Source organism: Spermophilus citellus, assembly GCF_964194105.1.
Source record: "Spermophilus citellus genome assembly, chromosome: 10".
NCBI classification, from domain to species: domain Eukaryota; kingdom Metazoa; phylum Chordata; class Mammalia; order Rodentia; family Sciuridae; genus Spermophilus; species Spermophilus citellus.
In genome coordinates this window covers 3,106,964-3,371,982 of record NC_138197.1, presented here as the reverse complement: position 1 = coordinate 3,371,982, position 265,019 = coordinate 3,106,964, and the positions used below count along the sequence as shown (strand labels likewise).

The window sequence follows — 265,019 nt, the reverse complement described above, 5'->3', positions numbered from 1 at the left end:
GAGATTCAGTCTCCTCTCAGATCCTTAAATAACTGGTCCCTTGCATCACTTGGGAAACTGTGCAAATCACTTATCATTAGGGGCTTCCCTGACTACTTACATCACTCTCTATTCCATTATATTCTGATATTTAGTTGTTGTTATGATTTAACATTTGTTTTTCATCATAGAACTTATTACTATCTAACTTATATCATCTAACTTATTTTTTTTGTCTCCTTCCACAAGAATAAAACCTTCCTAGGGACAGCAGCTGTTTTTCTTATTTATCATTAGTACCTGGCATGTTGTAAGGCTTAGGAGAAGCAAAGAGTATTTGCTGAAAGCAAAGTTAATGAATGTGGCTCAGCAATGGACCCTCAGGTATAACCTCTACAGCACATGTAATAAGAAGAAGAAAAATCAGATGAAGCATATTCATCGATATTAATAATTGCTGGATGTCAAGGAGTATCATCAAGAAAAAGAAAAGTCATGCTACGGAATGGAAGAAAATATTTCAAATTGTGTATGTGGGTTTAATATTCAGAATATATAGAGAACTACAACTCAACCACAAAAAGACAAACAGCCCAATTAAAATAGGGGTAAAGGACTTGAATAGACATCTCTCCAAACAAGATATGCAAATAGCCAACAGACACACAGAGAGATGCTGGCTCTCATCACTCATTAGGGAAATGCAAATCAAAACCACGATGAGATACCAGTGCTCACCCACCAGAATGGCTGTTCTCAGAACAATGGAAACTAACAAGCACTGGTAGGATGCAGAGACACTGGAATATTTGAACGTTGCCAGTGGGAATGTCAACTGGTCCAGCTCCTATGGAATAAGCATGGCAATTTCCCTTAGTTAAACACAGAATTATCACATGACCCAGAAATTCTGCTCCAATGTCTATTATGGTCTGTGAATGAGGTGTTCCCCCAGAAGATCCTGTGTTAATGCAGGAAAGTGCAGAGGTAAAAATGAGTAGATTACAGACACTTTAACCTAATCAGAGGATTAATCCATTTGATGAGTTAACAATTTTAATGTACTAGCTGGGTGGTAACTGTAAGCAGGTGAGGCATGGCTGGAAAAACTAGGTCACTGTGAGCATGGCTTCAAGGTTTACATTTGTCCTTGGTATCTGACTCTGTCTGCTTCCTGTCTGTCATGAAGTGAGTTTCTTTCTTCTACCATGTCCTTCCGCCATGATGTTCTGCCTCACCTCAGGCCCAGAGCCATGGAGCAGGCCGACCGTGGACTGAGACCTCTGAAACTGTGAGCCCAGATACACTAACTTCTCCTCCTCTAACTTGATCTTGTTGGGTATTTAGGTCACAGCAATAAAAAGTTGAGTGTCATAGCATATGCCCAAAAGAATGGAAACAAGGGACTAGAACAGACACCTCTGTTCTACTGTTGATAGTAACATTATGCACAGTAGCCAGAGAACAGAAACCACCCAGGCACCCGTCAACAGATGCGTGGATAACCAAAATGCATAATGGCACATTACCTGGTCACAAAAAGGGTGGCGCCATGAAACCCACCATCATGTGAAGGACCTTTGAAACATTGTGCTGAGAGAAATAAGTCAGACACAAAAGGATGATATTATATGGCTCCACTAATAGGAAGACAAATCTGTGGAGACAGAAAATACATGTAGAGGAGAAAGATATGGAGTAATAGGGAGGCATTGCTTAATGGTTACAAAGTTCCTGTTTGGGTGATAAAAAAAAAGGTTTAGAAATTGTGAGTGTAATTAGTGTCACTGAATTTTATACTTAAAAATGGATAACATGGTAACATTTAGGTGAAATATATATTACATATCTGTGTGTGTGTGTGTGTGTGTGTGTGTGTATATATATATATTTCATACATATACACAAAAACATCTTTAAAAATTTAAATGAATGAATGATTTACAATGTCAGTGTTTCATCTTTTCTCAGAACTTCCATTTATCAGTCATTAATAAAAGTGATGCTATGTTTAAGAGGTTTTGTTTGTTCTACCTGGATTTGGATCTATGATGTGGTTTGGGGATGCAGCAACATGATTTCTGAGTCTTGCTTGTGTTAAGGGAATGAACAGATAGTTCATTCATAGAACTAGAAAGTCATCATATCATCCCAACAATGCGTTCATCACCCTGTGTGTGCCAGGACCAAGGAGATCTGAAAATGAATGGAGTAGAGAGGGGTTTTTTTTGTTTGTTTGTTTTTTCTCAAAAAGCTTTGGTTCAGTGAAGGAAATAATATATCCCTAAAGAAATCTATCATAACAGTATAAATGTATCCACACTAGGAACTCTTGGCCCTGCAGAGGCTTCCTTAGAAGCAACCCTCAAAAAGTCTGCCTTGAGAAAACCCTTCTCTGGAGCCTAGACTGGGCTGAGGTCCCTGTCAAAGCCCCCAGCACAGCTTGTGTTTTCTTCATGATGCTCATTCTCACTGGTATCTTTAGCATAAAATGTGGCCCACAGTACATTCTCAGTTAAAATCTATTAAAGGATGAAATAGTGAATGGAACCGGGGTAGCCTAACTTTGGTAAGGCATCGTGAGCAATCATAGCCATTTAAATTCCTTTGGAACATCAAGCACCCTAGGGAATTTGTCCAATCAGAGTGAACTCCTTTTCCCTCTTTAGTGGGCATTCTCCAAAAAATAAAAAGGCCTTTTTCTTTGTAAACTCAAAATCTTCAAAATACCATGTATATCTTTGAGTATCCCTGGCAAGAAAAATGCCAAATATATTCAAGGAAGCCTAGTAAACTCTTCTCCTCCAAACACATCCAGTCTTAGGAATGGTGTGTGTGTGTTTATGTGTTTGTAAGTCTGTGTAAGATATAAATGTCTTCAAAACCTATAATTTCTGTATTGAAAATGCTGCCGTTGGATTTTCCCCCAGAACCAAGGCATGTGTTTTAGAGGATGAAAACACAGGGTGTAGGGGAGGTGGGCTCATTCTGAGGGCAAGAAGGGAGTGCAGATTTTAGGAAATCTGATGGAGGAGCACTGACCCTGAAGACAGTGCCTGCCTCTGCTGTCCCCGGGGAACACTACGTCTGCAACTGCAGGCATCTTGCTGTCCCTGAGCCTCAGGCTCTTGGTTTTAAATGTGGGGTCATTTGACCTGTATCATCTGATCACAGTGAAGGGGAAAGGAAATGAGGAGCGCAGTCACTAACAGATTCAGGGGGTCCGTTCAGCCCCAATTTCCTCCCTGGTGAAATGCACGAACAACCTGACAGTGAGGACCACACATCCCTGTCACCAGGAGCCCTACAGTTCACTGGGAGCCTAAGCTCTTGGATCTGCTGGATGACACCTGGTCTGCAATCAGCCACAGCCTCTGCTGCATCCCTGAGGACCCAGGTCCCCACGTTACTGTTGGTACGCAACTCATATAGGATCAGTAGCTGTCTCAGCAGTTCACCACAGCCTCCTTCTCAGTGCCCACCTACACACTTCATCTTCAAATTTGCTTTTTAAAAAGAAAACCGATTTTTTTTCCTACTGAGCTCCTCTGCCTTTTAATTCTGCTGTGCCTGTTTTATTGATAGGAGTTTTCTTTCTTTTCTCTTCTGTAGACTTGTTCGGGGATGTTTGTGTATGAATATAAACGTTGCCAGTTCACAAGAAGTGCAGCTTTCCAGAGCAGGAGAGGGACGGCCTGTGTCATATGTCTGGTCCCAGTATCTGAGGCTGTGCCCTGCCACTATCCAGAAAGAATAGGCCAGGACCAGGAGAGCTAGAGAGAAACTCCTGTTTACAGAGGACACCTTTAAAACTCACTCCCCCAAAGCAAAGAGTGGTGAAGGTACAGGGTCCTGGCCCTTGCAAAGAAACCTCCCCAGTGGGCAGGACTGATTTCAGTCTATCATGGAGAAAACTGTCTTAGGAGACTTCTGGTTGGGCAGGAGAGGGGCTGCATTTCCTATCTGCTACTACAGAAAATGTGAACCAACTTCCAACAGATCATTTTCAGAAGCGCATGAACAAAAGAACATGGAAATCTCAAGAACTGAATGTGATTGGAAAGGGCCTCCCTTTCTCACCTGCTGATCGTATCAAGGGGAAGCTGTGCTTTGGCTCAGCCCCAGAGTGTCTTCCACATCTGTTTAAAAGGGAGATTAGCAAGCATTAGGGGAGAACAGGCTTCGGGCAAGAGCCTTTGGCAGGCAGAGGTATCTAATTAGAAGGTGATTTTTAAAAGCACAATGAAAACAACATGATGTTTTAGAATTCTTATTGTGAAAAAAACCACGATGCAAAGATTCCTTTTTATCTATTTCTAATTTGGGAAAAGAGTGAGTTGACTTAAAGATGAGTATCACGGAGATGTTGGTGCACAAGTTTCTCTGGGCATGTGCTGGGGAATTCTGATGCTTCTGTCAGGGGTTGTCTTTCTGTATAACCTATTTTTTGCCCCTTTACTCTTGAAGGTAAAGAACAGGCAGGGACAAATTTGGATCTTTGAAAAATTCTATAGGAACTAGAGTCATGGCCCCTTTGATATTACCCTCATTTTCAGAATCATAGCTTATTTTAATCAGATATTCTCTAAGGGCTCCTTAAACTGTAGCACCTTACTTTTTAGATGAAACTGTTGGGGCTCAGAGAGGCAGTGGAATTTGCCCAAATGCACAGATCTAGCAAGTGGGAGAGCCCGCACAGGACCCCCGAGCTCCCTGTTCTCCACCTGTCCACTGAAGCTGCCCAAGCAGCTTCCCCTCTCCCCCAGTTTCAAATGGACTCCATCCGCCAGCTCTGGCCTGTAAGCCCAGGCCAACTGGGACAAGAGCAACCTCAGCTTGCCAACTCCAAGACAGGGACCAGCTGGTGTGTGAGAAAGACGTGTGTGACAATGACCTCAGGGATGAGATGACACCAGCTCCAGAGCCACTGGAGAGCCTGCCGTTCCATTCTCCCAAAGAGCTCACTGAGGGTCTGCTCCTTCCTACGACCTCAGAGGCTGCCCTGCATTTATGGTTCCCACAGCCCAGACCCAGGGTGGGAATCCTCGCAACCTGCTGTCTGATCTGCCCGCCAACCACCTCCATATCAGCCAGTCCGCCAGTGCCATCGTTTTCCCCAAAGTGACATAAATATCCACACCAACACTCAAAAGCACTGGACATCTTCACAGACGAGAATTTTTCTCTTCCTTAAGCTGTTTCCCAGCTTGCCCTCGCTGTTGGCCAGAGGCCCCTGTGGAACGTCTTGATATTTTGACTTTTCTTAGAGCAAAACCCACAGGCAACCAGAAGCACAGATCCACTCCCAACTGTGGCTTCTGGGTGCAGGGGAACCAGAGGCCATTTGGGGTCCACTGGTAGGCCCGGATTTGTGATCTATTTGCTTTATTTTAACAGAGCTACTTAATGTACCAAAATGAAAATCAAAATTGTCTAAAGTACCCATCTCCTGGCTCCTGGCTCCTGGTCCTTGCCCCAGGTCACAAGCGGCCAGGTGTTGCTGTCTGCGCTCTCTCCTTTCCAGCAGGTCCTTTTTTAAGGGAACAATAGTCTTTCTTTCCAGACACCCTGTGGGCAGGACACATGAAGCCAGGAGAGGCTGGCGAGGGCGGGAGCTGCCTGGGAGGCTCAGGTGGAGTGGCAGGGCTGTGAGGAGGCGAGCAGCCGGGTCCGTGGACTTTGATGTTCTGAAGGCACGTGGAAGGCCACCAGGGAAATTCAGATACACTCACCCAGTAATTGATTATTCAGCTGCATCTCAGAAGACACTGCTTGGCAGGGGCTGAGAGCTATTGTTTCCTTTTGCAGCCTTTGGGGGCAGGAGCCAGGGAAAAGTGGGGCAGAGATGCAGCCTGAGGGGCACCAGAGGTAAGAAGTCACCTAACCCTACTGTCCAGGTATCTGCAGATCTCCCTTTTGCATCCAGTCTGAGGACAGTCCTATAAAATAGAAACTGATAAGACAAAGACAGAGCCATTGATGAATGGGTAGAGCCGGGAAAAATGAGCGCAGGCACTATGGACAAATGGAATCTTTGTGGGTTTAATGATTTTCCAATTCTTTGTGGGACGGATAATGTGAATACACTGTAGTCCAGTGTGTGCACAAATATTTAAGGTTATGAACATTGATGCGGCTCCACCATGCTTTAACTTTCACTCCTGTTAACTTTCACTTAGTTTTTACATCTACTACTAAGGGAATTTTTGAAACATTATACCCCTGGTCCTCTCAGTGCAATTTTCTGGGTTATTTTTTGACAGATGACAAATGTCCTTGATAATTTTTTAGTAATGACTTCCACTGATTGCTTTTCACCAGCAGAGCGAGGTAACACTGGGACTAAGAGACAAAAGGCAGAGAACACCTAGGACAATGACCTTTTCTTGGGGGGTGGCCTGTGTGTTAGGGAGACAGTAAAAGAGGTAGGTGCCAATCAGACTTCCCCAGGGAAAATACGCTTATGAAGATTTTTAAATTATTTTATGGCTTAGATGGAATGCCATTCAGACAGTTCAATCTATTTAGACGTTTCAAGGGATGGAGCCATGAACGTATCTTAAGAGAATCACGTTGACGTGATAACAACTTCTCATTTACAGACAGGTAAATGGACCAGCTATCTGAAGTGGTAGACTGAGACCGGGAACCAATTACTCGGATTCCAAACCCAGGCCCCTTTCCCTGGTAGTCATGCCATTCAGTGGCTCCAAGGACATGCTTTGGTGTCTGTCCTGTCTCTGTGCTACTCGAGAGGAAAATGAGGGCCTTGGGAATGACATTTGATATGCTTCTACATGTAGTAAGTGCTCAGGAAATGCTATTAGTCTCTAGCAATCATTGAGCTCAGCATTTTGGGTGGACTAACTCATTGAAACCTCATAACCATGATACAGTAAGACTCCTCGTTGTGTTACCATAATTACCCCCATTTTGCAATAAAAAATAAACTAGGATGGAGAGAGGCTCGTATCTTACTCTGAGCCATGCAGTTAGCATGTGACTGACTCAGGAATAGAAAACATGCCACCTGACTGCCCCAAGAATTCTCCTAAGTGCTGGCACACATGACACATCACCACTGTCTCTGTCCTTAAGCCCAGAAGGCTCTAGGCTTCATAGAATTTGGAGTAGAATTTGACAAGGGTCCCTTTGCATTCTAAGACCATGCCAGACCACCTTGGCATTGAGTGAGCTAAACGTCTCAGAGAGAAACCAAGAGGTTATGGAAAACCCACTAGGAAACAATGCCTAGGATCCAGGGTGAAGCTACTGACCTCAGTGAAGCTGAGGTCTTTTTCAGTATTGGGTGTTGACGGTTTCATGACTCGCTTTCTGTGCCTTGCCTTATGGCATTTGCGTTTGATTCATGAGTTTGGGCTTCCTCTCTTGTCTCTCATACCACGCTGTCTGTTGGAGTTACAGAGGTGTATATGTAGTCTTGAGGACACTAAGCTGCCTTCACAGAATGTTTGGAAATTCTGGGGGGAAAAAGCATCTCTGGGAGGTTAGCATTGCTATTCTCATCCCAGTGAATCAATCAAGAGGATACACAGATTTCTCTAGAGTCCTAGCTGTTGTAACAACGTGACCTGGGCTTGCAGTAGATGTTGACACTGTAATAGTCATGCATCTTCACTTGGGATCTGCCTGCACCAAGAAACCCAGCAAAATGCTGGGCCTGCAGATTATTTGAACAGGAAATGACTGGATTATCAGCTGGAAGTCATCCTTGTTTTGATGCATGAGGAGAACTAGAGAGAGTAAGCAAATTGTTCTTTGTCACACAGCAAGTTGGCTGTAGAGTCAGCACAAAAACTTTGACTGGAAACACCTTTGAGATCGTTCTGAGGGATCCTTCCCTCCATGTACCCACCCACTTGCCTACCTACCCAATTCCCCATCCATCCGTCTATCCTATAATCTCTTGAGGGACTTCTTGGCTGTAGTGTGTGCTACTCTGGGTGCAATAGGGGTTATAAAATGATTACAGTAATTTGCTAGACACTATAATAGACATATAGCTTCTATGGCGATACAGAGGAGAAAGTCATTAAATTCCAGGCAAGGCATCCTGGGAAGTTTCATTCAAACTAAATTTCAGAGGGTGAACAGGGAGCCTAGAAGGAGAAAGAAAGGTATTTCATTAAAATGGCAGATACATAAGAGGTCGAGTAGGATTGAGGAAAGGGAGCCTCCACTTCACACTTATGCTGACCACAGAGGGGAGAAAAGGTTGGAAGAGTAGAAACACACCTCAGAAAACCTTTTTGGATGTGAGCATCTTCAGGGAATTTAAACAGAGGAATCCGTGGAAATGTGATCCATTGGAACAACTGTCTTACCCTAAGATATCTAAGGACCTCCCTGCTAACTGGCCCTTGTCTCAACTCACATCAGTTTTAATCTCAAGAATAAAGTGACAAGTCATCAGGGCTAGGGACCCTGGGAAGCAGAGCATCTTCTCTACTTTTTCTTCCTGGGAGGCAGCTTTAGGGTGCCGTCAAAGCCAGGCATGATTGACAGGCACTATATTCTGACAGAGGCAAGTGGGGAAACCAAACTTAGTGTCTCAAAAGGCAAAGCGCAAGATGCAGAGATTTCCTTTCTCTCCAGCTTCTGGCTCTGCCTACACATGCATCAGGTATGGTTTTTGGTTTCGGTTCCAATTTATGTTCCAAAAAATATTTGCTTCAGGTCCGCCAGAGAGAGGAGTTCTGCTCTTGACTCCAGATTTGGCCTAGACCATCAGAGTGGAGTACATTTTAGAAGATACAAAATGTGGGGTCTAGAGGGACCAACCAAAGTCATTGAACTTTTTATCCACATAAAGTCTCTGACTACTCAAAAAGTGTTAGCAGGTCTGCATTGCCTTTAATTATTTGAGGCATATAATTATTTGATGCATGCAAGGAATTATGTAGCTCCCTATTTTAAATAAATATATGCTGTGATGGATAATGTTGTATTTCAACTTAACTGGGTCATGTTGCTCCGATACTTGGTGAAACGTGATTCTGGATATTTCTGTGAAGGTGTTTGTGGATAAATTCATGGATTTTGAATAAAGCAGGTTACTCTTCATAATGCTGGTGGGCCTGATTCAACCAGTTGAAAGTCTTAAAAGATCAAAGATTGACTTCCAGAGAAAGAAGGAATTCTGTCAACAGTGGGCCTTTGACTCTTTCCTGGATCTTTAGCTCAATGGCCCACTCTGGAGTTTTTGGATTCACCCAGCCTCCACCATTCTCTGAGCCAATTTCTTAAAAAAAAATCAATCAAGCAATTGATCAACGGACTGTTTTCATTCTTCTGGAGAACCCTAATATCATGCCATATCATGCTAAGTGCCTACTCTGTGTCAGGCAATATATCAGGCTCTCCACATCTATTCAGTCTTCATAAGCACTTTTAAAATCCAGCTGCTTTTATCTCCCTTCTGTAGGTGAGAGAATTGAGACTCAGAAACTCCTCACACCTTGGTCAACATCATGCAGTCAGACAGAGTTAGGACTTGAACTCAGGTCTGTCTGGCCCAGATTGTGCTTAATTCCCAAAGTGATGACAAGGAATTAGACATAACGAAACTAATTAAGTGGAAGGACATGTGATGGGAGAGGACCCACAAGTGTGGAACCATTGCCCATCAGCCATCCCCAAGGAAATCATTCCCAATCCCAATCGGAAACACAGGCTGCTGGGAGCCACGGGGCTACCCAGGCAAAGCAGGCACAACCGGGGTCCCGGCCCCCTCTGGCTCTTCCTACTCCCCCTGCACTGCCTTGATGGGTCTTAGTTGATTCTGGATGTGCCCTGGAGAGAGAGACAATTCAGCTTCACATTGACTTCTCCTCTGACTTCATCATTGACTATCTGTCTTTGTTGAAATATTTTAGAAAACAACCCCAGGGTTATCTGAAATGCATAGGACTTAGAGACAGTTTTAACGAAGGACATTTTACAGAACAAGCTGGAGGGTTGACTTATGAGAGGAATTACCTTCTTGGGGTAATGAGGTACTGGCAGTTGAATCTCAACTGCAATTTAAATTTGGGTGGACACAGACATGGGGCAGGGCACCAAATTTCTTCCCAGATCTCCACGGTCTAGCTTGGATAACAATGAAAAAATAACTCTCAGCCTGACTTCCTCCTGCCTTCCTCTCTCAGCACCATCTTCCCTTTTCTCCTTCCCCAGAACATTCTGCTGCCCCTTGCATGGGAACCTTCACCCGGTTTTTTAATGGCAGCTGACTTTGGCCATTCCTCTGCCTGGAAATAACCAGTGCATAGTGCCTAAGGATGAGGTCATGGGAGCATCTCTGCATCTAGAGACAGGAGTTCAATTATTTCAGCATTTGCCTGCTCTCAACATTCTCCAGGGTGGACTCGATGATCATCCCTGTTGCTTTCCATAATGTGAACATTCATTGCTTGCAGCCCCAGATTTTCCACAAATGTATTTATATCCCATACATATCTCGGCATTCTCCAACTTTTGACTCTTTTGTTTTGTTTTGTTTTTATTTCTCTCTTTGTGTAGTCTTTAAGTAGTCCCTGATGGTGTGTGTATGTGATTTCATATCACGAGAATGGTGTGGCCAGGGCAGTGAGACATTAGGATATATCATAAATCAACCACGGTTGGGGGAAACGATGACAAGTTTGATTTATAGGCTATTTCAGCTCAGATTTCCATACAGTTTTCATTCCTTGGAGGAATGAAAAGCAAAACAAAGTGCAGTGTGGGTGGCAGGTTCCCTCCCCAGAAATTCACAATAGTCATCATATCCACATAGGAAAGCAGATATTTACGCTTTGCAATGGACGAACATTGTCCATGGCAACTGGGAAACTGTGAGAGGAAAGAATGAGTCAACTAACACTGGTTTTTCCTTGATCTGCATAAAATAAGATAAATTTTCATACAACGGTCAATAAAATTTTAAAATTTCCAATGATTTATGGTATCATAAATCCCCAGAATAAATCTAAACTATCAAGACATAAATTAAATAGATAAATTTTGATAATCACTTTTATGTTAAGTAGAAGCAGAAAATGTGACCTGTTTTTACCAAATGATACATTTTTACATCCCATAGGATTTTTGGCTTGTCTTGCCTAGGGTGAATCATATGTCTTCTAAATCAGGATTTTTTTTTAAAAGCAAAAGGAGTGCTTATCATCATTACAGGTAATGGGAAAGTTCCCGGCAGAGTAGCACTGTGATACCACATTCATGGCGATCACTGTATCTTGTTCTGCTTTGTCCTACATCCTCAAGCGCAAGGAACAAGATGTCCCAGGTGCCTTTATTGGGGACCCCATTTATTCTCTACTAGAGACCAAGAACACTCTGTATTGAATGAATGACACACTGTTGTTGGAAATAAATCCATCCAGGTACCTGGTAGAAGGCAAGTACTCAATAAATTATATTAATAAGTACATTTTAAATACCCCCCAAAATGAGTACAATAGGTTATGGTTTAGATGACTGACATCGTTGCAGATGTTTAATTAACATCAGTGGCTTGGAGAACACTAAATGTTTCATTATCATTTTCACTCTACCTCTTTTTGTGTCTTTCAAATCTTGCCCAGAACTCAATACGTAAAACAGCAACTAAGAGTGTACAGCTTGGCAGAAACCTCCTCAGCATTTGCAGGGCCCCGGTAGCACACCCCCAAATCCTAATGCTTCACCTGGAGCAAAATTCAAAGTCCACAACTCTGAATAAATCTGATTAAAATTGTTAAAATATCAGCTAAACAGAATTGGTAGAAAGAATCCCCATATGGTCTTGGAAGTTCAGAAGTGCATGAAGGAAGAATCGAGAAGAAATCTTTGGCATTCAGTAGGCTTTGGTTCCTTTAAAGCCCAATGCATATGATAAAGCAAGTGGAGTCCTCCGTGGTCCCTCTGACTGAATGTCAGAGGCAGAAGAGAACAGAAAGAGAAATGACCCCTGCTAATTGCATCATTTATCTTTAGATTTCTCAGACCCCCAAAAATATTGAGTGGAAACCAGAGATTTTCTGAATGAGCTCTATGATATTCTCCTAAAATCTGTCTTCTCTCTGGCCTGCCAAGTCCTTGCTCTGACACTCCAGCGGTTGTTCTTTAAAATATTTGCTGAAACATAAGGAGGTTATTCCTTTCATTATGATCCCAGAAGATTCCGTAGAATGTTTCTATTAAGGATTGTGAGCATTGGAGCAGAGATTTGGATTCAGTGATTCCTTCGACAAGCGTCTTTCCCATGTGTCCCAAAGCCTCGGGGGTCTGCAGCTAGGCTGTGCCAACATCACAGAGGAGCCACACCCTATAACTTGCCAGGCCCAAAGTTCAAGGAAGCAGTTGGCCTGACTAGATCCCACTGGGGCTTCTCTAACCTACATATTCCTTTCTTCCCCAATGGATCTTGGGACATCGATGTATTAGTTATCCATTGCTGTACAACCCACAATTTCTAAATCCCAGTTTCTGTGGATCAAGAATCCAAACACAGCTTGGCTGGGCCTGCTGCTTCAGGGTCTCTCACAAGGTCACAATCAAGGTGCCAGCTAAGGCTGGGATCTCATCTGAAATTTCCATTAGAGAAGCACTGGCTTCCAAGCCTTGTGCTTGATGGCAGAATTCAGTTCCTGGAAGATGGTTGGAGGGAGGGTCGATCCTCAGTTCTTATCTGGTTGTCAGAGATGCTCCTCAGTTCTTTGCCTTGTGGGTTGGCCATTAGGGCAACTCACAATTTCCATTAAGGAAGGATGCTTCATCAGAGAGAGAAGGCAAGACAGGCCACAGAAAGAGAGAGGCTGTGAGATGGAAAGCATAGTCTTCCACAACCTGATCCTGGAGGTAACATCCCACTACATTTGCCCTATTCTGTGAGTTGGAAGCAGGCCACAGGTGCTGCCCACACCCAGTGGGAAATCCAAGCCCTTTTAGGAAGACCTGTCCCAAATCCCTAGAACCTCACGCGACTCTATGCATGATTTCCGTTAGCTTTTACCTAACTTGAGCAGCTCATGCACACGTTGTAATGGTGAGCGGGACACTCTTATTAAACCAAGAGCTCCTTGGTGGCAGAATACATCTTCATTGCTGTTTCCCCATCCAAGGCCAACACCAGTGGTTTCCCAGTAGAAGAGCATTTGAGAGAACAATACCTCCAGGGAGCAGGAAGCCCCTTCCCTCAGCCTCCTGGGCTGCTCCTGGTTCACCTGGATCTTTCCCTTCAGCTCCTGTCCATGCCCCTGAACCCCCAGCTGCCTGAATCTCACAGGAACATTTGCGGTACTTGAGCATCCCGTATTTGGTGAGAAGTTCCAATCTACCCGCCCAGAAATTAAAAACCTAGGCGCCCCCCTCCCGACTCTTCAGAGTTTACTCTAGTCTTTGAACCCCAATCTGAATTGGGCACATCCATCTTCAAAGGGACTTGAGTTCCAATCAGGGAGGAGAATCCTGGCTTCTCCTGTGGGAGGCAGAGTCTCAGAATGTGTGCTGTCAGGTTGGGATCGCTTGCTCAGCACAGGACGCGCAGGCTGCCACGGCCTCATTCCATCACCTGTGACCAAGGATCTCTGTGATCTTTAACACACGATCTTACATATGATGTTTTAAATGCCATCTCCAGTACCTTTCACTGTAGCAAAGGTGTGTCTTCAAAATAATACACAATATTTTTGGACATTATGTGATGTCTTTGTAATCCTGTCCATGACATTAACAGTGATAATGAAAGAACATGAACAAGAGCCACATTCTTGAGTGCTTGGTGATGCCCAAAACTATACCAGGCACTTTTTCTACAGACACATTTGTTTTTCCATTTTATTCCCTAAAGCCATCTGAGGTTGAGGTCGCTGGTACATGTCACAAATGAGAAAACTCAGATTCAAAGAAGTAGCTAGAGGCAGACAGAAAAGGTGTAAATTTTAGGGAAAACAGGAAGAGGCCTCAGTTCCTATCTGACTGTAGGTCGGAGGTCACCCCTTCCCATCCTGACTCCCTCCGTGCTCAGGAATAAAGCCTTTTGTTTTCCAGCGAGAAAGAAATTCAGTGCACCTGATGCGGCAGAATCAGTCACTTGCAATCACATCAAGACACAAGTGACCGATAACTGTACCTTTTTTGAGGACAAGTTTCAGTAAGAAGGAATGGGAGGAAGGATGGGAGACGGGTGGAAATTCGAATCAAGGACCCTAGATAACTAAAGAAAAAAGAGGGGACTGTCTCTCTTCCCCAGAAGACAACCCAGATGATTAAGGAGTGTCAGACTGAAGATCAATTCTTGTGACAGCTTCTCCTTTATTACTCATTCCTTCATCCATTCAGCAAGTGTTACTGTGGCTGTCCATCACACAGGATTAGAGAAAACGCCTAAACAAACACTCCTCAATTTTTCACATGGAAATTTTTTTTAAAGAGAGAGAGAGAGAGAGAGAGAGAGAGAGAGAGAGAGAGAGAGAGAATTTTTAATATTTATTTTTTAGTTCTCGGCGGACACAACATCTTTGTTGGTATGTGGTGCTGAGGATCGAACCCGGGCCGCACGCATGCCAGGTGAGCGCGCTACCGCTTGAGCCACATCCCCAGCCCCTCACATGGAAATTTTTATAGAAATAAATCGCTTGGATGAGTCATCAACAAGTCATATTGTTTCTATATTTGTGGCAAAAAAAAATCTGTTTCTTATGGTCCAGAGAAGAAGAATGAGCACATGTGCATAGTTCACAGTCTTGCAGAGCCTCAGGATAGACCCTGAAGGTGTCTCTGGTCCTTGCACTCCTCTGTAATGGAGACCGCTTGAGTCCACCCAGACCTAGGACTATTCCATAGCCACTGAAGAGAAGAATGAAGGAAGCTGAAGTCCAATAGCTGCTCGTCCACTCTGCCCAGCAGTCAAGTTTCAGCCATGCCCTGTGTCCCAGAACCCACTGCCTGGCATTGTTTGATAAAGCCATGAACCCTCAGGGTCTCTGCCATGGCCTCTGGTTTTCCTGTTCCTCCTCTTGCAGTGGATCCCCTATGTACTGGTGAAGCTCTCTCTCTCATCCAGCACCTGCTTCCCTTTCTTGACATTTCCTCCTCGTGAGAACATGGTAGTGGGACTCTATCCTGCATTCATTAACAAGAGAGTAGAGAAACACCCTGGCCTCAAAGCTACTCTGGATGTTTTTCTTAAACAACAAAAATAAATAAACTATTTCTTTGGGTAGAAAGGCTCAGCTTCGCTGGGTATGGTGATGCACACCCATAATCCCAGTGGCTCAGGAGGCTGAGGCAGGAGGATCACCAGTTCAAAACCAACCTAAGCAAAATCGAGGCATTAAGCAACTCAATGAGACCCTGCCTCTAAACAAAAATACAAAATAGGGCTGGGAGATGGCTCAGGGGTCGAGTACCCCTGAGTTCCATCCCCAGTACCCAGAAAAAACAAAAAGCTCATCTACTAGTTCATAAAATGTTCTGGATGAGACTTTTAATAATATCCTAACTCTAAACCCTGGATGGCCAGAACATGAAGGTTTGTCAGTGCTGCCCTGAAACCCACAGAACAGATACTCCTCATGTGCGGCAGAGCAGGGAGCGCCACAAATTCCAGAAGTTGTTTTTTTTAGAAGCTGGAAATTAATTAACGCCCATAAAACTTTGGACCACACCGATGGACCTCATCAGAAAGAAAAGCAAACAAGCAAACAGAATATAAAGACTTTCATGCTCAATGCCACCATTTAATCAATACCATTTAGATCATCCAAAACAGAATGCTTAATACAGAGATGACATAGTTCATGGATGGATGGATAAATGATAGATTGATAGATAGATAAAACAAATGAACAATGGTTTGGATGTGGTTTACCTGTGTCCACCAAAGGTTCATGTGCTGGGAATTTGGTTCCAGGGTGGTGTACAGGTTGTGAAGCCTTTAAGAGGTAGGACCCAATGGGAGATATTAGGTCATAGGGGCATTGCCCATAAAAGGGATTAATGCTGGCCTCCTGGAGTGAATGAATTCTGGTAAGGTGGGTTGTTATACAGTGAGGCGATTTCATGTTTTTCTGCTTGTATCTCTTTCCCTTTCCTCTTCTCCTCCATGCTATGGCACAATTGGGAACTCTCTCCAGAATTCTGGCATCATGCTCTTTAACCTAACAAACTGTGAATTAAATAAACATTTTTTATTTATAAAACAAACAACCTCAGCAACTATCTTAGACTATTTTCTGTTACAGCAACAGAAAACAGGCTAAGATAGACAGGATAAATAGAGGATGAATGGAGGGACAGAGAGGTCAATGGGTAAGTAGATGGAGTATGATTGGACAGATATGAAAATGGATAGATGGTGTATATATATTCAAGATAAATGATTATTTTGCTTGAATGAACTGACCTTTTCTTTCTTCATCACTGCAAGTACTCAGAAGTCATCATAAAAGGAAACCTGACACTCCAGAACTAACAGCTAAATGTTGAAAAGAGATTTCAGCAAAAAAGCTGCATCATTTTCTCCAAGTGCAGCCACCGACCTGGATAGTAGTAAGAAACCTAAGGAAACAGATCCGATACAGGTCCTCTCCTTGTTAGAACTCATGTAGAATAAGAGCCCTGGTAATCCTCATCCTTCCATCTCTTCCTCACTCTGGACCCCTTCAGGAGTCAGGGTTATGGTTTGTTCTCTGTACCTGAGAAACCAAAAGCACTAGAAATTAGCAAAGCAGAAGTGAGGCTCTGGGAAGAACTCAGCCACCTGTATTCTGAAAATTGAGCATGGAAGAGTAAGTCCAACTTCACTCCCCCAGAGACTGGTCAAGGGGGAGTGAAGAAAGCCAAAGGCTTGCTGGGAAGGAGGTGGGGGAGGTGTGGACAGGAACTATAGCTTGTCTGCATTAACAGAGGCAAAAATGGAAAGCATGAAGGCATATATGTGGGTCACAGGACATGAGTTCCATATAAAAGTCAAAGAAAATGCTTAGCAGAAGATGACCTGCTCATGAGCCACCACCAGGATCAAATGGGACCCTCCTTCCTCAAGAAATCTGTAGGGAAGCTTGAGAAAAGCAAGTCTCTGTTTGTGCAGCTTTGCTCAAAATTCGTCTCTCATCCCCAGGCTAGCCTCTCTTCTGGTACGCTTTCTATGGAGACGTAGACACTCAAAATAACATCCATGCTCCATTCTTGACTCACCCATGCAAGAACACAATCACATGACCATTATAAACAGAGGCACTATTCTTTAACCATGTATTGTGTGCCAAACTTATTTTCACAATGTGAGGCAGACATTCCTATCCCCATTTCATAGAAAAACTTGAGATTCAGGGATGCTAAGTCACTTTTCCAAGATTTCATAATGAATTAGAAGCAGATCAAGGTTGTACTATGAACAACCCCAGGCACACCAAGTTCCAAGGGCTGTATTCTTTCCACCTCAGTCCTATCTCTCAATCAAAAGCAAGAAGGGGGTTGCAAAAAGGGGAAGAGAGAAGAGTGGCATGGGATATTTTCTAAACTACTCTTAGTCCTCTATAATTTTAACAACAAACAGAAATTGATAGTACTCTGGAGAGGATTTTCCGTGAGTCTTAACCATTACTGCACATCTCAAGAGCAGGGCATGGGCTGCCTTTGTTGTGTACTCTGTCTTTAAGGGTGTATAACAAACAGGCTTGGAAGGTAGAAATAATATCTCCCAAAAGGAACTCCATGTACAGTTGGTGGGAATGTAAATTAGTAGAACCATTAAGGAGAATGGTGTGGAGGTTCCTCGGAGAACTAAAAATAGATCACATGATCCAGCTACCCCACGTCTGGGTATGCATCCAAAAGAAATGAAATCAGCAAACTACAGAGATATTTCACACCTGTATTTATTGTGGCAGTATTCACAATAGCTAAGTTACAGAGTCAACCTAGATGCCCATCGATTGATGAATGGATGAAGAAAATGTGGTATATGTAAATGAATATTTCTCAGCCACAAGGAAGAATGCAGTCTTATCATTTGCAGTTCAATGGATGGAACTGGAATACATTTTCTTTAGTGAAATAAGCCAGGCACAAAAAGATAGGTATCACATATTCTTTCTCATATATGGAAGTTTAAAAAGTTAACTGAAGATAGAAGAGAAATTACCAAATATGAGGGAGTTGTGGGGGGGGGGAGTAGATAAAGTGTTACTGGATTTGGTCCGAGCACATGGGGTTCATGTATTGAAATATAACACTGAACCTTATTGATATACACCATCAATAATGTTAATAAAATAAGCAAATAACCCAAGTTTTAAAAAGAAAGAGTGTCTTCCTTTGGAGAAATGGGAAGTCATGCTTATTGTTCAATATGAAAACTTCTGGTTCCCTAAGTCTTTGGTTCCTCACCTGTGACATACATACCACCTTGCGTTGCTCTGTGGGACAGAGGCAAGGACAACTGGCACTAATGCAAAGTTCATGTAACTTGCTATTTGAGAAGTAATAAAGTCTTTTGTTTCTGACCCAGGAGTCTCATGTCTTCTTGCCAATATCCATAAAACCTTGTAACACCAACTTGCAGGTTAGGTAAAATCTCAAGCCACACCACAGAAGCCTTCTTGGGTAAGCAGGAAATGTACAGAGAAATCCAGATGGATATCTCCCTTCTTATCTTCTGGCATCAAACAAGTCCAGATGTCCTCCTATGTCATACCAGAGAGTGTTCAGGTACTCTATGGGTCCTTGGGCAATGCTACCTGGAACATATCTTGAATAGCTGCCAAGCCATTCTCAGGCCCCAGTTCCTGAATGAACATGACCATTCCCTGGGCCACCATACTTCCATGCAAGGAGGACACCAAGGTGAAGTAATAATATTTGACTTAAGGATAACAATGGATATTTCAAATTTTTCGTTGAAAATTGACAATAACTCCACCCATGAGGAATCAGTGCTCTCAGGAACATAGATAACTCACGCAGATCACAGAACTGGTACCCCAGTGGGTCTGAACCCATGCCCATCTTGACCACCCCTGGGAGATTTTATCATCTGTCTTCTGCCACCAGGAGATTTATCACTAATCTTTAAACACATTCCCTTTCAATTCTTTAAAACAGTTTCTTGAAACCAAGAACTTTTTGCTAGTCAGAATAAGCGATTGCCACTCAGGGTGAAAAGGGGAAATAAAAAAAACACCCCGCTTTAGTTAATGAGGAACACTTGTTCAAGCAAAGCAGCTCTCTGGGGCAAATGGAACTTTATTTTTTTTCCTTGATTATCTGAAGTCCATGTTGGGGTAATCCAAGCCTCCCCACAGAGAGGATGCAGTCTGTATAACCCCATTTTCCCTTTTTCCAACTGCAGGAGATAGAAAGTCCTGAGAATGACCCAGGTCACTGGTTCCTTTGGAACAAAGGAAGACATGGCGCCAGTAAGCCTCGGCAGTGAGAATGGCTTTCATCAGGCCAAGAGATATAACTAACTCCTCAGTTCATGCTACATTCAGGATCGAGGTCGGCCTGCAGATATGGGCCTGACTGCTGCTCATGTAGCTACGAGGATGGTGTGGCTGCCCATTCTTCAAGGTGTCTCACTGCTGTCAAACCCACTTTGGGGAAGAATCACTCATGGAGGCCTTTCTGGAAGAGTGGAAAGATGGTGATCTGTTGAAGTCATGAGTTATTGCATTTGTTTATTAGGAGTGCCTTAATAACCTGCCATAAACTTGGAGGCTGAAAACAATAGAAATGGATTCCTTCACCATTCTGGAGGCTAGAAGTCTAAAATCAAGGTGGTGGTAGAGCCCCACCCCTCGCTGCTGGTGGTCACGGCCCTCCTTGGGGACCTCGACTTGCAACTTCATATTCCAGGCTCTGCCTCTGTCCTCTCAGGCTATTTCCATGCCATATCTGGGGTTCATGTGGCCTTCGCCTCCTTTTGGCAGGTCTTTTAGTTACAGTAGCAATAAAAGCTGACTAAAACAACGGTCTTTTTTTTATTCCATCACTTTTGATAGGGTACAGAGCTTATTTGGGTTTATTGGTATAGAGGACTTTCTGAAATGGCTTCTAACATGACTCCATGTGATCAAAAGCAGATGAGTTAAATATCATGTTATCTTCAGGATGAAAGAAAAGAAGCTCAGATACAGTGAAACTAGATCAGAGAGTGTTCAGGTTCTCTCTGTGTCCTTGGGCAATGCTACCTGGAACATATCTTGAATAGCTGCCAAGCCATTCTCACCAGGGCCCAGTTCCTGAATGAACATGACCATTCCCTGGGCCACCATACTTCCATGCATGAGCATGTTAGCAGTTTGAGTCGTATAATTTTATTGTGAGGGCCAATCTTCATTTTGGAATATGATTAGCAGCCTCCCTGGTCTCTACCCACGTGCTAGTTTCACAATTTGTGATAATTAAAAATGCCTGTAGATATTGCCACAGGCCCCTTGGGACAGGGGTAGCAAAAGCCACCTGATTATAAAATAGTAAACTAGAAAACATGGACTTAAATCTCAGTCCTCCAAATTTTTCCGTACTCTCCTTGAGACTATTTTTCTTATGCATAGAATGATATTAACTTCTATCTTGCAAGGCAACTGTGAGAATTAATGAGATACTGTTGGTAAGGCACACTATGTATAGACACTCAATAAGTGGGAATTAATTTTATGAGACTTTTAGTTAGCTCTCAGAATGGCCACATTTGAGTACCTTGTTTTCTTTCCTTGTAGACAATGAGATACACTACCTTTAAAATTGTTGTGCGCATTTCATAAAAATGATCACTAATATTTGTGAATAACTTCTATCAAGTATGTTATTTCTATTATCTTTTAATCTTTACAACAGTCTTACAAGTAAGGTGGCACCATCATCATTTTTAAAATAAGGAAGATTTGGAGATATTTTTAAGTAACTTACCTAAGATCATACAGCTATAAAGCAGAGTTCTGACTTGACATCCAAAGATATCTTCTAAAATCTTACCCAACAAGAACTTCCTGAATTTTATACTGAGGACAGAGTCTCCTTTACTGAATTGCAAAGGAAAAAAATAAGCAATTGCCTTAAGTGAGTTGAATAAGTTTTACATAAGGGTAGAAACAAAAGGTTATGAGAACCCTAAGGAGGCATATTTATTCTATATAGAAGGTTCCAGAAACCTTGCTAAGAAAAGATATGCATAAAAATTAATAAAGAACAATTTGGAGTTAGCCAAAGAGTATCTGGAAAGAACAGAGGTACAGTCAAAGGTAAGGCAGGTACAAAGTCCTAGTACTGAGAAAGAAATGTTCCCTCTGTTCAGAATGGAGAAGGATGAGACAGCAAGGAGAGGAGACCAGGAGACAGGTGGGAAGCAGGCAGAGTCCAGGCAATCAAGGAGGTACCTGGTTGTGGTGTTCAGAGCACATGCTTTGGGCCAGGGGGCTTCTTGGATGTTTCAGTTCTCTCTTTTGACCTCCTTCTCACATCATCCCCTAATGTCACCCGATTCCCCCTCCCCCATGGTTTAACAAGATGAAAAGGATCTTATTTCCTTGGCAAGCATGTGGCTGTGAAGTTCATGTTGTCAACTGTGGCAATAAGAATTGCTCTCATAGTAGAGTTGATGCATGTGTTAGCATGTCCTATGATCGAAATCATAATGAGGAATTAACAAGTGAGCTGCATTTTATACAGGACCTGGGATAAAGCACACACAACGCCTGGTTCTTTCTAGAAGCCTGCATGAAGACAGACACCCAGCCCAGCCAGCAAATGGAGACCAAGACTCATGACAGACATGGGGGGTAGGAAATGGGCATGCTGGGAGGGCAGAGGTGGCATGGCTGGATAACTCAAAGTACAGACTTATGAGGCCATATCTGACCTTGGCAGACCCTTGGAGCTCATCCTTCCTGAGGAAGAGGATTCCTCAACTGTGCCTCCCTGGCACTGGGGTTCCTCATGGTGACCTGAAGGTGAGCAGACTGTCCTTTCCTTCCATTTTAAACTTTTATATAAGAAATGTTAATTACATTTCAGACTTGACACACCTAATCTATCCAATCCAGCTGTTATATAAGGTGTAAACATAACAGCCACTGGGCTGAGGGCAAGTCTTGTGGGGTTTTCCTCATATCCCCAGTACCCTGTCCCTTGTGGGTACTCAGTAAGTGATGGGTGGGGGGGGGCAGGGAATGAAATCATCATTTCTACAGTTGCATTAAAAAGTCTTGCTCATCCTTATTTTCCGCAGCTCTAGTCACTATCAATAAAATTATCAGATGCTCAAAATATCTGACTGATTATTCACAAAGTATATTATATTGTGTTTGGAAAGAGCAAGAAAAGTTGGGAATATATTGGCCTAAGGAAGAAGATCGTAGCAAATATGGAAGTCAGACCCCTAGGGTACACACACGTACAGGTCTCATATTATACCGGGTTAAGCTTTTTGAGTCATCACACAAATAACAAATCATTTGCATTGTGATGTTATCCTGGAAACATTCTCTTAAGAAGGAAGAGAGAGAGGAACAAAGAAGGAGTAGGTCAGAGAAGAAATGGTATTGTTATGCCGCCTGGGACGACATCAGGAGAGCCATGAGCCTGGAAGGGAACAAGACATTTCCTTTTACCAAGGAGCAGCATCCTGGTCCCTAACTCTCAGGACTAACATGCCGAAACATCAGTATGGGCATGAATGGGGAGGTCAGAAGATCCCCCCAGATTCTTCTACATTCTCCAAGAAATGACTTTGAGCAGCTCCAAAGTTGTATAAGTCCACACCCTAAAGCAAGAACTGGAGAGACCACTGGTCCGCACAATTTTTCTGCCTTTCTGTTTACTAGGCCAAGCTAAATGTATCAATAAATGGTACCATCTTTCCCCTTGAGATCTATTTGAGGTATTCTGTACCTCCTGTGCCGCCTGTAACCACACTGACCGATAAGAAGCAGAGTATATAATTTAGCAATTGCATACTGATTTTGAAGTAAAGTAGGAAACAAAAATACTTGGTCATCATGTGTTAATATGCAAGTATTTTATATTAACCTTCCACATCAGCTTTCCTCATCAAGTTCTAAGGCCAAAGTCTTCCACCTGCATGCTGCACTTGAATCCACAAAGGAAAATCAGAAATGCAAGGGTGTTTCCCTAAGGCCACTTTTCCAAGTTCAATCCTATTCTGGGATCCCGAGCAACTGAGTTTGAGAGAAAGAAGTGGGTCATTGGAATTTATCTGTCCCCCTCCTCTACCAATGACCACACATAAAAGAGTATAAGCCTACCTGGAAAAAACAAACAAACAAGGACAGTCAAGAACATCATCCCTCTGTTTCTGAGGCAGCCTTTGAAGGGTGGTTGTATCTGGCTGACTTTGGGGACTCTAAAATCTATCCAAACTTCTCATCCAAAAACTCCCAGGCAGTTTTACATTGAATTCCAGGATTTACAATCCCCCAGCAAGTCCGTGCATGGACTTCCCCGTAGCAAGTCCTTGTGCATAAAAATTACTCCTTGAAGTAAAATCTTTACCTCTAAACTTCTTCTAAGTCATTTCTTAGGGATCAATTTCTTGGGATCAATTCCCATTTTAACAAAGTCACCAAGAAGATTTATGGAATGATGCCAGAAGGATCACCACTGGGATTTCTATTCATCCTTAGGTGCTATAATGAACTTGTTTGTCCATGGGGGAAGTTTCAGGAGAACTGAAAGTTGATGCTGGGTTCCCCTTGGGTGAACTTGAAACAGACATTTCCTTTTACCTGCAGAATGGAAGGATTATTCTGTACAATCTCTAAAGCTCCTTCTAGCCCATAAGATAACTAACACTCACATCCCAGCCACCGCAGGAATTCTGCCTTCCCTGGAGAGAAAACAATAGTTAAATGTTAAACCTCATATGACCAGAAGAGCAAGATCTTTCTGCAGACAAAGCAGAATGAACAAAGGCTGTGTTTGGATCAGGAGCTGAAAATAAATTAGTGGTCTAATTTTTCTTCAACCTCTGCTTAGAGAATAAAAAGATCTTCTTGAGTTTGAAAAAAATTCTCAAAATCATCAACAGTGGTTAACAATTAACCATAAGGAACTGCAAAGATTTCTTGCGAAACACTAAAGGAGAAGACAGGATCAGGTGTCTCTTCCTCTTGGTTCTTCTCAACTCTATTACCCCTTGTGTTGACTATTCCTCCTTTATAACATGAAGCTGAGCTGAACATGGATGAGGAGAAAACTGGAGAAAGTGAATCATTTGTTGGCCATGATTACAGGCCAAGAATTATGCACATATTTCGACTCTCATAGGAACTCATCTTGAATGATCAGCAAACAGAGACTCAAAAATGAAAAGCTTGCAAAATATGATCCCAATGGATAGCATCCTAACAGAGATTCCAGCCTGGATCAGTCCATGCCCATACGGCACACACTTTCCAATAAGCCAGGCTGACTCCATGATGTGTGCCATCCACAAAGATGTCTCCACATCTGCAAGCCAAGCTGACCTGAGTACTAACACATGACCCAGATCTGTGAATGTCTAACCGCAGCCAAAGGGCCACAATCAACTGCAAAGACAAAAACAAGGGATGGCCAGAAATGTCTCATTGTGCTGGGGACCAACAGTATTACTCACTGAAAAAAAGATCATATCAAAGATAGGAACTCTAGGCCACCCTTTTTCCATTCACCAGCTATGAATCTTGAAATCAATATAGCTACACTTCTGTTCCCTGCCCTTTAAAACACAGGTGAGTGGTATCCTTAACTGAGCCTTTGGAATCACCCAACAGAGTACATGCAAAGACACATTTCAAAGAACAAGGTGGTACTTCTTGAATGCAGTGGATTTTTTAATTCTGGCCACCATTTCAGATAATGAGAGCTCATACCAACTAGACAGATAGTTACCTAGCCTACAATTCACTTTCGATTGAGCCTTAAGTCCTATACCCACTAAAAAATAGGAAATAAAATAAAAGCAGCTTTCAGTACAGTTCCACCAGCATAGCCATATATTCCCTGGCTAATGAGAGCCCCAGCCAGAGTTTCTGGTTTACCCAGGAGGCTGATGCTTCTGTGTTTATTTCAGAGTGGGAACCTCTTTATGTCTAGGTCATATCTCTGTTTAATGCCTCATTTCCAAACATCAAACCACAGGAAGAATTTAAGGTTAGGAGCTCCATGTCACATAGCTAACAAGTGGAGTTATTACTCAAATTGAGGTCTGCTGGGCTGAAAAGGTGATGTTCTCGCCACAAGGGCTGCCCTGCCTCCCGCAGCAACCAAGACTAAACATGAGAAATAAAGCTCGAAATTCCACTTGTCTGATTAATACCAAGTGCCTATCTGGAGATTTATGTTTGTTTTTCTACTAAATAAATGGTTACAACATTTCTCCAGCCAAGAATACATTGGGCTAATTAATAACAGCTTTCTTTCAAAGTCCAACGTATAGAAAAAATTCTGTCCCCAGGGTCCAATCCCTCACAAAGGCCATGGACAGCCCATCTCAAGAGTTCCTCACTGGGAGACCCTAAAAGCAACCACAGGTTGACATACGACGGCCATTCGCACGTTAGCAAAGATCAGTGCTGGTGAGATGTTGAGTGGGAAATAATACAGAATTATCAGAAAAAATTAGTAGAGGTGGAATGGAGGAAGAAAGGAAGAGAAGGAGGGAGGGAGGGGAGGCAGAAATAAGGGAAGAAAAAAGGGTGGAGGGTCTATCGTAGGTTGTGTCCCTTATCCAAAGTGCTTGGGACCAAGTACTTCAGATTTTGATTTTTTTTTCATATTTTGGAATATTTGCCTGGACTTTACACAGCTGAGCATCCCTAATCTGAAAATCTCAAATGCTCCAAGTACTGAAGCTTTTGGCATGCTTGGAGTAGGAATGTTCAGCTGGTATTTTTCCAGGCACTCACTATATAACATATGTATTGCTTCCTCTTACAAGTGTCAAGTGCTGTGTCCATTACTCGGATATCATTTATGTATAATAAAAAGCAGTTTGAGCTGGGTTCAGTAGTGCACATCTGTAATCCCAGCGGCTGTGGAGGCTGAGGCAGGAGGGTCACAAGTTCAAAAGCCAGCCTCAGCAACTTAGTGAGGTCCTAAAGCAACTCTACAAGATCCTGTCTCTAAATTATATACACACACACACACACACACACACACACACACACACACATACATACACACACATATATATACACAAAAGGACTGGGGATGTCTCTGTGGTTAAGCATCTCTGGGTTCAAATCCCAGTACCAAAAAAAAAAAAATCAGTTTGAAGAGTTTATCCATGCAGCTAAGCATCTCTATAGCCATGATATAGAACATTTCCATCACCCTAAAAAGCTTCCTCATTTTCTGTACTATCAACTGCTAACCCCCAGCTTTAGAGAATCACTAGTTGAATTCTTTTTCTCTATAAATTCACCCTTTCTTAACAGGTTCCTTTTATTTAGCATGTTTTTTGAGCTAAATAAAACATGGTTAAATATTTTATTCTTTTCTGTCTTCATCATATTCCATTATATGAACATTCCACACTTTGTCTTTCTGTCCATTTGTTGGTGAATTGTTTCCATTTTGGAGCACTTTGGGGAAAAGATGCTGTGGATATTGTTTAACTTTTCAAGAAATTACCAAACAATTTTCAAAATTGGTTGTAGTATCAGCCAAGTGCTCCAGGGCTGCCCCTCTCTTCCACACTTGATGCTGGTAGTCTTTTTAATGTCAGACATTCAGTGGGACGGGTAGTCTGGCTTCATTTCGGTTTTACTTTGCATTTTTCTGATGACTAGTAAACATTGAGCAGCTTTTCACATGCTTATTAACCATGCATATGTCTTCTTTTATAAAGTGTCTATGCAAATATTTCACCCATTTAAATTAGATGATCATCTTATTCTTTCTTATTGAGTTATAAGGATTTCTAAATATTCTGCTCTAGTCCTTTGCTCAATAAACATATGATATTTTTTTTTTTTTTTTGCCAAATCTGAAGCCGCATGTTTTTATCATCTGAGTGGTACCTTTCAAGTGGTACAGTTTGAGAGTGGTGAGAGTCATGCAGAGGCTCAGGAAATGATGAAAAATGATGAGATGGCAGGTCCTCATCAGGCTCTCCAGCTCAAGTGCATCCTTGTTTTGGCTGGCTGAATCCTGGTTCATTTACTCTATCATTTATACTAAATTTGGGGTTTTTTTACCCTCCCCCTCTTTTAATCCCTATCAGCTACCACCAGATTTCTCAGTGTCATCATTCACCCTAGGGTCACAAACATCTGGCTTTGTAGTCTCCACCCTGAGCTTCTCACCTTTCTCTCTTATCAGGGGAGGAAAGACTGCCAGGGGCTTCACTGTCTTTATCAGGGTGGGGGAAAGTAACTTGTTCGAGGCCAGAGTGGAGGGATCTGTGGGTGTGCCTGGTGAGACTACAGGTTTTTTAAAATGAAGTTGCTTAGGCTCAGGCCTAAGGCCATCCTACCCCCCCCCCAAAAAAAAAAAAAAACAGGGAATTTGTTACTAATCTATTTACCATATAAAACAAGTTGAACAGCAGGCAAGCAGAGCGGAAGAGGGCAACAGCCAGCCTCGGGACTTCCTTCACCTTACTTTGTGGACTGAGGAGCAGGGTGGGCTGCATTCCAAGTCCCTGCCCCTTGGCCAGAGGTCTCTGCAAATGCACAGCCCATCTCCCACAGCTGCAGGCAGTGGGGAGGACAGGGGAAGGTGTAAAGGATTTGGCCTGAGCAGCTGAGGTCACTTAAGAGCTCAGGTGGAAGAGATGCCTCCTGGCCTCCGGAGAAACCACCTGCATTGCCACTTCATGACCCCTGCCTCAATAGGAGGCAAAATAGAGACAAATAATTCATCATATCTGATGACACAGCTCAATGGGCTGGCCACTGCACACACCTGAAACACCCTGGGGCCACAAGGCCTCCTGCCATTCCCTCAGGCTCCCCTGTGTGCTTTGACTTGTTATGCAAAAATACTTAACCAGAGAACTGTCTTCTTAACATGTTTTAAAGGGCAAAATACCACATTTTTAACTACAGGTAGTTAGGGTGCAGATCTCTAGGTCTCACTCACCTGGCATACATGTGCCCATGTAACATTGACCAACACCTTTTTCTCGCCCTCACCCCTGATAACCACCATTTCTTCTCAGCCTCTGTAAGTTCACATTTTAAGACTGCCCATATAAGTGAGGTTGTGCCAGATTTCTCTGTGCCTGGCTTATATAATTCAGCACAACGTCCTCTAGGTCCACCCAAGTTGCTGAAAGTGCTGGCATCTCCTTCCTTTTGGGGGTTGAATAATATGCCACAGTATGCCTGCCAATTTACTTAGCCATACATCCATCCACAGGACATTAAGATGGATTCTGTCCCTTCCTATTGTGAAGGGTGTTGCAAAGTATAGATGTCTCTTCCACATGCTGATTTTGTTTCCTTTAAATATACACAGAAGAAGGCTTGCTGAGCCATATGGTTGTTCTATTTTTATTTTTCCAAGGAACCTCCTAACTGCTGTTCATTGTATCTGCACATATTTGCACATTTGCAAATCCTCTGTGGGTAATGCTTCATGGGAATTTAGGAGGGGGAAGGTGGTGAGTCAGCCACACACTCCCAACCAGAGGAGTTGTTAGGGGAATGGCCATGTGACCTTGGAGCCTACAGAAATTAAGCTCAGTGCCCTTGGAGATTGGCACAGACATGCACAAATCTTATGGAAGGTGAAGTTCACAGCATAAGTATACAGCACATGTACTTTGGAAGACATCAGGCTGGAGATTTTGTTCTGTGTCTGCCCATCTGCCTGTAAGAGAGGCTTCACCAAGCTTCTGTTCTCCCCAGTGCTATCAGTCTAAAGCCCTGAAATTGTATCCTGGTGACATCTGAAAATCCTGCCATCAGATGGACACAGCACCTCCTCCTCCCACCTACTGCTTTCCACACTGGCAGTGACAGCCTCACCCGTGTCCACGAGTACGACAGTGGACCTGCTGGCCACCTTGCAGCTGTGTGTACCGCCATTTCTGCAGATCAGTGCCTGAGACGGACTGAGTCCAGAAGACCGAACCCCTCCACTTTCTCCCAGGAGGTGATTAGAACACATCCAGGGCTGGATGACTCCCTGAGGAAAATTCTGTTCTTCTGGCTCTAAACACAGAGGGACGTGAGGCTGGAGCTGCTTCATGAGGGAAGATCCTGTCTGACCATAAGACACACACGGCAGAAGGCAAAAATGAAAGTGAAGAGAAATTGTACCCTGATGAACCCCTGGATTCTACTGGATCTTCAGTCCACTCTTCCCCTAATACTTCAGCTACACAAAATATTACTTCTTATTGTTTGTTTAAAACCTGTTTTAATTAGATTTTCTGTGATTTGCAAATGCAAGATAACCAACTGATACATTTCATAAACTCAGGACAATCTTTATTGTAATTTTTTTTGTTTTTCTACTACAGAGACTAGCATCTCTTCCCCAGAAAAAAGGAAGGAAGGAAGAAGAAGGGAGAGTGAGTATTTGATGGAAGGTTCTAGCTGAGCAGTCATCCTGAGAAGGGAAGGGCAAACATCAATGATCTTACCATTGCCACAAAGAATGGCTGCCAGCACTCTGAGTGGGATCACTCATGAAATAAAGTGGGCCATTGGGCTATCTGTCTCTCCCATGGCACTCTAATTAAATAACCACCTTTAAAAATCTTAGTATTTTGAAAGAAAGTACTTTAAGTAATTTTATTTAGATCAGAAATTACATGGACCAGTGGTGTTTGATAAACCAGGCTGTTTCAAACTGATTTGCTGGAAACGCCTTTCCAAAACAACTAACATGCCTGATATTCCATGCCTCAGGCCTCACCTGTGGCCCAGGAAATAGGGCTGCTGCCTCAGCATAGGGGATTCTCCAGCCACAAAGAGACTAAGCCTGAAGACAAGGGCCATGGTCACAACTTATCTCTGAAAACTGTGCTTTTTGAGGGTTTGGACACATAGAAAAGGCACTGTAGGGCCACTGCCAGATCTTGCTTCTCCTAGGAAATGTGCAGTAGCTGAAGGTGCAGAGACAAACCCCAAATCAGGCAAAAATAGCTCAGTCCAAAGTTCCAGACCTTCAGGTCCACAGAGGAAGCCCTGGTGGGCCTGAAGAACCATGACCTTCTGGCCACAGAGGAAAAAGCAGAGAGTGCAAAGAGCAGGAGGGCAGAACTCTTTAAAAAATCTAAAGTGTTTGAGCATCCTTTGCTTTTGATAAGGCCAATATTCAGAAATACAGATGTGGGAAGGAGACTAACAAAGCGATTTCTAAATATGAGCATATGCTGCTTCCTATTAACGTTTGAAACAAACTATGAATAAACAGAGAGAGGCATGGAGGAGTGGGGCAGGAGAAAGGAGGAAAGGTAAGGCTCGGGACCTGAGTTGGAGCAAATTATCTTCATTGCTTGTGGGATTATTGAAAAGGAATTTGTTGTGTTTAACTCTGATGTACTAATAAAGAAAAAAAATAAAAAATTAAAAAAGCAAAATTCAAACTTCAAAACAAATCCTAAAGCACTGCTTTCCTTGATTTCCACCTGCATTTATCACAGGGATCTGGAAACCTGGAAGTGCGACATCCACTGTGACGGGTGCTAGGAGATTCCTTGAAAGCCAACACATGTGGAAGAGTCATGCAGGCAAATAAACCCGGAGAACATTTCTATGGATTGCCCTGGAAACTGCTGAGCTAAACACTCGGCCAGGCAGAGGTCCTGCATGCCAAAGGGCAGGCAGGGAAGACAAAGGACAAGGCCACAGTGCTTAGCGCCTGCAGACCTCAGTATGACCTTGCAATTCCCCACCTTTGCCTTTGTAACCAGGGTCTCCCAAGATTCTCAGTCACCCTTGTGCACCACTCAGTGGGGCTAGCTGAGGGAAGTCTTTATGAAAGCCACAGGTAATCATTTCATAATCCTGGAAGCTCTGATGTTCCCATAGGTGATTTTCTTGAAGGTAATCCTTGGGGTCCAGCCCCTGGTGGCCATACCAACACCTTTGGCTAGCCTGGGCACCTACAAATGGCCATGCTGGCACCCTCTACTCCCTGTGGCTGCTAGAACAAAGCTGGACCGCTGGGTGACTTAACGACTCATTCTTTGTGCCCTGGAGGCTTAAAGACTAAGACACATAACTAGGCCATGCTCTTGGGACACCTCCAGGTGCCATCCTGTGCCCTCCCAGCTTCAATTGTGCCTGCAGACCTTGAACCCTTTCCCTCCCAGCTGCATGGCTCCAGCCTCCTCCTCTATCCTCAGAGGGCCTTCTTCACCTGGCCAGCCCCTCAAAAGGACATGGTCACCTGCATCGGGACACTCTTTGCTGAACTGTGACCTCACCTTGACTATCTCTGCAACAATCTGATTCCAAATCAGTTCATATCCTGTCCTCAGAGGCAGCATGTCAACCTACATGTGTACAAAGACACAAGCACTGCAGAGATCTACCCTGGCCCCCAGAATGCACATACCTTCCAGGCCCACACCCAGGCTCATGATTTGCTCCATCTCTGGGAGCACCATGTGAGCCAAAACTGGGTAGGACATGGGTGATCTCATTCTGTAACCTGTGGACCTGGCCAGCATGCCACCTAATGAGCTGCAGGCCCTATCAGGCAGCCTGAATTCTGGATACCTTCTGGTTCTGCAGGCCTCACAGCCCTCACACTCTCCTGTAGTCCACAGTCAAAGGATCAAGTGAAGGGCCACCTCATCAGAAGGGGACAGGCATCACTTCTGCCCACAACTCAGGTTCAAGAAGTAGTACTGGTCCTAGTGGGCATCTGTGAAGGGGCCAAGCAGGTTCCCCAGAAAGAGAAGGGAACAGATAATGGCTGATCATTAGCAGACTTGACTGCTGGGTCAAGAAGGTGACACATCAACATTGACCTCTGGCCCTGACCTCCAGCCGAGGGTTCTGGATCCCCAGAGAAGAACAGAGCCTTAAAATGGAAGGAACCTGGTCCCTGCAAAGCTGCCTCCTGCCCTGTCTGTCCCAGCCAGCTGGCTGACACTGGTTCCCAAGGAGCTGCCTCCTGCCCAGCCTCTCCCAGCTGGCTGACTGCCCCAGTCTCCAAGGAGCTGCCTATTGCCCAGCCTCTACCTGCAAGCTGGTTGCCCCTGGTTTAAGTGAGAAACTGCACTACAATTAATTTCCATTGACCATGGCCATTGAGACTTCAGCATCATCCTTAGTTCCAGTCAAGGGGTTTTACCTGAGACTCCCAGGAACTTGGCATCTAGAAGCAACATTCTCTAGAAAAAAATGATGCTCCTGACTGCAAAAAGTAAAGAAAAAAATTAAAAAGTAAAACCCTGGAATCATAAAAATGGCTCATCAATCCCACCTCAGGTAATTAAGGTATCTAAAGTTCCTGGTGTCTCATTTTAGCCACAACATCCTCTAATATCTGTAAGAGTGTTGGTACTAATTGATTCTCAGGGAAATGGATCCCAGGGGCAAGTGAAGAAACTACTAAACACCAGCACTAACCAAAATTCTTACAAAAGTCTTGTGAACCCTCAGTCAAGACATGCAGCAAATCCATTTTATCACCTTCCCTATCAACTATCAAAATGTTTTCATATTCAAACACTTTCTTATTCAAGAAAACCTTTTCTTTCTTCTTTATGGGCCATTGGCATTTGTTTTTTAGGGATTCACTAGCTTCACTTAGCATAATCTGCCCTAATGCTATCCATTTCCCTGCAAATGCCATGATTTTGTCATTTTTTTGCTGAGTAATACTCCATTCTTACTGGAGTGAGATGGTATCTTAGGGTGGTTTTAATTTGCATTTCTCTGATTGCTAGAGATGGTGAGCATTTTTTCATGTACTTCTTGATTGATTGTATGTCCTCCTCTGAGAAGAGTCTGTTCAGGTCCTTGGCCCATTTGTTGATTGGGTTATTTGTTTTCTTATTGTTTAGTTTTTTGAGTTCTTTGTATACTCTGGATATTAGGGCTCTATCTGAAGTGTGAGGAGTAAAAATTTGTTCCCATGATGTAGGCTCCCAATTTACCTCTCTTATTGTTTCTCTTGCTGAGAAAAAACTTTTTAGTTTGATTAAGTCCCATTTGTTGATTCTTGTTTTTAACTCTTGTGGTATAGGTGTCCTAAGATTTAGGGTTTTGATACAATACATGTTCTCATAAAAAGGGCACTAATTGGTGATCTGTCATGAAGCAAACCTCTGAGTCTTTAAGTATACCAACTTTTGAATAATGAAATATCTCTCACATACAGTATATTACTTTAGTTCCCAGATGTGCACACATCGCCAGTGACAGGTATGTTGGGTGATTCAGGGGAATCCCATGGCTATGCCCAGCCACAGCATCTTATGGAGCCCTTTGGTAACTTGGCAAGAACCTATCTCAAACAAAAATAAATGAATAAATAAATAATGAGTGTTAGTTTGTGTGGATGTGTGTGTTTGTGTGTGTGTGTGTGTGTTTGAGGTGTTGCTCAGAGGCAAAGCATCACAAAAGGAAGAAGGGGTGTTTACTATAATATCAAAACATTAGAACCTGACATTTAAAACATCAAAACTCTAACTACTCTGCTGACACTCTGGTATTCTAACCTACCCAAGTCCTAGCAAAGTTATCGAACAGAAAAATGATTTTCTGCATGAAATTCTTAATATTTGTTAGCCAATGGGCAGATAACCCACCGTAAAAGTCAATGTTGCTTCCTCTATGATTCGAGGGGGGGAGGGTAGGGAAAATAAAAAGGAAAAAAGATATGGGTTTTAACATGAGCCTCAGTGGCAGAACAGTGAGTCCTATACTCAAAGCACATAAAGTGGACACCTGTTCCATTTTCTGACTCCCACCTCTACATTTACCCTCTCCCCTTTTCTTTTATTTGAATGTTAGGAGAAAAAATTTTTAAAAGACAGACAAAAAAACACCACAACAACCTTCCCGAGTTTCTGAATTTACATGAATAAATTACTCTTCATTTTTTCTCAGTAACATAGTCTATCTTTTTCATGGTTCTTTTGTTTGTTTCATGATATTCATTACATATAGTGTGACCCATGTTAGCTCAGATCTTACCTCTCAGTTGCAAAGAAGGGGGGAGGGACAAGTGATGGTGGTGGTGGTGCTGGTGGCAAAAGCAATTTGGAACCATCTTCCTTGCACTGATGAGATGTAGGGATAAACGCGGAAAGGCACCGAAGAGAGCTGGAAACAGTTTTATTTGGATGGAGCCACATTCAGGGGCACAGCTCTTTCTGTAACCAATTAATCCCCTGAACCCCAAGTTCAGGTAGTTTCAGGGTTTTCTACCCAGGATGTAAGGGGAGGGGCTCTGAAATTCACAGTCTCCAGAAGTTCACATAAAAAAAGCTTTTGTTTTCACTGTTCTTGTCATGTTAACACTTCAAAGACAACACCTGAGAAAGGGAGAGCTTCTTCTTCCATTTATATTCTCCCTCTGTCAGTTGTTATCATGAAGCCCAATTGTTAAGTTATCTAAAAAATGTAGATATTTCTGTAGCCCAGCTAAAGGCCAGAGGCCTTGTTTCCACATTTCTTCAAAGTAGTATATGGATAAGTTTGTGAAAAACTAGTAATGGGGTGTTAGCACCTGGAGTGTTCGTATCTTCTTGGCCAATGGCCAAGTCAACAGGTCAACAATAAAATAGGAAATTTGTCTACATTGAAATATTTTGCAGAGACTCTTTTGCTGACATTCTTAAAATCAGTCTGGGTGAATATTTCTGGAGAGGCCCAGTTAAGACATTTCAGTGGAGAAAACAAGACATTTTAGTGGAGAAAACGAGTGTCACTTTAGATGAATCCCAAAGACACATTGGACAGACCCAAACATATCACATATTTTAAGATTCTTGTAATTCACAGCAAAAAGTAAACAGTTTTACATGAAAATAGTTTGGTTTCAAAAGGCTTATTTTTGTAATCCCCTTATTTTCTCATAGAGCTCTTCTATTTTCTGTTAGAAAACTCTGTTATCTTAGAACTTTTCTCTTAGTCAGAGGCCCAATTCTCCATTCAAATAACACAGAGAAAAAATTCTATCAAGCACATGGACACCTCCTACCCCAAATAAAAATTTCTCAGTAATCAATGAATTTAAAAGGCAAGAAAAATGAATCATTAACAGAAATGAACCTAACCACAGTTACTGTTTTCTAAGAATTAGAATGCTTTCACTGTTCTGGGTATGTTAACCCTTCAAGGACAACACCTGAGAAGGGGAGAGCTTCTTCTCCCCTTTCTATTCTCCCCCTGTCAGCTGTTACTATTGAGCCCATTTGTGAGTTCAAAGGCAGCCTCATCAACTTGGAGGTACTGAGCAACTCAATGAGACCCTGTCTCTAAGTTAACTAAAAATAGGGCTGGGGATGTGGCTCAATCCCTGGTACCAAAACAACAAAAACAACAAAATAAAGAGCTGGTGGGTATAACTTCAGTAGTATCACAAAAACTAGATTAAAAAAACAATAAAAATTAATTGCAGTACTTTAAAAAATATTTTAATTTTGATACATGGCCTCATTTAGTTGTCAAGACTAGCCTCTAACTTGAGATCATTCTGTGTACTGGGATTACAGGCATGTGCCACTGTGCTCATTTTCAGAGCTTTAAACATCTTACAACAACCACTTCCTGATCTTGTGGGAGGATAGACATGCAGGACCCATACCTGGCTAAGCCTTGCATTTTAATTTGTTTCCCCTTTAAGTTTTTGAGTGGTATATGGACACAATATCTTTATCTTCTTTGTTTATTTGTGCCTTTGCTTTTTGTTATGTGGTGCTCAGGATCAGATACAGCATCCACACATCCCAGACAAGTGCTCCACTACCAAGCAAAACCCTAGTCCAAGCTTTACATCTAGAATGCATATATTTTCTTTTATGTTTAAGGAACACAGACAAATTTATTATACAAGACAGACATCTTAACATCACAGTTGCCTAGAAGCCTTACATACATTCATTGACTTTTCACTTTTGAAGCCATGTTCAGAATCTATCACTCTGGCCAGATAACTGGCATTATGTGGTTTTTGGTCATCAACATTTGTACCTAGGTGAGCAGCTTGGACTCAAGTGGACAAATACTCTTATGCATTCAGGAAACATTGCCAATGACCTGTTATAGGAGTGTTCTTTCAACAAATGATCATAAAATCTGTACTTATTCAATCAAAAATAACAGATGTGAAAACTAGTCATTAATGGTAGTGATATTTCTTAAAAAAATAAATATGAATGTTACATCGAATGCTTATGTTAGATCTTCCTCATGTGTCACTGACTATGGAATAGATTTAGGATTTTGATACAATACATGTTCTCATAAAATGGGTACTAATTGTTGACCTCTCATGTAGGAATCCTCTACGTCTTTAAGCATACTGACATTTGAATATAAAATATCTCACACACAGCATACTACCCTAGTCCCCAGATGTGCACACATCTCCAGTGACAGGTATGTTGGGTGATTCACAGAATCAGAAGACTAAGACCAGCCTCAGCAATTTATGAAGCCCTGTGATAACTCGGCAAGAACCTGTCTCAAACAAAAATAAATCTATAAATAAATAATGAGTGTGTGTGTGTGTGTGTGTGTATTTGTTTGTGTGTGTTGGGGGTGTTTCTCAGAGGCAAAGCATCTCAGAAGGAAGAGGGGAAGTTTAATATAATGAGAAAACATAAGAACAAGACATGTAAAGCAATAAAACTCTGACTACTCTGATGACACTCTGGTGTTCTAGTAGCAAAGTTATCGAACAGAAAAATGATTTTCTGGAAGAAATTCTAAATATTTGATAGCCAATGGGCAGATAACCTACCATAGAAGTCAATGTTGCTTCCTCTATGATTATAGATGGGGAGGGTATGGAAAAGAAAAAGAAAAAAATGATATGGGTTTTAACGTGAGCCTCAGTGGCTGAGCAGTGAGACTTATGCTGAAAGAATATAAAGTGGACCCCTGTTCCATTTTCTGATTCCCACCACCACCTTTTCCCCCCACTTTTCCTTCATTTGACAGTTGGGAGAAAAATTTTTAAAAAGACAAAAAAAAAAAAAAGGTAAGCAACAACCACTATAGCAAAAACCACAACAAGAAGCACCTTACCAAATTTCTGATTTTACATGAATGAATTACTCTTTGTTTCTCCCATTAACAAGGTTTATCCTATTCATGGTTTTTGGGTTGTTTGTAATTAAAAAAAAAAACAGAAAAAATTATTGGTATTCATTGCATATAGAGTGACCCATGTTAACTCAGATCTTACCTCTCAGTTTCAAAGAAGAAGGGGACAAGAGGGTGGTGGTGGTGGTGGCGGCCAAAAGCCATTTGGAACTGTCTTCCTAGCATGGATATGTTGTAGGGACAAAAGATACAACACACCAATGATAGCAGGAAACTGTTTTATTTAAGTGCAGCCAGGATCTGAGTGCACAGCTTTTGCTGTAATCAATTAACACCCTGAGCCCCGAGTTCATGTATTTTCATAGTTTACTACCCAGGATATTAGAAGAGGGTCTCTGAAATTCACAGTCTTCAGAAGTTCACATAAAAGCAGCTTTTGCTTTCACTGTTCTGGGTATGTTAACCCTTCAAGGACAACACCTGAGAAGGGGAGAGCTTCTTCTCCCCTTTCTATTCTCCCCCTGTCAGCTGTTACTATTGAGCCCATTTGTGAGTTCAAAGGCAGCCTCATCAACTTGGAGGTACTGAGCAACTCAATGAGACCCTGTCTCTAAGTTAACTAAAAATAGGGCTGGGGATGTGGCTCAATCCCTGGTACCAAAACAACAACAACAACAACAACAACAACAACAACAACAAAATAAAGAGCTGGTGGGTATAACTTCAGTAGTATCACAAAAACTAGATTAAAAAAACAATAAAAATTAATTGCAGTACTTTAAAAAATATTTTAATTTTGATACATGGCCTCATTTAGTTGTCAAGACTAGCCTCTAACTTGAGATCATTCTGTGTACTGGGATTACAGGCATGTGCCACTGTGCTCATTTTCAGAGCTTTAAACATCTTACAACAAACAGGATGGAGGCAGATATTAGTAACTCTACTTTGTAGATGAAAAATCTGATAACAGAAATTTAAGCTTATTTAAGTAAGGTCATATCAGTAAAGGGACTCACAGTATTCATTTATTTTTTGGTTAATTTTTTCCACTAGAAAATTAGTCATTTGTTTGTTTAAAAGATATGTATGCTATGTAATGATTTTGGAAACAGCTCATTACTTTAACTTGTTGAATTAATACAAATATATTTGAACAAATCAATTTTATATTCGAGTGGTTATATGTTATAAAATTTTAACATAGGCAATTGTAAGGTGTTGATAATGCTGCTTTATAAGTAGTTATAACTTTCTATGTAGGTAATAGATATATGGATGTGTATGTATGGAAGCTTAAGTGGAGATAATTTTGGTAGAATTTGTAGCTGTCAGAGCAATCTGAAAATGGTGGTTTTTCATAGAGAACTTTCCTATTCAAATTTATATATATTCAGGATATGACTATACTGAACTGTCATTCAATATGTATCAGGAGGGGTAGAGTTCTGTAGAACTTTTGAAACTTTCTATTCTAAAAGTGATGAGATTATCTAATAGAACTGTATACTTTTACTATTGTTTTTTTTTTTCTGTTGCTGAGAAATTGAATCCAGAGCCTCATGGATACTAAGCAAATGCTTCAACACTGAGCTTCATCCCCAGACCCCTATAGTACATTATTAATGGAGGGTAAAAAGGTAAAAAGAAGCAATTACTTCTGCCTTTGCCTTTTCCTAGATATAAGAGACATATCAGGTAGTATATTTACCACAATATTATTCCAAAAATGTAGAGTGTATCATAAAGCAGTGATGGATATGAAGGCAAATCTTTATTTGGATAGACTTTGGAACAAAGGAGTACAGTATGACCTGCTTAATCCATCTTTTTTTGCCCCCCCCACCCAAAATTGCTAGATTCTTTTTATTTACCAGGTATACTTTCCTAATTTAGCTCCTTCAAATCACTATTTCCATAATCTGCCAGTCTACTTTTAAAATAGTCCCAAAGTGACAGTGCTGTTTTCTCACTAGTTAACTTTAGAGCTCCTGCAGCCAATCTCAAATGCAGGTGCAGCAGAGGTGCTTTAAGAGAAAGATAACAGAATGCGATGGCCTGGAGCTAGCTGATCGTGGGAAACCATGTGACTATGTGATTGTTTCTATGGTCTAGATCCACCTTGTTCTGAGGATAATATTGTGAATAATCTAATTTTAATTACCTGAATGCTTTGGCCCTAACTTAAAATAGAAGTTTTAGCAGTGAAGTTATGGTCAAATGAGTTTCAGTAGAATTGGATTTTATGACATTAAAAACAGGGCAGTGATTCTTAGTTTCAAACCCTAATGTTTTGAGCATAATTGACGTAGTAATTCATATGTATATATTAACTTTCACTAAAATACTGAATTGTTTTGCCAAATACCTTGGATGACCTGTCACATTTGTTTTATATATTGCTTCAGATAGTAAAATCCTGTGTTTGGGGTTTGGCTCAGTGGTAGAGTGTTTGCCTTGTATGCTGGAGGTAAGGTCCTGGGTTCAGTCCTGCATACTGCAAACAATAGGAGAATAGTAAAATTCTTTAAAAGCGGACCAGAATAAAACTATACTTAAAAAGTTAGAAAAAGCATTAGGAAATTTCTAGTGTTTGAGTATAGAACATTGCTGTCAAGGATCAGATCATACCACATATTAATTTCTTATGCTCAGTTGTTACATGTTAGACCTGCTGCCAATTTGTAAATTCTGGTACAGCAGAGATGCTTAAGAAAGACACACACACACGTGCACACACACACACACACACACACACACACACACATTCAGAAGAAAATGAGCACCATCTTTACTTTTTTCTCTCCTTCTTTTATACAGCATTTTTAATTAAAACAAGGGAAAAGGAAAAAACATCCTTTTGGCAGCTTAATCCTTACAAACATGGATAAATATTCTCAGAAAAACTTTGTTTATGGTCATAGTGCTCCGTATTTCTTATCAATTAACTTTAGATTAGTTATTCCCAGGCAAACACACACACACACACACACACACACACACACACACACACATATATATATATATATATATATATATATATATATATATATATATATATATATTACACTTGGCAGATCATTCTTTTCTCTTATCTTCTTAAGACAGCAACAAGGACACAATTCAAAGAGTTCATACTTTCTCACAAAACTCCTTGTTTTGCTAAGCACAGAAAAACTTAACTGTTTGTGTGCATGAGCACACAGTTCCCCCTTAAATAACAGTGACGACAATTGCTCCTGTCTTAGGTTGTGAACCATACTGCAACATTCTTACCCGTCATGGAGGACTTCCATCAATGGAAAATGAAAGCCTCTGTCTTAGGTTGATATGAGCAGTGATTCGTCTTACCCATCATTGGCAACAATCATCCAAACCATCAGGGGGCATATGAAGTCACCACAGGAGGACGAGATAAGAGACAAGTGATCATAAAATGACCAATGATACAAGTAAGTATAGACATGCCAAGTATCAAAATCACACATATAATTAATTATTTTAACCAGGAAATATTAGGAAGCCAAGATGTTAACCATGAAAATAATTCTTCATTTACTTCATATTGTCTGATATTAGCAATCATTTCTCTCAAATGATAAATTTCTGTATCAATAGGAACACTGTTATCTGTCAGATTAAAGCAACACATATTGTTTACTTGAATACATTTTTTATGGTGTAACAATAGTGAATAATCTATAGCAGCTCTATTATCCAAAACTCTTTGTCGTAAAACCTGCTGTTCTTCATTCAACAAGGCTAGAGCAGTAGATGTATGATTAATGTTTTTGTCATTACACATGCCAATTTAATAGCTGTCTTATAAGTTCCCACTGCCAATCCAGGGATCCCCACAAGGGAAAAGGTCAATGCATCAAACTCTGCTTTAGATAATAAGTTTATATCATCCTTACAGTCTGATGTTAGCATAGCCATTCTTCGTAAGTGACAAGAAGGATGTTCAGGAAGCAAATCACCAATGGAGGGAAGGAAAAGTGTGAGATGACTAAGACAGCAACGAGTTCCGTGAGTCATATTTGCTAGTATGTAGTTGAATGTATAAGTTTCACAGGGAGGAAAAAAAAAACAGCCTCTTGGAAGTGGCACATGTCCATTGCCTCAGTCTAGCTGGGCAAAGTAACTGAGAGGTGACAAGCAACTGTGAGGGTTAAAGCAGGAACTGCTTTATTGTGAAACAACAGAGGTATATATATAACTGATTTACATAAAGCATAACTCAATCAGCATCATCCAATCATAGCATTGCTCCCCTACAGATACAGCAATCAACCAATAAGGAGTCCCCACCATCTTGATGGCTCGGTGGCGTTGCCTCACAAACCACTCCTCCTGGCAAACTGCCAGGCACCATCTTGTCTTGGTTGTGGCCTCCAACATCTCCCCCTTTTTGTTTTATTAAACAACAAGTATATGGTTTAGGGACTGTGCCTGTCTTAGGTTGTCCAATAATATACATATGGTTCTTACCTGTCATTGGATGGTCTTACCTAAAATCATCAGCCTCCTGGCTTAGGTTGGTACCATTGTAATTGGATCTTACCTCTCTTTGACTACCGGCCCAACATATTTAGCCATATTTGTGGATCTTTCTCTGTTTCTAGGGCCATCATGCCCTGTTTAATGACCATAGTGGTTTCTTTTTGTTGTCTGTGTAATTTACACAAATACCATAAACAACCTGCCACAAGCAGAAGGAGGAGAATACAAAATGCCACAATTTCAAGCCATTGACGGCTCCAAATGAGAAGCCCTTGGAAAAATTGTACCACCGATGACACCGTTGGCAAAGACACCTTGGTACTATTAAGAGTTACAATTTGTTGTCTCAATATATTACTTAAATTTTGAAACTTTACATTCCATGTGCCATTAACCATGGCTCCTAATTTTCTGGAAAGATTTGCTGCTCAAGAAATATTATCATAGTGCATAGAAGTGATACACAGTCCAGGTAAGTTCTGTAAGCAGCTTAAAACAGAGGAATCTATTAAAATGTCTATCTCTTCTTGAAGTAAATTGACTCTTTGGTTGAGCATCAGAATTCCATTTCTAAGATGGTCATTCATAATGTTTTGTGTTTGTAAAGCTTGTGCTACTTGTTAAGTTACATTATTTATTGATGCAGCAGTTTGTACAGTTTGTGTGATAGCTATCACAGAAGCTGTAGCAGCAGCAGCAGAAACAGCAACAGCTGTGATGATGGCAGCTGTAATTCTGAAGTCTCATTTGGTTCTCAGTAATATTGGAAATTCTTCTATTTTTGTCTTCACTGGGACTGGGATTAAGGTAGGAATTCTGGCAATGATGATTAAAGAAAATTGTGTAGCATTCCAACAGACACTAAGAAAATGATTTTCGGAACAATTTAGTACATTATCCTGAACAGAATTATTAGATACAATGAAAAGGAAAGGTGAAAGTAAACAAACAGGAGTAGAGTAGGTTTGAAATCTATGTATTTAGTTTTATTTATCTGTAAATTGATCTCAAATGTAGTACTAGTATTATAATTGTAAGACCCATTAAACATTGATCCTCCTTTTATAAATCCTACAGGTGAAATATCCATACAAGCTCTTTGTCCACAAAGTGACCAAATATTAAATGTACTGTTGATATCATTGCCCTCCCACATCCTCAAGTACAGGGCATGCTAATCTTCAAGGTCCTGTCTCAGGATCCCATCTATCAATTACAGGAGGTGGGGGCCACCCAGCATATGTTGTCCCCATATACATAGGTGGAGCTGTTGGTTGAATACTTATGCTCTCTGGTGATAGAAAGAGGTTAGTAGCAGCCTTTTGTTGTAACTTCTCCCCAGATATCCCTCCTCTTCTGAACTTTCTTTCCCTTTCTGACTAGCTTGAGAGACTTCCTCTTTTACTTGATATAAGATGTCTTCTCCTTCCTCTATTATAGTATGAACTGAAGGCTTTGGACTAAGCAAACAAAATCTTATCCATGTCCATAATGGTAATGTGCCAACTGGCAGAGTTCCTGGACTTTTCTTTTCTATTTTTTTCAAATCTTCACCATGATGGTCCCATTGTGGTATATTTAATAGCCCCTCCTCTAAGAACCAAGGGCTACATTTTTGTATCATATCAACGTATGCCCTAACTGTTCTTGGTTTTACTGGGGTGCCTCCTTCCTTTGGCAATTTACTTAGCACCCTTTCGGTTTGATTTTTACTAACTTCTGATCCCATATTTCCGTAACAAAGAAAACACAACACACTAAGATAAAATGAACCAAAAACACACTTATCAATTTTTTCTATTTTCTAGAAATGGCCATCTGTCCTCTTGCCCTATTTGCTCCTTAGGGGCAAGCAGATTTCCTCCCATCCTATCTATTTCTAGAGACAGGCAGCTTACTTTGTCACTTACACCCGAGTATCCCAGAATTCCCTGTACAGGCCACCACTTGCCGCAGTCCAGCTGGGCAAAGTAACCAAGAGGTGACAAGCAACTGTGAGGGTTGAATCAGGAACGGCTTTATTGTGGAACAACAGAGGTATATATATCTAACTGATTTACATAAAGCATGACTCAATCAACATCATTCAATCATAGCATGTCTCCCCTACAGATACAGCAATCAGCCAATAAGGACTCCCCACCATCTTGATGGCTCTGTGGCATTGCTTCAAAAACCACCACTCCTGGCAAACTGCCAGGCACCATCTTGACTTGGTCGCCGCCTCCAAAAGTCCATAACTTGAAGGAACTGCAAAGGAATTATTACATGCAAAGGAAGGTCCCATAGATCTACATTTAGTTGCATAATTGTGAAACTCAGCACAGGTGTCATTATCTGTTACAATAACAGTAGTGATTATAACTTGAACTGCATTTCGGTGTAGGTGATAAGAAGCGGTGCCCCAATTAGAATAATCAGAAAAAGTAATAGTTTTATCAAAATTGGAGAAAAAGGTCGTATTTTTTATTTCTTCTGCTGGATGACAGACAAGTAGCAAACAGGAACCCAATACTACTCCCAGATGGATATCTTGTTTTAGGCAGATATTATTAATCCCTGCCAATTAAGTCAATCTCAGCCATACATTGGTATGATTGCAAGAGGCAACTTTCATAGCTCTGAAAAGGAGAAAAAAGGTCAGGGACAGCATCTATAAAATATAAAACAAACCAAAGAGGTAAGAGCATCCATGATGTATTTTTGGAAGAGTCAAACCATATTAAAGGAATCCATTGAGGTCCAGGATCATTTTGCGGAAAAACACAGGCAGCTCCTTTTCCCCACATTAATACAGGATCAAGACCCATCCATTGTCCTGTTAAAACATTTTTCCACCTTACAAGTGGATGGGCTGTTTGTCCCTTAGCATACCATAAGAGATCTGCAGCTGTCAATTTTGTAGCTGGGTCTACAGTTAAAACATTTAAAGTAAATAATATGTGTGCTAAACGAGAGCGGGGACTGCCACTACTCCCCCCTCCCTTTTTTTGACAGATATGCTTTAAGAGTTTGATGAGCTCGTTCTACTATACCCTATCCTAGAGGGTTATAAGGAATACCTGTCATGTGTTTTACATCATAAGTGTGAAGAAATCTTGCAAATGAAGTACTAGTATATGCTGGTCCATTATCTATTTTAATATGTTTAGGGAGACCCATAATAGAAAAAGCTTCCATGCAGTGAGCAATTACATCTTTGACTTTTTTTCCCTGAATGAGGAGAAGCATAAATGAATTGAGAGTAAGTATCTATGGACACATGAACACATGCTAATTTGAAAAAAGAAGGATAATGAGTAATATCCATTTGCCATAAATGACCCAGTAAAAGGCCTCTAGGATTAATGTCAAAATTAGGAGAGTGTATCTGTGCAGAGGTGAGGGAACAATTGAGGAATACTTTGAGAAGCCGCTTCATGAGAAATTTTACAATGATGAGCTAAAGAAGAAGCATTAAGGTGAAATTGAGAATGTAAAATTTGGGGATCCATAGATAGAAAGGCAGACATTTTGGATGCTAAATCAGTGGCAGCATTTTTTTTTACTAAGTGGTCCTGGTAAAGTTGAATGACCTTTGTGTCTAATAAAGAAACCTTTAATTCTGTTACTCAGGGCTGGATAATCATACTAGCAAATACCAAGCCTACCTGTGTAGGTTAGGAATATCTGTAGGCCTTAAACTAAAAACTTCTGTCTGGAAGCTCCTCTTGATAGTCTCTTTTTATAGTTGTCAGGCATTTCTGTCTGAGAATCCTTCTTTGTAGCCTCCAGTCTTACTTATCTTACTTATCTCAGGCTAACATAAGGTGTATACCTTAAATAATAATTATTATTATTATTATTATTATTATTATTATTATTATTATTATTTAAAATGCCCAGGAATGGCTATGTTTTGATTTTAACTGTCTTTGCTGAGTGTTTAAGATGAAGCAGTCAAACTGACTTCTTTTTTTATTTATTATTAACAGTCAGCTGAGTTTTTATGGGAGTCATTCCTGGGAAAACTTGAGAGCAGCTTCTAAGTTCTGCTACTGCCATTAGTGCTAGGAGGGGTCCAGGTCTTGCTTGACCATGTGGCTTTCCTCGGAAGCATAAGGGATGTCTCTGTTCTCTAATGATCCTCTTCTTTATAGCAAATGCACTGATTGGCCTTTTGTTTTCCAGTGGTCTCATTAATCTCCCTGATCGAGAGGTCATGTGGCCCACATTTGCAAAACTCTTTAGAGAAGTCCCCTTTCCCCTTGTTGTTGGCCACAAGCCAAGTCAAGATGGCACCTGGCACTTTTCGAGGAGGAGTGGTTTGAGAAGTAACACCAGCGAAACATTAAGATGATAGAGATTGCTTATTGGCTGATTGCTGTATCTAGATGATGTTAATTAGGTTAAGCTGTGTATAATTATTAAGATAATGAGGATTCCTCTAACTGGATGATGCTAAATTGAGTCACGCTGTGTATTCAGTTGTGTATAAATACCTCTGTTGTCCTGCAATAAAGTGGCTCCCACTGTTTCAACCTTCACAAGTTGCTTGTCACCCCCCACCCCAGCTACTTTGCCCAGCCAGCCAGACAGTGGCATTCCCTGGATTCAGACTGACTTAGAGGGCAAGAGCCAAATATTGGTTTTCCTGGCCCTTTTGATTTAACTTTAATTTTAAATCTTTATCTTAAGCATACAGCAAATAAATTTTAACAGCCTTATATTAAGAGTACTGGGCTTTAATGTCTATAACTTTATAATTATTTATCTTTTTATTAATTGGGGTCTGTATTATCCTATCTGTCTTGTAGGTGATGGCTTATTATCTTAAATTAACCCAGGTTGTGTGTTTTTAAAGCAGTAACTCTGTAAAACATCAACAGGCAATCTTTAGACCATTTATAAGAAAACTACAAAATAAAATTAACAAGAGTGAAAACATATTTGGTTAGTGTAATAGTTACCTTGAATTTTGGCTGAGTTATACATTATATCCACTGTTTGAGATTTTAGTAATCTTGACAGAAAAAAAAAAAACAACTTTTGAACATAATTTTAAATGAACTAAAATCTGACCTACTGCTCTTGTAGTCATTTATTACTTATTTCAGGTAAGGCAGGGCTTTTTATAAATCTTAAGTGTTTTAGTTCTAAAGTTGATCTTTGTCTTTTAAATGTCATTTTACATTTAAAAGTTTACATAAATTGTTTGAGGTCACATGAACATTAGCTAACACCATATGATATCACATTTAAAACATGAATTAAAGAAAGGCTGAAAATTTGTAAACATTTGTGGAAAGATAACAAAATATTTTGTGCTTTACAATATTAACCTTTACATAGATTAGGCTCTCATGAACTTAAAAATATATTTAAATTGTTTTCCAATATAAAAAGTAATATAAAACTTTACATATATTATTGATAACAGATAAATAAATCCCCAATATGTTTTTTTTAAGCTTAAAATTACCATACAACCTTAGAACACCAGCTTGATATAATGCTCTTTTAAAGCTTCTACCTTACCAACTTGTATACCTGGAAAATATGAACACATTAATAGCATCACAATTACATTGATGTTTTTATATTAACCAAGTTTAGCTTTTAAATAAATGAAAGTACAATGCTCTAAAGTAACAGTTTTTATTTAACCAGTTGTTTAATTTTTATGATTGCTTGCTCTTAGAAAAAATAAAACTTAATAAACACAATGTTATGGGTAAACTTATGTTTTAAGAAATTTTTATCTTTTTAACATGATTGATTGTAAAAAAAAAAAAACTTATACAGACGTAAGTAAATCAATCAGATATCTAACAAAAGTACTCATGAATGAGTAATCCCATATCAAATTTACTTTACTTATTTTATCAAAATATTAGACAAGTATATTGAACAGTGCTAGCCATTTGTTGTTGTTGTTGTTCAAGGAAAAGTACTAGAACTAAGGTATATTAGACATTTTATAGACATTAATATTTTATTAGTTTCTTTTTTAAACACCTAGAAAAACTTGTAAACTTAAATTTAAAGACATTTATTTTTACCTGTTTATTAAATTTAAATTGAACCATTTTAATCATATGAATTAAAGATCTTTGGATCATTTTTTTAAAAATTTTTATGAGCGCTCCTTATATATTTTAATTTGTATATCATATATATGATATAGGACATATGCACATACAGACATACAACACATAACACAAGTGTGCACACATAACACAATAGTAAAGGCCTTGTAGCTTTTGCAGGTGAAATCTCAATTGCAAAGTTTTAAAAACTCCACAGTTGTCAAAAATAGCAGGAGCTAATCACATTTCACCATTTTTAAGTCAACATCCTTTCCCTAATCATTCTGCATCCCATAGAACCTGTTTAGATCCAGGTACCCATCACACTGCCTTAAACCTGACATCACATTTACTGGCTGAATAATCCAGTAAAACTCCATTACCTACAATCAACACTCATCCTCTGACTAGTGGTCCACACCATTCTGTTCATCTTCCTCATTTACTTCCCGCTGTTTTACCTGAAGTGCCTACTGCTTCCTTACTTGGTGGCCACTCATGCCTAGAGAGTGCTCATGCCAGCAGCTTGAACCACTCAGCGCTAGCACACCAGCAACACCAACAGTTGTTACAGCACCAGTCACCTCATCTTCTTGGACAAGCTCATCCTTCTGCTTCATATAATCAGCTTGGACTTTATCCAATTATTTGGCAGTATCAAAATGGAACACATGCATACTCAGGACTTGGTCTGCCTTGTTCTAAGTGGGTTAACCCAGAAAATGCAGTTAGTGCTGAAGCTTCATTAAGGAGGATAAGTGACACCAGTTTGCCTTTAAGTCAGAATGTACTTATTTATTAAAAGGTACAGGTGCATCTTCAATATCCTATTCTTTTAGATCATGTCCAATTATACAATGTTAGAATTTTTCAGATACTTGTTTAGATGCTTAATATCCTCAGAGCAGTAGCAGCAGAAATCTCAGAAAAGCCAATTTATAAAAAGAATTAGTTGAAGAAAGTAAAAATTTTTAGATTGTGGTTTTTATTATACATTTAAATTCATATATTTATAATTGAAAATTCTGGGTTAATATTTATGCAAAATTATAAGGCTTTCTTTATATTTATTATCAAATTGTTCTTTTTAAAATTGTTATGTACCCCAGTTCAATGCATTATGTTAATTGTATAATATGAGCTATACTCTTTACACTCCCTTTTTTTCTTAAGGTTATCCAATTCTGGAGATTTCCAGTATGTGGAAAAGTTGATGAGATTCTCCCAACCTAACAGATTATTGTTGCAGTTGGTGTAGGACTTATATTCCTTTGTGAGCTATGTGATTTCTCTAGTAAATTAATTTTACACTAAGAAATAGCTAGTAAGAATAATACCAAGCTCAGTGTCTTTTTAAAATGGAGAAATGGGTGCCACTGTTAAACTTCCAGGAGCTAATCTTGTCCTCTGTGTGACCCAAGATAGTCTTCAGATATTCTGCCCAAATCTGTTTTTATGCCCCTTTTTTTGTGGGGGGGACACATAATGCTAACTTGCCTAGCAAGTCAAGGCCATGGGTTTGATCCCCAGCACCTAAAAAATAAATTTACTAGGGTTGGGATTGTGCTCAGTGGTAGAATGCTCACCCAGCACACATGAGACATTGGGTTCAATCCTCAGCAACAACCACATAAAAATGAAATAAAGATATTGTATCCACCTACAACTAAGAAATATTTTTTTAAAAAATAAATAAATTAATTAACTATGTTAATGATTAGACTCAAATGCTGTTGTACATCACAGCACTAGAAATTTTTCACCTCATCTTTAATTTTGATCATCACACTAAACTGGCAAGGTTTAACTTGAGATCCTCCTGCCTCAGTCTCACCTCAGCTGGGATTATAGATGTGTGCCTCCATACCAGCCCCTATCCCCATTCTTGATGGTACCATTAATCTAGTAATAGGTGAAACATACTACAATGTGTACATTATGTAGTTTTTAAGTAAAAGAAGAATCACTATAATCATTTCATTATCCTAATTTTAATTGTCAAAATTGAAAGTAGGAGTGGTAACTTAATGCACTTACTCAAACCTTCACTCTCAGTGTGTCATGAATGTAGCTGCAGGTGCATAAAGATAGCCTAGAGGAATATAAGAAGCAAAGAGATGGCAAATATCTCTGAACCTTCTATAAGTTCCAAGCTCTGGAAAATAGATTTAAGTTATTGTTAGAAGTGGCTTGAAAGGATTGTTACTTGGAAGACTTTGTGACTGTAAAGCCTCCATGTTTATAAGAATATAAATGTTTTATTAACTGGTCATAAAAACATTAAACTACCTGGGTGTGGTGGTGCATGCCAGCTATTCAGGAGGCTGAGGCAAGAGGATCCCAAGATCCAAGCAAGCCTGGGTAACTTAAGGAGAGTCCCTGTCTCTAAATAAAATGGAAAAGGCCTGGAGATGTAGCACACTGGTAAAATGCCCTGGCTTCAAGCCCTAGTACTGCTCCCTACTCCCCCCAGCGGGGGGGGGAGGAGGAGGGAGAAAGGTTATACTAAAAACAGGTGTATCTGTCTTCCATTAATTTGTATAAAAGTATAATATGAAGGAATAAATTTAAATAACATTTTGAGCAAAAATCAAGATCTGCTACCCTGGCTTAAAAGGGAAAAACAATAAAAGCACAGGCACTAGATTAAGAATCTATTTTGAGTCGTGTTTTGATTTTTGTTTTGTTTTGTTTTGTTTTGTTTGTTTGTTTTGTTTTGTTTTGTTTTGTTTTGTGTGTGTGGAGTATTTAAGATTGAACTCAGGGACACTCAACCACTAAGCCAAATCCCCAGCCCTATTTTGTATTTTATTTAGGGAGAGTCCTACTGAGTTGCTTAGCACCTCACTTTTGATAAGGCTGGCTTTGAACTCGCTATCCTCCAGTCTCAGCCTCACAAGCTGCTGGGATTACAGGTATGCACTACCTCGCTCAGCTTGAGTGTTATTTTATAGGGTAAAAACCTTTATAATTGCCTTGCCTTTATTGCAATTTAAGATTTTCATTTTTGAGGTTCTGGGGATTGAACCTAGTGGTGTTCTACCACTGAGCTACATACCCAACCCTTTTTATTTTTTATTTGGAGACGGAATCTTGCGAAGTTGCTGAGGCTGGCCTCAAACTTTCAATCCTCTTGCCCCAACTTCCTGAGTCACTAGGATTTCAGGTGTGCATCACTGTACCCAGGAAGAATCTTGAATCTGTTAGAACTGAGGCCTTTTGTATCATTATATTTTGGGATGATCCTTATGTGTATAATTAAGTATTTTCTCTTAGGTGACATTTGCAGCCATAGCATATGTTTTTAGTTTCAGTAATTTTACAGCAGTATCTATTTGTCATAAACTGCTTTTGCATTATCATTTGAGTTGTAAAATTTAACCCCTTTGTTAAAACTAAAGCAGCTTTTGTTTTTCTGGTATTTCAGTATCACTCATAGTAGAGAAAAAAAATCCTTAAACATGCAATTCGATATATGTCTCAACATAGAGGTCTCTATACCACATTTTTAATTAGGAGAAAGGCAGCATATTAACATAGAAAAATTTGACATCGTTATATTTCCACACCTCCAAGTTGTACTTTTTTTTAATTTTGTAGTTATAAATGAACAGAATGCCTTTATTTTATTTGTTTATTTTTATGTGGTACTAAAGATCAAATCCAGTGCCTCAAGCATCCTAGGCAAATGCTCTGCCACTGAACTACAGCCCCAGCCCCACATCTCCAAGTTTAATGGCCAAACAATGTTTATAGTTTATGGTGCAACTGAGTACTTTTAAGCCTTGAAAATACAATTATCTGCCAATTGTAAGTAAATTGTTGTATTGAAAAAGTTAGCTTTTATTGATGACAAAAGATGGCCAATGAACTTGGTTATAATTTCTGTTTCTATTGAAAAATAAGAATACCATTCTGTTTTTGTTAATACCAAGTTAATCTTTGCTAATATTTTGTTTGGTGCAGTACTGGGGATTGAACCAGTTCAAAGGCATTGTGCCACTAAATTACATTCCTAGCACCCCTCCCCATACTTTGTAAATCTTTTATTCTTTCTTTCTTTTTTTCTTTCTTTTTTTTTGGCAACAGGATCTTGTTAAATTGCTAAAGCTGACCTTCAACTTGTGATCCTCCTGACTTACCCTCCTAAATCTCTGTGATTATAGGCATGTGCCATTGCGCTTAGCTATAGTATATATTCTTTTGATATTAAAGTCTTTGGAAATCAAGTAATTTAAGTTGAAAGCACTGATTCCCAGAGCTACTTTTAGTAAAATTAAATTTATGTAAATTGATAATTTAATACTGATGAGTTGACTGCATACTATGGGAAAATTAATCTAATTATGCTAGTTACATACTTGAATATTTCTCATCCAATTTATTTAGAATAAAAATCACAGGTTTCATAAATGTACTCCTGTTAAATGTCTGTGACACTAATTTGAACATTTTCTAGTAACTAAAGTCCAATTTTTTTAAATAGAATTCTCCCAGTCCTTGGTTACATCAACACACCTCAGCAGATTGTATTGGATTACTCAGTCACATTCCTGTCAGACCTTCCAGTGCAGAACCTCATGAACCTCTTAAAATTACCAAACATTCCAGTCCACCATTGACAAAACCTGTAGTAGATCACCATAAAGAGTAAGTTAATTAATGCTTAAATTTAAAACTTGTTTTTCTTAATTTGCTTCTCAGTTAATTTTAAGTTAATAAATGTTTACATCTAGACTTTCAAGAAGTATTCTGTATTGATACATTTTGTAATTGATATTAGAGTACTTGCAAAGGTGGGTTTTACTTTTATAATAGAATATATTACATAGAAACCATCCCCCCAAAAAATTGGTTACAGAAATCTTTGTGTTTTATTTATAGAGAATTGGAGAGAAAAGCTTTTATGGAACCATTATGGTCTGTTGCATCCACATCAGCAAAAAATGACCTGGATCTAAATAGGTCACAGACTGGGAAAGATTGTCACTTGCATAGACATTTTGTGGATCCAGTATTAAATCAGTTGCAGAGGCTACCCCAGGAGACTGCAGAGAGATTAAACAAATATAAGGAAGAACATCATCAAATTCTTCAAGAAAGTATTGATGTTGCTCCCTTTACAACCAAAATTAAGGGACTTGAGGGTGAGAAAGAGAATTATTCCAGAGTAACAACATCATCATCTAGCCCTAAAAGCCATGTCATCAAACAAGATAAAGAAGTAGAAGGCTCTAACAGAGCTTTACAAAATGAAGAACCCAGTGCCTCAAAATAACTATTTCACTATATTGTCCAATAGTGTGGTCAATGAACCTCCAAGATCATACCCATCCAAAGAGGTTCCAAATATTCACACTGAAAAACAGTAATTCCCTTGCAACAGCAGCTAATCCTCAAACTCTTATTTCATTTATATCATCTCTTTCAAAGCCTCCACCTTTGATTAAACACCAACCAGAAAGTGAAAGTTTAGTAGGCAAGATACCAGAACATCTTCCCCCCATATTGCATATCACTCAGTAAAAACTTTCAGAAATGACTGTAGAAGTCCTACCCATTTGACAGTTTCTTCTACAAATACACTTCACAGTTTGTCTGCTTTACATAGAGCACCAGTATTTCACCCACCGATTCATCACACTTTAGAATGAAAGGAAAGCAGCTGCAGTAGCCTTTCCCCTCCGACTTTAACTCCAGTAATGCCAGTAAATTCTGGCAGCAATGTTCAGGAATCACAGAAGCCTCTGACTTTAATTCTTGAGCCAAAAGACTCTCAGGCAAAATTTGAGAGTTCTTCTGACCAGAGTTTGACAGAAATGTGGAGGGCTAATAATAACCTCAGCAAAGAGAAAGCAAAGTGGCATGTGGAGAAAAGTGGTGGAAAATCAAAGACTTCTGTGGCGTCTGCCATTGTGTGTCCACCTTCTAGTACAAAACCTGATAGCATGCAATGCAGTTAGCTTTCAAAGATCCAGTTAGTGAAAGATCTTCAACTGGGGCAAATAAAACAGATTGCCTCATATCAGTAGAAGCTGGAGAGATTGGAAGAATCATTCTACCAAATGTGAGTTCAGACAGTGCTCACATGAAATCTGAAAAAATCCTTTGAGACTGTCTCAAAGGGCATTGTTCCCACTTCAGTTATGTCTACTATATATACAATATGTAATACCAAAACAGATGTATTCACATCTGCTCCTACTACCACCAGTGTTTCCAGCTGGGGTAGTTTAGAAATAACTTACTCTTTGTCAAATATCATTTTGGCCTCTACATCCTTAGAATGTACCTCTTCAAAAAATGTTACTCAGTCAGTGGCTCAAACACAAGAATGCAAGGTCAGCACCACAGTTCCAGTTACACTGTCCAGTAATAATACAGGAGTATTGTTCAGCCTAGCTCTGGCTTCTCAGGCACAACTGATTTTATTCATTTAAAAAAGCCCAAGGCAGCATTGGTTGCAGCTCAGTATAAACGTAGTAATGTTAATGAGACTGAACTTAATCCTGTGAAAATTCAGACAGTTTCAGCCTCCCTTCCTCTGGATAGCATTGTAATCTGTAGTACAATTAACAAAGCAAACTCTGTAGGAAATGGGCAAGCATCCAAGACAAGTCAATCTACCACACTAAACTGAAAAAGGCCAGGCTTACCAGACATTCAGAAGAAGATAAAAATATTAATAAAATGGAAAATTCAGGGAATTCTGTATCAGAAATTATAAAACCATGTTCTGTCAACTTAACAGCCTCTACATCTAATGATATACAAAATAGTGTAGATAGTAAAATCATAGTGGATCAATATGTAAGAGATAATAAAGTCAATAGGAGAAAAGCCAAAAGAACTTATGAATCTGGCTCTGAAAGTGAAGACTCAGATGAAAGTGAAAGCAAGTCAGAGCAAAGGACTAAAAGGCAATCTAAGCCAACTTACAAAAAGAAGCAAAATTATTTGGGTGGCGGGCATGCAGGTCTGCGGGAGGCGAGCGCCTGGCGCTGTCCCAAGGCAACACTGCCCGGCCCTGGGCTGCCCGCGCTCCCGATGAAAAAGCAGCTCCGCGGCCCCCCATCGTGGGTGCACACGTCGACTTCGGGGGGGCGGCGACGGCGGCTGGGGGCACCCAGGCGGGGTCGGAGCCTGGTGCGGGGTCTGGGTCCAGCTCAGGCACCGCGACGGGTGCAGCAACGGGAGCGGGGGCCATGCCCTGCAAGAGCATCGAGTGGCTGCAGGAGGAGTTGGAGGCTTGGCGGCTTCCCTTCTGTTGCAGGATTGCCGACCCCACGAGCTCACTGAGACAGCCATCAACCTGGCCATCCTGGTCCTCATGCTGCGCGCCGCCTACACAACGGCAACCTGCCCATTTGCTCCATCATCCCCAACCACGCCGACAAGGAGCGCTTTGCTACGCGTTGCAAGGAGGCCACTGTGCTGCTCTACAACGAGGCCATGGTTGAGTGGCAACCTGAGCCCGGTGCTCCTACCTCCATGCTTGGATTGCTCCTGCACGACGGCTGCCAGGCCTACTACCTCCAAGGTGGTTTTAACAAGTTCCAGACAGCGTACTCGGAGCATTGTGAGATCAATGTGGACTGCTCATCCTCGCCCAGTGGTTCGCCGCCCACCTCGGTGCTGGGCCTGGGGGGGTCTGCGCATTAGCTCTGACTGCTCTGATGGCGAGTCAGACCGAGAGCTGCCCAGCAGTGCCACCGAATCGGATGGCAGCCCTGTGCCATCCAGCCAGCCAGCCTTCCCCATTCAGATCCTGCCCTACCTCCACCTTGGCTGCACCAAGGACTCCACCAGCTTGGATGTGCTCAGCAAATACGGCATCAAATATATCCTCAATGTCACGCCCAACCTACCCAACGCCTTCGAGCATGGTGGCGAGTTTACCTATAAGCAGATCCCAGCCTCTGACCACTGGAGCCAGATCCTCTCCCAGTTCTTCCCTGAGGCCATCAGGTTCATTGATGAGGCCTGCTCCAAGAAGTGTCGTGTCCTAGTGCACTGCCTAGCAGGCATCAGCTGCTCGGTGACGGTCACCGTAGCCTACCTAATGCAGAAGATGAACCTGTCACTAACCGATGCCTATGATTTCGTCAAGAGGAAAAAGTCCAACATCTCGCCTAACTTCAACTTCATGGGGCAGCTGCTGAACTTTGAGCGGACCCTGGGGCTAAGCAGCCAATGCAACAACCACGCGCCCAGCGAGCAGCTGTACTTCTCCACGCCCACCAACCATAACCTGTTTCAACTCAACACTCAGTTTACTTATTCACAACACGTGAGACCAGGTGCAAGGATGGGCATAGTGCTGGGGCTCCCCAAGCCCTCCACAGGGCCCGATGGAGGGCCCAAGCTTGTTGTCCCTGGCCCAAGGAACCCGCGGATGTCTCCTGTGCCCAGAAGCGGAGGCCGAGTGGTATCCAACTCTCTGCCATTTGTGGGGGCAGGGTCTCCCTCTGCAGGACTTGCTAAAGAGGCCTCAGCTGTCAGACACATGGCTTTGGGGGCCCCTGGACCCTCATGTCTATCCCAGGACACTCCTTTCTTCTGGTGGCCTGACCATTCTGTCTGTTTTTAAAGACACATCTATGGACCTGAGTTTACTTTTTAATTTTAGCAGGTAAATCCAAGCTCCACAGAGCACAGAGTATTCAAGCTCTTCTTGATTTTTCTTTTTTTTTTTTAATGAAAAATGTTATGTTCAGGCTACATGCAGCAGTGGATTGTATAAACCAGTATTTCATACCTTTCTTGATCTTGTGAGAGAGAGAAAAAAAGAAGCAAAATGATTTGGAAAAAAGAAAAGGTGAAATAGAGGAAGATTTGAAACCAAATGGAGTTCTCAGCAGGAGTGCCAAAGAAAAAAGTAAATTGAAGTTGAAGAGTAGCTGTAATAGTGGTAAGTAAATAATTTGTTTTATCTAGCTCAGGTAAAATGGACTGAATGTTCTAGCAGTACTGGTGTGGTTTTAGGAAGATTAGTTAGTTGAAAGGCATTCTTTTGTCTTTATTTGCAGGTGTACATACACAAAAACAATGTGTATGTATTCACTGATGTCATGTCAACATTTTACAAGTACCCTATAAGAGGAAATAAGAGATTTATTCCTCATTTTAGAGAGACTTGAAGAAATACACTTATTTTACCTACCACTCATAGTAGATAATATTTGTAACCCACTTTGTAATTTAGGAGTTAGTCATAATCTTAACTATTTCTAAGAACTGTTAAAATGCAGTTATGGTAATCTTAATAAAAATGATTCTAATGGTCATGAAGATATTTAATTATAACAATATTTAGTTGGAAAATTCTAGTTATTGTAATGCACATTACCAGAGAAAAATTAAGAGTAGAGTGAATATGACATATCTTCAGGTGTCAAAATTGTAAGCTCATTGGAATTACCATCTATTTAATGATGCTGTTCAAATAGTTGTTCAAGATAGAGATACAAGATAGAGGGAGAATCTTGTGGTTTCATTTCCATATTCAAGAACTTCCAGAATAAGTAGAAAGCTGCAAAATTCGAATAATTCCTTTATGGTTATAGCTGGACAAAAATAAGTGATTCCAGTAATATTCAGTATAAAATGTTTCTATATGTGTTTACTCTAGAAGTGTTTTTTCTCAGTTTACTTATTTCTTTGTTGGTGTGTTGCACTATGCAGAAAGCACTTAATAGTTTGATTATATTCATGTGTTCATCCACATACAATATATGAAATATCTGTGACATTGTGGATACTCAAGAAATACATTCACAAGCACTTGTGTGCTTGAAGACTCTTATTTGTGTGTTTTCACAGAATTAGGTTTTCCCATATGGCTGTGTGGAAACCAGAGGCAAAGTGAAGGAGAAAAAAACAGGAGGATGGAATCATAAAAAAGGGCAGGCAGAAAGTGAAAGAACGAAGGACAAGCTCAACTAGAGATAGAGAGACTGGCAGACTGAAATGCAAGTACAGTCAGAAGACAGAGAGGGAGATTGACAATCAAGGATACCTGCCATTTATTTGAATTTGGGTTATATACAGTGTCACTTTTTCTTTCCCCTATGTTGTTCTTACTGCCCCTGTTGAATTCACAGTTGGCTTAGTGTGGTCAATAACTGTTTCTCTTCTATTTCACAAAACATTTCCTTTGGTGTTGCTTATTCGTATACTTGAGTTAAATTTACAGAAAAAAGTTAGGAACCCTCCAGCTTTTAACACTTAGAAAACCATTATGGGGTTAAATTTATAAAATTAACTCTAAATAAAGTGCATATTCTCTATTCATCTTGAGACTGAATGTACATGTTTTCAAGTTAGAGTCCTAAGACAATGCCTGGCATTAGTACCTTTTTTCTCTAGATTGTAATGCTTAATCAAATCTCTCATATGTGGTAACTATCATTTAATTTCAGTAATATTGAATTGTGTATTTAAAATTAGAAATTAGTTGCCTTTTCATAACTAATTCTTACATAATTTTAGTTTATCGAGAATATCTATTTGTGTGTTTGCTTATGGGGAACTAAATTTCAAAAGGTTCTTACTACACAAAGAAAGAACTGAGTTAGGTTTTGTTGTTGTTGACTAATTATGTTAATCTTAAACTATTAGATTTTAGATTTTGCAAATAAGTTAGATATGTAGAATTAGAGGAAAAACTTATTTATTGTACAAATATTATTATAGTTAAATTTATAAAAGTTGTTAACAACAGTTACCTATGGCCTGGTCTAAGAGCAAAAGTTTGTCAAAATCTCTTCATATCAATGTTACCTGTGGCTACTTTTGCACTCTAATGACATAATTATTTATTTATTTATTTATTTATTTTTTAAAGAGAGAGGGAGAGGGGGGGAGAGAGAGAGAGAGAGAGAGAGAGAGAATTTTAATATTTTATTTATTTATTTTTTTAGTTATCGGCAGACACAACATCTTTGCTGGTATGTGGTGCTGAGGGGAGCGCGCTACCGCTGAGCCACATCTCCAGCCCCTGACATAATTATTTATGATAAAGACCCATAAGCCATAAAATAAAAGATATTTAATACTTGTTACTTTATAGCATTAGTTTGTTAATCATAGTTTTTGATGTTTTCAGTTCAATGCCCACATACAATAAATGTATGCTCAAAGACTCTTCACCTTCACCCTACCTTAATACTGTATTCTTATTTTTTCATTTTGTAATCTTGAGTAATAATCAGAAGATTCATTGAATAATTTTAATTTCATAATGAGAATATGTCAATATGGGGATTTTTCAACACAGAATGAGACCATCTCTCTGATTGATTAAACTGATGATGTGAAATGCTTATTTGTGATTACACAATTTTTTAGAAATTTGTTCAAAATTGGAAGACAAAAATCTATCCACTTAGCTAAGTATGAGGAATTACACAGATTATCTATATGGGGGAAATTATATCAATCAGTATGCAGAGTTGAGAAAGAATGAATATGGTCTTCAATTCACTAATATCAGATGGACAACACTTAACTTGCACAAGTGACAAAAAATACAATGAAACTTTGAAGTTAAAGGTCAACATTTCTGAATTTAGACTTAGATCTCTTTTTAGTTAATCACCTATTATTAAATAAGCTATTTTCCTTTTATGCTCTTAATCAAAGTACTTGAGAACATGGATGCAAAAAACATTTTTTAACCACCATGGGTAGGACCATAACATTCAGAAAATTCCTACAGGGCAATATACCTTGCCCTGTATGAAAAACCATTTCTATTTCTCCTTATAGACATGATACCCCTGATGATCAGGAGCACATCTTTGTTCATTTTTGATGTATATGACAACATAGTAGAAAATACATAATTGGTGCTCAATGAACAACTTGTTCCATGAATAAGAGAGAAGGGAAAATGGTCAAATTCACTGTTTTTTAATAAAGTATCAACAAAAGAATACCTAATTTAAAATATCACTTGTCAGTGTTACAAAAATAAAAATAAATGCAATCAACCATTCACAGTCTGACATACAGGACTCTGCAGCTTTTTTTGTTAATCATCTCAGTCAAAATAATTTAAAAAATATTCTCGCAATGTTTGAATTGTGTGGAATAAACCTCCTAGAAATGTTTTTTTTTCTATATTCTACTGAGTAGAAAGCTGTATTATTATTACAGAAAGTGTTGATTACAAATAGAAAGGGATTTCTAAAAGCAGAGCAATTACAAAATAAATAAATGACTTGAGTTTTTGCCATTAAAGACTAAGACAGGTGAGAAACAAGGTTTTCTAAATTAATAATACTTTTTCTAAATTAGGTTTACTAAATTCATAAAAATAATCTTTATTATAAATTATAGGAATTGTTTTTTTATAGTTTATTTTTTTTAAAAAAATATTTTACCAACATTGGCTAGATTAAAAAAAAATCTGTACATGTAGAAAAATTAAACCTATATCCTATTTTTTCTCTAATTTTTATTTATTTTTTCAGGTGATAATTTATATAAAAGGAGGACACTCAAAACAGAAAATTGTTTCAAAGTACATTAAAATATAGGCCAATTTGTCAATGTAAATAGAACAAATAAAGACAAATATTGTTGAATGTAAAATCACAAGGGATATTACTAACAAATAAAATTAAATTTTACAGCTATCAGAAATCTATCTCTGGGGTTGGGATTGTAGCTCAATGATAAAGCTCTTCCTTGCATGTTTGAGGCACTGAGTTCTATCCTCAGCACCAAATCCAAATAAATAAAGGTATTAAAAAAGAATAATTATTTTTTTAAAAAAATATATCTCTGCTTTAGGATAAGTTCATGAACATGATTCTATACATACTCAATTGAAAAATCATAATGTTACACTTATACTTGCAGGTAAGCTAAAAGTAAATATTAATGACCATACCCTTATTTTATTTCAGTGAGCACAGCTTAAAGATCAGTTTTAAAAATGTTTGAATTTGACAGTAAATTGAATTGTGTATATAATTTTCTCCATATGAAATAATTTATTCACAAATTAATGGTTATTTTGGAAAATGTCTTACATTAGTAAGAATGCTATGTCGCTGGGCCGAGTGGCACGCACTTGTAATCCCAGCAACACAGGATACCAAGGCAGGAGGTTCGGAGTTCAAAGCCAGCCTCAGCAACAGTGAGTAGCTAAGCAACTCAGTGAGACTCTGTCTCTGAATAAAATACAAAATATGGCATGGGATGTGGCTCAGTGCCCTTGAGTTCAATCCCCAGTATTTCCCATGCACCCCCCAAAAAGACTGCTAATTTTATGTCACTAAGGACATGCTCTCTTAAGACTCCTATTCAACATCATGCTAGAAGCCTTGGTAAGGGTAACAATACAAGAAAAAATAAATACAATTACCGGTTCTTGGAACAGAGAAATAAATGAAGCTGTGTTCATTCAGAGATTACATGTGTCTATGTAAAAAAAAAAAAAATCTAAAAAAATCATGAAAAACCCAACAACAAGAATAGCATCCTGAATTCAATAAGAGTGCAGAGACATAGGCTAATATAAAAACAGTCAACTGTTTTCAAACATATCACTGATGAATAATTGGAATTAAAATTCAAAAAGTAATTAATAATACCATTTTAAAAAGAGAAATTCTTCTGTATAAACTTCACAAAATTAAAATATACAATTTTTTTTGTAGAAAAACTAACAAGACACATGCAAGAACTTAAAGTCTAAACAAACAGGAATATTTCTTACTTATAAATTGGAAGACTTAATCCCTTCCATCTTTATCAACACAATCCAAGTAAAAATCTTGGCCAGAAATTTTAAAGATATTGAGTAAGATATTATAAAATTATATGGATAGGCAAAAACATCGAATAGTCAACACGACACTGAAAAGATGAAGAAATTTAGAGGACTAAGGCTAATCTTTGTCTAGAATCTGTATAGTTCTAGTAACCAATACATCCTGGTATTGGCAAAGTATAGAACAGGGAACAGAATAGATAGTTCAAATGTAGATCCACACACATATAGCCAAATGATTTACAGAGGTAATTAACTGGAGGAAGGGTAGTCTTTAAACAAATGATGTTGGAACAATGGTATTTTCACATGCAAAAAAAAAAAGTCTAGACAGATAAGTTTAATATTTATAGAAAATAATTTAAAATAAGCCCTAATATAAAACTCAAAACTGTTTAGCTTATAGGAAAGAAAAAGAAGTTTTAGGTGACCTGGCATTTGATAAAGACTTGTAATGGTCAACATCAAAAGCGTAATCCATAAAAAATATTACATTGTTGGATTTCATTAAAATTGAAAACTTCTGTTCTGCCAAAGACACCATTAAGAGAATCAAAATACATGCCAAAAACTAGGAAAAATCATTTGCAAACACATTTTGGATAAAGGAGTTGTATTCCAAATTTAAAAAGAACATTGAAAAGCCAAGAAAAGAAAAACAACCTCATTTTAAAAAGGGCAAAATGTCTTAACATATACCTTGCCAGATCACATAGACAAATAAGCATAAATGATGTTCATAGGAAAATAAAAATTAAAACAGCAAGATATTGTTGCCTGCTTAATAGAATGGCAACGAACAAACAAACAAACAAATGAACAAAAAATAGCACTGGCACCCTCAAGCTAGCAAGCTGCAGAACAGGAATTCTGATTGATTGCTTATGTGAAGGTAATGTTGAACAGCCACATTGGAAGATGGTTTAACAGTTTCTTACAAAGCTAAAGGCAGTTCTATCACATGACCCAACAATCATGGTTCCTAGGGTATTTATACAAATTATTTAAAAGGTGTATGCCCACAAAGTTTTGAATTGAAATATTATAGCATTTTTATTATTGCAAAAAAAAAACTGAAGGCAAATAAGATTTCCTCTATTGGTGAACACACAGACAAATTTGCAATATATTCTTATAATAGAAAACTGCTTATCAGTGAAAAGTATGAGTTATAAAGCCACACAAAGCCAAAGATGAATCTTAAATGAGTATTAAGTCAAAGAAAACAATCTAAAAAGACTATGCAGTACATTATTTCATTTATAAGGTATTATGGCCAAACTGGAGCCATAGAGAAAGTGAAGTAGAAGAATGGATGCTAAGGATATAGAGGGGAAAGATAGTTGAACAAGAAAATAACAGAAACATTTTTTTTGCAGTGGTGAAATTACTCTCTATGATACATAAATGGCAGATACATGGCATTATACACTTGTTAAAACTCACAGAACTTTACAGCTCAGAGTTAACATAACATATAAAAATAAGAAGATACAATTTAGGAGTTCAGGAAATGTGAAAATATAATGAAAACTGTGAAGAAATCTAACTGTATTACAAATACATGAAACAATATCACAGAATGGGGGAGTGAGTGGGTACGACAATGACCTGGTAACTTTCAAAGTGAATTGAGTCCTTGAAATTAAAAGCAAAAGGGATTTTACACAGTCCTATAGATATTACAGTTCATAATGTTACTACTCCATAGGATATAGGTTCTCTACAATTTTCTAAAATACAGTTGCATATAGGAAATTATCAATTTAAGTAAATGGGCAGTGAATATCTGAAGTCCAGTTCCTCACAGTTGGAATGAGAGGCTACAGACAAGCAAGAATAGGCATTAAAATCATCCATGTAGAAATTCATTAGAATTGGAATATAAGTCAAATGGTAAATAAATTAAAATTATATCTTCCTACAGACTTAAAAGGTTATATGTTTACTGATGTTTAGCTTAATATAGTTGTGGATAATTTCACAGAAATATTTATAACATGTAGATATACTTTTGTTTTGATACCCACATGTATCTTTTTGTTCTCACATCTGAGAGACTGTGGAATCAATAACATACTTTATAGATAAGCACAACAAGATTTTTGATTTTAATACTACATTCCAATTAAAGCAACCAGGTATATCTGAAGAAATGGCTAATTATACCACCGGGATGAATCAGGAATAACCTGCAGTGACAAAAAGCAAGCAAATAAGTATTCAAAGAAACAAACATGCAAATCATAACAGGGATGTGAAAAATAACCTGGAACTCGATGGAAAGTTCATGCAAATACCAATGTTAAAGCAATTTGGGCCATAAAATAATTAAATTAATACAATACTGTAACCCCCAAATAAAAATAAATATATGTCCATGCTTATATACTAAATAAATGACTGAACGAATATATACATATGGGAGAAGACACAAATCTCCATGCAGAATTCCAAATAATTTATGTACACAGTTCTCCTCCAAGAAGATGGAGCATAAATCCTTGCCGTTTAAGTGAGATTCACACAATTACTTCTTTCTTAAAAGTAAATTATAGCAAAACAAGAATAACTGGACAATGGGAGATCCTGAGAATGTCTACCTCAGCCATTGAGTGAGGTTAATACCAGCAGTGATATGCATGCCAATAGTATATACCTTGGTTATGATTTGATGAGAAGTCCACTCTACCACTGGCTTCTTTCTCCCCCAAATCAAGAACTGTAGTCTAATCTAAAAATAAATAAATAATATGAAAAATAAACAACACACGACAAATATCATTTATGGTGCATTCTACAAATTATTTGACTAATACTCTGAAAATTGCAAAGGTCTTTGAAAAAAGTAAAAAGTTTTTTATGGAAAGAGGAACTTAAGAAACTTGAGTAATAAATGTAATATAGTTAATTGGATAGGAATCTGGGACATTTAAAGAACATAAGATAAGGAAATGAGTAGCACTACCCACAAGAGCCAAGAGAAGAAAATAACTGAAGTGTTGATCTACTGATGAAGAAAATGTGGTCCATATATACAAGGGAATCTTATTTAACCATAACAAGACTCAAATTTTATCATTTATGACAACATAGATGGAAATGGATATCTTTATGTTAAAGAGAAATAAACCACACACAGAAAAATAAATACTGAATGATCCCACTTATATGTGGAATCTAACAACGTTACTGTCTTAGAAGTTTAGAAAAGAATGGTTGTTATCAGAGGAGTAGAAAGGCTAATCAACAGTATGTTATAGTGAAATAGGAGCAAGAAGTTCTGGTTTTCTGTTTTAAAGTAGTATGACTATATACAACAATAATATACTGCATATTTCAAAAAGCTAGAAGAAAATATGTTGAATGTCATCAGTATAAATAAGTGGGAAGTTAGATATACTTACTCTAATTTAAACATTGTGATACATACATGTATTGAAACATCATATGAATACCCATCACATGAATGCATAACTTAATATTTGTAAGTATCAGTTAAAAATAAAATTTTAGATTAAAATAGTAAGGAAATCTGAGTAAGTTTTGAGTTCTTGTATCAATATTTATATATTATTTATGACAAATAAACCTTAATAATATTAATAAAAATTAACATAAAATATTGATAAAATTTTAACATAAAATTAATGTTAAAATATTAACAAAGTTATTGGATATGGAGCATGTGAGGACTTGTTACAATCTTAATAGATTTTTAATAAATTTACATTTATTCTATAACAAAATTTTATCAAAAATAAAAACACACTTCTGTTAGGGTCTGTAAACAAGTCTGGATGGCGAATCCCAAAACTCAAAGGCCCAATTCTCTCTGATAAGTGGATGCTGATCCATAATGCAGGGGGGTGAGCATGGGAAAAATGGAGGAACTTTGATGGGGCAAAGGGGAGGGAAGGAGATATGGGGGCAGAAAAGATGTTGTAATGAGATGGACATAATTAACCTAAATACATGTTTGATTACACATATGGTGCAACTTTACATTGTGTACAGTCAGAGAAATGGAAAGTTGTGTTGCAAATGTGTATAATGAAACAAAATGCATTCTGCTATAATCTATACTTAATTTAAATAAATTGATTTATTTAAAAACACATAGTCATATAAGAAAAATTCTAAAAAGCCTTAGGTCTACAATCCAGAGGTTAACATCATATGTATTATAGTTCTTCTACTTATACATACTGTCATATTGTAAAGATCATATGCTTTTAGCAATTCAATTTTATTCTTAACATTCTATTTTTGAAAAATGTATTTTAATAGATGATGCATACTAATATTGGTAGAAATTTGTTCATTAATGGTTACTTTCTAATTTTTTTCTCTTGGCAAAGCCAGTGACTTCCATTAAGTGCTGTGACAGTGATGTGTTCTGAATACATGTGTCATTATTTTAACTGGCAATGGCTTCACAATTGAGAAACCACCATGTTCAACGATCTAAAAAGTGTATTTCTTAATTTTATTTCACTTCAATTTGTTTTTTTTCACATCAAAACTTTGATTAGCTTAATGGCAGTTGAATCTAACTGTCAGATCTTGTATAAAATGAGAGAAAAGCATATTGTATATTGTTTTTGTTTGAATTTTGTACCAAATTACAGTCACTTGGGACAATTTTAGGATTTATTTTAAATTCAAAGTTTAATTTTTATTCACATGAGAATGTATGAATATCATTATGAAATGCATCAATATTTGTAGCTATTCCCACGTGTGGCTCATTGGCTTCTGCCAAAAATGAATTGGTCTCTTTGAACAGGCCACCTGCAAGTAGATAATTGCAACAAAGACAATGGCCAGTGCTTGGGCTACTGTTTACCTGCCAGCAAACATACTTACTCTAAACAAAAAGAAGAACCATCTTCCAAAAAACATGTTCAGTGTCAATATTTTGATGATAGAATAAATTGATGAATATGCCCAGTATTTATACATGGCCAAGTGTATTCTTTCAGACTTGAATATGATCTTGTTGCAATCTTGACTATTAATGTTTTTAGTCCAGAGGTCATAACTTCACTTAGACAATTACTTTGAATATAGCTTTTAGTTCCAACTCTTATGTACAAGTATTTAAAAACATTTGGAGAATCCTTAAAATTATATATTTTTCTTCATGTTTTGTTCTTATTGCTAGTTTATTCTTTTATTCACCCTCAACCGAGTACTAAAAACCTTTTCCTAAATAGGAGTAAAAATGTTCAGCACATTTTGTAAAGCCTTGCTTCATGATGATATGAATGAGGAAGTCTGGGTCAATAGTGAAGATTAGAGACAGATAAGATTGTTAATTCGAATCAGCCACATGTATGCTCAAGGTTTTATTCTCCTAGGTGAATTCCTCACTTCAGCTCCATACAATCATCAGGTGAACAAAAGGCAAGAAGCAAAGAGAATCATTTCCTCAGGAATTTTGCCAGATATCATTATGATTTAGTGTACATGCTAATAGTTAAGAATAACAACAAAACAGAAATGAAAACATTCATTGAAAAACTGCTGACCTGTTGCTATTCTTGGTACTCATTGACTTTTAACCTAATCATACATTTGATTACCCCCTTAAAATTTTAGAGTTCCTATTATGCGATATTGGAATTTGTTTTGTTTAATAAAAATATTGCTAGATAGCACTGTCAGTTAGAAAATTAGATTTAATTTCCCTTTGTGAGTAATTAGCTGTTAGAATCTCGGCTCTCCTTATGCATATAATTAACTTTATTCTAATCAAATATAACTTCTTTGGTGTTGAAGATTATTCCACAAGCTTTGTCATCAAATATTGCACTTCTTTTTCATGACAAACTTAAATTAAGTAAAATGTTTATTTACTTACAAGATTTTTACATGAAAATGGGAAACACAGGAAAGATCGTAAAGTTTCTAATGCCAAGGTTTCTTTGTTTATCAAGGCATTTCACTTCTAATTTCTATTGTCAGTATTGAGACACTGAAATTACAATCAGGTATATGAAAATTTGGATGTGAACATGCACTTCACTGCTGGGTTCTGCTTTGTGTCTCTAGGTCACCCTGAGCATCATTTACATCAAAATGTTTCAAATCATTGGCCCACTGCCCATCATTCTGGGCTAGAATTCAGGGATATATATATATATATATATATATATATATATATATATATATATATAAAAGATATTAAATTTATATATATATATATAAAAGATATTAAAAGTAACTGTTAAGAAGTGAAAAAATTAGCTACACGTTTGATTTATTTACACATAATTTTTAAAAAGGTAATTAAATAATTGACTGAATTTATACATTTAATTTTTAGGGCATCATGATTTTTTAAACCAAAAAATCAATTAATGGTTACATCTGAATTGTCTATGTACTCACTTTAAATAGTAGTTGTTCAATTTGGATAGTAATAACTCCTCAATAATCTCAAAAAAATGCATCCTACCCCACATAATTGCTATATTTGATATTGGAAGATCAGTAAAAATGGAAACAGCTTAAAAATGATCGCCCTTTGAAGAAAAGCCAATCCTATTAATATTGCATTTAGCTAAGAAAAATCATTGCTGTCTTAAACAACAATTTGAGAAGGGCAAAGATTATTACAACAAACTCAGATATTCTACAACCTCATGGAATAATTATAAATATTACAAGGTTCTTTTGTCAAGAGACTACTAGATTATGGTTGTAAGCTATAAATACTGGTAAAGCAAAATATATTTTTAAAGAGCATCATCCGTCTTGCAGAATTTCTGGCTTTGCCTGAAGCAAATCATTACAAATATTTTGTCTTTAACATTGGGAAAAAAATTTCACTATACCTTTAGAAAAAGAAGAGGGAAAAGTATGTGAATCACTCTGAAATATACATGAAAACATAAATTAACATATGCTCTAGTTTCCTTAGTATTACAATGTTTTTTTTTTAATCTTTCTTTTTTATTCTCTTTGAGATAAGGTTTCATTAAGTTGCCCAATCTGGTCTCAAGCTCCAGATCCTCCATCATCAGGCACGCAAGTAGCTGGAATTGCAGGAATAGGCACCTGGCTAATATAACAAAACGTTTTACCCAATGTTAAATACCATTTAATTTATATTGTATTACTTATTTTCTAGCATTGCCATATAGATAAACTTAGATTATTTATAGATAGTATCTTCTCAAAAATTAATAATGTAAATGTTATTTAACTATAAAAATTCAAGTTTTCTGTGTATATTCAATGTTATGAGCATAAAATAATTTTTATGGACATGCATATCAAAATGTGAAAAAAACAAAAAAAACCCTTGTATTTCTCTTAAACTGACTTTTTTTGTTTGTTTTCACAGTGATGATTATTTATTATGACAGATAATAAATTCTAGCCATATTACTTAGGAAATACAAAATCACTTAAACATCATTGTTAACATGCCACAAATAGTAAATTAAACCTTTCAACATACAATCAACTCTTATACTCTTCTCTAGAGGATATTCCAAAATATTTTAGGTATTCAGACATGTCCTTTTTATTCTCACAGACAATTCAGAATTGATTCTATGAGTGTTTGTGTGTGTGTATGTTTGTGTGTGTAAAATTCATTCTAAACAAAATATAGTTCATTGTTTTTATTATTTTTTAGGAACTAATCTTTTTTATTCTTAGCCATTTCTATTTATTTCTATGATGTTTATTATTGTGTTGTGATTATGCATAATATGGGGGCTCATTTTGACATAATTATACATTCATGGAATATAATTTGCTATTATTCTTTATAAAAAAGAAGTACAAACTAACTACAAATGATATAATTTCAAATTTTCTTTAAAACAAATATATCTAGATATTTGGCATACCATGTCTGAGATAGGACAAAATAAATCTGATTTTATATATGTAGTATTACAATACAAATAGGAATGTTTGAGATTTACATTGGCTTTCTAACAAACAGAGCACTCTTAACATAATTTATATATTATGTACATTAATAGGATGAATCTGGCTTCTCATAACAGTGAACTAATAAAATGAATTACATGAAAAATACATTTCTCATATCAAAAGGATACTTTTGAGTAAAAACAAATATGACTTTTATACTTATTTCGCTGTCACAAATAAATAAAAACAATACAAAGTTGAATGGCAATGCTCAATAAAAGTCAAAGCCCTTTAAAAAATAATTGCAAGTATGTAGTACAACCAGTTAAATTATATAACTTGCTTAACCTAGTTTTTTTTTTTTTTTTAGTCATTTACTGACAATGTTCATATTCTCCTAAGGCCAATTACAGGAATGAAGCATGGAATAGTATAAATTGTGATCTGTTTTTATAAATTGCATAATGATATATTCCCACATCCTTTGGCAATCATTTTAAGGTTTAGTGAAAAAAACAGAGTAAAAATTGTGTATATCAGCCATTGTTTACTTTATAGATTGAGCAAAATTATACACTGTGCTCTCAATTATTTAACCTAAAAAATGACCTTTAAATTTATCAAATATTCACTCAATAGCAAGCAAGTACTAGAAGTGCTGGGAGGTATCAGTAGCATAAAATAGAAATTCTGACTTAGAGAAAATTATTATATCAATTGGAGATACACATAATATGAACAAAATATTAAATTATCAAAGGCTTTGGGAAGTATTACAATAAGAAAAATGAATGTCTCATTGATCAAATTGTTTAAAAATGAAAATAAGGTAGTCTTTAAGATTCAAGAAATCACTTACATAAATTTTGAGTTTAGTTAAATTTCTAAAGATGAATGAAAGCAATTGATGGAGTAAGGGAAAGAGTGGCAAGCGTCCCAGAAATTGCAGTACAGAAGAAGCAAATTCAGAGAATCAGGTTTTATTTGAACATGCAGGTCTCCCAGGAAATGAGTGCCTTCTATGACAGTGGTGATATGTACGTTGCTTCCAGAATAAGAATTAGAAAATGAGTTTTAATCGTTGCCTCTTGCTGGAATTGTGGCTCACACATGTAATCTCAGCAGCTCAGGAGTCTGAGGCAGGAGGATCACAAGTTCAAAACCATCCTTAGCAACTTAGAGACTCTGTATCTAAATAAAAAAGAAGGGTTTGAGATGTAGCTCAGTGGTTGAGCACCTCTGGGTTCAATCCCTGGTACAAACAAACAAACAAAAACTGCCTCTATCAGGCAACTTTTGAGTTATGAGGATTTCTTCTAATTCTGAAAAGAAAGGTGAGAGTGATAGACTGTGTTTGGTGCCCCTGCTTGGAAAAATGAGCTTCTGGATCAGCAGGTGGAAAGAATTATCAAAGTAAACGTATGGCTAAACTAAGGAAGGAAATGGAATTGTCTTCAAGTAGCTGTTCTTTCCTTACTGAAAATTAGATCTTTCTTAAAATGTATTCCCTTCTCCACCCTCTCTCTTTCTCTTTCGTCCTTCACACATTCAAATATGTCAGTTCATATTTACCACATGATTTGTTAGAAAGAGATTCACTACTAATCAAAAGATAAACATAAATTTGGTGGGCTTTGGAATGCTTAGTAATATTTATCAGATCATATTTACTGTACTAGTTAACTTTGTGGCACACGTATTGAAATGAGTTTAATAATAGGTTTGCGTAGGGTATAAACTGAGAAGTGGGATAGATGGTTCAAATGGTGGGTCCATTCCAAGTTTTTTGAGGAATCTCCATACTGTTTCCATAGTGTTTGCACCAATTTGCAGATCCACCAGCAATGTATAGAGTGTACCTTTCTCCGCACATCCTCTCTAATATTTACTGTTGCCTGCATTCTTGATAACTGCCATTATGGCTAAAGTGAGATGAAATCTTAGTGAGTTTTGATTTGCATTTCTCTAATTTCTAGAGATGATGAACACTTTTTCATATATTTATTAATCAATTGTATTTCTTCTTCTCTGAAATGTCTGTTCATATCCTTAGCCTATTTGTTGATTGAGTTTTGTTTTTTTGGTGTTAAATCAGCATTCTACAATGATACAACCACATCAAAGTTTATAGCATCTCACTTCACAATAGCTGAACTATGGGACCAACCTAGGTGTCCTTCAATAGATGAATGGATAAAGAAAATGTGGTAAAAATATATATTCATGTGGTGTAATATTTTACTCAGATTTAAAGAAAAATGAAATTATGGCATTTTCTGGTAAATGAATGGAGTTGTAAAATATGTTACTAAGCAAAATAAGCCAATCCCCAAAAACAAAGTCCAAATGTTTTCTCTAATATGTAGATACTAGTTCACAAGAAGTGGGGGTACACTAGAGAAGAATGGAGTTACCTTAGATTAGGTAGGGGGAAGTAAAGGGAGAAGAGGGGAGGGGAGAAATGTGGGAATAGGACGGATTATAGAATGAAACAGACATGATTACTTTATGTATGATTGCATGACCAATGTAATTCTACAACATGTACACTGAGAAAAATGAGAAATTATATCCCATCTAAGGATCCAAGTTTATGAATGCATTCTACTGTCATGCATAACTAATTAAAACAAAACAAAACAATAAAAAAATAACAGGTTTGCCTTAAATTGTAGTCATTGGGCTTTTTATATTTCCCTGAGTGTCATCCATTTAACATGCATCCATTGTGCATGCTGGACACTGCTGTCTCAAATATGGAATAATAATTTTAACTATTATTATATTCTAGAATGGGCCTTCTTACACTATAAGCTCATTTAATCTTCATAATGATCTTATGATGTTTATTTTTAAAGTGAATTCATTTATTCTCAGAGAGAGAAGAGTAACAAATTTCCCACACTAGGTCTCAAATTCATTGAGATATGAGTCTATGTACATTTATCATTTTTCTGCTGGTCACTCTCACAAGGATGTTAATGTTGGCTGATTAAATACATGCAGAATGAGGAGTCTTAGGAAATTGTGCTAACCTAGAAAAGAGACAACATCATGTAAAATAATATCATACTTATATGGAACGAACTACAATTTAGGGTGTAGAATGTTCATGTAAAATGTAAGTAAAGATCTAGAAAAGGATTAAAATTAGAAAGTAATTAGTAGAGATCAGGCTTCCCTGCTACACATCAGCAATTCCATGTATAACTACATCTTGAACTTGATTTTCACTGAGGAATATTTGTTTTTAATATTTTAAACTGTACTATGATGCTTCCTAATCAAAATATTAAATATTAGTAACAACAATTTTTTTGTTTAATTTATTATCCATCAAAATACATTATGTATTTTTCTGTAATTCCCTACTCAGAATGGTGAGGACATGTCCTACTATCAAATTCATGCTCTCAATTTATTGTCCTTGTTTGCTTCTGCTTAACCCATTATCCAATCCACAACCCTGTTTAATGCTGCAATCTGCTATCTTCTTGCTGTAAGAAAGCAAACATTTTTCAAATAAACTACAAAAGATTTTGGAATGGTAGCTATTTATATCTTCAGCATCTTTGTTTTCATGGCTAGCTAAACACTCTAAAGAATTTGCCAATCAGATTTTAGAAAAAAAAATTTGTGCCACCCTTTCCATTAAGAGTTTCTAACAACTTTAGAAGTCTCTTTGGTTTTTTACAAAACTTGTGAACCATCACCCATTTCTATATTTTTGGGATGCAACACATTTTCTGGAATATTGCAAATACTCAGTGAACATTTTTTGAATAAAGGAAGATAATTATTGGGCATTAAATATAAATGAGATTAATACTGACATTGATAGTTGGAAATAGAGATAAGATATATAAAGATGGACAAAGGAAGTAGCAAGAATAGATATTGAAAAAGTGCATTTGAATGATTGAAATTAGACTGAAACGTAGCATAGAAGTAACAATATCTGAGCAACAAATTTCACTAGTAAAGCTTTTCATTTGTGTTTATGGAGAAACAGAATGACAATACTTTCTTTAGATTTAGGTTTTAAAAAAATATGGGAAGCTATATCATGAGAGAGAATGCAAAGGATATCCTGCAGAGAGAGAAGGGTTATCAGGGCTCAACAAAAGATAGTAGTACGAGACAATTAGAAGATGGTATAGCCTCTTTAGGTTGAAGTCTCTTGGCATAGAGACCCTGATATTCACAAAAAGTTCCTCTTAATTGCAAGGATAAAACTTAAAAAAAAATGCAGATATAGGTTAACAATAGGGAGTGCTTCTCTTAAACATTTTTTTTTTAATTTGAAGGAGGAGGAATTTTATTGACTCCTCAATTTTGTATTAGATCACTGTGTACCCTTTTCATACATCTTTTTGGATCCTCCTAATTATCTCTTTAAAAAAGACATTGTTATCTTTATATTTTGAATGAGGTAAAATATACCCAGAGAAGTAAATTTCTTAAGGCCTTTTACTACATAATATAATATAATCCCAACACAATTTACTTAAACAGAACACACATTGGCTTCTTCCAGTATGCTGCATCGACTAAGAATGGAGCTTGTATATTTCTTTGGAGGTCTGTGTGCAAAGCAGGATTAGAGAGATTAGTGTGAAAGTTTAGGAGATTTTAATCATTGTTTAACATTTGGCTCCTAAATACTGTTTTCTTGCAAATAATAAAAGGCTAAAAGGGTTGCTGGAATTTCAAAAGGACTATAGCTTTAAGGGGTCTCATACAAGTTGATGCAGGGGTTCTTGGATTCCATCTATCTATTAAAACTTCTTTCAATACTGGTCGAATTAACAAATTCAAGTTTACTCTGAAAACTTCAGCAAATAATATTTAATATTTATGCTGCAATGTGATAATCAATTTTGAGTTAAAAATTTTGGAATGTGAAGGTATTATACTGAAAATTTAGGTCTTGAGAACAAATTTTCCAGACAATTATACTATTTTTCTCATTCAGTCATTCATCTTATAAAGGTGAAGTATAATAAAATTGGATTATCATTGATGACCTTGAAGGATGAAAGAATAAATATCACAAAATAATTCTTTAAGAAAGTGATGTGTCATTAAGATTTTGTTATATTTTATCATAAAGTTTATATTTTATGATACTGACTATAGTATAGTCAGTATAGCATAGTAATCTTTCAAAAATAACTAAGTTACTGTATCACCAATCCTTGCATTATCTTTTTTTCCCTTGACAAATTTAAAAATGTAGTTAAGATTAATTCTGGGCTGCAGTTGTGTCTCAGTGGTAAAGCATTTGCCTAGCATACATGAGGCACTGTGTTTTATTCTCAGCACCAATAAAAATAAATAAATAAAATGAAGGTATTAATTAAAAATCCTAGTTCTTTCCTTATTTGTTTGGACAAGTGCATGGAGTACTGCATATATGGCATACATTTAGGGCATCTGAGTGGCAGGCCACTCCCTTCATGCTAGGTGTGTGAGCAGCAGGCCGCTTAGCCCATAGGCACAACCCTGGGTGTGAGGCCATGTGTTGCAGTCCCTTTGCTTGCTCCATGGCCCTCTCTCAATTGGTCACTGCAAGGACAGTTAGCAGAAATTGCATTGGTGGCCTCCTTTCATCTGCTTAGCTACTGCCTGAGCATATATACATGATAACTGCGCAATTAAACCAGACCTGCTTTCTGCTAGGTCTCTGGAGGTGTTGATTAGTGACTCCACAGCCACACTCTCCTCTACCCTGTTCCGTGGACCCCTTTGTTGGACCAGAGAGCCCACACACTTATTTAAGATTGGATTATTCAGTTTTATGATTTATATTCTTCCTAATTAGAACAACTGCTATCATATATACATACAATGGTAATATAGAATATTGCTTCTTTACCAGAAAAAAAATTCATTTAAAAATAAAACTATCAAATGTTTTTAAAGAGTACATACTAACCTCAACCACTATTTTTGTCTGCTTCTAGTGAATTAAATAGTCTTTAAACTATGCAAAGTTTCCTTTGTAACAAAATAAATTAATTCTATGTAATTTTTGAGCATTTACTTATGTGTGGCAAGGAAAAAAAGTAAGTTGTTGGTATTTCCAATTCTCTCTCTATTCTGCATACTAGTGGGTGGCATAATATTATAAGTTTGTATTGAGTGAAGTAATAGGTCTAAAAGAGAACTGGGCATGTTAAGATTAAATTTTGAACTTGAATTGGAACCACCATTTGACCCAGCTATACCACTCCTTGATATATTTATTATACTCAAAGGAATTAAAACCACATACTCTAATAATGCAGCCACATCAATGTTTATAGAAACTCAATTTACAATAGCTAAACTATGGAAGCAACCTAGATGCCCTTCAGTAGCAATAGGTGAATGGATAAAGAAACTGTGATACACACACGCACACACACGCACACACAATGAAATATTACTCAGCATTAAAAGAGAATAAAATTATGGCATTTTCAGGTAAATGGATGGAGTTGAAGAATATCATGCTAAGCTAAATAAGCCAATCCCAAAAACCCAAATGCTGATTGTTTTCTCTGATAAGTGGATGCTGATCCATAATGGGGGGGAAGGCATGGGAAAAATGAAGAAACTTTGATTGAGTAAAGGGGTGGGAGAGGAGGTATGGGGGGCAGGAAAGGTGGTAGAATGTAATAGACATTATTACCCTAGGTACATGTATGACTGCAAATATGGTAGGACACTATACCGTGTACAATCTGAGAAATGAAAAGTTATGCTGCAATTGTGTACAGTGAATCAAAATGCATTCTGCTGTCATATAACCTAATTAAAATAAATAAATTAAAATAGATAAACAAGAACTTAAAGCCACAAAAAATCAAAAAAATTATATTTTAATAGATAAGGATAGAACAGATCAAGCCCTAAAAGATGTCAAATAATGTCAGCAGAATAATAAACAAATCAGGAGTTGCATAGACTTTTTTGAAAAATAGATAAGAAACTTCAGATAAAAAGTAGAACATTTAAGCAGAGTGAATTTGTTTTTAAAAAAATGATGCATTTGAGAAGTCTCTTTGCTATTATTATGAAGTAGTTTCTAGCCTGACATAATTAAAATGTGTGACCCTACTCTTCATGGATGTGGATGGTAAAGGGATGTCTGTGAGCAGATGCCCATGTGTGCTCTCGTCATATTAATATTAATGTCTAAAGAGTGGGAAAGAATGGCTAGACAAGCCTGAGATATTGTGTGATGTTTGAGTCATAAAGACAGTGAACACTTAAGATAGTACATTATTGGATCTAAAAACTCTCAGAAATTATATGTATGTGTATTTGTAATTGTAAATGTATCAGATTCTAAAATGAGCTTACTTCCAAATCTTTCCTTTAGTGACATGAAAGTTTATGCTTGCCATTCCTTTAAACTTTTGGGTTTCTTGAACAAAGGAAAGATTATTGTAGTAGGAAATTGTAAGTCGATTTCAGTAGATTTTGTACCACCAGTGATGGTTGAACACCTATCTATTACAGATTATATTTTTTTCTTTTTGGGGGGCAATTGGAGATAACAGAAGTATCCTAAAATTTTCAAAAATAATATTTAATTATCTTATTGTAAAACATTTTATAAACTCTTAAAGGATTTTCTAACTTATTATTTACTACTTGTATTTACATGATTATTAAGTTAACCACCTTTTTAAAAATGTTAGCATAATCACAATTATATTTAAATTTTTAAAAAATTTAAATGTTTTATTTTCATATTAAACAAGTGGAAGATATGCATTTGTCTGCTTAATTAAATCACCAGATAAGTCTTATAACTTTGCCATTCAGAAGATTCTCATTTGTTTTCAAATTGGTGTTTTTATACAATTAAAATACTTAAAGACTTTGAGATATTCAAGCTTCTTGAAGTAGATATCATTTGCCTAATAATCCTTAAATCCATAAGTGCAGATATATCCTATAAAGGTGCACACCATTATTTTTCACAGTGAACATCAGAGTCCCTGGTTGAAATATAATACAAGTGTATATCAGTTGCCTTGGTAATACGTCAATTTAACACATAATTTCCTGGACCAGCATACTGAAATATTTTCAGACCAAGTGAATTTTCTACTATAATTAGGTTTTATTATGTTTTTGCACATAATATCATTGGGTAAAATAGCAAATAAAATTTTATTTGAGCATTTGTTCTTACAGCTTATATGTCTACATTATGTTTCTTTTATTGAGATTGTGAAAAATCAAAAACAGTCAAAACATGTGCAGTAATCTCTCGGTATTCACACATTTGATATAACATCTCAGATATTCATACCAACCTTAATGTTATGCCACAAATAGTAATCAGTAATTCTACTTAAGTACTAATTCAAATCACTCTTGAATTGAGATTTTTGTTGACAAAGTAGTTGATTGAAAAGTTGATCATCTTCCTAGAAAATTTGTCTCAGGGATATTTTGTTGTTTTTCACTTGCATATTTCACAAGCATATTTTATGCTTGCTTTGTTAGGGTTGATTCAAGAAAAACAGAAATCACTCCAGTATTTTAAGAGGAAGTGACTTGATCAATTTAACGAGGAATATATAGACACATTAGAAAGACAGGAAAACAAGCTTCCTTTGGGTCCAGAGGAGAATCTCAGAACTGTACCACCAAGGTAGCTAAAAAGTAAAAAACAAAACAAAACAAACAACAACAACAACAACAACAAAAACACCTGAAGCCAATACTAGAACAATTTAGTTTTAGTTCAAGATCACATAGTCATTGTTGCAATCAAGGATGCTCCCACTATGTGCCAAGCCACTGTCCATAACATCCACAGGAATCATAAATGGATGTTGGCAAATTTGTTACAGAAACAATTTCATATTTCGAATACTATAATTGAGAAAAGATAGATAAAACCACCAGTGAGATAGCATCTCCTTATCTATTAGCTCCTTACCTATTACTGAATACATCTAATTGTTGAAGTCTAATTTTCATTCAGACCTCCAACTCTAAGGCACTCTTCAGGATTTTGATTTTCAAACTTTGAAGTACATGAAAGCACAATAGAAAGAGATGGGAATGGGTACAGAGTTATTTGACCATTTTCTACCAAAGTGCTAGAATTGTATTAGAAATTGATGGTTTTGTAAAGATCTTGTGAACATTCTTCCCGAATGTCAAGGACCCCCTACTCTACTTTATGTACTCTACTCAAACCCCCACATAAAGAAAAAAAAAAGAAAGAAAGAAAAGGAGGAAATGGAAACTTCTTTTCTTTTCTACTTTACTATAAAATGGCTGATGCCTCATACCAAGCCAGAACATTCAAGAACAAAGCCCTATACCATTTGTTTTTCACATCTCAGGCAGTGTGATGATTTGTGGTGATGATTTTTGTGTAATTTGTGTTTTATCTAATTCTTTGTATTAATACTTGATAAATGTAATACACAGTGTACATAATTTATTTATAAATACAAGTAGTAAATAATAAATTAAAAATCATTTAAGAGTTTATAAAATGTTTTATAATAAGATAATTTAATATTATTTTTGAAAATTTTAGTATACTTCTGTTATCTCCAATCACAAAAAAGGAGAAACATATAATCTGTGATAGAATACCATCTCTGATGGTACAAAATCTACTGAGTTAAATACACTAAAAACTTTTATTTAAAAATAGATATTGAAGATACATGCTTACAATTATTGTTATAGGGCTGGAGGTATAGCTCAATGGTAGAGTGCTTGCAAAGCATTGTGGGCCCTAGGTTTGAATCCTGGTACTGTAACAATAAAACAAACAAACAAAAAGAAAGAAAGAAAAGGAAAGGAAAACAGAAGAAAATTGTTGTGATAATGGTGACATGTGATACAAAATATCTGAGGACTCCTGGCCCCAAACACTTTTGTTTAGCAGCATTTATCACTAAATAATTCTGGCAAACTTTGTATATCAGACATGTTCTGGAAAAAAGTGTGATTTGAAATTTTCAATCAAGTTTATTTTTGCCCTGTATGAACATATGAGATATAAGTTTTATTTAGCAGGAGGTGCTGTATTTTATTGTCTTCCCAGAATCTGATAGTAATGCACTCCAAACATTCTATGCCTGAAAAATAGCAGAAAAAGAAAAAGAAAAGGGAAATGTTCTATGGGGCCTGTTTTATTTTCACACAAAAGTGACAAACAAACACAGTCTCTACTACCTGATTTCTCAATCACACTTTTCAACTCTCAATCAAACAAGCAGGAATTTAAAGGCCATTCAGAGCTCCCTATTCTTTGGCAGATGCACACTTGTCCCTTCCTGGCAGAGCTGCACATATTGTCTGCAATACACAACTAGATGTGCAATGGCTTTTTTGCAACCTTGGATTGTTCTCTAGGCCCAGGCCACCTACACTGAGCAATAAGGGGACAAAATTGAAGAAGCTTTTTAGCTTTTATAGCTTATTGATTTTTATATTTTCTGATGTATTAGAGCAATTTTTCAAACGTATCCTCCTTATCTTGATATCTTGAGTGTGGAGAGAGGATTTCACATTTATTAGCTTTGCTTTGGTACAAAAAAAATGGTGTGAGTGTATGTGTGTGTGTGCACATGTGCGTATAGTCTCAGTGTTATCTTGGAGATATAAATGGTTTGGTAAAAAAAAATCAATTCTCAGGGTAAAATTCAAAGACTATGTGCAGGTGTTACATAAAAAGCAGTCAACAAGGAATGTACCCTTTCTAACCAGGTAACAAAGATGGTTTTGAAAAGTACAGTTTCTGGACTGCAGTTAAATTCACAGATGCTCAATACTTTTCAAATAGAAGAGTTCTAGCATAATGGAGAGCATATAATGTGGTAAATACTTTTTTATTATCTCTGATCATCCATGACAGCATTAAAGCAAGAGTGCTGCAGAAATGTTATCTCCAGTGGGAGCAGTCTTTCCTCAGAACTCAGACATTGAGACAAGGTATGAAGCATTTCATGGTATAGACTATTCAAAGCTTTGCATTTTAAAATAAGCAAAGTTATCTTCTGATATCCTAGTTCACTCTTTTGTATAAAATACAAATTTATCTCTATTTTAGAAAGAGTTTATTTGAAGTATTTTAATTGAATATCTTCATCCTTTAAAATTATTTAGAAATATGTCAAACTACCGTCCTCTTTCTTTGGAAAAAAATGTATGATGAATCATTATCTTTAAAAAATTTTTAAAAATGTACTTATTGTGTATTTATATGTAAATAAACAATTTTGAAAATATCAGGGAAATTTAGAAACTTTGTTTTCCCACCTCCCCAAATTTTTGATCCAATGCCTAAAGCTTAGTGAATCTTATTTTGCTTGGTGGCTATTTTTTATTCTTCAAAAGATTACTTTTTACAACGTAGAGAACAAATTGCTTTAGATCGGTCATTGTCATTTAAAACAAATCACAATATTAGATGTGTTTTCCACTTTCCAGTGATGTAAATAGGAAACATGATTGATCTTTCAGTTGTTATTCATGATGAAATGAGTAGAAAAGATAAATTTAAATGCCAGTATCAAATCAAGTAACTGACTTTCATTAGTTACTGAACTTCTCCGAGAATCAGTTTGTCTATAAGTCAGCAATATGACACTTAAACACAGGGCTGATTTGAGGTCAAATAAAGTAACTGAAAACAAAACTAAACACTCAACCAGGGACACAGTGTACACTTAAAAACAGTATGCATCTTCTGGATTGTTCTATCTCATTGTTTATGAATTCATCTGATTCAGAAAATAGCACTAGACATGGCTGCTAGACATGTTGTCAACAGTGGGAGATACAAGTCAAGGGCTCCAAACTCATCCCAGATGAATGTAGGAAATACATGAAATAAGAAAGCGAAATGGAATAGATTCTTGGAAGAAAATATTGTAAAAAAGGAAAGAACAGTTTCAAATGCTTTCATATGCCATCCAGGACTCATCCTGAGCTTTGTTTCATAAGCACAGATTTTTTTTCTGTTTTCCCTCCCTCTCTCCCTTCATCCCCCCCCCCTTTTCTTGGTAGTACTAGGACTTGAACCCAGGACACTCTACCACTGAGCTACATTCCTATTTTTAAAATTTATTTTTGAGACAGTGCCTTGCTAAGTTGCCCAGGCTGACCTTTAACTGGCAGCCTCAGCCTCTCAAGTAGCTGAGATTATATGTGTGCACTGTTAACCCATCTTCTCATTGTTTTTTATTCTCTATTTCATTTATATTCATTTTTATCTTTATAATTGCCTTTATTCTGCTAGTTTTGGGTAAAATTTTCTCTTTCTTTCCTACTTTCTTAAATATAAAATTAGATTATTCATTTGTAGTGCTTCTACTTTTCTAATGTTGGTATTTATAGCTATAAGTTTCCCTCTGAACTCTGCCTTCACTAGATCCAAATTTTGGCATAGTGTCTTTTCATTTTATTAATCTCTTAGTATTTTTTTTTTGATTTTCCCTTAGGATGTTTCTGAACTGTTGGTTAAAGGTATAGTATTTAATTTCCATATATTAGTGAATTTTTCAGTTTTTCTTTTGTTATTGATTTCCAGATTCATTAACATTGTGGATGAAGAAGATACTTTTAATCTTTTAAAATTTCATTAAGACTTGTTTTATGGCCAAACACATTATTTATCCTGGACAATCTTCCATGTGTACTTAGAAGAGTGCGTGTTCTGATATTGTGACTGCAGTGTTCTTTGGTCATGGTCTGAACTAATCAATACAAGTAATAAGTTATAGATTAAAAAACTATAGATTAATAAAATAGCGAGTATAGCCACAATGACTTCATCTTTATGGTTCCCAGATGAAACTGTCATATAAGCTGTTTATTTTTATTTTTTTATTTATTTTTTTAATTTTATTTTTTATTTTTATTTTTTTATTGGTTGTTCACAACATTACAAAGCTCTTGACATATCATATTTCATACATTAGATAAGATTTTTTTCTTAATAAATAAAAGATGCAAAACCTCAAGTTTCTGTGACATTGGTTTATAAGCATTTCTTTTCATCATAATGTGGCTCTTGATATCCTCAGTATCCTTCAGTATCAATGGGCTACTTTACATCTTTTCCTTAGCTTCTGAAAGTAATTGAGACTTGTCCGTTTTCATTTGCTCATTAACATTTCTGGCAAAGAAAAACATGCAAGTGTGGAATAGGCCTCCTTTGGTGCACTTCAGAGAATCAAAGTAGGGGTCACACACTTGATTGGAGAACTGTCACTTGATTTTCAGTGGCTTATGTGAATGCCCTAAAAAATGAATGGGCACCCCTAGGCTCCTTATACAATGGGGTGGAATTTCCTTATGGTCTTCACCTCTTTCCCTATCCCATATCTTCTTTTGATCCTTGAAAAGCAATGGCAAAGCACTGCCATCAGTTCTGCTTCAGGAGCAGAGAACAAAGATTATCTGACAGCACATTCTGGGAGCATCCCAGAACATATTGCTGGACTCCAGCCCAGTTTGTGGCAATTTCATTGAAGTTCCAAAGCAGTAATAAAATCCCATTCACCTGAGCCTGATGGCTATGACTTTGATATACTGACAAGCAAGTTTGTTTTTAACAAAGGAGTGGAATAAGAGAACAAGAGTTGGAAGGATCAAGATTTCTAATACGTTGATTGAGAGTAATACAGCCTTGAGTAAACACTGACCTCCAGCACTGCTCCAGTCACTACCTGAATGGATTACCTGCCAAATGTACACTGGTTGCACAAACTAAGGCTCTCTAAGGATGCTTTAGCTAGCAATTTCTCAGACAGAATCTGTAAATTGTCTCCATTTCTTCTACGGCTCAACAGTACTCCATCTTTTATCATTTTCACATGTCCCCCTTCCCATTTTGCTCAACAAGTATTCCACTGTGTACCATGAGTCGTCATATAGATTATGGCCCAAGCTCAACTTTCATTGGGAGAGAAAAAGGTTAAGCCATATGAAATGCCAGTCAGGACTACAGGACAACAGAACAGACAGGCCCAGACAAAGTGAGACAGATGCTCACCCTAACTTATCACTAATTTTCATTTCATGTATTAAGAAAGTTCAAGCATTTTAATATTACTAGACTTAGCTTTAATGTTAAGATATAATTATATTTAAAGGATCACCCATAGTGGTCAGAGCAAGAAGAACTTGAGTTCAAAGAGGTGCTTCTGAGCTGATTCTAATCCTTTCCTGATAATAAAAATGAAGAAATTGCATTTGATAATGCTGGATTTAGATTTGTGAAAATTAAATGAGATAATATACTTTAAAATTCTTGGTAAACTACACAGATTCATCTTTTCTTTGTTTTTCTTCTTTTTTTGCCAAATTAAACTGCCAGCTTTAAAGTTTTAAAATATTACTCAATATTATTTTTTTTAAAAGGGAAAAGCATGAGTTGGCAACACCTCCTTTAAGAGCATACTTCTTACAAATTTTTTTGAATTTTTCTGTTAAGATTTATAAGTTATATTGTTGTACTGAAGTTTTTGAGAAATTTACTTTCTGCTTATTCTATAGAATTCATATTAAAAAGGAAAAGAATATAGTCTCACAATTCTTAATGATCTTTAGGATTATCAATCTACCTCAAAGCATATCAGTAAGGCACTGAAAAAAAATATCCAGCATGGAAAAAAATGTTCATTATTTAAACTATTTTTTTACATTTTCAAAGTATCCTTTCTTGGAATTAGCCCATGCCCATGATTATCTATACAGTTATTTCTTTATAAAGAATCCACATATAGTTAATTCTTATTGTGTAAAAATGTCACAGGCTGAGAAGTTAAAAACTGAAATTCATAAATTCTTATGAGAGGGGAAGGAGTGTCACCACAGTGAAATTATTTGGACAATTTAGGAAGGAAGGGCTAAATTTATATTCCTGCCTCAAAAAGATCTAGCATTTAAGTAACAGTAAAGGATTCTGTCTTTGTGTTTATAATCATATTATTCAATAAAGTCTCATGAACACTGTATTGTGTGAATTAAGTATTATAATATGTTCTTAGAGACTTAAAAAACGTGAATGAACCCTGTTTACAAGGAAGGGGCACAGATTTCTATAGAGCTAATACCATGTGTCACCATTCTTGCATGTCATGATAACATAAATTTCACCTGAAGTCCAATTTTAAGCATCTGTTTATAAAATACACTGTAAAAGCATGCTAATTTTTAAAAATGAAGGTAGAGTGTTCATGAAAATTTTCTTTACTCATGACACTTTTGTTTTAAGTAGAGATTTAATAAATAAGTAAATGACAAATTGGGGAAATAGGGGTGAGGAAAGAAAAGAGGAGGAAAGAAAAAGAGGGAGAGAATTTGTTGCATTCTAGGTGGTATGTTGCAGAAACAAAAAGATATCTGCTTGCTTCTAACTTTCATCCCAGTGCAGAGAGACAGACAGTAAGCACGTAAGCAAATAAATAAACATAACACTTCTGATTGTGTTAAAAGCAATGGAAGAGGTAATTGAATTGATGTCACAGAGAGAGAAGAGGAGGAGTTGGATAAACTGAGGGAAGACAGAGAAACAAATGAAATATTATATTATTTTTGGAGTATAAAAATAAGCCTGCTATGGGACACACAAAGGAAAACCTTTACCCTATGAGACATGTCAGTGGTTGAGGAACAGGGAAGAATAAAAAGCTGGGCTGAGGAGACAAAGCAGAGAATACAGGGGATGAAAGCATAGGGATTGTCCAGGAACAGTTCTCAACACCCCTCTCTCACACCCATAGTTTACAACCAGGGGTCTACAGGGTACACATGCTACTTTAGAAACATTTGGAAATGTATTGCTGTCACAATGTATGACCATAAGAGTCTGCTAACATTTAATGCCCTGAAGCTAGTGATGCTAACTATTCTGCAGTCCCTCACAATGTTGAAGTGCTCCACTCAAAATGGCCTTAGAACATCATTGTCTCATTCCTTTTCAAAAATGTCAATGAGTTTTAATACATTACAAGGAAAATTATACGCCACTGTTAAGTGCATGGAGAATAAAATCTTTTAGGGAAATGACATGATCTGAATTAAGTGAACCTATATTTAACAATGTAGAAGGAAAAACCTATGAAGGATACAGAGAGTGAGGGCATCCAGTTAAGGAGATAAAAATCCAGGGAAATGAAATGACATGGATTTCTGGAAGAGATAATTTAAAAAAGAAAGGCAGAACCTCTTGTTCTGAAAACCACTAAAAAGTGAACTTCAGGGTGGCAAAGGAGATTTGGTGTCATACTGATTTCTGATGATCTCAATGAAACCCCTGTTCTTAGGTGGTGGGAACTGAAGCCAATCGGATCATTTATGGGAAAATTTAGATCAGCATTGTGAAGGAACTAGCTGGAGATTGATTTTCTAATTGTGTACAATGAGATAAAGGGAGAATTAGCCAGGTGTCAACATTTATGGTCTCTGAGATGTGGGGAGAGTTCATTCCTGCAAATACTTGTTTGTGACTGCAGAAATCTTTTTTCTATTAACATGTTTGCCACCTACACCCTAGAGTTGATTTTTTAAAAGTAATATGGCAGCCCAATAGTAATTTCTGAAGAGTAGGAAGGGTGCTGGGGCAAGGCAAGGGATGAAAGTAGAAGATAGATAATTAGATATGATCACTGTGTAACCATGCATTTGGAAATATTATGCTCAATTCCATTAACATATGCATTAAATATTTGTTAATTAAAAACAAATTAAAATTAATTATTCTATTTGCTCACTGAAAGGTAGGCACTCAACACTGAGGGAGAGATTATCCTTATGATTTGTTTTCTGCTTGTGAAAATGGTCATTGTCAGTCACCTGTAAAGAGAACTAATTAAATAATTTTGGATGGAATAGTATGGATTTGAAATGCCTTGTTATCCCAGCATGATGAGGTTACCTGATGGTCACTGAAATATTTGAAGTGCTACAGTACATCCATTGTCAAGGTAGTTTATTCCAGGTTTATCTTTGGGAATATAATACTTTTACCTTATTCATTCACTATTTGTTGCAATCAAGTCATTCAATCTGCCCACCCATAAAATTACAAGGATACTAAACTCCACATGAAGGAGGGGATGCTATTTTCCTGCATTGTTTTGAATCCTTCAATATGAAAGAGTTGTTTGTTCCCATTACTTATTGTCAATAAATTCAATCATTTTTTTCTTAGTTAATATATACTTATTTGTTGCTTTTACTTATATTTTACCATTAAAGGTTTTTATATTATTGCTCATATTTTTCCAGCTTTCATTCTTTCAGGATATTTTACCTTAGTTCTTATGTCATTTGTCAGGAATCCACATGTGAGACACCTTGGGGGACTCTCCTCTTACTCTTCCTTCTCTTCCTCCTACTATGTTCAGGCTCTTTTATTATTATTATTTATTTATCTTACCAGATCCTAGAATCAGCACTTTCTCCAGGGAAATATACACATTTTTACAGGTATTTTTAGGGAAATTTGTGTAATTTGTCAGGCCCTGTGCAAGATAAAAATTTGGAGTCCCTGTCTAAAAGCAAGTGACCTGGGCCATTGATATCATGCCACAGAAATATATATTTTTTTCTTCTGTGATCTCTTCACATGTCATGGTATATTTTGTCGTCTTTTAATTGTCCTTCTTATTACAGCATTTAAAATTATTAGCAAGACTTCTAACATTTATCTTTAAAAATGCTATATCAATTTTAAATTCAAACTTAGAAACAAGTCATATTGTAGAGGTTGAATATCCATCTTGTGTTCATAAATGCCAAAGCAGTGAATATGTTACACAGAACAAGTGTAATTGTTTTTACTACACCTTGATAACTGTGAAGGTTTCTCCACCTGGTTTGTTAATGAGTTTGAAAGAACTAGAAGAAAAGTGACTGTGGGTCACCCTGGTTTCCCTTTCCCTTTACATCCTCAGCTGGAGAGGTGGGCTAACAAAGAGAAGTACCTTGAGTGAAAAAGCTGTCTTCTTTCTGTATTTGAATCTAATTCTGGTGGACATTACTGTGTGGCCTTCCTGGGTTTCATTACCCTCCCTTTTATTACTTACTTGTGGATAGGACATGGTCACATTGTACCCAACTTTCTCTTAGCTCCCATTTTTCCTTGGCCCACTGGACTTCTGTGATTATGGGAATGAAAACTCAGTGTGCATGAGGTGGCCAAATGCAGTATACCTGCAGGTTACATTTATGTGCTGTGTTCATACCTGTGGTCCATAGCCTTCTTGGAATTTACTTAAGAAAAATAAGTAGTAAGATAATATCAATAAAATTTATGATAGAAGTAGCAGAATATTCAATCAAGGACAGGTCCACTTTGAGGAGGAATCCTGACTGTGTAGGAAGAGCATCATGGGGCTAGTCCCCCTTTCCCTGCCTTCTGCCTCCTCCTCTCTCTCCATCATCCTTCCCTCCCTTCATCCCTTTCTTCCTTCCTTCCTACCTTGCACAATAGTAAGAACACTAAGTAGGATATATGTACTCAGAAAACATTTAAGTGAACATTATACTATTGTAAAGTGTAAGTACAGAATTATTCTGCAAATATCTAGAAGTTGTGTATCTTATGCAATTGAAATTTTATATCCATTGAAGATCAGCACTCCAATTTACCCTAACCACATTTCTTTGAAAACAACATGCTACTCTCTGTTTACATTTTTTTTTTTTTTTTTTGCCACTAGGGATTGAATCCATAGCACTTAACAACTGAGCTACATCCACAGAATTTAATTTATTTATTTATTTTAAATTTAGAGACAGGGTTTGACTCAGTTTCTTTTGGCCTGGCTAATTTGATGAGGCTAGTTCCTCCCACCTCAGCTTCTGAAACCACTGGTATTAAAGTATGTCCCACTGTGCCCAGCTTGCTTACTGGTTTTTCCTCAAGTTTTTAATTTTAATAGAGTCATAGCAATTTTCTTGTGTGTTTTAGACTTTATACTCTTCTCAGGTGATGTGTAAGTAATTTCTCTCATTCCAACAGTTGAGTCTTTTTTCTATTCATGCTTTACTGTGCTGCACAGAAGCTTTTGGCTTAATGAAATTCTACTTGTCTTTTTATGGTTCTGTCCCCTGTCCTTTTACTGTCATAGCCAAAGGACCATTTTCTAAAGCAGTGTTGTAAAGTTTTTCTTCTGTGTTTTGTTTTTATTGCTCACAAACTTATGCTCTTCTTTCTTTTTTAATTTTAGATTGAAAAAATAGCGACTTCATCTGTTTGTGTGGTATAGCATGGTATTTTAATACAGGTAACACTGTGTAGTGATCAAATCATAGAATGATCATATCTGTCACCTTAGTAGGATGGGAAGAGATTGGTAAGTGGGACCTCAGTATTTTCTTTCTTCCCTATGTAAATATTGAGTGTCCTCAGCATCATCTGTAAAAAGACTATCCTTTATCCATTATGTATTATTGGACCCCTTCTCAAAGATGAGTGCGCAGTGAGTGTCTGGGCTTATCCTTGTTTTCTTTTCTGTGCATTGTTTTTTATATTTTCTTCTATTTCAGTACAACAGTGTTTTAGCTCTTATAGTTTGTAATTTATTTTATTCTATTTTTTTTTGCATTTGTTACAATTAGTATAGAATTGCACCAGTTATGTAATTGTATAAGCATGCAAGGTAATGATATCTAATCCATTTCATAATCCTTCAAAATCTCATTTCTCTTTGCCTCCCTTCACTTCCCGCTTTCTAATCCAAAGTGCATTTTTTCTTCCCTAGTGCCTTCCATTATGAATTAGCATCTGCACATTAGATAAAATATTAAGCCTTTGGAAGTTTGCTATTGGTTTATTTAGCTTAGCCTGGTATTCTCAAATTCCATCCATTTGTCAGCAAGTGCATAATTTTATTAGTTTTGGGGTTCAGTAATATTTCATACATACACACAAATATATATATATATATTTTTTCACATTTTATTTTTCCATTCATCTGTTGAAGGGTACCTAGGTTGTTTCCATAGTTTAGCTATTGTGAATTGACCTACTCTACATTGATGTGGCCACCAGCAATGTATGAGTATACATTTTGTCCCCCATCCTAATGAAAAAAAATATTGCTGGGGCTGGGGATGTGGCTCAAGCAGTAGCGTGCTCACCTGGCATGCGTGCGGACCGGGTTCGATTCTCAGCACCACATACCAACAAAGATGTTGTATCTAACGATAACTAAAAAAAAAAAAAAAAAGATAGATATTAAAATTCTCTCTCTTTCTCTCTTTCTCCCTCTCTCACTCTCTCTTTTTAAAAAAAATATTGCTTGTATTCTTGATAATTGCCACTATGACTGCAGTGCAATGAAATATTGAAATAGCGTTGATTTTCATTTCTATAATTGCTAAAGATGACGGTCTGTTTTATGTGTTTGTTGATCGATTATATTTCTTCTACTGTGAAGTGTCTGTTCAGTTTCTTAGTCCATTTATTGATGGGTTATGTCTCTTTTTTGGCATTGTTTGTTGAGTTCTTTATATATCTTGGAGATTACTGCTCTATTTGATGTGTGGTGGTAAAGATTTTTTTCCCATTCTGTAGGCTCTCTCTTCATGTTATAGATTGTTTCCTTTGTGAGAATAAGCTTCTTTCTTTGAATCCATCCCATTTATTGATTACTAATTTTACTGTTTGTATTTTAGGAATCTTATTCAAGAAGTCAGGTCCTAAGCTAACATGATGAGAATGTGGACCTTCTTTTTTTCTGTTAGTCATAGGGTTTCCATTCTCATGTCTAAGTCTTTGATCTACTTTGAGTTGATTTTTGAGCACAGTGAGAGATAGAGTTTTAATTTCATCTTTCTACATATGGATTTCCAGTTTTACCAGCACCAATTGTTGAAGAGGCTACCTTTTCTCCAATTTATGTTTTTGGCATCTTTTTCTAGTATGATATTTGTCTACATGTCTGTTGGTACCTTTTAAATTTTTTTGACTATTTCTCTGTAGTACAGTTTAAGGTCTAGTATTGTGAGGCCTACTGAGTCACTCATTTTGTTGAGAATTGCTTTGGCTATTGTGGCTCTCCTATCTTTTTTCAAATTAAGTTAATGCTTGCTTTTTCTAGTTTTATGAAGAATGTCATTGGAAGTTTAAAAGGAATTGCATTGAATCTGTATAACTACTTTGTTAGTATGGCTGTTTTGACTATGATCATTCTGCCTATCTAAGCGCCTGGAACATCTTTACATCTTCTAAGACTTTCAAACTGTATTTTTAGTGTTCTGTAGTTTTCATTGTAGAGGTATTTTAACTCTTTTTTAGATTGATTCCCAAGTATTTTGTTTTATTCTCTCTTTTTTGAGGCCATTGTTAATGGGGTGGTTTTCCTAAATTTTTTTTAAAGTGGATTCATTTTTAAAGTATAGAAATGCATTTGGTTTATGGGTGTTTGTTTTGATGAATTTATTTATTAGTCAAGAAAGTTTTCAGGTGAAATTTTTTGGATTTTCTAAATATAGAAGCAGGTCATTAGCAAATAGTGATAGTTTGAGTTACTCTTTTCCTACTCATTTAACTTTCATTCTTTCTTCTAATTTTTTTGGATAGAGTTTCAAGGATGTTGTTGAATAGAAGTGGCAAAAAAAGTGACAAAAAAAGGGTATCTTTTTTTTTTAATTATAGAGGGAATACTTCAAATTTTTCTCCCTTCAGAACAATGTTTCTGAGGAGCCGCTGCAAGAGGGCCAGGCACAGCAGCCCAGCCACTCCCCTGCCTCCTACCGGTGCTTTGAGGTGGGGGGGAGCCAGAGGATAGAAACACCCCTCTAAGGCGATGAGGCCCTGAGCCTGGGCGGTAGCACCAGTGGCAATGGCAGCAACTTAGCGTCCCAGGGCTGCTTGTTCCCTGGGGCACCCCAGAAGGACACGCTGACACTGAGCCTGAGCAAGCAGGTGTTGTGGCTTCAGACAGCGGCTGGGCTACCTCCCCCTCCCTGGGCGAGATGGGCGCCCCCAGTGCAGTGGCCCCCGGCCTTTGCCCCCCTACTCGACCTGGAGCTGCTCAAGCTCGCCTCTCCTGAGCTGGAGCGCCTCATAATCCAGTCCAAAGGGCTGGTAACCACCACAGGCAAGCACGCAGTTCCTCTACCCCAAGGTGGCAGACAGGGAGGAGCAAGAGTTCACAGAGCGCTTTGTGAAAGCCCTGGAAGATTTGCACAAACAGAACCAGCTTGCTGCCGGTAGGGCAGCCTCTGGAAGGAAGACCCTCTGGCACGGCATCCACGCTTAGCCCCCCCATTCACCCCACTTCGGGGAGATGGCTACAAGGAGGCACCGCTCTAAGCTAACCTCAGCAGTTAGCTGATGGCTCGCAGGGGTGCTGGGTGCTGCCACTGTGGCCTTCACCGCTGATCCCATTCCCTTCCCACTGCATCTGCCCGGTAGCACTGGGGCCGCTGCGCCTGGCAGCGCTCAAGGACTAGCCAAAGATGGTGGCCAACGCACCAAGCTTCCGCAAGAGCCCGCAGCTGTGGCCCATCGAGGTGGACACGCAGGAGCAAGATCGCAAGAGGCTGGCCAAATGCATGGCAGCTTCCAAGTGACACAAACGCAAGCTGGAGCGCATCTCCCACTTGGAGGAGAAACTGAAGATGCTCAAGAGCCAGATCAGGAGCCTGCTGAGCGAGCAAGTGGTGCAGCTCAAGCAGAAAGTTATTATCCACGTCAACAGCAGCTGCCAGCTGCTTCCCCAGCACCAGGTGCCCACATACTGAGCCCCAGCGAGGGCGCAGCTTCCCTGCTTGAGGAGCTGGCTCACGAGGGGTGGTGCAAGGGTGCCCCGGATCTGGAGAACGTGCGGTCCTGGCGATACCCTCCCCAAGGGTGTCCAGGACTTGGAGAGGGCGCGGTCCCCAGGTATATCCCTGAGGGCAGCTCTGGACTTCAATAAGCTGGATCCCCTGCTCCCTGGGCGCATGACACCACCCCTTTCCTGGAGCTGCCTCTCTGTGTGGCCCTGTGTTGCAGAAACCGAGAGCTCCAGCTGTCCCTTTGTACACACCACTGTGGAAGGGGCTCTGTGGGGCGCATCCACCAGCCTGCCTTTTCTTTTACTTTATTATTATTATTATTATTATTTTTTGCCATTGGAAGAAAGAAGAACAAAGTGTTGATTCTGCCCTATTTATGTTTCTACTCTGGAACAAATGGTTGTGTGTGCATGTGTGTTTCCTTGTTTTTTTTGTTTGTTTTAGTTTTTGTTTTTGTTTTTTTAAGAAATGGGAGGAAGAAAAAAAATACTATGACTTTTCCTAGCTCTGGCTACCCTCTTCTGTCCTTCTGACCACCACTCCCTCTTTGTTCTTTTGTTTTTGTCTTTCTTTTCATTTTTCTAGGAGTCCACATTCCTGTTTGTAATCCTTTGTTTGCCCAGTTTTCTGTTTGCACAGTCTCCTTACGCCAAAAAAAAACATATAATAAATAAATAAATAAATAACAATACAAAGAAAAGAAAAAAAATAGTGTTTCCCTGTGTTTACCATTGACAGCTTTTATAGTTTATGATATATTTCTACTATACATAGTTTTCTAGTATTTTGATCATGTATGTAGTCAAATGCTTTTTCTGCTATTATTTAGATAATTTCCTGATTCCTGTCTTTACATCTATTTACTTAAAAAAATATGTTTATTGATTTTCATGTTTTGAACCAACCCTGCATCCCTGGGACAAACCCCACTGATCATATTGCACTACATTTTTTTGCTTTCCCCAGGAGAGGACTGACACCTTCAAGACTCCTTTTTTTAAATGTGTGTGTGTGTGTGTGTGTGTGTGTGCGTGTGTGTGTCTCCAGAGTTTCGTGGTCACTTGGTAAAATTGCATTAAATAACACAGCCATGACTCCATTGGGGTACTTTATTCAAGATTTTTAGCTCACATCTTAATTTTTTTGATCTATAAAACACTTAAAGTAGCTATAATTTCTATCAGAGTCTCTATATGGAAGTATGGAATGATGAGATAAAATATTTTAACACTCTAACTCTCCAATATTATCAAATTTATTTCTAATGGAATTTTATGTTATTCGTACTCTTGACATAATGCTCCTTAAATAAATGTAAAAACCTTGAAATAAATAAAACACAAGAGGATCAGTCAAAGGAAGTGACAGACCCTATGAAAGAAGGATGAAGATTATGAAATACTTCTGAATTAATAGGTAAGTTCCATGAAAAGTGGAATCAACATGTTTCATGTGTTGTATCAGGATAATTACTACACTAAGATACTTAGGTGTTTGTAAAGCAGGAGAATATAAGATACTATTACATTGTTAAGAAATAGGGAAATAAGAGGAACATTATCATAAACATCATGCTGAATTTAGCAGGAAACCCAAATGTGAAGCCTAGAGATGTTTTGTAGAAAGCAACAAAGGTAAGCAAATATCATCACTTCCCTTGCTGGTGAGGACAGAGTAGAAGGAAATAGTTTACAAACATATTTTAACAATTATGCATGTCCCTTCATAGCTCTAGGTTTTCTCTAAGCAGCTCCTCAGAAAAATAAATAGCTACTCTAACCATCCTGCTGTTCGTTAGCTGTTTTGACATCCTGTACTGTACATATAGAATCATGCCACTGTTCATAAGAATGATGTGGAGAAATGACCCCATCTTTGTGAGCATCCACAATTTTGTCACCAATGGCTATGGCATGCTCAGACATGTAGTGCTGATCAATGCTGACACTCAAATAATAAAAGTTTCTCAAACCAAATGGAGAAACAAGTCAGCTTCTGTTACAATTGATCTAAAGCACTTTTTCTACTCTCATTAAAACAATTTTATCATATATATATAATTTTATTTTATATATATATATATATATATATATATATATATATCCCTAAATGAAAAATATTTATTAAGTACTTTCATAGGCTTCCATTTTTTTGTAAGTAATCTACATCACTAATAAGGACATGTGTACAATTTTACCATATATATATATATATATATATATATATATATATATATATATATCAGTGTCTTGATTTGCATATATGAATTTTTACAGTTTTTTAAATTTTATATTTCAGACATTAATACTCTTTTTCCCTATGTTTTACATCTTAAAATTATTTTTAAATAAAGGTCTACTTCAGGTAGAACTTTTTGTCTATAGTCATTTCACAGTTTATTGTAGCAACCAGGCATCTGGAGCACACCTGTAGGTCAAGCTACTCAGTAGCCTGAGGCAGGAACACTGTAAGTTTGAGGTCACTCTGGGTAATTTAGCAAGACCCTTTCCCAAAGGAAAAACAAAAAAAGGCTGGGGATGCAGTTCTGTGTTCAACCCACTTTAAGTTTATTTTCTTGTACAAAAAATAATGATTGTAAATAATCAAAAATTTTATATCAGATCACAGTAACCTCTAGGGCTTTGAAGGGCCTTGTGAGTTATTTCTTCCTTTGTCTTCATCTTGTTTGTGCCTTTATTCAGTTTCTACTTATTTTGTATGTGACACCAGTATGCTATAGTTGTTTTCTTTCTTCCTAATTTCAATTTCTTATTAATTCTTTTAGTGAAGTCCTATTTAAAGTACACTGTCATTTTTATTTTCAAAAAGTTGCTACATAGTGCCCTCTCTCTAAAAATATTTCAGCAGTAATGGGTGCATGTGCCCCACCTGTATCCCCAGTTGACTTGAGAAGCTGGGTCAGCAGAATTGCAAGTTGGTGGCCAACCCTCAAATTTTTGAGAGACTCTTTCTCAGGTAAAACAACAACAACAACAACAACAACAACAACAACAACAAAACAATGGGGAATATTCAGAAGTAAAGTGTCCCTGAGTCCACATCCCTATACCCTTGTTTTCTGGTAGTAGGAGTTGGAGACATAACCTGCCTGAAACATGCTAAGCATGTACTTTGCCACTCAGCTAAATCCTCAGCTCCCTATGTAGCAAATAAAGAAATTGAAACAAGAGTGAGATATCACATTAAGCCCACCAGGACAGCTCAATTTAAGAAACAAATACAAAAAAACAAAAATAAAATAATAACAGTTGGTGATAATTTAAAGAAATTGGCATTCCAATACATTTCTGGGAAATATAATATGGAATACAGTGTATACAGTATACAGTGTATACTGAAACTTTCAATGTTTCAGTAATTCACCGTATAATTATCACATGAGGGCTGGAGATGTGGCTCAAGCGGTAGCGCGCTCGCCTGGCATGCGTGCGGCCCGGGGTTCGATCCTCAGCACCACATACCAACAAAGATGTTGTGTCCGCCAAGAACTAAGAAATGAATATTTAAAATTCTCTTTCTCTCTCTCTCTCTCTTTCTCTCTCTCTCTCTCTCTCTCCTCTCTCACTCTCTCTTTAAAAAAAATAATTATCACATGACCTACCAAGTCTACTCTCAGATATATACCCAAATGCCCTGAAAATGTACATACAAACACTTGCATATGATGTTCATGGCAGCACCATTTATGGTAGCCAAAAGTGAGACAATCCAAATCCTTGAACCAAAGAGTGTTTTGTCAAGATGTGCTATGCATATGTGTATATGCCATGTAAACTAAGCAATGTTGATACATGCTACAACATAGATAAATCTCAAAAATATTAAACTCAGTAAACAAAGCCGTGTGAAAAAATATATATATGGCATAATTCCATTCAAGTGAACTATCAAGGATATGTAAACTCACAGACCCAAATGAAGTGCTGGTTTCCAGGCCTGCGAGGGCAGGAAGAAAAATGTTTACTTAATGGATACATGGTTTTGTTGTAGTGATGAAAAAATTAGGAAGAAGATAAAAGTATTCAATGGCAATAATATGAATCACTATTATCAGACTATAAACTCAAAATCAAAGAAACAAATAAACAACAACAACAAAAAGCCCAGAAAATAATGACAGAAAAAAAAGTCTACTTGATTGTAGAGAATACTAGCTCTTGGTGAAATAAAGGCACTGGGAATCTATACATTGCCTTATGTATTCTGTATCTCTGACTTAAATCTTGGCTGGTAACTCCAGGAATTTGAAGCCTACTATATATCAAGACCTATTCCAGTTTCTTTATATAATCCTTACCTTTCTCTAAGATCTGACATTCTGCTCAGAGACATTCTCACTTTTTATATTAATTTACTATCAGTGATTGACCTAGGGTTGCTTAACTAATAGGACAATCCAGAGCTCTTTATATTTTTCCCATTGATACGGCCTCTTGATAAGTTGTTCAGGGACTCACAAAGCTGCTGAGGCTGGCCTTGAACTTATCATTCTCCTGCCTCAGCCTCCTGAGCCACCTGAATTACAGTCCTGTGCCACCATGATAGGCAGAGTCATGCTTTTACTGATGACTAAATTAGGGAAGATTTTCCAAAGTTCACCCTCTATGAAGACCAGGGATATGAGTACTTATATAAATTCCAAATTATTCTTTCTTCTATGATGATAAAAATTTTGTTCTGGGTTGTTTCTATATGAAGGAGGAAGAAAGAGGCAGGATTTCCAAAGGGCACAAGGAACTCGTTGGATGTGATGTCAATGTTTACTGTCTTGATTGTGGTGATGGTTTTATGCAGATATAAATATACAAAAACTCAATGTATTGATAATACAATGTATGTAGTTTATTGTATGTCATTTTTACTTATTTTTTTAATTAATGAAAGATCTGAGGAGATATACCAACAAATATAGATGGCAAACAAGGACAGGAAAACATGTTAAACATCATGGATCACACTGGATTGCAAGTAATGCACCCATAAGCATGGCTGAAATTCCAAAATCTGACAATACAAACTGCTGGGCAAAGGAAGAGGAACAAGAGCAACTCTTATTTATGGCTAAGGGAATCACAAAATTGTACAGCCAACCTGGAAAGAGAGTTTGGCAATTGCTTTAAGCTATATTCTTACCATATATCTACAGACATCATACTAGGAATTTATTTATTGGAGTTGAAAGCTGGAGTCCACACAAAATTCAGCATGCAAAGGTTGATGATTTTTTTTTTGATTGGGAATGTGGCCCATTGGTAGAGCACTTGCCTAGCAAGCATGAGAATTCAGGTTTCATCCTCAGTATCATACACACACACACACACACACACACACACACACACACACACACACAAACACACACTGTAATTTATTTATTGATATTTTGCAAGAACATAAAGCAATAAAGTTATTCTTCAGTAATTATTTATATATTATTAATCAAAAAAATGAACTCATCAATGAATTGAAACATAATTCAGCCAGAAAACATTAATAATCAAACAATCATGAAAAGAGGAGCAGGGATTTTAAACACACATTGTTTAGGAAAACAGCTGGGAAAAATGCCACATCTGTTATTCTGAGTATATAGCACTCTGGGTAAGGCTAAACAATAGACAATAACAAGATTTTTTATTGCTAGAGACTCAGGACAACTAGGAAAGTGTAAAAATTGGAGGTCTTTGGGGTACTTAATCTATCTTGTAACATGCTATAATGCTGGCTATTCTAGATTATGTTTTTTCAATACTTAAACAACTGCATAGCCTGGAATTATTGTGCACAAATGTTATTACAGCAGATTGGGAGGCTGACAGAAAACAGGAAGATCACATGTTCAAGGCTGGACTCAGCAACTTAGCAAGGCCCTAAGAAACTTGGAGAAACCCTACCTCCAAATCAACCACAACTACCTCATCTGTCATGAGTTCTTTCTTTTCTTCCTCATTTTCTCTTCTGCTTTCTTCTAACCTCCCACCATTGCTACCTTCCTGGCTTTGTTTCTAGGACAAAATATCCCACAATTCTCTCCATATTTTCTTCTCACAACCAAAGTATTTAGACATCAAAACTCATTGCTATCTGGAGCTGCTTCATTAGACAGATCTGAAAAATTTGTATTTTCATTCACAAATAACATTGGTTTGGTTAGTTCAGTTATTTTATGTAAGACCATAACTATTTGGGGTACATGTGAGAGCCTTTAGATTTTTTTGCTATGAATGCTGTGCCAATAGCAACCCAGGCTACTCTGATCTTAGAAAATGAGAGCTAGAAACAAAAAAAGTTTTCATCTAGATACTGCTTGTTACCCTTGTTTGATAATGAAAGGAATATTAATCTTTTATTTAGAAATGCACTCTGAATAAGACAGGTTCTGTCAGACTTCAGATGCAATGTCAAAATTACCAGTCTACTGAGAGAAGAGCTAAAGCTCTCTCTCCCATATAACCTCATCTTGGAAGTCTCAGTTCCAAATCTGAGTGGAAGAGGAAGCAGTGGAGGCTCTGAAGGAATGCATTTTGACGTCTGACTTTTACTGCTTCATAAACGAGACACAGGTATTTATTCCTAATGTGCTACAGTACTTCTTTAGTACTACAGTACTTTCATGGCACAACAATTTATACGAATTCTCATTATATCATTTTAAATTGATAGTATTATTAAAATGTATAATATCTCAAATTTTATTGTCTTACATGAATAATTTTTCCAGCATAAATATTCACAAGGTATAATAATTTAAAAGGTTGGTATTTTCTAGCTTTGCATTACTTTTTAGAACTAGAAATATTTCAAAACCTCCTTTGGCAATTCCCAAGCTCACAAACTCATCTGATAAAACTTCTATCTAATATTATCTTATTTTGTGTAGTAACCTCATATAAAATGTGTAATATACATTTACATAAAATAAGTGACATTGCATCCTTTAAAATGTTTCTTGGTTTACTATATAAAAATTACTTTACCTTGCTCTTTACTACAGATTAGATATTCAATGGAGGTTAATTTAAATTTTAAAAAATATACTAGTGATACAGGGAGACAGCAAAATAGTAGAATAAACTTAAGTTTGTAATAAAATAAAACATACTATTTTTTCATGGTTTGGCATAGTGTTATTAGCATACACAACCATAGGCCAAAAATTCTGGTTACAGTTTAGTATTTCATATATCATAAAACGTTGTTTCTTTATATCCAACATCAATCTGGAATGCCAATATTTTAGTTGATCTTGTATTTTTAGAGTTCTACCTTATGAAGGCCTAATCCTTGAGAAAGAACACAGAATTTGATAATAGAATTTTTCATTACTAGTATTTGCTTTCATGTAGATACACTGAATTTTGTAATTTTAAAAATTCCGAGTATATGAATACACACTAAAACACTAGAATAAATTTAACTTTGTGATCAAATAAAAACAAACTAATTTTTCATGACATGGCAGAGTGCTATTATTACAGACAATCATAGGCTCATTTAAATGGATACTGCAAACTTCCCCCTCTATTATACAACTTTTTTTCCTTGATACCTGACATTATCTAGACTTCTTCTCTTCTCCCAGCTGTTTTAAGAGCTTTAAAGTTATTCTTTACTAATGTATAATTATTGAAATAATTTATATAATTATGAGAATTTTCAATAAGAAGAATTAACTGGACATAACTTTCCTAGGTAGTACATATAAGAATCTACCACAGTGAAGAGCATCATCAATTAAATTAAGAAAATTGAGGTCCTAATTAGAATGAGATATATTCCATGCTTGTATAATTATACCAAAGTGCATCCTACTGTCAAATATTAGATACCTGATAATTTTTAAAAATTGCTTATTTTTTTTTAATGTGGTGCTGAAAATTGAACCCAGAGCCTCACAAGTGCTAGGCAAGAATGCTACCAATGAGTGACAACTCAAGCCCTTTGCTTATTTATATATATATATATATATATATATATATATATATATATATATATATATATATATATAAATGTTTCTATAACTAAAATGACAAATTGATTTATTATAATTTTAATAAATTTTCTGCAATAAAGAAGAGCAATTTACAATAACCTAGAGAAACTATATTTTCTTTTATTATGAGCACTATTTTCTCTTCTATTTTCCATCCAAATCTTGACTAATGGTATTCTGAGTTATTATTCTTTTCTTTTACAAAAATATTTTCCAAGTGCAGTTTCAATCCAGTCAAATTTGCCTATTCATAAAGGTACATAAACCAAAACCTTCAGGAATTTATTTGATTTATATGAAGAAGAAAATGGTAATTATTTCATAAGAGTGAAGTTTTGCACACTGGTTTGCAACTATTTAAATGCAGCCATTAGTAGGAGAATGACTTTAAGTTTGAAAATATGGGCAGATTTTGTAAAGAAGAAACAATACACTGGGTGTTTCAGTGCTTCAATGAATAAGATATAAGAGGAGTCACATAAGGAATGTCATATAACAAATATTCGACTATCATACTAACACAAGTTTTCCAATTTTTCTTAAACTTGTTTATGGGAGACAGTTTTTTTTTTACATTTTCATTGGTAATGGATATTCTAACTGCAATGTGACAGGTTGAATTTGATATGTTCTGAAATTTATAGGATCTGATTTCAATCAAGGTCTTGTGGATGGAGGAAAAAATGTAAACTCTTACAATACAACATTTGAATAAAATAAAATTTTAAAAAAACTTTGAAATGGGCATGTTGGGATTATTTCCCTAGAAGAGTCCTATATCTTTTTAAAAAAATATTTTTAGTTGTAGATGGACACAACACTTTTATCTTATGTGGTTCTGCAGATTGAACCCAGTGCCTCACACTTGCTAGACAACCACTTTACAACTGATCAACCACCCCAGCCTAATATTACTATTTCTGCCTATACAAACATGAAATCCACAGTTTCTGGTATATAATTTTATTGTAAGCAAAAGTATTTCAGATACTGTAGATCCAAGCCAAATAAGACACCATCTTTAATTTTAAGAAGTCTGTGGGGAAGATTAAAAATCAAACAAACACTGTCCATTAAATAATATAACTTATGATACAAAGGAAAACATAGTGTATACAGGCTCAAAGACAAGGGTAAGATCTGAGCAATTTCACGATATAAATGGGAGTAAACAAAAATATTCCTCTGAAGAATAAGGGATGTTTGAGTTAAAATTTATTATTTGTTTATTTTTTTTTTAATTTTGTTTTTGGGGATGCAGCAAGGGCTTTCTTTGTGGTAGGCCAGGGAAGAAAGAGCTCCACACCAGATCTTTACTTGAAATTAATATCAAGAATATGACACTGATTTATATACAATTTTTTCTGTTGTTTTGGTAAATGATAATTATAAAGATTATGGAGAGTAATAGATTGACTGAAAGAATGTTCATAAAAATCCTGTTGTGATAAAATGATCCTGTTTTTCTTCCAAGAATACCCATTAAAATGAACAAATATTTCAGTTTTATTTCCATAAGAATTACTTTTTATCCTCAAGCTGGCACTGAAATCTCAGGAGACATATTCCTGCTTTGTCTTTACATTGGCACTTTCTTTGAAGGGCCAAGCCCAGGCTTACTGACTTCCCAATAACTACATGGTTCTAACACACATCTTTATGATCCTCACCATGAGACTTTTGGTATCGACAAATTTTGGGGAAGAGTAGGACAGTCCATGTGAGTTCAAATGCAAAGTGTTTGTCTTCCTGGCCAAGGTCATGAAGGAACTCTCCACCTGCACCATCTACAAGTTGGGTGTGCTTTAGGCCATCACCATCAGCCTCAGTGGCTTCTCATGGGCCTGCTTCAAATTAAAAATCACAAATATCATCCCGTGGCTAATAATTTTCTTATTGATCCTCACCATGTCCCCTATACCAATGAAACAATTGGAAGCCACACAAAATTCTGTTAAGAATATAAAATGGTATAGTAGGTATAGGAAAGAATTTGGTGATTACTAAAATTTTAAATATAGAATTACCACATGACCTACCAATTTCATTTCTACCTATATTTTCAAATGAACTAAACACAGATATTCAAACACCAAATAAAATCTAGCTTGGTCTTCTATTTCTCACTCACCACTATTCATTTCTGCTCATGAGCTAAAAGCACAGGAGCCTATTTTCTTGAACTGATGGCATTCAGTGATCTCTAGTTTTGAGACTGTGTGGTTCTTTCAAGCAGATACATAATAATTTTCTTTCATAGACTTAAACAAAAATCATGTTTCTTCTAAGCTTCAGATTTTCTCCATGAAGCTCCCCATAAAAAAAAGAGCCACTCACACCATTCTGCTGCTCATGGAACCTCTTTTCTTGAACTGATGGCATTCAGTGATCTCTAGTTTTGAGACTGTGTGGTTCTTTCAAGCAGATACATAATAATTTTCTTTCATAGACTTAAACAAAAATCATGTTTCTTCTAAGCTTCAGATTTTCTCCATGAAGCTCCCCATAAAAAAAAGAGCCACTCACACCATTCTGCTGCTCATCATCTGCTTTGATATCCAGTATTTTTTGGACTTCATTATTTCACAATGAATAGGCATAGTCTGGACAAGTTATCTCATCCTGACATGTCTTCAAAAGGCTTGCGATCAGGGCTGGGGATGTGGCTCAAGTGGTAGCGTGCTCACCTGGCATGTGTGCAGCCCGGGTTAGATCCTCAGCACCACATACAAACAAAGATGTTGTGTCCGCTGAAAACCAAAAAAAAAAAATATTAAAAAATTCTCTCTCTCTCTCTCTCTCTCTCTCTCTCTCTCTCTCTCTCTCTCTCCCTCCCTCCCTCTCTTTAAAAAAAAGGCTTGTAATCAATTGTGATGGCATGCTCACTCTATTGGTGTTGATCAATGCTGACACTTAAATAATAAAACTATGCAAATTAAGTGGAGGAAAAAAGCTCAGCTTCTGACAAAACAAATTTGTCACTCTTATTAAAATAATATTCTCTATTTCAGAACATTTTACCTCTGATAAAAATCAATAAAGTAGGATTAAATTTTCTACTAGATCAAAGATATCTAAATAGCTAGCAAATAGCTTCTGGATTTTTTTTCTGTATCTGGATCAGTTTTTCAACATTTGCTTTAATTTTCACTATATCTGACACCATTTGAATATCATAAATTTTTATAATTTTTATTCACTTTGTATCTTAGACATTTATATTGAGTCTATTTTTTTGTCTTCTTGCATTACAGTTCCTGATATTATTTTCAGTGAAATTATATTAGAGGATTATTGATGCTTTTCTGTTTTTTTTTTCTTTTTTGTCTATTAATATATGCATGCTCATATCAAAACTATTCAGGAGTCTGCAGGAGTATTGCAAGTTTGTGGAAACTTTGGGTGACTTAGTGAGATCCTGTGAACAAAACAGGTAGGAGATGTATGTCATTCTTGGACCACTTTAGTGTTCACTTTCCTTTACCAAAACTAGTACAACAACAACCTGAACAACAGAAATCCAACAAATACCATGAAAGAGTACTCCATGAAAAAGAGAATGCCTTCACTTTCTAAAAAATAGAAATGTTGGGCACCATATGAGAATTCAACTCAATAACACCAATAAAGAAAAAGTCTTGAAAACACTGAAGTCTACAGAATTATAGTTAGAGATGACCAAAAGAATTGGAAGCCACACACACTTCTGTTAAAAATATAAATGGTAGAGTAGGTATAGAAAAGGATTTGATGATTGCTAAAATTGTAAACATAGAATTAACACATAACTTACCAATTTTATTCTTAGCTATATTTCCAAATGAACTTAAAACACATATTCAAACACTTGAACATGAATATCAATGGCATCACCATTTACACTAGGAGATATATGAAAATCCAAATTTTCATCAGAAATAATAAACAAATGTGTCTATGTATTTATATGTATCCATGTCTGAGTTAGCACATGTACATATAAATATATTCATACAAACAAATTATATCTATACATAGCATCTATATATATGTTTGAATATTACTCTGCAATAAAAATGAAGTACTGATACAGGCCACCATGTAGACAAATATCAAAAATATTAAGAAAGTAAGCAAAATCAGACATGATATTTAACCTGTGTTATAACTATATTTATAACAAATATCCAAAAATTGGAATTCATGGAGTTAGAAAGGAGAGAGTAAGTTGCCAGGGGCTTGGAAGCCATTTAAGTGAGTGGTTGCTTAACAAATTACATGGCTTATTTTCAGTAATTAAAATGTCTAAAACAAGGTAATTCTTGTAATTATACCACAACATTTTAAATGACACTACATAATTTATTTTTGATGGGCACTTTTATGAGAATTCAACTCAATAACACCAATAAGGAAAAAGTCTTGAAAACACTTAAGTCTATAGAATTACAGCTAGAGATGACAGAAATGAACTATGGAATTGAACATAACTTTCTTATCTTTGTATTGAACACATTACAAGAGTAACTGCATCATGTAGAGCCACAAAAATAGAATCCTAAATACAATGAGTTATACTCCTTGTATGTATAATATCCCAAAATATATTCTACATCATGCATATCTAAAAGGAACAAATAAATTAAAATTTAAAAAAGAAACTATGGAGTTGTAGTCTCCCACATGTACTATGTATCACCAAGATAAAGCGTGGATGGTAACACTAGATACCAGAATTCAAGAGCCTTCTCTGTGTCAGGCAGTACTCTTGATTCATTATTTACTTTGTCCATATCTTTCCAGTATCTTGAATCCTGATTGGAAGGCTTCTGATCTTACAGATGAGTACACTAAGTTTGAGGTCACCATCACTGCAGACTAAGTCTCTGACAATTAATTTGTGTCATTTCCAATTTACTGAATCATGTATCAAAATTAAAAGTCAGTCTCCCCCCCCCAACTCCACCTGTAGGAGGAGGAAGCAAGAGGTATAAATTACAACAGGGCAACAAACCCATCCTCATAAACTATTAATGTTTAAAGCTTGATTGTGGTCACTGTTACACTGATAAATATATATGTCCAAACATGAAAAAGTATGAATGATATATATATATATATATATATATATATATATATATATATATATATATATAGTTTATTGTATTTCAGTATTACCCTAATACAATTGTTTTAAATTTAAATGAAAGAAATACATATATTCCTCAGAAAAACAAAGTATATATTTGGAAAGCATAGAAGAAAGATGCTAAACATTATATGTTATCAAGAAATTACAAATTAAACACACCTATAAAAATTTACAGAATTTTAAACCTGACAATATCAAGAGCTGGCAAAGATGGGGCACAAGAAGAACTCTTATAAATTGCTGTAGGAATAACAAAATTGAACAGCCACTCTGAAAGACAGTTTGGTAGCTTCTTAAAAATTAAATATAGACTTAGTATGGCCCACTAATTGTACTTCTCAGGTTAATTCAATGAAATTGAAAGCTACGTCCACACAAAACCCACATACAAATGTGCACAGATTCTTCATTCATGATTGCTAAGAGCAAGAAGCAGCTAAGAGAGACTTCAGTAGCTATTTACCTCTTATTAATGTAAATACTATGAAACATCCATACACTGGAGGGTCATTCAATTTTTTTTTAAAGAGAGAGTGGGGGGGAGAGAGAGAGAGAGAGAGAGAGAGAGAGAGAGAGAGAGAGAGAGAATTTTTTTAATATTTATTTTTTAGTTCTCGGCGGACACAACATCTTTGTTGGTATGTGGTGCTGAGTATCGAACCCGGGCCGCACGCATGCCAGGCGAGCGCGCTACCGCTTGAGCCACATCCCCAGCCCTCAAAAATTTTTTAAAAATAAAATTTGCTATTAAACATGAAAACACATGGAGGCATCATAGATAAATATTGTTGGAAAAGAATATATTGTCTGAAATGCACATTTTTTGTGATTCCAAATTTGTGACATGCTGGAAAAGTCAAAAAATTAAAAATGTTTAACATTGCCAAGAAATCACGGGGAGTAGAAGATGCTAAAGAGGGGAAGAACAGGGATTTCTGTCATGGTGAATCTAATCTATAAGACAATATCATGGTGAAAATTGACAATATTCTTTGTCAATGCTTAAAAAACTGTAAAATTAGTGTTTTAATGAATAATTAAACTATGTATTACCATTAATAATTATTTAATACCATCACTATTGACAAAATATTTTGATTTTGTGCTTACATCAAATATTTCTCAGTAATATACCAAGCAAAAAATAGTGAAAAATTTGAATAAGGGAAGGCATATAGGAACATGGTTCTATATGCTTCATTTTCTTGTAAATCAACAACTCTCTTTAAAATAAAGTCTGTTCATTAAAAGAATCACAGAAGGCTTGGTAATCTTTTTAGCCTCAAACATGGCCTGCCCTAGGTCTGGCCCTCAACAATAAAATTTGCACTGAGAATAAATAATTTTTAAAAGCCTTGTTTTTCTTCTTTCTTTCTTTTCTATTTTTACAATTTTCATTGTCTTTTTAGAGAACAGTGAACATAAGACCTTAGTGAATAAATTAGTACCTTACATTCAAAAGATGCTTATACATCAATAAAAAAAATGATTATTTATCACTCTGCTCCATAGTTAGTAATTCTTGAATACTAAAGAAAAGATTTTCTAAACTTATTTTACTACACTTATATTTATGAGAAAATTTTTTGAGATTTTGTTTAAGTCCATCTCACCTCCAATATGCTATCTATAAAATGAGAGTACTTTCTTTTACTTACTCAACAAATATCTGGTTGAAATAAATGAAGATAGTCCAGGTAAAGAGGCATGCTGATAGACATTAAGGGTCAGATAAATTGTGGGTGATATTACTGAGAAACACAGTCCTATTAATCAGATAAATAGTAGGCATTTGGTGATATTTAGAGCTCTATATTCTTCTTCTTTTGTAATAACTAACCCTTCCCATGTAGATCTTGCATTTCTGAGCTGTGGTAGTTACCAACACTAACCTACCAGAAACAGATAACAGGATCTGTGAGTCATTTCTGTCCAGGTCAAGTTCCCTTATGCTCATAATATTTAGTAGATTTGGACATGAACAGGGCAAGTCAGGACCTTCTTTTACACTTCTCAGCCAAAATTAACAGAAAAGAGTTTCTCGTTTTGGTTCCTAGAATGGGAAAGAGAAAATCCTCCACGATTGGCATCTACAGTTCATTTTTTTCACAGTTCTTAAACTACCTGCTCATACTAAGCTGGACTGTACAATAGCTGAAGAAATTATCTTCAAGCACAGATTGGTTCATAATGACAATGTATATCTGCTAAATATTCAGTATGATGAGGGTGAGAGAATGAGAAGATGGACTACAATGGGAAGGGATAATTGGAAGAAAAACTGGCTCCCTCAGGAAGAAGGTGCTTTAAACTGTCTTCATTCCCAAATGAGAAAAATCATTAGTAAAATTTGTTCCTTCTTTTCTCTCTTCTCTACTTTCTTCCTTCTTCATTTCATTGGTTATTTTCTTCTTATCTCTCACTCTCCATTTCTTCCATGATTTCTGTCTAAGAGAAGATGTCTCAGTTCACTCTTCATATTTACTTCTCAGAAACTAGTAATTTGGAAAATAAAGCTCTATGGGAGGCATATCCATTTATATTGGGTGTCATTACACTGAATTGTTTTCAATTGAAAATCCTGAAAAATATATTTTAAGAGTATAAACACTCACATAAAACAGCAGTTTGTATTATTTATTTGTTTATTTATTTTCTTATACAACAAGCTATACATATCTGGGGTCTAGTGAGAGGCCCTACATTGTTTTGCTAGGAAGATAACCAGAAAAAAAAGACAACATCAATAAAAAACCAAATTATCTTTATCGCATTACTGACTTTTCTATAATAAAAGAAGTTTATAATAATTTAGAGAAAGTTACTTTATCTCTTCCTGAAAAATATTTAAACTTTCAAAGGTATTTTCACTGATTTTTCACCCAAATATCAAAGGATAATTTTATTCACTGAAAACTTTAAAGGAAAAATGTTTTCCAAAGGCAATTTGAATTCACTCAATCAATGAAAATGGACTTTGGGTGTTCAGGAAATGTAAGCATTTTCTATAGAATTTTTTGTAATTTTAAAGGAGAAAAGTAATTGGATCATCAGAGTACAGCTTTGCCCTAAATATCTGAATTCACATATTGATGTCAGAATGGTCAAACTTGGAAAAAAAGGAAATTTTTTTAAAGAAGATTCAAAGCCCTGGGTACCTACTTCTTTTAACCCATGAGTCTTTCAGGCACTGAGTGACTATGAAGCCAGATTTAAAGATAGGTCCTCAGTACAGTTAGGTAAATCCGGTCTCATATCCAGTAAGATAAATAAAATGGAGGCCATAGTAGAGAATGGAGTTCAGGAAACCAGAGCAGCCCTTGGGGAAATTGAAATGTTAATGTCCTCTAAGCCTGGAGACCATCCTAAATAAATGTTAATGAAACAGCTCCCAGCAAACAGGGAAGTGCTAATCCCAAAGCTGCCCCAGGCCCTTTCTGCCCAGGTTACTCCTCCAGCCCACCTTTTGGGCCTTTCCACCTGGGAAACAAAAGACATGAGTGTGGGAAAACTGAAAGAAGACTTTAGCAATAAAAAAGGGAAGACCTCGTCCTTCTACGGATTCCGTCTTTTGGGTCCCCTTCTTTCTCTTGGGAGAAGTCTTTTCTGCGGTCCTTTAATAAAGCTTTTCTTTTCACTCTACACTTGCCTCAGTGGGCTTCTCTAGTGTTATACTGCAGCATTGGGGAAGAAAATACTCCAGGTAAACAGTGGTAACAACTATTCTGTGAGAGGCACCAGAGTTAATGAACATTGCAGCATTATTCAAAGTGTAGCCTGAGAAGACTCTCTGTTATTACTGAGTTTATTCATGGGAAATAGTCATTTTTTTCCATCTTGGCCATAGATGTGTCAAAGGCAGTTTAACAAGTTGAACTTGACAGTTCCTTCTACCCAGCCTGGTTCATTCATTTCCCTTGAAATGAAGCATTTTATTGAATTTTTTAAAAATATGTTTGTAAACTATTTCTTTCTACTCTGTCCTCACCAGCAAGGGAAGTGATGATATTTGCTTACCTTTGTTGCTTTCTACAAAACATCTCTAGGCTTCACATTTGGGTTTCCTGCTAAATTCAGCATGATATTTATGATAATGTTCCTCTTATTTCCCTATTTCTTAACAATGTAATAGTATCTTATATTCTCCTGCTTTACAAACACCTAAGTATCTTAGTGTAGTAATTATCCTGATACACACACATGAAACATGTTGATTCCACTTTTCATGGAACTTACCTATTAATTCAGAAGTATTTCATAATCTTCATCCTTCTTCCATAGGGTATGTCATTTCCTTTGACTGATCCTCTTGTGTTTTATTTATTTCAAGGTTTTTACATTTATTTAAGGAGCATTATGTCAAGAGTACGAATAACATAAAATTCCATTAGAAATAAATTTGATAATATTGGAGAGTTAGAGTGTTAAAATATTTTATCTCATCATTCCATACTTCCATATAGAGACTCTGACAGAAATTATAGCTACTTTAAGTGTTTTATAGATCAAAAAAATTAAGATGTGAGCTAAAAATCTTGAATAAAGTACCCCAAATGGAGTCATGGCTGTGTTATTTAATGCAATTTTACCAAGTGACCACGAAACTCTGGACACACACACACACACACACACATTTTAAAAAAAGGAGTCTTGAAGGTGTCAGTCCTCTCCTGGGGAAAGCAAAAAAATGTTTTAAAAATATTGTTATTTGAGGACTAACATTAGTCAAAGCAGGCTAATGTTAGGGTAGTCATTTCTACTCTAAAGTATGAAGTCTTGAATGTACTACATTAATTCTCCCAAGCCAGGATTTATCATAAGCCTAACAAGTAAGAAAAACCCAGTACCAGAGAAATTCTCAGCCCAGTTCTACAAGAAGTTGAAAAAAGAATGAACACCAATTCTTCTAAAATTATTTTATAAAATAGAAAATAGCAAAACCTTTCTAACCTCATTCTATGAAACTAATATCAACCGAATGCAAAAACCAGACAGACACATCGAGGAAAGAATATTTCAGGCCAGTATTCCTGATGAACAGAGATGTAATAATTCTCAGTAAAATTATGACAAACATCATACAAAATCATATTAAAAAGATAGTGCAATTTGATCAGTGGGGTTTGTCCCAGGGATGCAGTGTTGGTTCAAAACATGAAAATCAATAAACATATTTTTTTAAGTAAATAGATGTAAAGACAGGAATCAGGAAATTATCTAAATAATAGCAGAAAAAGCATTTGACTACATACATGATCAAAATACTAGAAAACTATGTATAGTAGAAATATATCATAAACTATAAAAGCTGTCAATGGTAAACACAGGGAAACATTATTTTTTTTCTTTTCTTTGTATTGTTATTTATTTATTTATTTATTATATGTTTTTTTTGGCGTAAGGAGACTGTGCAAACAGAAAACTGGGCAAACAAAGGATTACAAACAGGAATGTGGACTCCTAGCAAAATGAAAAGAAAGACAAAAACAAAAGAACAAAGAGGGAGTGGTGGTCAGAAGGACAGAAGAGGGTAGCCAGAGCTAGGAAAAGTCATAGTATTTTTTTTCTTCCTCCCATTTCTTAAAAAAACAAAAACAAAAACAAAAACAAACAAAAAAACAAGGAAACACACATGCACACAAAACCATTTGTTCCAGAGTAGAAACATAAATAGGGCAGAATCAACACTTTGTTCTTCTTTCTTCCAATGGCAAAAAATAATAATAATAATAAAGTAAAAGAAAAGGCAGGCTGGTGGATGCGCCCCACAGAGCCCCTTCCATAGTGGTGTGTACAAAGGGACAGCTGGAGCTCTCGGTTTCTGCAACACAGGGCCACACAGAGAGGCAGCTCCAGGAAAGGGGTGGTGTCATGCGCCCAGGGAGCAGGGGATCCAGCTTATTGAAGTCCAGAGCTGCCCTCAGGGATATACCTGGGGACCGCGCCCTCTCCAAGTCCTGGACACCCTTGGGGAGGGTGTCGCCAGGACCGCACAGTTCTCCAGATCCAAGGCACCCATGCACCACCCCTCGTGAGCCAGCTACTCAAGCAGGGAGGCTACGCCCTAGCTGGGGCTCAGTATGTGGTCACCTGGTGCTGGGGCAGCAGCTGGCAGCTGCTGTTGACGTGGATAATAACTTTCTGCTTGAGCTGCACCACTTGCTCGCTCAGCAGGCTCCTGATCTGGCTCTTGAGCATCTTCAGTTTCTCCTCCAAGTGGGAGATGCGCTCCAGCTTGCGTTTGTGTCACTTGGAAGCTGCCATGCATTTGGCCAGCCTCTTGCGATCTTGCTCCTGCGTGTCCACCTCGATGGGCCACAGCTGCGGGCTCTTGCGGAAGCTTGGTGCGTCGGCCACCATCTGTGGCTAGTCCTTGAGCGCTGCCAGGCGCAGCGGCCCCAGTGCTACCGGGCAGATGCAGTGGGAAGGGAAAGGGATCAGCGGTGAAGGCCACAGTGGCAGCACCCAGCACCCCTGCGAGCCATCAGCTAACTGCTCAGGTTAGCTTAGAGCGTTGCCTCCTTGTAGCCATCTCCCCGAAGTGGGGTGAATGGGGGGCTAAGCGTGGAAGCCGTGCCAGAGGGTCTTCCTTCTGTGCAGCAGCAGAGGCTGCCCTACCGGCAGCAAGCTGGTTCTGTTTGTGCAAATCTTCCAGGGCTTTCACAAAGCGCTCTGTGAACTCTTGCTCTTCCCTGTCTGCCACCTTGGGGTAGAGGAACTGCGTGCTTGCCTGTGGTGGTGTCCAGCCCTTTGGACTGGATTATGAGGCGCTCCAGCTCAGGAGAGGCGAGCTTGAGCAGCTCCAGGTCGAGTGAGGAGGGCAAAGGCCGGGGGACACTGCACTGGGGGCGCCCATCTCGCCCAGGGAGGGGGAGGTAGCCCAGCCGGTGTCTGGAGCTGCAACACCTGCTTGCTCAGGCTCAGTGTCAGCGTGTCCTTCTGGGGTGCCCCAGGGAACAAGCAGCCCTGGGACGCTAAGTTGCTGCCATTGCCACTGGTGCTACTATCCAGGCTCAGGGCCTCATCGCCTTAGAGGGGTGTTTCTATCCTCTGGCTCCCCCCCACCTCAAAGCACCGGTAGGAGGCAGGGGAGTGGCTGGGCTGCTGTGCCTGGCCCTCTTGCAGCGGCTCCTCAGAAACATTGTTCTGAAGGGAGAAAAATTTGAAGTATTCCCTCTATAATTAAAAAAAAAGGATACCCTTTTTTGTCACTTTTTTGCCACTTCTATTCAACAACATCCTTGAAACTCTATCCAAAACAATTAGAAGAAAGAATGAAAGTTAAATGAGTTGGAAAAGAGGAACTCAAACTATCACTATTTGCTAATGACCTGCTTCTATATTTAGAAAATCCAAAAAATTTCACCTGAAAACTTTCTTGACTAATAAATAAATTCATCAAAACAAACACCCATAAACCAAATGCATTTCTATACTTTAAAAATGAATCCACTTTAAAAAAAATTTAGGAAAACCACCCCATTAACAATGGCCTCAAAAAAAAAGAGAATAAAACAAAATACTTGGGAGTCAATCTAAAAAATAGTTAAAATACCTCTACAATGAAAACTACAGAACACTAAAAATACAGTTTGAAAGTCTTAGAAGATGTAAAGATGTTCCAGGCGCTTAGATAGGCAGAATGATCATAGTCAAAACAGCCATACTAACAAAGTAGTTATACAGATTCAATGCAATTCCTTTTAAACTTCCAATGACATTCTTCATAAAACTAGAAAAAGCAAGCATTAACTTAATTTGAAAAAAGATAGGAGAGCCACAATAGCCAAAGCAATTCTCAACAAAATGAGTGACTCAGTAGGCCTCACAATACTAGACCTTAAACTGTACTACAGAGAAATAGTTAAAAAAATTTAAAAGGTACCAACAGACATGTAGACAAATATCATACTAGAAAAAGATGCCAAAAACATAAATTGGAGAAAAGGTAGCCTCTTCAACAATTGGTGCTGGTAAAACTGGAAATCCATATGTAGAAAGATGAAATTAAAACTCTATCTCTCACTGTGCTCAAAAATCAACTCAAAGTAGATCAAAGACTTAGACATGAGAATGGAAACCCTATGACTAACAGAAAGAAAGAAGGTCCACATTCTCATCATGTTAGCTTAGGACCTGACTTCTTGAATAAGATTCCTAAAATACAAACAGTAAAATTAGTAATCAATAAATGGGATGGATTCAAAGAAAGAAGCTTATTCTTCACAAAGGAAACAATCTATAACATGAAGAGAAAGCCTACAGAATGGGAAAAAAAAATCTGTACCACCACACATCAAATAGAGCAGTAATCTCCAAGATATATAAAGAACTCAACAAACAATGCCAAAAAAGAGACATAACCCATCAATAAATGGACTAAGAAACTGAACAGACACTTCACAGTAGAAGAAATATAATTGATCAACAAACACATAAAACAGGCCATCATCTTTAGCAATTATAGAAATGAAAATCAATGCTATTTCAATATTTCATTGCACTGCAGTCATAGTGGCAATTATCAAGAATACAAGCAATAATTTTTTTAAAAGAGAGAGTGAGAGAGGGAGAAAGAGAGAAAGAGAGAGAGAGAATTTTAAAATCTATCTATCTTTTTTTTTTTTTTTTAGTTATCGGTGGATACAACATCTTTGTTTGTATGTGGTGCTGAGAATTGAACCCGGGCCGCACGCATGCCAGGTGAGCATGCTACTGCTTGAGCCACATCCACAGCCCCAGCAATAACTTTTTTCATTAGGATGGGGGACAAAAGGTACACTCATACATTGCTGGTGGCCACATCAATGTAGAGTAGGTCAATTCACAATAGCTAAACTATGGAAACAACCTAGGTACCCTTCAACAGATGAATGGATAAATAAAATGTGAATATATATATATATATATATATATATATATATATATATATATATATATTTGTGTGTGTATGAAATATTACTGAACCCCAAAAATAATAAAATTATGCACTTGCTGGCATATGGATGGAATTTGAGAATACCAGGCTAAGCTAAATAAACCAATAGCAAACTTCCAAAGGCTTAATATTTTATCTAATGTGCAGATGCTAATTCATAATGGAAGGCACTAGGGAAGAAAAAATGCACTTTGGATTAGAAAGCGGGAAGTAAAGGGAGGCAAAGAGAAATGAGATTTTGAAGGATTATGAAATGGATTAGATATCATTACCTTGCATGCTTATACAATTACATAACTGGTGCAATTCTATACTAACTGTAACAAATGCAAAAAAAGATAGAATAAAATAAATTACAAACTATAAGAGCTAAAACACTGTTGTACTGAAATAGAAGAAAATATAAAAAAACAATGCACAGAAAAGAAAACAAGGATAAGCCCAGACACTCACTGCACACTCATCTTTGAGAAGGGGTCCAATAATACATAATGGATAAAGGATAGTCTTTTTTTATTTTTTATTTTATTTTTTTTATTGTTGGTCGTTCAAAACATTACATAGTTCTTAATATATCATATTTCACAGTTTGATTCAAGTGGGTTATGAACTCCCATTTTTACCCCTTATACCGATTGCTGTATCACATCAAAAGGATAGTCTTTTTACAGATGATGCTGAGGACACTCAATATTTACATAGGGAAGAAAGAAAATACTGAGGTCCCACTTACCAATCTCTTCCCATCCTACTAAGGTGACAGATATGATCTTTCTCTGATTTGATCACTACACAGTGTTACGTGTATTAAAATATCATGCTACACCACACAAGCAGATGAAGTCGCTATTTTTTCAATCTAAAATTAAAAAAGAAAGAAGAGCATAAGTTTGTGAGCAATAAAAACAAATCACAGAAGAAAAACTTTACAAAACTGCTTTAGAAAATGGTCCTTTGGCTATGACAGTAAAAGGACAGGGGACAGAACCATAAAAAGACAAGTAGAATTTCATTAAGCCAAAAGCTTCTGCACAGCACAGTAAAGCATGAATAGAAAAAAGACTCAACTGTTGGAATGAGAGAAATTACTTACACATCACCTGAGAAGAGTATAAAGCCTAAAACACACAAGAAAATTGCTATGACTCTATTAAAATTAAAAACTTGAGGAAAAACCAGTAAGCAAGCTGGGCACAGTGGGACATACTTTAATACCAGTGGTTTCAGAAGCTGAGGTGGGAGGATCACAAGTTAAAAACTAGCCTCATCAAATTATCCAGGCCAAAATAAACTGAGTCAAACCCTGTCTCTAAATTTAAAATAAATAAATTAATTAAATTCTGTGGATGTAGCTCAGTTGTTAAGTGCTGTGGATTCAATCCCTAGTGGCAAAAAAATGTAAACAGAGAGTAGCATGTTGTTTTCAAAGAAACGTGGTTAGGGTAAATTGGAGTGCTGATCTTCAATGGATATAAAATTTCAATTGCATAAGATAAACAACTTCTAGATATTTGCAGAATAATTCTGTACTTACACTTTACAATAGTATAATGTTCACTTAAATGTTTTCTGAGTACATATATCCTACTTAGTGTTCTTACTATTGTGCAAGGTAGGAAGGAAGGAAGAATGGGATGAAGGCCGGGAAGGATGATGGAGAGAAAGGAGGAGGCAGAAGGCAGGGAAAGGGGGACTAGCCCCATGATGCTCTTCCTACACCGTCAGGATTCCTGCTCAAATTGGACCTGTCCTTGATTGAATATTCTGCTACATCTATCATAAATTTTGATATTATCTTACTACTTATTTTTCTTAAGTAAATTCCAAGAAGGCAATGGACTACAGGTATGAACACAGCACATAAATGTAACCAGCAGGTATACTGCATTTGGCCACCTCATGCACACTGAGTTTTCATTCCCATAATCACAGAAGTCCAGTGGGCCAAGGAAAAATGGGAGCTAAGAGAAAGTTGGGTACAATGTGACCATGTCCTATCCACAAGTAAGTAAAAAAAGGGAGGGTAATGAAACCCAGGAAGGCCACACAGTAATGTCCACCAGAATTAGATTCAAATACAGAAAGAAGACAGCTTGTTCACTCAAGGTACTTCTCTTTGTTAGCCCACCTCTCCAGCTGAGGATGTAAAGGGAAAGGGAAACCAGGGTGACCCACAGTCACTTTTCTTCTAGTTCTTTCAAACTCATTAACAAACCAGGTGGAGAAACCTTCACAGTTATCAAGGTGTAGTAAAAACAATTACACTTGTTCTGTGTAACATATTCACTGCTTTGGCATTTATGAACACAAGATGGATATTCAACCTCTACAATATGACTTGTTTCTAAGTTTGAATTTAAAATTGATATAGCATTTTTAAAGATAAATATTAGAAGTCTTGCTAATAATTTTAAATGCTGTAATAAGAAGGACAATTAAAAGATGACAAAATATACCATGACATGTGAAGAGATCACAGAAGAAAAAAAATATATATTTCTGTGGCATGATATCAATGGCCCAGGTCACTTGCTTTTAGACACGGACTCCAAATTTTTATCTTGCACTGGGCCTGACAAATTACACAAATTTCCCTAAAAATACCTGTAAAAATGTGTATATTTCCCTGGAGAAAGTGCTGATTCTAGGATCTGGTAAGATAAATAAATAATAATAATAAAAGAGCCTGAACATAGTAGGAGGAAGAGAAGGAAGAGTAAGAGGAGAGTCTCCCAAGGTGTCTCACATGTGGATTCCTGACAAATGACATAAGAACTAAGGTAAAATATCCTGAAAGAATGAAAGCTGGAAAAATATGAGCAATAATATAAAAACCTTTAATGGTAAAATATAAGTAAAAGCAACAAATAAGTATATATTAACTAAGAAAAAAATGATTGAATTTATTGACAATAAGTAATGGGAACAAACAACTCTTTCATATTGAAGGATTCAAAACAATGCAGGAAAATAGCATCCCCTCCTTCATGTGGAGTTTAGTATCCTTGCAATTTTATGGGTGGGCAGATTGAATGACTTGATTGCAACAAATAGTGAATGAATAAGGTAAAAGTATTATATTCCCAAAGATAAACCTGGAATAAACTACCTTGACAATGGATGTACTGTAGCACTTCAAATATTTCAGTGACCATCAGGTAACCTCATCATGCTGGGATAACAAGGCATTTCAAATCCATACTATTCCATCCAAAATTATTTAATTAGTTCTCTTTACAGGTGACTGACAATGACCATTTTCACAAGCAGAAAACAAATCATAAGGATAATCTCTCCCTCAGTGTTGAGTGCCTACCTTTCAGTGAGCAAATAGAATAATTAATTTTAATTTGTTTTTAATTAACAAATATTTAATGCATATGTTAACGGAATTGAGCATAATATTTCCAAATGCATGGTTACACAGTGATCATATCTAATTATCTATCTTCTACTTTCATCCCTTGCCTTTCCCCAGCACCCTTCCTACTCTTCAGAAATTACTATTGGGCTGCCATATTACTTTTAAAAAATCAACTCTAGGGTGTAGGTGGCAAACATGTTAATAGAAAAAATATTTCTGCAGTCACAGACAAGTATTTGCAGGAATGAACTCTCCCCACATCTCAGAGACCATAAATGTTAACACCTGGCTAATTCTCCCTTTATCTCATTGTACACAATTAGAAAATCAATCTCCAGCTAGTGCCTTCACAATGCTGACCTAAATTTTCCCATAAATCATCCGATTGGCTTCAGTTCCCACCACCTAAGAATAGGGGTTTCATTGAGATCATCAGAAATCAGTATGACACCAAATCTCCTTTGCCACCCTGAAGTTCACTTTTTAGTGGTTTTCAGAACAAGAGGTTCTGCCTTTCTTTTTTAAATTATCTCTTCCAGAAATTCATGTCATTACATTTCCTTGGATTTTTATCTCCTTAACTGGATGCCCTCACTCTCTGTATCCTTCATAGGTTTTTTTCTTCTACATTGTTAAATATAGGTTTCTCTAAGCCCCAGCTCAGAGAAATGCTCCCTGTTCTTCTATATATTTACCCATACTCAGGGTCGTGCTCAGTCCCTTGGCAGTATTTTCTGAATTCCTCTGTCTCTCAAATATCCATTTTCTTCCCAGTTGTCTCCTGTAACCTTCAGACATGTTCATGTGGATATCTAGGAGAAATCACAAACATCAACGCAAAGCCTTCCTCAAGACTAGCACTCTGTTCCCTGCCTCATGTAGTCTTTCTACCCCATACAGGATTGGGTACCAGCAACTACCCTAGAGTGCTCAAATAAAAAATTCAGCAATTTTCCTTGATCTTTTCACCATTACCCTCACCCAACCCATCCCCAAACCCTGCTTACCTTAAAGAAAATATAAAAATATATGTATGTGAGAGAGAAAGAGAGATACATATATTCAAAATTATGAATATATAAGAATACAATTATATGTATATTAAATATCTATAAAATATATAATTATATATAAATAAATCAGGTTAAACTATTTTTATTACTATTACCAAGTCATGCAATCATGTTACATCATACATATTATCTTGATAATCATACCCATGGGTGCAAGTTATTCTAAATGACCACAAATACTCCTCATATCAAGGGACTTTAAAGCTGCTTTTGCCAAAAACTTCTGATTATTCACTTAGGGCTACAGATACCCAATGGACAACTACAAGTGAGATAACACTTGGAATCTCTGAGATATATTTATTATATTTGTTGGCTTATAATAATTACAACATAGAAAAGAGAAAGAAATATCAGCAATATTAGTAAGGAGTCCTGAAATATCCTAGGCATAACAGGTGTAGGAAGAGGCCCACATCTGAATAAAATTTTGGAAAAAAAAATATAGATATAGATATAGATATAGATATGTGTGTGTGTGTGCGCGCACACACACACACACACACACACACACACACACATATACACACACACAAACACCAAACACACATACAAACATACATATATACACTGGGTAGTGAGTGTAATACTCCCTTCCTTAGGGGAATGATTAATTTCACACATACAATTAATGACGATTTGTATGAAAAAAATCAAAAAGCTGCTTGTAAAACAAGTACTGAAGGGCTTTCTAAAATGTTTCCTATCCAAGCCAGCCAATAGGTAGGTAGATACTCTGGCGGACACTAGAAAAAAGTCAAAAGTACAGTTCTGGCACCATCTAGTGACCAATCAGGAGTTAGCACTTCTAACAAAGGGAAAGTAGCAACATTAAGCAGAGCCATAAGTAAAAGCAGGGATGAGACTGAAATTCTTGAAACCTCAATAAGGGTTAGGGAGAGGCAACTGGAGAACCAAGAAAGAGGGCTTCTTAATTAGGCATTTATTTTACAAGTAGAAAAGGATTGGGGCAGGTAAATGACATAGTGATGGGTGTGTTTTAGAATGGTTGAGAAGGTAAAACATGCATGGATGTTAACTTTAGATCAGATGCCTAAAAGGGGTTAGTACTCCATGTCTCTTTAGTGCCTGAATTCTTGGGTCAGTCCAGGAGAATGGTAGCCCCCACAATAATGGGAGTAGAGTTTCCTTGCTGTTTTGTTCATGCCTGTGTCCTCTTAGCTCAAAACAGAACCTTGTATTAATAGTTTTATTTTAAAATGCAAAAGGTTATGTTTCCATATATAAAACTAATTGAGGATTGTGATTATGCCTAGATGTAGAGTGTTCACCTATTATGCATGAAGCACTGGGTTCGAGCCTCACCATCACATAAAAATAAAATAAATGTAGTGTGTCAACCTACAACTAAAAAGTAAATGTATAAAAGATAAAAAACACCACTAAATGACAGCACTGTCAAAAAAAAAAGATCCCCTGCCCCATCCATGCCAAATTGCCTTTTAGAGAATCACGAAGTTGGTTCTTGGCCTTACACCAGCCTGAGAGGCAGATGTCACTTTGTGTCCTACTTTACAGTTTCCCAAAGTTGCCCCTGGAAAGAGTCAAGGCCACCTCCCCCATCAATTATTTGTTTGTTGCCCAAGTGCTAGAAAACCCCTGCCTGTGAATAAGTGACTGAAGTGAACTGTGTGATCCAGAACAGACCCCAGCAAGTGATGGCTGCATTACAAGCTTACCCTCTCTGGATTTCCAGGTCTCAGTATATACACAGCAGGTACCAAGAGAAGTTTCTGTGAACATGTTTGAAAAATTGTTGTTCCCCAAAAACAACGTGTCAGGCAATATCCCCATGACCCCTTCCAGAAACCCCATAGAACCCAACCAACCTGAAAATATAGAAAGTGCACAGCATCCCAGGAGATGGAGAACAAAGAAAGGCTGTGCCATGGCATCTTCAGCCTCCCTCCATTGCTTCAGGGTGTAAGTGGGGAAACTGAGGCCCCCAGTGGAGCAGACCCTGAGGTCACATTTCTATCTAAGAGCCCAAAGACACTTCTTCCCCACTGGGTCCACAGTGACTCTGGACAGAATTTCCAGATTCCTCTTCTGACTCCCTTTGCCTCCTGTGGATGCACCCACCATGCCCTTTGCTCCTGCACCACTGTGCCTCTTGTTTCCTAGTTGTGCTCACATAAGGGGTCCTGGATGAGGTGCTGCCCCCCACGTGCTTTCCCTGTCTCCTTCCCACCCACTGTTCTTATGGGTTGGGCTCCCCTCACTCAGACTGACTTTGCCTCACTAGGTCTGCCGAATACTTAAGCCCCTCTAGGTCCTCTCCACTTTCTTTCATGTGCTCCACCCAACATCTGGCCTCTTACCTGTATTGTTCTTCAGAGCCATGCCCACTTCACCCACTTGATCCTCTGCATTTTGTCCAGGTGGCTCATCCTCCGATGACCTATTTAACAATCTGGGATTACAGGTTGTTCCCCTCTAGCTCTGGAACCTTTTGAAGTCTTGCTTGGCCCAATTCCACCAACATCTACTAGCATACCAAATGGTTGTGCTCTTCTTTGTTAGCTTTGTTAGCTATGCTTTTCCATCAATTCACTCCTACACTAGCTACCCTGTGTTATCTGGCCTCTCCACTGCTCCTTTAAAACTTCATCTGAAATGAATGAAAGGAATCTTGCACAGATTTCCATGGTTGTAACACCACTGAGTTTAAGGGACAATTACATTTGGGCTCTGGTCACGTTTGGACCCCTCATCTCCAATGGTTCACTATGAACAACTCTACTAACCTGAGTATCTCCATTTACAAAATTTAGCTAATGATAATACTTTGCATAAATGTGAGCATGTTTTCATCACTGTCTTTGTATTATGGATGCAGAAGAGACACTGGCAAGCAACTAGCAAGGTCCCTGCCCTATATATGAAAGAGCCCAGCAAGAATTAAAAAGGCATATTTGCAAAGGACGTGGCCTTCTGCTTTTCTTTAGCTCTGTGGCCTTCAGCACCTTCTCTTACCCTTTCATCACAGGATGGGCACAGCTACCTGGCAAACAAGAGTCATATGTGATCTCTTCTCCAGCCAGCCTGGGGCATCTCAGAATGAGGGAGCATAGGTGTTTGATCATTGTCATTTTTCTCAAGGTTCAGTCTCAGAAGAAAAGCCTCTTTATAATGACTTATGTATAACTATGGTTTATTCTGACAACCTGACTCAATTCTGTAGAGTCAGGGCAGCAGTTGAGGACTTGGGTTTCAAGCTGCAGAAACTGAACTGGGTGCTTTAAAAATGCACTAGATTACACTAGGAAAGTCAAGGGAACCTGATGGCAAAGTTCAAAAAAACCAGGAGCTGGGTTTTGACAGGTGATCTCAGTGCCTAAAACCCCTTTATAGTCCTTCCTGGAGCCTGCTGCTATATGAGCACACTGTGAGTCTTTCTGCTGTCACTTTGTGATTGCTCAGATTCTAAGTCTTCAGAGAAGGAGTGTAGTTGTCTGGGTATAGGTACTGGCTGGGAATATGAATTCTTCTCATTCAACTAGGTATTGAAGGATCAGTAGAAATTTGCTAAAGAGCAAATAAAAGGACATTCTAGGTAAGAACACCATGTGTGACCTCATAAAGAAATTTGTGTCCTCTCAGAATCACACAACCACACTATGCCAGGTGCTTTTCTCATCATGTCATTCTCCAGACCTTTCAAAAATAGTGCTATATTTTGGGAAACTGATTGCATTGTTTTATGAAAATGGTACAGGCTCTTATAAAGAATTCAAAGTACACAGAAAAATACTGCAAATGTGGGAAAGGGGTGGGAAACTTGCCAAAACCAGTGCCCCAAACACCAGAATTAACATTACGCAGTGTCATTTTCTAGGCCTTTCTAGTCACATAGATTGGAGGGTGAATAAAAAAGGAGGGATGGGTAGAAAGAAAGAAAAAAAAACTTTTATTAAAATGAGATTAAATGTGGGCTGGGTTTGTGGCTCAATGGGAAAATGCTTGCCTAGCTCATGCGAGGTGCTGGGTTATATCATCAATACCACATAAAAATAAATAAATAGTCAAGCCCTGGGGGGCTCAGGGCCAGGGTCTATACCCATAGAGCCTCACTTAGCTGGCCCTCACTCTGGACACAAGTGGGAAGAACCTGACAGAGCAGAACAACTTCAGCAACATTCCTCACGAGGGGAAGCACACACCGCTCTATGAGTGGTCCTCCCCCATCAATCCAGCACAGAGTGGCTGCCCCAATCACAGGATTCTGCCTACTTCCCTGGCTCTTCTACATCATCATCGTCAGACAACAATGAGGGTCGTGCAAAGGCAGAAGGTTCCCCCACTGCCTCTTCAGGAAGCCAGCTAGTGGAAGGCAAAGGGATCCAGATGGGCACAGTCCAGCCAATCCCCTGTCTCTTGTTGATGCCCACCAGCAACCACATGGACATCACCACACCTCCCCTGCCCCCCTTCACACCTGAGGTGCTAAGAGTGGCCAAGCACAGGAACAAGAAGGGGCTGATGTATCCCTACACTTTCCACATCCTGATGAAGTGTGAAATCAAAATTGCTGTTTCTATTGAAGATGTAGCCAACAAAGACCTGCTTCCGGCTGCCCTGCTCTAGAGGTCAGGTCGTCAGTATGTTTACAGAGTCCTGTTTAGTTTGGCAGAAAGCAGAAAGAAAACTGAGAGACTTGCTTTTAGAAAGAACAGACTTTCACCAGAATTCTCACCAGTGATCATGAAGTAATTGACAGTTTACAAGGGGCAATCTCCTCCAACCCAGTCTCAGGGCAGGGGCAGAGGCTTTGCAGGAATCTGTGGCTTTGGCTGCCCTTATGGGAAAACCATAGCAACTAGCCCTTACCATGCCTTCTGGGTGAAGGCAGCATCAGAATACTGTGGAGCCTTCTCAGGCAGTGACAGCAGCAGGACTAGCAAGTCCCAGGGTGGAGTCCAAATTATACCTTCTCAGGGAGGGAAACTAGAAATCGCTGGCACTGTGGTTGGCTACTGGGCAGGAAGCTGGCAGAGCCGTGGAGTCCGAGGGCCCTTCCCACTGCAAGTGGTCTCTGTGGGAGGACCAGCAAGAGGGCATCCAAGAGGAGTTATTTCCACCCTAGGGATACAGAGGTTTGGTAGAGATGGAAGGCACTATGGCCGAGGTTACAAAAGCCAGGGAGGAATTTAGTGCAGACCTCTTTATGCTGCTTCAGTGGAAGAAGTGGCCAAAGAGCTGAAGTCAAAATCTGGAGAATCAAAGTCCTCTGCCGTGTCTTCACACGGGTCCCTGGCTGAAAATGGAGTGATGGCTGAGGAGGAGGAGAAGCCAGTGTCCCAGATGAATGAAAGTGCAGGGCACAGCAGGGACCCTAGCCACTCGGAAAGTGCCTTGAACAATGATTAAAATGTGCACTACAAATCCTCATTGAAATGCACTAAATACAGATAGCACCTGCTGCAGCGAGGCTGCTCTGGTGGCAGATATCTTAAATAATGAAGAATAAACTTATATTTTATAGAGGGTGAAGGATGCTGGAAGGGTAAGGATTTAGAAATATCTGGAGAGAAAGAGAGCCTGCAGTTATGTACATTTTGTCCTTTCTGTAAAAGAAAAATTAGGACTTTGGAAATTCAGATCCCTCTTTGATTTCAGAAATGTAAACAACACATTTTGATTCTTAACCAGTTGTAATCAAAATGCTACAATAAAACAAAAAAGAGAGAACAAAAATGAAGAGCACTTGACTCCTGCATTTAAAATAAAGTACACACAAAATTTAAACTGGTTATGACAAAAGCTTATAGTTGTAGTTCTTGAAGTATAAAGAAAACAAATTTTGGAAGTCTTTATATATAGCTTAAAATATAATTTTTTAGCATTCCACACCATATGTATGCCATTATATTTGATTTGGCATTACTGTTTCACAATGAAGCTTTGTTTAAGGCTTTGATTTTTATGATTATGAAAGAAATACGACACAACCACAGTTTTTCTTTCTTACTTAAATGTTATCATTGTTGATGTGGTTTTTTTGTGTTAAAAAAGTGCAACTATAGAAACTAAAAAATTATAAAGTAATATTGCTGTTCTGCTGATTTTACAAACACAGTACATCATAATACTTTACAAGCAAGTTAAATGGAGATGCAAATGACCTTTCAAAATCAACGCAATGTGTTCTGAAACTTAATGATTAATACCACGCATCTGTGATCAATGGACTATGTGCTTTTTGAATCAGATGTAGACCATTAGTATACTACTTGAGCTAAACTTCTGCATTGTTCATAATTTTTAAAATGTGTAGTTCATATTTTGCATGTTATTGTCCTTTCTTCCATTCTTACCAGTATGTGCCCATTTGCAAAACAAAAATGCTAATAATCAGTAATGGGCCTATAAGAGATGTTAACTCTGTTTAGTCATTGACTGATCTTGCTCTAATATTAAAATTTTGTGATTATTGACCTCTGTTACATTTATTCTAAAATGCTCCCAAAATTATCTAGCCATTTTCAAATATCAACATTACCTTGGTGTATTCACTGCTGTGTGCATTATTGTTCTTTGTTGCTGTTTTATGCCTTCATATTAGCAAAATATGAAATTCTGTGAAGAAAAAAAAACCTTTGATCTCAAAAAAAAAATCACCCCCCTTCCATAGCAGGAAACAAATTGCTTGTTCTTGAAAACTTTTCCATCAAAAATTTAGTAGTAGCAGGTATACTTCTATCATTTTGTTGTTTTTGTTAATGTTTCCAAACAATGTACTTTGAAATCAGAATCACTTCTTATCATTTCCATATACTTCTGATGCTCTCCATCATACTAGTGATAAGAAATGAGGTGTAATTGTCCAACCCCTGCCCGCAAGAGCTAAGTAGTGTTACTACTATTTACACGTGAGGAGTCCTTGCTTCCCCAATGCTGAAGTATAGCACCAGAGAAGCATGCCAAGGCAATTTTAGAGTGGAGAGTAGAAGATTTATTAAGCAGAAAAGACTGCTGCCGGAGGAAGAAGGGGACCCAAGAGGTGGAATCTGTGGAAGGGAGGAGCCTACCTTTAAATCTGGCTTCAGTAGGATCTTAATGTAAATTAAAGGGAGTTCAGCCCTAACTCCTGGATTGTGAAGTATGAACTGCTGTTGGGTCTGATTGACTGTCCATGAATTTTGTTGTGGCATACCAGAGGCTATTGAATGCAACTTACAATGCTTAATAAAAATCTTTATACTTTTAATATAAAAATATAGAAATAAAACAATGTTTTAAAATTATTTTAAAAAGTAATTAAATGTGAAAATAAAGCATTTTTACTTGAATTTAAGAAAGGAAAAAACAAAATCTGTAAAATATACATAGTTGCTAACATGAAATATTCTTTTGTGACAAAAGTGTTTGTTTGATATAAGAACACCCCAAAATTGTGATTAACAATGTATCTCAAAAGTTAAAAAAAAAAAAACATTAAAAAAAACTGAGAATGAAGCTCAGTGGTTATGTGCCCCTAAATTCAAACCATTGTACAAAAAAAGAAAGAAAAAAGAAAGAAAGAAAGAAAGAAATTTTTTCTTATATTACATATTACAATTTTAGCATTCATTTTTAACTGTTGTGGAGGCTGTGAAAAGTCAGTCTCTCACACATATGTCCATGCCCATACCTGACATTTTGCTGTCAGACTATTGTTTTATGTTAAGGTCTATACTTTACCTGCCACCTCACTTTAATTGGAAATTTTGTCAAATCTCAGGTTTATCTGAAGGCAGGGTTCATCTTCAGTCCTTGTACCCTGACTTCTTCCTTCTGTGTTCATTTAGATTCAAGTCTTTTTTGGAGCAGACCCACTTCAAAAATGGGAACAATAAAGCTTGCTAAAAGTCACTTTCTCAATGGCCCATCAGTGCAGGAATTTAGATTGGGACCAGTGTTAGTCTGTTGTGGAACAGTTCTCAGGAGAGCCATGGGAGCCCTGAGATTTTGGACTTGAGTGTTGGCATCAAGAGGAATGTTACTCATTCTCTGTGAACATTCTGGGGCAGGTGAGGGATCCTGAAGATGACTCAGGCCTAAATCTGCCCCAAGGGCTCAGATTAAATATTGTAGAGGTTTTGTGTTGTACTTTTATCCCATCCCCTGAGACCTGAAAAAGAATTGGTGACAAAGATGGCTGATTCTCTTGACCTACATTGTTCCTGAACCTGAGGACAATGAACAGAAAGTAGGACAGGCAGGAAAGTCAATGCATCTGTCTTTCCACTACTAGAAAAATATACCCATCAAATACTGAAAAAAAAAAATTTCTTTTACTTGAAAATCAAATAGTCCAGTGGTTTTTAGTCTTACCATCTATGGCTATCCAGCCATGCCACTGTGCCCCAGGACCCTTTCTGTTTTTTTATTCTGCCATCCTTTCAATATAGGTATCAGGGGAAAGGGGAAGAAGAAAAACACCAAAGAGCTAGAGGCCCAGTGACTTCCACTGATATATCATTGGCAAGCACAGAATCATAGAGACTTCTACCTGCAAAGGATATTGGGGAATACAGTTTGTTTTTCACTTTTAGTTTGGGCTTGGTTTTGTTTTTGGTTGTGGGGACTAAATTTAGGGTTGCTTAAACACTGAGCAACCATCCTCAACCATTTTTATTCTTTAGAGACAGTGTCTTTCTAAGATTTTTAGGGCCTCACTATGTTTCTGAAGCTGTCCTTGAACTTGTGAGCCTCCTGCCTCAGCATCCATAGCCACTGGGATTATAGGCATGTGCCACCAGGCCTGCCTGGCTTTGTTTTTTTAGGTGCTGGGGTTGGAACCAAAAGCCAGGCACATGTGAAACACTTGTTTACTACTGAGCTGTACCTTCAGCCCTAAACATGTCATTTTGAAATGTTACCAACCCATTTAAAAAAAAAATATAAGGTCCCAGTGGAATGAATGAGAGATGCCTGCACCTCGACCTTCGAAACCAGTTGTGCTGAGGTGACTATGTGCAGAGCCAGTGAAGGCTGGCTCATGTTTGCATGGAAGAATGCGCACCAATTGAAGATAGGCACAGATCTAAATGGGTTGTGGTGGGCTATTAAAGGAGAACTGCTGGATATGTGGCTATGCTAAGACATCCTTCTTTCATATGTGTTGGGTTGGGCAATCCAGGTGGAGAAGGGGTACAGCATGAGTGCATTTGGGTGGTTACCCACTGAGATATATCCCCAGTCTTTTTTAAAAAAATATTTTTTTCTTTATAGATCTTTATTTTATTTACTTATATTTGGTTCTGAGAATCAAACCCAGTGCCTCACACATGCCATGCAATTGTGCTACCACTGAACCCATGTCCAGCCTCATCTCCAGCACCTTTTATTTATTTACTGGATTTGGTCCTACTGAGATTGAACTCTTGGATACTCCACCAGTAAACAACATCACAAGCCCCATTTTGTATTTTATTTAGAGACAGAGTCTCACTAATTTGCTTAGTTCATCACCATTGTTGAGTCTGACTATGAACTCATAATTCTTCTGCCTCAGCCTCCTGAGCCACTGGGATTACAGGTGTTTGCCACTGTGTTTGGCTCCCCTTTCCTTTTTTTCTTATTTTAATACAGGGTTAAAGTGTTTCTCAGGACCTCACCAAGTTTAGGAGTCTGGGTTTGAACTCCCAATACTCCTGCCTCAGCCTACAGTTTCCACTGCGATGACAGGCCTGTACCACTGTGCCAACTCTAATACAATTTTAAATGTTAATTATTCCATGGTAATATGGGTCTTTTTAAACTTATAATATAAAACATACATATAATATATTCACTTATAAATAAATTTATAAGAATTAGCATATGCCATTTATATAAACATAAATGTCACAAAACTTACTCCTAGTGATCCAATATGACCCATAAAATCTGGAACACATATGGACATTTGATTTGTATCTTTTTGATTATTTTTCTAGACTTATTATTGTAGACAAGCTCAAAACACTGAATGAATGCAGAGAATTTTGCCAATTTCCCAGTTATTCATTGAGGATAATATTTTATTGACCTAGTAGTGACACTTATTTCCCACAAATACTGCATGTGGCATTTATGTGTTGAAGCTGAAAAGTTGGTCACACAGAAACTGAAAACAGAAAAGCTTTTTATATTTATGATAAGAATGAGAAAGAGACTGATTGTGTGTAAGCAGTGACAAAAACAATTAAGACCAGAAAGTAACTCAAAGATTTTATAGCAAAATTAGGTTTCTGAATTCTATAATAACTACTTAAATAAATAAAAATAGTCAGAAATTTTCAGATTTCAAACAAAAAAATGATAATTTTAATGAGATTAAAATTACCCTGGTCTGATAATTACAAACTATATACACATGTTGATTTATAATAATGGGTCTCATATCCAAGCACAAATAGTAAATTCCAGTTAAAAATTCAAATGAACAGAAATCAACTCTTTTATGTTTTAACCAAATAGCTTTATCACCTCAGATTTTTAAATGGTATCCTATGTTCATGAATGTTTTATTATTTTGGTTTCTCTTACTGTCATTTCTTTTAGATCTATAAGGTCTAAAGAGTCATGGAACAATGTAGCCTCATCTACATGGTTTTCTTATGGCTGGTTTTTTTTCAAAATTTGTTTACAATTTATTTTATTATTTTATTTTTTATGTGATGTTGAGGATTGAACACAGTTCCTCACATGTGCTAGGCAAGCACTCTACCACTGAGCCACAATCTTAGCCCTGATGACTGGTATTTTTAATATGTGGCTGGAAACAATTTAAAAAAACATACCTACTGTTTCATACACTTGAGTTAAAACACAACATGCCTTGTATAAAAAGTATTCCATCAGATTGACATCAATTTTTTTTGAATCAAGTTTATGCATGGTTTCTTTACTGGAGAAATACATTACTTACTTTGAGCAGATGAATATTGAGACTATTAAGGAAATTCATCTTTTAGGCTTGGGTCAAATTTTTTTTCAATTAAAAACCTTACAATGGAATGACTTTGAGTCTTTAATTACCACCTTTATTTCAGATGACTGAGGAGAAAACAATAATAATATATCTCTCCTGATATTCAATAGCTGGACTTTGGCCACTTAAGCTAATTTTTCTGGTCATGATAATAACATATATGTAAGATGAATATCTACATTAGGAATTCAAAAACAGTACTAAAATACTGCCAAAGGGCTTTCTACACATATTGCTAGAATATTTTACCATCATGGAAAATATTTTGAAACAGCAACATATGTTGCCATTATTAAAACAAGAGATTTAAATCTCCCAAGTCACATATATGAGAAACTGAAAAATTAAAACATAATGACCAACATTTTTTTAAATTAGTTATACATGTCAGTACAATGATTTTGACATATCATACATTTGAATCAGATGGGATATAATTTCTAATTTTTCTGAGTGTACAGGTAATGACCAACATTTCTATTGAGGACTTTCTTATGTCAGAAACACATCCATATTTTATAGTTGTTCTTCTTTCATACATAATAGCTCTAGAATATAAGTACGATAACTCCATCTATGTCATATGAGATGATCAGATTTAGCATCAAGGTAAAACTTGAACTCAATAAATACAAATTTAAAAAATCTTAGAGAGGATGCTTCTCAGAGTCATCTTAGATGATATATTAAAGACATTAGGTCTGCTAATAAACAGTCAAAACTAAAGCTCTGAAACAATACACCTATGGACATACCTCTACATTTAGATTCATTTTTTTGAGAAGGTTGCAATTATTTACTTTTGTGCAATAATCCCATTTCAATTCACCAAAAATTGTAGAGTTTTTAATATGTTTCTAGTGTTTAATCAAGAAGGAATGATGTAATCAAAGTAACACACTACCCCAGAAAACCTCTGAGATTATATCAAGATAAAATTATCTCAAGAACTATTTTGATAACATATGGTAATTCTGAATCTATAAAAAAGACAATGTACAGGGGGTTCAGAGATACCATTACATAATCCAGACAGGATTTGGTAATAATATGGGAATGGCACCTGGAAAGTGTTAGAAAGACTTGATAACTGCAATGGGAAAAGGGCATTTGGGTGAATCCACTTCTATCCCTGGTAATAGGATAGGCTGAAATTAATGAAGATAATACTATTTGAAATAAAAACTTCTGCTTAATTTTCTCCTAAGATATATACTATTTATATGGAATATGAAAAAATGATGAAAAATACCAACAAACTATATTATTTTATTAGTATTAGAAACATTTTTCTCTGAAGTTCATCTTGAGGTCTCAGCTAACACCATCATTTTCTTCTACAACTTCACATTTCTTTTCTAGCACAAGATCTAGCCCATGAACATTACCATTGGTATCTTGGCCCTAATACCCCTAGGGGTGCTGATAATGATGGGGTTTATATCTACAGATGTTTTTTTTGTTTCAGAATTTTAGAGATGACATCAAATGTAAATTAATAATCTATTTTCACAGGTTTTTGGGGGCTTCTCCATTAGTACCACCTGCCTGCTTAGTGTCCTCTATTATACCACCATCAGCCCCAGAAATTCCTGCTTGGCAAAGTTTAATCATAAATTCCCACATCAGAGCCTGTGATTCCTTGTTTCCTATGGGTATTCTACATGTTCTTGAATGCTTGCTTCTCATTCTCTTCTATTGCCATCATCAATGTGACCTCACATGATCTTATATTTATTACTTATCCTGAACAATTGTACCAATGTGTTACTTTCTAAGGCATTTATTTTTTATATTGGGAGTATTCCAGGAAGTCTTTTTTCTAGGGCTCATGTCCTCAGTTCTGTCTAAAGGTCAATAAATAGATAAACCTCTCAATAAAAAATAAATGATGTTATCACTATTAATACCTGAACATTAAAATAATAAAACATTGTTTACAACTCTCAGCCCATAGGTATGAGGACTTAGATTACATAGATCAACTTGTTGGAAAACACAAACTTCCAAAATGCATTGTGTTGTTGATGATCATCATAATGGGAAGAAATTATTGGTTTCAGTATTGGAACTTCACCAAGCCATGGATTTATTAAGGGTAGAGCCATGACATGGTATCATTCATATGTAAAAAGGAAAAAAATAACATAAATAGGAAATGGTTCCCTAAGAAAAAGAAGAAATTACAAGCACACTGTGGTAATGCACAGAATATCCAAAATTTGGCCTCTATCTACCGGGGAATCTACAGAATGCATGAACTCATATACCTGCTGAGAGAAAGAAAAATGCTGCAACCCTCCAACTAATTGGGTTATCATTTGTTATTATAGAAAAATTAGCCAATGAAAAAGCAATATTTATTGCAGGATGGAATGCTGATGATGCATTTGCAAGAATATAAAACAGATGCCCAGAGCTATTCAGTACAGAAATGTTGTTCAGAAATTAACTTCAGAAATAGCCCCAAAGTCCATCATTTGATTAGTTCCAAGTTTGGTCTATCTACACCATGGAAGGTTAAGATCTTTGCATATGTGTAGTGTTTTCCAAGTTGTTTCATTGAGTAAAAAATAAGGGGCAGACAGAATGTTCAGGAGCACTCCCTTTTTGGTAAGAAAGAAATTTACATAATAACATATGTAAATTATTCTTGCCTCCTACCAGAACTAGAAACAGTAAAAAATGTATACTAGAAACAAATTAAAACAGATGTTTATGAGGGGCAATGGGAGGAGATAATTAGGGATAGGGTAGAGGTGAGACGTTAGTGTATTTTAACATGGCTTTATATTTGAGCCACATAAACAATGACCATGTTCAAAACAGAATTAAATTAAAGGACAAAAATCAAGCCTGAGAGACAGGTGACAGTCTGACCACCCAAACATGAACCATACTATTCTGTGACTAAATAATTTCTTAAGCTTGCATGATTTCCAGAATCCTTTACTCCTATGTGAACAAAATTTTTACCTAAAGTAGCAACCCTGGTTGTGATGTGACAGTTACTGGTCAGAACTTGGCAATAAAGGATGTCAGAATTCATATGCAATGTTTGCTATCAGCACAGCAAGGGACCACATGGGTTTCATGCTTTCTTTATTAGACTGTAGTTTACAAGGGTAGGGGGCAGTTTTTTTTCTAGAATGAATAGCCAGCTGAATACACAGATACTACTATTAATATACACTGAAGAATTCTTTAACAGTTTAATGACAAGAACACAGAGAGGACTTGACAGTTACTTTCAGGTCCAGATTTCAGAAGCTTGGCTATACACACTTGGATATACACACTTGAGTCTCAGCAGTTTCTCTGCTTCCCCTCCTTTAATTCCAGAGAGAGCATGTCTTCCTCTAAGCTAAGACAAAAATACAGTCCTGAATTACCTGGCATTTGATGATTTTCCTTCTGGGGTGTCTTTGCTCCAAAGTTTCTCCATTATCCTGACAACAGCAACACTTGCACTGAAGGATCCTACAGAGAGTACATTTGAGTGTCATCTGCTCCTAGCCCTTGTGATAATCCCGTTCCCATCAACCAGGCATAGAAGTACAAAAGTGATAACCAGGGGACAAAACTGGAAGATGGCAGATTAGCCAGGTAGAAATCTTCTTACCCCAAATCTACTTTTATTCCAACTGGTCTGCTCCAAGCTCCTCTTGTTATTTTTCTCTTGAAAATTAGTGAACAGGCAATTTATATGACCAAAATGGAGAGCTGTTTCTTGCCTTTGTATATCAGCAGAATAGTAGTAGTAGTACTACAACTGATAATAAAGCCCAAATACTGCTTACTAAAATGTGTGGCAAATACTTTCCAAATAGGTACATAATATCATTTTTCTCTTTTCCTGATGAGAAAACTGAGGCTCCAAGGTGACTTGCTCAAAGCCATACAATGAACAAGAGGCAGAGCTGGAACAGACCTCAGAGTCTGTGCTCTCTCTATCAACCATGCTACTCTGTCTCCCGTGTAAGAGTGTCTGCTCTACAGAGAGGCCTAAATGTCTTTGACCATCATCCAATCTTCTGTTCTTACTATGCCAGAATGAATTTCCTTGTCTGTGTGTGTCTCCTGCATACATGCCTATTTATCTTTGGATAGTATCTCAGAATGGAATTGCTGGGTCAAGGGGCATATATTTGTGCTATTATTTGAACATGTTTTCCCTCCAAAACTCACAATGCAATTTAATTGTCATGATAACAGTATTAAGGGGTAGGATTTTCAAGAAGTGATTGAGCCATGACAGCTTGTTGCCATTATAAAAGTGTGCACATTATAAAAAGGGAGCAATTTGGCTCCTCTGGTGGAAGTAGTTTTCAAGGCATCTTAGAATCAGAATCATCAAAGCTACCAGTGTCTTGGTATTGGACTTTCAAGCCTTTAGATCTCTGAGCCAATACATTTCAATTTATAAATTACTCATTTCATGATATTCTGTTCTCACAACAGAAATTGGACTAAGATGCTATGTATTATGATTTTATTTTTTACCATGATTTTTTGCTTCTCTCATTAGTGAGTGGAAAAGAAACTAAACTTTAAACTAGTCTTACTCAGCCAATTCCTATTCAATGTGACTTAACAAATGGTTCCTGGGGGAATCCAAAGAAATGAGTGAGCTTTGAATGCTATTATCACAATCTGTTTCCTAAGGAACTATCTAGGCACCAGGAAGCTGGAACTATCTAGGCACCAGTAAGCTGGTACCATCTCTAGCAATCAGAGAAATGCAAATCAAAATCACCCTAAGATACCATCTCACTCCAGTAAGATTGGCAGCCATTATGAAGTCAAACAACAATAAGTGTTGGCGGGGATGTGGGGAAAAGGGTACACTTGTACACTGCTGGTGGGACTGCAAAATGGTGAGGCCAATTTGGAAAGCAGTATGGAGATTCCTGGGAAAGCTGGGAATGGATCCACCATTTGACCCAGCTATCGCCCTTCTTGGACTATTCCCAGAGGACCTTAAAAAAGCGCTCTATAGGGATACGGCTGCATCAATGATTATAGTGGCACAATTCACAATAGCTAGACTGTGGAACCAATCTAGATGCCCCTCAATAGATGAATGGATAAAAAAAATGTGGCATATATACACAATGGAGTATTATGCAGCACTAAGAAATGACAAAATCATAGAATTTGCAGGGAAATGGATGGCATTAGAACAGATTATGCTAAGTGAAGCTAGCCAAGCCCTAAAAAACAAATGCCAAATGTCTGCTTTGATATAAAGAGAACAACTAAGAACAGAACAGGAAGGAAGAGCATGAGGAAAAGACTACAGTAAACAAAGACGAATGGGGGGAGAGAAACGGGGAGAGAAGGTAAAGCACATGGAAATGGTAGGAGACCTTCAATGATACATAAAATTATAAGAGGTTATGAGGGGCAAGGGGGAGGGAAAAAGAGGGAGAGAATTGAACAACAGCAGGGGAGGTAGAGAGGGAAGATGGGAGGGGAGGGGAGGGGAGGGGGGATAGTAGGGGATAGGAAAGGTAGCAGAATACAACAGTCACTAATATGGCATTATGTAAAAATGTGAATATGTAACAGATGTGATTCTGCAATCTGTATTTGAGGTGAAAATGGGAGTTCAAAACACAATTTGAGTCAAATGTATGAAAGAGGATATATCATGAGCTATGTAATGCTTTAAATAATCAATAAAAAAAAGAAAAAGAAAAGATAACAAAGTTATGATTGACTAACCCAAATCATAAGAACGGAGGAGCAAAAAACAAAACCAGATGCAATAAACAGCAAAACTGAAGTTCTAAACCATATATATATATTATATATATATATATATATATATATATATATATATATATACATACACACACATATATATATACACACACACATACACATGTATATGTGTGTGTGTATTTATTTATTTATTTATTTATTTTGGGGGTACTGGGGATCAAACTCAGGGTCACTTGACCACTGAGTCATATCCCCAGCCCTATTTTGTATTTTATTAGAGAAAGGGTCTCACTGAGTTGCTTAGCACCTCACTGTTGCTGAGGCTGGCTCTAAACTCATGATCCTTCTGCCTCAGCCTCTTGAACAACTAGGATTATATGTGCGTGCCACGGTGCCCAGCCTAAACCACATTGATAATTAAATGTAAATGGATTTAGTCTTCTGATTAAATAGCAGTGATTACTAGACTGGATAAATAAATCAAGATCCAACCGTATACTGTATTCTAGAGATGCTTATTAAATATGAACAGACAAGATGATAGCAACAGGTTGGGAAAGGATATACCATGCAAACAGTAGGTATAAGAAAGGTGATGCAGCTATAAGAGTATCACATGAAGTAGACTGATATAAGAAGTATTCCCAGAAACCAAAAGATACTTTTCATAATGACAAAGAAAACCAAAATTTTTCAGAAAGACCTAACCATCCTAAATGTGAATGCTTCAAATAACAGCTACAAGATTAATGAAGCAAAAAAGTATAGAACAAAAAGGACAAATGGATATATCTATAATCGTAGCTGGAGGTTTTAACACCCTGCTCAGCATTTGATAGAACAAGCAGAAAGAAAATTAGTACAGATTTAAGAGACTTGGATCACTTTATAAATCAATCTGACATAACCGACATTATAGAACACTATACTCATGAACTGCAGAGCACCATTCTTCTTACGTGTGCCTGATGTATATCAAAGGTAGTTCATATCAGAAAACTTCAAGACTGAAATCTTACAGCATCAGCCCTCGGACCACAACAGATTAAAATCAGAAGTCAGTAGCACTAAACCATTTAGAAAATTCCCAGTATTTGAAAAACAAACAATACTCTTCTATGTAAGCCATAGGTGAAAGAAGAAATCACAGGGATATTAGAAACTATTACAAATGGAGGGGCCACAGGCATCAGAGATATGGTGATTTCTGCCACACTCCTGTGTGTTCCAAGCCCCAGGGGCTCACCTTGCCAGAATGGTCCATGGCTTGCCGAGTAGTCACCAGGACTTCTCTTTCTGACTCTGGAAACTGAGGGCCACCAAGACCCACCTCATGAAGTTGGCAGAGATTTAAAATGATGCTAGGAGACAAGGTTTTAAGAATCCAACATGGGCCAGGTGCAGTGGTGCAGGCCTGTAATCAACAGTGGCTCAGGAGGCTGAGGCAGGAGGACCACAAGTATAAAGCCAGCTTCAGCAATTTAGCAAGGCCATAAGCAATTTAGGGAGACCCCTTTGAGGGAGCGGGAAGGAGAGAGAGAGAAAATCCAGCATGGCTCTGGCTTTGGGATTGAGTTCAGTGCTAAGGATGCATTCAGATGTATAAACAACTACCAAGGAATGCTTGAAGTAGCCTGTGCAGAAAAGTAGCGGGAAAGCAGAAGTGAGGGTGAACACTCCAAAGAAGTTATTAAACCATATGATTGGACCTATACTGAAGCAGGCCAGAGACCCCCCACCCAGAAGAACCCTGCCATAACTAAGCTTCTCCAGAGACCCTCAAAAGTTCTGTTTAGATAATTGTTCTTAGACTATCAGCAAGAATTTCTACAACAATTTTCAGGTGGAGACTGTGTTTGCAGAGACCCAGTGAGCGACTCCAGCCTGGGTCTGGAACCTTGATAGAGGCATTTGCATCTGAAAGGACTGTGGGAAGAAAGGAGAGGGTCACTTTCCCTTTCCCAGACACTGACTTTCAGAGTGTCCTTGGCCTGAACTGGGTGCCCAGAAGAGTGAAAAAGCTGCTTTTATGTGAACTTCTACAGATTGTGAGCTTCTGAGCCCTTTCCCTTATACACTAGGTATAGAGTTCTAAAACTTTTTCTTTTAAGAGAGAGAGAATTTTAATATTTATCTTTTAGTTTTCGGCAGACACAACATCTTTGTTTGTATGTGGTGCTGAGGATTGAACCTGGGCCACACGCATGCCGGGCAAGCACGCTACCACTTGAGCCACATCCCCAGCCCAAGAGTCCTAAAACTTTCTGAACTCAGGGTTCAGAGGGGTGAATTAATGGAGGCAAAGAGCCCCCCCCCTTTTTGAACCTGGCTGCAGCCTTTAAACCTGCTTCCTGTGCCTTGCCTGGTCTGTCCTACTTAAATGCAACAGATTATAAAGGTTATAAAGGAATGTTACTTAGAGAATCTCTTAATAGAAAGATACTTGCAACAGATCATACAGATACAGAGAAATTGAAAGCCAGAGAACAGACAATTCTTTGAAGAAGTTCTCCTATTTGAAGATGTACTTCATTATCATGGTGTTTCAGGTCTGTAAAAATTAGAGTAATGCTTTCTAGCTTTTTTTCTGCTGTTGTGGTTTTTCTTGAGACTCGATGGGGTGTTTATCAGAATAAATGACAGTTGGCTTTACTATGAGGTAGAAGAGACCTACATGTTATAAGATCATGAGAGCAAAATTGGTTACTTAATGCATGACCCACTTTCCCTGTTCAGGGAATCTAATGAAATATCACAATATTTACTAATAAAGGAGTCTGGGTGAGCAGCTAATAAAGAATCGATCTTAATCCTACAGACATTAATAAGAAAGTACACCTGTGGAATAGAAGGTGATACAGCATATACTCACTGTGGAATCTGACTGGACACCTTGACTATTAGGGTGCATTTTTATCCTGAGAATTAATTGGCTTATTTATGTTTAGATTTTCTATAGCCTTAAAGGAAAAAAAAAAGATTGTTGGTTTCAATCAACTGTTGTTTGAACTACCTTCAAATTCATACTCCAGATTTAGATATTCTGGGGTTAAATTTGGATTTCTGAATTATCACAGAGTGTGACTGCAGCAATAATGGTGTGCATATATCTCATTCGCGTGGGTATAATCTGCAACCACCATGAAACACCTGCCTTCTGCCATGAAGCAGTTAATTGAAGTAGTTGAATCCCAGTGCGTTCGTTCCGACTGTCATAGGGTTCCAGATGGTGCATCTTCATGTATTAGCTCTTCCCTTTGGACTTTCTGATGTTTATTCTCACTTATGCAGAATTGCGAGCTGCTATGGTTTAATGATCTTCATCCACGAAAATTTAAAAAATGTAATTATCCCCTAATTTTAAATTACCTTTGAGATTTAAAAATATTTTAGATATAGAACCAAAAAACAAACAAACAAAAACCCAAACCTAGTATTTTGGAGAACTGAAGCTTTTATATATATAGAAATATATGAACCTAGGCTATCAGAATTGTCTTTTTGGCCTGGAACCTAAGTAGTACAGAATTTTAAATTGTACAAAAGTAAATTTCAAGTCCATTTGGTTATTTTGATGACAACCCTTTAAATATATTATATTGATTTTTACCTTTCTAGAGTCTCTTTATGAGGAAAATTGTGTAAGGAATTACTTGAAGTGGATTTTTAAAAATGGTATAAAACTTTTTTTTTAAAGGGCAGGAGGAAATCACCGTCTTTTTTTTCTGACTTGAAATAATTGTTGTGTATATTGCACTTGATGGAAAAGTCATTAAATAGTATTTAATTGAAAGTATTAGAAAAGGGCTGGGGATGTGGCTCAAGTGGTAGCGCGCCCGTCTGGCATGCGCGCGGCCGGGGTTCGATCCTCAGCACCACATACAAACAAAGATGTTGTGTCCGCTGATAACTAAAAAATAAATATTAAATTTTTTTTAAAAAAATTAAAAATAAAACAGAAAGTATTAGAAAATTTCTTCAGGTATTGGCTTGAAGATTAATTTTAGTGAAAAAAATACACTTGGATATTAATCATTGCTCTAATTTTGGTATGTTGTGGTGAGCCAAAGAGGCAGGGTAGATTTGGTCATACATAATTTTGGAATGTCTCAGCCTTTTGCATTACCTCCAAGGTATAGGGAATCAGAATTTGTTGTTCATTCTATACTAAATATACTCATATTTAATGATTTCTCTTAGGACAGAAAAATGTGTATATATACATAATATATTGTCAGCTTTGTTTTATTCACAGATCTGAACAGAATAGACTCAATTCATGCAAGTTATAAGTAATGAAAAATTCATAAGAATGTTTATTAGGTTCTGGGCAACATCATATTATACATTGTGTGCATGTGTATGTATACACATCTTTTTTAAAAAATTGGAAAGATGTACCCAAATGATTAAAACAGCAGGGTACAAAATGCTGTTCAAATTCAAAGGAAGTTGTTAACTCTGCCAAGTCTTAATTCTTCCAAATGATAGGAAGTTTGAGAGGAGCGGGACTTTACTAAGACTGAATACTTTAGGCTAAAGTACAGGCACTTCCATCTAGATTTTGAGACACCTAATTATGGAAGATAGCCACTTTCTAAGTTGTAGTGAATGGCTTTCCATTGGAGAGGAATGAGCTCTCAGGCTTCCCCTAAGAGAATAGGAAATAAAAGTCAGAAAACCGAAATGGAAACTAGAATAGGAAATAAAAGAGTCAGAACTAGATCTACACACATGCAGTCAATTAAGTGTTCAACAGAACAAAGAAAAGTTGTCAACAAATGGTGCTGGTATATATATCAGAAGCATGGAAAGAGTGAACTTGGATCTCTATGTCACACTGCAACTAAATTAATTCAAGATAATCATAGACCTAAAAGTAAAAGATAAAAATATAAAGAGTCTAAAAGAAAAAAACAAAATATCTTAATGACCTCGGGGCAGACAAAGATTATTTATTTATTTATTTTTGCAAAGATTTATTAAGGAGCAATTAAAGCTCACAAAAAGCAGCAGACAGAAGAAAATGCTGATAAATTAGATTTTGTCAATGTAAACTTTTGCTCTACAAAAGACAGCTTTAAGAAAATGAAATGGCAAGCCACAGACTGGGAGAAGATATTTCAAATACATTTTATTTGACAACTTTGTACCCAGAATAAGTAACTCCTGTCAGTCTATTGAAACACAACAACAACAACACCCTCCAAAACAAAGCAAAAGATAGGGACAGATGATTTACAAAGGAAATTACATGAAAGACCAATAAGCACAAGCAAATGTGTTCAGCATCCTTATAAGGAAAATCACAACTACATTAATAACCATAATAATAAATGATTTCACATGCACCAGTGAGGAAGTTAACAAAGAAACCAATGCGTGTACTGGACTTGTGTCTACTGCAACTCTCTTGTGCGAGTGGGAATGCAACCTGATATGGTCACTTTGGTAAACAGGTGGCCATTTCCTAGGTTAAAACGATGCTGTTTACCACAGGATCGCTCTGGGAGAAGAGGTAAAACCGGTACATGTCTTCCAAAATCATCGTATTGCACACTTAAGTTGTGCACGTTTTACTGAAACTAAAACTGTTATCATTATAAAAGCGAAACCAAAAAATAAGATACATAAACATAAAAGCAACCCCCAGGGCTGCTCTTGGGGGCCTCTGGGTCCGCCGGTTCCCCCCGGGTCCGCAGAAAACGAAACAGAGCCGCGGAGCTGGGAAGGTCCCGCGCCTCCCCAGCCCCTGCGGCAGCCGCTAGTTTCGGTTTCCGTTTCCGTTTTCTCAATTGTAATTAAGTTCCCGCGCCGCTCCACCTCTCAGCTAGGATCCATTTCTGGGAAAATCCCTAGCCTCCTGGCGGCGGCCTCCTCCCCTACAGCTATAAAAGGGAGCCGGCGCCCAGCCTGGCAGACCCTGCGCGGGAGCCGAGCCGGGATGACGACCGAGCAGCGACAGAATCTGCTCACCTTCCGAGACTATGTCAGGAAGATTCTGGATCCTACTCACATTCTCTGCTACATGGCCCCCTGGTTTAGGGAGGGTGAGTGGTCTCCCACGAACCCCCCTTGCCTTTTACCTGAAGTCCATAGGCTAACTTTCTTTCTTTCTAACTTTACATATGACAGCGGAGGGCCTTACAACTTTCCAGGAACAGTGGGTTAGTGGCCAATCCCCACAGCGTTTTATACTGGACATCAGAATCTGAAAAGCCACGGGAAGCCTAGCGCCGGGGCCGGGCTGCTGCGAGGTGGAATAACTTGTTGTGGGGTGTGTGTGCAAATCTATTTAGGTTCAAAGCTGGGGAAAGAAATGGTCGGTCTCATTTATTTCCGCTAATAATTTAGACCACTATATGCCCGATGTTGTACTAGCATCAGAGACTGAGAAATAAGATCCAGGCTCCTCTTTAGTATATTTTATAACCTGAGATTTTGAGATAAGGGTGGCAGGAAGGAGGAGGACAGATATACCCAAATGATTAAAACAGCAGGGTACAAAATGCTGTTCAAATTCAAAGGAAGTTGATAACTCTGCCAAGTCTTAATTCTTCCAAATGATAGGAAGCTTGAGAGGAGCAGGACTTTACCAAGACTGAATACTTTAGGCTAAAGTACAGGCGCTTCCATCTAGATTGTGAGATACCTGATCATGGAAGGTAGCCACTTTCTAAGTTGTAGTGAATGGCTTTCCATTGGAGAGGAATGAGCTCAGGTTTCCCCTAAGAGGAGAAAGGGAGGAGGTGATTGGAAGGAGTCCAGATGAGAGGAGATCTGGCAGTTTCTTTTCAGTCTCCAAGCAACTCAATGTGAGGGAGTTTTTGAAATTGCATTAGAATAAGGCAGGTTATTCCAGCCCTTAATTGCTCTACAAAACCAAACCACAGTTGTAGAGAAAGAATTGAAGGAATACTACCAACAAAAGTGGACCTTCACTTACTGGTTGTGCCTAAAGAGAAATAATAAAATGGTATTCCAGTGACCAGAGTAGCTTGGGCCTTTGAAAAATATAAGTACAAGGAATACAACTCTTTTAGGAATGCTTGGATGGAACACTAACAAAGTGGTGTGAATCCTATTCTTTTGTGTGCTCAATGAATGCTGAATAAGTGAATTATGTCAGGTATTATGTTAGGGTTGGAAGTAATTTACTAAACACATTAATATTGAGCAATCAATGGAGAGCATAGTAGAAATGGTCCCTGCCTTAACAAATTAGAATGTCTATGTGAAGGCAGATAACTAACTAAATATTAAAATAAAGCACAGTAAGTTCGTTGATGGAAAACCATAGGGTGCTGTGGCAGCACATAGCCAAGATGTATACCTTGTCTGGAGAAGACAGGCAAAACTTTCCAGGTATGTGCCATTTGAACTAAGGTCTAAATTGGAGTCAGGAGACCAGCAATTGCAGGTAGAGCTCATTATGTGCAAAGGTCCAAGGTGAAAGATAAACCAGTGTGTGCTAGGAATCCAGAAAATATTCCCGTGATTTAGGTTGTGGAGAAGGGAGGTAGGGGTTGAGAGAATTGAGGCTTGAGAGGCAGGCTGAAGCGGGGAATGCCAACAGTCTTAATTGAATTTACGGTGTAGAAAGATAACTGGCTGTAGTTTGAGGAATGGATTGGAGAAGTAGGAGGAGGGCCAAGAGCAGATGCAGAGGTCCAAGACAAGGGAGTGGCAAACTGGAGGCAGACAGGCCAGATGAGAGAACAGAAATCTGAAAGAATGTGAGAAGTGGATAGATTGAAGAGACACTTGGAAAGGATAATCAATAGTACTCTTGTGGTGAATAGGTCAGGGCTACAGCAGGCTGGAGGACAGCTTCGGGTCTCTAGCTTAAACCTCTGAGTGAATGAATGGTGGTGTATGAGATAGGTAATTTTGGAGGAGGGACAGGTTTGCAGTAGATGATGAAGGGTTCAGAGTTGGACATGCTGAAGTTGTGTGCTCTGGTTCATCCAAGAAGAGAGATTCATCAGATGGTGAACAGCATAGGTCTGCAGTTCAGGAAAAAAAAATCTAGGCTTGGGGAGTCATTTGTATAGAGATTTTACTGAAACAGTGAAGAGTAGGTGAAATTGCCTTTTGGATAGTGAGTGAAAAGAACCTGGGACAGAATCCTGAGAAAGCCCATCCTTTATGAATAAACAAAAAAAGACAGAACTGGGAAAGAGCATCCACATATGTGGACATGGAGGTGTTATAGACTTGACCTTGTCTTTGACTTTGGCATTATAGCCATCTGTGGCCTCCCATGGCAATGGTTTCTGTGGAATGGTGATGGGTTGAAGGTGGACTAATTGTTAAGAATAGACTAAGGAGGGGCTGGGGATGTGGCTCAAGCGGTAGTGCGCTCCTCTGGCGTGCGTGCGGCCTGGGTTCGATCCTCAGCACCACATACAAACAACGATGTTGTGTCGGCCAATAACTAAAAAATAAATATTAAAAAAAATTCTTTAAAAAAAAAGAATAGACTAAGGAGGGGCTGGGGCTGTAGCTCAGTAGCAGAGCGCTTGCCTGGTCTGGGTGAGGCACTGGATTCCATCCTTAGCACCAATAAAAATAAACAAAATAAAAGAATTCTCTTCATCCACAGCTACAAAAAAAAGAAGAAGAAGAAGAAGAAGAAGAAGAAGAAGAAGAAGAAGAAGAAGAAGAAGAAGAAGAAGAAGAAGAAGAAGAAGACTAGAAATAAATAGCTAAGGGAAGAAATTAAATGTAGGCAGTTCTTTTGAAAACATGATTGTACTTAAAAATTACAATGGAGGCAGTGCTTTGTAGCATGTTCACACAGATCCAGACCCTACAATTTGTATACATTGTGATTCCAATAAAAAGAGAACAAAAAGGGTAAAAATAAATGGAAAAAATTGGAGGAATTTTTTTCTAAGAAAGAAGCAGTGTGTAGTAAATGAGTTTATTGAGGAGGAGTCAAGTCTCAATAAATAGTGGTAGGATTTTTATAATTCTGAGACAAAGAAATAATATAAACATTTGGGAAGAATCCAGTAGGGTAACTTGGGTCTCTTACAAGGGAACCAGTTTAAGTTAGTCTCTTACTTCTCTATAACTCTCATGAAACTATACAATAAAACTGCAGAATTTTGAGAATAAAAGTCTCCCCAAATTTTGTATCCAGTCAGGTTTTTAGGTTGTGTATGCAAGAAAATCTTGTATATGTGGGATCTCATATACATTTCTTATGAAAATTACCCATTGCAAATGATTAAGAACTGAAAAAATTAGTAATAACTCAATAAAGGGAGATCTTAGAGTTCAAGAATTGGTGATGAATGATGAAGCCCAGCAGGTGGAGTTCATGTTGAATAACTGTAAATCTGACTACAAAAGTAAATGCAACAACAGAACATTTTTTTAAAAAAACAAAAAGATTTTTGTTTAAAAGAAAAAAATCTTTAAAGTCAAGAAATTTGGGAATTATAAGACATTTTTGCTAAATCAGATTAAATGATCTATTTTAGAAAATGGATTTAATAGCTATATAATCAATTTCTTATCCTATAGAGACTCTCTCCCAATGCTTAAGGAACTTTGTCAAATTGAAAAGGATAATGATTTTTAAAATAATTATTTGGATTAAAATCTTTACCATTAGTAAGGAACTATGGAAAGTAATCAGAATGAAATTTCTTGCCTCTAAAGGAGAAGATTGAAAAGATACCATTGTACTCTTCTATGATTTTAAAAATGATGTCTGAAAGGGTAAAGAGAATGGTACATTAATTTAAACATGATTATATGTTTCATCCTAGAAAAGAAAAAAGGAAAAAAAAGCATTTAGTAACTGAAGCTAACGAGGAAACAGTAAAGGGAAATATAAAACAAGGCAGCGACTGAAGACATCAGCCATGGCTATGTGATGGGGCAGATGTATCTATGAAATGGGTCTATGAGCAGAATTCAGGTCTTTGTTGTCTGCCAGAGACCCGGTTCCTAAAGTCAAGTATCATCAAAAATAAGATAAAGATACCTTAAATAGGGCAGGGGTTGTGGCTCAGTAGTTGCTCTCCTAACACGTGTGAGGCCCTGGGTTCGATCCTCAGCACCATATAAATAAATAAAATAAAGGTATTGTGTCCACTTACAACTAAACAAATATTTTTTAAAAAAGATACCTTAAATAAATGGAAACGAAAAGAAATCAGGAGATGCCGTTTTAATACTAAAAACCATCATCACACAGGCAGAAGGTACTAAAGGGAAAAAGGTTACCTAATTCACAGCGAAGATATGGCACATCTAAATCTTTGTGTACCAAAATAGAAGAAAAAAAAACTTTAAAGTCAAAAAATTGGGGAATTATAAGACATTTTTGCTAAATCAGATTAAATGATCTATTTTAGAAAATTGATTTAATAGCTATATAATCAATTTCATATCCTATAGAGACTATGTCTTACTCTCCCAATGCTTAAGGAACTTTGTCAAATTGATGCTACATTATAGATAAATCTTTAATAAATTCCCCAAAGCATAGCTTTATTAATTCTCTAATTTACAGACTTTGTGACTATAGGGAAATGTCTTAACTCCTCCTCTCTGACTCAATTTCTTCCTCTATCAGATAAGAACAGCAATCGTATTCAGAGGTTTTTGAGAATTAAAGTACATGGCACTAAATAACTGTTAGGTATTATTCTATTTTCCAGAAATTTATTATGGAACTTTCAAAAAATTACCATATACATTTTCAAAATAACTTTTAACAAAAAGAAAATCAAGCCAGTTACAGCCACTTTCACAAGAATAGCAGACAGCCCATATAATACATATTTTTGAGCTATACCTAATCTTCTAGTTAGATTTATAGGTATTTCAAAACAATAACACAAATGAATTAATGAATTTGACTCAAGTAACTACAAAACAAGAGCATATATAAATAAATAAAACAACTAAATAACCAGAAAACCTCAAAGAAAGCAGAAGAGACAAAATTTCCTCAAATTATTGGAACTAAGGAAGAGTTCATTCAGTGTCATTGCAACAGATGTTTAATGAACAGGAAATTTGTTTTTTAAAAAATACAGTGATCAAAGAAGATAACAAACAAAATCATTAAAAAATGTTTGGTCTGTTTTTGTTTCTGTTTTGCAAAGACTATGAAGATTGAGCAAATTCAGGGTTGTGGAGGGAGTTGAGCAATAGGTAACAACATTTAAAAAAATTTTAAATTGCTTTTTATAGTTGTTGATAGACCTTTTTATTTTATTTATTTATTTATATGTGATGCTGAGAATTGAACCCAGTACCTCACAAGTGCCAGATAAGTATGCTACCGCTGAGCCACAGCCCTAGCCGCTAGGTAACAACATTGAGAAGTATGTACTGTTCAACTGAAATTATACTTTTAGGAATTTATTCTAAGGAAAACTTTAAAGCAAGAAAAGTCAGATATCTGTACTAGATTTACCTATTACAAAGAATAGATTAAATAAGTGTTTTTATGTGATATAATACCATACAGCCACTAAAAATTGATGTAAATCCATATTTATTGATGGGAAATGACATCTATTACCTATTAATGAGTGAAGGAAAGTACGTTTATAGATGCCTATTTATTTTAAACTACGTATAATTTGTACATATAATTAGAAGAAGGTGTTTTCTGGAATATTACATGGGTTTGATTCTATGTGGTGTGATTTCAGTGGGTTTTTTTTACTTTTTCATGCTTTTCACAAAGTACTTAAAATGTTTACATTGACACTGTGTTAAAAGACAGATAGCAATGTTCTCCCTCATTTGTGGAAACAAATAAGTCAATCTTGTAGAAATATGGATGGAATAGTGGTCTCCATCCTCAATGTTACACAAAATTACATAGAAGAGGATGTGAGGGGAAAGGGGGTGGGAACAAGGGAGAGAATTGAACAACAGCAGATGAGGTAGAGAGGGAAGATGGGAGGGGAGGGGAGGGGAGGGGGGATAGTAGGGGATAGGAAAGGTAGCAGAATACAACAGTCACTAATATGCCATTATGTAAAAATGTGAGTGTGTAACTGATGTGATTCTGCAATTTGTATTTGGGGTAAAAATGGGAGTTCATAACCCAATTGAGTCAAATGTATGAAAGATGATATATCATGAGCTTTGTAATGTTTTGAACAACCAATAAAAAAATATAAAAAAAATAAAAAAAAGAATAGTGGTCTCCAGAGATGGGGAAGTGGGCGGACAGACAGAAATGAAGAAGGACTTCTAGGCCTGGGAAATGTACTGGGGCAGGGGGAGGAGTGAAGGGTGAAAGAATGATGGCTGAACATGATCAGTACATGACACATGCATGTATGGAGCTAGCACAGTGAATCCCATTTATCTGTACAATTCATATGGTAATAACTTGAAGTCCAATTTAGGAGATGTTAGTGTTGTTGGAGAGGAGGAATATCTTTGACAGATATTAAGGACATTTAGTGTAGGGGAAGTAAGTGATAGGCATCATTAAACAAACACACAAAGAGGAATTGCTTCTGTTTCCAAGATTCTCCAGTTACCATGAGACTCCATTTTATCTGGAGAGTTTTGGCAGATAATGTGCACCTGCTAGACCCTAGCTTATTACACAGATTTCTAAAAGAAATTCAGTTCATGGACTTTGCAACTCATAAAGTAGAAGGATACCCTCAGACCTTACTGTATAGGAATCTCCTTGTACATTTTATGAATCACTGCTTATCTGTCTAGATAGAGAAAGTGTTGATGAACTCAAAAGCATATTTGGTTGAAAATCAGTTTCCAACAGGTAAATTTATTTTTCTGGTACTGAAGATGAAGCTTTTGCTTAAAAATATTATTTTAATTAAACAGTGAATTGCAGCGTGTCATATAGTCTATAAGTCTAAAAAATAAAAGCAAAACAGTACCATCTGTCATGATACATCCAGGAAAATTGATTATTTTTGTATGTATATGAAATGGATATACATTTAGCTTTACCTTTATAAATGTTTATGATTAAACATTTAGTGTTTTAAAAAAAGAAAAAAATGTTATTTGGAAAAAATACATGATATAAAAACTTATTTCTTATAGTACCAAACTTAAAATAAATGAATTTAGCACAAAATGTGCCAAAGTAATATGAAGGAAACTAGTCTGAAGAGAGTAAGATTTGAGGGAGGCTCCAGTCAGAATGGCAACTATAAAGTATACAGATAATAACCAATGTTGGTGAGGATGTGAGTGAAAAGATACACTCATGCATTGTTGGTGGGACTGAAAATTAGTGCAAACAAGCTGGGAAGCAGTATGGAGATTCCTCAAAAAACTAGGGGTGGAACTACCATAAGATCCAGCTATCCTACTACTCAGTATTTATCCAAAAGGACTAAAATCACCATAGTACAGTGACACAGCTACATCAATGTTTATAGCAGCACAATTCACAGTAGCCAAACTAGGGAACCAACCTAGGTGCCCTTTGATGGGAAATGACATCTATTACCTATTAATGAGTGAAGGAAAGCATGTTTATAGATGCCTATTAGATGAATGGCTAAAGAAAATGTGGTACATATACACAATGGAGTATTACTCAGCCATAAAGAAGAATGAGATTATGGCATTTGTTGGTAAATGGATGGAGTTGGACACTATCATACTAAGTGAACTAAGCCAGACTCAGAAAGTCAAAGGTTGAATGTTTTCTCTGACATATGGAAGCTAGTCCAAAATAAAGGGAAGAAAGAGAGAGAGATAAAGGGGGGATTCCATAAAAATAGAAGAAAGATCAATGAACTAGATGAAGAGGATTGAGGGGGAGGGAGAAGGGACAGGATAAGGGAAGTACAGTGGAATGAATCTAGGGTAACTTTTCTAAGTACATATATGAATGTACCACAGTGAATCTCACCATCATGTATATCCAAAGCACTAAACAACAATGACAACAAAAAACTAAAATAGCAGTAAAGTACAGTAAGGGAACATGAAGAGGGAGGAGGGGAGGGAAAGAGGAAGTACTGGTATGATTGAGAGCAAATTATATTTCATGCCTTTAAAGTTATGTCAGAATGAACCCCAGTGTTATGTATAACTAAATAAAACCCATAAAGGAGAAGGAGAAGGAGAGGAGAGAAGGAGAAGGAATATTTGCATGAGGGAGGGGCTGCCCATGCTTCCACATGGGGTACTGCAGGTTTGTAAGCATGTTTGTTCTTCCTGTGCTAATGTATAGTTGTAAAGCAATAACATAAAAATATCCAAAGGTAAGTTTAAAAGGCTAATTGAAAAATACTGTATTAATGCTCTTGAATAGGCATAATATTAATATTGTCAAAAATGGCCATACTACCAAAAGCACTATGCAGATTCAATGTGATTCCAATTAAAATCCCAATGTCATTATAAAAATAGAAAAAGCAATCATGAAATTCATTTGGAAAAATAAGAGACCCAGAATAGCCAAAGCAATCCTTAGCAAGAAGAGTGAAGCAGGAAGCATCACAATACCAGACCTTAAACTATACTACACACAAAGCTATAGTAACAAAAATGACATGGTATTGGCACCAAAATAGACATGTAGGCCAATGGTACAGAATAGAAGACACAGAGACAAACCCACATAAATACAGTTGTCTCATACTAGACAAAGGTGCCAAAAACATAAAATTGGAGAAAAGATAGCCTCTTCAACAAATGTTGCTTGGACAAGTGGAAATCCATATGCAGTGAAATAAAAATAAACCCCTATCTCTCACCATGCATAAACTCGACTCAAAGTGGATCAAGGACCTAGGAATTAGACCAGAGACCCTGTACCTAATACAGGAGAAATTGGGCCCAATTTTTGTCACATTGGATTAGGCCCCAACTTCCTTAAAAAGACTCTTAAAGTGCAAGAAATAAAATCAAGAATTAATAAATGGGATGGACTCAAACTAAAAAGCTTATTCTCAGCAAAAGAAACAATCAGTGAGGTAAAGAGAGAGCCTACATTTTGGGAGCAAATTTTTGCCACACACACGTCAGATAGAGCACTAATCTCCAGGATGTATAAGGAACCCAAAAATCTTTTTTTTTTTAAGAGTGAGAGAGGAGGGAGAGAGAGAGAGAGAGAGAGAGAGAGAGAGAGAGAGAGAGAGAATTTTTAATATTTATTTTTTTTTAGTTCTCGGCGGACACAACATCTTTGTTGGTATGTGGTGCTGAGGATCGAACCCGGGCAGCACGCATGCCAGGCGAGCGCGCTACCGCTTGAGCCACATCCCCAGCCCAGAACTCAAAAATCTTAACATGAAAAAAACAAACAACCCAATCAATAAATGGGCTAAGGAGCTGAACAGACACTTTTTAGAAGAAGATACACATTCAATCAACAAATATATGAAAAAATGTTCAACATCTCTAGTAATTAAAGAAATGCAAATCAAAACTACTCTAAGATTTCATTTCATGCCAGTCAGAATGGCAGTTATCAAGAATACAGACAACAATAAGTGTTAGTGAGGGTGTGGGGGAAAAGCCACACTGATACATCGCTGGTGGGACTGCAGATTGGTGCAACCAATCTGTAAAGCAGTATGGAGATTCCTTAGAAAACTTGGAATGGAACCATCATTTGAGCCAGCTATCCCATTCCTCGGTCTATACCCAAAGGACTTATAATCAGCATAGTATAGTAATGCAGCCATATCAATGTTCATAGCAGCTCTGTTCATTGTGGAACCAACCTAGATGCTCTTCAGTAGATGAATGGATAAAGAAACTGGTATATATACACAATGGAATATTACTCAGCATTAAAAGATAATAAAATTATGGCATTTGCAGATAAATGGATGGAGTTGGAGAATATCATGCTAAGTGAAGGAAGCCAATTCCCAAACACCAAAGGCCGAATGTTCTCTCTGATAAGTGGATGCTGATCCTTAAAGGGGAGTGGGGAGGCATGGGAAAATGGAGCAACTTTGATTGGGCAAGGAGAGGGAGGGTTGGGGAGGGTGCATGGGAGCAGGAAAGATGGTGGAATGAGATGGTTGTCATTACCCTAGGTACATGTATGACTGCACAGATGGTGCAATGCTACATCGTGTACAACCATAGAAATGAAAAGTTGTGCTGCAATTGTGTACAATGAATCAAAATGCATTCTACTGTAATATATATATACCTAATTAAAATAAATAAATTAATGAAAAAAGAAAAATACTATTTTAAATACTTTTTTAAAATTTTTGAATGGAAAAGGTATAGTAGAGGTCTTTCAATGCCCTCCCTACAAGCTAATGTAGTTAAAAAGTTGGTGTACTGGGCTACAAGTGTAGCTCAGTTATAGACTATGTGCCTCATGTTTATGAGGTCCTGGCTTAAAAAATTTTTGGTTATATCTTCTCTATTCATGTCTCTGTGTTTTATTATGCACACATTTATCCATAAGTCTTTTGCTTTCCTCTCTTTTTCTACGTCCTATTTTATCATTAATATATTCTGTGCTGTATTCCCTCCCTATTCCCCTGCTCCTTTGAAGGCTTTAGATTCTGTTGGTGAACTTCAATTGTGAGAATTACATTCTGTTAGATATTGGGGCCAGCTAGCAGCAGGAACAGTCTTTAGCAAAGTACAAGTAAACAGTACAATTTACCTGGAAAAGCCTCTGCTGGGCCTGGGATAAATCTGGACCTCTGCTGATACCCAGTGTATCAGTAATGGCTGGTGGAGTGTCTGAGGGAAGACTGAACAGCAGTGAGCAAGAAGCAGCAGTGAGCAAGAATCTCAGTGAGTAAGCACTGAGATTAAGAATAGGATGAACTGACTGGAAAGAAGGGTGGAGTTGTAGACCCAGGGAAGCTGGGATAAGTGATGAGATAGGTCACTATTTTTTTTTCTTTTACTGCAATAAACCAAACATTTAATTTAATTCAGAATAAGAGATAAGGAATAACTCTTCAATAAAATATATAAAATTGTACAATGTACCCTTTCAAAGGGATTAAAGTGTACTGGGGGAAGGGAGATGGACACCAAGGTGAAACACCACCTGCATATCTACACCAGCTGTTTGACAACATCATTTTTAGCAAGTTAAAGGATGGCTTTACCCTCTGCCCCCAAAATGTTAAAAAGTGTGGAAACTTTTCCTAATAAGTTTAGCACATACAATAGGTACACACACAGAGAAAGTATGATATTTTTTTTCCTTCCTGGTTCTACTAATTGTTCAAGAATATTTCACATCTAGGTAAGGTATTTGTTTTTTTTAAGCAGAAAATTGCTACACTTTCGTACCCCCCCCAAAAAAAATCATCTTTGCACTGTGTGAGTTTATGTACCTAGTATTTCATAGTAATCATAAATGCCTTCTGTACTCTTTAATTTTTTTGCTCTCTGATGACCCGAAATGGAGTTAAATAGCACAGCACTGAGAGAAGTTAGGAAGTATTTATTTCTGTTTTCTACCTTGCCCTGGGGTGGTCTCAGGATTACTCTCACCACCTTTTTTTCAAGCTTATGAAAAATAAATGATAAAGCCAACAGTATGGAGAAGGAGGAAAATAGAGTCAAATATGGTAGCATCTCACAAGCTTTTTCTTATGCATATAAAATGCAAATGTGTTATAATACCTCGTTTATTTGCCAGAAGCTTTCCATTATCTACTTCCTGTATGCATCCTAATTCTAGTATTTGATTTCCGTAAGCAGAAGTCAACTCAGCCTATCAAGACCACCAAATTCGCACCAATTTGCAAATAACCTGTCTCCCGCTTTAAGAAAACACAACAAATGGATTTACAGTCTCTTTAAGGTGATATATGTTTATAAATTTTGCCTTTCAAAATAATTTGAATTTTTACATTTACTGTATAAAGATCTTATATTTTATCATATATATGTATATATATATATATATTTATTTATTTATACATTAAAACTGCCAGAGCCAATTTTCGTGAAAGGAGAAGGGGACATTTAGGATATGACGCCGAGTAAACAGGACGTGGTGCCTCCCATCTAAAGAAGAAATTTGAACTAGGACTTGGGGCCCTTGGGCCTAGACACTTTGGACGGTGCCTGAAATTTCGTTGTAGGACGACTGGGTTGGTCGCCTTCTTTGAGAGAGAGGTGAATCCTTTTAAACGAATATCCATCCTGGATTCTACGCGGTATCCCACTGGCGTGGCATAGAGTCGGATGGGCAAGAGGGGAAGAGAAGGTCTTTGGAAAAGGTAGGAGGCTCCGGATAGAGACACTGCTTGCAGGGGCGAGTTGATGGGGAAAGGGAGACTGAACCGGGAGGGGCAGCCTAGGTTTAGCTGCCATCTTCAGCTTTTCCAGTTCTGCCTCCTGCAGTCTTTTTGCCTTGGCCCTGCGGTTCTGGAACCAGATTTTGACCTGGGTCTCTGAGGTTCAGAGAGCTGGAGAACTGCGAACGCTCTGATGGAGAGGCGCAGGAGCCGGGACGTGGCGAAAAGGCTTGCGATTGGTCTTGTGTTTCCTCAGGGTGCAGGTGGTGGAGCTTCCCTCTAGACGGAGACGGGTCACCATTAAGAGTTGAACTGTGTTGCTCAAAAAGATGTTGAAGTCCTAATTCCCAGTACCTCAGAATGTGATCTTATTTAGAGATAAGGTCTTTATAACTAGTTAGGATGAGGTCGTACTGCATTAAGGGATGGGCCCTTAGTCCCGTATGACTGGTGTTCCTATAAGAAGTCAGCATGTGAAGACACAGAGACAAAATGCCATGTGCAGACAAGAGGTAAATACATCCTACATGATGTGGCCACAAGCCAGGGAGAGGAGAAGGCAATATGAAGACAGAGGCAGAGATTAGAGGGAGTGAGATCACTAGAAGTTGGGCCTTTTGGTGGTGATGGGCCACCAGAATCTGGAAGGAGCAAGAAATGCATTCTCCCCTAGAGCCTTTGGTGGAAATGTAGCCCTACTGACACTTTGATTTCAAACTGATGACATTTAGAACTGTGAGAGAATAAATTTCAATTATCTTATGCTCCTGGTTTCTGGAAATTTATTATGCAGCCACAGGAAAATAATACAAATGGCTAAATGAAAAAGACAATAAGAATCATTGACAAGGATATTTTGAAATTGGAATCTTCCTACATTGCTAGTGGGAAACAGTTGCAGTTCCCTACAATGTTAAAAATAGAGTTAGCATAAGACCTGAGAATCTCACACTTCCATGTATACCTAAGAAAAACAAATTTATATGTCTACACTAAAAATTGTGCCTGAGTGTTCATAGCCTCTCTATTCATAATGGCCAAAATGTGGCTACAGCCAAATGCCTGTTAACTGATGTGTGGATAAGCATGGCAATAAAGTAGTGAATGATACATCCTACATGGATGAACCTTGAAGACATTATGCTAAGTGAAAGACGCCATAGTGACTACATGTCATGATTCCACTAACATGAAATGTCTGGAATAGGCAAATCCATGGAGAACCCAGTTGATTAGTGATTGCCTAAGACTGAAACAGGAGGAGGAGTGCAAAGTGACTGCTAGTAGTTAAAGGATTTTTTATAGCAATGAAAATGTACTAAAATTAGATAATAATGGATTTATAACTTTTAAAAACCATTAAATTTTATACTTAAAGAGTTAATTTTACTGTTGGGTTACCAAGACAGGTCACTTAATATCATAATTTTTAAGGCATTCTTTCCTCTGTTCTTTCAGTTTGCCTTTAATGAGTATCTATAATGTGCCAGATCCTCTTCTAATCTCTAAGAACATAATGGTTCACCAGCTTAGTCCCTTGGAACCTGTATTTTAGCAACTATAGAAAAAACGGAAACTTATTGAATGTGAGGTCATATGAAGGTGATGATTTGGTCCTATCCCTAGGTATGGAGTTAAGTGTGCAAAGTTAGAATGACCACCAGCAGGCTGGGAGATTGTGGCTAGCTGACCTGTTTCTTTTTAGTTTCTTTTCTTTCTCTTTTCTGCTGTATTTGCAACCCTCTTAGCAAAAACCTAGAAGGGTAATGAGAGTATCCCTGTTCATTTTGAACTGCTTCCGAGACCACCATAGCTGTCACTAAAGTCCTTGAGCAGTGCTATACTTGAACTCCTTTAGTCCAGCAGTTGCCTTAGCTTTTTGAACAGAAAGAAAGCCTTTGTTCTTCCATCTAACCTACTGCTATGTCTTCTTCCTTGTAATGGGGGAGTTTTTCAAACGTCTTAAGGAAACTCCCTTTTCTACAGATGTTTTCAGACTTCCACACCAAACAAGAAGTTTCCATAGAAGATGGGAAGAGTGAGTTGGTACAGATGGGGTTAGTCAGCCTGGGCAGGGAATCTGCTTTCCTGAAGTTCCTGCCCATGATGTGACTTGTTCCAGCCCCTGCCCCATTCAGGAAAATCTGGCAGCCCTCTTTTGGCTTTTCTTCCAGTAATTAGTAGTTCTGCAGTTTGATGTATTCTCGCTTCTGTTTGTAGATAAGATGCAGTATATTCAAGCTGAGAAAAACAACAGGGGCCCGATGGAGGCTGCCTCACTTTTCCTACAGTTCCTTTTGGAACTCCAGGAGGAAGGCTGGTTCCGTGGCTTTTTGGATGCCTTAAACCAAGCAGGTGAGTTCATTCTTCTTACAAATCAGAGCTTATTTCTTTGTTTTGTCAGAATGCTATAAAAGTGAAGAGCTAATAATTTTGAGGTATTCAAAATACTATTTTCAGGCTCATAACATACTTGTCTATCTGAAACATCCAAAGGAATCTACAGAGATTATTGTAACTAATGTGAGAGGTTAGCAAGGTCATTGGATGTAAGATCAGTATACAAAACTAGTTGCATTTCTACCTGGTGGAAGCAAACAGAAATGAAATGCCATTTATAATAGTAATAAAAAGATGATGTATTGGGGAATAAATCTAACAAAATATTTGAAATCTGGATGGAGAAAATGATACAATGTTAGTGAGAAACATTAATAATGTCAGTTCACCTTATTATTTTTTTTTAATTTTTTTAAATTGGTTGTTCAAAACATTACATAGTTCTTGATATATCATATTTCACACTTTGATTCAAGTGGGTTATGAACTCCCATTTTTACCCCATATGCAGATTGCAGAATCACATCAAGTTCACCTTATTTTTATCTGTATATTTAATGCAATTCTAATAAAAATCTTATATGCCTTTCCAATGGGCTTAACAAACTGATTTTAAGATCTATATGAAAGAATCATGATCTCAGAATAGTCAAGACACCTTTGCATAAGAATTAGGTAAATTGGCCTTTCCTTTCTGGGTGTTGAGATTTATTAAAAAGCTGGGCATGGTGGCATGTGCCCATATTTTCAGCTATTCCAAATTATTGCTTGAATCCATGAGTTTGAGACCAGCCTAGGCAACATGGTGAGACCATCATCTCAAAAACAACAACAAAACTACAGAGTTTCTTACAGAGACCCACACATCTGATATTTTAAAGACCACTGGGAACAGAGGATCACTGGGAAACGGGGAACTATTCAATAAATAGCAGTTGACCATTATAATTGAGATAATGTTAAAAAACAAATACACCCTAACTTTCAGATCCACATAGATATAAATAAATTTGTATTTCTTACTTATGAATTTAAGAGAATTTAAAAACTTAAATATAACAGCCAATTTTTAAGCCATTTTAGAAAATAACAGAATAGTTTTCTTACATGAGGGCATGGCAGGATTTGTGAAACAAGATATTAAAGCATTAGCCATAAAAGAAAGCTTGGTAAATTTGATGAACTGTTCTTAATTTAATGTTTTCATAAGTCACTTAAAGACAGTAAAAAAAAAAAAACAAGTCACAAGGTGGGAGAGGATAATTGTAAAATATATACTTACCAAATAATATTTTAAAATCAATCAGGAAAAGGAAGAAAACACTCACTGACCAAAAGATGTGGACAGATATTTCAAAGAACAGGATGTATGAAAGGTGAATAAATAAATGAAAAGATTCTCAGCCCATTTAGCAATTAGGAAACTATAAATAGGAACCCACTGAGGCAGCATTTTTTTAACTACTTGACAGCAAACTTAAGTCCAACAGTGTGAAGGTGTGAAGAAGACATTTAATAATGGAAAAATCTTAAATATTGCTTAAATATTGCTATATACATAAACAGACACAACTCTTTTGAAAAACAACTTGACATTGTCTGGTAGAATTTTATTCTTTAGTTTATACCCTAGAAAAATATACATTTCAGAATACACATACCATAATGTTTGTAGTATAATTGTAAAAACAAAAGCAAGCAAACAAAACTGGAAGCAACCCCAATATCCTCATAGAGAAGAATGGAAAAGCAAGTTTTATAATGTTCACACAGTAGTTCATTAAACTACAATAAAAATGTGTGAACATACCTCTAGATGACAACTCAGAGAAATCTTAGAAATGCAATATTTAATTTTTTAAAAAGTCAGAGAAGCTTAAATGTCATAGGATATAGTATTTATGACGTCCCAAACAAATTAAACTAAACATACATTGTTTAAGGAAGCAAACATATGTCATGTGACCATTCCCAAACAAACAAATCAGGAGTGATATATCAAATACACAATAGTGATTTCTTTGGTGAGGGGATAGGAAGCTGGGGAAGAGAAGGTATACACAAATGTTAAGATATTCTTTTTCTTAATATAAGTAGTGGGTTCACATGTGTACATTTTGGTGTGTTTTTTATGTGTTACAAATATTCTATTATGTTATCAACCATTGCAAAGCTTTTTAAAAAAATATTTATTTATTTTTTTATTTATTTATTTTTTTTTTTAAGAGAGGAGAGAGAGAGAGAGAATTTTTAATATTTATTTTTTAGTTCTTGGCGGACACAACATCTTTGTTGGTATGTGGTGCTGAAGATTGAACCTGGGCCGCACGCATGCCAGGCGAGCGCGCCACCGCTTGAGCCACATCCCCAGCCCAAAATATTTATTTTTTAATTGTAGTCGGACACAATACCTTTATTTTATTTATTGTTACGTGGTACTGAGGATCAAACCCAGGGCCTTGCCTATGATGGGCGAGCGCTTTACCGATGAGCCACAACCCCAGCCCTGTTGCATATCTTTTAAATTTCTATTTTTAGAGATATGATATGTTTCTCAGTCTTTCTTGTCCACACCTATAAAGTCAGTCTTACCCAGAGATATGAAAGACATCTTGGAAATCATGTGACCCAACCTCCCTCCTGTACATGAGGAAACTAAGGCCTTGAGAGAAGGTTTGCTCAGGGTCACACAGATAATTGGCATTTTTGCTAGAGTTAGAATGTAGGTCTACTGATGGCTTTCTGTTGGGGTAATTTGTTGCACTGATATATTAGACTGTGAGAGTAGGCATTGAGTTTCAACATCAAATCAGCCACTTAACTATTTAAGGGATTTTAGCCAAGTTACTTGCCTTTCTGATTCTCCAGTTTACTCATTTCTCAAAGAAACCAAAGGATAATTTTCTTTTTGTGTTGTAAACAATGAGTAAGAGACACATATATGAAGAACCTAGCACAATGCATACAAAGAGGCACTAATCAAAATATAGTTGTTATACAATTATTATTTGCATTGTAGTAGAATGATTTAAAACCAGGCAAATTAAGGAAAACTTGTCATTACTACAGGAAAACAAATTCTGATGATGAGGTGTCTTCTATTACTTGTGTCCTCATATTGTAACACCAATATGTTAAATTAGCACAATGTTAAAAGCAAAACACACACTGTCCTTCCCTAGGTATTAGAATTCCTCAAGAGGCCCACATATATATAATCAGTATAATTGCAGTTCTTTTATGAAAATTGATGTGGTTTTATTTTTCAAAAAAATTTAGGTGAAAATGTTTAAATATTGGTTCCAATATTGTGAACTGAAACTTTTCTGCTTTTGTTTATAGGATTAAAAGTTGTTGACTTATTTTCTTTCATTTCCTAAACTTGACTTAAAATTTCTCTAAATTTGTTACTATAATATATGCCTATTTGTTCCGAACAATTTAAATGGTACAGAAGGGTCAAGTGAGCCTCCTTCTGTTTACCTTCCCCACTACCTCTTATACAACCCTCTTCAGAGAAACCACTGTTTCTCCATTTGGGGGATATACCTAATCTAGGCTATTATGAGTTACTAAAACCCCTTATTAATTTATAAGTAAAAATGGTACTTCTAAATTCTACTTTAAAAGAAAATGAGGTTTAGCAATAAAAATATAAGAACAAATAGGCAAGAAAAGAAACAAAAGTAAAATTGAACAGGAAGAAATAAAATATCTTTGTTTGCAGATGAGATGGTTTATGTAGAAAACTGTAACAATTTTAAAAGAACTGTTAAAACTGATAAATTCAGAGAAGTTTCCGGATACAATATCAATAACCCAAATCAGTTGCTTATCCATATATTATATAACAACCCAAAAAGTTATAAGAAAATAATTCCATTTATAATAGCACCAAAAATAATAAAATGCTTAGGAATAAACCTAACCAAGTAGGTGAAAGGCTCATACCCTGAAAACTATAAAATATTGCTGAAAAAAATGAAAGAAGATAGAAATAAATTGAAAGACAACCCATGTTCATGAATTAGAAGATGGTCTTAATTTTAGGGTATTGCTACTATCCAAAGTAATCTACTGATTCAATGCAACCCTTTCAGAATTCTAATGGCAGTTTTTTGCAGAAATAGGAAAATTTATTCTAAAATTCATGGAATCTCAAGACACCTTCGAATAGTTAAAATTGTGAAAAAAGAAAAACAAACGCATAAGACTTGCACTTCCTGATTTTTGAAACATATTACAAAGCTATAGCAATCAAAACAGTGTGGAACTGGTTATGAAGACAAATACACCAATATCCCAGAAATAAACTCTACAGAGTATAATGGTCAAATGTTCTTTAACAAAGGTACCAGTACTACTCAATGGAGAAAGCACAGTCTCTTTCACATATGGCGTTGGAAAACTTGATACTCATATGGAAAAGAATGAAGTTGGACACTTATACATATGTTAGTGCTCTCCAGAAAAACAGAATCAGTAGGTTATAGTGTGTGTGTGTGTGTATGTCTGTATAAAGGGATGTATCTGTATACACAGGTGTTATATATATGCATGTGTATCTACGTATAAGTATAGTGGGAATCAGCTCATATAATTGTAGAGACTGAAAAGTCCCATGATCTGCTGTCTGCAAGCTGGAGAACCAGGAAAGTCAGTAGTATAATTCAGTCTGAGTCTGAAAACCTAAGTACCAAAGGGCTGCTGGTGTGAGTTCTAAAGCTGTAAGATCAAAGAACTGGGAACACTGTTGTCTCAGGATGAGAAAATGGAAGTCTGAGCTCAAGAAAAGAGAGAATGTGCCCTTCCTCTGACTTTTTGTTCTATTTGTGTCCTTGACAATGGATTGAATGATGCCTGTGTACATTTTACAACATTTACTCAGTCCACTGATTCACATTCTGGAATAACCTTCACAGACATAACCAGAAATATTTTACCAGCTATTCGGTCATTCCTTAGTCCAATCAAGTTCATACAAAATTAACTATCACACACTGTATACAAAAATTAATTCAACCTTAGTTAAAGGCATAAAACTCTTAGAAAAAAACAAGGGGAAAACATCATGACACTGACTTTGGCAATAATTTCTTGGATATGACATCAACTTGATAAATAAGAAAAGGAGAAAATAGACGAGTAAATACCCATCCCTTTAACATGTTATATCTTTACTATGGGATAATATATAGTAGTCAAAAGGATGAAAGAGATCTATTCAGGAATACCGTATTAGGATATAATATTATATAAAGGAATCAAGTTGCAGAAATAATATGCATCATGCAATTCCATTTTGTAAAAAAGGACGAACCCAGATTATATATGGGTTTTTCATGGAACTTCATTGAAAAAATATGAAAGGAAACTAAACTGTTAATGTTGATTATCTCTGTGAGGTTGGAGAGGGCAAGAGTTTCAAGTGCAAGATGATTGTAAAATTTTCAACCTATATGCATTGCATTGTTTTAATTTCTGACTACTTAATTAAATATTGCATATATAGTTTTTTAAAATTAAGAATGAACCAACAATTATCTGGCAGTGTCTTAAGTTTTTTAATTTTATAGATTCAGCAATATTAAAAAGTGATAGAAAAGCATATGTAACAAAGCAAAAAATAAATGAGGCTATATCAAATCTTGAAAACTTTTGTGCATCAAAAGACACAATCAATAGAATGGAAAGTGAAACCATGAATTGGAGAAAATATTTACTAGTCAACATCTGTAAGGGATTAATATCCAGATTATATAAAGAACTGTAACTCAACAAAAAACCCAATAACATGATTAAGAATTAGTCCAAGGACTTCCTGTTTCTTCATATGTGATATACAAATGCTCAACAAACATATGAAAAGATGCTTAGCATCACTAATCATTAAATAAATGAAAATTAAAACTGTAATGAATTTTCATCTCACACTCATTATGATAACTTCTATCAGAAATTCAAAGTAACCCATATTGGTGAGATATGGAGAAATGAACTCTTGTGCACTATTGGTAAGATGGTAAAATGGTATAACTTATGGAGAGAGTCCTTTCAAACCTCAGAATCATCATATGATCCAGCAATACTAATTTTGGCATATTTCTGAAAGAATTGAAAGTAGCATCTTAAAGAGATATTTGCACACCCATGTTCATAGCAGCATTATTCACAGTAGGTAAGAGATGGAAGTAAACCAAATTTCCATCATCAGATGAACAGATAAATGTAATGTGGAACTGGGTCAGGGATGTAGCTCAGTGGAAGAGCACTTTGCTTAACATGTGCTGAGGGCCTAAGTTGATCCCATACACAAAAAATGATATGTTTATACATGGAATATTATTCAACTCCTAAAAAGAAGTAGCTGGATGCAATGTTGCATGCCTGTAGTCCTCACCAACTTGGGAGGCTGAGGCAGGAGTATCACAAGTTCAAGGCTAGCCTCAGCAAATCAGCAAAGCCCTAAGCAAGTTTGTCTCAAAAAGGGCTGGGGATGCAGGAATTAAGATTTATGTTTCTTTTTGCTTTCTTTACTGCTTTCTACTGAGAAGATAGACATGAGAATTTGATTTATTTAAAGGCAAATCAGGAGTTGTAGGTGGAATTCATGGAGCATTTTGGAAGATTTTATACTAAGGCCAAATATAAGACATCATGTTTGTCCTTACTTTACTATTTTCTCCTAAAAGATAATAAACATTGTTGGAAATCCTAAACTTATTGGGGATCTAAGATGCATATTATTTTATTTTTGAAAAATCATTAATGACAGGTAATTTATAGGTGTTTTTGAGTTCTGTCACTTTACATTTAAACGTGATTGTAGGATATTAACATCAAAGTATTTCTTGTTACTCTCATAAAAGTCCTCATTTTCTTTCTTTTCAGGTTATTCTGGACTTTATGAAGCCATTGAAAATTGGGATTTCAACAAAATTGAAAAGTTAGAAGTGTACAGAACACTTTTAAAACGTTTGCAACCAGAATTTAAAAACAGAATTGTTCCTTTAGAAATCCTTCCTGAACTAGCTGAATGTTTAATTAGTCAGGAATGTGAAGAAATTAGACAGGTAAGTTGACATAAAATACTAGATTTGAAGGAAATAGAATATGAGATGTAGCTTTTGTTTTCCATACTGTTTTAAACCTAAGAAAGATAATTGAAACTAAAAAAAAAATCCTCATGTCTAAGGTATTATTTCCAAGAATAGTACTTTTAATGTGAATTGAGTAATTTTTATGTCAAAGTTTTAAAGTTTGACCTATTTTCAGTTAAAATTACCTCATTACTTTTCTGAATAATGTTTAATGCAAATTTAAATAAAACTGAACTGTTCAGCAAAATGAAAAAGGCTATAGGCTAGGAGTTAAGAATTTAGGCTCTGGACATAAATAAATTTTATTAAATTTGTAGCATAACTGTGTACTAGCAGTGTGATCCTGGGCAATTTATTTAGCTTCTGTAAACATCTGAGTCTTCATGCATAAAGTGGGAACAATTATAGTACCTAAATAATATGGTATTTTTATAAGGGTTAAATGAGATAGTATATATAAAGTGTTGATAGAAGCCTGACACATAGTATATGTGCAATAAATTTTAGTTACTATGATTAACAATAAAGTCATGTAAATCCCTCTACCCTGAAGAAAACCACTTGTTAATATTATAATCATCCTAATATCTATTTATGCCAATCTATCTCAGAGGAGATGGGAAATCTTGGTTTGAAATAATGATATCATGTTTAAAGGACAAGAATGAAGGAAAGAATATCTTAAGTGATAGTGTTGAATGGGGTAAAAATGGCAATAACGAACACCCATAGGTCCTCAATTTGCAATGATTTTTAAATCAGATAATACTTGAAAACTCATAAATTGAAAACATTTTTGAAATAATCAATAAACTGTATTTTCCTTGCTTAGACTTGTTACAACAAGGGGATGATAGCAGGTTCAGAGAAACTGATCGAATGCCTTCTGAAATCAGACAAGGAGAACTGGCCCAAGGTTTTGAAACTTGCTTTGGAGAAGGAACAGAACAACCTCAGTGAAATGTGGCTGGTAGAGAAAGGTAGGGCATGCCAAGAACAACTCAGAAAGGGAAGAGGGAAGGTTCAGAAACGTACCGTGCCCCCTCTCGACTCAACTTGGGACTTCCCTATTCCCACCTGTTGTTTACTTATTCTCACAGGCACTTTTCCCTTCAGATACCTAAGGCTATATCTCTACTAAGAGGCCAGCATGATGCTGAGTTGTGGGAGGGAGGTAGCTACTTGCCTATGGATTTGGTTTGTTTGTATGTAACTCCTCAACATGGAACAGCACAAACTGCTGTCATCCAGAATTAGCCCATCAGGTCCACAGAATTTGGTGCAGGCAGGTTCTGAGCTTCCAGTTTAGGTTATCAGAGAAATAGCTTGTGTACTCTTGAGTTGAAGGTTCAAACTCCAGGACTTACCTCTTTTTAGAGTAGAATCATGATAGACACTGCCTGGTTTTCTCACCTGGCAGCCATCTGGAAGCGAACAAACTGTGTGAGTGAAGAAGAATCTGCTGCGATTGTCTGTGCCATCATCTGGCTCCTTGAGACTGACATCTCAGAGCCTTGCCTTACAGGCTGAGTTTGGTAAACATCTGAGTGTCTAGTCTTGGTTTCAGCTAGACTTCTATTGATTAAAAGTTGTTCGGCAATCTATATAAATACACATGTACTTTCTTGGGTCAGGAATTAGTCAGAGATGGGAGACATGAATGTCTGCTAAGAAGAAGCTTCTCTTCTTTAGTGTACATATGAATTCCTTGGAAGCCCTTTTAAAATGCAGATTCTAATCCAGTAGGGGCTTAAGATTTGCATTTCTAACAAGCTTCCAGAGTTACTGGTTCCATGTTTTATACCTTGAATAATTAGTTCTTTGAAAAAAAATGTTCTTTGTGTGGTGCAGGGAATGAACCCAGGCCCTTGTGCATGTCAGTCAAGCATTCTACCAACTGAGCTATATCCCCAGCCCTACAATAATTAGTTCTAAATGACTTTGGAGTTCAAATATCAAATGGAGACTTCACACTCAAGATGATTCTCTTAATTGTTTTGAGAAGTGAAGGGATGTGGTTGTGGGAAATTAATGGAAGTTTAAAATTTTATCAAAACTATAATCAGATTACATTAAGATTCTAAGTTCTTCCTTTGTCTATTCACACAGGTGAAAAAGATATTGAAAATAAAGATCTGGAGGATGATGAAATGGAAACTTCTGAAATACACATTTTCTTCCAGGAAGATCCAGAACACCAGAATCTTAGTCAGAATTCCCAGGCATCCTCAGGTACTGACATTGCTTGTTCTTTTTCATAATGGGGTTCTTCAGGTATTTGTGGGGGGATATATTTTGCACTGCCAGAAGTCACAGCCTTGTGATTTTTTTTAAGGAAGGTTAATAAAGAAAAGATAATTTAAGTTAAAATAGATACTTTATGGTTAGAATTGTCATTTGATTTTCTGTGACTGCTTCTTCTGCTTTTAGCTTATCTTTTTTTTTCTTCATTCTTGTTTTATCACCAAGAAATTATTGTGGCTACATTGAATTTTGGCTACATTGAAAAGGCAGAGTCCTCTCAGAACCTCAGTGTCTGAACAATCCAACAGCGGCCTTACTTTCTGAAAAAATACTTGTGTTTGTTAGCCACTTGTTCAGTTTCCTTCTAAGATCCCAGGGCTGCCATGCCAGCTATGTGCAGTGCACAAATGTACCTGACTGAGAACCAGCCTGTAGTATTTGCCAGTGCATGGAGAGATTGTGTCCTCCCAGAGGGCTCCTTGTTCTCAAACATCAGGCAATGTATAAGTACTTATTAATGGTCCTGTAAGGCCCCCTTACGTTTTTTTTGTTGTTGTTGTTGTTTTCTATGGACCTGTATTTATTTATTTGTATGGGATGCTGAGAATCGAACCCCATGCATCACACATGCTAGACAAGTGCTCTACCACTAAGCCACAACCCCAGTCCCCCTTAAGTTTCTTGAAATATATTTTCATGACCATTTTATGAAGAGACCAGAAGGTTACATAATATGCCAGAATAAAATGATATTTATAAAAGGATATAAGGAATGAAATTAGGATTAATAATAAGTAGTGTTTGAAGAAAAAAATGCAAATTTTAGGATAACATGAAAAGAAAATTTGCGTGTTACTTCTGCGACTCAATGATACCAGTTTCTTGTCACTCTGATATAAAATGGGATAACGATAAGTTGATTTAAATATTTCTGACATGTAAAGATCCTGATGTGTCATTTAAGTGAAGTTAATTCTCTTAATCTTTTAGAAATTCTCCCTTTTTAAAAAAATGTGTAAATTAGACTCTTTAGACCAAAGACTTTTCAAGCTCTTAACATGTCATATTCTTACCTGGTATTGAGATAAAATCTCTGAGTATTTTTTAAAAATTTGGGAGCCTGAAAAATTACAAAGCATGGTTATTCTCCAAGAAGAAATTGCTTTGAGAATCTGTATTAAGTTTGTTTTCCTTTAATGATCTTGGAGGGCATTTTTGTCTTGTTCCACATAGTGTTGCCTATAACTAACTGGTGGTCGTCTGTCTTGCCCTGAATTAGGCCATTCTTGCTTTGCATATATTATTGTATTCTAAGGAGATTGAGACAGGATAATCAACCAAAACCTTTCCTGCTACAGTCAGATTCATGTCCATTTGACTACAGCTAATGCCATGATTCCTTAGAGCGGTAACCATTGGTAATTTTTTTTCCTTTTGTATCATAGAAATGTCTCAAACTAACTTGAAACCAAGAAATTACCAACTAGAGCTTGCTTTGCCTGCTAAGGAAGGAAAAAATACAATAATATGTGCTCCTACTGGTAAGCCAATCACTATTACTCATACCTCTCTGCTCCCTTTCCCCCCTTTAAAAAAAAAAGAGATTTATTTATTTATTTTGAATTTGTTCTACTTAGTTGTACATGATAGCAAAATGCATTTCAATTCATTGTACACAAATGGAGCGCAACATTTCATTCTTTGGTTGTACCCAGTGTAGAGATGCACTATTTGTGCAGTCATACGTGTACTTAGGGTAGTGATATCCATCTCATTCCACCATTTTTCCTGCCCTTATAACCCCTTTCCACCCTCCCCTTCTTTTTTCCCCTTTTATTGAATACTGGCAATAAGGAAGATTCAGTTTTTTTTCCTGTTCCATTTGTCTTTGAGAAAACTATCCTATTGATGTAGTCTCACATATTTTAAGGAATTTGAACAATGAAATTGAACAATGAAAGAAAATGAATTTGAACAATGAAAGAAAAATGCCCTCTTTTAGTATGCTTTTGATCCTGGTTATTCAAGTGCAGGTAAATTGGGAAGTAGCTTGATTATTTTTTAGTTATAGCTTAAATTCTTCAGTCGTTCATCCCTCTAAATGATCAGTTTACTTACCTGCCCACTGGTGTTAGGAGAGCCAAAAGAAATACCTTTCTATAGCACTATCTAATACCATGTTACATGTTTTCTTTTTCCTTGTTTATTAAAAGGTTGTGGGAAAACCTTAGTTTCACTTCTTATTTGTGAACATCATCTTAAACATTTTCCACAAGGACGAAAAGGGAAAGTTGCATTTTTTGCTAATCATGTCCCTGTGTATGAGCAGCAGAAGTCTGTGTTCTTGAGCTATTTCGAAAGGCTTGGGTAGGTATAACAGTCAGTCCAACTTCTTTTTTCTACCTTTAATCAATGAATGTGTTTTCTGTTTTGCTCTTTTAAAGCCACAATTTTAAAAAAAATTGTAATAGAGATTCAGCTTTTATATAACCTAGATGTAATTCAGATTGCTTTTGTTAGATATGCCAGAAATCCTAATCTGATTTGCTCTTACAGGGTGATTAAATGATTAATTGATAAGTTTGACATTTAAATGGCACATTTGATTTCTTTGATGATTTTATAATTTATTTGACAGTTCCCTTGTAAGTACTCTTTTTTTTCTTTTAGTGACTTGAAAAAATAATATATTCTATCAGTTATAATGAGTTTACATTGGTCAATCACTTGCTCTATGTCAGGATATATTCTTTTTGAACTTAGGGAGAACTTCATCAGTTGCTCTTCTGATCTAGTGCTTCATCTTTGTGTTTCCTCATTCAGGAGGATGGTAACATAGGATTTCTGTCTCTTCCCAGGTACAGTGTTGCAGGCATTTCTGGAGCAACAACTGAAAATGTCCCAGTAGAACAGACTATCAAGAACAACGACATCATCATTTTAACACCCCAGATTATTGTGAACAATCTCAAAAATGGAACTATTCCATCACTGTCTGTCTTTACTTTGATGATATTTGATGAATGCCACAACACCAATAAACACCACCCATACAATATGATCATGTTCAATTATCTAGATCAGAAACTTGGAGGATCTTCAGACCCACTGCCCCAGGTATCTTCAAAGTCAGATGTACTCCTCAGAAAAGCTATTATCTTCCTAAATCCTCCTTTACTTACTTTTTTTTTGTTTGGTACCAGAGATTGAATTCAGGAGTGCTTAACCACTGAGCAACATCCCCAGCCCTTTTTTGTATTTTATTTAGGGACAGGGTCTCACTGAGTTGCTCAGGGCCTTGCTAAGTTGTTGAGGCTGGCTTTGAACTCAGTAATTCTCCTGACTCAGCCTCAGTGCCACTAGTATTATAGATATGTGCCACTGTACCCAGGCCTATTTACTTACTCTTGTGGCTACATTTGAGGTTGTTCCATGTCTCTTTGGACATGGGAGGCTGACTATACGCATCATGCACCTCTCTGTGCCTTACATTGTTCTCAGCACTGGGGGTGCAAATACGTAAAGAAATAATTCTTGTCCTCAAACACCTGAGTTTTCACGGGGAGACAGATATGTAAGAATTATGTCACAATTTATCATAATGGTTTGTTGTGGAGATAGGTATAAGGTACAGCCAGAACAGGAGTGAAAATACTCCTATGTGTGCTAAAAAAAGTAAGGCAAGACCTGATAGAAGTTGGGTTAAGTAGGACTTAGAGGCTGAGGCAGGAAAATTGCAAGTTCTGGGATATTTCAGCAACTTAGCAAGATCATCTCAAAATAAAAAAACAAAAAGGACTGAAGTTGTATCTCCATGATAAAGGGTTCCTGAGTTCAATCCCCAGTTAAAAAATAAAAAAGGCAGAGGGTGAGGGGCTAGGCAGAAACTAATAGGAGTTTGCCAGGTAGATGGCTGGATGGTTTTCATTAAGAGGGTGCTCTGTGTCCAGAGGCAGGGTTCTGAAAGAGCCTGGTGTGCTCCAGAATCTTAGATTCTTCAGTGATACTTGCGTATAGAGTGTGAGGTAGGGAACAGCAGTAGGCAAGGCAGAATGAAAGAGGGGGGGCAATGCCTGGTAGAGCAAGATGTCTGGAGACACCAGAGGGTGTGGGGTTAGTGGGCAAGTGGATGCATTAGTGTGGGAGGAGAGGAATGACATGTTTGATGTCATATGAGAAGGGTCGATTCAGAGAGTCGTTATTACATGGATTAGGAAGCAAAAGAAATCTCTGGTGTATAACTTTTCTTTTGAACATTGCTGAGTATCATCGATATATGAAAGGGAGTGGGAGCTGGGGAGAGTGGAGAGAATTTGAAATCTGAGGAAGAACTGTAAGAGACACTGAAAAATTCCTTGATTGTATGGGGGACTCAAATGTGGTTGGAAACTATGAATTTATGGTATACCAGTCTGCACATATGTCAAGTTCAACAGCCCTAATAATTATCCATCTGGGGAGTGCAGGTTAAAAGAAATTTAGTATGGTGCTCACAGACCAAAACTAGAACCTTTCCATATAAATCACCTTTCTTATAGCCTATTATTCTAGAATAACTTTGATGTTAATTACATTTCTTGCTGGTTAGATGGTTATTCAATGATTATTGCACAGCTGTTGGAGGGAGGTATCTTACTAAATCTGCACAGATACCATTGCAAATAAATAGCTATGATTTCCCAACTTTACAGAGAGCTGCAGGTGCTTGTCCAAGGACATACAGTTATTGTGACATGGCTGAGATTGGAATGGATTTGTGTCAATTTCAGTCCTTTTCCTTTTCAGTATGATGTTCTCCACATCATAGGGGACACAAGGCAAAAGAAAAGAGAATCCTTGCCCTGAAAGTTTTCCCTGTCTCAGTTTCTAGGCTGCTTAGTGTTTAGCTGAGCTTCGACTCTTGTATTCATGCTTTGCCGATTGGGACCTTTTTATTTGTAATTTCATAGAGAATGTTAGGGGAAAAAAGCTAATGTTGGAATGGTCTTACAGGTTGTTGGGCTGACTGCCTCAGTTGGTGTTGGGGATGCCAAAACCACAGATGAAGCCATGCTTTACATCTGCAAACTGTGTGCTTCTCTTGATGCAACAGTGATAGCAACAGTCAGAGACAACTTGGAGGAACTGGAGCAAGTTGTTTATAAGCCCCAGAAATGTAAGTGGTATCCAAGAACAAGCTCTTGGGAATTTTTAACACTCTCTGCTACCCCTAGTTCAGGGTGATTTACACAAACACTGAACTTTGGCCCTTTGTTTGTTTAGGAGAAAATATTTAACCCCAAACCTGGGAAACAGTCACATAACATTTCCAGTCTTTCTTCCTGAGTTGTCTTCCCTCCCAATGGATAAACATTAGAAGTGGCCTATACGGAGCAAAAATTTCTACTTTGGCTCCATAAAACCCAGATAAAGGTCCTAGCAATGTGAAAGAGATGATGAGAAAATCTAAGCAGGTAGAAAGCCAAAGGCTGGCCTAGTCCTTCCCTGTGAACCATGCCTGAGCCAGGTACTGTGTGGTCATCATTGTTTAAATACGTATCTGAGGGCTGGGATTGTAGCTCAGTGGTAGAGCACTTGCCTAGCATGTGTGAGGCACTGTGTTTGATCCTCAACATCACAAAAAATAAATAAAAAAATAAAAGTATTATGTCCGTCTATAACTAAAAAAAATTTTTAAAAATATGCATTTGATAAATGTAGTTGAAATTATCTGAATTCACCTTCTTTGTCCTCAAAAGATCAGAATAAAAATAAGATTGACTCGCAAATGTTTGTTATTTATTGACTTTATTATTATACTAATCCTGCAAGGGCAAGAGAGATTCAGGAGATACACCCTTGCTCTCTGAGCAGCACAGGACTGTATGAGTCTAAGGCAAAACAAATACTTATGTAATTGGGGGGACACGGGTAAGTTCCTGATGGGGAACAATCTGTAAGGAATGGAGAGAAGGTACCCAGCATTTTAACATCACGTATAAATTTCTTTGTAATCTGGCCCCTCCAGCCTTCTGAGCCTCCTCTCTTCCCAAATCCCATAAACCCAACCATGTTGCATTCCTCTGGGTTCCCACACGTGCCATGAGCTTTCTCCCTTTGAGCTCTTGCCCATGCTGTCCTTTCCCCATGACTACTCTTTCTCCTTTCTTTCTTTCCATAGTTATTCAACAACACTGCCTCCCCCCCAAACATTAGATATTCTTCCCCTGTACTCCATGGTACCTTGCCCCTACTTAGGTTACAGAACTCTCCTATGAATGCAGCCCTCTATGGAGCATGGGTGTGTTCTTTTCAACTCTCTATCACCAGAACATAGCACATGATAGGCAATTAATAAGATTCTGCTGAAAGAATACAACGATGTGAGGACACTCTTGGGGGCTGGGTAGGAAAGGAGAATAGCAAAGCACAGAGACAGGATTCGAGTGTGCCACTTGCAGAACAGGAGGGCTTTGGCTTGTCAGAGGTAACAGGGCAGCTGAGTGAGAAACTAAAGCGTGGGGAACAAATGTCAGAGTCAGTGTGGTGAGCAATAGGGAGCCAAGTTTTTTGAGCATTTGTTGTACGATTAAGACCATCTGCCAGTGAGCTTGGGATCTCTAATTTTCCAGAGGAAGTAAAAGGTTTGAAGATACCCACTTTGAACTATGATTTGTTCTTCCCTAAAAATACTTACTTGCCTTTGATGGTTCTAGTTTTCAGGAAAGTGGAATCACGGACTACCACCAAATTTAAATTCATCGTATCTCAGCTGGTGAAGGACATAGAGAGTCTGGCAAGAAATATCTGTGCAGAATTTGGTGAGTTCTCTTAACTCTCAGTGAGATAAGTCTCATATATTGTGTCCCTTCCATTGGAATAGCCATAGAGCGTTCGCTAGTGGCTTTCTACTTTCTCTTTCATTTAGACAATGTCAACACCATATTTTTTTAAATTTTAATTTAATTAAATTAATTTATTTATTTTTAGGTGGACACAATATCTTTATTTTATTTTTTTTAATGTGTGCTGAGGATCGAACCCAGTGCCTCACGCATGCCAGGAGAGCGCGCTACCACTTGAGCTACATCCCCAGCCCCAGATATGGACTTTCTTAATCATAGGTTATTCAAGAGCCTAATAAGTTCTCCTTTATTCTCTCTTGCCTGTTTTTCTTTTTAAATGTCATGTAAATTGTTTGGACATGCACATCTTGAAAAATACATTTAAATCAGTTCATCAGCTTTCTTGACCTTCCAAATTAGCTTCCCGTACTGACTTTCCTATTTATATAACATGAAACCACCATTCTCCTGCTGGTGATTAAAACCTAGAGGTGATTTAAAAAATTATTTATTAGTTGTCAATGGACCTTTATTTATATGTGGTGCTGGGAATCAAACCCAGTGCCTCAAATATGCTAGGCAAGTGTTCTACCACTGAGCCACAACCCTAGCCACTAGAGGTGATCTTTGATAAATATATATTTTTTTCATTTGAAACTCCCTCGTGGAGTAACCAAGTTCTGTCCTTCCACTTTTTATTCATTCTTCCATTCATGAAATATTTATCATTCTAGGCACTGGGCTAGGCAACGGAAATATTGAGATTAAAGATAAAGTCCCACAAAAGAGAGAGAAATAGAGAGAGAGACATACAGAGACCCTGCCCTCAGGGAACTCAAGAGTCAAATAATGGAAATCTGATGCAAATAGTTGCCACAGGGCGAGAAGTCTCACACTGGGCAGCACAGGAGCACCTGGGAAACTTGTCCTGGACTGAGAAGGGCTTTCTGAGGACCTAAGCTGAGAAAATTCTTGAGGGAGTCAATCATGTCAAGGAGAGAAGCAAGTGAGGTTGGAAGGATAGCAGGCAAGGAAGGAAGAAAGAACACAATGAATTCTAGGAGCTTTTTGCTTTTACCTTTCCTTTTCTTATCAAGCTTAACCTAGGACCCATTCTAATAGCCTTATGGCAATTTTCCCACCTTCACTGTCTCTGCCATTTCATGTTTCATTCATTGGTTAGTTTTCTTGACATACCAAGTTTATGTACATATAGCCTTTTGCCTAGGAAATAATTGTTGAACTCTAATACGCATGGATAATCTGCTTCCCTTTATCTTTACAATTCCAACTTGGATTTAGCAGTTGCTTGAACATGTTCATTCATTCTTTCAGTGCCAAGCAATGTGCTAGGGAATATAGTGTGAGATCCTGAAGTGTAGCTTCTGTCCTCATGAAGTTTCCAATCTAAGGGCAAAGCCAAAATTAAGTAGTGAAGCTTCTGGATTGGCTGGGTGCTGATCAGCTATGTTTCAGGCAAAGGGAACTCAATCTGCAAAGGTCAGCAGACTAGAGAATGTATGGGGAATTCCATTAGTCCTATAAAGTGAAAGAAGGGAAGTGGAATGGCTAGAGGTGAAAATTAAAAGTAGGCCAAGGCCAGACGCCAGAGAACCCTGTTCACCCTTTGTGAATAGAGGTACTAGCCTGTTTTTACTATAATGAAATACCTGTGACTGGGTAACTGATAAAGAAAAGAAACTTATTTAGCTCATTGTTTTGGAGGCTAAAAGCCTAAACAAAATGGCACAGGCTCTGGTGAAGGTCTCATGGTGGATGGCATTGGTGCAGGATGTGAGAGGATGAGATCCCATCTCCAGACAGAAAGCCAGAGTAGAGCCAGGGAGGGGATTCTTCTTTTTTAACAACCCTCTCACAAGAACTACTTTAGTCCCTTCTAAGGGCAGTGTCTCCTCCTAGGCCCCATCTCTTAACATGGCCACACTGGGACTGATCTTTAAATGCATGAGCCTTTTGATAGACACTTAGCCATATCTAAACCATAGCACCAGGGTAGGAGTTTGGCTTGAGGAATCCATTGGAGGCGTTTATGCAGTTGGGTAGCATGGTTTCTCACCTGAAATTTTGTATACACCCTCTAGCTTCTGGGTGGGGAAAGAATTGAGGAAACAAGGGAAGAGGTAGGAGAGCAGTTCATTGGTCATCTGGGAGCAAGGTGACATGGTGAAGTGGCAGAGGAAGGGAGAGATGGGGTGGAGTCACATGATTTTCTACTTTCTTATTCCTCTAACCCCTGGTACATTGCCTTCACCCTTTCCATCATATCCTTTCAATTGGTCATTTCCAAATTGCTTAAGTTGTTTTTACACCTATCCAATTCAGTAAATACTTGGTGGTTCATCTAGTTTCTGTTGGCCATCTTGTTTGTCACTGGGGCTAGGAAAGAGACATGTTACATGTTAGAGCAGTCTCCTTTGTTCCTCTTTCTAAAAATGAATGGACGAGGGGAATTTTAATGTACTGTTCTCATCTGGAGGAGCCCCAGAGAACTGATATGTTTCAGGCAAAGGGAACTCAATCTGCAAGACCAAGCCATTTGAAAACAGCCCAGGCTTTGCCTTCCTCATCTTTTTCTCCTCAGCCCTAAACAGAGCCTGGACCATAGCAGACTCTGTTTTTGAACCAAGGAGTTGAGGCTTAGCTTAGGGGATGCATACATACAGAGGCGTCTGTATGCATCTCTTGAGTTCCTGTTGTGTCTGGCCCTCTTATTCTGTTTGACTGCTCTCTGGAGATCAGATGGCCTAAGTTCACAGCAAAGCAGAGCAGGCTGTGTTGAGTCCTGAATCTCCTGCTTTTATACACACTCTGGTGAAGCTCTTGAGACCTGTTATTTTTACTCACTGCTTCTTTATTTTTAAAGGCAAAGTCCCCCTCCCACCTCCCAAGTCCATTGTTGTATCTCTGTGATCCTTTAGTTGTCATAGCCAATAGAATTAGGGCATCAGACACTCTGGGTTTGAATTCTGGCCCTCCCACTCTTTCTATCTGTGGGACTTTGGTAAATTACTTAGCTTTCCTGAACTTCCTATAAACAACTAGAAAGTGTAATCTCTACCTCATGAGTTTGTGAAATTATGAAAGTAAGACCCTGTGATTCTTGGTACATAGTTGAGGACTCAGTAAATAACCATATGTACACAGAAACACACTGCTTAAGGCTCAGACTGTTGCAGGAGGCATGCCCTGTTTAAAGATAGTAAGAAAGGAAATCAGAGCATGGGGCGTGCTAGAACCTTAAGTGATTGACCATATGGCACAGTGAAAAGCTTTTTTTTTTCTTCCCCAGGAAACTTATTTCAAACTCAAAACGGGGACTTTGGAACACAGAAGTATGAACAATGTATTGTTGGAGTTCATAAAGCAGGCATGGTGTTTAGACTGCCAGACAAAGAGGAAGAGAGCAGGATTTGCAAAGCACTATTTCTGTATACTTCATACTTGCGGGTATGTTACTTCTTTTGAAAGGCTATTTTAGTCATAGCACCCCCTGGGAGCTGCACTGTGGTAGCTGAGAGTCTATTAACATCTATCTCATCCTCTCCCCAAGAGCTCATTTAGGAATCTTTGATTTGAAAGGAAAGTTCGGAGCCAGACATGGTGGTGCATGCCTGCAATCCCAGCGACTTGGGAGGCTGAGGCAGGAAGATGGCAAGTTCAAGGCTAGTGTCAGCAACTTAGCAAAACCCTAAGTAACTTAGTGAAACCCTTTTATAAATAAAATATAAAAAGGCAGGGGATGTGCTCAGTGTTTAAGTGCCTCTGGGTTCAATCCCTGGTGAGGCATTATTTCTGAAATGATAATAGTGAAGGCAACAGGACTGAAACTTGACCATCACTTCAGCAGTCCCGGGTTTGACATGGTTGGGAAAAATTGGGTGATGATAAGAGGACATTTTCTTGATATGTGACCAGTAGTAGCCATCTTTAAAGCCTATGTGAGTCCCATTGCCTGAACTTGTGATGTCTTGCTTCTGATAAAGCCCCGTGCTCAGAAATCTAGGGTCTCTGGTTAACCCAGAAACAACAGTAATAATCATCGTCTTTGCTCATTATGCCACTGAAAATATTTTAAAATGCATTCAGTTAGCATGTGTTTGTAGAATTTTAATTATCTTAATTGAATTGGTATAGGTGGTCAGTAATGTCATTGTAAAAGGTGTATTTATGATTTAGAAATTCAACTTCAGAAATTAAGTTGAATGTTTGAATTATAATGTAGGTGTAGAAGTTGATATGCCCTTGTTATTACTTTTTATGATATGCATTTTTCATAGAGTTTTTCTACCTGCCCCCTCTTGCCAAGATGGAATTTTAAAATTGAAAGTGCTTCTAATTACTTAATGTTTCTAGCTAATTGAGATTCTTAAAAAACTGTATTTGGCTCAAAAGTTTGATTATAGAACCATTAGGGAACATTCATCTAAAAAACCCAACTGACATAGACTTAAAAACTAATTCCTTGTTAAGGGCAGCTAATTGAATTCAAGCCGGGCAAATGTATTAGATGTTGGAAATATATTGAAACTCAGTTTTTATTTTAAACAGAAATATAATGATTCCCTCATTATCAGTGAGGATGCACAAATGAAAGATGCTCTGAATTACTTGAAAGACTTCTTCAACAATGTCCGAACAGCGGGATTTGATGAGACTGAGCAAGATCTTTCTTACTCGGAGGTTTGAAGGTGAGGGGTGTTTTCTGAGAAGGAAGCCACCAGAGTCTGGTAATTCTGAGTGGCAACATACAGACATGGTGTTGTATTTAATATACATAAGTTTGGTGGTGTTCAGGCAGTTGTACTGGGTTTAAGAAGATATTATGGGTCTGGGGTGTAGCTCAGTGGTAGAGTGCTTGCCTAGCATGTGTAGGACAACAGTTCAGTCCCCAGCACTCCAAAACAAAACAGTGGTACTGGCTTCAGTGAAATCTCATACCCATGGAGAGATTTGGTTGCTGAAACCATTACCTATTTGGAAGAAGGAAAAAAGTAGAATTTGCAAAGTATAATTCTCATAGAGTTGATGACATTTTTTTTTTGTTTAACTTTCAGTGATTTTTATAAAAGTTTAAAGACTACACATAAGTATTCTAATGATCTTTAAAGACTAATATGTATATATACCTCTATATGAAGAGGAAATCAAAATGACCCTTAATTCTACTACCCTCATATTATTACCAAAAATATGGAAACATATTAAGTGAAAAATTTTCTTCCTCTTTCTTTCAAATTTCTTTTCCCAAAGGTAATCATTGTTGTTAATTACCTTGTCCTGTACTGAAGTATTTATTATACATATGTATACCTAGTGGTGTGCTGTGCTGATAAACATTTAACAGTTTTCTGGGAAGAATGTGTGCATATATTTTACATAAGTTTGTTATAAATTTTATTGATATAGAAGCTATATAGCATGCAACTTACAAATAATAAATATAGTCTCCTTGATTGTAAATTCTACATAGCCAGTTGACTTGTATAAATGGGTTTTAGTGGTTTTGTAGAATCCTGGTACTCATTACCAACTTATGGTTGTAGCTAACAGACAAATATACTTCCGATATGGATGTTGGTATATATTTTCATTAATGTTGGGAGTAAGATGGAAATGAAACAACAGAGACATTGAAGCTTCACTTGTTTGTCAAGGGTCTAAGCAATTTTTTTTGTTCTGAATTGGACAATAGTTTTTCAAACCCTGGGAGATTATGTTTATTATTATGATTATTATTATCAGTGTACTCTTAATAGCTAAGTTTGATCTGCATAATTTTCTCATTGCTTTCATAAGTCTAGATTGTCAAGAAAATAGATCAAGCACTGATTTTCACTGTTTCCTGACTTTCCTGATATCAGTACTCCCACTGTTATCAAGTTCAAGCCACCAATATGTTGTCATCAAATGAGTGACCAAAAAACTGAACAGTAGCACACCATTCTGTAGTATCCCTACCATACAGACACAATAGATGTAAATAATTTAAGAGCATATTATAGTAAAAAGTAATAAAATAATTAAGAGATATGAGTGTGGGCTATTTATTACCTTCATTTTTAATATGTTATTGAGTGGCAAATGTATATCAATTATATATTTTAATAATCTTTGTATTTAAAGCAGCTCATGCAACTCTCAAAAATTTAACAATTGACTATCAGTCTGGTATGATCTGGCTGTAGCACACCACAGCTTCATTCATACATATATCATTCATACATATATATGTATGTGTATACACACACACACACACACACACACACACACACAGTACGCATGGTACTGAATATACCTATCTTGTATTTTGATTTTGTTTTTTTGGTACCAGTGATTGAATTCAGGGCACCTGACCACTGAGCCACATCCCCAGCCCTGTTTTGTATTTTATTTAGAGATAGGGCCTCACTGAGTTGCTTAGTGCCTTGTTTTCCTGAGGCTGGCTTTGAACTCTCAATCCTCCTGCCTCAGGCTCCCGAGCCACTGGGATTATAGACGTGCAACACCGTTCCTGGCTGTATTTTGATTTTTTTAATCTAAAATATCTTTGAAACCATTATGTATGTATTAATCCCTTATAAATTTTTAAAAATATTTTTTAATTATAGATGGCCACAATATCTTTATTTATTTATTTATTTTTATGTGATGCTGAGGATCGAACCCAGTACCTCATATATGCCTGGCAAGTTCTCCACTACTAAGCTACAGCCCCAACCCAATCCCTTATTAATTTTAACAACTGACATGTATAGCCCATCATGATCTTTTGAACTGTTTTCTACCTTTTGGGCATTTAGGTTGTTTTCTAAATGAAAGTATTGTGACTATTCTTAGAGATATCTTCCATAATTTTCTAAATATAGTGGTATTTCAAATTCTTAGATATAGAATTATTGTATCAAAAGTTGTGTGAGCTTTATGTTTTAATGGATATTGCCAAATGACCTTCCTAAAATGTACCAACTTATATTGGTAGTTGTTTCTTAGAAAATTTTGGTCTAAGATTGAGAGATTAACTGAACTTTTAGGTTACCATGTGTTATAAATTTTAAGAATTTTGAAGCCATTTGTAAAGTGTTCTCCATTTGCAGAAAAACTGGAGGAACTAGAAAGTGTTTGCAGAGATCCCAGCAATGAGAACCCTAAACTCAATAACCTCTGCCTCATCTTACAAGAGGAATACCACTTATATCCAGAGACCAGAACCATTCTTTTCGTGAAAACCAGAGCACTTGTGGATGTAAGCCTTCCTTTTTCTTGTGAATGACAAATTGGCCTAGTACCATGTGAAAGACTGCCTTTTCCTCACTGCTCAGCAGTCAAGTGTCCATATGTGTGTGAGTCTGTTTCTGGGATCTCTATTCTGGTTTTCTGTTTGTTTATTCTTACATGAATACCTCACTATCTTAATCACCCTAGATTATAAATCCTGATACCTGTGGATTAAGAACTTCATCTACCCACACAGAAAATTAAATTCTAGCCATTCTATGGATGTGTAATGGTATCTCACAACAATTTTGATTTGCATTTCATTAGTGATTGAGATGGCTAAACATCATTTATATGCTTTTTAACTTTGTTGGGGTATCTGTTCAGTTTTTATTTTTTGGTGCCTATTTTTAAACTGGATTGTTTATCATCTTATTGAGGTTTTGAATATTCTTTTTAATGTTCTCACAAAAAGTCCTCTGTGAGACTGTGATTTGAAAATATTTTCTTCTGGCTTATGCCTCAGCTCACCTCGCCCCCTGCCACCCAATTTTCTTAACAATAGCTTTTACAGATTGAAAAGGCCAAAGATTTGTTTATCAATTTTCTCTTTTCTGGATTTTGCCTATGGTATATCTAGGAATTCTTTGCTTGTTTAAGGTCCCCCAGATTTTCTTTGTTATCATTTAGAAGTTTTGTAGTTTTACATTTTATATTTGGGTCTATAATCCATTTTGAATTTTTGTATGTGGTTCGATGCATGGGTTGAGATGCTTTTTTTTTTCTTTTTGAATATGGACATCCAATTGTTCATCAATGTATGTTGAGACTCCTTTCTCTATTGAATTGCCTTTGTAACTTTTTTTTTAACCAAGAAATCAGTTATCTGTATTGGTTTGGATTTATTTCTGGATTCTTTTCTCTGTTCCTTTGATCTATCCATTCATCCATCCATTCATTCATTCATTCATTCCACAACTGACTTGATTACGGTAGCTTTATGATGTCTTGAAATGGAATAGTGTAAGTCTTCCAATTTTTTTCTAAGTTGTTTCAGCCATAATCTTTTGCCTTTCCATATACATTTTAGAATTAGATTGTCCACATATATGAAAATGCTTGCTGGAATTTCACTTGGAATTGCATTGACTGTATAGATAAAATTTGGGAAGAAATGGCATCTTAACAATATTGAGTCTTCTAGTTCAGAACCATAATATATATCTTCATTTATATAGGTCGTTTTATTACTTATATGTTACTAAGTAACAAATTAGTCCAAATTAATGCAAGGGAACAACAAACATTATATTAACACTCATGGATCAGGATTCTGGAAAAAGCAGCATTTCTGGCTCAAGGTCTCTTGTAGAATGCAGTCAAGGTGTTGGTCATGATTTCAGTCATCTTGAGGGGAAGATCAACTTCTGAGCTTCCTTATCATGGTTATTGACAGGCTTTAAAAGATGTGCTTCCAAGTTTACTCATGTGGGTCTCTCCACCAGGCTGCCTTACAACACAGCAGCTGGCTTTCCCTAGAGTGAGTGACCCAAGAGAGGTTGAGAGAAAGAGGGCCTGATTTGGAAGCCACATTCATTTTATAAATTCTTTTTTGAATTTGTATCTCATCATGTCTACTGTACTTTTAGAAGTAAATTATTAAGTGAAATTCACTCTCAAGTTGAGGATTTGAATTTAGGAGATGGAAGTCACTGAGCACTACCTTAGAGGCTACCACTGTGTTTTCTTTATTTGTTTTACCAATGTTTTGTCATTTTCAACACAGAGACCCTGCGTGTATTTTGTTAGACTTTTACCTAGGTATTACTTTGGGTTACATTATTATGAATGGTACTTTTAACATTTTTTTCCAAATTCTAATTATTTGTAGTATGTAGAAGCACAGTTGATTTGTGTATATTGATTTTTGTGTCCTGCAGTTTTGCAGAACTCACTTATTACTTCTCTGTACCCACTATTTTGAACTTTACTTTTTTTGCTTAAGATATATCTTGACAATTAAACCAGATAGGTCACAAAAATCTATACCACTAGTCTGTATTATTGCATGGATTTCAAGGTTTATCAGTCTGATATCCATCTGTATACTATAAATCTTTTTTGTTTATATAAATATATATTTCAATATTGAATTAATAAAGAGAGTTTTCATTTTTAGGCTTTAAAGAAATGGATTAAAGAAAATGCTGCACTCAACTTTCTAAAACCTGGTGTATTGACTGGTCGTGGCAGAACAAATCAGAATACAGGTACTTATATATGTAGTAAATTAGATTTAGTATACTATCTATATAAAATACATAACACACATAAATTCTTTTTAAATGCTTCTATCAGGGTTCAGTCAGAGAAGCAAAACCAGTAGGAGATTATACATATATATGGTATGTGTATGTGTATTTTTATGTGTACACATACCTGTGCATAACCTAGAGATTTCTTTGTTGTTGTTGTCTTAGAGTATTTTGCAAGAAAATACTCTTAAGATTTAATAAATGTTTTACAACTTTGAAATACAGTCACATAGTAGCTTTTTAAAATTAGTATTTGCATTGTCTCTGTAGGTGATTATAAAAAATAAAAAATAGAATGAAAACTTAGAGCCATGAGAAATGTCACAGAAGGAATTGGCTTATACAATTGGGTTGGCAAGCAAGTCTGAGATCTGTAGGACAGGTAGACAGGAAGGGAAGATCAGAATCAGGTTGAAACCCTGCAAGCATGAACTATTTGAAGTCCCTGAGCTCAGGGAGGGCCGAGCTCATTGCTTCCCATCCTGTTCCCTTTAAAAAGTTCACCTGAATAGGTCCGGGCAACCTAGAATGAACTCCCTTTTAGTTTAAGTTAAATTCAACTGATTGTGATTTTAATCACATCTGCAAAATCCCTTCTCAACAGCACCTAGATGAGTAACTGGGAACTGTAGCTCAGTTTCACTCAGTTGGTGAATTAGAAGGCCATCACACTGCTCAAACACCTCAAACACTAGTCTCTTTGCTGGTAGACAGTTGCTTCCTCTCATATGTCCAACCAACAGAGCCAAAGTTGTTTTCCAAATACTGGTTGAATGTATCCCTTTTCTTAAACTCTCAATCAACAAATTTAAGATTAACTGAAAATATAAATATTCTGTATTATTATTATTATTTAAACTGTTGACATATAGCTTTTATGTATATTATATATATATTATGGTATAAAAACAGTCAAAGGTGACAATCCTGAAGTCTAGCTAGGGTGGTCAAAGGATAAAAGGCTTCTCTGTTACCATCTGAGAAGGTCCTAGATGGCCAGCTCTCATTCTGACCTCTTCACAGCTGTGCTGCCTGCCCTCTAGAGACTGTTTCATGACCCACAATGATGGGCTCTCACTCTGCTCTTCTTATTGAGTGTTGTTTGTAGTAAGCAACTTTTCATCATCCCATCATCTTGATCCTCAGTTGTTGCTCTTATTCTTTCCCCATATATAATTTCTAAACTTTTGGAATATGAAAAGTAGATTCATATTTTGAAACTGTGACTTATCAAGTGAAGTACAGCATCTCCTTAGTGTGGTTGGGATTCAAAGTTCTCTGCAAATGATTCCAACATGAGTTTTCTGAGTAGGCATTCCAAAAATATTTTTACTTTAGAACTCCCTCTGTGCCAGGCGTTGTTCTTCTCCCAAGCAGCCACCATCCTCTGAAAATGAACAGAGACGCCCTTCTTCTACATTTCCACAGCATCCATTCTACCTGTTTCATTGCTCACCTCATGGAATCACAGCTTCCTATTTATATCCTCCTACAAAATGTGAGCTCCTTATGGATAAAAGTGGAACCTATAACCATTTTGCTGCTATCTGACAAACCATGATCTATGATTGCTAAATAAATGTTTGATGAATGGATAGATAGGTTAAGATGATTTGGATAGATGGGTGAAGATAATTTTGACTAAATATTTTTTTTTCTGGTCTGTCTTCTTCTTGTTACCATTAAACTAGAAAAATTGTGAGCTTTTATAACAAAACTTCAGGTAGAAGATAAATGTCAGTTCAGTTTGCTAAGTCTGAATATTTACAAATTCCCATTCCTATTGCCTTTTGATTTTCTATTTTGTGAAGAAGCAGGTTATTTAATCTATGCTCATTTTCCTCATCTGCCAAATGGAAAAATAATAATATTCACCATAGCTCACAGGGTTGATGTGAATAGCAAAATACAGCTTATTGCCTGATTTTGAATGACTCCTGAGCTAAAAATAAGATTTACATTTTTAAATGGTGGAAAAAAATCAAAAAAGATTTTTTCATGTCATGAAGCAGATATGAAATTCAAATTAAGTGTCTATAAAAAGTTTTGTTGGAACACAGTCATGTTCATTTATGTATTGTCTGTGGCTGCTTTCACACTGCAGTGGCAGTGTTGAGCAGCTATGAAGCATGGTCCACAAAGCCTAAAATATTTACTAATAAGCCCTTCATAAAAAACGTTTACCAACTCCTGGTTTAGAAATGCCTGGCACATAGCAAGTGTTTAATACAGATTCAATATTAGCTTCTCACATATAGACTTCTCACAGAGTGGTCCACATGTATTGTTTCATTTGTTTGGTTTCAGTTTTACTGAGAATCCATGGATTCAAAAGAAATAGAAAGTATATTTGTATCTTTAACAAAGAGTAATCTGAGTAAAGAAACCCCAAAGTAAAATCAAATAATTAGGGATTAAATTTAAGTGACTTTCTACAAATAAAACTGATTCCACTTGAGTTTTCTCGACTTGGAATTACAAATAATTCATCAACTTGGAAAATGGTCTTTGTACAAACTGGATCCCATGGCCAGCTAGGTAAAGGAGGTAATATTACTTTCCTCTGCTTGCTTGAGGTGGGGCTTTTCTATGAAACATTAAGTGGAGATCTGAAGGTGATTCCACTAAAACTTAAATGCCGATGGGTCTTTGGAGCCTGTAAAGTTTGAACTTAAGTGTGCATATTCTTTCTCACCATTTTTGGTGTTGCCATGATCACGTGAACTGGGCAATTACCACATCCTGACTTCAGTCTATATAGACAATTTAAATGTAGCCTTCAAGATCATACTGCTATAGGATATCATGGAAACATGTGGCTATCTTAGTCGAGGTCCTTTCTTTCTCCCCAGTTAATAGAAATCTACTTAGCTAGTCTGAGCAGAATGGGGGCCAGCTACAAGGATGCTCAGGTCTGTATAGGAAGTGCACTTAGGCTTCAAGTGCACTTTTACAAATGGGACTGGGAAGTCCTCTGATTCCATATGTCTGTTTCATTCTTTTTTCTTTACAGTTGCTCTCTCCATTTCTTCATTTAAGACTCCCCATACCTTCCCAATTTACTACCTGTCTCCAAAACCCAATCTCAGAATCCAAGAGGGAGAATGTGGCCCAACAGAATTGAAGTGCTTATTTCAACCCAGTAGCTGCTATTTATCATCCCAGGGTGTCTCTACTTCCTCTACCATAACCTTATTTAGTCCATTGAGGAGAAATGGCAAGAGTATGGATGATTTTTAGGGTCAGTTTTGGAAAAAGGAATACACTGCTTTTGTCTGTATGTCATTAATGAGAATTAGTCATAGGCACTCCAAATGCAAGGGAAGCTAGGAAGTCTATTTTAGCTGTGTGCCCAACAAGAAGAAGAACAGATAGACAGATAGTGTTTTCTTTTTCCCGGAGAAACAATACAACTATTGGTGAACAGCGAGTGCTGTCTCTTTGATTGAAAAATATAACTGCAACCACCCAGAGTTTCACTCCTCAGAGCATGAGAGGAATAATTCTCAGACAACAGAAGGCAGGGAATGAAGAACACTCCAGGAGGCACACTATTTGGGCATTAAACATAAGTTAAAGAAATGAACCTACTGCTTGCTAACCTGTCAGTTTACCATACCTCTGGAACTGTAAGGCCCTCATCTATAAAGGGGAATCATGTCACAATTCCTTGTTCACCTAAAAGGGCCTTGTGAAGTTCCAGTGAGTGCAAAAGTATGAAAATGTTTTGTCAGCTGTAAATTCCTGTTTGCATGTAAAGGTGTTATTGTTAGCTGTTGATATTTTTGCAAAAAGGTATTTGTTTTGGAATGATATTGTTGAAGCCACACAACTAGTAAATGCCACAGTTGGGATTTGAACTGTTAGTGTTGTTGCAAAGTCTCAGCTATTAAAGGTCTCTCTAAATTTCCTCTCTAAAACTGGCATAGGAATAGATCCTAAAGCTTATGGTTGTTGGGATATCAGGAATATAAAGCACTTATTATAGTATCTTGAATATAATGTGTATTCCATAAGTAGTTGCTAGTTTTTCAAGTGGAAAGTGTCCTTTTTGGTGAGTTGTGTAATGTCTGTTTGCTTGATACAGGCATGACCCTCCCAGCACAGAAGTGTGCACTGGATGCATTCAGAGAAGATAATGATAATATTCTGATTGTCACCTCAGTTGCTGATGAAGGCATCGACATTGCTCAGTGCAATCTGGTCATCCTGTATGAGTACGTGGGCAATGTCATTAAAATGATCCAAACCAGAGGTGAGAGAAACTGTGATACAGTTCATATATGGCTCCCACTGTATTTTGTTTGGTGTTTGTCTGTCATTTTGGCCTATTTCCTCTACTGAATGAGGTTGAGTATACAATTGATGGTACAGGGGACTCAGTTATGTGGCTAAATAGTGACTTGGTTGGTCTGGATTGGGTGCTTACAGTTGTACCCTATAGTGATTCTGTTCATAATGATACTGCTTACTTGCCCAACACTGACATATTTGTGAAAGGATAATTCCAACTTGGCTTGAGACTTGGCCAGTGTAGATTTTCTAACTGGGCTGGTGGCTCCCTGTGCTCCAGAGGAGATTCTTCAGAGTTCTGTCCCACCTGGACTAGAGAATCTCCCAACTAGCCTACTTCCTTTTCCCTTTTTTTCCCAATTTCTATGACTACCACATTAATTTTCCTGAAAAACAGCTCTGATCGCGTCACTGCCAGTACAGAAACTCTAATGTTTCCCCATTTCACTTCATGTTCAAGTTTTCAAAATCCAGGACCCACTCACCTTTCCAATCTATTTCCCATTCTTCCCCTTCTTTCATTCTCCATTTCAGCCAATCAGACTTCATCATTTGCTGTTGAGAGTATCGTTAGTGTACTGCTACTATTTTTACTTCTTCCTCTGCATCCATCTTACCTGTCCCTAAGTCCCCCAGCTAGAATAAGATCTTTGAATGCCCATAGCCCTCTATGTCTATCTTTGTTCTGGTGATTGTGAGCATGTCATTGCCTAAAAGGCTCTTGAGGAAGGACCTATTCATTATCATCTTAGAATCATGCTCAGCGTCATACGAAGGGTTCATATTGAATTATCTTTAAAGTGGCATTTCTGATAATAAGGCTATACAATCACACTGTGCCATTGGAGACCCTAAGAGAGCTAGCCTGAGGTGGGCTCCTGGTTTATCCATATGCTTAACATGCAGGTGAAAGCAGGATTCAGTGAACCAAAGTTGAAATTTTAGGAATATCTCTCTCCTTTTGTTTTTGTGTTCTCATGATATATGAGTTTTAAGTCAAAAACACCAAATAAAATATTTATTTTCCAATAGGCAGAGGAATAGCAAGACGTAGCAAATGCTACCTTCTGACTAGTAATGCTGATGTAATTGAAAAAGAAAATATAAACATGTATAAGGAAGAAATGATGAATGACTCCATTTCAAAACTTCAGACATGGGATAAAACGGAATTTGAAAAAAAAGTAAGTCAAATTTTCATCTGACCATAAATAACAGAAAACATGAACAGGGTTTGTACCTTTTATCATATTGTTCATAATTTTGTGTTAGAATAGTAAGTTTGTTTTTGTTCCACAGTGAACATTAAATTTACTGTGTTTTGTTTGGTTCTGTTTTGTTTGTGGTGCTGGGGTTTGAACCTGGGGCTTTGTACATGCTAGGGAAAGTGTTCCACTACAGAACTACATACCCAGCTAAATCTGTTATATTTTAGGGTCAATGAGATTAAAATACCTGAAGTTCTGTTTTTAGATCTAAAAGGCAAACAGAGCTATATTTTCTTTCAAGTGGACAGTTCTTGAGGATCACATCCTGACACTGCATGACACAACTCTCCTTTGTTTCTTCCTGAAATCTCTCTGCCATCCAAAGTCCTCTGAGAGGAGCTCACAGGTCACTGGGCAGATGCTGGAATGCCTACATATAGCTGTGGACAATAACATATACCTTAGAGTGGCACATTTGTTCAGAGCAGCCTCTTGGTAATAACCCTCATTTTATTGTAATTTCCTTTGTACCACAGAAACATGAAATCAGATTGGAGAAGTCAAGAAACAGCCATGCAGGCATGCTTACCCACACTTTCTCTAGACCCTTTGCAGAGATTTTCATCTCAGAAACCTTAGAAGCACTGAATACTGCAGGACTGGGGAAGAGTTTTTGAAAATACTCTGTGTTTCAAATCTCAGTTTTCCCAGTTGCATTGTGACCTCAGGCAGCTACCCTGTCTTAAATAATCAATCTCCTCACATGTCAAGGTGGGAAAATGTTTTTTTAACCCTCAGGGAAGCCATGAGAATTAAATGAAAAATATGTATTACTTAGCACAGTGCCTGGTATAAAATATATGCTCAAAAAATGAGAGTTGTCACCAAATAGAGGTGTGAGGCATAGTTAAACTTCATTACGATGAACCTTACAACTCAGTATACTAATTCTGTAGTGTCCATAATTGCAAAAAGGTCATAATTTCTATGCCAGAAAAATATTTGGAAGCAATGATTTAAAACAAATTAACAATTATTTTTGGATAAAATTACAACTTTATGTCAATGTTTACTCATTTGAAAAACATTTCTTAAGTTTGGAGACTAATATGTCTAAAACCACCTTTTCTACATTTTCACTCTTAATTTTACTGACAGGTTCTTGTTTCACTGAGTCAATAAATGTTTTAAAATCCTATTGAGTTTTAATAACCATGGCATAATTTTTATCTCTCACTGAGTTACAATCCACTTAATAAGACACTTGTGACAGAAGCATGTCTGTTGAGAAAAGTGGAGACTGGACCAGATGTTTTTTTTTTTTTTTTTTTTTTTTTTGTGGTAGCTGGCACACCAAGCCAAGGTGTGGGGTGAGGAGACAACCATTGAAATAACTAAGACAGGCAGAAATGGTAAAGAATGAGAGGGATTAGTGAGGCCCTAACTTAATAAGATCCTGTCTCAAACAAAACAAAACACACATAAAAAAGGAAAACACCGGGGATGTAGCTTTGTGGTTAAGCACCCCTGGTTTCAATGCCTGGTACCAGTAAACAAAAACAAAAACAAAAAACCAAAGGGATCCCAGAATGAGTGGAGCCAGGAGTCACTGGTAGCTGGTAATCGAGGTAGCCGGGAACCTGGAGTCTTGATGCCATTCTGTCCTGTCATAGATGACCAGCCTAGTTGCATAGGTGTATATGAATGATTATATATGTACTTATGTGTGCTTTTATTTACACATATGTTCATTATACTTAGACAATGTTTATGAGGCTCTTCTTTTGGCACATAGGTTCACAGTATACAGATACATGATAAATTCATCAGAGATAGTCAACCCAAATCAAAACCTGTCCCTGATAAGAAAAATAAAAACCTGCTCTGTGGAAAGTGCAAAACCTTGGCATGTTACACGACTGATGTACGCGTGGTAGAGGTAAGCAGCCTTTTATAAGAGCACGTGGTTGATTTTTAGCATAAGTTAAAACTTGATGAAATATTTATGTTAAGATTACTATTTTTTCTGCTATGGTTCATGTATTAAAAAATACAACATCTTGCTCATGTGGTAGCTATAACCATTGATATAGTAGAGAGACTAGTGGTCATTGTGAGCTAGGAAGGGTAGTGAGGAGGAGCATAAGAGGCTAGATAACAGGTGCAAAGTATAGTCAGGAGGAATACATTCTGTTGTTCTGCAGTATAGTAGGGTGGCTAATAGTGGACAACAATTTATTAAATATTTCATAAATCTTTTTTACAACAAAGCAATGATAAATGTTTTAAGGAAATGAAAATGCAAATTACCCTAATTTGATAATTATACATTGTACTCATGTGTTGAATTATCTCACTGTGCCCCATAAATACAGTTGTTGTGTGTCAAGGTAAAAATTACTGTCTTTTAAATATTATGAAGCTCTTCAGAATAATGGTTGTGCTAAATGCAGTGTAGTCTCAATTAGATCCTAGAATAAAGAATTTTAGTAGAAAATCTGTAGTTTAGCTAATAGCAATATACAGATATTAGTTTCTTAGTTTTATGGTTTGTAATATGTTAGCATTTAGGGAAACTGGGTCAAAGGTATACAAAGAATTTTCTAGGAATTTTCTTGCAATTTTTCTCTAAGTCTAAAATTATCCCAAAGTAGAATTTTATTTAAAAATACGATTATGAAGCTTATGTAGTATAATAAAAGTGGAAAAAATAAACTGGATACAAAACTATAAATATACTATTTTTAAAAAATCTGTTTTTAGTTGTCAATGGATCTTTATTTATTTATATGTGGTGCTAAGAATTGAACCCTTTGCTTCACACACACTAGGCAAATGCTGTACCACTGAGCTACAACCCTAGCCCAATATGCTATTCTTATAGTTGCATGAAACAATAATACCATGGGGGGCGGGTACCTTTGTAAATGATATTAAAAGAAATATGCCAAAATGTTATATTCTGATGATGAGGTTCCGTGACTATTTTTTTCCTACGATTTTATTTTCTAAACTTTATGGGATATGGAACACTTTTCCAATGAAAACAAAATGTTCCTTTTTGAATGTGACACTTGCAAGTCAACCTTCTGTTTTTTTATTGTTGTTTTTTTTCCTTATAAATAAAGGATTAGAAAAATCTCCAAAGACAGGGCTGGGGTTGTGACTCAGTGGTAGAGCACTTGCCGAGCATGTTGTGAGGCACATGGGTTCGAATCTCAGCACAGTATATAAATAGGTGAATAAAATGAAGGTACATCAACAACTAAAAATATATATAAAAGTAATTTTTAAAAAAATCTCCAAAGACAAACATTGAGTGTAACTTGCTGCTGATGGAGAGCAGGTCGAGTGGTTGGGCTAGTCAGGTGACAAGTTATTACTTGAGAGTTCCTTTTGGTCTTCAGAAAACTAAACCTCATCAGCCCAACTGTTTGGGCGAGAAGCATATTATGAGTGATACTAAGTTCCCCTGCCTTACTTTAGCTGTAAAAGGTCCTTTTAGCTTCAATTTTTTTTTGTGATTTTTTTTTCTTGACAATGGCCATTTTAGAGTTTGTATTCCTGGAAGACTAGATGTTGGAGTTGCATTTGTTTCTGTGCAGTTTATTGTAAAGCTGACTGTATAAGTGGCCGATGGACATACCGTTCATGGTGTTCTCTGGGGCACACTGATCCTTTGCTGTTGTTCCATGTGTCCTTCGGATTGTGCCTGTCCTTTCATGGATCAACTTAACACTCCACAGATCTTCAACAACTATGTCTTTTGTTTCTGAACTCAGAATATGAACTTTTAGGGGGTAGGTTTCCTGGAAATTTCTTAATCTTCCTTTTCATGAGGTACCCAGTAGCACTTAATTTGAGGCCTAATGTGGCCTTCAGGTGATTCCTTTTCCAAACTGTGAAATAAGTGGGATTCCATCTGTTCTTCATCTCAGATTATTGTGGAGTATTTTATCTTAAATCACAATTATGGATTGCTTCTAACATTTTCTATATTGTTCCAACTATTTATCTTAGACATGCCATTACACTGTGGTTGGAGATGATTTTAAGGAACGCTTTGTGAGTAAACCACACCCCAGACCGAAGAGCTATGGGGGTTTTGAGAAGAAAGCAAAGATATTCTGTGCCAAAGAGAACTGCAGACATGACTGGGGAATCCACGTGAAGTATAAGGAATTTGAGATTCCAGTCATAAAAATTGAAAGTTTTGTAGTGGAAGATATTGCAACTGGAGTTCAAACACGGTACTCAAAGTGGAAAGATTTTCATTTTGAGAAGATACAGTTTGATGCTGCAGAATATCCAAATGACTTCAGGGCCTAAGTCTTTAGCTACAGGGAATGGTGAGTGAAGAAATTAACCCTGTGGGTAATCACCCATTGCTTGTGCCTCTATGAAGGTATTTTACACAAGGCTTATACTGTATTGCACACTCTCAGTTAACTTCACCTTCTGTTGGTTTTGAACAGTTTGTACTACATCTTATATGCAAAACACATGTGAGTGAATTCTCATACATTGCTGGTGGGACTGCAAATAGGCACAACCACTATGGAAAGCAGTATGGAGATTCCTCAGAAAACTTGGAATAGAACCACCATTTGACCCAGCTATCCCACTCCTCAGTCTACACCCAAAGGACTGAAAATCAGCATACTACAGTGATGCAGCCACATCAACGTTTATAGCAGCTCAATTCACAACAGCTAACTATGGAACCAACCTAGGTGTCCTTCAATAGATGAATGGATAAAGAAAATGTGATTTTTTATCTATCTATCTATCTATCTATCTATCTATCTATATTCAATAGACTATTACTCAGCTTTAAAGAAGTATGAAATTATGGCATTTACAGTAAATGGATGGAGTTGGAGAATATCATGCTAAGCAAAATAAGCCAATCCTGAAAAACCAAAGGTCAAATGTTTTCTCTAATATGCAGATGCTAATTCACAATAAGGTGGGAGGTACTAGAGAAGAATAGCATTACCTTAGATTAGGTAGAGGGAAGGGAAGGGAGGGAAGAGAAGGGGATGTGGGATAGCAAAGATAGTAGAATGAAACAGATATTATTATTTTATGTATATATGTGACTGCATGACCAATATGATTCTACAATATGTACACTCAGAAAAATGAGAAATTATATCCCATCTATGTATATCAAAGTGCATAAATGCATTATACTGTCATGTATAACTAATTAAAACAAAAAAAAATCTAAAACAAATTCAGTTCTATCCTTTTCAGAACCACTGCCAATGCATACAATGTACCAACGCCATACACACTGAGCTAAATAAATGAATGGGATGCTGAAAGGTTTTCCATACCCCTATCCCCATTTCCTTAACCACTGTACCGGCTTTTCCCCTTAATCTGCTGTTCTTTTCAAGGCTGCCAGTGACTCTGGTTGCCAAATCACATGGCCATTTCTTAGTCCTTTTGACTTCCTTGTTGCATTTGGCTGTCGTATTCTTTTCTTGAAAATTTCCCTTGGCTTCTGCCTTTCTATTTTTTTTTTATAAAAATAAAAGCATTTTTATTGCTTCTTCTTTGCTGATACCTTAAGTGTACATGATTCCAAGGGTTCAGTATATACCTACACAAGTACAAGTTACATATCCTCATGTTTTCTTAATAGCAATGTGTGGCATGGTAATCATAAAATTCTATAGTAGTCCATTTTTTAGTGGTGAGGGCACATCAGGGATATAATGCTTCCTAAGAAGTTGTTTACTTGCTCATTTAATTTGTTCTCTTAACTCATGCCATTCTTCCCTTGGAATAGTCATCTCAAGCCATTTTTCATTAATAGAGATTAATGCTTAACACTTGGTTTATCTGTCCTCAGTTAAGCCCCTTGGTTGCTACTGTGGAAATGGTTCAATTTTGCTGTTCTTGCTACTTTAAAAAATTAGAATATGTACTCACATGGCATTCCTGTGTCTTTTAGCAAGGTTTGATGATGCTTCGGAGAGCTTAGTTTGGGGTTTTCCAGACATGGTAACAGTGCCTGGGTTTATTTTATTTTTGTCTTGTGCTTAGTTCTGGGAAGGATCTATAGTAATTTAAGTATCACCCCAAAACAGATTCAGATTGGTTGGTTGTAGTTCATTATGACCATTAAATGACCTAAACAAAATTCCAGAGAGCACAAAAGGTTAGTAATATGTTCAGCACATGTGATGACATGACCTTTTCAAATAAGACATATTTATATCTGAAGGCTATTTGGAAATTACCCAGATGAACCCTGGAGATTAATAGGATAACACATTACGGCAGCTTTACTTTCCATTTCAGCAGTAGTGCTGGCAAGTAGTCAAGTAAACTTGCCAGTTACATAGGCTCTTTGTAAAACAAGGATAACCCCAAACTGTCAGGGTTAGTTGTCAGCTTTTAATTAAAATATAAGAAAAGTACACGACACACACACACACACACACACAAATAATTAATTGCTTAACAATGGTTACTATAATAGTATTCTTAGATGCAATAAAAAGATTATTTAAAACAATTTGTTGAGAGCTGATTTTTTCATTTTTCACTATTAGGATCTTTATATGTAATTACTATTCTTCGCTATTACTATTTAGGAACTTCAACAGGATATATTAAACATCTACTAGAAATGTTATTCAGAAGAGAAAAACGCTTTTAACATTTAATTTAGATGGAAGGCAAATAGTCCTCTCTTCAGACTAAAGCTGAAACAAAAACTTAGAATTTCCTCATTTGACTTTTATATGGAATCAAGCCATTGTCAGGCATAGACCTGAAAACAGAATAGGCACTTGGTTAATATGTACTGAATGAAGAAATAGGTCATTGCTGTCATTGGATTTCTTGATCAAATGCTGCATTTGAGAGCCAACCAGGGAGTTTCATGGACATAATCCCAGTCCCCAATATAGTGTCCTAGCAGGGTGTCTAGCCATGTGTGTTTCTGTAAGTTCTTCAGGTGGTTCAGATAAACCTGTTCTACCACCTTGTTATCTCCATGGTTCTAGCTGGTGCTGACACTATGATGCTTTCACCCTGAAATGGAATCTTTCAAAGCCTTGATTGTGCAACAACGTCAGTAAACTGATTCCTGTACTTAAAACAGATTCTATATTAACTGAATTTCAAATAACAAAGCAAAAGCCAGTATTTCCTCAGGTGCATTCTGTGGAACACAGTACCATGAGATTCTCTGAAGAATGTATTCTATGGTCAGGTAGGTTTCTGTACCATTTGTTGCCACCCTAACCCTCAGTGACCTACAACATACACTGTCATTGTCACTGTCAATTCTTTAATAATTAAGACCTATCTAACACTGTGTCTCCCAAATACATTGACTCTGAAACCATAATGTCACATATCAAGAAATAATGAAACTTGAGCAGGACAGTGGAATGTGAATTTCCATGCTCGTCCTCCCACAGAAACATCCATTTGAACAACTGTCCACACACAAAAACACTGTCCTAAGAGCTAAGGCTACCAAGTGGGATATTTACATCACCTAGTGAAAAAGGTTAAGAAGTGCTTTACCTCACCTGTGCCACTTCTCCCTCAATCTTAGGCAGCATAGTGCAAGGTACCCTAAGCTTGGGGCTAGGGAAGGGAAGTGAGCACTGGCTTTGCCTTGGACTCCAACACTAGGCTTGCCAAAGCAAAACCCAGTGAGGGGCAGGGCTGTGTCCCAGACTTAAAGCTTGTCTGGTAGACTGTTTCTAGGCCCATTCCCATGCCATTCATTCTGGTTCCAGGCCCACCTCAGAGTCAGACTGGCCCTAGCACCAGACTAGCATCATAATTGCATGTATTAGCCCTGCTGACCTGCAGTGCTACACATGAGGCTGGCTCCAGCAGACCCTAGTGGGGACAAGCTGCACTCCAGGACTGACCCTGTAAACTCAGTTCCAGAACAGTCCTCATGGACCCAGTTTCCATGCCAACCCTGCCTAGTGATTTTAGGCATCAGGTCAGTACCCACAATTCCAGTCCTGGCACCAGCCAATCCCTGTGGCTCAAGGCTCCAGTGGAGCCAGCATCTAGACCTACTTGAGAAAAGTGGTGCAGATTCTAGGACTACCCCTGCAGATGTAGGGCTCTAGCCAGTCAGCATACTACAGTGATTGAGGCTCAAGGCTCACCCCAGGTCCAGGTTAGCTCCTGTGGACAGAGGCCAGTTCTTACAGTCCTGCTCAATAGAACTATTCCAGTGGACCCACACTTTGAATCCAACCTGACTCATCTACCTGCTGATCTAGATACCAGGCTAATCAGCCAAGGACTCCAGTAGCAATCCCACCCACAGACCACTCCAGATAGCCTACCCAGAATCTCTAAATGGGTTAACCCGTGAAGGGCTTTCCCACACAAAGCCAGCCCACAAAACATTCTTAGAATAAGACCTTTTTGAAATGTGCAGATACCAAGGCATGGCTATAAGGATTAAGAACAATTAGGGAAACAGAACCCCACCAAAGAACAAAATAAAGTCAATCACTGACATCATGAGACTGGAGATTTATGATTTGTCTGATAAATAATTAAAAATGACTGTTTTAAGGAAGCTTGGCAAACTTCAAGAAAACAGACAATTCAATGGGATCAGGAAGACTGTAATAAATGACTAAAGTGAGAATTTTAAGATATCGCATTTTTTTTTAAGAAAATCAAATTCTAGAGATGAAAACATGATGAATGAAAAGCACAATAGTGTCCATAGCAAGGACAATCCAGCAGAAGGAACACCTGTGAACCTGAAGATGGGTTATTTGAAAATATATAGAAGAAAGAAAAATTAAATTAACCAAAGAGAAAACTTAACGGGATTTATGTGACAGTATCAAAAGAAATATTTAAGTTATAAGGATTCAAAAAGAATGCAGAAAACTCCAAATCTGCGGAAAGACACAAAAATATAGGTCTCCAATCAGATTCAGTCCAAATAAGAAAACACCAAGGCATTATAATTAAACTGTTAAAAGTCAAAGACAAAGAAGAGCCTGTAAAAGGGAAGCAAAGCATATATAAGGGAGTGCTGCTAAAGCTAGCAGCAGAATTTTTTCAACAAATAATTGAAAGTGCTGGGGAGAAAAAGAAGGGAAAAAAAATAAATAAAAACAAAATCAACCGAACCAAAAAACCCTCAAGAATATTGTACCTGGCAAAACTCTCCTTCAGACAAAAATTAAGGAAGTTCATTTAAAGAACATCAGTTCTTCTCAACAATTTCAAAAAACTGAAGAGGAAGTACTTCCAAACTCATTTTATGAGCCTAGCTAGCATTATCCTAATACCAAAGGCAGACAAGGATACTGTAAGGAAATTATGGGCAAATAAGCATATATGCAAAAAAATTTTAACAAACTAAATAGTATGTTCAGAGAACTCTTCATGTTGAAGTAGGTAGGATACATCTCTTGGTTGCCAGAATAGTTCAGCATACTCCAGTGTATATACTATATTAACAAAAGGGACAAAAGCCATAAAATCACCTCACTAGAGGTTTAAAAAACTGACAAAATTCAATATTCTTTTATGAGAAAAATTCTGAAGAAATTAGGATTGAAGTAATTTACCTCATTCAGGCCATAACTGACAAACACACAGATGACATCATACTCAATGGGGAAAAGTTGAAAGCTTTTCCTCTCAGGAAGAAGACAAAAGGTGTCAACTCTTATCATTTGTATTCAATGCAGCACTGGAAGTCATAGAGCAATTAGGTTAGAGAAATAAAAGGCATCTGAATTATAAAGAAAAAAATTGTCTGCAGATAACATGATTTTATATGTGGAAAATGCTAAAATCTCCATGTTAAAAAAAACTTATAATAAACAAATTCAGTAAAGCTGCAGGATACAAAAAAATCACCATAAAAATTAATAGTATTTCTACAAATTAAAAATGAACTATCTATAAAAAGGAGTAAACCATTCTATATGTAACAGGTACAAAATAGTGCTTAGAAATACTTATACACTGAAAGAACTGAAGATGGTATCAAAAAATGAAAAGATATCTCATGTTCTTTCAGTGGTACAATTAATGTTAAAACGTTCACACTAACCAAAGCAATCTACAGATTCACTACAATTCCTATCAAATTTCCAATGTTTTTCACAGAAATGAAAACAAGTCTGAAATTTATAGGCAATCAAAAAACTCCATATAGTCATTCACCTTGAACAGAGGGAATTATCTTGTCTGCCTTCAAAATACACTACAAAGCTACAGCAATCAAAATAGCATAGTACTGGCATAAAAACAGACCACTGGAAAAGAAGAGACACCCAAGAAATGAAGCCACTCATGAATGGCCAATTGATTCCTGACAAAGGAGACAGGAACACATGATGGCAAACAGACAGTTTCTTCAACAATGGTGTTGGGAAAACAGGATAGCTACATGAAAAAGAATGACATCAAACCCTTATTTCATACCACGTATAAAAATCAACTTAAGATGGATTAAAAACCTCAACATAAGACCTGACATTGTAGATCATAATAGATGAAAACACCGAGGAAAAACTCCATGACATTGGTCTAGGCAATGATTTTTTTTTATATGACCCCAAAGCAAAAGCAACAAAATTTAAAAGAGACAAACAGGACTGCATCAAAATTAAAAAGCTTCTGCAGCCAGGCAAACAGTAAAAAGACAACCTACAGAACAAGAGGAAATATGTGCAAACCATACATTTGAAAAGTGGTTAATAACCAGAGTATATAAAGAATTATAACTCAATAACAAAAAACCAAGTAATTAAAAAATGAGCAAAGGACCTGAATAAGCATTTCTCAAAAGCAGCACATAAATGGTCATTGTGGAAAAGAAAAAATGCTTAACAATATTATCAGGGAACTTAAAATCAAAACTACAAGATGGCCACTCCAGACCTGTTACAATGGTCATCAACACTTACCTTTCATCAAAAAGATGAGAGGTAAGTGTTGGTGAGGATGTGGAGGAAAGGGAACATTGCACACTGTTGATAGGAATGTAAATTAGCATAGCCATTATGGGAAACTTTATGGAGACCTCAAAAAGCTAAAATGATCACTATATGATCCAGCAATCCCATTTCTGGGAATATATCCAAAGAAAATTAAATCAGTATGTTCAAGAGATATCTATGCTCCTGTGTTTACTGCAGTATTATTCACATTAGCCACAATATGGAATCAAAGTACCCATAAATGGATGAATGGAGAAAGAAAATGTGATATGTATTCATATACATACATAATGAATGCTATTCAACTTGAAAAAATAAAATCCTATAACTTGCAACAATATGGATGAACCTGGAGGACACTCTGTTAAGTTAAATAAGTCACTACAGCAAGATAGGTACTACATGATCTTTCTTATGTATGGAATCTAATGTTCAATTCAAAGAAGTAAAGAATAGAAAGGTAATTAACAAGGGTAGTCAGATGTCAAAGGATACAAAATTTCATTTGGGAGGAATAAGTTCAAAAGCTCCATTGTACAACATGGTGATCATAGTTAATATATTCTTGGAAATCACTAAGTATTCTCACTACAAAAAATATGCAAGGCAATACATAGGTTAATAAGCTCTATTTAGCCATTCTACAATGTTTATGCATTTTTAAAACTTATATATAGTAAACACATAATTTTCACTTGTCAATTAAAATTTTTTAAGATACAAAGAAAAAAATTCAAAACACATTCCACTTTAATCAATAACAGAAGCACTGGCTGGATTGGAGCCAAGGCTCAGCTCTTTAGCTCTCTGGTTCTCACGAGATAGGGAACCCCAAAGGCACAGGTGAGCAGGCCCACAGCATGAGAGAGTAAGAGGCAGCAGGCTGGCTTCCAGAGGGGGAGAGAGAAAGAGAACAGACAGGGAGGGAATTAAAGAAATTTACACCTGATCTATAAATTTCTAAGATTTGGAAGTCCCATACATTCCAGATGTTAACTGTCAGCCATTTAGAAAATCAGCTTTGAAATCTTGGCACTTCTATATATTAGACTTGTAAATTATTATTTAGTCTCCCTGATAACTACAGTGGAACCACTAATACTTTTCCTATATTGCTAACATTATATTAAAATGTGAACTTATTACAAGATTAACTATAAGGTACCTTGTCATGAACTGAATGTTTGTGTCCTCCCAAAATTCATATGTTGAAGCCCTAACCCCAATGGTAGTGTGGAAATAGCAACTCTTAAGAAAAATAATTTAAACTTAATTAATATTAAGTGAGGTCATAAGGATGGGACTGTTATCCTATATAATTAGTGTTCTTCTAAAACACCAGAAAGACAATCCTCTCCCTTTCCTTCTTCTGGTGCATATCAAGGAAAAGTCACCTTTAAGTCTTGACCTACAAGGTCAAGAGAATGCTCACCACAAACTGAAGGAGTTAGAACCTTGATTTCCCAGGTTTCAGAACTGCAAGAATATCAATTTCTGCTGATTGTCACTCAGTCTGTAGTATTTTGTTATGGCTGCCCATGCAGACTAAGACATGCCCTGATATAGACTTAGTGATACAAATGAGCAAATAAACACTAAAGCTAATCTGCCCACTATTCTCAACATCCTTGCTACTGCTACCAGGTACTAGGCTACTCTTCCTTCATCTGCTGCTCCCAAACAGGGCAGGCAATGTAGTAGTTCCTCAACACTTCTTCTGTATCTGCACAGTCCAGAGGTATGTTTAGAAATAGGAGAACATGAAAGTCATTCAGACTTCAGGATGAAAGTGCTTTAAATATTGTAAAACTGGATTTCAAAGTCAACAAATTTTCCATGAAAATATATTTAATCTTATTCAAATCAGAAATGTTCTATGTCTCCCAATCCATCTCCAAACAAAGGTCTCCTTGACAGATAAAATGTTTCCTGGGGAAAATTTCTGAACATAATAAAGAAAAATTTCTACTGTTATGTGGATCCATCAAAAGGTACATCATCAAAAAATTCAATGTTTGACCTGACCATGAGGCATCTGGATTACTCACTCTGAAGGGGGATCACAATCACTACCATGATTTGAAGGGTGAAAAAGTTCTTACCTACCTATGCCAATTAACACTGGTATAAATTGCAAAGGAACAGAACCCTTAAGAGAAGGGTAGGAGGGAAAACAGGGTAGGAGACATCTTCCGAGAAGACTTGCTAGTGCTTAGCTGAAAATTAACAGGGAAGAGTGAAAACAAATCAATGTCACTGATTTAAAGACAGGCTGGTTCTCTTTCTGCATTACTGATATTCCCATGATTACAGCTTCCAAATTCTAGAAAAAAGATTCAAAGATTAACAATAACAGAGAATGCAGAAACTTTTGGCTTTGTGCCTCCAGGAATGGCACCCAAAATGCAGTGTTTACTTGCTGTCTGCAAGGAAGTTTCTCCACTAGGGCCCCAGCTGGCTGGGATCCCATGGGGTGCAGCACCTAGTGCGGATCTTCTAAGAAACAAGGGCCTGCCTGGCCATCTTTCGTATCATGTAGTTGAGGATGCCTCCGTTGTGGAAATAAGTAAGCTCCACATCAGTGTCGAGCCTCATGACAGCCTGGAAGGTCTTTCCAGTATCCAGCTATAATGAAAAAGAAGCAGAGAAGAATCGCTGAGGAAGAAGATGAGACACCTGTCTTAGGGATTCTGTCCAGTCTCCCCTTAGTCTCCCACTTAAGGTGTGGTTCACATTCCGGTGCATTTAGGAACAGATGGTCTCTTCCCCCATCCTGGACAATGATCAGAACCTGCATTTTGACAAGACCCTGGGAGATTGCTCTGTCCACTAAACTTTGAGAAGCACTACACTGAAGAGTATAAATGATGGAATTTAGAGGCACCTGAGAAGTAGAACAGCTTCTAAGGGCTGTAGCCACTAGTGACAATGGAATGGTATTTTCTAAACCTTCTTTGGGGTCTTCTTGTGTCTCAGCATCAGAGGTTTCATTGAGGTTGTCCTTTACTACCTCTCTCCTACCAGGGTGCTAAGTCACCCTGGGATGTTGGTGCTGGCACTTCACCCTTATCTAGAGAGGTAGGATTGGAACCTATGAATCATTCTATAAACAGAAATAAACAATATATCAACAGGTATTATCCTTGGTATGCTGTGAAGGCAGGTGGGAAAGGTGTCAGCAGGACTCTGAGTCTAATGCAGTCCTGAGTGACTTTTATTTTTCCCTCTCAAATCCCATTCATTTCCTTCTATGGGCGTGGTGGCACATGCCTGTAATCCCATCAGCTTGGGAAGTGGAGGCAGGACGATGGCAAGTTCAAAGCCAGCCTCAGCAAAAGTGAGGAGACCCTGTCTCTAAATAAAATACAAAATAGGGCTAAGGATGTAGCTTAGTGGTCGAGTGCCTGAGTTCAATACTGGGTACCTCCCAACCCCGCAAAAGAAAATTGTCTAAAAGGGCCCTTCAAAATGCATCCTAGTGTAGAGAAGGTCCGGCTTACCTTAACCTGGACTTTCATTTGTGGTTTGAGGTTCTCTGGAATGACAATAGTGTATCGTTCCCATCCTGTGAGTCCCAGGGTGTCTGCATTCTCACCAGGGAGATATTCAAGGGGGATCACCCCCATTCCAACCAAGTTACTGCGGTGAATGCGCTCATAACTCTCAGCTAAAACAGCTTTGATTCCCTGATGAACAAAGAGAATAAGTTGGACACAGTCCCAATTTCTTTTTTTTAGGCATACAGAAACTTTTCAAAACGCTTAAGTCAAACTGTTCTCACAGCTAAATTCTCTCTAAATACTTGATAATATTTCACTTAAAATATCCTAACATTAATTAGAAATATAGTAGCAAGTCTTATCAGATTACCTATAGTGTAAGCACTGACATAAATTCTCTCATTCCACCCTCCACCAAATGGGGCACAGCAGATGCTACCATTCTGCCCCTTTACCAGGTATTCAGTGTTGGGATCTGGTATTTGAACCTATGTGGTCTGACTCTGCACTTAGCCACTCTGAGATCCAGGATCTCTTAGCAAACTTCCATTATATCCAGAACTCATACCATGAATCAACATAAAGAAAATTCATTCCCTGAATTTTTCTATTATTATAGGTTTATCAGCAAACATAGAAGGTTTAACCAAAAAAGAAACTTTCTGAATATATTATGAAATAAATGATTACTACTTGCATACTTCCTGTTTCAAGGATGAAACTGATTGACTACAGTCTTGATATTAAGCTTCCTATAAAGGACATTTTTTTGATAAAGTGTAATTGGTCGTACATATATAGCAATAGTCAATAAAACAGGGTACCTGACTACCTAGAATTCTCCATTAATTATTAATAGTTGATGCTAATTATAACATTGAGGTACTCTAAAAGGTACCTTGGTATTTAGAGCACACCTTTGAGACACCACAGACTAAGTGACAATCAGCAGAAATTGATATTCTTACAGTTCTGAATCCTGGGAAGTCAAGGTTCTAGCTCCTTCAGTTTGTGGTGAGCACTCTCTTGACCTTGTACGTCAAGACTTACAGGTGAATTTCCCTTGATATGCACCAGAAGAAGGAGAGGGAGAGTATTGTCTTTCTGTTGTAATTGTATAGGATAACAGTCTCATCCTTAAGACTTCAATTTAATATTAATTAAGTTTAAACATTTTCTTAAGAGTTGCTATTTCCATACTACCATGGGGGATTAGGGCTTCAATCAAATATATCATACTTAGGGAGTTTATTAAAAATTTTTATTATAAAAAATTAAATATTCTTGAATATTTAACCAGGTCTACTGAATCAGAATGTCTTGTGTATGGTGGGAGGAACCAGTGACTTTTATGTGCTGGAGAACCATGGCCATAGAACAGTAGTTCTCCATTTGATTTCTTCCCCATTCGTGAAAAATCCAGGGGGATCTTAATAATCTGATATAGTCAGAAGCATGATTCAGAAATCTCCATTTAATTTTTTTTCTCCAAAAACAGTGGTTCTCAAACTCTGCTGTATATCAATCTCCAGGGAAGACTTTCTAGTGTCCAGGACTTTGTCCTTACCAATTAAACTAGAATCTCTGGGGATGAAATGTAAGACCAGGTTTTTTTTTCTTTTTCTTTTTTTAATATTTTCTTTAGTTGTTGAAGGATCTTCATTTTATTCATTTATTTATATGTGGTGCTGAGAATTAAACTCAGGGCCCCACACGTTCGTTAGGCAAGAGCTCTACTACTGAGCCACACACAACCCCAGGTCCTGTTTTTTTTTTTTTTTTAAAAAAAAAGGTTACAGATGTCTCCAATTTGAGAATCACTACCACAGAGGAAGGGAAGATTCTTTGGGGCAGTAGTTATTTTGTAGAGATTTTTGTACATTTGTATTTATTCTGGGGAAGAGGAAAGCTTTCTAAATACAAGGAGTCATGTCCCTAGCTCTGTGTAAATGGCTGTGCAACAGGCACAGAGTTGGCAGCCATATGAGTGGCCCAGTTCGGACAGCGAGGACTCAGAGAAGTAGAGACTTTGGTGTCCCTTTGATGCTTTTATTATCTTTTTATCCCTCTTCCCCACTTGTCTTCACTGCCCAGTTCTCATTTCTGCCATCAGCTCTCAACTCCCTCCCTAAAGTCTTTTTCTTTTTATAAAATTTATCTGGTTCATTTTAGCAGTTTCCAGCAAAGTCAGGCCTCTGACCTATTACCAACTAATCAGAAAACATTATTTTTTTTCCCCTTAGAGCAAAATGATCAATAAAATAATAGGTGTGATGTTGGAAGACATTTGCAGAGGCCAGGCTAGCTAGAGGGCTGCTAGGCAGCCAGAGCTTTTTATTGTACTGTAGATATTGACTTGTATTTCCCAAGTGCATTGATTTTCTTGAGCTATAAATTATTTATATTAAGGTGAGCTAAGACATTTTTACTTTATCCTTAGGATTAAAGCCAGCAACACGGTTTTCCCCTGATTTCAGATCAAGAAAATACTCAAGAGGGAACAGCTCTCTGCTTGGCCCACCCTATGGGGACACCTCAAACAGGGTGAACCCTGAATCTGCAGAAGGCTCTAGAGAGCTCTTCTCTCACTGAGATGAGAAGCAGACTTTCATAGGCAGTGAAAAAAAAACTTTAAAATGTACACACTCCTAGTTTTTCCGAGACCTGGAGCCTGTTCTCGTCAAACCAACTTCTGAAAAAGCCCAGGTTCCTTAACATTTCCCTTCTGTAAACCTTACAATATCTGTGGCTTATTCCTTACATTCATCTGGGACAGTGGCCTTAAATAGATTTTGGGTCCCCAAGCTCTGAGAATGTTATGAAAACCATAAAACTTTTCCCTAAAAAAATACAATATGGATATAATGTTGGAGACTTAACAAACCTCCTCCCATTGATCTGTAGACAATGAATGTCTGTCTTAAGGAAACCAGTTCAACTTTGTAATATTACTTTTCACTGAGCAAAATAAATCTAGATACACCAAAAGCAGAAGGTAAATAACCATTACATGTTTTCAGAGCTTACTGTTCCATGCCATCTTGGAAAGCAAAGCAACAGAATTTATGCTTGGGCACCTTTCCAGCTTCTCTTCCAGTTTGGCGGGGCAGCTACTTCCTTGAATGTCTCTGCTTTATACTCACCAGCAGGAAAGGGCCCTTGGCAGCCCAGTCTCGGGAGCTACCTGAGCCATACTCTTTGCCAGCCAGAACAATTAGGGGAAGGCCTGCTTGTTGATACCGCTCGGCAGCATCAAATACATCAAGCTGAAAGAGAGAAAAGGAAAGTTTTACAAATGCAAAAGAGGCAAAAAGCATGGTTACAGGCCTAGTAAGCCCTGGAGTCACAGGGTCAGAGGGGTCTGTGAGAGCCAGGTCATAAAGCCAGTGCAGTACTCAAACAACTGGCTGTGTGGACTATAGCCCCCAATGAACTCAACCTATTTATATCAAACTGAATTTTATATTTTTGACTTAAATGCCTACATGTTGTCCAGTTTTCTAAAAAAAAAAAAATTCAAATCCTAGGGCATGGGGTGGGGGGGAAGAAAACTAGATCAGATTTTCTTCCCCTTTTTCCATTGACTAAACTATCTAAAAACTCAAAAACCAGAGAATACCACCTATGCCTCAGTTTTGACTCAGTATCAGACCCAGAATTAATTAGTTATGAAGGGGAGAAAACAGTAGGTAACAGGCTCTATAAATCACATAAAATGCCAATTTTGTTATTTTCTACTTGTAGGCCATGGGTAGAGATAGCATAAATATGGATGAAAGCATGAATTAATAAAGATCAGAGAAGGATTAGCTACATTCATACATGAGAAATATCTTAAACAGATTGGTTTCTCACAGCAATCTGAATATTCTGCTAAGATGAGACTTCACCAAGACATTTGGTATTACTATTGGTAACCAAGTAATGAAACAATTATATTTCCTAGCTATGTAAGTCAGAAAATAAAATCCCTTAAAATGTATATCATTTCAAAGGAGCTCAAGACAAGCATTTAAAACTCTGAAGAGGTTTTCCACAAATTAACTTGGTGGACTGATAAGAGTTAATTTTAAATCTGGGAAGATCCTATGTATCTTCAGCTGAAGAGAACTCATGAACATAAAACCTGTTACAAAAGCACTAAATGCCTTCTTCTGTTGGTCAGAATCCTTTCAGAGACCAGTAAGAAACAACCTACTATTTTCAGAGATATTAGTTTTGCATATTAAGAATGTGTTTTAAGAAGTGTCTGTTTAAAAAGTGCTTTGGAAACTAGAGAAAATGGGCAGGGAGATAGCTCAGTACTATAGAACTTGCCTAGCATGCATGAGGATTAGGGTTCAAACCTATCACTACATTTAAAAAATGAAAACCAAAAACAAATCCCCAAAAAACACCTATAGCAAAACTGAGGATTCCATGGCAAAGCAGTTCATGTTACCCAAGAGCAGAGGGATTATGCAGGTCCGGAATTTGGGTACCCTGATGCTCCATCTTCCATGTACTCTCCCTTCTCGTCCAAACAAGAAATATGCCATTTCTTCTGTTACTGTGCTGTCTCTGCTTACTGTTTAAACTGCTAGTTCTTGTTTCTCCATCTGTCATCAGTTCCCTACTTTGCTCAAGAGGATTTAGTTCTCTTTACCACTGCCCTTGCCAATACACAACCTCTCACTATAGTTATGCCATAAATTTTGATAAGCAAATATTTGTTGTGTACATTATTATGATTATACAAATTCTGTTTGCAGCTGAGCCATGTAATGTACTATGATTTCTTCTTGGCAATTTTGACAACATTTCTACTGCAATTAGTCATTTTCCTTTTTTGGTGTGCTCAACCTGTGTCTATACTCCTACCCATTAACTAATCCTTAAACACTCAGCACAAACCATCTTTAATATATTGAAATATATCAGGCAATCTATCATTTTAAAAGTCATGGTGGCACCACTCCTGGAGCCCTTGGTCTGTACTAATCTGGACTGACTGCTCTGGATGCTCAGTGCATTCCTGTGACAGATAAGCTTCTTTCCCCACCATCCAGGGGATTCTCTTCAGCCCTTTTTCTTGGATCTTGCACACCCCCCCCCCCTCACATTTTGGTGGAACACATTCACCAGGCAGCTTCCAGAGAGAAGGACTGAGGGATATCTTTTAAGCTTTTGGATCTCTGAATATGATATTGCCCTCAATGCACTTGGCTGGCAATAATCATTTTCCTCCATCTAAGCTTCCAGTATTGCTATTTAGCAGCCTAGAGCAATTCTGATCCCATCATTGCATGTAAGCTGTTTTTCCCTTTCCAGAAGTTTCTAGACTTTTCCTTATCTCCATTTTCTTGATTTCACAATGATGTGAATTAGAGTGGGTCTCTGTAAAGCACTGGTTAGGTATTCAGTGAATTTTTCAATCTGGATCCTCAGATACTTTAGTTGGGGAAAGTTCTTTATTGTGTTATTACACTGATAATTTCCTTCTTATCTTGTTTGTTTTCTTTTTAGTACCTATATTTAGTCAAATGTTGGGCCTCCAGAGTTCAGTTCTTAATTTTCTTCCATCTTCTAATTTTCTCTTTGTCATTCTGTTCTATATTCCAAGAGACTTTCTAAATTAATTATCTTTTCCTCTGAATTTTTTGAGTGACTATTTTGTTTTCAATTCATTTCTCTGAAGAGGTGATTCTTTTTCTTAAAGTTTTCTATCTTTTGCAAAGTCTCTGTCCCCCTACAGCACCCTTCTTTGTATAGGTTGGTTTTTCAAGTTCAAATCTTGGTTCAAATGTCTGCTCTTCCCTGATTATATGTCCTTATTTGAAATGAGGCACTAAGTATCTGACTAGAAGTCAGTCCTACATCATGACAGAGTTACTATGACAAATTTTATTGTCCCTGCTCCCATATTTCCCCTTAGTCTCTTGGGTATTCCATCATTTGTATCTACCTTTTCCATGTGATAGTTTATGATCCCTGACACTCATTAAACAAGCATCTGCTGGGCTTGTCCTGGTGAGGACCCAATTATCTCAAAACAAAGCACCTGCCTGACAAAAATATAGTCAGTTGTGAGTATAGAAGCATGTGGGGAAGTCAAGGGCACTGACTTTAGAGCCAATCCTTGGGTTTTAATCTCTAATTTTTTTTCACTGCAACCTTAGAGAGTTATTTGACCTCTCTATGCTCAGGTTTTCAACTTAAGTACAGATAATTATTACATCTGCCTTAAGGGGTGGTGAGAGCTAAATAAGCCCATATATGGAAAGGCTTATAAGAATAACTGTAATAGAGCAAGTTCTGTAGAAATCTTGGCTGCTATTATTTTTAAATAAGTTGGCAAGGTTATTTCTCAAGCAGGCTAAACAGTTTACAAGCAGTTTCTCAGCATTCCCTAGGAAGGGGAGTGACACTGAGGACCTACATCCTGTGGCAGACACTATGCCAGGTTTTACACATCATTCCATTTCATTTTAAGCCTCAAAGTCATATGAAATAGGTATGATTTCTATTTCACAGGTAAGAAAAGAGAAACTCAGAGAAGGAAACCACCCACCAAAGGATCCACATCTCATATGAGGTGGTGCAGGACTTAAGCCCAGCTTCACATGGTTCAAGGTACAGGTTTCCCAGCTGCTCACAGGACCCACATTGTAACATAAGCCTAGCTGGAATATACCAACTTTAAATGGCTCCCCTGAGAACTCAGGCCTATAAGGGCCTCTGTATTCCTTGTTCTAGTAGATATAGTGCATTAAATGCTAATAAGTCATACCGTAACCCTTCTTGAGAAAAATATTCTCTAACCTGAAATTTTCCCAATATATAATTGGATGAAATTTCACTCAAACTTTCAACTCCCTGGAAGTAAGACTTGGTTAAATCACAGTGCAAAATCTCTTAGGTAAAAATTTCTATTAGTGATGAACTCCACACATATGGGCACATGGAAAGAGGAACTGTAGGAAGCCAGAGGTAGAATAGAGTTGGAAAACAAAAATGAAACCTAAAGGAAAGTCACTGTAAATAACCAGCCTCCAAGAGCCCAAAAAACACAGGTTTCTGAAGGAAGCAGAAGAGAGGATACTCACAGTTTCTCCAGAAGGAAGATGTATAGTCTGCGGTGCCTGCTTGTTCAAAAATTTGTTTAACAAGCGAATGTTGGCAAAGGTTCCCCGTGCCATGATGGCATCATTCCCTCGGCGGGAGCCATAGGAGTTGAAGTCTCGAGGAGTTAGGCTAATAATGCAAGCAGAATAGGAGCTAGTTTAGTGAAGTTAGCCAAGATTAAACTTAGCTTACACCAGAAAAGAAAAATACCATAAACCTGCCATTTCTCTAAGTCTACTAAGGTGTTCTCCAAGGCAGAAGAGCTGTTGTTATAGCTTCAACTAGGGGCAGAGTGATAAGTCAGGTGGAGAAGGGCAGGAATCAATATTCACCTTGGGTCAACCCGGTGCATTTTATATTTGGATAGAAAAATCAGGAGGAATTCTAAAAAGAGTATTTATTACTCAGTTGGGTAGCTTATAAAATTTCACATAACATAAAACAGCTAACTTAAAATTAAGAAAACAGAAATAAGAGAATAATCAGCGTAGATCAGTCTGATGGAGTCAAAGATGGGAGACAACAAAATACATTCCACAAACCAACCAGAAGTAAATTCAAATGCATACCCACGTTATGAGGAACTCAATGCAAAAAGAAGCCACACATTAGCAACATAATTTACAACTTTCATAATATAAAAATCAAAGCAGTGCCAAAGAGGCAGAACATCTATTTCTGGTCTCAGAACCAGAGAAATAACCTATTTGTGGGAACCAACAAAAGGAAACTGTGATGTCAAGAACATTATCTTACAATTAATATAGTGAACAGTTCACTAGCTTGTTCTTTAAAATACAAGGGGGTGGCTGGGCATGGTGAAGCAAACCTGTAATCCCAGTGGTTCTGCAGACTGAGGCAAGAGGGTCACAAGTTCAAAGCCAGCCTTAACAATGTAGCAAGGCCCTAAAAAAATTAGCAAGACCCTGTCTCAAAGTAAAAAATGAGAAGGGCTAAGGATGTGGCTCAGTGGTTAGGTGTCCCTGGGTTCAATCCCCAGTACCAAAACAAAACACAAAAACAAAAACAAAAACAAAAAACCAACCAACCAAGGGGATGGGTGTGAGTATTAACCTGATTTATGGTTACAGATTCATTTGATGACTGGGTGTCAAGAGCAGGCAAACATGCCTATGAATCCCTGAAATCCTATTCAAAATGCTTGCTTCCTTTCAGCTCACCAAGGATTCCATATGTCAAATGAGGTCAAGAATCACCACTGGAGAAAAAGTGAGTGGATTCTATTACTCAAATTTGCTCTGGGCCCCATCCCTGAAAGAGTTGATTCTGGAAGAAGGGACAAGAACCAGTAATTCTTATTTCCCCTTATAACTCTCATAGTCAGATTTGGGAACCACTGACTTCAGTTAATATCAATATATTAGATAATAGGCAAATCTGATATACTCCCCGTGAATATTAGTATATGTCTAAAGAACTGATGAATGGATGAATGAACTGCAAATTCCTAAAGCAGTTCTGTGTTTACAAAGAACCACTGCTATAAAGACATAGCAAAAGCATTTTGGGTTATATCACTGTGGGCCTGAAGCATAAGCTACATCCACTACTAGATAACAGATGAGCCTAACTTACACACTTGCTCAAAAAGAAGACTGTTTTCCCCTCCCATTGCTGGGATTCCTGCGCTATGAACAAACAGAAAAAGTGACTGATTTTTGAATTCCAGAGTTCAGTGAAAAACCAGACTCTGGTTCCACAGAGACCATGTAACGAGAAACACTAGCCCTCTACATTTCATTTATTCTACTTTGGCCTTTAGTCTTTTCCACCTCACTCATACTTACCCTCTATTAGTTAAGTAACGAGCAGCAGGGCTATTTCTTGCAATATTTCCAGCTGGAGAGATGTGGTCAGTTGTTACTGAATCTCCCAAATTTAACAGAACGTAGGCATCCACTATAGATTTAGGGGGCTGAAGATCCAAAGTCTAGTAAAGAATAGAACAAGTCCGTATTTACCCAGGTTTTCTCAAAAAGTCACTAGGTGAGACTCAATAGTAGGAGTCCATGAAACTGGACCAGATGACAGTGCTATATAAATGGATAGAATAGCTTAGTTTTCTGGGTTTAAGCAAGGGTGTTAGAAAAAGTTATGTGAACTTACTAAAAACATTCATATCTCAACCTCAAGAGAAGGCCAAGTATTGGCATGTCTGGCCAAAAGAAACATGAATGCATCTGCAAATGACATTCATTCTTCTCCACAGAACTCAATTACCAAGGATAACTAGAATCCCGATTTCTCCCTTCCCCTTCCACAGTGACCATCAAGGAGCGGGGTAGGGTGGGGGTAAGATTTTAAATGTGGTAGGTCCTGGGGATGTTCTTTCGGAACAGTCCCTCAGACTCTGCAGGCCCTTATCCTAGTGGCAGCTATCATCATGATGCCTCTGCAGAGCCACACAGAGAAACTATCACTACAGCTAAGTAGCTGACTCCTAAAACATTCCCCAGCATTATCTGCTTGAATATACAAAGGTGTTTTTTTTTTCTTTTTTTGGTCCCAAGGATTGAACCCAGGGGCACTCAACAACTGAGCCATATTCCTGGCCCTTTTCATTTTTTTATTTTGAGGCAGGGTCTTACTAAATTGCTTAGGGCTTTGTTAATTGCTGAGGCTTTGAACTTACAATCCTCCTGTCTCAGCCTCCCAAGCCACTGGGATTACAGGCATGTGCCACTGTGTACAGCATGAATGTACAAAGGTTTTAATGAAATGGATAGTCAAAGCAAAGGTATGGAATAATAAAGTGGATTTTATAAGGATTTTATAAGGATAATAAAGTGGATTTTATAAGGATAGAAACCTCTTAAAGAACTTGTTTTGTTAAAAAATAAAAAGTCATACCAGATTTTCAAAGAATGGTGGTGATTTAATATATGTAGATTTGGGATTCCAGAAGTACAGCTTATCTGATGGAGTTACTAAAGCATTCCAGCTTTCATTCACAGTCTTTAAAAAAAAATCTAATCATAATCTATTCCAGGGAAAATTTAAATATGCAAACACAAAACATTCAAGCTAAGAGGTACAATAACAACCATTTTTATTCTAAATAGTCACATACAAGAGTTCCTTTATACAAAGACAATGTCATGCTAACTTAAAAATAAATAAGCTCTGATATAAGAGGGCTATAAAATGGCAGGAATGGTCCTATCCCCAGGATTTATACCCGTAGGTAATCCCCCTCCCGTCCAGCATTGGCTGATCCTATGACTTATTTCCAAGATTACGTTATAAAGACACTTTGCCTTCTGCTTCTCTTATTTACTGGCCCTGATGGAAGCCAGCTCCCATATTGTGAACTGTGAAGAGACGCATGCATAAGATGCTTTAGGAGGTCCCTAGCTGACAGCCAGTGGAGAATTGAGGATCTTAGTCTCATATTACATGAGTGAGCCTAAGTGGATACTCCTCCAGAGACCACAGCCCCAATGATATTTTGCTTCGAGTCCTGAAAGTACTGGCACCCAGTGAGGCTGCATCTGTATTCCTAACTCAGAGGAACTGAGATAATAAATATTTTTTTTGTTTTGATTTTCTCAGTTTTGGGGTAATTTGTTATATAGCAATAGATAATGAATACATATAATTAAAGATAATATTTAAAATAACAATCCAGATTGTACCAAAGGGGAAACTACTCTGGATATTTTTAGGAAGTAGACTTCCAGGTCACATGGACACTGGATAGCAAATAACCGTTGCAATGTTTTAAAAATGAACTGAATTCTCTTCACAGATTCATTAACTTGGCCTTTGGAGAAATGCGTTTAACCAGATGGCTGCCAAGCCTCCTAAAATCCAGTGAGCAGCTTGTGGAAGGGTACGGGATGCCTCAATACAACTGACCATTTCACTCTGTCCCCAGACAGTCCTGCTCTCATTTCAAACCAGTCGGAAGCCTTGGGCAGCTTAACACAAAAAGCAACAAAAGGAACAACATCCAATGATAACAGGGTGTTTGAGCCTTCACAAGCCTCCAAGGAAAGGAATAACAACCAAGAATCTCCAAAAATGATTCAGATTTATAAAACGCACTTTACTTTTCTTATTTCAGCAGTTTGTGGCTAATCCTACTGAGGTTTTCTTTCTTTTTTTAAACACCCAAATAATGCATTAAGAGGTACATTCAACCCACTGATTCCACCTCAGTGACACAACACAGTGACCATCAGGGTCCTCACCACAGATAACACACATCCCAGGGTGTCTGAGAAAAGGGTGGTGCTGAACCTGAGGCCTTTCTTCTTGAGGCTCTCACACACTTGTCCATATTTGAGAACAACTGGGGAGTGTGAGATTCATAGAAACATGAAATCACGGGAGAAAACTGCTTGAGAATCACCTCCTTATTTATTTGAAGAAATAAGGGTTAATTTCAATACATACTCCCATTAACTTCAAGGTCTGCAGAAATGACACGAGGAGAGGCTTTCTCATATATCATTGGGGGGCTGCAAAGGGCCTCACCTCTATTTTCTGATAGACCTCCTTAAACATCCCAGGGATGACATACTGTCGCTCCACCGCCTGGATCTCATCTCGAGTGGGCCAGATATCTTTCAGAAATACTCATTGTCCCTTTGCATTTGTCCCTGAGGAAAATATGTTTACCAATGAGACAAGCCTCCTCTAATATCCTCTTTGCATTATTAATACAGTCAGGTCTCTTTTCTCTCAATGGTTATGTTTGTTCTGAAAAGTATGTGTGAAGAGTCAGTCAGTGAACCATTGCTCCTAGGAGAGATACAGGTTAAGGCCCTAGGTGCTTCTGACTACACTTTCATCCATACATAAACTTGTTTTAGGTGTCCTCCTATTTAAAGACACCTTATTTACTATACAGTTGGGCCTCTGTATCTGTGGGTTCTGCATCTGCTGAACCAACAATGGATTGAAAATGCTCAGGAAAAAAAATTGCATCATACTGTGCATGTATAGATATTTTTATCATTATTCTCTAAACAGTACAATATTTATAAATCTATTTTATATAGCATTAACATTGCATTAGGCATAATAAGCAATCTAGATATGATTTGTGTAGGTTATATGCAAATACTACATCCATTCATATGAGGCACTTGAGTGCCTCCTGATTTTGGTATCCCCAGGGGTTTTGAAACCAATGCTCATGGATACTGAGTGGTGGGTATATATATAGCCTTGGACTTATAATTGAAAAGCACTATAACTCATGCCTCAATAAAGCCTACCTCAACATAAGGTACACCACGATGGTCTTCTTGTGCTCAAAATATCACAGTACTTCACACTATGCTCTAGGACCAATTTAAAAGTGGAACCACCACAAAAAAGCATAAAAATGAGGAAAAAATGGCACTAAGTAGACTGTGAAAAGTATACTTGTTCAGAGTGTGGGAGCTGATACAAGAATATAGAGTGCAGCCTTCATGGACCTTAGCATGGAAGGTGTATTGAGTGACTTGAGAAGTTTTCATTCCTGTGCATGTATGTGAGTGGCATTAAAGCATCAGAAGTACTGACTGAAGGTTCAAATACATTTTAGTGGGTAGGCAAAATTGCAAATATGGAATCCACAAACAATGAGGATCAACTGTACTTCTGAAGTTATGATTTCCTAAAAGTAAATCTAAGGGACAATGTTTGTGTATCACATAACTTCTTGGAATGGACTGAGAGGGTACAGCAAGCGAGAGGCCCACAGGAAAGGAGTCAAAGCATCAGTTCTAAATTTTGAGAAGTTGAAATATCTTAACACGTTTAACAAAGAACATGTTAAAACAATGCCTATCATTAGAGTAAAGCAAGAGTGAGAAAGGGAGGAACTGTAGAAGCCAGGAAAGCAAATCTCTACTATTTTTGGCATTTATTTCCCTTTGCCACTCTTGCCCACATTCATGTTTAGTTCAGTATGTGTCTTCCCTGTGTATGGAGAATGTTGAAAATATTCTCCTCTTTGTCTTATCTCTAAAGGTTCTGTGCTTCATTTTTTTTTTTTGAGATGTCATTTATTTTTATTGTTGGTTGTTCAAAACATTACATAGTTCTTATTATACCATATTTCACAGATTGATTCAAGTGGGTTATGAACTCCCATTTTTACCCCGTATACAGATTGCTGTGTCACATCAGTTACATTTCCATTGATTTACAAATTGCCTTTCTAGTGACTGATGTATTCTGCTGTCTATCCCATTCTCCACTGTCCCCTCACCCCTCCCCTCCCCTCCCCTCCCCTCCCCTACTCTCTCTCCATCCCCTCTACTATAAATCGTTTCTTCCACTTATATAATTTTTCTCCTACTCCTCCTTTCCTCTTATATGTAATTGTGTATAACCCTGAGGCTCACCTTCCAGTTCCATGCAATTTCCCTTAACTCTCACTTTCCCTCCCGCCTATCATCCCTGTTTAATGTTATTCTTCTTCTCCAGCTCTTTGTCTCTACCCTGTCCTTGGTTACTCCCCTTATATCAAAGAAGACATTTGACATTTGTTTTTTAAGGATTGGCTAGCTTCACTTAGCATAATCTGCTCTAATGCCATCCATTTCCCTCCAAATTCTATGATTTTGTCATTTCTTATTGCAGAGTAATACTCCATTGTGTATAAATGCCACATTTTTTTAATCCATTCATCTATTGAAGGGCTTCTAGGTTGGTTCCACAATCTTGCTATCGTGAATTGTGCTGCTATGAACATCGATATAGCAGTGTCCCTGTAGCATGCTCTTGTGCTTCATTTTTAATCAAGAAAAGTAGCAATTTTCTTCCAATACTATTTTTTAATTCACTGGAAAAAAAATTATAGACACACAAACAAAATCTTACCCAGTGGTTCTTTCTCAAAGTCAATCCTGATGGTCCCAGCGATTGCGTATGCTATTACTAAGGAAGGAGACGCTAAATAGTTGGCCCGGGTGTTAGGGTGGACTCGACCCTCAAAGTTCCTGTTCCCAGATAGTACTCCAACAGCTACTAGGTCTCCCTGTATAAGGACAAGATGGAAAAAAAATCAAGTCATAAAGAGGAAGAGACTGCCTAGACTTCTTATCATAGATCACTCACAAAGTTCACATAATGTGGGTATGGCCCTTTCATTTTCACCTGGTCCTCTCGGGCTACAGTGAGAAGGGTCTTTGGGAGCAGAGTTGTGCTCAATGATCTCGTCTCATGAGAAAACTCCAAGCAGGTCAAAGCACAATCTCCCAGATACTGCTGCCTGAGCTGAAGAACAGGTGGGGAACATAAGCTGATAGCTAAAGGGAGCTATGGTGACCTATGTAAACTCAACAGTACTGGGGACAAAAGCCAATGCAATTTAGATTATTTAGGTGGAGACCAGTTTGACTTGGAAGCAATTTTCAACAAAATTGTAGCCAGAATTAGCATGTACTGAGCACTTACTTAAGTGCCAGGCACTGGGCTAAATGTTTTATGTTGACTGTCATTTTAATTCTCACAACTCTATAAAATAGAAACTATCATCATCTCTAATTTACAGTTGTGGAAACGGAGGAACAAACAGGTTAATTAACTTAACCAGGGTAACAGAGCCAGATATTTTAAAGACCATATTCTTAACCACATCCCCTGTTTTTATGGTGTATCTTGAAATTACCAGCATTTTTGTCATATCTTATATGGGGAAAAAAAAAGCTCTGAATACCTACAGGTTCCTCTGTAATTACTTGAGTGATGGCTTCTACCACAGGTTCAGGTAAGGGTCCACTGTTGCCAATGCAGGTCATGCAGCCATAGCCCACCACATCAAACCTATGAGTCAAAGGGAAGCACAAGAAAAATAATGACTTTCCATGAACCCTTTGCAGGCAGTACTTCTGGGAGACCATGGATCACAAAGGAATAGGAGCGCCTGAGGTTAAGTTCAGGACAGTGTTGTTTTCTAAAGCTTTCCTTCTAACTTATAACAAGGAGATAAATGATTCACCGTTTTAAAAAATTCAAATCAGATATGGTATTTAATATTTCCATTTACTACTGCTATTGTATAATCTCAAGGATTTTGGGATTTTATGAAGTGTACAGAAAAAAATGTCATCTAAACCAGGAATAATATGGACACTGGAGAAACTATATTTGGCAACTGATTTGTCTCAAGAAATTACAATGTTTTTAGCCATAGTAAATACTTATTTTCATGCCCAAAGGCATACTCTCACTTGCAGAGCCTCTGCTAGCCCATGGCATACTTCAATGTAAGTAAGAAAAAGATACACCCTTCCTCCAGGAGGGTGCAGCCCCACATTAGGTACTCTCAGTTTCAGCCCCTGCTTTGTCTTTAGGATCATCCTTGTATGATAAACAACCAGCACAGGTGGGCCATATTCAGTTGAAATGTCTGGGTTTAAATCTACCTACCAACTGATAAAAGACTATACTGTTGAACAGCATCAGATAAGCTCATAGTTACCACATGGTGACACAGCAAAATATATGAGGAAAAGCTACAACAAAAGCAACGGTGTAAAACAAAATACTCCCTCACCCAAGCTGAGACAGGTAAGGCATGACTCCACTTTCTCGCAGATAGTAAGTGACCACTCCACTGCCAGGAGACAAGCTGGTTTTGATGTATGGCTTCACATTCAGGCCAGCATCCACAGCCTTCTTTGCTAATAATCCTATAAAATGTAAGCACAAACAGTGTGTGGTGACTACCTGCCTCAGTTATGGGCACTTCAGGAAAGAGCCTGAATTTTCAGTCATACTCCCTGCCACTGTCAAGGCTTCCTTGGTGCTGGCATTCTGTGCCATTTCTGCTGACTATCAGAAATCAAAGTTCACTGGCTCAAAGTTGTTTACACATTTGTAATAAAGTCAAAACTAGTCACAAAAATAAAGAGATGTGTTTACTTTTCTTTTTTAAAGAATAAATGCGAAACTTAAAAATATGTTACAAAGTGAGTTTTTAATTTTGGAGGAAGTGCAATTTTTTAAATTGAGTTTGATCTGTGTGAAAATTATAATTGGAAGGCCTCTTTCTATGAATTGTATACTGGTTGGTGAGAAATATAGTGAGCCTAGAAGTAAAAATTTAGACTACAGATATTTCTCAAGAGCTCCTGGGCCTTTGGACTTTGAGCAAATACAGGAACTGTTGCTGGAACACTGGGTGCTCTCAGTTAGGTATCACAAAAGTAGAAAAGAATGGAATAGGGGTGAGGGTATAAAGGGACAAAGAGCTACAGATAAGTTGGTGATGTGTCTTAAGAAAAACTGGTTTGCTCCAGACAAGGAAAGCTTAAACCCAAAAGATGAACTTTCTGACAAAGGTTTTCCTTATATCCATAAACAAACTACATTGACATTGGTCTGTGGACACAAAGGAAATTCGTGGGGATGATTAAACATTTGGAAACTAAAGAGATATTATATTAGTGAAACAATGCATGTAAACATTAAATATTTAACCAGAACTGTGTAACAAGACAGGTACACTGAGTTTTATCAACCACTGCCTTGTGCCCTAGTTCCGATGCACTTGCCAATGCACCTAAACAATACTAAATTTCACTCGTCAGGAGTTTTACAGAGAACAAAGTCTGTGACAAGACAATAGGTTCTCTTTTTTTTTTTTTTTTTGTCTTCTAAAGTCTGAAAAGATTCTAGCTTTGAAAAAATTGAGATTCCTTTGGTTTCCTCTACTTATTTTCTCTAAAGAGAGAGACTATTATGCATCTTTGTTAAATACTTTGCTCTGGATGCTATTGTTGTATAGATATTTCTGGGCCAACAAATATCTTTATCTACAAAGACAAAGTTCAGGGAACTATGTGTGCAACTGTTATGACCCTGGGTCATATCTTGGGAGATTTCCACAAGCATGTCCATATGGTAGTGGGGATGGACTCTAATGCACTTACCTGCTCCTAACATCACAGATGGATTACTGGTATTTGTGCAGCTAGTAATGGCAGCAATTACCACAGAACCATGAGCAAGGGTGAATTCATTATTATTGTAGATAAATGTCTTCTGGTCATTGTGATGGTCTGCAGCAATTTGGAATCCTTTAAATCCTTGCTATAGAAAGAAAAAAAACACAATTTAGGAAGAAAAAAAATGTAAGAGATATGGTTTTTAATATAGGAGGAAAATATATATATTGTCAAAAAGTTCTCACTTTGGAAGAAGGAATTGGTAACCACAATTTTAAAGGCCAGTTATTAACAACAAAAAATCTCTGCCAGTAATCTATGAAATACCATATAAAGTTTCTCTACATTCTTTTAAAATATTTACAAAAGGCAGCCATAATTCCTGAATCTTACTCTGCATTGAAATCAATAATGATTATTCTCTTCTCTCTTAAAAAAGGAGAATGCTAGACAGGTGCAGTGGGGCCCACCTGCAATCTCAACAACTTGAGAGGCTGAGGCAGGAGGATCACAGGTTTGAGGCCAGTCTGAGCAATTTGGAAAGACCCCCTGTCAAATGAAACAATAAAAAGGGCTGGGGAGATAGCTCAGTGGTAGAGAACCCCTGGGTTCAATACCTATATTGCAGATAGATAGATAGATTGATTGATAGATAGATAGATAGATAGATAAAATTACAAGTTTAGTTCAAAGTTGATTTACATAGAACTCCAAGACATTACTGTATGGTTTAATGGACATGAACTGACTAAAGCTACTAATTCTAACCTTAAGGAAATTTAGAGAAAGTTGTCATTTTGACCAGGTTCAGTTCACTATGATCAATAATAGATAAAACAACTGAAAATCTTATATAAAGCTAATGTCCCATGGATAAAAATCCATCACACATCTTATTCATTTGGAAGTGTTCATTGAAAATCCATGTCCAAGATGTTGCTGGTATTCTGTGGGATACCAAAACAACTGGCAGTCTAGTAAGGGAAATCACACATGCAAACAAAACACCAACAGGGTGAGTTGAAAAATATGGAGTCTCATCAAAAGGATTCAGACCAACCCAGCCATGAGATGCTGAGGCCCACATTGTAGAGGAGCTGGTACCTGAACCAAGCCTTATGAAGCTGACAGAATAGGATGTGATGAAATGAAGACAGGTAAGCAGGGAGTGGCATGAACAAAAGTAGATAGTCCTAAAGCATGGCTGAGTAGTGAAGAATGTGGTGAATCCAGTAAAGAATTAATATGCTTAAAAATGAGAGTTGTGTTGTGTTTACAGATAGGCACATGCTCTTCGGAAGCTGTGTGGCCCACAGCTAATGGGGGACTCATTAAGGATTTTAGGATAGAGAAGAAACATCCTCAGCACTGGGCTGAAGGAGTTTCATCATCCAATGGAGTGAACGCCAGGGCACAAGGCAGAATTGGGAGGCCCCTACCTTTGCTCCAATGCAGGTCTCAAAGTCCTTTTTCATGTCAGACACAGCGACTTTGTCCTGAGGCCTCTTGGGTCCACTGCAGCAAGGTACAACTGTTTTCAAATCTAATTCCACAACCTGTTCACCCAAGCAAAAAGGAATTATAGAATTCACATTATACCCACAGAGAAGAAACAGCCATGACAGAAAATTTAAAATCTTACAACAATAAAAATAAGCATATGAAGAAGCATATAAAGAAGCAAATCTGCCACATTCCAAATAAAGGAAAGAGGAAAAATGTTTGGTGGAAGGTGCTCTCATACCTGGGTGAAGTCTGGGTCTTGAGAGCAGTCACTAAAATCTCGAAACATTCCTACAGCCTGAAGATACTTTTTAATGTGCTTGACTTTGTTTTCATCCCGACCTAAATGGCATCAGGAGTACCAAGAAACATGTTAATAATAATATTCCCAGAAGCAGTCACATAATTAAATGTTTTATGTACTCATACCTTTGTTATCTTTCAGCTTCCAGGCTTTATACTGTGACCCTCTGGCTGATGCTGCGTTTTATTAGGAACTATTAACTGTTCCGTTTCCTACCAAAGTGACTATTTTCTGGAAAGGTATTGGTTCTACCCATAGATACTCCTCCTCTTTTGGCCCTTAATTAAGAGAATTGTAAGTCTGAGCTAATTGTCTAAGTGCACCTATATATATCTATCTTCAATTGGCCAAGAAGACTCTTGGCACACTATATTACTCTTGTTAAAATCATTACCCAACCCATCCCAACACCAAGCCTCCTGATATTCAGCACTTTCTGTGCGCTTAACACTGTGTGTTAAATGGGCTAACTACATTATTCCATACTCTAATCCTTTATCCTGACATTATGAGACAAATACTTTTATTTAAAGATGAGGAAACAGTAGCTCAGGATTAGGTAACCATCCTGTAGAACACAGCTACTAAATGGCAGAACCAGCATTTGAATCTGAGTTTGCTTTCAAAGTCCAAAGTCTTAACTTACAGTACTGTAATCAGGAATACAACCCTGAACCTTCTGCTCTTTTCAAGATCCTGGTATAGTAGACAATAGTACTCATGTAGTATCCTCAATAGACACACTATTGACCCATCTCTCTGATAGTTAAATGAGACTGAAATTCTGACCCATAGATCAGAATTTGTCTGTTTGTATTAACTGAATTGTAAAGATCATCAGCTTTCAGCACAGACCTCAAAAATATATGGCTATATGAGCTTTATTAACAATTTATCATGGACTGTGGCAAACCCATTGTTCATTACACCCCATGCTATCTTCTTCATGAACATGAACAAGAGAGATTTCTCTTAGTGTTTATAAAGAGAAAGGATCTCATTCTTTTGAAGAAGTATGCTTACTTCAATTTAACAGTATACAAATTTGGCACTGGGTCACCACCAGTACTGCAGAAATGAGCCCAACCTCTGAATAGATTCTGCAGCTCTTCTCCCTTTCCCAGTCATTGTCCCTCTCCTTTTTCTTTTTTCAGGTTAATGCTCTCTATTATTTATTCTGTTCCTTTATTACTATCTTTTTCACTTCAAATCCTTTGAAGGCAACAAAGGACTTGTGGGAACGTATTAATTCCAATTCAGTTATATTTTGTAAAAAACTTTTTAAAAAATGAATGTTATTCATCATAATTTTTACTGCTTCCAGAAGAATTTCCTCATAGGGAGAAGACTTGGATTTATTAGGATTCTCACAAATCCCTTCCCATGGCTTGCCCCTTCCCTTCACTCAGACATCTGTCCAATTTAAAGTTCCATCAGCCCCTTGCTGACTTTTCTATAGAAAATGTACTCTTAAGCACTCTGACCACTTCCTGGCTTTCTTCTTCATTGTCACACTTTTGTGTCTGTTCACTGGTATTCCTTCTTCCTCCCTCATAGGAACATAAGCTGTATGAGGGCAGGGACTTTATTTATCTTGTCTACTGCTTCCTGTCTGGGATCTAGGCTTGATACTGACTGTAGAAAATGAATAACAGAATGAACATTGAACATTTTTTTTGTACTGAAGATTGAATGCAGGGGTACTTTACCCCTGAGCTACATCCCCAGTCATGTTTTGAATTTTAAAATTTTGAGACAGGGTCTGGCTAAGTTGCTTAGGGCCTTGCTAAATTGCTGAGGTTTGACTGAACTTGTGATCTTCTATTTCAGTGTCCCAAGCCTCTGGAATTACAGGTGTAAGCCATTGTGCCTGCTGAGAATTTATTTTTAAAAAGGATTTCTCAAAGAAAAAGTTAAATGTCTAAGAAAATTTATACCAAGTTAAAGAGCCATTGATATAAAATACCGTCTTATGAAGTCTCTCATTTCAGTTATTGGACAACATGAGATGGGCATTGCAGAGTGAGGGCCCTATTTGGAGCCAAACAGCTACAGGCTAGGATTCCAACTGTAACTTATTAGCCTTAGGTAGTAACATTTCTCTGATCATCAGTTTTCTCTCCTACTATTTAACTAACTAATCCATCTCCCCTGTGGACATGTGAAGAGGAAGACAGCAAAAGCATGCCAAGTGCCTGGTCTACTACAGCTACATTACTAACCTAACTCGTTCATGTCAGAAACTAGTTGCAGAAAACCCAGTACAAGTATCCAGGTTTCTGTAGCACCACAGCTCTTCCTATGGGCAGTACTACCTCTGACTTATACCTCCTTAAATCCCAACAACCCATCTTGACTTCACAGAGTGAAAAAAAGCCATGTAACTCTATGCTAAGAGCATTGTGAGGGACAGAGAAAGAAGGCAGGGCTCAGATTCTCAGTGTTCCATGAAACTTTTAACAAGGAACTCTCTGGTTTCACAGTCCTTCACTTACCTGTCTGCACCAGGTACTTGATACTAATTTCATCAACTGGGAAAAAGGCAGCTGTTGCTCCATATTCTGGACACATGTTTGCAATTGTAGCTCGATCAGCAATGGACAATCGGGCTACTCCTGGCCCAAAGAACTCGACAAATTTGCCCACAACCCCAACCTGGCGAAGGTGCTAACCAGCAGAAACAACAGAAACATTTGAGACTTGACAGCCTAGATTTAAAATGAAGAACTGTCATCTTGTAATTCTTATAATTCTTTACATTCTCTTATTACTTGTAAACATAAGTAATAAATTAGCCCAACACATTTTAGATTATTTTAAAAAACAAAACTTAAAACATAATGCCATCTGAATGCAACATGACATCCTGTACTGGATCCTAGAACAGCAAAGGGACATTAGTGAAAAACCTGGGGAAGTCTGTGGCTAAAAGTGCCATACCAATATTAACTTCTTGGCTTTGAAAAATATATCATGGCTATGTAAACTGTTAAAAATAGAAGAAGCTGGGATAAAGGTAACAGGGACTCTCTCTATTTTTTTTCCTGTAAATCTAAGATTATATCAAAATAGTTAGGGCCAAAATTACAATAACATTTAGGAACTTTTTTCAAAATGAGAAGCACTCTTTGGATCACTAGAAGTGCCAAGTGTTAAAAAACTGAATTTTTCCAATCTAAATAAATCTAAATTGTTATGCAGTCATACTAGTTGAATAAGTAAATGACATATTTTCAAAAGTATAATGCATAAAATTCATGCAACAAGTCAAATGTAACATCAATAACAAAAATATTTTTTAACCCCATCTTTCCACACAAGCCTTCAGCCTGCCAAGGCTCTGGGACTTCTGGCACTTTGCAAAAACCCAGTTTCACAGAACACAGACAATTACATGGAAAAGCTCTTTTGATTATGTGGATTCTGAAAAATTTTGTGGTAAAGTTCTATATTATTCTGTGTTTGAAAAACAGTGTATAAATATTTGTGATAAGTGATAAGCTATGGTGTTCAAACAAATCCAATTCCAAATTCCACAAAATGAAATCAAAGAGAAACTTTTAAAATTTCTTTTTGGTCTTTTACAGTGTGGTGCCTATATAAAAGAAGCAAATCAGACACACCAGAAACAGATGGTTTCTTACAAAATTTTAAGAAAAAACACCCTAATATTTCCCAACCTGGAAAACCATCTCTTATAATGATGTAATTTATAATACAAATAAGTAAATTTAAAAACTCAAAAATATCACAGGGAACTAATTTGCTATTTACAAATAAAGAGAAACCATGTGGAAAAATGTAGCCAAAGTATTAAGATATGCAATGAAATGATTCTTACAACTACAGGATAGTGATTATTTCTAGGAATGGGAAGCAGGGTTTAGCCATAAACATTATATATTTACTTCTTTAAAAATAGTCACGATGCAAATATGGCAAAATATTATCATCTGTTAATTCTAAGAAGTGGGCATATAAATATCATTTTAATTGCTGCATATTTAAACTATGTCATAACTTTTAAAATTAAGAAAAAGATCTGGGTAGCTAAAGAAGAGTAAAATGCACATAATCATCTAAACCACAGAATATTCCCATTATCTCATCTCCTTTTAAGACTATCAATGTATTGTTTCCTAGCATTTCCAGAGATGCAACTATCTATCTCTTCCCTGTTTGTCACTGAGTTACCTTTGTAATGGTGAGCACAATGTCAGTGGATGTTACCAGAGCTTGGGGCTTTCCCATCAACCTGTAGCCAATCACCTGGGGAAGCACCATGCTGATCGGTTGACCAAGCATGACAGCTTCTGCTTCGATGCCACCCACACCTGCAACAAACAAGATGGCCAGAATAATGCTTCATTATTTCTCATTGTATCCCTCAGCTATCAATTCAATAAACACAATTATAATGTTTAACTGGTAGAGCTGTAGTTCTATAAGAAGCAGTTATTCTATTTTCCTCTATACAATCTTTTACAAGTGTTTCTTAAAGTATGTCCCTACCAGTAATTCTCATCAACATCCCCCAAAGCTACACCCAGTGGGGTGAGTAGGGTTTAGGAGTCTCTGTTTTTTTTTTGTGTGAGAGGGAGTTACTAAGAGACTGAACTCGGGGCTTCAATGCCAGGCAAGCCCTCTACCACTGAGCTACATCTCTAGCCCTTTTTCTATTTTTTATTTTGAGACAAGGTATTACTATGTTGTTCAGGCTAGTCTCAAGCTTGGATCCTCATACTTCAGTCTCCCAAAGATGCTGTGATTACAAGTTTGTGTCACTGTGCCTGGCAGGAGTCTCCACTTTTTTTAAAATAAGTTATACTCCATGTATGTATATTTTATTTTATTTATTTATTTTTATGTGGTGCTGAGGATTGAACCCAGTGCCTCACTTGTGCTAGATGAGCACTCTACCAATGAACCACAACCTCAGACCCAGGAATCTCCATTTTTAACAAACATCTCAGTTGATTTTTATTTATGCAAAGTGTCCCTAACCTATTATTGCAGTTTATTTTTCCAAACAAAATCTGAATTTCTATTAGATGCAAGGCACTTTCCTGGGCACTGGAAACACAACAGTGAACAGACAAAAACAATTCTCCTCTACATGTGATTATGCAAATACATGCTACTGAGATTTAATTGCAGCAAAGTGAATTAAGGTACATGCTCCAGAACAGCATATATGGAAAAGGAACATGGAAGTACACTTACCCCAACCAAGAACACCCAAACCATCAATCATGGTAGTGTGTGAATCTGTGCCCACGAGGCTATCTGGATAAGAATATCCATCCTGATCAAACACCACTCTTGCCAAGTACTCCAGATTCACCTGGTGGATGATTCCTGAACCAGGAGGAATAATCCGCATGTTGCGAAAAGCCTGAGAACCCCACTGGGGTTGAACAGAAAGAACATCATGAATACCAACATAATTCCCCTCTGCCCAGTCTGAACACCTCTCTCTTGTACCCCACAAACAGAAAACCAAATAACAAAACCAAACTCTGCCCATACCTTTAAAAATTCAAATCGTTCTTTATTTCTTTCAAATTCTAGGTCCTGATTCTTCTGTAAACTGTCAGCCCTGTGAGAAAGAAAAACTAAATGTATAAACTTCAATGCTTAATGTATTATGGATGAAATTTATTAGTGATGAATAAACAAAATGGCAAGTTTATAATCAAACTGCATTGTTTTGAGTCATTTCACAACTCCAGTTTTAGCACAGAGACAGTGCTCATAGTTTGATTATCACAGATTGAAGAAACACAGTAATCAAAGACCGAAATCAGACTTTATAAGTTAACATAATTAAGCATTTACTGATATTACATGTTTCAGGATCCAGATCAAGTGACACTCCTTTGGACAATAATGACACCTTAGTCAGGATGATTTGCCCCTTCTCTCTGGTGACTACTATATTAAAGGTGTGTGTTCACTTATCCTCTTTCTTCTTAAACTAACCTGTTTTCTGAATAAATACAGTGCTCATAGTATGTCCATTAAGTTGATTTAATTTAAAAACCCCACAACCCCCACCCCCTAAACCCCAAGTAAGGACCTCCAACCATATTTCTACTAGTACAGGTGAGAAAATATGGTCCTGGCCCCGTGCCCATCTTTTCTCCTTCTGTACTTTGTGCACTTCTGGATTCTCGTCACTTTTTCCTCTTCCCTGCAGCACCAGGAAGATATGAGAGCTTCTCATAGCATAAACAGGGCTGAAAGGGAAACATCTACCTGAGGAAATGTTGGGTGCATCTATCTGATAGATTCAACATATTCACAGGATGAGCAGAGGCCAGAAACACTTAGGCTGTTCTATGATATGATATTTCCAGGTACTAAACCTCATGAAAACAAAACAACTATTATGCTAAAGTTGGCTCAATTAGCCTAATTCTAATTACTAGAATGAATAAACAGAGTTCAGTTTTTTTTTTTTTAATCACTCAGAACTTTCCTAAATTAGCCCAATGTAGTAATCTTTTAATAAGGTCTCTGAATGTGAATGACCTCATAGACTAAAGGGAAAATTTCTTCTTAGTTATATAATTTGAATTCACATTTGGACATAGTTCATAGTTCCTGAGAATTACACTGAATGGTGCTTTAGCAGTTCCCAAGTAATATTTTATAGACAAGATAGTTTTCATACTCATAAAATCTGGTTAGAAATTGTGAAATTTTTGCTGAAATTTTTAAAAAGGGTATTTCCAAGGTAACTGTATAAAACAGTATAATAATGTGTTAGTTAGATCCTCAATTCCCAGATGATGTGAGGTCAAATAGTATTATTCAAACTAGACCAAAAATTATTTTCAGAAATATTTAACTAAAAAATGTCTCACCCTACCACCCCTTATCCAGTTTTTCTAACTCATTTCTGGAACAGAGATGAAAATAAGTTCAAAGCACACAGTTCCAAAAGTGTTGAGACATATCACATTTAATTCCTTTAAAAAATGACAAAATGAGAAAAGAAACCAGGAAGTGGAATTGCAAAACCAAAACTCAAGAAACAACAAAACACCACCAATGAAAATGTTTCTAACAAAAATGTTCTAATTACATATTTTCACTAGATTTTAATATCTGAATCAAAGTTCACCCCTGCTTTCACAATAAGGTTTTCAGTACTACAGTATAAATGAAAAAGTCTATAAAAAAAATTGAAACCAGGAGCTGGGGATGTGGCTCAAGTGGTAGCGCGCTCGCCTGGCATGTGTGTGGCCCGGGTTCGATCCTCAGTACCACATACAAACAAAGATGTTGTGTCTGCCTAAAACTAAAAAATAAATATTAAAAAAAAAATTGAAACCAGAGTTTCAATTTAAAAGGAAAAAAAAAAATTAGAGGGTACTTGGTAATGACCCAGTGCATTAATAACCATGAATACTTTAAATTTTGAGTCAGCAGACTCCAGACATGAAATAAATTACAATTCTGTTTCCACTGGTACTTTCGCCTTCCAGACGAGTGAAATGAAAGTAAACCTAGGAACATCAATGAGTCTCTAAGAAAGATGGCTATTATTTGTGAGTCTACTTTTATAACCTTTGAAGTGGGACTTTAGGAAACAACCTTACTTTCAAATAGAATAACATTTTATGCCTATATTTTTAACTCTTCCTTTTGAAACCAAAATATTGAATTGAGCTCATGTAATTTAAAAGGAAAGACAGAGAAAGAGAGATGTTGCCTAAGGATGGTTTCAGGGTTGAAAGAGAAAGTTGACATTTGTCAACTTCAATCTCTTTGTCCCAAGAACTGTCAATTCTGGGACAAAGCACATTTTTCTTTACCCTGAATTTATCTTGTTTGGATATTTGCAATATTAACTGGGGAATGGTCATTTTATAACTCTGAGCCACATCCTCAGTCTTATTTATTTTTTATTTTTAGATGGGGCCTCACTAAGTTGCTTAGGGCCTCACAAAATTGCTGAGGCTGGCCTTGAACTTGTGGGATCTTCTTGCCTTAGCCTCCCAAGTCACTGAGATTATAGGCCTGTGCCACCATGCTTGGTTTATTTTATATTCTTAAATAACTTTTTAAAATTATCAAAGTAATAGCTTCTTACTATAAAAATCAGTTACAATCCTAGAGATAACTGTTATCTGGTACCTCTTTCCAATCTTTTAATTCCTACATAACTTTTAGTATAGCTGGGATCACTCTATATATGAAATTTAGTATCTGGCACACTGAACTACAATAGGAACATGTTCCAAATGATTAAGCACCTTATAAATATAACTGAGAGGTTACCTAATAATTCACTTTGGGCATGTACCATAAGTTAATAAATCATTCACTTTGTTGAATATTTAGATTGTTTCTAGGCTTTCATTTATAAATAATACTTTAATGAACTTTATTGGCCAGTAAGCTTTTTTTTTCAATTTTAGCTACCTGTTAAAGATATGCTTGGAAGCAGAAATTCTAGGACAAAGGATATGGAAATCTGTAAGGTCTTACTATATACTGCTTTCATCATTTCTAATTTACAGTGCTATTAGATTGTAAAAGTGCCTCCTTCATAACATTTTTTATAATTAATGTTTATTTTCTAATCTTACCTACATTGATAAAAGAAAATGCTATCTCAAATATTATACTTTATTACCCATAAGACTTAGGCTGCAATACTGTTTACCATTTGGAATACCTTTTAGTATGAATATACACTTTCCTTTGCCTGTTTATCTGCTGAGTCTTACTATTTTTCTAAATGAGTTGTACACACTCTTAATAAATTAAGGATATTAACCATTTTTTATATTTGTTGTGAATATTTTCAAGTTACTTTCTCTTAACTTTTAAGTCATTAAATCTATAGTTCTTTTTCCTTGTTTTATTTATTGATTCTAAATTTAGAAAGGCCTTTCTCATAAAGACATTTGGCACATGTATGATTATATTTCCTTCTTATTTTTTTAAACATTAACATTTTCATTCTTATTAACTGCTTTCACTAAATGCCTGATTTCCTCAGCATTATATGTGGAAATTCTTTCTTTCTCTATTGAACAACTTTATGTAGTCATAATTAAGATACTAGCCTCTTAACAGTACCTGAAATCCAAGTCCTAGTTTGGTAATACTGCAGTTATTCCTACAAAAGATGGACCATATTTCCATACTTCAATTCTTGGCTTGCCCATGAAACTTGCTCTGATCAGTGGCATTAGGAACAGATGTGATTTGTGCTAGTCCTTAAGAGGTATTGTGCTTTTCTGATTGCCCTTCTGAGCCTCTGAGATCACCAGGTAACTGTTTTCCCCTTTAGCCTGGATCCCAAAAGAAACAAAGAAGCAGAGCTGTCCCAGCTATCCTGCAAGTGGTGGTGCAGGATAAGCAGGAAAACCAGCCACTGCAGTGGGAAAGTAGGGTTGCCCAGTTGACCTCAACCTGATCAGCTTACTTCCCAACCAACTTGTGAATGTGTTAGAAATAAATTCTTGTCATTGACTGCCACTGAGATTCTGGAGCTACTTTGTTACACAGTAATAGCTGATTTTATATCTTTATATTAAGATTTCATGGTTTGGTGGTAGAAACTCTGCCTTTTAGAGCAAAGGACAAATGGCAGAATTTCCTCTCATCTCACTCCTGTCTATACTATCTTGACTCCAAGGGCAAAGGCAATTGTTCTTTCCTTCAGATCAATGTCATCAAGTGCTCTTTCGGATTCTATCAAATCACTACATGCTTCACTTGGATTTTGCTATGGTACTTTTTTTTTTTTTGGTACTGGGCATTGAACTCAGGAGCACTTGACCACTGAGCCACATCCCCATCCCTTTTTAATTTTTTTTTAATTTTGAAACAGGGTCTTACTAAGTTGTTGAGGCTGGTTTTGAACTTTCAATCCTCCTGCCTCAGCCTCCTGAGCTGCTGGGATTATAGGCATGAGCCACTGCACCCAGCTGTTTGTGTCATTATTTTTTAATGATTTTTTTTGGTGTGTATACTAAAGGAAACTAGGAATGCATGATGTTTAATGTCCTGATGCTATTTTAAGCCAAAGATTCACTATGAACACCTGCCATTTAAAGAAAAGTCTTTGGGAGAATGAGATTGAGGGATACAAATTCATTAAAATAAATTGAATCAGGAAAATTGACCATTACCACTTGATTGTTGCCTTGGTAAGTGTTTGCTCTCCAAATATGAGAGCTGAGAGTGTAATAGGTACTTAACATACTAAGACAGGTGACCTTGAAGTTATCCTTGGATTAAATGAGAATCTTGATGGCTAAGTTAAAGTGGTTATAATTCCTTTAGAAAGGGAGAAAGTAAATTCCCCAAGACATTGGGATTCTCTTTTATCTGTCTTCTCACCATTGGCATCAAAAGATATTGGTATTAAAAGGTCCTAGTAAAAAAACCCTTTACTAGGGAATGAAATTGACCAAATTATACTATTATATTGTGTGCATGTGTAACAACAAATTCCACTGTTATATATAATAATCAACAATAAAAAGGGAAAAATTAAATAAAAAAACACTTTTGTCAAAGAAGAAAATTTAATATGCAAGTATACTTTTGTGAACTAGCAACTTAGGCCTGGCCTCTTAATAAACTTTAAAGGTAAATAAATACTACTTAAGCAAAGAACATGTAGCACTATTAATCCTGGCCCACTGAAGAAATAACTAAGTCTATGAGATTAACAAGAAGAAGATTTAAGCTGGCCAGGAAAGACATGTAGGGTTTGGGCAGGACACGAGAGGATATCCCAAAAAACAGAAGAAAAACAAACGGGGGGGAAAGGATAGATACTATGAAAACCCACATGGAGAGGCACAGACAACCAGGTATGAAATTTACTTGGGCTCAAAAAGGAATAAAACTCCAATGGATGAAAAAAATCCTTGCTTTTGCTGAGGCTGGCTTTGAACTTTCCATCCTCCTGTCTCAGCTTCCTGAGCCACTGGGATTACAGGTGTGTGCCAACACACCCAGCCCCAGGTGTTCATCTTAATCCTTCCTTACCTTCTGTTGAAGTCAACCTGGATAGAATGGTCAATTACAAGATCAGCAGGACAGACAGGGTTTATTTTCTCTGGATCTCCTCCCAACTTTTTCACAGCATCACGCATTGCAGCAAAGTCAACCACAGCTGGCACACCTCTAAGATAGAGAATTAAGCAGAAAATAGCTTTAAACAGGTATAATCAGATTTTGAAATTTTTGCCACCATTGAAGATACTGATGAGGGACTACCTTGTCAGAGTTGATAACAACAGGTAACTTAGAAAAGTGAAAGTTTCTAAGCATATTTTCACCAATAGAAGTCACATAGCTAACATAGTCACATAGCTATGACTTAAGGGTCTTCATCCAATTTTACCACTATATTAAGTTTAATGACAATTAGGTCTAAACAAAGAACCTGGGAAAGCTGGCATGTACACTCAGGAGCTTTTACTGCTGTGACCATTTCCCACTCTCATGGTGGGTATACAAAGACCTGGAGAAGACAGACAGATCATACCTTCAACTTCAGCCAAATTTAAAAGAATGGATGTAATTTAGAAAAGTAGGCTGTGAATCAAATTTATATTAAGTGAATCCTTCCGTTATCTTAAAAGTATAAAATTTGGTGATTTTCCTCCAGAAAAGTGAAATTAGGCTGTTTGGAAAAAAAATGGTATCATTTAAAAATGGAAAGACTGTCTCAGAAAAAGGGAATGTGATAGGAAGCAAGGATTCCTAGGAACAGCAGGATGTGGACTAATAGTCAGGCCTGTGAAGTACATATTGTCCCTCACAAACAGAACCAGAATGTTCAAGTATAACTGTCAGGAACCTGGCTCCCTGGGCAAAAGTTTCCAGGACAGCTCTGCTCCACACACTTTCTTTTACCTTTCCCTGGGATACTCAGGATTAAATCTTCAAGACCAAGGATGATGACAACTGCCACTGGAAAAGTGGGTAGACAATACATCTGGGATCGCCTGAGACAATCCCAGTTTATTCTTGCTGCCAGGAACAAGAACCCCCTTTTTCTTTTGAAAGTGTCTGGATATTAGGTGATAAATTAAACAATCACTACAGAGATTTTTTGGTTGGATTAAAAATAAAAATAATAAAAATTTTCTTGAAAGGCTGACAAAGGAGCAGTAAAGAAAGAAGTGACATTAGGCTCAGGTAAAGTCCTGTAGGATGACACGGGCAGGCTTAAATGGTACTTCTATGTTCTTATGCTGCATGATATTCCAATTTAGGATATTTTCAATGTCATTTTTCTTCACCAAAAACTCATCACAGTTCCGAACAGCTGCCTCCAGGAGAACTCTGATTGAAAATGGTAAGCGTACTGCGAATAAAGGGGGAAGCATTAGAAAACAACAAAAACTAAAAAAAAAAAAAATGAGATACCATAAGAACACTCTTTAAAACCTATCATTATGCAAACTTGAGATGAGGCATCAGATCATTCTTCTTCTAACAGGTTAAGAGGGTAAATTAGCTGACAGTTTAAGATAATGAGTGGATTTAAGAGACATTCAGTAGTAGAAAATGCTCAGATTAGTCAAAACCCAAATATTACAGTTTATTTTTTCCCTCCTATTAAAGGTTGCCTTGCCTTGGATTCAATAACACAGAGTCATCACATCTCACTATCAGTCTAGATTTTTCACTGTATTATGTTGGCAAATATTACATATGTTCATATACTTGCACAGAAAAACATTTCTTATGAAAAGTAATGCTCAAAAAATGAGAAAAAAATAATCCTTTTACAATTACTATAATTGAGTCCATAGAATCTTTGATATGAAATAAAACCCTAAACACTACATAGCACTATCATTGGTAACTGGAGTTTCTAGGACAAAACAATGGTAATTCATAAGAAAACATATGTTTTTTATTTACAAAACAGAAGTTAAATCTTGATATATGAAAATTATTTACCATTACTATCTGAAAAAGACAGTGAAAGAGAGGAAAAAGCTTTGGAATAAAGCTTTTTATTCCAGGATTTGGAATAAAAATAACTTGTGTTCTTGTCCTCTTCTGCTGCCCACACTTGTTATCTGAGCACACATCATTGACTCACTCTGGGCCTCAGCTCACTCAGGACTTTTTGCATTTTATAAACATGACCCCACGTGGTTATTACTCACATAAAATCATAGGCTATTTATCTATAAACACTATATATTATGATGTGATAAAGTTACATGTAACTAAAAATAACCAATGTAAGGTGTGTGTGTGTGTGTGTGTGTGTGTGCACGTGTGTGTGTGTGTGCTTAAACCAAGAACATTCAGCCATTCTGTTATTCCCTCTTCCAATGCTCTTCAAAGTGAATTAATAATATAACTTAAATGCAAATGAATCCCAATTGATATCTGAGAAAATACATTATAGAGCCATGTACCTACCATATCTTGAATCCTCCAATTTATTCAAATTGAAGAATTTCTTTCCTGGTTGTACAGGATCCAAAGGCTCAGCAAGGTGTGAAAATGGGTTCTTCATGATTACTGATAGTCACGTGTCCCTAAGAAAAAGAACTTGTTACTTTCGAAGTTGGGCCTTCTTTTAACGATTACAGCACACAGTCACTTACAGATTCTATACTTGTTATTTTTTTCAAAATTCAGGGATGAGGGGAATTAAATGAAGACAAGAATGACACTCTTAGCAAATGTAATGGGCTTCTGTATAGCTACTGTGAAAGCATTTACCTCTCTAGATAGCACAAAACCACAAACTTCTTTTGTCCTATTTCTACAACTTCCCAATATTCTTCCTCTGTTAAGAGTTGGGCAAAAGGGAAATGAAGGATGTGTCTCACAGAAAACCATGAGAATGTGAACAGACTTCTGAAATGGACTCGTAATTTTATATAATTAAACATGCAATTACTTAAAATCTGAACATAAATGGAGACTTGACAGAAGTCATTTTTGGTACTTATATATTTTCTATTATAACTATTTTTGCAACACTTTAATTTTTACTTAATTTATTTTTGGTACTGGGACTTAAACCCAGGGTGCTTTACTACTGAGCTACATCCATAGCCCTTTTTATTTTTTATTCTGAGAAAGGGTCATGCCAAGTTCCTGAGGCTGGCTGGCCTTGAATGCCTCAGCCTCCCACATTTGCTGGGATTATAGGCACACAACCAGTCTTTGCAGCATTTTTATTAAACCTGAACACCATAGTTAGAAATCTTCCTGATTTGCTTTCGCATATGGTGGCATTAGGATGTTGACATCGGGAATCTTTTTGTTTTAAGCACTGAGGATTGAACTCAAGGCCTCGTGAACATCAGACCATCTTTAAAGTATTCTGTGATAGCATAAAGGTCTAAACTCCCCAGATATGTTTACAGAGGACCCTCTACCCCAGAACTTTTCAGATATCTCTTTACAAATTACAAGCAGTGAACAGTGGAAGACAATGTTCCTGACCCTTACTACATAGATAAAGAACAATTTTAAATAATTACATAACTCAGAGCAAAATGAAGTGGGGTGGGAGTGAGAGGACTTGCTTTTCTGGTCTTACCTCTTGAGCAAAAAACCTGTTAGTCAATCCATTTCCCAATTTTTTTTTTTTTTGAGATAAGGTCTCACTCAGTTGCCTAGGGCCTCATCAGTTTTTAAGGCTGGCCTTGAACTTACAATCCTCCTGCCTGAGTCTCATTTAAGGTAAGAATAGTTAACACTGTCCTGCTTTCCCAAAGTTTATATGAGTAAATATTACTCACATATTCAAAATATTTATGGAATGACCTATATGGAAGGGATCAATATATTATTATAAAATGAAAAAACACCATGTATATAAAGGACTGTTTGTGAGGATAAAATGTTACAAGTGTGCCTTGTCTCTATAGACAAGAGTTTACCTTCGTTAAGGACATAACAGGGACTGATTCCCTTAAGAGGAACACAGACCTGGAAGTTAAGACTGGGATGAAGACATAGTTTTTAGTTTTTGCCTTTTTCTTTTAGCTATGAATACAAATAACAACAAAAAGTAAAAACCTAGTTAAAATTTTAAAATAAAATAAATTTGTACTTCTCTTCTGTACAAGGCCTAGTACACGTTGAATATCTCTATTCCAAGAATCTGAAATCCAAAATGAAGAAAAAAGCAAACTTTTTGAGTGCTGACATAGAGCCATAAGTGGAAAATTCCACACCTGACCTCACATGAAAACACTGTTACACTAAAAATACTGTCTAAAATTACCTTTAGGCTACCTGTATAAGGTACATATGAAGCATAAGTGAAATTAATTTTGAGACTTGGGTCTTGTTCCCATGACATCTCATTATGCACATGCAAATATTCCAAAATCCAAAATAATCTGAAATTTGAAACTATTCTGGTCTTAAGCATTTCAATAAACAGTATGCAGCCTGTACTAGGTGGTTTTGGGAAGAAGCAATTGGTTGAGAAATGGATTCTGTCTTCCTGGAGTTACCAGTGCAGCAGGCAACAGGACATGGCACAGGTATCAGACAATGCCGAGTTCAAGAAAAGGAGGTTCTTTGCAAAGCCCCTTTCCTTGGAACTTCTTGTTTTACTTCATCTCACATGATTTTGGCAGCAGCTGCCACTTGGCAGTAGTGAGAGAAGGTATTTGACCTCATCTAGGCCAACTTCTTTCTCCAGGAATTATGAAATAAAGACTAAATAAAAAAAAAATCCAGCCAGGGAGGATGGAACATCCCTAATGCTTATAAAAGTACTTATCCTAGTCCATCTGTATGATAATTACCTGGGCATATTTCCGGTTAAAAATAAAAATGCCTGAGTACTTCCCTCCCCACCCCTTGAACCACACTGACCAGAACAGACAGGCGAAAGGGCAGGAATCACCACTTCCCAAGTGGTCAGTTTGAGAATCACTACTGGAAGCTGAGGGATGCCAGATGAGAATTTACACCCAATTCAGGAAGCAGTAGGTAGCACAGGGAGCGGGAATTCCTAGAGTCACAACCAAAATGCCTTCAGGGCACAGACAAGGAATCTGCAAGTAAAGCAGGCCGCTCTGGCATGGTGGCCTTAGTTTTGGAGGTGACAGTGCATATAAGATAAAGTGTCACACAAATGCAAAAGATTTGTTAATAACTACCACTAAGTGAGAAGCCAGCCAGGAGAAAAAAAAACAAAAACAAAAACACCTGTCAATACTGTTTTTTTAATTTTTTTTTATTAGTTTTTAATGAATCTTTATTTTATTTGTTTATTTATATGCAGTGCTGAGAATCAAACCCAGTGCCTCATACATGCTAGGCAAGCACTCTACCACACTGAGACACAACCCCAGCCCAATAAAAAACATACTACTTACCTGCCTGCAGAAGTTTACAAATCTGTGGGCTCAGAAATGAGACTAATCATTCCACTGACTGGAATTCTGAAAGCATACATTTAAAAAGACCATACTGCTACTCTGTTATCCATGCCACAACCCCAACTTAACTTTCTTACTCCAAATAGCAGTAACTTCAATAGTAAAACTAGTTTTTACCTGATTGGAGAAAAGGATCAATAGAAGAACATCTCTACAAAGGCTGTGGGGCTTTTTAGTGTTTCTGAAGCTAAACAAAGTGGTGGGAAACCCTTGGAGAACAGATCAAGATAGGTCATTCCTCTGTCCAGAACTTAGGGTTCTGAAACGTGCAATCTCCGTGTTAGGTTCTAAAGGGTCAAGGGCCCAAAGTCTGCTAAGATTCTACAGCTAAACCAGTTGCTAAGCTATACCCATATTTGCCACCATACACTGGGGACCAGATGTGTCTATTTACTTTCTCTGTAGCTTACAAACAGCCTTGACATTATTAACACTGGAAGACTCACATGATTCCTGCTATTCCCACCATCCTAAAAAGCCCATATTTCAGATGGATACAAGACCAACATTGACTCTTACAGAAAGTGGTTTGTGTGAAGAGCTCTACTGTCTGCCTCCTGTTTCCTTTCAAAACTAGCTGTATACATTCATTAGTCATGAAGAAAATCTGACTTGCAGAGGTTAGGGGAAAGAGGAAGCAATTACCACTTGCTAAATAGAAGCATGTGCCAAATTCTTTAAACTGTCTTCTCTAATCCTGGCAACAGCTTCATAAATGAAAACATACCATAATTCCCATTTTATAACTGGAAACTGCAGCTCAAAGGGATGGAAAAACTTGCCCATGGGAATATATCTAGTAAGAGGAAGAGCTAGATTTTGAACCCTGGCTCTTTCTATTGCCCCACTATACCTCGATAGATGCAGCAGCTCCTACTCTGAAGGTCACTACCAGGCCCCTAGAGCTGAAGATAGCCACAAGAAATCCTCTAGAGATTCAGGTTTGAAAGCTGGTGTTGTCTTTACTTCTCTCCACTGGTCCCCTGGCACCTAGTCAGACCAGGAATTGTCACTTGTCCCTCCCACTCTTTACTGAGCCATAGGTCAATAGGAAATAGTAACAGCTATATTAAGGCAGAAAAAAAAAGGCTTTGCTTGGAAGCTGGGGAAAAGCCCCTCCACAGAAGTTGGCAGGACACAGGAATTTAGAACTGCTCTAAGGTTCCACCTATACTATCACCCTGTGGCAAATCTGGAGGTCTCTATGGGTTAGTAACCCCCTGAGAAACCTCCTTCATAACCTTAAAATGACCCCCTTAAACTCCCTTACAATGACCTTTTAATGCATTTGAGTTTTCTTAAAAAAAATTTCAGACCTTACAATTGTTTAGAAAATTGTTTATTTTTTTCCACTTATCAGTAGACAACAAATATCTTAATATGGCAGTCATGATATTTCACATCTTTTTTAACTACACCATAAAAATCTTAATAAGATACTAATTTGCTTCAATCCTTTTCATTAAAATACTTAGGTTATTTTCAAGTATTACCATTCAAACAATGCTGCAACTCTTGCATACAAATGTTGGAATGTCCTTAATCCATTAAGTTAAATAAATTCCTAGCTTTTAGTTTCTAGAAGTAGGACAGCAGGGTTAAAGGATTTACATTTCTTCATTTTGTTACAAAGCACCAAGATATCCAGGAAAGGCTGTCTTAATTTAATGACCCTTTTCTGAAATAGTGAATGCAGGTGCCCAAACCAGGCAACACATTCATTTTTATCTTTTGCCAAAAGAAGTGATTAAAAAGCTAATCTTGGCATCTCTTTAATAGCTAGTTAAATTAAATGATTTCCCACCTATGTTAGACATCTGAATTTCTTCATTTATACATCAACTGTCTGTCAAGACTGATCAAACCGAGAGGCACTATGATGGCCTCTAGTGACCAATTGTTCTCATCTCCAAGAGATTTTACTGACATATTAACCTGAATGAGACTCAGTTCTGTAACCTGGAGAGCTTGACACTATCCTTGGCCTCTACCTACACTCGAGACTTGCAATCCACAAGACTTCCCCTTACATGAACAGCAGCCCTAAAATATTTGTACAACTTGACTTTATGCTTGTGTACATGCGAGACTCACTAGTTACAGCAAGATACAAAGGTGATTAGTTAAAATAACAGGCAAAAATCCCCATTTAGGTCAGTGAGTTTTGCTATGTGTGACCCAGACTAAACTTCCAAGCTGGGTAAGCAATCTAGCAAATGGGTTTTTTTTTTTAGTACAACATATGGATGAATGCTATGCTATCACTCATTAAGACAATCATGTTGGAAAAAAAAAATCACATTGGACCACATCAGCCAACAGCGAACGGTTCAACATTAGCATCAGCATTCAAGAGAAGTGCATGCTATGATGTTTATCTGTCACAGCTGGATTTTTAGAGTTGTTTGAAATAGGTGACTTACATTAGCTAAGTACCAAATATCAGGAAAAAAAATTAGATCCTCTGGGGGTCTCTATCCAGTCTATGGAGTACACAAACTATGATTTAACTGCCTCTGCTGTCAGAGGTGAATCCTCTTAGACTGCCTTATGAAAAAGAGGAAAGGATATTAATGGGCCCTACAACCAAATACATACCAGTAGGAAGGAGCAGAGGTGAGGAGTGACCCTGTGCAGCAGAGCTCCTGTAAGTAGTAGGGTGAGGACAGAGGGGTTTTTGTTTTGAGGATAAATGTTAGTTTCCAAGGGACTTGTGTAGTTTAAAAACGCTTAAGGTAATCAGTTGGGGATCATCTGTTTTCTATGGTGTATATAGAACACATATCCTCTGCATTGTTTACTTAGGATATGCAAGATATGCATAAAGATATGCAAGAGGAGGTTTTCAAAATGCATGTAAACAACAGTAAGATCTCTTTTATATTTCATGTGATGTGCCCACCTCCTTTCTCTCTTCCTCTGTTTTCCTAAATGTACTCATCTTGTATTTTCACAACTTCCAACTCTTAAGTAACGTTACTGTATTTTTTAGGGTTTACTTCAGTTCACGAGAAAGATTAGCTATGTTCTTTTTTTTCTGTTTAAAAGAAATTAATTGGTCCTGCTCCCAAACTGAATGTTGTGTATCTGAACTTTGTGCTACTTATAAACAATTTTTTTTTGTCAAATGAAAGATTCCAAGGATGTCTACATAAGCGTAAGCAATACTGAGGTCAGCACTTCCCAAGCCAGCAACATCACCATGGCTTGTCAACTTGATTCTTTCCCAAGCAGAGAGCTAGAAACATTTATTCTTTCTGTTAATTGATAGGGATGCACGTGGGAAATTGTATCCACTAAATATCTCCAAACTATACCAGACAACAGGTCACCTCTCTGATCCTTTCAGCTATTCAATGAAAGTTATTTCAATAAAACAAAAACTTCCTAATTTGTAACTAACACAAGCTATCTCTATACTTGTAACTAAAAGAACTTCCAAGGAGAAGAAGCTGGAAGAATCATTTTGAAAGAGAATACAAAAAAACACTGGTGCAGAAGAAGCATCCTACAGAAATGAATGGTTCTATCACAAAATAATCAAATCCAGAAGCATATTTCTTTCTTGAGCACTAATGTGCTACAGAGATGAACACACTGCCTTCTATGTTAGAGAGCTCAGCCATCACACAGTAATTTGTCTTTTCTTGCTAACTTTGTAGATTATCAGCCTATTTTTTCTGTTTTCTGTCCCATCTGGAAAACTGACCAGAATGTTCCACATACATTTCTAGATTTTTTAAAAAAGCTATAATGGTGATTAAATAATTTTCACTTTTAGTCATCCGTAACTTTTCAGTGCTTCAGTTTCCCAATGTCTAAAATCAAGTTGGTCAGTGATCTAAAATGAAGTTGGCTAATGATCTAAAAAAGTCCTTTCTAAGGAAAAAAGTTCATGATTCACTCATTTAATCTATGTTTATATTAATTGTTCAATATGTGCAGGGTCTGTTTTAGGTCCTGGGACTATATGAGTGAACAGAGAGACAATTTCTCTTCTCTTATCATACTTCCATTTTTGTGGAAGGAAACAGACTAAACAAACAAATAAATAAATATACAAACAATGACAGAAGGTGACCCATTCTGTGGGTAAGGCAGGGTGAAGGCCGTAGGGAGTGTGAAGTCCGGGGTCAGTTTCACCTGAGCAGAGCCCTGAAGGAAGTGAGGGGATAAACCAAGTGCAGTCTGGGTGAAGATAAGATCTCATGCAAAGGCCCGGAGGCAGGGGCATGCTGGGGCAGGGGGTCCAAGGAAAGGCATAGAGGCCAGAGTGAGTGCAAAAGACAGAAAAACTGGGGAGACAGCAGAGGCCAGACTTCACAGGGCTTTGTCGGCCACTATAAGGACTCGATAAAGACAAACTACACACTCCAGGCTCCACACCTAATTTAACAGTAGATTCCCAACATCAAAATTTGTTAATGTTTGATAAGAAATGAACTCATAGTAACCATAAGAAGTGGCTATTTCCTGAAATCTGACCTAACCTTTTGCTTCTCTGAACTTCATTATTAAGTAACACTGGAAATTCTCAGGATGTGCCACAGAAATGATCGTGAGTCACTGGCAGATACGCCTAGCCACCATCAAAAATAATGGTTGGGATTCAGGGGACTAGGGCCCTGCCACAGCAATGCCTGATTGAGCTCCTCTGTCTCTTAAATATCCCCAATTCTGAGCTCACTTTCCAAGTGGAAGCAATGTCATACACAGCTCCCAAAGAGAAAGATCTAATCCAACATATCCTCTAAGCTCACTTCAAATTAGTTGTAACAACTCAAAAGAGAATTCATTTTTACTTTTTTAGTTTCACTGTGGGCTAATAAAAGCAGAATATCACAAAAATCTTGGTGAACTTTGCCTTTTATACATTCCAGAGACAGGCTGAGAAAACCAGGCCATGTAGCCATGAAACATTTGTCCTGAAAGCAGAGGAAGAAGTGGGGGCAGCACTCTTCAGATGGGTCCAGACCCACCTGATCTCATTTTCTCCTTGGAGAGGTCACCCTCAGCTCCTTCCTAGAAGGCAAGTCTTTACCTTGCAACTCCCATATCACCAGTGGAGCTTAGTAAATGACACCTGCAAAGAACACAACGATGTTCTACTGTATCTATCTTTTGGAGGAAAGGAAGGCAGATTTTAAAAGCACTCCAGAGAAGGCCTAGATGAGACTCATTCTTTAAGAACACTGCATGATTTCCTTAATTTCCTGAATTCATTTTCTAAACTGTGATAATCTTTTAACTTAAAATTCAGGAATGAGAAAGAAAGAGATTCAAAAGTCTACATGTCCAGCTGCCAAATGTCTCCCAGAGCTACCTTCATCTCTGTGAACTCATCAAGTTTCTGAGGTCTTTGTGGTCTCATCACAGTCTCATACATGTTTGGATTCAGGCATGAAGACTCATGCTAATGAAGTTCCCAGAAGCTTAATATATAAATCCTAATCTTACTGATTTTCTCTTAAGAAGGACAGCAACCAGGAGGACCTCATGCTCCTGGGCTGTTTGTTTTTGACAAGCACATTGTTTATCCACAGCAGGATAACAACATAGTTAGGCACTGAAAATCTAAGTTATCTGATACCTGGGCTTCTCTGGACTCTAAGAAAAGGAACTGATGGGAATTCATTAATGCATTTGGTATTTGTGGACCACTAAGATGAAGGGACCAAAGTGCCCTCCTCCTTCACTCATAGCCTGAGAAGGGAAGCTGGTGAGATAATCACAGCATTGGACAGTCCATGCTGCAGCAGTGGTGGACCAAGGGCAGTAAGGAAGCAGCCAGAATGAGCACCTAGTCCAGAGAGGGAGGGAGTCAGAAAGGTCTCTAGGCTCAGGAAACACCACACGTCTTCCAGAATAACAATGAAATGGGAGTCTGATGAAAGAATAGTCTGGCGGAGAAAATGATACGTGTCAAGCACAATTGAGTGATATTGTGAGAATCATGAAGTTGTTCCATGTGGATGAAGTATAGGGTGCACACAGAGGAGGGCTAAGAGAACAGGGGCAGGCAGGGTCCAGATCATCAGATGTTCACTGAGAGATCTGGATTTACAATGAAGAAAAAGAGGCCCCAAACAAGGATTCCAGGCTGTAATCGGTAAGACCTGATTTGATTTTTCAGGTCACTCTGGCAGTGGTATGGACTGATTTACTATGAGGCAGCTAGACTAGTGTCAGAAAAGCAGGTTACAGTACTATTGCAGTCATCCAATCAGAAAGGGCCTGGGGGAGAAGCAGCAATGAGGAGAGGCAGAAGGCAAAGATCCCAGGGACAGTTATGACAGAATGGACTGAGGGCAGGTGAGGCAGAAAGAGAGGTCTAGGATTGCTCCTGTTTCATTTGGGCAAACTGTCAGAGCCAGTGACCCAAATGGGAACCAGGATGTTGGTTTTAGACAGAGAATTTGAGGCAAAGAGACCAGCAGACAGCTGGAGCTCAAGAGGTAGGATAAGATAGAGGTAGGGAAGAATGGCAGCAACATGGTGCATTATGCAGAAGGTGCTATGTGATTCCAGAAGCACAGCAGCCTGGAGACAAACCGAGAGCCTCTGGGGTGCAAGCTCCCTCACCCACCAGGTCTAACACAGCAACTCTATGACAAAGGCACCACTCCCTGTCTTATGGGGGTGAAGATAGCATCAGAGGGATTAGGCTACTTGTCAAGGTCTTGTGCCTGTTAAGTGATCAGGTGTCCTGATGCCAGAGCCTCCCAACCGGCAGCACAAACTATCTTTTTAAGGTCAGTTCACATAGGAAGATCCAAATTAAGTGAATTAAACAATTAAACTTACTTTAAAATAATCTTCAAACTCTAAAGTACCTAGTGAGGACTAAATAGTCAACATCAAGCTCCCTAAAATGTACTTAATTTTGGAAAAATTTGTACAATAAATAATTTTGAAAGGATGGATTTATATAAATAATAAAGGCATCATGGGCTCTTAGACAGTGACTGATTCCTTACCTAAGTAAATAAGGATCTAGTGAAACATGATATCCTTCTACCCAGCCTAGACTTGGTCCCACCTTATCACACAGTTCCACCTTTCATACATCTGCCCTAGCATAGTTCTCAATGCATAACAAATTCTTGGCAATTCACCATTCCCCTTCTCAATAAAAATTCAAAACTGGTGAATCATGTAGGAGGACACTTTATCTTACAGTGATGCACCTTCTTCATGAGCCATGCCACAACTTGTACCTTCTTTGTAATTCTACAAAGAAAGGATTATGAAGATAATGAATAATTAAGTGGTCCATATCTGTCTGTTGGAGCAATGGCCCAAGGCAAGTCATATTACCAAAGATGGGCTGGCCTGGAGTTCTCCTTAGGTCAAAAGAGAATGGATAGAACCACATCCACACTCAGGTACAGAGAGGCTAATTCATTGAAAGTGGATTAACTCTTGACAACAAAGACTAAAAGCAGAACTTCAGGAATCTGAGAAAGAAATGGCTACAGAGAGTGTGATATCATTTTAGTAGTTCCAAGGCATTAAGGGGCACAAGAATCTGTTCTGAGTCTCAAAGTCACACTGTTTAGAAAGATGGTTTCATGTCTTTGCATAATTGCAACATCTAATTCTTAAATCTTGTTTCTAATCTGCACTTAATATCAGATTCTGTCACTTAACTGCTGTGGACAAAATTCCCTCTTGCCTGTTAAACCTCAGTTTACTTCTTTGTAGTTCTAAGATAACAATGCCCATCTTCACTTGCTCTGCCCAAATGACAAGGGCTGCTGGGATAATTAAATGAGGCAAATACACGAAGCACGGTGTACACCAGGAACTCCATCTCTGTGAGCTATCGTAATTTATGAGATTGCTATTGATTTACTTCATGGGACTCAGTGAGCTCTAAATGTCGCCTATTTCTTTGCTGAAGATTTAAAATCACTTTAAAACAATAAATATTTAAAATATAGTCAAGAATCACTCTTATCCAATAAAAATGATCCAATACTATTTAGCACCTCTCCTGAGGTATTATTCCTAAGGGGCAAAGCATATAAAGATCAGAAAACATCTAAAGGCTATATATATATATATATATATATATATATATATATATATATTTGGGAAAAAAATTTTTTTAGAAAAGAAGCCATTTTTTAAAATGCTGGTTCAAATTAAAGACGTTTTTCATCATTATTTAAAATGTTTAAAAATCCATGAAAGTAGGAGAAAATGTTCTTGGTCCTAGGTAATGCCTGAGAATTTTTCTTTTAATGTGATGAATTTCTTTTATTTTCAAAATTTTACTGCATTGACCTTGAACAATTCAAATTAATTTAGCATGTATTTCTTGAGTATCTTCTTTGCATTAAGCATTGCTAAACACCACAGGAGAAAGGAAGATAAGGAAAACACTCCTTTTATACAAAGATTACAATTTAACAAGAAGACTAAGATAAGCGTACAATTAATTACAATAAGATAAGGGTCAGAAGAAAGGTCAAAGGAAAGAGAACTACAACTGAGATTCATGAAAGACTTTACAGAGAACTGGGAAAAAGAAAAGATGGCTTTAGATTCACAGGCAGAGGGAAAAGCAAATGCAAAAGTAGATTCATTAAAGATGTTTTTCATCATTTTTAAAAATGTTTAAAAATCCATGCAAGGGGGTGAAAATGCAGCAAGTACTCAAGGACCATTCAGAATTTCAATTTGGCTGACATTAGAAAGACTTCTACAGTGCTGGTACATTTACACTACCAAAGAGATGCAGCAAAGAATAGTTTTTTTGTTAAATAGTTGAAAATGAAGATGCCAACTCCTGGCAGGAGGAAAAGAAGTGAGGTCAAGGAAAGGTACAGGTGAAAACAAGATGGGCCAATTATTAATGGTCACACTTGTAAGGCTGAGGGCTTATACTCTCTTCTCCACCTACTTGTATATCTGAAATCCCCCATTAAAAATTTGTTTAAATGCCAGGCGCAGTGACTCACACTTGCAATCCCAGTGACTTGAGCAGGCTAAGACAGGAGGATGGCAAGTTCAAGGCCAACCTCAGCAACTGAATGAGATGTGATTCTGCAATCTGTAATTGGGGTATAAATGGGAGTTCATACCCACTTGAATCTAATGTATGAAATATGATATGTCAAGAGCTTTGTAATGTTTTGAACAACCAATAATAAAAAAAAAGAAAAGAAAAAGGGCTGTGAATGTAGCTCAGCGGTAAAGCTCCACACAGTTCAAACCCCAGCACCCTTAACCCCCAAAAAGTTAAAAAAAAATGAAGACCAGTCAATCTAGGGAGCTGTTCAGCTGATGGCTTCTGAAGTGATGGTGCTAAAGAGCTTTCTAACCTCCTGGTCAACTGTAGGGGAAGGATTGGAATAGACTCCACAGAGAAGTCCACACAGCACAATGTGATTACAGTTACAAGTGTGCCTGTTCTGGGTTTCCAATGCCTTACTCTCTTCACCTGTTCTTCCACTTCCTATTGGGAGAAAGCAGCAGAATTCTACTACCAGGCACGTTGGTGTCAGTCTAAGAAAAGTGGAGACAATGTGACCTCAATGTATCTTGTGTAAAAATATCCACAGGGGTTGATTTTAGACATATAAAATCTAGTATTTGTTCATGTTGGAAAACTTGTAAGAAAATCTAAAAGTCAACTGTATCCCACCACCAAGAGAAAACCACTCAACATTTTGGCAAATCCAATGCCTATGTCCAGACAGATGCCCACTCATATATTTATGTACATGCTTTCTCTCCTCAGAAACAGGATTGCTGGGAAATAGTCCCATGTAATCTGCTTATTAGTTTAAAAACTGTATAATAGCAATTTTATAACACCAGTATAAGGGTTATAACAGCCCATTAAAAGACGCTTTGATCTAGTGCTTCCAACTTTGCACAGGAGTTTAAGCCAAACATTAATATTGTTTTGACTTGAGACAGCTCAGTCTCAATGCTATTTGAGTCGATATATACTACTATTATATACTCTAGTTAGGAAATGTGACGTGACAATGGAAGTAGTTTGTCGTACTGGGGGAGAAGGGTGGTGGTAGTATTCTTACCATAGAAATAATACCATCTTCCTTTTGAAAATATAGGTGTTGAGATTTTAGTTTTTTGTTTTGTTTTTAAGTTGTAAAAACTATGTATGAATTTTGTTCCAGACATCTAGTATTACAAAAAATAACAAGTAAAATTTCCCTGCCTTCCTTCCATTCCATTCCACTTCTCAGAACTGGCTATTGTTAGCAGTTGTACATCTGTTTATCATACAATTATGAGGCTACTTTAAAATACATAAAATGTATAATCACATGTATATTCAATTTATGTACATATAAAGATATACAACTGTGCATGTATATACATGTAAACACAGTATACACACACCACAACAATGTGTAAGATACACAAATATCAGGAAGATTTTTCTTTCTTTTTGAATATTTCCTTTTTCCCTGCCCCTGAAATAAAGACAGCTGTTAAGAGATGCTACTGTTTTTTGCATGACACACTAGATCAGACTACAGGTCCACCCACTCGAGCATAATATATGGGAGATGGCTCCAGAAAAGGAGTTAGGAGTAAAGATTTCCTCACTATCCATGGCTGTGTCCTCAAAACTTGAAAATACCTGGGCTTTCTTTAAACAATCTACCATGGATTCTTCTATGATTGACTCCAAATACTTTCCAGTTCTGACTGCCAGCTGAATCCATCTTGGAGACTCAGGTCCCTGGTATTCATGCATAAAGTCCTGAGGAATTCTTGGTCTATGAAAATACCTCCTTGAAACACGACTCCTGTTCTCATATTCTAGGAAAAAAATCTGCAAACTACAGCCTAATGCCTGTTTTTGCAAATAAAATTTTACTGGAACACAGTCACGCTCCTTTGTTTCCATACTGTCTATGGCTGCTTTCATAGAACAGCAGTAGAGCTGAGTAATTGCAATAGAGACTGTATATCCCACAAAGCCTAAAAGTTTTACTATCTGCCCCTTTGCACAAAAAGTTTGCTGATCCATATTCCAAGATAAGTTCAAAACACACTGTGTTTTGTCTATCAAAGATTGCGAAGGACTTGAATCACCCACCCCATAACTAGTGTGTTGGTCCAGGCTAAAGAGTCTGTTTTCTATTAAAAACAAATCAAAAGCAACTTGGCTTTGACAGTAGTAGTAGTGTGCAGGTAAACTTTGAACAATCTGCTCTCCAGGGGAAAAGAGCCCAGATTTGCAGCACTGGCCTATTTCCATGATGTAAGTGTTACTATTGTGGCTTCTTTTAAGCTAAAAAAACTAAAAACAAAACAAAACAAACAAAAAAACTAAACATTAGAAGCAACCAAAGCCAACCTGTGAGTCTCACTGAATTTTTCAGGAGGCCAGCAAGATACATCATAAAATGAAGAATATGCACAAATAACTAGCTGCAGTAAACCACTGGTTATCTGAGACACCTGCTATCAATGGTCCAGCTCCTTACTTTAAAGTCAAAGGCACTAAGGCCCAGAGAAGTATCTTCCACAAATCTGGCTCAGTGAGTAGCATTAAGTTGGAAGTAATTTCTCTATATAGAGTCTGGCTGCCTCAAAGAGAGTTACCTCTTCAATAAAAGGGTAAAAGGCAAAGAAGTTGTTGCCAGGCACAAGTTCATAAATGTTGGTTTTTATCATCACCTTCACAGTGTGGGACTCTGGTTGCTTTAGCTCATGTTTTTGAAGCACACTTCTGATAGGAATATTGCTCTTCACATAGGGCCATGTTTTATTAATACTCTGACAAATGATTATCCCAATTAACCAGCAGCTTCCTAAGCTATTAGAAAGATAGAGACTGCATCTTTTGCACTCATTACTTTTCTAGCTGGTACAGAACTGGAAATGTGGTAAATAGGTGGTCAACAAGTATCTACTGAAAAGATGAAGGACAGATACTCCACAATCAAAGTGGAGTCTTATTCAAAGAACCCAACATGTACTCCAAGTTTAGATCACATTCTTTTCTCCCACCTGAGGACTGTGCATTTCTAAAGTACTGGCTGCAGTGTCCAAACTGCAGTGTCCATTGAAGCAGTACAAGCTCTTTGGGTAAAAGATACCTGGGTTAGAGAATTTTTTCCTTTGATTATACACTATATAGTCATATATGTATATAGTATATCTGTATACTATATATAGTATATATTTTCTATTTTAAACATGTGTTGTCAGAGGATGAAATCAAGGAAAGAATTCAGTGAAGGATCCCACCTACCACACAACAAAATGCTGGACAATTGCTTTCCAGTAGAGGCCAAGGAATGACCATACACAGTGACTCACCTTTAAAAGTGAAAAGTGAAAGAACACCAAGATTGGTAAGCATATTCCAACAAACTCAAGGTTAATAACTACCCAAGTGCAAATAGAAATGAACACAAGGAAAGGAGGCAAGAGCATGTCTCTATTACTTTGGAAATAACTTCTCAACTATTGGTAATTCTCACTCTAACCTCTACACACTTGGCATGGTCACCTCATTGGCACTTCTCTGAACCCACTGATCCTGTTTGCCACAAAACAGCTGTAATCCTGATGCACACACAGGTCAGGTCTGCAGGCACAGAAGCAACCAAAGGCACCTGTGAATCTTGCTGAGTTTTTCAGGAGGCCTCCAAGATACATCATAAAATGAGAGGACCTAGTATTTGGTTTCAAAGTGAGGTCAAGCTTGATCCCACAAATCAGAGGTTAACCCTATCCATGGCATGTGGTGGGTTGTGCTCCCATTTAAGAAGAACCCCCCAAACAAGAAGCAGGCCCAGTGAATTAAGTCTTTAAAGCATTTCCTCCCCTCTGGTTCTAAAAATATTGCAAGGTCTGCAAGTTCAAAACCACTTTTATAATAATACTAAGATGTTATTTGCTTTTATCATTTTCACATTCTCAGGAGTCCACTGTGGAGGTCTCCAGAAGTTACATGACATGTGATAGTGCAAGAGACTGAATAAAGCAGATACAAGAATCCAGTTTTCTTTTATTGAGCCAGACATTAAAAGAGGTTTGCAGAAATGTAAAACAATGCCATTATTCTTGATAAGTTTCTGTTCTGGAAAATACAGGTTTTTTTTTTCATAAAAAAATGTTAAGATATAACTGGTCTATTATTTTAAAATGTTATTAAATACTGTAAAAGGTTCTCGGTTTTAATTATATATGGCAAATATCAACCTATACAACTCACATAAACAAAGGTTCCTTATGATACTAATTCTTAAGGGGGTAAAGAATATCGAGTCCAAAAAAAGTTTGGAAACTTCTGTCCTAGAGATTGTCCCCTGTAATAAGAGTTATGTGTTCTGCACATAGGAAGACGTGCCATTCCGGTATGCTGATCAAGTAGGGAAGGCAGCCGGTCTCCTTAGAATTTGGGGTCCATTAGGGTGGGCTTTGTGTCCCACCCCTTCCAGAGGTCCTCCTCCCTCACCCCATTTCCTCTTGATGGGGATTCCCAGACCTGCCACACAGGCTCAGGGACGATGACCCGCCATCCAGGCTCGGGACGGACTCCTGGGTGAGGCCCAAACACCCTGGGGTCAGGACTCCGCGCGGCCCGCACTGCCTCGCCGAGGGCTCCCGGGCAGCATGCGCAGGGCCAAAGTTAAGGACCCCAAGGAGAGGCTCTCCGGTCTCCGTTGCGACGGCAACTGAGGGATGGCGGGGAGACCACTCCCCAGGAACACGTCCCCTCGGCCTCCCCCAGCTCTGCCCGACTCCCCCGGGCCGCTCTGCCTCGCGCGCTGGGAAAAGGCCCTCACCAACTCCCGGGAGGGCTCTGTGGCCGGCGTCCCCGCCGGGGGAGTCAATCGGGACGAATTGGTACTCACCAGGGACAGCACGGCGGGGCTCCGGCGACTAGCGAGCCGGGACAGAGCAGCGGGCGCACTAGCAGGCGGTCCCTTCCACCGCCTCCGCGATCCTCCTCCGCCGCCCCTGGCCGCCGGCCGCCGGGAGGAGCAGGGGCGGGGCGGACGCCGGCCGGAACCAGCCCGGCCGCGGACGGGGCGGGGCTTCCACAGGGCCCCGCCCCGCCCCCCAGCGGCCCGGGAACTTCGCCCCGGGCGGGACTCTAGTTGCTAGTGGTTGGCCGCAGAAAGTGGGGAGACGCGTCTTTCCACAGGGCTCGCTCGCCGGCCCTGGTCCCGGGGCTAGGGTGATGGTCGCTCTCCTTGGGGCCTAGGGTGTGACTGCTCAGCTCGCGCTAGGGCCGGAAAGCAATGCAGTTTTTGTTTTTTTTCTTTTTGTACTGGAGATTGAACTCAGGGGTACTTAATCACTGAGCCACATCTTCTGCCATTTTTATGTTTTTATTTTTGAAATAGAGTCTCGCTAAATTGCTGAGGCTGCTTTGAATTTGCGTTCCTCCTGCCTCAGCCTCAGGAACCGTTGGGATTATAGGTTTGGGGCGTCACGCCTGGCAAAGAAATGCAGCTTAAAAAATGATATTAAATATTTTGCCATAACTGTAGAGGCTTCACTAACTGGCTGCTCCTGCATCTGATTATCTTGCTCTACCCTTGTCTCCTTGCCCTTCTCCCCATTTCATCCTTCACCTCCCATCCCTACCCCCGCCTTGATTCTTTGCTCAAAGTTATGCCAAGTGGGACTCTGGTTTAGGAATGCAACATTTCTAGTATGAATGTATTCTTTTCAACTTGTGACCACACTTCACTCCGTAATTCATGGTGTTCTCAGATCTGTAGCAAATGGCTTGGGCCTTCTCCAGACATGCTTTAGGTGCTGGTTGGAGTTGTGCCCTGTAGGTAACTGTGAGTCAGAAAAGCGATTATATCTTTGTAGGTGAAAGGCGGTGATGTTTTCTTGCCCAAATTATTTGGGAAAATCATTGTAGTTTTCTATCTGAATGAACAACTAATAGCTAGGAATGGAACCACCATTTGACCCTGCTATTGCCCTTCTCGGACTGTTCCCTGAAGACCTTAAAAGAGCATGCTACAGGGATACTGCCACATCGATGTTCATAGCAGCACAATTCACAATAGCTAGACTGTGGAACCAACCCAGATGCCCTTCAATAGATGAATGGATAAAAAAAATGTGGCATCTATACACAATGGAGTACTATGCAGCAATAAAAAATGACAAAATCATAGAATTTGCAGGGAAATGGATGGCACTAGAGCAGATTATGCTTAGTGAAGCTAGCCAATCCCTAAAAAACAAATACCAAATGTCTTCTTTGATATAATGAGAGCAACTATGAACAGAGCAGGGAGGAAGAGCAGGAAGAAAAGATTAACATTAAACAGAGACATGAGATGGGAGGGAAAGGGAGAGAAAAGGGAAATTGCATGGAAATGAAGGGAGACCCTCATTGCTATACAAAATTACATATAAGAGGTTGTGAGGGGAATGGGAAAATAAACAAGGAGAGAAATGAATTACAGTAGATGGGGTAGAGAGAGAAGATGGGAGGGGAGGGGAGGGGGGATAGTAGGGGATAGGAAAGGTAGCAGAATACAACAATTACTAATAGGGCATTATGTAAAATTGTGGATGTGTAACCGACGTGATTCTGCAATCTGCATTTGGGGTAAAATTGGGAGTTCATAACCCATTTCAATCTAATGTATGAAATATTATATGTCAAGAGCTTTGTAATGTTGTGAACAACCAATAAAAAAATAAAAAAAATAATAACAACCACTATCAGCAATCATTTACTGCCTCCACTTGGCCCAAAGCCCTGTGGCTGGATCTTTACTAATGTCTATTCAATTCATTTCATGCTTCCAACCACCTAGGAAGTGAAGACTTCAGAGCTGTGAAATGTGGCACAGCTGAATTCAGTCCTCTGACTTCCACAGCAGCATCTCCCCAAACAAGCTACACTGTAGGGCACACCTACCTGGTGATATTCAATTTTGAAAGGATGGGGGTGGTGTTACTGTATTTCCAATAGTAGAAGACAGTTTCTTTCATCCATTTCCCAAATCCCATCCTTTCATATTCATTAAATTTCCTTAAATGTTCACCATATGCTAGAGGTTTACCATAAAACCTGAAAAATAATAATGCTAGTGTCTTCTCAAAAGTTAAGGAGAGTATAGGGAAGGTGAGAGTGGATAGTAGGCTGTGGAGTAGGGCCAGAACATGTCCAGCTAAATTTTGATTTGTACTGAGGCAGCCCTTCAGAAAGCAGAATGTTTTAATGTTCAACACCAACATACATATAACTGATAATCTTGACCCAAAGTAATTAAAACAGGGCCATAAAAGGAATGGAGATTAGTAAGCACCTTAGCCAAATCATGAAGGGAATATTTTTCACATCTCTCCACTCTTTGACATGTTATCAGTGACATGCTGGTTGAGAATCCAGTGGCCTCCCTTCTGTTCTTGTTCTTCCTTCTGCTCTGTAGTATTTGGCAGCAGTGATTAATCCTTGAAATTTTAAACTCCTTTTAATTTTTCAGCTCTCTATTTTTATAATTCACCTCTTCCCTTTTTAATCCCTCTTTCTTTAGGCTCTTTCAGTATTATCTGTCTTCTCTTGCATTTCCTGCCACTCTGCACACTGATGAGTTTTCCTTTGTCTATTTTCTCACCAATGCAAACTCCTATCACTTGCAGCTGAAGCCTGCTGTCCTTCATTGGTCTTACTTCTTCTGATCCTCACACTCTATTTCTAGCCATTTGTAGTATCACCACTTTGACATTCCAAAGGCGTCTGTCATTCATCACATCTAAAATGGAAAGTTATTATACTCTAACCATCTGTCCGTCCTCTCCTATCCATCCAGTTTCTTCCTCATTCTGAATCCTACATCTCCAGTTGGATCCCATCGTTTGTTAAGAAAGCTAAATACATGGGTTGAGAAACACATCACTGTGCTCACACAGGGTCTAAGTATTTCTGACATGGTACCAAAGGTTCTGCTAGTGGCCCAGCAGAGTGCATATACTTTATGGACCTTCTGAGAGGAAGCCACTCAAACATGATAACTACAAAAACAACAAAGATTCTGTTGGAGATTGTTAAGCTGAGGAGTGCCTCATTGTATTCCACACTGATTTTAGTTGTAGTCCTGTGTGGTTAAACATTGGGAATACATTCTCAAAATGCATCCTTAGGCACTTTTGTTGTGCAAACATCATAGAGTGTATTTACATGAACTAAGATGTCTACAAATGTCACTAGGTGATGTAATCTTTTGTGACCATCAGCCTGTTATTGACTGAGACATATGTGGTACATGACTGTACTTTTATAAACTGGACTTAGTTGATTAAAAGGTCTGAAGAACTACATCCCAACTGACTTTATATCATGATTTGCAATTGATGGTACACTTTCATACACATGGACTTAATAGAAAAGAAGTGGTATAAGAGAAGGACAAATCTGCATGATGACTCAAACTTTGGAGTGCACTGAAAACATACATACTTTACTCTTTAGGCTGAGTTTCATGGAATCAATCAGAGACACACCGTATGAGAAATACTGGTGGTACTTCTCAGATTTTGGATGTTTCCCAGAATCATTAGAGGACACTTATTAAAAATACAGCTGCCTGTATTCCCTATATCCTAGGATGTCTGATTTGTTAGAGTAGGGGCAGGATCTATGCTCAGATTCTGAGAAAGTTAAGATTTTACTACAGGAGTTTCTGCTTTAGCATATCTGTAGATTGTCACCAGGGATCTGATACCTATAAATATAAACTCCATGAAGGTCAGAGGACCATGTCAGTTTGTTCATCACCCCCAACACAGAGCCTGGCACATAGTAGGTGCTCAATGCAGTTTTATCAATTCTGACTCACTGTGGGCTTCTTTGTTTTGTGTATTCTTTGGCTCTCTGTTGCCCTGCATGTGATTCAGGGTTCCTCCATGTGGTTCAGGGTTCACAGAGGGATGACATTTGTTTGACAAGGAAAGGAGAAGTATAATGTCATCCTGAACTTCCTGCTTGAAGGGACTCTAGGATCTCTAACATTTTCAATAATGTATATCTTTTTCATACCAGAGAAAGTTTGAAATAAATACTTTCTGTTCCTCTAAAAACCAGAAAGCTATATTTGTATAAGAAAAGGCAAGGTTCAGTCTCCTCTTGGCCCCAACTCTGCCACATTTCCACATACTTAATTTCCCTTCTCTTTCTTAATGTTTAAGCATTAAAATATCCCTGGGTGGTTTCCCAGAGACTTCTGGCCAGCTGCTTCTAGTTAAGCACCATTTCTCTCCAAATAGCCAACAATAAAACCCAAACCTTATTAAATGTCCCACTAAATATTCACGACCACCATTTGAGGCTGGGAACATTACTGTTCATACATAGATAATAAAATTGAGGTTCACAGTAGTTACATAATTTACTTCAGGTCGAAAATTCCTGACTGATAATCCTGGGGTCTGAATGGAGGCTGATCTCACCCTCACCCTATACTTTTTAACTTTTAGGCTCCTCTCACCCTATACTTTTGACTTTTAAGCAACAAAAGAGCTGGAAGTTAGAATATATATATATATATATATATATATATATATATATATATATATATATATATATAATTTGTAGAAAAGAAGACTTAAATGTACTAGGAGAGAACGCCAATCACCATATAGTCTAGAATTCCTCACTTATTTTCAGGGCCTATTTTCCCTGGTGATAGTAAGGGCATCCTTGTTGCAGCCTTATAATTTGGGAGCACCCAGGTAAAATAATCTGGGGATGAAGGTGTTGGAAATCTGGAGACAACTAAAGTATGAATTTCAGGATTTGCACATAAAAATTAGGTATCTAGCACCATCTTTCACATGTTATTTTGCTGTATAAGTTTTGAATGTGTTATTTATATATATATATATATATATATATATATATATGTATATGTGTGTGTATGTGTGTATATATATATATATATATATATATATATATATATTTTTTTTTTTTCATTCCAGAGTAGAGGGGGAATCTGCAGGATTGATCTATTAATTTTTTTTCATGTACAGAAAATGTAATTTTATGAGGTTGCTGATACTGATTTTCTTATTTTATTCCAAGAAAATGATTGATAACTTTGACATATGAGAATGGGGGAAAATTTTGCTAATTCGTTCATAATTTGGCTCATTTCTATTACCAGTTTTTGAAGAGCTTGCTTTCACATATCAGTTTAAATCATTTTTAAAATGGAAAATCCTAGCTTTTGCACCATTTTCCTCCATTCTTGGTGGTAGGAAACAACAAAAAATATCAAGGTACATGTGTCTATTCCCTGTTAAGCCTTCAAAGTATCTGAAAGACTAAATAAAAAAGATGACGGTCAGCTACTGCCCTCTGTTGATAGAGTGTGAATTTGCAGTAAACACATTGCCAATTTCAAAGAGCAGAGAGGATGGTTAGGGTTAAGAGAGTGAATGTTAAGAAAACACTAATGGACTAAGAAATTTACTTGTGTCTTAATTTCATAGTTGCTGCACACCCTAGAAATTAAAGAGAAGAAACTTATTTGGTCAACAAACTGGCTTCACTTGGTGTGAAGGATGCAAAATCAAACATGATTAAATCAATTCCTTCTCTGAGGATTTATTGTTATTATTTTCCAGGAACTCCTTCAATATTGTTTTAATATTTATCCAAGACATTACAGCTTTTCTGGTGCGGGGTACTTGGGATTGAACTCAGGGGAACTCAATCACTAAGCCACATCCCCAAACTTTTTTGTATATTATTTAGAGACAGGGTCTCACTGAGTTGCTTAGGACCTGAGTCGCTGAGGCTGGTTTTGAACTCACAATTCTCCTGCATCAGCCTCCCAAGCCTCTGGGATTACAGCTGAGCACATGGTACAGCATTCATCCTTGGAGTATCAAAATATAATGTTGTTTACTTTTTCCTGAATAATGCCAGGTTCTTATAACATTCCATTTTGACCCTTCTTTAAATTTTTATGCCATTTTAATCTTTTATTTCATACACATATGTGCTAACTCTTCAAGACATTACTATTGTTTTATGTAGTTAAGATTTATTTATCAAGACTTAAGCACATACTTGCCATTTTTGTTGTTCTTCATTCCTTACTGTCTGGCTTTCCTTCTGGAATTATTTTCTCCTATTTAATTACTAATTCTCTTAATATTTTCAGAAGTGTGAGTCTGTTGAGGGCAGTTTTCTCAGGTTTATTTTACTATTGTTTCTGAAGGGTATTTTTTTCTGGATATTAAATTCTAGGCTGGCAGTGATTTTCTCTCAGTTTTTTTTAAAAAATATTTACATCTGCTGGCTTCCATACGTTTTCATGGAGAAGTACACTGCTCACCTAAAACCTCCTCCTCTGAAGGTAAGAGGTCTTCTTCTCTGGCTACCTTTATAATCTTCTGTTGTCTTTGATTTTCACTAGTTTGAATTTTCCATAAACATATTTTATTATTTTTTCTGCTTGGTATTCATTGGACTTATTGAATTTTTGTGATATGAAAACAGTGGTCAACTGGTAGGGTACACTGCTTGCTGAGTTTCCCTACATGGCCCCTGTAGGCCAAGGAAGGAGACACACTGAGTCTCTGCAAATTTTATAAACTCCCTTTTTGTATAGTAGTTTCCCATTATAGGTATAACAAATTACCAAAAAATTACTGGTCAGTAAATAATGATAGTTTGAGTTCTTCTTTTCCTATTTGTATCCTTTTAATTTCTTTCATCTGTCCAATTACTCTGTCTAGAGTTTCCAGATCTATGTTGAATAGAAGTGGTGAAAGAGGGCATCCCTGTCTTGTTCCAGTTTTTAGGGGGAATCCTTTCAATTTTTCTCCATTTAGAATGATGTTGGCCTTGGGCAGCATAGATAGCTTTTACAATGTTGAGATATGTTCCTGTTATCCCTAGATTTTTTAGTGTTTTGAACATGAAGCGGTGCTGTATTTTGTCAAAAGCTTTTTCTGCATCTATTGAGATGATCATGTGATTCTTATCTTTATGTCTATTGATGTGATGAATTACATTTATTGATTTCCATATGTTAAACCAACCTTGCATCCCTGGGATGAACCCCACTTGATTGTGGTGCACTATCTTTTTAATATGTTTTTGTATTTAGTTTGACAGAATTTTATTGAGAATTTTTGCATCTATGTTCATTAGAGATATTGGCCTGAAGTTTTTTTGATATATCTTTGTCTGGTTTTGGTATCAGGATGATATTGGCCTCACAGAATGAGTTTGGAAGGGTTCCCTTTTTTACATTTCATGGAATAATTTGAGGAGTATTGGTATTAGTTTTTTGAAGGTCTTGTAGAACTCATTGTGAATCCTGGGCTTTTCTTGGTGGTAGGCTTTTGATGGTATCTTCTTTTTCATTGCTTGAAATTACTCTACTTAAATTGTGTTTATACTCCTGATTTAGTTTGGGTAGATCATATGACTCTAGAAATTTGTTGATGTCTTCAAGATTTTCTATTTTATTGGAGTATAAACTTCCAAAACAATTTCAAATTATCTTCTGTATTTCAGTAGTGTCTCTATTGATATTTACTTTTTCATCATGAGTTTTAGTAATTTGAGCTTTGTCTCTCCTTCTCTTGTTAGGGTGGCTAAGAGTTTATTAACTGTATTTATTTTTTAAAGAACCAATTTTTTGTTTTGTCAATTTTTTCAATTGTTTCTTTTGTTTTAATTTCATTGATGTCAGCTCTGATTTTAATTATTTCCTGTATTTTACTACTTTGGGTGCTGATTTGTTCTTTTTTTTAGGGCTTTGAGATGTAAAGTTAGGTCATTTATTTGTTGATTTCTTATTCTTTTAAGGATGAACTCCATGCAATGAACTTTCCTCCTACGAATGCCTTCAGAGTGTTCCAGAGATTATAAGGTAGTTCTACTTTTAATTTTTTGAGGAATCTCCATATTATTTCCATTATTACTATATGATTTACATTTCCATCAACAGGGGCTGGGAATGTAGCTCAATAGTTGAGTGCTTGCCTAGCATGTTTGAGGCCCTGAATTTGATCCCTAACACTTTAAACCAAACCCAAACAATAAAATTCCCACACTAGTGTACAGGACTTTCCAACAAAATGCTTTGTTAAACATTTAGATTTTTTGTCATTAGATGGCTCCACTAAGTAATAGATAATTATTATGTTTTATACACTGTTTCATAGTATAGAAAAATATTGAAATTATGATAGTTTTCCCTTTTTCACACTTGTAAAATGGTATTGATAATGCTCATGCAATACTTCGAAACTGCACAGAAGCAAGACTGACTCAGATAAATAAGAAAATTCTGTGTCCAAGGATAAAGTAACTGTGCAAAATGCCCTAAACCATTTGTTGGCAAAAGCAATACGCTTTCTCAACACTTAAAGTAGAGAAATCTTGTTTTTTTTAATCTCTTCAAATTTTACAGTTTATTATACTCAGATTTGAGTCCAGAACAGCTTTTGCTATAAAATAAACCTTACTGTTAAAGGTTCTTATTTGCTTATTTTGAGATAATAGATATAAAAGGGAACATCTAGAAAAATCTCCATAGGTTGTTTTCATTTCATATGTATTTTTGACATTCATACATATTTTTATGAAAGCAAATTTGTCACTTAATATTTTTTTTTACCTTTAAAACATAGCCATGGTGATTCACACCTATAATTCCATCCAGTAGCTCAACTGGGGAGGTTCAGGCAGGAGGATTGCAAGTTTGAGGCCAGCATGCATAACTTAGATAGACCGTCTCTCAAAATTAAAAAATTAAAAAGGCCCTGGTTGTGACTCAGTAGTAGAGCAGCCCTGGGTTCAATCTTCAGTACTGCCAATTTTTTTATACTTTACTAATTAAATAATTGTTTTTCTTGATTTATCTATAGTCTCCTCAATATGATATTCTTTTTAGACTACATTGCTTTTCTCATTTTTAGATGAGGAAACCAAAACATTCTTCCCAACTTTGCCCTAAGTTAAATATTAGCTCAGTATCCCCTCCTAATAATACCCTCTAGGAGGAGGCTTATGGCCCTTCAGGGCCTGTTTCAATCCCCAAACTGAGCAGGGAGAGGCCTATAACCTCATCACGTTTCTCCAGTTCAAAACCCCCCTTATCAGAATGGCCCCAATTTATATGGCTCCCTGCTAGAGAGTCTGGGGAGCATAAGCTAATTTGAGTTCGTGCTGAATATCTAGATATACTTCCTGCTAGGGAAAATTACTTGGAGATACATCTCCTTACATTCCAAACACATTTTCCACTGCGTTTCGAAATCTTTGAAATCTGTAAAGGCTAAGTCATCATATAAATATCAGTGCTATTAACAATCACAGAATTAATAAGAATAATAATGAGCACAAGTGTGTAAAATGCCAGCCTTAGCATAAACGTGATGATACCTCTGTGTGTGACATTTCTGTTTTGCCACAGGGAAAAGCTCTGTGAGCTAGTTACCTAAGTATAGCCAATACTTTATTTCTGTAAATAAATTGCTCATTATCTTATTTTTTGGGTAACTTTTGAAGAATATATTGTTGTGTGGTGAAATATAAAAGTTGTTTTAAACAAAAGGGAAATGAACAACAATTCTATATATCACTTTCATTATCATTATAAAAGTAAGACATGTTCACTTCAAAAAACCTTGAAACACACACACACACACACACACACACACACACACACACACACTCCTCTTTGAAACTACCATCCATGGATTACCTATCAGTTAATAAGTTTAGTTCTATTATCTATCTCATTAAGTGAGGAACAAAGAGTAGGTAGTTTTACATTGCATTTTCCTCAAACCTAACACCAAACCTTTTCTCAGCTTTTTGAAAGTTAATTTAAAACACAACTTTTGTGTTGTGGCAGTATGGCCACATAATGTAATACTACTTGACTATGACAAGGAACAAATGATTGATACATGAAACAACAAGGAAGAATTTCAAAACGATTATTATGAGTGAAAAAAGCAATTGATCATGGGTCACAGAATTGTGGAAAGTATAGCTGTGGATAAGATGGGGGGAACTATGGTAGCTGGATTTTGTCATTTTTTCCCCTTGTCTATGAAAAGTGGAACTATTTATTTATTTATTCATACATACATACATACATACATATATACCAGGGATTGAACCCAGGGGTGCTTAACCACCAAGCCACATCCCCAGCACCTCCTACCTTTTTGAGTTGCTCAAGGCCTTGCTAAGTTGCTGAGGCTGGTTTGAACTTGCAATTCTCTTGCGTCAACCTCCTGAGTCACTGGATTACAGGTGTGTGCCACTGTGCTTGGCCAAAAAAGTGAGTTTTTAAAGGTGATTTTGAAATTTGCATTTGCCATCTCTTTCCTATTATTTTCTTAAGATTTTTTCTGTGGTTTCCTTTTTCCCCTTTTTTTGGGGGTCAGAAGCTATACATTCTAAATTTATCCATTTACTTATTAATGTTAACATATCTTTTTAAAAATACTTTAATTAAATTAATTAATTAATTAATTAATGTGGTGCTGAGAATTGAACCCAGAGCTTTGCACATGCTAGGCAAGCGCTCTACCACTGAGCCACAACCCCAGCCCCTGAGCCACAACCCTAGACCCTAACATATCTTAAACTTTCAAAATTCTGCAAGACTGAAAGAGTACGGGAACAGGTAGATATTTAGGTTGTTGCAACATGGAAAACACTCAAATGCAGCTTCTTTCTGAGTAAGGATGACAAGGGGCAGGAACTCACACTACTGAAGACTTGCCCTGCTAATACCAACAAAGGTGATTAATGATGGCAGTGTTAAATGCAGAAATATATTTCTTGTTACTTAGTTAAATTAAGTGTTCCAGCTCCTTCCCAGATCCCAGACTAACTCATAAATACTGAGCAAGGTGCTTAGAGAGGCTTTTTCTGGAGGCTTGTATTGCCTAGGTGCACCAATGTAGAACAACTCAGTAATGTTTAGACATCTTTAGAAGAAGAAAAAGGAATTACCTGACAAAAGACTATTAATAGTCACAATGTGCCAGGCATGAGGTGCACACCTGTTATACCAGCAGCTCAGTAGGCTGAGGCAGGAGGTTCACAAGTTCAAAGCCAGCCTCAGCAATTTAGCAAGGTCCTAAGCAACTTAGTGACACCTTGTCTCAAAATAAAAAAATAAAAAATGGCTGGGGAAATGGTTCAGTGGTTAAATATCCCAGGGTCAATCCTTGGTATCAAAAAAATTCACAATGTTGATATTAATATTAGTAATAACAAATACATAGAATTTATTGCTTTATTATAATCTATAATAAATTTAAACTTATTTATATTTTTTATTAGGTTACATTTCTATCTTGGGTGGTAGATTTTTTTTCTTCATTGTTTTCTTTTTTTTATTATGTACGTTGAGCATACCTACCATCTATGTGACTTCCAAGTGACTTGATTTATTAAAATGTTCCTGCAGGGCAGATTTGCATTTGCATTTGATAGATGCCCCAGGATTATCATTGGAATCATTACACTTTATGTGATAATTTCTCAGATCAATATTTCCTATACCAACAGCATACTGGAGCATACTACATCTGGAGTACAAACAACCCAAAGAGCTTCACTTTTCTTATGAGGTTGCTATTAATTTGGTTTGGATGCCTAGCATACCCTGGCTCTCAACTCCCTCTTCACTTTTCGCTCCCTGGGGATTTCTCTTTCTCTTTTACTAATTCTTCCATGGATTCAAGTTTAAAAATATATTTTTTCCAGTATATAGAGATTTATGTGGGAGAACTTCAGACTTTTTACTTTGCCATCTAGGCAGAAGCTCTTTTTTATCACACAAATCATCCCAGTTTGCTTCCATCATTACCACTCGGTGGAAATTACTGTTGTCAGGCTTGTGAATGACTTCCACATTGCCAAACCAACAGTCGCCTTTCTTAGCCTTGTGATGGCAGTGGTCTTTTTTTTTTTTTTTGGTTTTATTTTTTTTATTAGTTGTTCAAAACATTACAAAGTTCTTGACATATCATATTTCATACATTTGATTCAAGTGGATTATGAACTCCCATTTTTACCCTATATACATAATGCAGATTCACATCAGTTCCATATCCACATTTTTACCTACTGCCGTACTAGTGTATGTTGTATTCTGCTGCCTTTCCTAATCTCTACTATCCCCCCTCCCCTCCCCTTCCCTCTCCTCCCATCTCCTCCCTTCCAGTCTTCTCTCCCTACCCCATCTACTGTAATTCATTTCTTTCTCTTGTTTTCCCCCCTTTCCCCTCACTTCCTCTTATATGTAATTTTGTATAACAATGAGAGTCTCCTTCCTTTACCATGCAATTTCCCTTCTCTCTCTTTTCCCCTCCCCCCTCTCCTCCCTGTTTAGTGGTGATCTTCTCATGCTCTTCCTTTCTATTCTGTTCTTAGTTGCTTTCCTTATACCAAAGAAGACATTTGGCATTTATTTTTTAGGGATAGGCTAGCTTCACTTAGCATAATCTGCTCTAGTGCCATCCCTTTCCCTGCAAATTCCATGATTTTGTCATTTTTTTAGTGTAGAGTAATACTCCATTGTGTGGTCTTATTTGCCTTCTAATTACACTTTCTTTCTTCAGACCCTCCTGACATGCTATTTACTCCACTGGCTACACTCTGTCAGTTTCTTTTGCTCTATCCTTGTACAGTCTTGTTTTAGTCAACTTTGTGACTAAAACACCTGACAAGAACAACTTAGAGGAGGAAATGTTTATTTTGGCTGACAGTTTCAGAGGATCAGTCCATGGTTGGCCAACTCCATAGCTCTGGTCTGATGTTGAGGCAGAACATCACGATGGATGTGGGTGGCAGAGGAAAGAAGAAAGCAGTTCAGGACATGGCAGTCAGGAAGTGGGGAGAGGAGAAGAGAGGGAGGAGGAGAGAGGGAGAAGGAGGAGGTGTGGGGGAGGGAGGAGGGAGAGGAGGAGGAGAAAGCGTGTGAGTGCACTCCATTCACCAGGGTCAAGATATAAACCCCAAAGGAACACCCCCAGTGATTTACTTCCTCAAGACATATCCCTACCTGCCCCAGTAACCCCTCCCCCAGTTAATTCATCCAAGTGGATTAATGCACAATTTAGGTGACAGCTCTCATTACCTAATCATTTCACCTCGGAACATTCTTGCATTGTTTCACGCATGAGTTCCTGTCAAAGTTGTCAGAATTAAAATGGAGTCACTTGTGCCAAGCCCTCAAAAAAGTAAGTAAATAAATAAATAAAAGATGGGAGGTTATGAAGGAGAGGATCTCATACCTGACACAAAGAAACATCACAAATGAATCTGTCAGGACCATGACCTGGCACAAAATCCAGGACAATATTACACACACACACACACACACACACACACACACACACACATACACACACAAACACATCCGCACACTTCTGCAAGGACATCTGCTCAGGAACTTTCTTTTTAGTCATGGACTGTTGTTACTCTTGTTATTGATTTTTATATACAAGGATAATTGTTTCAAAACAACATATATAAATCCCTTTTCATTTTACCTTTACAAACCCTTGCCTTCCTTTACCTCCTTAGATACACCCACATGCATTTCCATTACACACTCATTTACAAATAAAGTAATTGTCTTTGGGGAACCTTTCTCTGTTAGTTATTTTAAATGTTGGAGAGCATCAGGATTTTGCTGTGGGCCTTCTCTTTTCCATTTACTTTTTTTCTGGTGATCTCATCCACAATATTTGTTAATCACTTCCAAAATTAGATCTCCAATTGTAATTCTCTCCTAAGTTCTGAACTCATGTAACACACTCCCTACTTGAGATCTTCATCTCATACTTTAACTGCATCCAAACTTAATTGTCCAAAATAGAACCTGACTCCTACTTCCTTCAGAAATCCCCTCTTCCTTTCCCCAACTTTTTTGTTTGTTTGTTTTAATCTCAGGAAACAGCATAATCATCCACCTTATTTCTTAATAAGAGTTATTAATAATGAATTATTTCTTAATTCATCTCTGTTCCTCACATCCCACCTCCCATCTAAGTACAGTCAAGTTTTCCCTCCAAAATATCTCCCCATCTGTTTATTCCTCTCCATCTT

The 265,019-nt window shown here is 37.3% G+C and overlaps 2 protein-coding genes and 4 pseudogenes across 6 annotated transcripts; 4 read left to right on the top strand and 2 right to left on the bottom strand.

Annotated features, from left to right (window-relative positions):
- Window positions 1-54,796: 54,796 nt before the first annotated feature.
- LOC308659067 (dual specificity protein phosphatase 7-like) lies at window positions 54,797-56,339 on the top strand (annotated as a pseudogene). The gene has a single exon. The product of its transcript is annotated as a dual specificity protein phosphatase 7-like (transcript).
- A 24,869-nt stretch (window positions 56,340-81,208) lies between these two features.
- Window positions 81,209-92,168, top strand: LOC308659066 (transcription factor JunD-like; annotated as a pseudogene). Its single transcript has 3 exons — window positions 81,209-81,277; window positions 91,108-91,188; window positions 91,315-92,168. The product of its transcript is annotated as a transcription factor JunD-like (transcript).
- A 19,253-nt stretch (window positions 92,169-111,421) lies between these two features.
- Window positions 111,422-123,145, bottom strand: LOC308659065 (transcription factor JunD-like; annotated as a pseudogene). The gene is made up of 5 exons: window positions 122,976-123,145; window positions 121,064-121,143; window positions 118,344-118,460; window positions 116,413-116,512; window positions 111,422-112,237 (listed from the first exon to the last, which is right to left on the bottom strand). The product of its transcript is annotated as a transcription factor JunD-like (transcript).
- A 13,539-nt stretch (window positions 123,146-136,684) lies between these two features.
- LOC308659064 (TIP41-like protein) lies at window positions 136,685-138,112 on the top strand (annotated as a pseudogene). Its single transcript has 3 exons — window positions 136,685-136,817; window positions 136,981-137,140; window positions 137,819-138,112. The product of its transcript is annotated as a TIP41-like protein (transcript).
- A 3,131-nt stretch (window positions 138,113-141,243) lies between these two features.
- Window positions 141,244-192,742, top strand: LOC308658111 (antiviral innate immune response receptor RIG-I-like). The gene is given in 19 exon segments (XM_081310674.1): window positions 141,244-141,479; window positions 155,871-156,005; window positions 162,882-163,063; window positions 163,923-164,070; window positions 165,200-165,322; window positions 166,780-166,875; window positions 167,548-167,701; window positions 168,193-168,451; window positions 170,327-170,489; window positions 172,030-172,134; window positions 175,469-175,626; window positions 176,728-176,847; window positions 176,849-176,867; window positions 179,274-179,422; window positions 181,574-181,664; window positions 185,797-185,964; window positions 187,035-187,186; window positions 189,006-189,149; window positions 191,231-192,742. Coding segments are annotated over 19 exon segments (2,781 nt in total). The 5' UTR covers window positions 141,244-141,373; the 3' UTR covers window positions 191,540-192,742.
- Window positions 192,743-198,670: 5,928 nt separating this feature from the next.
- LOC308658784 (cytoplasmic aconitate hydratase-like) lies at window positions 198,671-250,897 on the bottom strand. The gene is given in 22 exon segments (XM_081311636.1): window positions 198,671-200,811; window positions 201,687-201,872; window positions 204,830-204,952; window positions 208,772-208,919; window positions 210,599-210,741; window positions 211,662-211,766; window positions 213,291-213,392; window positions 213,396-213,415; window positions 215,634-215,790; window positions 216,494-216,578; window positions 217,312-217,447; window positions 218,690-218,849; window positions 220,144-220,260; window positions 220,449-220,549; window positions 223,007-223,178; window positions 224,706-224,845; window positions 225,735-225,918; window positions 226,041-226,110; window positions 231,534-231,671; window positions 232,692-232,860; window positions 233,937-234,055; window positions 250,792-250,897. Coding segments are annotated over 21 exon segments (2,682 nt in total). The 5' UTR covers window positions 234,034-234,055; window positions 250,792-250,897; the 3' UTR covers window positions 198,671-200,682.
- Window positions 250,898-265,019: the final 14,122 nt, after the last annotated feature.